Source organism: Coffea arabica, chromosome 4c, assembly GCF_036785885.1.
Source record: "Coffea arabica cultivar ET-39 chromosome 4c, Coffea Arabica ET-39 HiFi, whole genome shotgun sequence".
NCBI classification, from domain to species: Eukaryota; Viridiplantae; Streptophyta; class Magnoliopsida; order Gentianales; family Rubiaceae; genus Coffea; species Coffea arabica.
The window spans coordinates 2039404-2314575 of NC_092316.1; the positions used below are offsets into that span (position 1 = coordinate 2039404).

Sequence of the window (275172 nt, forward strand, 5' to 3'; positions counted from 1 at the left end):
CGGGCCGGGTTTAATAACTATGGTGGGGAGGGGTAAGAAGTTAGGAAAAAAAAAAAAAGGAAAAGAAAAAACTACATTGGGCTGCGGAGCATCGGCCAGAGTGGGTCGTTCAGCGGACATCTGTCTTTCACGATGGTTAGGCCAGGCTGATCAAATCCAGCCCAGATCAGATAAATTTACAGCGCTAAGAGAATCGCATTAATCCATGATCCCGGGGCCTCCATTGAATTGAACTGCGAAATAGTTAAGCCAGCCGGCCCATGGAGGCCAGCGAACCGGAGTACTCCTGCGGCACGAGCACAACCTCTTCCGCCACCGTTCCGGCTTCATATTCCGGCAGTTGAAGCCCATGGCTATCAGGTCTCTCCCCTCATATTTCTTATTCTTATTTTTTTTGGTAGAAAATAATTCCTTCTGATTTTAAGCTAAATCCTTACTTGAGACTGTAGTGGAGTGTAAAAATTGCGCGCAAGATTAAAAGAGATTGAGAAGCTAGAGAGAGTTGCGGAATGCTGAATCCTTCCTTTCAGGAATGATAGAAGTTACGGGTGCAATTTTGATGTTAGATTAAAAAAGCATGAGCCATACTGGTCCTGTTTAGGATTGCTCTTGTTCTGGAACTATTGTTTAGTATAACTCGGCAATGGAATATTTGTTACCTCAGAGATATTGGGCTTACAATTTTGTTTCCTTAGGAAATGCAGTTTATTTTCTAATTAATACACATATATCCCTCTACAACTTAATACACAACTCTCATATAGGAGGATTTTTGTAGATGTAATGATTATTTACAATTCAACTACAGTTCATACCATAGGCTATATATATATATATTTTTTTACCGCATTTGGAAGTTCAAGTTTTTAATGCAGTAAGCATACATGAATGCGAAGAAGACAGTGAAACCAATCAAAACTGCAGCCACTGGTCCCATGAAGTCTGGTTCATATCCGAAATGATCCTGGATATAATCTTTGATTTTTGGTGTAAAGTTCATCCCAGGGACACTAATTGTGTCCTCTACATCACCGTATTGTGATATGATTAGTCCATAGACAGTCCATGCCACCGGGCAAATCCAGTAGTACCATATCCACCACTTTGGAATCCTCTGAAATTTTGAACCCACAAGAAATTAGCAAACAAGAGATTCTGAATGACAACCAAATGCAAAGCAAGTATAAAAGATTGACTTACTGGTTTTGGGATGAAGAATCCAGAGAAAAGATTGAAAAGTGCGTAAAATGCTGCTGCAAAGATTGCTGCAACTTGGTGGTTTGGTGTGATGGCAACAGTCATCATTCCATAGTATGTGAAGTAGCAAAAGGAGAAGAAGTTGACGAAGTAGAACCAGAAAAATTTTGCTGCAGTCCATTCGAAGCCCACCATGGCATACACTATAAGTGTATAATATGATGTTTGAACAAGTATGTACGGTATTTCCGCAAACACCTGTTTTTAAGTTAAACAGTTTCATTAGTCTTGGTGGCAAGAAGTAATATACAGAAAACAGGGCTCTTTTTGTTGTAAACTAGGCGTGGATATTAATTTCGAAATAGGAGTTTTTAGAGCTTAAGAGTTGTGTTTCTTTTCCTGAGCTTAAGAATTAAAGAGAGAGAAATTTGGTAGAAAATTTTGTAAACAGTAGAACTTCCAGAAATTAGAGTTGGTGATTTAATTGTTCTGACTTAAAAGTTGACACAAGCCTCACCTGTGCCATTGCATAAGGCAATGCAGAGTACATCCCTGCAGCTTTTTCCCGGTAAAATACAGTTCTTTCTACGGCAACAATTGGCTGTACTGTTAAACAATTGTTGATCCCAACAAAAAGAACAGCACCGTACATAGCCCCAACGATGGTCATCAGATCACCACTGCTTTCCCTGGTGTATGGAAATAATAAAAAGATGGAATTAGCACATGAAACTTCAGCCCCCGTGTCTGTACTCATTCTAACCTGAAAAAAATAAAAAATAAAAAAAAAAAGCTTTTTGTGAAGTACTAGGGATAAGACCTTTTGGTTCCAACTCTCCAAAAGATTGTCCCGACCATAAGTGCTGCAGCTAAACAGTAGAAGTATCTGACAAGATTATAATCTGGACTCCTCCAATAAGTCATCCATTGCTTCCACAGACAGGATTTGAATTGCCCAAATGTAGATTGAGAATATTGTGTCAGAAAATGAAGGTCTTTTGCTCCCGGAGGATGCATGCTCAACTCTTTCACTAGATCCTTATTTCGTCTGTTGTTCATTTAGAAATATCCTTATCAGACTCAGTTCTGTAGTTTCTACAATCTAAGTTATAAAGTTACCCATTTTACTTACTGGTATAGTGACGATGATTTATACTTTTCAGCAAAATCAATTCCAAGTCTAACTTCAGTTGCAACTGAGCTTACTTCTAGCATCCACGTTGCTGGGTTGTACTTCTCTTTAATTTTTGGGACTCCGGGAATTGCCTGCATTATTTGGAGGACCAGTTATTTTTGTCCTTTCAAGTAGAAGTTCACAAGAAGTTTGAAAATATTAAGTACCTCGAAGTATTCCACGATTTTTTGCGAATGCCGCCCTAGAGGGCCGGCATAAATGACTTGCCCTCCTCTTTTCATCAAAAGAAGCTGTAGCACAAAATAAAGCTATACATTAGCGAGAGAGCAGGATGTTGAATACAGTTCATAAATGAATGAAACATAGTTAAGTCTTATAGAGCCTACCTCGTCAAATGCTTCAAAAATATCAATGCTAGGCTGATGAATTGTGCAAACAACTGTTCTCCCTGTATCCACTGTGTTTCTCACAGTCCTCATAACAATAGCTGCTGCTCTTGCATCAAGGCCTGAAGTTGGTTCATCCATAAATATGATCGAGGGGTTGGCAACTAGTTCAACTGCTATGGTCAATCTCTTTCTCTGCTCTGTTGACAAACCACTTATTCCAGGAAGTCCCACAATAGCATCCTTTAGGTTGTCTAGTTCAACCAGGTCCATCACTTCATTGACAAAAATCTGTAGAAAGTACAATTAAAGCGTAAGATGTTAAGTATATTATCTTCAAGCTTGATTGATAATACTGCTTGATTGATAATACTGCTTCTGACCATCTTTTGCTCCTTGCTGACTTCTTCAGGGAGACGAAGGAAAGCTGAATAAATCAATGATTCACGGACAGTTACTTGAGGTGAGTGGATATCGGTTTGTTCACAGTACCCTGCAACTCTAGCAAACGTTTCTTGTTTCTTTGGGAATCCAGATATTCTTATGTCACCTTCGATGTAACCACCTGTTTTGCGTCCAGCCAGAACATCCATTAGGGTAGTCTTTCCTGCTCCACTGACCCCCATTAATGCAGTTAAGACTCCTGGTCTAAATGCACCAGTTACACTACGAAGTAATTGGAGCTTGTCCTCTGTGATTCCTTGGTCTCTCATTTCCTGTTAAAGTGGAAATAAGTTTGTTGTTGACAAAGTAATTTAGCATGGAAAACTGCTTCAAGTTAAGCCTATTGCATGGTTTTTAAAGAGTTATATAAGGATTTCGATCCTTACAGGAGGCATGTCCACAAAATAATTGACGTTGTCGAATGACATGGCAAGTGGGGTGAATGGAAGAACCATTCCTCTCTTGGGAGCAACACCACTTGCTGCCTCAAGACTTGTATCTTCTTTTCTACTGCTCAAATTTCTACTTGGTTGGGTGTGCACGGGCAGGACAGCCATTTCTCCTGAAAGCGTTACATAAAGGTGTGTATAGTTTTCAATTTTCACATTTACTGGTTATTGACATAACGTTAGGATAGACTGAGCAAACCTTTCTTTGACTTGGTTGTTATCAGTCTTGGTTCTCCCATTGCTTCTCTTTGATCATCCTCCATCTCCCTTGCCTGCTCTTTGGAGATGATAGCTTGTGGTTTTCCAGGAGCTGTTGTTATATACAGGACATAAGATCAATATACCATTGTGACTACATATCCATAGTATATAGTTTGAATTGTGTTAGAATTCTCACGGCTAAGGTACATGAGGGCAAACGTGAAAAGGATGTTGAAAAGAAATATAAAACCCAAGAGAGCTGCTGCACCAATCCAATACCAATTTCTTTCAGGAAAGACGTCAAAGTTCTTTAATACTTCCAGTCCCAATTTTGTTGCATTGTCGGAAGCCTGTAAATAGATAAATATCTTTATTTATCTTGAACATTGGTAAATTACCTGTAACATTTAATCTGTAGTATGATCCATTCAACTGTGTGTGTGTATGTTTTTTTTTTGGCTACCTGCCTTCATCAAATATTGAAACTAAAGTAAGAGTAATAGTTTGAGCAGGCATACCCATTTGTTCATCCACCTTGGAGCAAACATCTCATTTACAGTCATGGCATTGAAACTGTACGTTAGAGGTGAAATCCAGTATCCCCACCCCCACCAATCTGGAATTTTATCTGTCAGAAAGCAAACAATTATATAAACAATAAATTTGTGTTATAATGAAGTTTAATTGATAGACAATAACATGTATCATATCTTATAACATGATTTTTGTACTTAGGAATACTTGTGCAGTTGCTTCTTGTGGCAATGCTGATGCAACTGTGGATGTATCAACTTTTAGCATCTTCTTTGAAAGGAATATGAAGTTCATATGATCATTTCTACAACTACATAGAGTAGTAAAATGAAGTACATGTGTTAGCCTCATTACTATTTAGTCTTCATAACTTGTTCAGAGATGCTTGATGTTCTTAAGCTATAATCTTTTGCCATTTCATTTTTCCTCTTATGTTTATTGATTCTATGCTTATTTTGTCAGGCATCCTTTTATACTAACCTTTAGGAAGAATGAAACCACCCAAGAGAAAAACAAGGAGAAGAGCTAGAGTTCCTCCAGTGTTTGCAATTATCATTGTTCTGCAGGCTGCTGCAATTAGCCGAAATAACCCAGCAGCCATCTGCTGAGTCAGAAATATTAATAGTAGCTGTTTGAAGAACCTGGAAATGGAAGGAAGCACCAAACAGTTAAGTTTATTGCACGTGCTTAGGTGAGAAACCCACATGCTTTTGATTGATAAGCCTTCTGCATAGAAATTGCATAATTTACCTGCTAGCTTCAGGGGCAAATCCAATAGTGTAGTATGTAACAACCATCCACACAATAGACTCAAACACAGATATCGGTATCCTTAGCAGGAATGTGGGCAGTGTAAAAGCCCAAGGTGGGTGAAAGAGAAGATCTCTTTGCTTGTAAAACACAGGAAGTCTTTGTATGGTAAGTGAGAGATCAGAAAAACCATTGAACATGTTGATGATCAAGCCAAACAACAATGCACCAACATAATGTGCCCCGTCATCTTCGTTTCTGGTGTGCATTTTAGTCCTTAAAAACACTGTTGATGCAATAAGTGCTACAATTATGATTTGGACGGTCTTGAAAATGTAGACAAAAGAGTTTCTCTTAATTAGCAGCCACTCCTTGTCAAAATTTGCTTTCAGAAGCTCTCTCATTGGGACTGAGTACTTTTTGAACACAAGAGCTGCTCTGTGACTCCGTGCCTTGTCATAAGGGACTGAGAGCTCATTCTCTAACCGCAGACCCACATGGAAACGTTTGAACATTTTTGCAAATTCAGCGACTGATATGTATCTATATGGCTTGTTTCGGTCAGCCCAGTACTGCTCCTGGTCCTTTTTTGATGTAACCTTTTATCAACAAGGCAAAAGATTAAGATTAAGTCTGACCTGGTTTTGTGTAATGTTGCTAAATTTTGCTTGTTTGTTGACTGATTTTCATTATCTAAGAGTGCATTTGATAAAACTGAAACCTGAAAACTAAAATATGAAATCTGAAGTCTAAATCGATTAAGCTACTTACTTGCTAAGTACCAAGGGTGTGTTTTATGAAACTGAAGTCTAAAAACTGAAATCTGTAAGTTTGAATCTATTAAGTTACTGAATTGAAGTACTAAATTTGATACATTTGAGTGTATATAGCATTAAGTGATAAGTGAACAATAATTGTTATCGATGGCATCATTTGTAATTACCTCTTGCAGGAAATCAGCAGTTCCTTTTCTCTCTGGACATCTGAACCCGCAGCTCTCGAAGAATTCTAGGACATGCACTCTTGGACCCTGATATACAATTTGGCCTTCTGACAAGAGAATGATATCATCAAATAGGTCATAAGTCTCTGGAGCAGGTTGTAGGAGGGACATTAGAACGGTAGCCTCCGTCAAGTGGACAATCTGTTGTAAGCACTTCACAATTTGAAAGGTTGTGGAGCTGTCTAGACCTGTTGATATCTCATCCATAAACAGTGTCTTGGTTGGCCCGACGATCATCTCTCCTGATTAAGGAAGGGAAGAACAGAGAACAGTTAAGACACTATTTTTACAGCTGAGGGAAATGTCAATAACCTTCTAATGAAGCCAGTTATCGTAGCTGCAACGTTCGAAGAATGAAAAAGGAAGATTAACGAGGCTTTCTAGCACTGCACCACATCTGTTATGGTCAAATAGAAATTGATATTACTCATTAGTTTAACCTTGCATTCACGAGGAACTATTTTCCAAAATGTCTTCATCCTTTTTCTGCAAAATTGGCAGGTGGCCACGCCTTTGGGGGCCTGTGATAATCCCCTTGGAAGTCATGGACGCTTCCATGCTTCCTTTTGTTCCTGAGTCCATGCCCTTTAAGTTTAAACCACTTGGACAAAATTCATATTTTCTGCCATTTTTATCCAGCTCTATGTATTGATTCTCGTCACTTGCTCGCATATGATAAAGCCAAGCCAAAAATATATTGATTCATTTGGTTCTTTCTTCAGTTTTGCCTTGTATTTTCGGTTTCTTAATCCAACTGACAGACCTAACGGCTGGCTTGACTCTTGGGATTATAAAAAACAATCTAGTGAAGGACGCAAGCAGTTAAGCTCAAGTCATTTTTTAAGATTCATGGGGTACTTTACTCACTTGCATGCCTGCCTATTGTGGTCGGTTAGAATGCTCTTGTAGTAGGTTGGATTAAACATTTACTTTATTTTCCTTCAGGGTTTTTCCTTCCCCCCCCCCCCCCCCCCCCCCCCCTCTTCTTTTAATTCCCTGCTTAAAGTGGGGAGACCTGATGGTTGCTTTGGTAAATCATGCTATTAAAGAGGTTAGGAAGGAATGCCTATTTTCGCTATCTTCTGGATATGACGTGATAACAAGTATTTCAAGTACGGCCAGTCGGTCGTCCCCCATGTGACCATTGGATTTGTTAGTTCAACTTTTGCATTTGATCGACTTGTTCATTTTGCCAACTCGGAACCCAAAAGAAGAGACACTGCTGTCAATCCTTAGACATTGGATGAAGGCGTTGGATGACTTGCTATTTTGTTGCGCTTTCACCAATATTACTCAACGCTGAGAAAAACCTACACCATTTTACCTCAGAAAAAAAAAAGGAGGATTAACCTGTTGTGACACGCTTCTTTTGGCCTCCTGAGATTCCTCGCAGCATTTCATCCCCAACAATGGTATCTCTGCAAACGTCGAGTCCCAATATCTGCATTTTCAAAATTTGCAAGCACAACATATTAACTAATTTGCCAATTCAATATGATGCAAATGGAACTCCTTTACTCGCTTGGCGTTCTAATGGAACTCTTTCTTTAGGTTGCTTAACTATCTTTGTTCTATTGAATCAGATAAAAGTTGTCGACTGGTATGTGTTTTTTTGTTTAACGAGATCAGGATCTCTCCAGACCAAAAGCAACCAATTGGATGGGATGAGTGGGGTAGGTAGGCAGAGATACTTGACCCAGAGTAGGAAGTTGCAGAAAGTGGAAAGAGGGACGTGAGAAGCTCAGGGCGTGTTTGGTTTGGTGGTGACTTGGTCATGAGCCACCTACTCAGTGAAGAAAGTCAACATAATCGCTGTGGTGCCGGCTCACCAGTCGCACCTTGGTTTTTGTGACTTCTTTCGGGGAATGAATAACTAAAAGTAGTTCAGTGTTCTTTATTAGGAAACCTTACAGTTGGAATTGAAGTATTTGTAGTTTGATCATCATCATACCCTGAGAGTGTAGTCGGTAATGAGACTGCTTTCAACACCTTCCATTGCTGTTGCCTAAATACATTTACACACACACAAAAAAAAAAAAAAAAAAATTAATATGCGGTTTTGTTGTGTTGTTGAAACATTTCATAATTTGAAGTGTTAGGCTTCACCTTCATAAAAAGATCAACTTCAGCCTCAGGAAAAATTCCAGCATCCCTTTCCCTCCTTGCAAGCTCCGTCAAAAGTTCTAGAGGATTGATGCATTTATGGTCAAGAACAGGTCCAAATATATTGGCTAAATTTTACCGCTAGAACGTAACGAAGTGCAAATAATTCTTAGTACCATAACGCGAGCCGACCCCTTGGCATCTTGCAGAGAAGTCTAGTGTTTCTTTAACTGTCATTTCTCCGACATGAACGTCGGTTTGGCTAATGTATGCCGACGTCTTTTGTGGCACGAATTCATTTAGCCCGTGCCCGTTGTAAGAAATACCTCCTTTGACCTGTTCCACAGTATATGATTTCGTTTATTTGTGTTATTTTAGGAACATGATCAATTTGTTACTAACTTGCAGTTTTGACTACCTTCAAGCTAGGGTCTAGTTTTCCAGCCAGCGCCAATAAGAGGGTTGTTTTTCCAGAAGATGGAGGTCCTAACAGAAGAGTCATCCTGTGAGAAAGAGGAAGGCAATTAATGACAATGATTAGCAGAGTGTTTTTTTTTTTTGGTCAAATCACAATTTTTGCCCTCTTAAGCTAATTGGAATATTTGGTGGTGGAAAAAACAGCTGTGGATGTTTGTTCACGCGTAGTGCTTGAGCATGCATGATAAAACAATTGCAAATTTAAGTCACCTAACCCGAGTCACTCATAATGTTGCATTAAAAAAGGGTGGTCATTTTTTTGGTCTTTCAATATTAAACTTGTAATAAAAAGTATATGTTAAACTCGACCAATCGATTTACCTTGATGGTTTTATGATACCAGAAGCTTCTTTGAGTATGGTAATTTTTGCTCTTTCAGCCAATCGGATGCCGAGACAGCTCAATGACGATTCAGCAACGTTCCTTATGGCATTTGGCAGCGTAGGAAGCGCTCTATCCCCGATATAGCACTCGGCTTCCATGGTTAAATGTTCGAACCTAACCTCCACCGTTGGAAGAGAAATCCCCACTCTGCATATACATATATATTTACACGAAAATAAGATTAGAGCATTCAATTAGTAATACTTCATAAAATATTACAAGACTGTTAATGAATTATTGGCGTTGATCATCATAATTAATTCATAATTGCACTGTTTCTTTTCCGTATTGGTGTTGATCATCATATCGGTGACCTACTTAATGGTTGACTATACGGTTGGTTTGGCTCACTAGCTAGTATAACCTATAATTAGGAGTCAGTAAATCATCGACATAAGTTAATGTCCAGGAAGAATAAATTATACTATATAGGACTAGCGTGTAATTACTTAGCTCTTCAGCATTTATTCTTTTGGTTGTTTACTTGTTCTTAGTGTAAGAAAATACTAATGACATATTAGTACAATAGAAAGTTGTTTGCTGTAAGCATCAAACTGCAGTTGAACAAGAGATGGCCAAATACACGGAGTGGAACCAACTGCTGCTTTTCTACTCGATGATCTTCAGGAGTTGCTATTAATTTGACGTTGGAACATGTTCATCAAGACAAACAATTTACCTAATCTGCAAGTTTGTCTTTTTATTTTTATCAAATTAAAGTGACTAGACAGTAGAGACGACAAGAGCAACTATTGCAACTTGATAAACCTTGTGTCAAACAGGCTAATTAACTAACTTCATTTTTTTCATTCCTTCAAACCAAAAAAAAAAAACTATTTTGTTAAGAAAACTCCCAATGCGCTAATCAAATACTATGTGAAAAGCAAAATCAAGGTAAATGTTTTTGGTGGCTAGCAAATGATGAAGGAAAAATAAAAAAATTTCGCGTAAGAAAGATTAGGTGCAAGAATGTTTAACCGGCAATTTAAAATCTACAAACTTCTTACTTTGGACACTTGCGAAGTAAGTTTTGACTAGCTAGAAGAACAGAAGAAATTACTATCGTTTCTTGCGAGTGCAAAAGTCAGTAGATGGATAAAGGTTCACATTTTCATTTGTCATGCGTTCACGTATACTCTTGTGACAATTAAAAGGTAAAAAAAAAAAAAAAAAAGGTGAGGAACTAGAACAACTTACTTATCAATTCTGTTTCTAAGCTTTTTCAAGAACTTCTCATTATCTTCCTCTGCAACCTTAAAGAGCCTGTCGATGAATTCTTGACGTTCATCCAGGCCAAGCTTTCGGACATCAACTTCTTTGTGCACTATTTTGTTGCCGTGACTATCATTTTCAATAAAAGATTTGATGACAGTCTTCCTCAGTCGATCATATGTGGGTAGCTTTTCTAGAGCAGCCCATCTGAGGGCTTCCTCATCGTCCTCAGCTCGGCCACTTTTCTGGCTTCCAAAAACATCCTCCACGCCCCAACCTCTCCTGCTCGGCGCCCCAGTTAAGCTCCTGTTTCGGCTTGCATTGCGGCTTGCCTGCCTTATTACGGCCGCAGCAGCTCGCGATTTCTCTATCTCCATTTTCCCCCTCTTTATGGATTTATAAAACTAGTTAGATGAGAAATTTGGAAAACAAAAATGATTAAACTCTGGCAATGGAGGCTGAACTAGTATGGATTCTTTTGAAATGTATCCCAACAGGGCAGAGGAAATGGTTGGTGGAGGGTTGAAGTTGTCTAAGCGTACAAATAGAGGTCAAGTTTAAGCTGATACTCGATCACCAACCAGTTCTTGAAAAATGTCACTCTCTTTTCTCTTGGTGAAGAGAAGCTAGTGGAGGTTGTCCAAAGAACTGGTTTGGTCTGAGTTCATTTGTGGAGAGAGTTTATGGCTATTTATACAACAATAAGGTGGGGCATTGAAGAGTGGAAATTTCATGCATTGGATTAAAATGATGTATTAAATTTATGTGTGATTTTTCCAGAGGGCCATCCAATTAGATCAATACCGATAGCACAGTACTGATAAACTTGTGTGTGCTTAGTAAAGGAACAAAATTGACTTCAGAGATGATCAGCCGAACCCACTCGAGCTTCATGACGTGGACTTTTTGGGGTTGTTGAGCCAAGAGATTAACGTATTTAAATTCAAGGATGCTGGTAAAAAAAAGGGAGAATTGTAATTTTGGTCCCCAATCTATAGTGTATGCACGGAATTATCCCCAATCTATTTCGAAAATCAATTTTGGTCCCCAATCAATTTTGCACTAAAGTGGACAATTAATGGAATCTTTTCAATTTCAATCGGAACTAAGTCATGTGAGATCACGTGCCGGCACCTAAAATCCTTTTTCAATTTTTTAATTTCTAAAACACATTTTTTCTAGTGGCTTGGCTTTTTGCATGGACACTCCTGTCCCTTTAACTAGATCAATCTCTTCCTTGCCAATTCTTTTCCAATCAAAACTCTGAATTAGAGATCTCAAGGCAAACCCACCACCCACTGTGCTAGGCCAGAACCAGGGCAAGATCTCCTTCCCATCCCAAATGGAATCAGCTTTGATGGCTGAACCTGCAAGTCTTCGAATCTCTCTGGCTTGAAGCTTGTTGGATCATCCCAAACATTTGGGTCCCTGTGAATTACCCATGCATTAACTAGCAAAATTGTGCCTCGCGATATATTGTATTCCCCAATTTTATAGTCATTGGACGACTCATGTGGCACTAGCATTGGTGCTGCTGGGTACAACCGAAGTGTTTCTGAAATAATGTTATGAAGATAAAGAAAGATTGGATAGATCATGTTCGTCGACCAATCGATCAGTCCCTACTTGAGCATCCAATTCAGCTCGAGCTTTCTCTAGCACCTCGGGATGGTTGAGCAAAAAAGACAAGACCCATTCTATAGTTACCGATGAAGTGTCTGTTCCAGCCGTAAGCATAACCTACCAATAATATACTAGTGGTTCAATTGAATGCTCATTCCAATTCAATGGTGAAGAATGGCTAATAGGGAAAGAATATACTTTCCAATATAATCCTTTTGATTTCCAGTTACTATCATCCGCTCTTCTCTCTCGGCTGCTTGCTTGCTTACTTATGAAGTAGTACTGCTGCTCTTGTTGTTTGTACAGGAGAGTTGAACTGGGTTCGTCTCTGGCGTTGATTGTAGATTATCTCCATTACTAATGGAGGTAAGAGCGACACTTGGACTTGGAGGCGAAGCTGAGCTTCTTACTCGTGCTGTGGGTTTTGGGGATTTGAAGACAGCGGCCAACAAGAGGAGTAATTTGGATTGTGAGATTACCCCTTTCATGTCTTTGTTTAATACGACAAAAGGTAAGATAAAACTGAAAATATTAAAAAACGTGTTTTAGAAATTAAAAAATTGAAAAAAAGGTTTTAGGTGCCGGCACGTGATCTCACATGACTTAGTTCCGATTGTAATTAAAGAGATTCTGTCAATTGTCCACTTTAGCGCAAAATTGAATAGATTGGGGATCAAAATTAATTTTTAAAATAGATTGGGGATAATTCCGCGCATACACTATAGATTGGGGATCAAAATTACAATTCTCCCTAAAAAAAAAATTTTGTGCTACAATTCCATTTCGACCCAAATTAACACGCGGGTTGACAGGAGTCTTCGTCCCGTGTTCCTGGAAAATGTCTTGCTTTTATCTAACTACTAGTACTATATTATGGGCGATTGGACATATTCTAATTTATTGCATGCATGTTTGAATGTAAATTATAACTAATTAGACAATGATACTGTAGCTCCAACAAAAAGAAAAAGGTTCTAATCTAATCTAGGCGGGAGAAAGAAATGCTGTAGTCTTGTAATTATGTCATGTTTGAAGAGCACCATTTTTAATTCACAGGTTTCCTTGCAAGTTTTATTTGTAGAGTATTTCATAGTGGGCACGCACTTAATCAATACAATATTTTTCTTAGGGGCCAAAGTAACATATTCCTATGCCTATGGATAGATAAAAAAGTCCAAGAATTATTATTGTTAACTTGCAAGAGTATCAATTAAAGATATCGGCTCGCAATTAATTATTAATGAATGGGATGGGTTCAAATGAACGTGGATAGGTAGCATGACTTTTCTGATTGGATGGTGAAGACGGGTTAACTTTCTTTGATTCACTGCTTGCTCTAGATCCAACTTACTACGCAAACCTTCAAACACAAGAAAGTGTGCATCCAATCAATTATATAGCACCTCGTACGTGCAAAGACATCTGTACAATTTTAGAGAGAAACCAAAAAAAAATCAAAGTATTAAACGCTGAATTAATTTAAAGGTCTAGCTAGTAGTACGTTCTTCCTTTTGTCACGCACAAATATTCTCATGAAGCATCTGTCACGTAAAACTTGGTCTAATGAATGAAGAAGGTTTTGAACGTGGTCAGTTGTTGATGCTGTGATCTTTTTCCACGGCGACTGAATCTCGAGACTTGTTCGCGATGGTGTTTTACTGCTAAGGTTGGTGTCGCAGAAGTAGGAGTGAAAGTTCAAATTGAAGGTTGTTGAGAAGGAAAGTCCAGGTAGTCGGCGGGGGCCGAACTCTATCTCTATGCTACCCTCCCCACAACCTTCCATCCTGTTGGTGGGCAACGTAGCTATATGTATGTTCTTTTCTCATTTGTGCAAATAGCCAACAAAAAAATATTGCCAATGAAACATATATATATATATTTTTTCAATTAATTTCTCCAGAAGAAGAGCACAGCACTACTTATGCGTTCTTTTTGACCGACGATCGTAGCGGCTGGGATCGGTTCCTCCTCCCAAATTAACCAACCAAGGATTTCTTTGGAGCAGTGTAGTTACTTAGGCCCCAGGATTGGTGCCAATAGCCAAAGAATATACTGTAGTACTTATTAACGACTTCTATTCAATGGGTTGGTGCCAACAAAATGTTGGGTTGTTGGGATTCTACTTCGTACGTACTCCCATGATCACAACCTTCTCCTATAATACATATTTTGCCTGTTCATAGCTTAGGCAAAAAAAAAAACAAAATCATTTGGTAAATATGGCATGTAGATCAATTGAATTTGGAAGAACTTTTAATCACCAACAAAAACTTGCGTTACTTGTTTTTTTTATGTCGCAAATTGACTTTTTTGTATTGCATGCTCTGCGGTCATGAAAAAGTTGATGGAAAAAGAAAAAAATTTTTGCTGCACTTTTCTTCTCATTTGGTGTTGTTTTCATGGGGAACCACAGCCAAGTAATTGAAGGGTATCTTCCATTCATGCTTGGTCTTCAGTCACTCACGGAATAAACTTATTACATCTGTAAATTGATGATAGCGTCGTAACAATGGAAACATACAGCAATCCGTTTTTACGCTAATTATCACATGAATGTTAGTATTATTTATGGACAACTAAACAATTCAAGGAAGAAGTTGCTAACAGACCAATAGAGTCGACTGCTTGTACATTATCATATTGACAAAGAGTGCCAAACCTTTGATTTCAATGCCACCACAACCAGAAAACATAATGATCGACTTGGCCCCTTTGTGTCAAACTTTTGCAGAATCATTTCACACACACCACCTATATATGTACCAAGATCGTATCCTGCTGCCTAATTATGTACACTACATGATGTACATACATGAGCGAGAGCAAGCAGGGATTAAAGGATTTTCCGTGTTTAATTCTCTTCCATTGGTTTTACCGGTCCACGGGATATTATTATTCCATGTGGAATCTTGAAATAGTAAAATATAGTAAAAGACAAGGAAAGGATTATACAAAAGCTGGCTGTATACGACCACGCACACAACACAATTACTAGTATATATATCTAAGCATACAGGAGATGCAAATATAGTATTACTGCTTTTAGACCAGTGTTAGGGAAGAATTGAGCAGCTTTCCCTGACAGTGAAAGATGCCTTCTAGTAGGTATACGTAGCATTCGGGGGCAGTGGACATTTATGCCATATGTACGTACTTCAAGATTGCATGGATAATTAACTAACACTACTTGGAAAGAAAGAACCTAATATTAAGTTAGCTAGCCCCTTCTTTCACTACCATCAATAATGCATAGCATGCTGTGGGGTGGCTTCCGTTTCAAACATATATTGTGTCGTAATCTTCTACTTAATTTCTTGAAAGCAAATATTTTTAACATGCAGTACTACTAATGAAGTGTCTAGTACTTATGGTGCTTATCCAATCTCAGTACGTAGTTTAAGTTCAATGCTGTGAAAAACAGTTTAAGATCGATTTCACATTAGGGACACCTGCAGGAACTTGAAGTCGTGTTTGAGTGAGGGTTTAGGCCTAGTAGAATAGAATTTCGTGTCCGTCCTGTTTAGCATTTTGAATTAGGGACTAATAAATTCTCAGCATCTCTTGAGCGTTCCCACAGGAAGCTAGTAGACTTTGATAAGTTTAGCCTGTGCCTGAGTTCATCATAAACAATCAATCAATGGCTTAACTTTGAATTTTAAAGCTTGATCTCGTAATCAAGGACATAATGTATGTCAAGGAGTCGACCCAGCAAAAGCTTTAAAGACTCTTGTAATTTCTCCATTACCAAAGAGATCGATATCCATACAACACTAGTGATTATTGGTCAACTTTTTTCCTTTCGATCTCTGAACATTCTTATTGCGTGTGGAGATCAAGACCATTTCTATGGGGCCTCAATTTTGTGGAATTATTCCTGAAGCTAATTAATTAGCTAGTGTGCCAAAATCGATTGTAATATGTGATCTGCAGTAAAAAAAAAAAAAAAAACATGGTAAACAGTTAACCTAATTATCATGCATGCATGGGCATCTCTACATGCAGAAAAGTAGTGTATTTTGTATTCTTTTAACCTACTAGTACGTACTCTGACCATTGCCGGTGCGTGCATGTTGTTTGCAACATCTTCCAAGCATGAAAAAAACCACAGAACCTATAATTTTTTTTTAAGGGAAAAAAAGAAGAGGGGATACATAGGACCGTGGTTCGATCACCTAATCCATCCATCCCTTTTTAGCCCCGTTACTTTCAGAAATGGAACGACACTTTAACAGTAAATCCCTTTCATAATCATCTGTCTACTAAATGTTGCTGTTTTTGTTGTTCCCGAGTAGGTATGAAATTTGTTCCTTTTTGACGCCCAAGCCACTTTGGTAAACAAGGTCCACGGCCTTTTACCTCCTGGGGTCGTCCTCGTTGAAGTATTGCATAAAGAAGTTAATAGATAGGTCCCATTGGTCTTGTACAAATTTCTGAGGTACGAAAATGGATCAACTAAATCAGCTCTATCTCATGCTTTGATAATTGCGTATGTACGTGAGCATGCACTTTATATTCAAACTCCACTTCTTTCTTTGAATCCTTTACTCCTCCTCCTCCTCCTCCTCCTCCTCCTCCTATAGAAAAGGGTAACTTGGCCCCATGCCAATGAATTCCATTTGGGTATCTCTTTTTTCTATCTTAAACGATAGATGATTGAGGAATGAAATTGAAAATTGTTGCAAAATTAATTTTCTCCAACTAGGTGACCCACCAGTCTAGCTATTGGAATCCCTTGTCATTCCTTTTTTTTTTTGGAACCAATCCTTTGTCATTCTTGAGTCACCATTGCGTATAGTTTTTACAAGTAAATTATGATGTAGCAGTTAAGGCATCAAGGATTAGGATTTGGGCAAGACTCGACAGGCATGTTGCATCTTCTATTTGCCCTCTGTCGCCTTCTTAATTTTCTAAATTCATCATTTATCAATGGAATTTATCCCTCACATTCATCACTTTGATTTTTTCCCCCTCGTTTTAAGGATCGACCATTGATCTTTTTCATTGGATAAAAGAGAATAGCTGCGATTCAATGTAAACAAAATATATAATCCTGCTGGTCCTGAAGTGATTCACAACATATCTCCCATTTACATGTTGGATTAATTTTTTACATGCTGTCAGTGTAGAATTTTTTTTTTTTTTACTCTGATGGATGTGAATTTATGCACATGTACAAACAGTAAATTTTAAATCTGAAATCTAAATTTAGATTAAGTGACGTGCATATGTAAGTAAGTCTGCTAGTATAACAAAATAATAATGTATAAAAAATTAACCCTATACTCTTGCATAAAAAGTTTTACAATATTGATGACGAAAATGATTCAAACCCTGTCACAACTTCAATCAAAACAATATCATTAATCGGGAAAAAGATAGTTTATCATCTACTCTTGATCAGAAAATTTCTTGGCCATGGCTTTATAGATACCTAGAATGATTGGTACTCCGGTCCTCTGCCACGAGGTGAGTCCAAAACATGCAGCCCCACTCGTGGACTCCATCAAGAAGGAAGGGCGTGCTGGTCGCCAAAAAAAAAAAAGGATCAGCACAGAAGGTCAAATTTGTTGGAAATTTTGAAATCGGCTTTCGATATCAGGTTGTTGAGATCTATTGACTTTCTAGCCTCATAATAGGTAAATAAATATATACTACCAGCAAGCAGAAAACAAATTTTTTTTGGCTCCTATGGCTGGTGACCGGACTTTCACCCATCGCACCCAATCTGAATTAGGATGGATCGGTGCTGTTATTTCATTATTGGGGGAGCCGTCAAATGTAAGAGGGTCGCTGTTATTTATTTATGCGTGTAATTTGTCATTAATGGTCCTATGGATCATCAATGAGATTTACATGGTAGTTTCAATTATTTGTGACTAGGTCTCGACTGTCTTGTTCTTTTACTTTTATTGAGAATTAAATTCAACATGATCTAATCGTCTAATGCGATTTGGTATTTGACGAGGTTAAATCAAATGTCGTACACTTATGTATGGTTGTGAATTGAAAAGATAGAGTGGGTGATAACAATTACATTTTAGACTCGATAATTGTCAAACATAATGCTAACTCAAGATGATGTCACACATAATAGTTCAAGATGATGCTTGTTTGTAAATTCTACTGCATGTCCAAAAACTCAGGGGGTGTTTGGTAAGTGGATTTTTTTTGTATTATACGAGAGAGTGGATTTTCAATTAATTATAGTGATGCTTATAATTTAGTTATGGCTGATCGGGATATAAGTTCATCGGTCTCTGGATTTTATGATTAGCCACTTCTTAGTGAGGAATTAATGTTTATATGTCCGTGAATTTACAATTTTAATTTTTAAAAAAAAAAACTAAAAAGGATTAGAAGAAAAAGATGACTGCTAGAAAAACATGTAAGAAAAATGACGAGGAAATGGAACAAAAATGTAAAACTGAAACCTACATTTTAGTTACCAAACACTTTATAGGTTTTAGCAAAACCTCAGTATTATTAACTAGTTAATCATAGTGATACTGATTGTAATTCATGATTTTTTTTTTTATCAAATAACTCCTTAATTCAACTGTAGAGATATTAATTAGACAACAATGAGGTTTTTGATTTGTTTATCAATCCCTCTCCTTTACCTATTCTCCTGGTAAAGATTGGAATCTCCATTAAACCAAAAAAAATATATGTATATATATTACAAAATACATTTTCATCAAAAAAAAATTCATTTATTGAATGTAAAACTGAAAGGGAAACAGGAAAAATCTATTAACCGATGTGGCCGGAAGCCCAAATCCAGTAAGCTGCAAGTCCATAATCTGTCCACCGATGCGGCCCTTAGATGCGTGGACTTGGGAGAAAGAGAGAAGAGATCGAAGGAAAAAGTCATTCTAATTCTTCTCTTTAGACCGCACCGATCCGCATTCCCGAAGCCCACAAGACATTTCAAGGAGCGCACCCTGCCCCATTCTCCTTTCTTCTTTGGGATCTCCCTGCCTTGAGCCCAATGCACAACGTGCTCTTCTTTTGGGAGGTGGAAGCTTTTATAGAACAGGAAAAAAAACTAACAAGGTACATATTCCAATCAGGGCGTGGGCGTTTCTTTCTAGTATTTTTGTTCTTCTTTGTTTCTTTCCCCGCCCCCCCGCCCTCCCCTCTTTTGGCCTTTCACTGAAACCAGTTTCTGCTGAATTTGGGCATCATGTTCTTGAGTGGAGAATAGACCATAGATGCTTTCCTTCGTGTTATTTTTCTGTTTTTTGTTCAGAGTTCACTGTGTTTTGCTTTCTCAAAACTAGTTTTGGTGGATACAAGTATGAGGTTTCTACTACCTCTACTGTAGAGCTTTCAATAGTTGCTCAATGCTAAAAAAAGGATCTTGGCAAATGATTCTCTCTTTTGCCCCTAATTGAGTTTTGTGTTGTTCTTGAACTATTTATGCATCAGCGCTTTCAGCTTTGGCGCTGCGGTAAGAATTATAGATCAAATGACATCCCTAATTAGTTGATTGGCACAACGCGCATTTTGTCTCCCAAACGAAATGCAATGCTGCCGGGGTCCGGTATTTCTAAGCCCAACAGTTGCTTTGAGAAGATATCATGTAAGGGTGAATAAGATCTTACAACCTCTTCACGATTTTGGTGTACAAATCTCCAAATTTAGAAACAACAATTCATAAAAATGGTTTATGTTAGTTGAATCCTTATTACTTGGATCTTTAATTAATGCATGAAATTCTTATCGCATTCTATTCACCTAGAGAACATATTTGCTATCCTATCTATTCTGGAAGTTCAGTGTCTTAATGCAGAAAGCGTACACAAATGCAAACAAAACACAGAAACCGATCAAAACTGCTGCCGCTGGTCCCATGAAGTCTGATTCGTATCCGAAGTGATCCCTGATATAATCTTTGATTTTTGGATCAGGAGACATTCCGGGGACTCTGATTGTATCCTCTACATCACCATATTGTGATAAGATTAGTCCGTAGAGTGTCCATGACACAGGGCAAATCCAGTAGTACCATATCCACCATTTGGGAATTTTCTGTCATTATAAACTAAGAATAAATCCACCATTTGTTGACGAAGCATTTTCGAAAGACAACTATAAGACCTTAGTGAAAATTAACTAGCTTACTGGTCTGGGGATGTAGAATCCAGCGAAGATATTGAAAATTCCGTAGAATGCTGCTGCAATTATTGATGCCACTTGGTGGTTTGGTGAGATGGAAACTGTCATCATTCCGTAATATGTGAAGTAGAGAAAAGAGAAGAAGGTCACAAAGTAGAACTAGGCATGGCCATGGTTCCACTTGGAACCGGGAACCGGACCGGAACCGAACCGTTTGGAACCGGACCAGAACCGGAACCAGAACCGTGGAACCAGAACCGTAGTAGAACCTTGGATAAAGGTTCCGGTTCTGGTTCTCTAAAAAATAGAACCAGAACCAGAACCGCCGGTTCCAGAACCGTTAAAAAATTTAAAAATAATTAATATAAAAAATAATAAAAGTAGAGGCATCATGATGACCAAGGTCATCATGATGCCACCACAATTTTTGCTCTCAATTTTTGCTCTCGGGGGCTCCTCCTGACTTGCACAAAGGTCCTCAGGCTCTCAACGGAAGAAAGAAACAAAGCAAAGGATAGAAAAAAAACAAGAAAGGTGGCTGCCTGCTAAATTTGACAAATTGGGGGTTAGGGTGAATTACAAGTTTACAACGTTACAATTCAACGTTGTAATTTTGTCCAAATTTTCAATACAACTTTACAAATTTGGAACGTTACAATACAACGTTCCAAATTTTTAATTTCATTTTGTCCTATAAATAAGACTTGAAATTTTATTTTCTACTACACCAAAATCAATCTTCTCTCTTCCATCTCTAAACTACTCTCAATTTCTTCATCTATTATCTATTTATTATTTCGTACTTTGTAGAATAATAATAAAATTAAAATATGATATTTATTTTGTATTTATTTTTTTACATTTTATTTAAAATTTTAAATATATTGTTATATTCGTATTAAAATTGGTAAGGATAAGAAATTAAATAAAATTGTATATAACCATACGGAACCGGAACCGGAACCAGAACCAGAACCAGAACCATAAGGAATCGAAATCAGAACTATGCGGTTCTGGTTCTACCTTTTTGAAGAACCAGAACCGCCGGTTCTGGAACCAGAACCAGAACCATCTTATATGGTGCGGTTCTGGTTCTACCTCTTTGAAGAACCAGAACCGGCGGTTCTGGAACCAGAACCGTTGGTTCTGGAACCGTGGCCATGCCTAAGTAGAACCAGAAAAATTTTGCTGCTGTCCATTCGAAGCCCACCATGGCATACACTATAAGTGAATAGTAGGAAGTTTGCAAAAATATGTATGGTATCTCTGCAATAACCTGTTTCAAATGAAAAAACTGTTCAGTAAATTGACAAGTTTTGTATAACAAGGTAGAGAGGACTGTATATTCTGTGAACTAGACTGATTTTTGTGGCAGAGCTTAATAAGCTTCATAACATTCTCTTCTTCAACTTGAGCATTAAACAAGTTGAAAGTAGCGTACACTTGGCTCAATAGTATAGGTAATGTAACTTGTTGGATAGAAGTTTGAAATGAAATGAGCCTCACTTGTGCCATGGCATATGGTATGGCTGAGTACATCCCAGCAGCTCTTTCCCGATAAACAACAGTTCTTTCGATGGCAACAACTGGTTGCACAGTCGAACAATTATTGATCCCAATAAAAAGTACAGCAATGAACATTGCCCCAATGATGGTCAGAAGATCAGCATTGCTCTCCCTGGTGTATGCAAAACATAAAGAGAAGGATTTAGTGCATAATTCTTTATCCTTAATTCTAATTATAGCTTGACTGCAAAAATTGGCTTTCCATTACTCCTTAGAAATAGACCTTTTACTTCCAACTCTCCAAAAAATTGTTCCAAGAATGAGTGCAGCAGCTAAACTGAAGACGATTCTGACAAGGTTATAATCGGGACTTCTCCAGTAAGTTATCTGTTGCTTCCACAGGCAGGATTTGAATTGACTCCACGTGGATTGACAATATTGTGTAGGGAAATAGAGGTCATTTGCACCTTGAGGTGGTACGCTCAACTCTTTCACTAGAGCCTTATTTTGTCTGTTTATAGTTATAACTTGTTAGGTGCTGTCCCGTAATTTCCAATCCTAATTCAGAATGGAATTTTTGTCCAGTTTACTTACGCATACAATACTGAGGATTTGTATATCTCAGCAAAATCAATTCCATGCCTAACTTCGGTGGCAACTGAGCTAACATTTAGCATCCATGTTGCTGGATTGTACTTCTCTGTAATCTTTTGCACTCCAGGAATTGCCTGCAGTGGTTGGATTAGTCTTTGTTTTTGTAATTCTGTAAACTCTTAATAAGAAAAGGTTTAGGAACATCAAGTACCTCAAAGTATTCTATCATTTTCTGGGAATGCCGTCCTATTGGTCCTGCATAAATCACTTCGCCTCCTCTTTTCATCAAAAGTAGCTATTGAATTAATTAGAATAAGAGACGTGAGAGAGACAGAAAGAGCAGGGAGCAGCAACATCATTTAAAGGAGGTATAAACATAAACTGGAGAAGGGGAAAACTTAGTCCTGGAGACACAATCTACCTCATCAAAAGCTTCAAAAATGTCTATGCTAGGCTGATGAATTGTGCATACAACTGTTCTCCCCGTGTCGACTGTATTTCTCACTGTCCTCATAACAATGGCTGCTGCTCTTGCATCAAGGCCAGAAGTGGGTTCATCCATAAATATGATGGAGGGATTGGCAACAAGCTCAACTGCTATAGTCAGTCTCTTTCTCTGCTCTGTAGACAAACCACTAACTCCTGGAAGCCCCACAATGGCATCTTTTAGGTTCTCTAGTTCAACCAGGCCCATCACTTCATCCACAAAAATCTGGGAAAAGCATAAAGCACACAGATGTTAAGTAAATATTTCTAAAGCTACATTTGTGTAATTTCACTTATATTGATTGATAGCACTGCCTCTGACCATCTTTTCCTCCTTGCTGACTTCTCGGGGGAGCCGAAGGAAAGCCGAAAAAATCAGAGATTCACGGACAGTTAATTGAGGTGAGTGGATATCAGTTTGTTCACAGTAACCTGAAACTCTAGCAAATGTTTCTTGTATCTTTGGGAATCCGGATATTCTTATGTCGCCTTCGATGTAACCACCTGTTTTCCGTCCAGCTAAAACATCCATCAGGGTAGTCTTTCCTGCTCCGCTGACTCCCATTAGTGCAGTTAAAACACATGGCCGAAATACGCCAGTTACGCTACTAAGTAATTGGAGCTTCTCCTCTGTGACTCCTTGTTCTCTCATTTCCTGTTAAAGTGGAACAAGTTTGACGTTAACAAAGAGATTCAAAGCACTCGTTTCCAGTTAAGCGTACAAACTGCTGTGTTAAGTTGCATAGATTGGGTTTTAAAACTTACACGGGGCATGTCCACGAAATAATTCACGCTGTCAAAGGTCATGGTGAGTGGGGTGAATGGCAGAACCATTCCTCTCTTAGGAGCAAAACCACTTGTAGCCTCAAGACGTGTATCTTCCTTTCTACTGATTAAAGTGCTAGTGGAGTGCGTGCTCACTGGCTGGATTGCTATTTCTCCTAAAAGAATTGTACGCTGTATATAAGCATGGTGTTCCTTTCCATGTTTACTGTAATTTTTTTGTAATGAGCAGATAAGAATTGAGCTTGTGAGTAAACCTTTCTTTGACTTGTTCACTTTAAGTCTTGTTTCTTCCTTCAGATCTTCTTGATTATCTTCCATCTCCCTTGCCTGCTCTTTGGAAATTATAGCTTCCGGCTTTCCAAGAGCTATTGTGTTGAATAGACAACAAAAATCAAATTGCCACAGTGAAAGCAGATCCTAATTAAACTGAAAAGAGTTTGTTAGAATACTCACGGTTAAGGTACGTGAGGGCAAATGTGTAAAGGATGTTCAAAAGTACTATAAAGCCCAGTAGGGCTGCTGTACCAATCCAATACCAAGATCTTTGGGCGGAGACACCGAAGTTCTTCAGTATTTCCACTCCTAAACTTGTTTGATTATCAGAAGCCTGTAAGGAGATAAGCATAACCTGTTATGTCAATTATTTGTTTTGTTTTTCTGTGTGTAGTATGTTTTGTTTCAAAAGTGTGTTTTTTCTGTTGCTGGACCTTGCCTGGGATGAGAACTTAAAACTAGGGAGGATGATATTAGCAGGCATACCAATTTGTTCATCCACCTTGGAGCAAACATTTCATTGACGGTGATGGCATTGAAACCATACGTTAGAGGTGAAACCCAGTATCCCCAACCCCACCAATCAGGAATTTTATCTGTCACAAAGCAACACACACATGAAGTTTGATACATTTTGTGAACAATGTTACAGGATAACTAATATTGCTAGTCACTGTAGCTGTATCATGTATGTTTCATTGCATTATATATTCACTGTGCTGCAGAAAATGCATTTGCTGTAAGTAGGGATATATCACCCTTTAAATCCAATTTTATGTGAAAATTGGAAGTTTAATAGTTCATTTCTAAATTATTCTCACTATGTTGAAAGAAGCTAAAATCTAAAAGTACATGGGACACATGTAAATACTCTTTTAGTAATGCAAATTTTTTTTTATCTTTTAGTCTTTTCTTACTGTGTTCAAGGTGCACACCATCCTAAAGATGCATACTTTTGATATTCATGATTGTATTATTGCCCATTTTTAGGTTATCTACTAACCTTTAGGAAGAACAAAACCACTCAAGAGAGTGACAAAGAGAAGAGCTAGACTTCCTCCAGTATTTGCAATTGTCATTGTTCTACAGATTGCCGCAATAAACCTAAATAATCCGGCTGCCATCTGCTGGATCAGAAATACTAGCAATAGTTGCTTGAAGAACCTAGAAATGGAGAGGTACGATAGAAGGTAAATTTGGAGTATCAACTTTTTTTTTTTGGATTATAAACCTTCTACCCTGGATTCACTCTTTAAGAGTTTAAAGTTTACCTGCTGGCTTCAGGGGCTAATCCAGCGACGTTGTACGTTACAACCGTCCACACAAGAGACTCTAACGAGGATATTGGTAATGCCAGCAGGAAAGATGGTAAGGTAAAGGCCCACGGCGGATGGAAAAGAAGATCCCTTTGCTTGTAAAAGACCGGAAGTCGCTTCATGGTAAGTGCAAGTTCAGCAATACCATTAAACATATTGGCAACCAAGCTAAACCCCAATACTCCAACGTAAACTGCGCCATCGGCTTCATTTCTGGTGTGCATTTTAGTCCTTAGGAACACCGTTGATGCGATGAGTGATACAATGGTGTGTTGGAAAGTCTTGAAAATGTATAAAAAAGAGTTTCTCTTGATTAGCATCCACTCCTTGTCAAAATTTGCTTTTAGAAGCTCTTTTTTAGAGACCGAGTACTTTTTGAACACTAGAGCTGCTTTGTGACTCCGTGCCTTGTCGTAAGGGACTGAGAGCTCGTTCTCTAGAAGCTGACCAACATGGAGACGTTTGAACATATTTGCAAATTCGGCAACAGATATATATCTATATGGCTTGCTTCGGTCTGCCCAGTACTGCTCCTGGTCTTTTCTTGACGTAACCTTTTAGCAGCAAGGTGAAAGATTAACATCATGTTTGAGATGATAATTATGTGCCGTGCTATTACAAATCTAACTTGATTGTCGACTGAATTTTAATATTTAAGCGAACTATGGCTATCATATATTGAAGGCTGGACGTGTAATTACCTCCTGCAGGAAATCAGCAGTTCCCTTTCTCTCTGGACACCTGAAACCACAGCTCTCAAAGAATTCAAGAACGTGCACTCTTGGACCCTGATATACAATTTTGCCTTCTGACAAAAGGATGATATCATCAAAGAGGTCATAAGTCTCGGGAGCAGGCTGCAGGAGGGACATTAGCACGGTAGCCTCTGTCGAGTGCACAATCTGTTGCACGCACTTGACTATTTGAAATGTTGTAGAGCTGTCAAGGCCTGTTGATATTTCATCCATAAACAGTGTCTTGGTTGGTCCAACAATCATTTCTCCTGTTTTACATAAGATCATGTCTTAAGGCCATTTCTATAGCTTAGGAAAATCTTAATAAGTAGCTCCTAAGTTCTAATCATGCCAGTTCCCGAAACCAGAAACGTCGAAACTAACACAAAGAGAAATGATGCTGTTTACTGCTTAGTATTATGTCAAGTCATTAAACAAACGAGAAATCTGTGCGAGTGCCGTTCATTATTTTGCCTTTACAACGTCCAAAAAACCATTTTCAAATCTTACGAATGATTTTTTTTTCTCCTTAGTTCCAGGTATCAGAGAAACTTCCCTTCTTGCAAGAAAAAACCTAGGTTCCTATAATGACATTAACCATGTATTAATTTTTTTTTTTTACCCTCACAAGAGCATGGACACTAGGTCTCAGATATTGAAGGAGTTATAGTTGCTTGTGTTTTTTTTTTTTTTTTTTGTTGGATATGCACAAGTTAGCATATACGTTTCACTATCTTTTTGCTGATGTACGTATGGCTAGTCTGTCATGCATGCATCCACAGAATATGAGAATTTAGGGTTAAAATTTGGTAGTTTGATATAGTACATACATTGTCTAATTTAGAACCAAGGGGAGACATAGGATAAGCCTTGGAGCACTTGTTGCTTTTAGTACTAGCTATAACCTTTTTCTTTTATTCTAAACCCATTTTTGTTTAAATATTAGGACAAAAAGAATACACAATTTAATTAGGATAAGGGAATAACCTGTTGTGACTCGCTTTTTTTGACCCCCGGAGATCCCTCGCTGCATTTCATCCCCAATAATAGTATCCCGGCAAATGTCTAGTCCCAATATCTGCAAATGGAATTTCGCCAGAAAAATTAACCAAAAAATGTTAAATTCAGCGCAATTGCCACTTCTCATCAAAATGTTGTTTACTTGGGGAGTGTCATAATGATTCCTGACTAGGATTTTTGAGATATTCTACTCATTCTTTTTATTGCTTATTAATCTCGAAATTTGTTGACATCACTTGCAGTGTTCTAATGTTCGTTGGATTGAAGTGATCGCAGGTGGTCAATTCATACTCTGAGAGTGTAGTCGGTAATGAGACTGCTTTCGGCACCTTCCACAGCTGTTGCCTAAATATGTATATGAAAAAGGACAAGTCAAATAGTATCATGACAGGCGCTGATCGAGTTGATATGAAACAACACTGAGTGGCATCAAATTGGACGCTACACAAAAATCTACCTTCAAGAAAAGATCAACTTCAGCCTCAGGGCGAATGCCAGCGTCCCTTTCCCTCCTTTCAAGCTCAGTCAAAAGTTCTATCCATATTCGTATATTATTATCAAACTTGTACAAGGGAATAATGGTGGGAGTTCAATATCTACAAGAATGAACAAATGACAATTGATTTTAGTACCGTATCGGGATCCAACCCCTTGGCATCTTGCAGAGAAGTCGAGTGTTTCTTTCACTGTCATTTCTGCAATGTGGACATCATTTTGGCTAATGTATGCCGCTGTCTTTTGCGGCACAAATTCTTTCAGGTCATGGCCGTTGTAAGATATGTATCCTTTCACCTGTTCCAGGTTCGATCACATGTATGATTTTTTCTGTTTCTGTCTGTGAAGGCGATCCGCTTGTGTGATTAATAATGATTGAAATCATCCTTACCTTCAAACGAGGGTCTAATCTTCCTGCTAGAGCCAATAAGAGCGTTGTTTTCCCAGAAGATGGTGGTCCTAATAGAAGGGTCATCCTGTTATGCAGGTAATTCATGACAATCATAATTAGCAACATTGCATTAGTCAAGAAACGAATGTGTTTCTCTCTTTTTTTTTTCAATTTTCTTTTCTTTATTGGGCATGGATGTTTTCTTTGCATAACCTTTTCCCCCACCTCTTTGCATAACTTCTTACACCTTTTAGAATATTGCAAGCTTTTAGAGCATAGATCAGGCATACTTATGTAATCGGATCCAAGTAAGAATTCGTTAATATACCTAAATCATATCTAACATATCCTCTCGTATAAATACGCACTAACAATTATTATTCTATCTTATATTTCTACACCTTCCTTATCCAAAATATCAACATCAGAATATTGGAGCCTGTGTAATTTTTTTTTTGTTTTGAGTGAAGTATAGGAAAAAAATAAAAAAGATATTGACCTTTGTGCATAGTTGGGCATGGCAACAAAACACGGATAAAAAATATTTGTAGTACAGCGTAAGGTTTTATATCAGCACATATTTGTAAGTATTTGGCAAGAAATTTGACCAATAGACTTGCCTGGAAGGTTTTATAATGCCGGAGACGTCTTTTAGTATATTGATTTTGGCTCTCTCGGCCAGTCGGAAGCCAAGACAACTGAAAGCCGACTCCGCAATATTTCTGGCGACATTTGGCAACGTAGGAAGAGCTCTGTCCCCGACGTAACATTCGGCTCCAACGGTTAACTGGTCGAACCTAACTTCCACCGTGGGAAGAATAATCCCAACTCTGCATTAATATGAGAAAATCATCAATCCATCAATCTAATCTAGTGCTAATCGCCTGAAATCTACGTTTATGCGCGGAAAAACTAATGTTGAAACCCGAAAGAACACTACACTGGAGTCGGTAGTCCTGAATATTAATTTTAGATTATATGTCAACTAAATTTTATACTTTTTCTGTGTTCGTACCTTTGGAGGATGTGGCAGTGAATTAGTAGTTAAAAAGATATATTTTACGTGCAATAGAAGGGTAATATTTCTCATTGCAAACTGTACATAGTGAATAGAGTGCTAAAAAATATTAAAACACAAAACAAACAAATAAATAAGTAAACTATTTGAAGCTGAGGTTGATTTTGAGATCAACCGATGGGTTTTTTTTTTCGAAACAATATGTGATTTTATAGATATTTAAACCCTTTACAGTTTCAAGTAAAAAGTTGAAAGAACTTTACAACCAGTGCATACTAGCACCGAGGAATCCAAAATTCCCCATCTTGAATAATATCTAACGCATAAGCGCTAATCCTGTTACTAATATCGTTAAGATCCCTGTTAACTAAACAAAAGAACACATGCGAAACAAAGACGGTAGACTATGTATGTCCTCAACCGATGGGTTCATTGATAAAGAATACACATTTGTACCCTTGTGGAAGAAAAACATTTTTTTTTTTTTTTGGAATGACAAGCGATTCTTCATTTATTTATTCTTTTGCCGATCATCACTAATTGGCTTTTGGTCGTTTCTCCCTTTTTTTCAATCGTTTTGTTACTCTGGCAAGTGTTTGAAATTTGGGACCTGCAAGGGAAATTTGACATATGCTTTTAAGGGGTTCAAATTCTCTTTGCGGATGATATAGAGGATCGTTATCAATTTTACTTCTCAAAAAAAAAATTTTTTGAAGAGAAATGGAGCGGAACACTGAAGAATACTTTATACTCATTCTAATATACGCAAGCTATAGAAGGAGGGGTACTAATCTTAATTGAGCATGCAACTGCCTACACTCTATATTCGATTGCGAGCTCTTTTCTTCTCTGTTTTGTTTACTTCAATGATCTCGTTAATGTTTTCTTAGTGAAATTAAACTGGAAATTAGGTGCACTGTTTTCTGTGAAATGATAAGAAAAGTAAGTGAATCTTCGTAAATTCAAAACTAATTAAACAAATCAATGAGTAAACCTTGAACTTCGTAATTCTTCCCACTTTTGTCATGCAACTTACTTTGTTGAGTCAAAGGCTAAAAGAACGAAGAGTTCGAAGTTAAGAGAGAGATAACTTCTACAGTGAAAAGCAAGGGGCGGCCACACGATATAAAAACAAGGATAGTCAACAAAACTTAAAAAATTAAATAATGACAGTAATAATAATCTTATCTTACCGTATAATGCTTGAGGTTGTGTTACTATTTTTGTCATCTTTTGAATCACTATTTTTACCCTTATAATTTTATGAAAATTACAATTGTAGGTAACTAACAAGCAACCACATATGTGTCCTTTTAATTGCATAAAATTCTCTAACAATTTGATTTTCTAAGTGTAAAACCAAATTTTATGTAAATAATGTTTATGAATGAATATGATTTTTATCATGCGTTAATCTTATTTGCACCGTCAGTGTATATACTATCAATCTATCATGATTGAATGTATTTTAAATTCAAATTAAAATTAGTTGCCATAATATTAATACATACATACACATAAAGTGTATAAAGATTAATTCTTTTATTATTTACATACACATAGAATATGAACTTATATACACTAGTCCTGATGATGATGATCATAATAATAATAATAATAATAATAATAATAATAATACAACTTACCTGTCGAGCCGGTTTCTGAGCTTTTCCAAGAACTTGCCATTATCTTCCTCAGCAACTTTAAAGAGCCTGTCAATGAATTCTTGGCGTTGATTGGTGTCAAGCTTTCGGACATCAACTTCTTGGAGCACTGACTTCTTGCCCAGCTCGTCGTCATTCTCATTTTCGATGAAAGATTTCAAAACAGTCGTCCGCAGTCGATTATAAGTTGGTAACTTTTCTAAAGCAGCCCATTTTAGGGATTCCTCATCCTCCAAAGCATTACTACTGGTACGCATCCTGGCGCTTCCAAAAACATCCTCCGCCACGTTCCAACCTCGCCTGCTGCTCATTCTTCTTTTGCTGCTCCTGTTTACGCTTGCATTGCGACTCAGTCCCCTTCTTAATTCTCCCGCCGCACCTCGATCTTTCTCCTCCTCCATTTTCCTCCTTCCTGACTGATCAAACAACGATTAATGACGCTGAATTCTCCTCTCCGTTTCTTGAAATATTAATGGAGGGTTCAATTTATTTCTGGAGCCTATAAGCCAAGGAAATTAAGCCAAGGAGAGATTGTGGTCATATATAAGCCAAGGAAATGGGACAGCAATGGATGGAAATGGCATCCTTCTAGAAGATTATGAAGTTTAGCATGAAGCATACATACGATACAGTGTAATTTTCATCGTTGGCATTTTCTGAGGAATACATATTAGGTCTTAAATTCTACAGTCCTAGGAGATTCTTCCAAAAAGAAGTAGACAAGTGGTGGTCTAAGTGAAGGACAATAAGTCGGCACCTTTAAAACCGGCTATCAATGAATTGCTGTAAAAATGCTGGATAAACGAAGTCCAACTAAACGTTTGTTCGGGAGAAGGAAGTATCATCTGCTGTGGGGATCGAGAATATCAAATTTACTAAAAAGTAAAAATTCATTAGTGACTCTTCAATTAGGGGAAGATTATGCATAGCTTGCAGAACATACCACATCATACCTCTAGCATTTGGACTCCCCATTGTAATTGTTTAGAAGTCGGTGTTCTTAATCAACTCTCATTAATGTTTTTAGGTACTCGGCCAGTTGGCCTAGGCATTGCAGGCAACAGGATGAGTATTTGCGCCAACTAGCTTAGCCATAGGTTTTCCAATTGGATATACTGATAAAAAAAAAAGGGGGGGGGGGGGGGGGGGGGGAAATGAGGTTACAAAGATTTCACTCAAAAAATCTAAATTGTGCCCGTCCAATTATACGTGACATAATACATATAGTTGCATAAATTAGTAGTATAAGGTTTTTCTAGTTTGCTATAGATTTTGTCGACTATGAAAGATAATTATGAAGCAAAATTAAAATCAGTTCAAATTAGTTTGGGAACATTATAGATTTTTACTTTTTCAGCTATTAAAAAATTTAATATATAAAGATAAAAGAAAACAAGAACACAAAAAAAAAATATTATCCAAAATGGGATTAGAAAATCATAGGAGATTTGAACAGGTCCTACAACATGTCTTGCATATATACTTTTTCTTACAACGGAAAATGTTGTCTGATACTATTAATTTCAGATGTAACTAAAAGATGCCTCTCGTTCCCTGCTTTCCTTTGATTACTTGTTCATCAGATTGTTTGTCATTACTATTTTGATAAGTTGGCTGAAGGTTTCAACCAAGGTCGTCTTGTCACTTTTGTTTATCTACATCCTCATGTTCTTTTCCTAAGTAACCTCTTGTACTTGCGAGAAAACTATATGCATGTAAATTACTGTAGTTAGGAAGGGAAATGATCCTAGGGATGATGGGTAGACAATGGTGACCATTTCAACAGAAATCATTTGAAACTCAAGCCACGCCTCATTCTTCTTAATTTATTCCCTTGTCTATAGTGTTCGTGTAGCACTATGAATAGTAATACAAGACATTACGCGTAAATTCGTGTTTTAGCGAGTTATATAGACAGCCAATGCGGCAAACTATACATGCTTTCTGAAATTTTTATATCAGGCAACAGCCACTACCCTTCTGTCTCATAGCTACAAAAACAAATGATATGAATCAGCAATTTTAAGAATTTTCTGGAAACTCAGATGAAGATTCAGTTGGTGGAAGAAACTGGAAGGCTCGTGATTGTAAATTTTTGTAAATTTGTAACAGCAAAAGTAAAGAGTACATGTCAAAGCGAAGAAAACCAAGTGATTATTTGTGCTAGTCTTTGATTCTTGGATCAAAGGGAATCCCGTCGACTTTAGCTTTCACCCCGACATCGTCAATCACCGTAGTGTGATGCGATTAGTCGAGATATAGACAATCCATGCCACTTGACGAATCCAGAAGGTACCATATATATATATATCGACCTTGCGAATCCTCTAAACTTATTAACATCAAGGAATCAAAATATATTTGACCTGAGTGAAAACTTTCTGATTTTGTGATGGAGAACCCTGAGAAAAGATTGAAAGGTGAATTAAAAGTTGCTACAAACACTGCTGTGCTGGCCTTCTTGTAGGGTACAAATACAATGGCAACTGTCGTCATTCCAGAGCATACATACAAGGTTCCATGCATATAAGGGCTCATTTTGATGTTGACCTTCACGGAATATCTTAATTATTGTGCTATCGTAATTTGATCCCTCTACAATTACATCTAGGTCCTGACTCTGCCACTGCTCATTAGAGCTATTCATTATATATATGTTCTCATTGCATAAGTCAGGTTTTAGAGTTGCAATTTATGCTATCTTCTTGTTGTGATGAAATGTTGATTAAAAACTTGGTGACATTTTCCATGTATCCACTCTTCCTCTCCATTCAAAAGATGTTCTATGTAGCATGTACTTGACTGTGTGTGTGAATTGGTCATCTGACAGTCTTTAAGTTTTGTATTTTCCAACATCTCCTCCAAAGAAGCTGGTAAATATTAGTACAAAAGTTCAGCCGTGTATTTGTCATGTTGTGTTACTAAAACAAGAAGCCTCGGAACATTTGTCTTCATGATTGAGATCTATTCTACATTTTTTTCATTTCATGGTGCGCAATTCTTTACTCGGTAGAGTCATAAATTTTACCCTACTCTATTATCAGCCAAAAAAAAGTCTGATTTGTACATTTTGTCTTCTTTTTCACTAGTTTCTGGGGTCGGGTAATTTGTGACTAATTCACTGTCCGGTATTCTACAATGCTTTAAGAAATATGCTATTGCCATTGGGGAATTACATTTTGAGCGGGTGAGGTCCAGTTTTGGTTGGATGCCAATGTCTATACCATACGTTGAACAAGAGAAAGATAGCGAAATTGACCCGTCTCTCTCGCTAATAGGTGTGCTTACCACAGGCTAAGCCTGCTAGTCTATACTATACGTTTTACAAAAGTAGATGGTAAAATTGAGCAATCTCGCTAATGCTGTGCCTAGCACAGGCTAGTCTATACCATACGTTGAACAAGTGACGATAGTGAAATTGACCCGTCTCTCTCGCTAATGGTGTGTTTTATTCCTTGGTGATCAAACTGTTGTACTTCCTAATTTGTAATACTTGCATTATATTTAGGCAGTAGATTACAATAGCATATTTATTATATATATATATATATATATATATATTTTATACTATATAAGAATGAGTTGTTATTAAAGGAGTGCCTAAATCTAAATCCAATGGGAACTTAGAAAGAGTTGTGGTTATATTATATATATATATATATATATATATATATATATATGTAAATATTATATACACCGAAAGTGTATACACTATCACCGTTTGATTCATAACATGTGTGTAAAAGATGAATTTTAAATTTAAATTTTATATAGTTGTCATTTATTCAATACTGCTAACAGTGTATACAGTGTAAGAAAGATTAATCCTATATATATTAGATTAGATGGATAGATGATTTACCCTTAACACATTAATTTTCGGTCTAAGAACAGAAGAGGTGGGGTCAAACGCAATAAAGGATAAGAATGAATGGCGCTTTAACCCCAGTAAAACTTTGGAAAAGAAAAACTAAGAGAGTCCTAGAGAGAAGTCCAAGCGGATGCTGAAACAAGGCCCAATCAACAAAGCTCCAATAGCCCAACTAAGATAGGCCTTAATGAGGTTTTGTGGACTTGCAACTTTGATTTAAACCAAGCGAGGCAGTAGTGTTTCTTTGGACAGAGAATTTGAAACTAGCAAAAACAGGAAACATGACATGTTTTTCGCAACAGATCTTCTGTCCCACATCCTGTGCCATTCTCTGTCCCACTTTTTATTATATTACTATTTCTCATTCATAAACATCATGTTTTAATTCTTTTTTGCTTCCTTAAGATCCAATAACTATTAATTCAGTAAAAAATAAATATAACAGCTTCAAAAAAGTAATATATAATAGAAAATTAAAAAATACAGCAGAAAATTCATAAAAAATCTCATTTTTATGCATTTTGATTTTTTGAGTATGTTAAATTTTGTGTATTACTCAATAATAGTTATTGGATCTTAAGGAAGCAAAAAAAGAATTAAAACATGATGTTTATGAATGAGAAATAGCAATATAATAAAAAGTGGGACAGAGAGTGGCACAGGATGTGGGACAGAAGATCCGTTGCGCATATTTTTTTCTAAATGAAAAAGGGCAAAATTTAAATAGAAATGGAGTCTGCAGTGTCTAGATGGTGTGCAAAAATAACAAGACCATGACAAGAATAACATCAGCCCAGATTACAAAAATTCATCCAATTAATTCAAATTTGTGCATCAAAGAGAGAGACCACAAACTCTGGATAACTGTTCATCTTCAACAACAATTTAAACCTTAAAGCGATTATAGAATGAGAGTTTGAGCAAGGTGGCCTAGACACCATCATCCACACACACAAGTGAAGAAAGGGGGGTATACTATATAATCCTGTTCATGGGATTTGATTAGAGCAAAATCATAAGGTTACCTGCTTGAGAAAATGATGTGCACAAGCACAACAGAGAATTATCAAGGAGCCTGTAATCAACATACCCACCACCATATCCCCATCTCATGCGAAGCTGGCCAGCAAGCAAGCATCAAATGATAGTATTGGCAAATTTCATAATTATTATGAAGGTTGAGTAAAAAAGGGAGCAAGATCTGTAAAGCAAAGGCCATGCCATACATCATGAAAAAAGCAAACAAAAGAAAAAGTGAAAAAAACATACTGATTCTTCCCCCATGCACCTGACCCTCCAAACATTCCCATCATTGCTGCTTCCTCTGCTTTCTTTTCTTTTGCTTTTACTACCAGCAAAAGTCAGTCTAAGAATGACTTGAGCACCCTAGTGTACCCACGGGAGGAATAAGGCCAGAGAGCCAAACTAACAGAAGAAAAAGTAATGAAGAAGGCTCTAATGAGTACACCGGAATCACTGCCGGACAATACCATTATTGATTTCCGTGCACCGCCACCTTCTCCAGTTGCCTCTGGCCGGCGATCTTCCTTCAACAATGAAGATGCTTTGTCTGAATTCTTGGAAAATTCCCTCAAAGTTCCTGACCTCGTTCTTCCTGATCGCGTTTTTCCTCAACAGAAATCCGTTCAAAACCCGCCAAAGCTTGATTTTCGGTCTTTAAACTCCACTGAAAATGATTCGGTCACCAAGTTTGTCGATTCTGTTGCTCGAATTGGATGTTTTGAGGTTGTCAACCATGGAGTTCCTGAGGGGCTGATCAAATCTGTTTTGGCTGCTGGGGCTGGAATTTTCGGGATATCACAAGAGAAAAGGAAGTTGGTGACGAGATCGCTGGAGAAGCCATATGGGTTCGAAGAGTTTCATGGGGAAGAGGAGAAAGCTGTTACTGAAGAATTTGTTTGGTCACAAGATGAAAGCTTGAAGATGGATATGGAGGGAATCTGGCCAGCTGGATATTCAAATTTCAGGTAAATTTTGCTGTAAATTATTACTGACAGATATTGCAACAGTTTCTTATTGCATGAAGTTAGTGATCATGCAATTTTATCACGGAAAATGCTGATCAAACGTGATTTAAACTAACAGTGAAAGGATGCAAAAGCTTGCGTTAGCCATTGAGAACGTGGCCGTCACAGCTTTGGAATTTCTGGAGCAGAACACATCAACTATAACCAGGGAAAATGTAAAACAGGATCCAGAATTTGGTCCAATCTGTTACCTCCACAAGCATAATGGCCACATTATAAATGGAGATCAGTCTGTGAATTCAGTACTGAGATATGATGTTATCAGGATGCTGGTTAGAGGATCTGAATTCCCTCATGCAATATGTTTGCACATTTGCGATGGAGCTGAAGAATTCCACGTCTATTCCAAGAAAGGTTGGGCCTCTTTTTGCCCAGATCAGGGTACCATAATAATCACCACCGGAGATCAATTACAGGTAATCAACCCCCCCCCCCCAACCCCCTCTCTTTTCTTCTCCAATATTGATTGGAAATGCCGATTGGTTCAAGTCTCAAAATCACTAAAGCTTCATTCACCTGCTAATTTTGTTCCCATAGACCATAGTGACTAGCTCTTTGTAATTACGCCTGGTAACATTTCCAAGAGGATTCTATAATTAGCTCTCTCCTTTCACCGATTCTTTTCATACCTATCGTGGCCTGCTCTTCTTCAGTATGGATCACGGGGATAAATTATGCCCTTGATAGTTTAATGAAACATTTAAAAGGAGTAAAATATATATTTCTTTGGCAACCCTTTCTTTCTCTCTCTCAGGCAAGCGGCAAGGGACCATACAAGCATGTCATGGGAAGGCCAATATTCAGAGGTGCTGATCAAGAACGCATGTCCATGGTCTTTCCGTATCCTTCAGTCATCCTCAAATGTGATAAACATCACAAGGAACAAAAAATTTCAATTTGTTGGCAATTTATAGCTACTCTTATACTGACACTTTTCTTTCATTTTGCTGTCCGCCTTCAAAGCCATGCAAGGAAATAGTAACTTATCAGCAATGTATATTCATAAGCTTCTAATTTGCTAATTCCATGCCTTTTTTTTTTTTTGTCACCCAAACAGTGCATTTCAAAACATTCTTTTGAACTACTATTAAGCTAGTAGTTCTCTTGTCAAGGGAAAGCTAAGTTGAGAAGAACCTAAATATTCTTGTAAACTACTATTGAGTTAGTTCTCCTGTCTGGGGGAAGCTAAAGCGATATCAACTTTAACTACGAACGAGAAGAATCTAACTATGGACATCTCTCTAATTTACAATTTGCCGGTCTGATTGCTCTCTATGTCAACGAGATTGATTGTCGATTGGGCGTGCCAAAACAATCCCAACATTCTCAAACACCCACCCAAAAGGAAAATATATTTCCCAATGATAAGAAAAATATTGAGCGTGAAAAATCATCACACAAGTCTCGATTAATTTGACGTCCCAATATTTAGAAGCATAAGTACTCACACCACAGTCTCAATATTAAAAACAAACAACTGCTACTACTGCTGCAATCAATTTAGTGCGCATTGCCCAATCGAATACTGAGCAGAGGAGGCTCTGGACCACGTGTTTTACTTGTCCAAGAAATTGCAACGTTTTGGTAAAAAGTTCAAATACTAATATTTAGGGCGACTTTATCAGCGGAGTTGGGAATGAGATGGCAAATTGATCGTTTTTCTTTTTTTCTTTCAAAAAGCAACCAGGACTTCAAGTGTTTGTTGGATTCTTTCGTTGGACTATAAATCTTGCAGTTTTGAGCATAAAGCTTTTCTTCGCCATTTGATTATACGGATGCCATTGCCATCGCTTGGGCGTGCGGAATGGTCGCTTGCTAGAGCACTACTGCGTTCAACATTTAGAAAAGTTTTATTAATAATATGTCAAACGGAATCTAAGAAAAATATATTTGAAATAAGAGAAAAAAGAAATTAGGAGGGGACATGGGGGTTCTAATTCTTCATGCTCTACAAGGGTGTCAACGGATCGGGTTCGAGTTGGAATTGAAAATTTTTGGACCCGAATCCGTTTTTGTGTAGTTGATCCGGACCCAATCCGTATACTAGACAAGTCTTGATCTTAGAGTTCCGGCACTGAGTCCAATGGGTCCGAATCGGAAAGGACCAAATTTAAATATTTCAAAATTAAATCTAAAACCAATCACAAATTCAATTTTCAAACTTAAACAAATCAAATTACATAGCTAAATCACAAATAATTCATAATAATCAATCCAAAACTAACCACAAATCAATCTATAAAATTGTTACTAAATTGTTAATTTGGTAAAAGAATGTATTTAAAAATATTTATATTTTCTAATTATTTATATTGTTCGGATCCGAATCGAATACGGATCGAAATCCTATATTCTATATCCGGCCTGCTTTTTTGTTAGAGTAACGGGTTCGAATCCGGATTTAGGTATCGGAGTTAATATTCAACCCAAACTCGAAAAAATTTATCAGTCGAATCCGGATCCAAATCTAATCTGTTGACATCCCTATCTAGTTCCGAGTAGAAGGCCAAATTGTTTTGGTTTTGCCAAAATCAACACAAATTTGCATGGTATGGTAGGAATGACCACTCCTCCCCAACCCCTCGCTGCCCACTAATTCCCACACCCCGCCCCACTCCCTCTGTGGGTGTCTTCTTGGGTTTAATAGAAATTTATCATATAATTTTATTATAGTCAAATTTTAGCAAATAATCAAATACTAAAATATCAACATATCACCAAGTTATTATCCATTATAATTTCATGATTGAAATTCATAAAAATAATCAAATGAAAGTTATTTGAATACAATGCAAGATGATGGAACAAATACAACTAAAGTAGTCAAGTTTTCACTTTTAACACAAATACAATCACCAAGTCATTATTATTTTTTTAGGAAAAAAATATTATTATGTTAATTGTAATTAGGAATTTAGTATAAATGTATTAGAATATTTTGTATTAATTTCTATGAGTAGACATATATAATTATTAGTGTAATTGATAATATCAATTATATTACATATACTAATATATTTTATATAATATATATAACTAATTATATTATTTTATAAGTTTATAACTAATTAAATTAAATATTATACATATATTTATATACACAAATATATATAATTATACACACATACACGTATATATATTAATTATTTTTAACAAGTGACGGGGCGGGAGATATGGCGGAAGTATACTCACTTGTCTCCGGCCCCGTTTCTACCACGCAGGGTGGAAGCCTTTACTCGTGGAGTCTATTTGCTACATTTACAAAACTCTGGCAGCTACTTTGACAGTTTTACTACGAGTTAAAGGGGATTTGGGGCAGGGACGGTCATCATTATGGTTAAGGATCAAGATTTGCCCTCAAAATTTTGTGTGATTGAAATTACACCATGTAACTCGATTTTCGTGCCAAGTGTGGGGCTCACCACTATCTGTTGTGAAAATACATCTTGTAAAAAAAAAGTTACACGATGTACAAAGAAAGTTACGCGCAGTTGATAATAACCAAAATTACCCGGGACGGGGTGCAACCGTCCGTGCCCCGAGTCCAAGGGGAATTTGGGGCAAGGACGGTCATCAGTATGACCGTCCCTGCACGGTTAAGGGTCAAGATTTGCCCTCAAAATTTTGTGCGATTGAGATTACACCATGTAACTCGATTTCCGTGTCAAGTGTGAGACTCACCACTATCTGTTGTGAAAATATATCTTGTAAAAAAAAAGTTACACAATGTACAAAAAAAATTACGCGCAGATGATAATAACCAAAATTGCCCGGGAAGCAATCGTCCGTGCCCCGAGTCCAGTTAAGGGATCCGAACAAAAATACTCCAATAAATCATTAGTACCTTTCGGTCCTTTCCCTTCGACTCTCCGATTAACGCCGTTTTACTTTGCCTAAAAAAAAATTTTTTTTTTTGGGGGGCAAATTTCATAGCCCGTTTTCAGAGAGAAGTTGGTCTGAGTTCATGGACGACAGGCTTAATTCAGTAGAAATGGAAAATGCGTTTGACCCCGAGTTCACACTAGCTGAGGTAATGAGAAGTTCCAAACACACTCTTTCTTTCAATTATTCCGACGTTTGTAATCCTTAATCCAACGTTTTGTATTCCTTAATCCATCCTAGTGTTGTCGTGGGTAAAGGGTCTCCTTTATTTCATGATATTTTATCGCTCTATGCACCTGCTCTATGCTTTCCTACCTGCATTGTGTACTACTAGCAGCTTAAAATTAGTGGTTCTTGAATGCTTTAGGCTCTTAATTAGGATGGTATGATTCTTATGCTGCTGCTAATCTCCGCTAGTTGAGCTTTTTAATGGAGCACTGTATTAATATTAGAGGCTTGAGCATTAATTCTGCTGTGTTTGTGCACTTCTCCTCATGTTGAAATACTTATGATCTTTTGGTTGAATTAGTCTTAGTATTTTAGAATAAGACTTCAGGAGAGAAGAAACTTTAGTAGCCTAAAGCAAAATAAGATGCTGTAATGACACGAGATGATAAATGCTGATTAGGGTTTTTTAGTTGGTAATAAAGAGAGTCAAATAAGGTCATGTAGCTCATTTAAGGGGATATTTTGCTCTTTTCATGATCTTATTGTGCACATTAGTGAGGCAGTTAAAACTAAGGGTCAAACAGTTGATCTTTTTTCCAATTATCAATCAAGTTGTCTGAGAAGAGAGTAGTTCAGAATAGTTTTAAAATGTTTCCCAGTTTTTCTTTTGTGATTAGAGAGAAAATTAAATGGCATAGATAATGTTTTTTTTTTTCACTTCATTTATTAGATTGTGGAAATGGAAAACTTGTACAAGGAAATGGGAGGGAAATCCCTTAACCAACAGTTCTATCAGGAACTCGCTACCAAGTTCAGGTATGTTGTTGGGATGCTGAATACATAAACAGATTATTTTGGTGGTTCTGTAATACGAAATTGATGTGTCTCTAGCTAGGGAGTTAATAAAAATTTTTGTTCCCTACAGCACCTCAGTTCATCGATGTGGCAAATCTTCAATAGGATGCGAACAGGTGCTTCTTTATACGTGTCAAAGATTTCTTATTTTTGGTTATATTTGTCCTTATCAAAACTTTGCAAGCTCTAGGATTACTTATGATGTTGCAGGTGCAAAGCTGGTTTGGTGATCTAGAGAAAGAATTGGAAGCTAAAGTTTCTTCCTTTCGCCGGAAAGTTGAGAAATCTGTTGGTCCTACCAAGTTAGCAATGAATAAAAGTGAAGTTCAAAAACCTTCATTTGTTAAGAGTGAAGAAATTGATGCTTCCATGCCTGCAGAAGTCCCAAACTTTGCGGATGAAAATTCTCAAAAGCCCAAAGGTTGTTAGTTGTATCACATGATTGTGATGGCAACTGTAACATCTGGTTTTTGTCAATAGATGCTTTGTATTGTTCAGTTGTGCTTTGCACATCATATATGCTTATATGGTGATAATAATGTGCACACTGGTATAAGATGAACAGATTGGTTGCATTTGTTTGATTAGGGCAATTGCTGATTCTTGTAAGCATGCTGATGTCCATCTCATATGGCAGGTGTTAGTGTTGCAGAGCTTTCAGAGTTGGTTTTTGAGGCTAGATCCTCAAAGGATCTTGCTTGGTGAGCCTTCCTTATGCCCCTACATTACCTCTGTATGTACATATGTATGTTTTAGAGGTTTGCTTTGTTGGCTACGGAAATTAGTTTGCAAGTGGCCTATTATGTTTCTTTTTTTGTACTTTTCCATGATATGTACTTGATAAGTACTTGAGTAGGTGAGGAAACATGCAGCTGAAATAGAAGCAACCAAGTTAAAAGTTCACTTGTCTTGAATATCTTCCAGTTTTTCCTATTTCTTGACCAGATTTACATTGATAAGGACAAAAATTCAACCACAAAATTTTAAGGCAAGGTTCAAATAAAGAACATGGGGTGCCTTATTCAGTCATCTAGCATTTTTGACTACTCAAAAATTCCTGAAATTTTAGGGCCACATGCATTTAAAATCTCTCATGGACCTGCTGTTGCTTTCTTGATCTCTTTCAAAATGCAATCTCAAGTGATTCAGTCACTATAAGCAACTAGCTAAACGTTTGATGTCTGAAGTTATTCTGTCTCTATTGTAGGTTTAATTACCATATCTCTAGTTTTTTTCTGAGCCTAAAAAAAAATGTAAAGTCGTATAAATATGAAATGAACTTAGTGCATGCTTCTTTGTCCGGCTCTGCAGGTATGATGTTGCTTCTTTCCTCAATTACAGAGTTACAAGTACAGGAGAGCTCGTGAGTTTTTTTTTTTTTTTTTTTTTTTTAAATGTTGAACTTGTACCTTATCCAAAATAAAGTGGCTTGGCTTGCTGACAGTTATATTTAAATGTGTTGCTCGTTGAATAAAGGGGTTGCAACTTGGTGCTAATAGACATGGCTAATAAAACTCAAGTCAAATGAGTGCAGAACTAATCAGTGAGCAAGATTTTGGTGTCTAGAGCGGTATCCTTTTAGACCAACCCCTAGGGTTACTATTTATATGTTGTCTCTTCATGCTTTCTGGCTTGATAAATTTATAATAATCAAGCCTCTCTTGTTGCCCACTGCCTACTGAATAACCAATTCTCTGGGGCCAAATTGTACTTCATGGCTTTGCAACTCATGCCTGTAAATGCCAATGGTCAACTTTTGGCTGCAAACACCTGGGCATGTATGATGAAGTGTAGCCTTAGGAAGACTAGGTCGATCCAGGTTGTGGAGCATAATTTTGCTTTCTATGTCTGTTAGACGTTGACGGAACTCTTTAATTGTTTCATCCTTGTAATATCATCAACTAGAAAAAGTACAGGGGTTTGGGAGTTAGTTTACCTGTAGATTCTGCAGAATTGAGGAAAACCATGGTAGAAAATCCCAGAAATAGAGATAAATGGCATCTTGTGATTCTATCCAATACATTGGAAGGAGTTAATTGCTAATCCTTTGATTTTACTTATCATAATGTGATGCATGGAAACTGAGATACTATCTTTTGGAGTTTGATAAAGCTTAGTTCTGGCACGGTTGTATCTTGTATAAAATCATTAGCATGAGGACACAGGGCATGATTATCTATTCTCAAAAATCACCTTCTTCCATAGGCTGTTCAATTGGAGTTGACATAACATCCGAGGGCAAGTTTTGAGCTGAACAAATTTCGTTACCAAGCTCACTTTGATTTGAGTACTGCTGCAATGTACTATTCTTCTTTCTTGGCAGGAAGTCCGTGTACGATATGTCGGTTATGATAAGGACCAAGATGAGTGGTTGAATGTGAAACGATCTGTACGTGAACGTTCTATTCCTTTAGAGCCTTCAGAATGTGACAGAGTGAAGGTTGGGGATCTGGTCTTGTGCTTCAGGGTACGCTTTTATTTTCCCCTTTTGGTCAAAAATCTATTGTAAAGATCTTCGTTTGTGCTGCAATATGACTGTATTCTTGGATTTAGAAAGGCGGTGCCAATTAAATCCTTTCCTCAACATTCTAAGTCAATTATTTAAAATTTTGTTTTATGATAGAAACTCCTCCTTACTCTATTGTATGTAGTGTACAAAAAGTGACGGCTCACCCTGATGGGTAATAGAGAGATACAAGGTTGAAGCCACCATTTTCTTACTCTATTTCATTTTTTTTTTCTTCCCTTATACCAGGAAAATGAAGATGATGCTGTATATTGTGATGCACGAGTAGTGGATATCCAAAGAATAGCTCATGATAGTGATTGCTGCTGTTGCATATTTCTCGTTCGTTATGACCAAGATTTTTTTGAGGTAAGCCTTGGGGAGATGTGAAACATATGCCCACTCTCGTCTCATCTTTCTCATTTCAATGGGGTAAAACACATGTTGACTTGTAATTTTGTTTCATTCCCAGGACCAAGTTCAGCTAAAGAAATTGTGTTGCAGGCCAGCAACATAACATAATGGATCAAGTAGCCTGAATTATCTCTTCAACGCCATCTACTTTGTCCTGAAGAAATTTTAGCAAATGCAGTTTATGGTGGGTATTAGAATTAGATGGTAGACAATTGCTCTGCAAATGGAGATGATTGTCTTAAACTGGTGGCGCTCTGAAACAGCCCAAGCTTTGTGCCATAGTTGGGATTTCAGGATATTAACCTGTAGATGTGGTGCTGAAGTGATTGTATATCTGCTTATCTCGAAATTCTTCTGAGCTTAAGTGGGCTTAATTTCGTGCAAGAAACAGAATGCACATTGATCATTTGACCAAATATAAATCCTCTGCAGCTGCAGCTTTTGAAATGGAATATTCATCTCAAACTATGAGACGAACGTATCAATCAGAATCGTATGTCAATGTATTAGTGATGATATTAGAGTCAGAATTTGAAAAAGTAACAATGGTTAAAAAGCATTAAGAAACAAAGGAAGATGTGCCAAGAAAGCCTTTGAAGCACCACCTTGAACCAAATCTCCGTTGATGTACAATGACCAACATTAACATCATCCATGATCAGGAAACGAACCTAGCTCGATAAGTATCGCACCGATACATTTCGTGATGTTTAACAAACTAAACAACTTCTAACATTTTTTTTTAATTTTGAAAGGGTACAACATGTGCCAGTGAAGAAGTCAATGGAGACAACTTTCTGTCTTCAACGCGGGACTCTGATTTTGTTCATTCTACAAATACAAACTGAACTCATCATCTTCGATTCTGTTAAAAATCACTAGACCATCACTCGGATCTGCCAAAGATTGTCCAAAGTCCGATAATATGAGCTTCGTTAGATTCATCGGACATGACCCAAGGAACAAGTGAAAAAGGTCAATCGGGCACGCAGCCCAGTGCTGGAAAAAAAAAAGCGCAGAAAAAAGAATGCATCGTTACAGAACGCCCACCGTGGGGCTCGAACCCACGACCACAAGGTTAAGAGCCTTGCGCTCTACCAACTGAGCTAGACGGGCATCTGCTTAGGGCAGTCTGTCTTTTGCTTTATCTTAACTTCTTTCACTTATAAGATGTATAACCCACGAAAGACAGCAAAAGAAAACAAACTTTTGACGCAAAAACAGCAAAGTCTTGCGAAACTAAACACCTTCTTCAAAACCTCCATTCAAAATAAAAAAATATATATATATATATATATATGTATATAAGAGTCAACACCTTTTTTTATGTCAATGATAAAATTAGTTTAAAAAAAAACCCTATTAGACTTGATTTTATTGGCTTGAGGGAAATTATAACAAAAAGTAGTGTAAAAAGTTTTGTGGAAAATAATTCTTGAATTTTTTGAAAATATTTCTTTGATATATTTCTGACTGCATGACACAAAAAAGTGTTACAGTATTGTATTGTTTACAAAAAAATGCAATTCAAATGGCCACTAAACGTTTTCTTAACAAAAGCATTACTAATTGAATATCCAATAATGATTGTCATAAGTCTTAAACATGACTTGACTTAGATGTATAATCCATGAAAGAACGAGACAAGTTAAAAGGTCAAAGCTCCATAATCCCCCATTGTTTTTATGCACGAAAGGCAAACCGTGGCCAAAATTAGGCTGATAAACTCTTTAAAAATATCCAAATCAGAGTAAAAAGCCGAAGCCGTTACAAATAAAATTTTGGACGTTTATTTAATTCTTGTCCTAATCAAGCATTCACCGTGCTTGATGAGCATCACATCGACGGTCCAGATTCAAAGTTCGACAAGTAAATCCTATACACCCGTCACCACTCGGAACTCTGCAGTCTGCACCACCCGGCTTTAGGAGTTCCCGAACACGAGTCCTCCTTCGTAATTTCACTCAGCCCCCTCTCCAGCCTTTCACATTTTCCTCGCTAGACTTCCCAAAATATCCACTCCCATCTCCGCCGTCCATTCAGCTCCACCAACGGCCACCAATCACTCCCCCTTTCGATATTCTTGCACTAAGATGTACGAGTAGCCGAGCTCTATGTATCAAATATCTCCTTTCAGCTCTCTCTCTGTAAAGATCCCTAATTTTTGTAGAAAACCCTAATTTTCTGCACAGTTAGCCTGAATCAGCTAAGCTTTTATTGATATATTTGCCGATCATCATCTCTTGAATTAATATTTAAGAATTCTTTCCACATTTGTATCTTCTTCTTCATCAGTCGTCAACATTTTGAGCCCTCATTTCTCATCGCCTTCGATACTAGTATTTTTTTGCCGTATATTTTTGTCAAGTTGATTTTTTTGAGAAAAAGTGTTGCTGGAGAAGACGATTTAGCCGGTAAGGGGAGTGAGCGGTCGGGAGGAAGGAGAAAAAGAAAAGTATTTGAGTGTGGGAGAGGAGTTAAAGTGAGAACTAGTGAGGGTTTTATCGGAGCATTTAGGGTTTTTAGGAATGAAAATTGAAGAATGAACCATGCCGGTACTGCGTAGCGGAGTGCGCAGAGGCCGGAGAAGGAAGCAGCAAGAGCAGGAGGCGGAGGAGGAGGAGGGGCAGCGGGCTCAGCAGCAGCAGCAGCAACAGGTGAATAATCAGGTTGAGGACGAGGGGATTGCAACAAGAACAAGGGGAAGGAGAGCGGCTGCAGCAGCAGCGGAAGCAGCGGCGGCGGCTGCTGTGGCGGTTGATGAGAATCTAGCGGCGGCTGCGGCACCAGCAGCTGAAGTGAGGGGGGTTGAGGAGGAAGCTGTTCCGGGTGAAGGGAGGGAAGAGGGCGGTGATAAAGCCAATATGGATGATTATAACAGTGGTGGTAAAAGCAATGACAAAGGCCATGCGGCTGACGATGAAGGAACTTTGGCGCCCCTTCCTGAAAGGGTGAGAGTTATTCTTTTCGTTTTTATTTTCTCACTTTTTGCTGCATATTGTATGGGTCTTTGCTGCAAGCATGTAAATGTTTGGTGAAAAGATTTGGATTGAGGGTGTGTGTGGTATGTAATGAAAATTTTGGGGCATTTTCTTCCCTTTTGTGGGTTGATTGGCTGATTTTTTGGATTGATGAAGTCTTGCCTGAGGAAGGTCGAATCTTGAAAGTATTTTAAGCAAATATACGTGTTTTTTTAAGATAGACATTTGTAATCTTGTAGAAAGTGGTGTTGAGGCTATGTGTTGGTGTTCCACTTCGGGTGTTCTGTTTACGGAGTCTTGAAGGTCTTAACTTGCTTGTTTGATGCTAGAGTTTGCACCCTTGCGACTTCTGAAAGATTTACATTTCTGGGACCACACATGTATTAGCTTTAAGTACAATGTGATTTCTGTGCTATTTAGTCAATTTTTATAATTTCATGGCTGAAAGGAATAAATTTGCTTATTTTATGTGTTCCTGGGTAGTTACAAACCTTTATTTGAAGTTTTTGTAGTAGAAGCTACATTCCATCAGATAGTTGTTAGTGTTGTTTGAGGATTTTGCTCTAGTATCTGCTGCATTTTCCTTTTTTGTCTGCCGTTTGAATAAACTTAAAGACTATTGTCTAGTTTTGTCGCATTAGTTCGTGCCTGCATTAATTTTTTTGCTCAGAAATATTAATTGTTAGATCTGTGTCGTTTTCTTGTGATTCTAGTTTGGAACTTGTTCTTTTCATTTTCTTGTTATTCAAGTTATATTCCATCAGAGAGAGAGAGAGGTGTAGCTGTATTTGAGCATTCATTTTTGCATGTTGAAAATAAGATCTTGAGTGCTGTTGATTGCTATTTTTAATTTTACTTTTATTACAAATGGATTTAGATCTGCTTTGTACGTAGATGATTATACTTGTGTTTATGCATGTAGCTGTGCCAAAGTTTATTGGTCTTCATACATGCCCTTATGACCTCCTCAGTTGAGCACATGCGCATGCCTTTCTCTCTCTTTAGATTCAACTCCTGGATACTGAGTTGACTGGTTGCATCTCTACACTATTGCTGTCATCTCCTATTATGATTCTTTTAAGGAAATATGGTTTTACCGACATTAATCCCAGGGTTCCATTGTTGGGCAGGACTTAACAACTTATTATGGTCCTATGCTATGAGGCATTTGTCGTGGTAGAAGAGTTCCTTTTCTTCCCTTGTTTACCCGCGTATAGAAGTATAAAGCTGTTTACAGTCTGACACTTGGAAGTTTTTTAATGAGTTTTGCTTGTATGGCCTATGTTTTCTGCTGGCTTGCTGGCATATTGCTGTTTTTTCTTTTCAACTTGACCATTTTTGCCAATAGAGATTACTGGGAAAAGAATGTTTGAGCCAAAGATGGTTGGCATTCTAGGGGAAAAAATAGGTGGGTAGTATCCTAGTTCTAGAATTAAGGTTAATTTGCAGGCTAAGTGAATTGGCTTGATTTCTTTTGTAATTTTCTTTTTCTTTAGTTTCTGCAGTCAGAAGAATGTATTACTGAAACTGACGTGTCCTGATTACTTTGTTACAGGTTCAGGTTGGTGGTTCACCTATGTATAGAATAGAAAGAAAGCTTGGGAAAGGAGGTTTTGGCCAAGTATATGTTGGTCGCCGTGTTTCTGGTGGTATTGCTAATGATAGACCTGGCTCTGGAGCCACAGAAGTATGTGTTGTGCTTGTAATCTCCTGTTGTTGATTTTTTGTTTTATTACTAAAAAAAGCATTTACAATAATGCATCACATGTTTCAGGTTGCCTTAAAATTTGAGCATAGGAATAGTAAAGGATGTAACTACGGCCCACCATATGAATGGCAAGTTTACAAGTAAGTTTATTTCTGCAGAATCCACTCTATAGAAGAAATTCTATCTGAGTGAGGCTGACATTGTTTCGATATTTGCATAGCACTCTTGGTGGCAGTCATGGTGTTCCTCGGGTGCACTACAAAGGCCGACAAGGTGACTACTATGTCATGGTATGTGATAATTAGTGCTTCTTCATTCTTTTTCACCTTTTAGTTGTGTCTACGGTTCAACCTTATGTTTCTTCAGCCCTCTTGGTTGTGAGGTAGACCATATGAATGGGGTTGTCATTTCTGCAGGTTATGGATATGCTTGGACCAAGCTTGTGGGATGTCTGGAATAACAAATCTCATTCGTAAGGGGAATACTTGAGAATCTGGATTTTGTTTATAATCTAACTGTTGCAACTTCAAACCTTTTGTTGGATTGTTAAACATCTAATTCTTATGTTAAATTCAGGATGTCTACTGAAATGGTTGCCTGCATTGCAATTGAAGCAATATCTATACTGGAGAAGATGCATTCTAGAGGGTAAGTTTCTTCTTATTTTCTCTTTTGTTACATATTTTGGTTATGCTTCTCTTGTTTGTTCGTGCTCCTTAACTTTTGTTTTCCTTTCTGTCTTAGGCTTAAACTTGGCATCCTGCGCTTTACTTGTTTACATGTAGACCCCAAATCCTTGATTTTTTTGAATAAAAACTGCAATCCTTGATATGCAAAATCTGTGCATTTAAATAGTATTATTCTGGTTTTTGAAATATACAGTGTTTTAGATGTAGGTTTTGAAGCAACCCTTAGAGGCCGAGAAGCAGATTATTAAGGGTGCATTTTTTGATGTATTTATGCATTAACTTTTGATTTTTTTAACAGGTATGTCCATGGGGATGTAAAACCTGAAAACTTTTTGCTCGGTCCACCAGGGACTCCGGATGAGAAAAAACTCTTTTTAGTTGATCTTGGATTAGGTATCTTACTGGGTAACTGAATCTCAAGTTTTTGCTTTTACTCTGCAATGCTTTTAATTACAATCACTTGTGTTTTTCTGGGGATATCAGCTACTAAGTGGCGAGATAGTACAACTGGTCTGCACGTGGAATATGATCAAAGACCAGATGTTTTCAGGTACTCATCAAATTATCTTAAATTGGTTAAGGTGTTAATCACATTTTCTCATCATAGGATGTATGTATCTCTGGACCTGTGGCCTCACATTATCCTTGGTCCTTGGCTGATTTATTTGGTCTTTCAGGGGAACAGTTCGTTACGCCAGCGCCCATGCTCATTTGGGCAGAACTGGTAGCAGGAGAGATGATTTAGAATCGCTTGCTTACACTCTCATCTTTCTGCTTCGAGGACGTCTGCCTTGGCAGGGATATCAGGTTAGTCTTTGAAGAATGGCACATCTATAATCTTATACTGGTTCTCATGTTACAGTTGGTTTGGTGTTATCTTTGAAATTTCCTTCAATAACCTTGTATGTTGAAATTTAGGGCGAGAACAAAGGGTTCCTTGTTTGCAAGAAGAAGATGTCAACATCTGCAGATGCTTTATGTTGCTTCTGTCCACAACCTTTTAAGTTGTTTGTGGAGTATGTTGTGAACTTGAAATTTGATGAGGAACCTAATTATGCAAAATGCGTCTCCCTCTTTGATGGAATAGTCGGACCAAATCCAGATATTAGGCCAATTAACACAGAGGGTGCTCAGAAGGTGCTTATAACACATAATTTCCATAGAAAAGAATTTCTCAGATGTTATGCAGGAAAATGCCTGATTTTGGGTGTTGTATATGAAAGCTTATCTATCAGGTTGGTCACAAGCGAGGCCGGTTGACTTTTGAAGATGAGGAAGATGAACAACCAAAGAAGAAGGTGCGCATGGGTATGCCTGCTACTCAGTGGATTAGTGTTTACAATGCTCGTCGTCCTATGAAACAAAGGTATGGTGTCTATATTAGGCTCGAAAAGATGGAAAATGCACATGCCACTGTTTTCTTTCTTTGCTTCTTCCTTTGTACACCTTCTCGATTTAGAGATGTATTAGCATGTTGATAGAATGGTATTTGTGCTGAAGGTATCACTATAATGTTGCTGATGCAAGACTTTCTCAGCACATCGAGAAAGGAAATGAAGATGGTCTGTTTATCAGTAGTGTGGCATCTTGTCAAAATCTCTGGGCACTAATCATGGATGCGGGCACTGGCTTCACTGCACAAGTTTATCAACTTTCACCCCACTTTCTTCACAAGGTCTGTGGTCTATTTAACTCTTTCATACACTCGGGCACGTAGAATGCATGCAATGTTGTGAATGTTTGAAATCAAGAGACTTCCCTATAATTCATTGATTGAAGTATGTTGCTTAAATTTGTTCTTTTTGGCATTCTAAAGGAATGGATCATGGAGCAATGGGAAAAGAATTATTACATCAGTGCTGTGGCAGGAGCTACTAATGGGAGTTCATTGGTAGTAATGTCGAAGGGTAAGCCGATGATAATTTGTTTAGTTCTGCCTGATTTTTTCTATGCCTTTTCTTCTGACCTTATTTGGTCAATTCAATACAGGCACTCAGTATTTGCAGCAATCCTACAAAGTCAGCGAGTCTTTTCCATTCAAGTGGATAAACAAGAAGTGGAGGGAAGGATTCTATGTTACCTCCATGGCCACTGCTGGAAGCAGATGGGGAGTCATTATGTCTCGTGGTGCAGGATTTTCAGATCAGGTTTCATGTTATTGTGTATACTGTCAGTTGTGCAATGTGTTAATAAAAGCTTTATGTTGGACTAAATTGTTTTTCAAATTTAGGTCGTGGAATTGGATTTTCTTTATCCAAGTGAAGGTGTGCATCGGCGGTGGGATTCTGGATATCGTATTACTGCAACTGCAGCAACTTGGGACCAGGTTGCTTTTGTTCTTAGTGTGCCAAGGAGGAGACCAACAGATGAAACACAAGAGACACTTCGAACATCTGCCTTTCCTAGCGTACATGTCAAGGTAGTTTACACTTTACACTTTAGCCCCGCAGAATCAATATTGAATGTGAAATTTTGGCTCTGTTACATACTGTTATGGATTTCACTGCAGGAGAAGTGGGCAAAGAATCTCTATATTGCTTCTGTGTGCTATGGTCGTACAGTTTCATAGATCTGCCAATCAGACGTGCTATTCCTGGAAAGATCAGCTCCGCATTTTGATATAATTGTGCAATTGTGTGCCCTGGATATATGAAGAGGAATCTAGGACACAGAATTTTTGGTGGGCGCAAGCTTCTAGTTGTAGTTTTAAGATGGAAGGCAGTCATAGGCTCATCTGTTGTATGTCGTATGATGTGTCTTTGATGTCCCTTGTCTTGCAAATCCTTGGACGATGATAGGCATCATCACTTGTTACGTGAAATTTGTACAGTGTTTGGACAATAATTTCTTGTAATGGCTATGCTGCCATCTGTTAAATATCCTGCTTCTTGCATTCTCTGGAGTAGAATGGGTAATTTACTTGGATTAATCATCATGCCTCTTGGTCTTATTGACCGATTCTTGACTTGTAATTATTTGGTTAAAATTTGTCCTTGTCTAGAGGTTACAAGAGTTTCCCAGAAATAAGACAGAATACTAGGAGATGCTTATATACCAATGCGTACTGGAAAGGACAGATTTCCAATAGTCACGATTGAATAAAAGTCAATAGAGCTAAAGCATAGAAAAGTCGCTGTTCATCGAAGGTGACGTTCAAAGTTTGTGATTTTAACTGTTTTTTCGGCAGTTCGAATTTGGGAAGAAAAACCATTGGTCCTTGGTTTAGTGGCCACCAGCCTCGGATGTTGATCGGAGTTAGAATCTTGATAACATCATTTTCGTCAAAGAACAATAGCAGCAATAGGAAGTTCCTTCCTGATCGTTGGTCAGAGTTCAAACTTTGATAACATCGTCATTTTCTCTCAAAGAGCAGTACCAGCAATTAGGGCTGCAAACGAATCGAGCGGCTCGAGTCAAACTCGAACTCGAAGTCGAGCTTAGAATATTAAACTCGCGAGTTTGAGTATATATATATATATATTTTTATTTTTATTTTATAATAAAATTACGTATATTATATATATATTTTTTATTTTTTTATTTTCATAGTAAAATTATGTATATATCCTTAATATTTTATTATTTATTAAGAAAAAAATATTATTTTATTTATTTTTTAAAAAATAAAATAATTATTTTTTATTTTTTTCAAGCTCGAGCTCGAGTTTGATAAAATTTAATTGAGACTCGGCTCGATTAGCTCAAAATTCGACTTGACTCGACTCGTTTGTAGCCCTACCAACAATAAGAGGTAGGCACACCTTAGGAACGGTGGGAGGAAGGGTTTCCCCCACTTCTTACCATTCTCTGTTCCAAGGCCTCTCATTGTAGTAGAATAAGAGATTTCAAAAAAAGAGGTAGGCATGTAATAGGAACAGCGGGAGGAAGGGTTTCACCACCCCCCCCCCCCCAAATCACCATTCTCTTTCCCAAGACCTCTTATTGTAATAGAATAAGATTTCAAAAAAAAAAAAGGAAGAAAATATCTACTAGAGCTAATGCGTAGGAATAGACGTTCTTTTTAAAAAGATAACAGGGGCAAAGTTTGCGATTTCGCTATTGAGATTTGGGAATGGATTTTTTTTTTTTTTTTTTTTTTTGTGGGGATGGGGGGACTTAGCAAACCAAAACAATTTTAAGCATTCTGAGCTAGCTGTTGTGCTTTCACCTGAGAGTAAGTAGTAATTGTAACAAATCTGTCGGGTCACTTGAAATTTCATCTTCCCTAAAGAGAGAATCATCTTTTTTTAAAAAAAAATTTTGGGCAGATTCAAGTAAAATAGGCCTTACAAGGAGGGACGAGAAAAATGAAAGGATTTGAGAGTCAATCAATAATGCCCAATGTCCAACCAGCTGAAAACGAATTTTAGCGTGTTGTACATACAATATTCTGGACAATTCTATGGACAAGGCAGGAGTAGACATTGGAAACTCAGTTAGAATAACGCTTGGTGATTTGGGTAAGGCCTACTTACTATAATTTTCTAAGGCCTTGATACCAAATGGGAGTAAGAAATTCTTGCTCATCCATTAAATTGGGCCAACGGGGATCCTGCCTGCGTTAAATGAACTGGGAGGAAAGCGAAGAGCAAAATCTTCCGAATGAATCAGCCTACTCCCAGGCCCAAAGAAAAAAACAAAAATTCTTCTGGTATGTCTTCAGCAAACTTCTACAAATTCATCGGGTTGACAATTGTTTACAGACTTCTATAGCCTGCCACAAAGGTTTGAGGGGGTGGTTCGCTAGCCCACCAGCATACTGGGCTGTTGTATTTTGTAACTAATTGTAGCCATCTTGTTTGATAAAACGTTGAACATATATTTTGTTACATTGGAACAAAAGCTTTCCAATCAAGAGCGTTATAAGTTGAGTTCTGTGCAGTTCAAATGGATTTGTGTATTCTCACAATTTTCTATATAAATTTGCATAATTTGAGTGTAAATTTAAATTTGCTAACTCATAGAATTAAATTAGCGATTGTACCAAAACTATGTAAGTTTACACCAAATGGACTAAGAATCACATAAATCGATTTAAATTGTATATAACTCAACTTCTGAGACCCCTAATTCAAGAATTAAGGGCCCTGATTTGCAACAAAAAAGTATATCAAGTTTCTATTGTCTCCACAACTAGTTGTAGCAAGAAGCAAGCTCTTAATTAGGGCTTGACTACTTACTTAGTCGTGATACTTGAAGATGCTGAACTTTTCTTCTAGAGTTCCTACTTATACTTGACGGCACGGCGCCACTTAACTTAACTGGGATCAAAACCACCACACCAGTGCTCCAAAGATGTTGATGTAACATATATGTAATGCCTCAATTAAACACAAACGTTGGATATCATGGAACTCTCAACCCCACAAATCACAAAAGAAAGGAAAGTTACTTTAAGCTACATATGGATCAGGCTCTTCAGTCTTCTAAGCTTTGCCATTTGCCGCAACGAGGTTATTAGATTTAAGCAGCGGGGCATAGCTCTTCTACACCGTATGGATGTCATTGGAGGCAATGTCATACATCAACTTTGATAAAAGTAGAGAAAAGAGAGACCAAAACTCCGGAAAACTATTATTTTACGCCAAAGGCTGTATCCGTTCCCATTTTCTTCATCAATAACTAACAAATTTAAAGAGAGGATCCCAGATGCGACTTTGTGCGATCCCTATCTACCTCAACATTGATAAGAAGGGGTCATATAACTCGATTTGAATCTACTAAAGCAACGTTAACAAAGGGCCTTTGCTTTATGTTGTTATCAAAGTTTGAGTTAAATATGTTAAACAACTGCATATCATGATTAGTGGCAGATGTTTTCTAGATAATCAAAGTTCTTCTACATGGCATATAAAATGTTAAAGCACTCAAATTAAGAGAAAATAAAACGAAACGAAACAAAACAACATACTACGATAATCCGTTTCCCATTTGTTAAGTCTGATATCATTGATCTTGTCCTTGAAATTTCTCCCTACCTCACATAAACAAAACAAAAAAAACAAAAAACTGCGATATAATGGTCTTAATGGTATAAAGATGAAGAGGAGCAAGTTTTTGTTCAATCACAGAAACCGCTCTAAAACTAATACACATATCAATAAAGTTGTTGGGCTAATGAATTGGTCACTCATGCCCAAGTCTTTTTTTTTTTTTTTTTTTCTTTCTTTCTAGTCTCATATTCACCATGAAAAATGTTATACTAATAGAAAAGCAAAACATAGAGCAGTCGTGCAAATAATATAATGGTATTGGTTTTGCTTCCATGCAGACAGGAGCCAAGTGGCATGATCTACAGATTCACTCGCGCGTGATGACATGACACCATCGACAGCGAGTGAACAGGGCTCTTCCCGAAGATTCAAAAGCTCACAGGATCTCTGGGACTCAGCTCCGGGGAGCCAGTCCCCAATCAGTCGTCCTGAGCATGAACTTTGCAGTCACCACCCCAAAGAAAGGGGGGAGGGCCGGGAGGGGGTTGAAAGAGAGAGAGAGAAATAATCTGATTTGTGAATTCCGGGACTTCAATAATTGAGCACTTCTCAGCCTCCACCAAGAAGTCTTTTTCAGAGGGTCGTCCTTAATTAGGTTATTCAGGAAAAAAGCACCCACTACCTAAAACAAAACTTGCACTTGTTCATTACGCTTTTCTTGATAAATTTGTTGGCCATTTTGTGGACACCTGTATTTACTTGCAGATACATTACACATCCGTAAACATCATTACACGTATAAACATTACCCATCATGTTTATATATGGTGTTTCATGCCATGTAATGAGCATCCTAAACATTACCCATCAGTTCTAACGGGACGCTGCTGTCTGTGTTTTTGACCTGTTCTCTCCCATATTAATCCAATTTCCGTGTTAAATGGTCAAAACGACATGAACAGGGCCGAATGATTTTCTGATGATGCACAGTTCCATGGGAGAATGTTGATTTAGAAGGTTACAGTATATTATAGTAGGATGGTAGTTAAATGTTTATATTAGTTTCCATAATTCTCGCAACCTATTGCAATGGTTAGCCCACAAAATCAAGTTACCTAAATTCATGCAAGCAAAGTTGTTCAAGTCATTGATGCAAATCAAATGTGTGGATGTCGATGACTACTCAACTATGCAGGCTCAGGGCACATACATACATTCCATGGCTTGCTTGAAACTTGAAAGTGAAAGGCTACTTTAATTTTTTATGGGCCACTTTAATTAGCTTCGGTAAAGCTTGGCATGAAAGAAATGAAGCTTTTTGAAAAGCTTCCTCTTTTTTTTTTTTTTCATGCTAACTGCCCCACCTTTTTCAGCAGCCTTCCAAAGCCAATGGTTTTAGCCTTAGAATAGTGGATATGCAATAATGCAGGAATAAGTGAGTCTTAGGCATGACATTAAACATCATGTGATTCAAATTGATCTTTAGAGACCGTCGCTGCCTATAACCTTCGCATCCCTAATTCAGTAAAATTCTTAATTGAGAGTAATTTTAATGTAGACCTCGTGTAGCCATAAGGCTCATGAACAAATTTTTTGTTCACCGCTCGAGCTTGAGATTATGGCGATAACAAGAATCCTTAACCTTGAAGCGCTCTTTTTTCCTTATTTTCTCAAAATTTTCCCGACATCGGTTTGTTTGGATAGGAGTTTATTTGGATGATTTATTTGAGATAATTACTGTAGAACTTTTTGTGATGTGACGTATGTAAGATAAAAAAGCACATTTTTTTTTTAAATCATCTCAATCCAAACAACAAGTTTGTTTAAGTCTTGCTGCATATATAATACTGTGCGAGACTCTGAGATATAGCTAAAGTATATAATAAATAAGCATGAATCTTCTATCACTGCAGTCGGCAAAATAAGCACTAGCTACAACATATCGCCTTCATCTTTAGAATGAAGTATTGAAATCTCCAGAACTTGATGAAGAAAATATTCACTTATTTTCAGTTAATTGTTTTCTATTTGTTCTTTCTGGTGGGGCAAAATATTAAATCTTTTATTCATCAAAGCTTTTGAATTTGTACAGTTTGAGACAACTTTAAATTACGTACTCGGCAAGAGTTTACATTCACTCAAATTAAAAAGCTGAACGAAAAGGCCTCTCTGTGGGTTAACTGCACAACTTTTACCAATCTGGATTTTGCATGCGCGCGCCTATCTATTACTATACTTGTATAAATTATCTACAACTCGTTTATAGGGCAGATCGAGATTTAAATTATGTTATGTTAACAGCTGTGAAATAGAAGATGATCCTCGGAGACCGGTTCGATGATGTCGTTGATCGATCAGCTAGCTGGAAAATTCATCAAGTTTCAATAATTAGTGACCGGAATGTCAAAGTTCAGTACTGAGATTAAGTACTTGAAAATGACTTCAAATTATTGAATTTCGCCCAAAATCACGTACCTATGGGACCAATTTTTGTTTTTATCAGCAAGTCGATGATACAGGATACAATAATCTTTTCTTCAAGATTGATGGTGATGTATCCTTTTTTGATGTTTTTTGTGCAGCTTACCATGTGCTTTCTACTAGCTTCGTTGATCGCTCGCTCTGGCTAAGTCAAGAAAAAGTGACTAGGGCTCAATAATTAAAACAGTATGAAAATAGCATCTCCTACAGTCCAATGTGCAAAACCAAATCCAAAAGAAAAAGGAAATAATTTAAAGATAGAAAGGCAGATATGTTTATTAGCCTGAGCATATATATACCAGGGCTAATTTGTTTAGGCAAGGCAGCATGTTTAATTTTCTTAAACATTTTATGAGCCTCATTTTGTGGCCTTTACTCGTTGCCATCAGAACGACAACAAGAAGCATCGATTTATCACAATTTATTTTTGGGATAATTTCACAAATCTCCCCTGAGGTTTCTCACAATTACAAAGAGCTCCTCTCAGGTTTTAAAAGTTACATAAATCTGGCCTACTTTTACTGTTCAGTAACAATGTAGATTCAAGAACTTGGATTTTCTTTCAAAAATCCTAAATTGTCCTTTTGTTACAAAACTAAGAAAGAAAAATATAGTATACTCAATCATTTTCTTCCACACTTTGCATAAATCCAAACATAAGTTCTAAAATCAAGTAACTATTCAAAAGATCCCAAATTGAATACACAGTATCAATATTTGCTACAATAAAAAAAAAAAACCACACACACACACACACACACACACACACACACACACACAAAATCACATTGACAACCAATTTTATACCCCCAAATTAAATATCAATACTCAAATATAAGCTAATTTGATCTAGAACTATCATTACAACTCTTCTATGGCTTGACAAATATTAATATCTTAAAAGTGGAGAATAAATTCTACCTCCACAATAAAATCATAAGAAAAAATTTCTAATCTAATGAAAGAAAGCATTATGTAATTATTGACATTTTATAAAAGTTTTTCTTGACAACAAACAAAATATAACAAATTTCACATATTTAATTTTTTTTCTATTTCAATCATCAATTTCATTATTTATTTCTCTATCACTGCGAGTCTCTTCATTTCCTTCTAATTTGACACACAATCTGCTGTCTTTGTAGATTTTATAATTTCAATTTGCTAATATTCACAAGGAGATAAGTGTAATTTCTTAAACCTAAGGGAACCCGAGTGAAATTATCAAAAATCTCAAGGGAGGTTTCTAGAATTATCCCTTTATTTTTTGGCTAAGACAATAATTAAGGAGCCATCGCCAAGAGGTTTCACATCCAAATGTACTGTCCAAGAATGCAAAAGTCGAGTTCAGAAGGTGACAAGTGTTTTCCATTTTCTCGTTTTCCGATCATTTTCAAAATTTAACCTACCATATCACCAAAACTTTTGGCTTTTCCTTCGTCTCATTCAAGAAGAAACGATTTTGATGCATGAGAAAAGTAAAACCCTTCGAATTTACAAATCCGGCTCCGAAAAGTGCTAGTAGAATTTGCCTGCAAGAAATCTCAATTCATCTCTCTGTCAAGATTCTCCTCCCGGACCTCAATTATTTCTTCTTTCTGCTTAATATTTTCACCCAAGCAATATGTTATGTGTCCCAAAAATCTACAACTAATATGGCCCAGAAAGAAAGAAAAAAAAAGATTGACAGAAAGGCGTCATATCTTCAGTGTTAAGCTGTATTTAGCATAAACAATCAGCAGCTTTTTAATTTTATCTGGGTATCCTTGTCCGTTTCTTTAGCTAGCAAGATCTTGAAAATTCTGTAGTAGTTAAGAAAAGTTTGCTCGAAATAATCCATTTTCACAGAGTGTTTGGAAATCTTTAGAAAATCAAAACATTCAAATTTCCGGATCCGTAATCTCTGTATCTTCGTAGTAATTATTCCGAGCAAACTGTAAAGCTGAGGGACGGTGCCAGACAGCATAAAACAAAAGATTCTTAGTCCCCACATCTGTGTAATACTTATAAAAGTCTTGGGCCACTCAATAAATTTTCTCAGCGCATGGTTTGGTTTGACAGGGTGGTCAAGTGTAAAGAGAAGGTTCAATACTAGAAACTCATGAAATCGGCAACAAGCCGCAAGGCTGCTGATATTTTTGTGTATGTAAACATTCCAAAATATTTTACATTCACTAGTCTGAAGATGATCTGAGTTGCTAATTTGGTATTTTCTGATATATACACGATCTAATAAACTTTCGAGTAATTAAAGAAAGCATCAATACATCCTTTATAAATGTAGAGACAGAAAAGACAGAGAGAGTGGTCCATTGGATTTGAGTTTAAAGAAGTAATTATAACCAACGAAACATCTGCGGGCATGTCAAATGGCAGCTAACTACAAAAGGGATGTAGACGTCATCTAATCAGCAAATTTTTTTGGTTGCTTAGAAGACTCATTTCATTGCTTAGTTAGTTAAAGATTACCTCAATAGTTATTAAGTGTCTCGAGGTATCATGTAGTCAGTATGTGATATCGTCCCAAATTCAGGTGATTCCTTTTCCCGTGAGGTATTACTAGGTTTGTGCACTTTATGCCCGTAAGTACTCTTAATTAAACAAGCTCGATCAAGTAAAGTTGTTGCTAATTATAATTTATAAACCCAAGTGCAACAATATATTTTTTCCATAGTTCGAATGTGCCACCCCAAGGAGGCTTCCTAGTCGACTTCCAAACCTTAAAAGAAGAGAAGTTGCTTTGTTAAGCAATATACCATACTCCCCGGACCCCAAAAAAAGAAGCCACAGCTTACTTAGCACTCAGGCCACAACAGACATTCTCTGGAAAGTAGTGTGGACCTCAAGACACCGACAAAGTGGAACCTCATTAGTCCATCTTTCTGAATGAGTCCTCTGATTTATTTTGTTATAGAGCAAATGGTAAATCAATTTAATTTGAAAAATTCAGTGGAGACGAATTAAGGGGAAGATTGATAATAAGCTCTGGAAAAAAAGGAGGGGAGGGGGGGGGGGAGGAAGAAAAAAGTCTCATCCTGCTTATTCCTTAAGATGAATGTCTGATCAATTAACATATAACATCTAAACTCTATAACTGAAGATTTAAAATTACAAACTGAAAATCTGATTGAATATTCTGTTTTTGACATATAACCTCCATGCAACACTTTGGAGCAACAACTACACATGATCTACATTGAAATGTCAAGTGTTTTATTTTCTTTTATTACGGAAATTTCCTGAGTGCATGGAGACACTTTTCTAAATATTTGCATCAAGTTTGCACACCCCAGAAACTCTCAAAAGTCTCAATCTTCAGTTCTTCACAAGCTTTTCCCTCTTGAAGGCACCACCACAAGCACCAAAATCAGCTCATGCGCCCTTTAATTCTTCTTATTAACTCTTTGGCCCATACAAGTATACAACACGTACACGACCATACCACAATGCATGGAGTACAGAATTGAATCCAACCCACAAGACTTTTTCATTACCAGTTTCTTCATCAACAAGGTCCCAAAGCAGCCATTGCATTTTGCCTCCTCTGATCTTTGTAAAACCTGGATATGAACTCCTCTGCAGCTTCATCCACATGGCTATCTTCATCCACATCCCTTAGAGGAAACGGCGAGTCGGTTATCCTCAGCTGCCTAACCATAGGGCTCTTTCCAAACCCTGGCAAAGCCGGCGAGGCCGTTTCGCTATGCAGCATCTCTAAGGCCCTCATGACAGCATGCACGGCTGCGTCCGAGTCCTCCGCCGCGGGCGCTTGAGTGCAGGTGAAGAGGTTGGAGTGGTGGTTGCTTTTGCGCTTGCTTAGGTGGAATGGGAGGTGGAAGCTAGGGTAAGCTGGGCTGTTGCTACAGCTGAACTCATAGTATTCGCCAGAGGGAGCGGGGAAGGAGAGGTGTTTGTCGTGGGAGCGGCGGTGATGGGCGGGGAAAGCAGCGAAGGATGATGCCCAAGTATGGCTGTGGTGGAACATAAGTTTTTGTATAGCCTTACCGGCTATCTTGCCCCGTTTCATCATCATGTTGAGATCAGTCATTAGTTTTCCCTTGGATATCCCTTTTCTCAACATGAAATATACCACCCGTACCATGTGCCAAAACTTTTTGGCTATCACTGGCAAATTTTGCTCCATTGTTCTATTATATTGATTTTGGGAGTTGATCAGGTTAGATTTTTTGAAGATAGCTGTTTTCGAGAGAGGAAGAGAGAATTTGTATGAGAGAGTTTTGGAGAGGAGGGTAGGAAGAATTAGAAATGTGTTTTAATCTGACAAGAGGGCAAGGAATGGGAGGTGGTATATAAAGGGCTGAATGGCGAAGGGGGACCCATATGAAGTTGTACTTTAACGTTAACCTAAAGTGACCAGTTAGTGCACGGAAATTTCAGCTTATTGTAATTGTGGTCGTGTGTGTGTGTTTTCTTGCATATGTGGGATACTTAATTTGCGCGATTATTGATACTTGTAACTTTTGGTAGAGTTAATCAAGGGTTAGACTTCAATTAGTATCACATTTGGTTGATAAGATTATTCGAAGTTTCTTCTGGTCGTAGAACTCTGGCCATATCAAACAAGCTCAATCAGAAATGGCCAGCAAATTAACATGAAAAACATCTCATTGTTAATTGTACATCAATCATTTATTAGTGATATACTTAACATTCATAAGAATTTAGGTTATGATAATTGGCGATATATAGAACTACTTCCTGCTTATCAATAATTGTAAGTAATTAACGAGTATTCAAATGGGGCCAAACTTTTTGATGGCCATAGAGATATTTGTCATTTGAAAATGACCTCACAAACGAGAGCAACAAGTGTCACCCCAGCTATAGTTTTCATGAAAATTACTAATCCTCACATATGTCCGTTGATTAGCCTTGATCACAAATTAAATGAGCACGCACCTAGACATGAAAATCATATGTCTTTTTTTAATGGTCAGGAACATATAGAGGAGGCATCACAAGCTTGAACCCGGTTTTGGGAGAAAAATGGTATTGAAACTTATAATTAAGCCAAATCAAATGTCGGGGTAACTATAGTATACACTGTTCCTGATTTGATGTATGGATTTTAACACCAAATATATGGCGTCCAAGTGTTAGACAGACAAACTAAAAGCAGTCCAATGTTTAATTTCTCCTTGACAAGAGGATATTTTCCCTTAACTTTATCACACCTGTCCTTTGAAAAAATTTAGAAAAAAAAAATGAAATTACGGTTGCAAGAAATGATTACTATGCATCGGCAGAGAGAAGTTAACTTTAGCCACTGGAAAAGTTTGCTTAGCAGGGAAGGTTTCCCCCCAGCCACGTGCCGCGTTGTGTTCAATGTGGGGAATGGGGGAAAGAAAATAATGATACCCAAATCAACGAAACGAAAACTTCCATCCCATAACCAAACAAGGAAACCATTCCAATCTAAACTTGGCGGCCTGTGCGCACTTTTAAATCTGGAAAGCCAAACGTGCATAATTTGGTTGGTCACCTTCGATATCATTATTCATATCTTCATATACATATTTTTTTTTTAAAAAAAAATCCCATTAATTATCTGCATGGATATTGCTGGACCAGAAATAAAATCTCAACTGTTATACAGCCTCAAAACAAAAAAAAAAGTTGCGAATATCAGATTTTTTTTTTCCTTTTCTTGTATCATTATTATTTGTTTTTTCATCATCGTGAACATCCTACTCTCATTTGTCCTTTGTCTTCTTCTTATAGAGCTCGAGGCACGAGCAACCAGAGAATAAGTCAAACCAACGCCAGTTCCAGGACCAGACGGTCGGTACGACTTCTTTGCCTTAGCCCTTAAGGGAAATTTTGATGCTATTTCTTGTAACACATACGAGTATTAGTAGTATTACGGACGATGGGAAATGTGGGTAAATTACTCTGATCTCCCATGTACTTTCATGCATGGACATTCCCTCCGGTTGAATTAATACAATAACGTCCATATATATTTTCCTTCTCTTCAAGCTGCTTGTGCTTCAAACATGTAAGATTCATCTAACGTAACGTAATGGTGACACAAATATTAACAAAGCTTTCAAATTAACTGCGGGGGTGATCTCTTGTATTTATATCATGATGACAAACTTCACAAAATGAAGAGCAGATGGTGCTGTAACTTCATTCCACCACCTTCGACCACAGTGGAGGATTCAAGAAAATGTTAGTGCAGGTGTTTTCCAGCAAGTTCATGCATACGAATTCAGAGACGAACATGTGTATATACACTGAACCCGCGCCTGCATGTATGCGCACGCATCAACAATACGTCCATGCACTTTGCACGAATGATTACTACTACTAGCTAAGCTAGTAGATAGAGTAAGATTTTTAGCTTTATTTCTTAAAACCGCAAAATGAGCCTTGACAATGCTTTGCACTAAAGCTATGACTTTTACCTATGAATCCATCCCCGGTTTCGTCCATTCAACAGGCGCAGCTGTTGACAACTAGTAAGTAATAAGACAATGGGGAAAAAAAAAGCCTGTCAAACTTGAGCGCTCTATTGCTCTATGCATGGATTGGTCATCAAACTCAAAGTGTGCGACCTAGTCCCTTTTGCAGTTTGCATTACCAAAAAATGATTATTCTTTCTCTTGCTTTTGTGCTCTTTTTGAAGCTCGCAAGCCCTTGCTAACTTTCGAAATTCACCGAACTTTGTTGCTCTTTTGGCCATATTGGTTGACGACCTAAAAAGATATGAAAACTACATGGTTTTGCTTTAGCTCTGCCTTTTGCTTTGAGTGGTCGAATTTGGACAACAAAGAGAATGATAAATATGATCAATTGTTTCCCACTGCAATTTCCACGTTCTTCACTTCTTTGCTACTATTACGAAATCACCGCCTTGGTCATGAACCACTACTCTTTGAGTAACCTGGTCCCAAGATTATTATTATTATTTTTTTATGTCTCTCTCTTTCTTTTCTCAAGCAAAAACTAAATATTTCCAGGTATTACATAACGTTAATGTATTACATGTACCCTTTCACCAAAATTGTGCCGGGATTAAGTGTTCCCCGGCCACCCCTCCAATTCCTGTTTTTGGCCGGAGACATGCGATTTTCTTCCGCTGTACTTCATGGTGTACATGGTCCCTCCAATTCTATTAATATTGTACTATTAATTTATGTTGAAGCAAACGTTCTTCCAATTAAACTGGACTTCAATAGATTTTTCATGAGTCATACATCACTGCTTGTATAGCTGTACTCCTGTACTTCTGTCCCTTTGCAAGCTTAGAGGGTTATAGTGCCGTTTTGGCTTTGGCTTTGTCTTCCTTTTCAAGTATTCTACTATTTTGTCACCAAAAGGCCTTCAAACACGGAGTCTGAGAAATGTGAAATTTGAAAGATAGTCAGAGCAGCTTTACCTCTACCTAATCAAGTCTTAGGAGTGGCTACAATCTTAGATTAAGGGACACAAGATAGATTTTATTATGCGTTCCGTGCTTTTGAAAGCACCCAATTATAACCCGTACAGATTATGGTGTACCTATATAATGAGTAGTTAATTTTGGGGGTTTAGCATCTCAGATTTCATGTAATAAATAATTTTTGGTAGAGATGTGAAATTGTCTAGCATAATTTTTTCTTTGGTTAATTAGGGGCGAAGATGCAATCACTTAATATATATATATATATATATATTTATTTATTTATTTATTTATTTACATTTTTTTTCTGCCATTGCACTACGATGAATCAAAAATCATTTTTGTGACCCACATTAGTTGAGACATGAAATGTGAAGGCCCAAATTTGATTTTCTATAGACCATTCACTCAAATTTTTAGTTGAATTCTTTTCAAAAAGACAAAATAATTGGTTGAATATTTCATTCGATGGGTCAGCACGGGGATATAAATATTCGAGACATACGTGTGTTTTGATAGAATATTATTGGAATAATTTTTTTTTGAAAATAATACTATAACATTTTTATGACATAATATATGTGAAATAAAAAATAATTTAAAAATGTGTTTAGATCTCAATCAAAAATTTTTTGGCAAATGATATACAATCCAAACAAATCTAGACAGATGAATACCAAAAAATTACATGACAGGTAAGTTACTTTTCCACTTTATGCGGGTCTATTTGGATTGCTATTTTTTAAAATTTTTATAAAAATGTGTACTCTAGTAGCAGTTTAATGTATATGACGTAAAAAAGTGATAGAAAGATTTTTTAAAAAAAAATGACAATCCAAACAACGCAAATTCAAGGACTCCACAAGGTTGATATCAGATGGGATCCTCTGTCCAATATTTTGTGTCCACTTTTCTGTCCAATGTAAAATCACGTAGTTCCACTTATTATATCTGTTGATGTGGCACATAAAAAAGAAAGGCTGTTTGGCTGCCTTATGCTTCTTCTTCTTTCTTTTTTTTTTTGGATTTCCTTTGTTAACATAACTTTGTTACAATTCCTAAAACCCTACTACTACTGTTACAATTTCCAAAACCGGTTGCCACCGTTTTCTACTTAGAAGACGAAGGAAGTTCTTCAACAAAACAATTTTTTTTCTTTTTGGTGTAAGTGAAAGCAAACAATTTTGGGAACCTCTATCCAATAAGGCAACCAAACAACCTTTTTTTTTTTATGTGCTGCATCAGCAGATATAATAAATGAAATTACATTGTTTTACAATGGACGAAAAAGTGAACACAAAATATTGGACAGAGGATTCGGTCTGGTTGATATCATTGTCGGCTTTCTCTTATTTCTGGCGCGTCAAGCTTTTTATGCAAACGATTCCCATCGAAGAGAGAGGAAAGAACTTGTCTCGCGTCGGACTCGGACAAAAGAAAATGAAAAGTTAAGAATTGTTGAAAGTAGGGTAGCCGGTATCTGTGACGAACATTGATCCGATAATATCTTGGGCTGTAATCTAACTTCTAAGATGAATTGGGCTATCACATAATGGCCACTGGTCCATAAGGTGTAACTTTTACAGTTGTTACCTGTTAATCGACTTGACAAGTCCAGCTTAATTTATTTTGCCCTTTTGGCTAATATTTGCCAAGGAAGATGAAGGGAAACTAAAAAGCTTGTAAAATTTGTTCCGCAACTTCTTTTATACCTTTCTGTTTTCCTATTCTGGGTTTAATTTCATAAATATCAAAAGTGCTTTAACTTCTTTTTAGCCATCAGTTTCGGTAATACTTCTCATCTCCTAATTAAGACCATTCCATGAAGTAATATTATACTACATGCTTTGAAACCGTACAACATTTTGTTTTGATAACAGGCTCGCTCCTGAAACATTTTGTTAAAAGAATTCATAATCTATGCCAATGAGAGAGGATCTTTAAGAAATGACCTGCAGATTGCTGATTCATTTTGGTTTTTGCGTAGAACAAAATACGCAACGTGCTGATGTCGAGAGAAAACCTGCTCCATTCATTCTCAAGAAGGGGAGATACTTTGAGTTCTTGTAGACCGTCTGATTGTCAGTCACGCGAGAATTGGTCATGCAAAGCTGTACTATCAACTCAACTCAAAAAGTAAGTAGGAGCATCGTCCAATTTTGCATGCATGAAATGAAAGGCTACTCTCATACCCAATTTGACAAAAAGCATTCATGTAGTATAATTAAAGCAACAATTTCTCCTTTCATCTGGAGCAAATTAATATGTGATCTACGAAGCATGTAGTCATCTTCAATACAGTTACGTTACATTACATCGACCACCACCAAAGGTTGGGTTGGGGGTTCATAGATTTTGGTTCTCGTGAACAGTGGTTTTATTCCGATGGAGTAAATTGATTTCGATCACAGCCCGGCCCCTTCTCTGAAAAAAGCGTGCTTTCGCTTATATGGTTAAACTTGGCCGACATGTGAACTCGCGCAACTTGTAGCAATTTATGGACAACGTTAGCCCTCTTAAAAAATATTCGTGAAAGGAACTTCGGAGCAGTTACAAGTTAATTATTACTATTAGGAGACACAAAAAAGAAAAATAAACCCTAAATTTAGGAGCCGAAATGTTAAGCTCCATAACATGCTGGTATATTGGAAACCTTAATTAGGGGATTATATTATTATGTGCATTAGCATTAAGTATTTGTCTCAATCGTTTCAGCAACTAATTATTAATTCCGACGACGGAGCCTTGATTAAGAGAAGCAATTAAACAAATTAATTACTAATAACATCTTAAATAAATACCTCGTGATACAAAAGAGACGCTAGCTTTTCCTGTTGAGTGGCTTCAGTCCCCTCGTGAAAAATCCAGTGCTTTGATGTTTGATGAGCACCAATCACATTTAGATTCGAAAGTGGCATCTAAGTTTCTATGGTCCACAGATTCTACTTTTTGGCTGCCAAGAGGGAGAGAACAACAATTAATGTCTATATATACCCGATGCATTAGGCTTAAATTTCTTCCAACAGTACTGGATGATCACAGAGCATCCTCAACAAGGAGGTTCTTATATAGCTTCCCATCAAGTCAAAATATTTCACCAATAACAGTACTACGTACTTTCATCAAGAAGTCTTGAGTAGTCAGCTCAACTTTGCTGCACAAACAATTTGACAATTGAGACCCCCTCCACCACAATCAACGTACTATATCACCCATATGGCACCCCATGGAGAGGCAATAGTAAGCTCCTACGCCCCAGCCAATAACTTCAACAAACCCCGGAGGCTGTCAAACGATAACCTTAAGAGGACAACATCTGATATCTCTTTTGAGCTGAGTAAAGAGCCAGTAGACGTAAATCTACAGGCAATATGCGAGGTTGAAGATGCAAAGTGCGAGTGCTGTGGCATGACCGAAGAGTACACGCTCGAGTACATCAACGAAGTTCGCGACAAGTTTTGTGGGAAGTGGATTTGCGGGTTGTGTACCGAAGCAGTCAAGGAAGAAATGGAGAAGAACGGAGGGAATAGAGAAGCAGCATTGGAGGCTCACATGAATGCATGTTTTAGGTTCAACAAGTTTGGTAGGGCCTATCCAGTTCTTTCCCAAGCTCGGGCCATGAGAGAGATGTTCAAGAAGAGCGTCAGTTTGGATGGAAGAGGATTTAGAGCGAATAAAAGTGTCCAAAAGAAAGGTCAAATTGCTCGGAGCTCGAGCTGCATTCCTGCCATAACCAGGGAGATCAATGACTTTAAACTAGGGAATTAACTCTATGTATATGTACTATTTGGATCGATCTTTAATACTGTTTTTTTTTTTTTTTTTCTTAAACAGTTTTTGGTTGATCCGATGCTTTCTGTTAACTGTTTTTTCTGTAGGGATTTTTTTCCCCTTCGGTTTGTCAACGAAGTTATATTGCGCCACTAGGGTATTCTCCTGCTCTTCCCCTTCCGGTGTATGTGAGCATCCAAATACTGTAGTTTTTTTTAATATCCAAATAATGTAATTCAAAAGTAAATATACTCTGGATTATCCAGAGTGTTCTAGATTTTAAGAAATATTCATTTCCTATTTAATTTCTTTTCTGTTTGATATTCATTTGGTGGTGGTGGTGGTGTGGAGAGTCGTACCGCCAATGCTACTACAATCTCGTGGCGCAATTTTGGGAAATTTACAACCACAAACCACGGTTTCTTACCAAAGTCACAATTCCAGGATTAGATTTGGCAAAAAAAGTCACCAAAAGAGTGAATAAATAAAAGAGTTCATCGTTTCACCTAAAAAAAACGACTGAAAATTATGACATTCATCAGTGAAAGACAGAAATATGAGAATTCTTAAAATTAACGAAATAAATCAGTGTCGTCTTTTAGTTTTTTTTTTCATTTAAACCATATTATCATTTAATATAAAATTTTCTTAATTAAAAATAGAAATTTCTTATCGTGTGAGTGGCTACAGTTGTCGTAAAATAAATTATTTTTCTTACTTGGTTCCACCACCAACACGATACTTGGGCCTCACAGGAGTCCTTGAGTACCCATTATATTGAAGTCCAGGAGGCCCTGGAAACTGAAAAATGACATAGATTGCAAAGAGCACCAAACTAACATGAGGCTGAGGCCCGGAAAGTTTCTATGTGGCAGTATTCCAGGCACAGACATCAGCAATGGCCACCGCCTCAATGATTTTAGTTTGATTTTTTCTTAGTGCTCAAAGTCATGTTGAATTTTGAATTGATCGTCATTTAAACAAGTTTGATACACCCAAAAAACAAAAAAAGCCTGAACAAGTTTTATTGATTGACTTTTTTTTTTTTGCCAACTGATTTATTTATCATTCTAGCCGTAATTGCTTCACGTATGGACCCCACACAACAGGCCTTCTTTCATGCACAGGCTTCATCATTGGGCCTACCTAGAACCCACCTTATGAGCCTCGATTCCGTAACTGGCCACGTAAATAATTTTCCGTGATTGAAGAATTGCCATTCGAGTTTTGATGGAAAGAAGTGGTTAGAAATGGTAATGATCGCGTTGTTTCATGCCAAAAAATTAGGATTCAGGTTTCCATAAAGATGACGCAAGTTTTGATAATATAAAATTGATATCGAAAGATCGTGGGTTTTCATTCTGAACTTAAGGTCCATAGGACATCCTCCTGTCACCAATTGGTTGAATGGATGTTTCTCGTGGATCCACTTTAGATTGCCTTTGGGCCAGTGTGTTCGGTGAGCCTCTGTGCGTTGTTCATTGTTTGTGTGTGTGTGTGTCTTATTTCGTTTCGGAAAAAAAAAAGATAATATAAAATTGATTTACGAACCCTAACGATTTGAGGCGAGACAGATAGAGAGAGATCATGGGCCGCGGAGGAAGCGGGGGAACGAGGTCTGCCGGAAGGTCTTGTGGATCACTTGGGATCCTCGGTGACATGTTTTCTATGCCAATCCAATGCCACCAATAGTGTGTGCACCAAGTGTCATGTTATTATTTACACTTGTGTTAAACCAAATCAAATTGAATTATTAGAAAATTAAAGTGTAAATAATAACATGACACTTGGCGCAATACTATTGATGGTATTGGGTTGGCATATAAAACATGTCACCGAGGATCCCAAATGCTTACGGAGGTGGCTATAATTCGTATGGTGCGTTATTCCGTACTGTAATTCCATTTTTTGTCTCCATGCGGCCCTTTATTTTTTTAGACTATTGATGGATATGTTGTAAAGAATTTTCATTTGATTGTTTTGTAGTGCGAAAATATCTGGTCACCCGGTGCCTCGGAATGCGATAAATATAGGGAAGTGCTTGATGGCTGTCTTATGGCAGAAAGGCGTAAGTTGCCATTTATCGTACTCGTTCGACTTTCAACTTGTAGTCTTTTGAAATATGAAATAGCTGCAAATTTGTGAATTTTTTTGTACACTCGCTCTCCCCCTTATTGGTCAGACGTCTATGTATAGCTGTTAATTTGTTCCTGATTTTGTCTTATCCTTTGCATTCATTCATATATACTAGTGTTTGCTACTTGGTAGGAAGGATTAATCAATCATGGCTACATTTACCTGATGTATTATAGCTTGGTCTATTCAAGTGATACGCTGAACTATCACATTGGAGCTCTGCTCTTTTAGGACATATTATTATTATTTGGAATCCTAGATATTTAAAAGTACTTAGAGATTTGTATTAGTGCCATCAGCATGCATTGTCCATGCAGTAAAATATTTTCCTTGTTAAATTCGTAGGTCTAAGCCCCCTCTCTCTGACCTTCCTTTGGTTTTGGAAATTAATTGAATCATCCTTGTTAATGCTCTTTCCTGGACTATGGTGATTTTCTTGAGTGTAACCTGCGGCCAAGATATTGCAAATTGCAAATAACAAAGGATCAAATTGAAAAGGCAAATGAATTAATTGACTTAAAATTGTGAGATCAACCTTTTCAATATGTTGAAATAAGCAATTTATGCGCAAATGGTACAAAGTAAACTGGAAAGACAAATGAAATTGACCTTGAATTTTTTTAATTTTTTTTTTGTTTTCGAATGAGAGATTTAACACATTATATTAATGAAGGTAAATGCTTGAATTTGTTCTCGTATATGTAGTGTACATAATAAGCGTGTCCTTTGCTTTCTTATGTGTGTCTCTTGGTATGATTGATTCTGTTTGTTTGAGCCTAGGAGGCACTGTTTGTTTTTCTCTGTTTGTTGTTTTTCCCCTATGTTTTAGGTGATAAGCGACATTGAAGCCTCATCAATTTCATCACTGTTTCGTATATTATTTTGGAATTCCTTGGTCTGGAGACTAGATTGTCCCTGAAAATTTACCAGCAGAGTACATGCCAGTTGCCTGCAATATACAAGTATCTCAATTGAACCTTTTTCTTTGAGAATGAGTGACGACAACTTGTAGTTTCTGTGGCTACATTATTGTAATTTTGTTAGCGGTCCGGCAGACGCACTGTTTTGGTTCTCTATTTCTTGTCATTCTTGTGCAAGTTTTAGATGTAACTGGTGTCTAGTGCATAAAGTTAGAGGTGGCAATTTGTCCCAAGTCCCAATGGGTTACCCATGCCCATGGGGACTTTGGGCGGGATGGGTATTAGATTTTGATATTGGGTTTAAAATGGGACAAATCCCAATTGTACCCATTAATTGATGGGAATACTTGGGAAATACTTGGGTGCCCATTGGGTTCAAATAACAATGGCTCTGTTTGGTTTAGCTATTTTTGGGAGGTATTTTTTAAATATTTTATTATAGCAGTGTATATGAAAAATTTTTACTATAAAATTTTTTTGAAATATTTGATATACTAATATGGATGAGATATTTTTTGAGTTATTGTATATTACTGTAACATTGTATTTGAAAAACTTATTTTTTGAAAAAATAGCCAATCCAAACGGAGTCTTAGATTCAAAAATTATCTTTAACAATTTTTATAGTCATACTAGAGAATATAATCTAGTAGTTTTCCTAGTCATTATCCACAAGAATTTTCAACATTTCAGTCAATTTAGACCTGTCATCTTTGGACAATGATGAGAATAAATATTCAACACCTTAAGTACCTTGGTCATCTTGATATATGTTGGAATATGATTGTATATCTATTTTTTCCTTTATTTGTTAATCTAATTTTTGATGGGAATCCTGAGTATAAAGCACTTGCATGTTTATTTAATAAAACTAAAAAAAATTTAATAAATCAAAAATATTAAAATTATATAAAAAATAAAAATGAATTAAAGGGAAAAAAATATGTAGAAAATAGATTTGGGTATTGGGCGGGATCAATCTAAACCCATCCCAAAGTGATCCCGCCCAAGTTAGTCTCAAAACACATATGGGTAAGGTTGGGCCCAAACTCATATGACTCGGTTCCATCATAAACCCAAGCAAATCCCCCCCATCCCGCCCATTTTGCCACCTCTACATAAAGTTGACTTTTCTGGGTGCGATGTTTTTCGTAAACATATTTTTAGATTATATTTTTTATTTTATATATATTAAATTGTTATATGATATTTTTTTATAAAAATTTCAAAAAATAACGGCCCGTGTCTTGCAACTACTTAAATAATACGTTGTCTTCCTTACCTGGAGTATGATGGTAAGATCAAGGGATAATTTTAGAAACCTCCCCTGAGGTTTCTAACAATATCACTAGCCTCCTTTGAAGTTTGCAAAATTACATAAATCTCCCTTGAGATTAAGATTTTGATAACAAATTAGTCCAATTAGAAAAAATAACATTCAAAAAAATAATTTATGAAGAGGGATGAAACTTTTATTCCATAAATGCTCCTCATGCATGTATATAAGTTGCATTAGTAAAAAATATATATATGTTAAAAGTAATTAATACACATATTTTACCACTCAAAAAATTCACATTTATTAAATTAGATAATATAAATAAGTAATAAAACTACACTAATGATCACAAGATTCAACAAAATGGACTAGTCATCTTTTTTAACATGATATTTGGTATGATTCTTGTGATTTTGAATAATTTTTTTCAAAAAATTTTACCTTTCTTTTGTCTCATTCCTTTATTAGGTATGTTATTTTGTAAATACAAGTCATCATTCATTATTAAAAAAAAATTTAACAGTTATTTTCTCCATGCATCACTTTCAGCTTCTCTCTTCAGTCACTGCCATGACAGCAGGGGATTGGAGACAAGCATGGGAGCTTTTAATTTTAAATTCTGACTACTAGGCAAAGTGTCAACGTTTTATAGCAGTCGCCACTTAAATATATTATCTAAGTTGTCTATAATTTGGTAGAGTTGCCTAGGTGCAAGGAGAATTTTTTTAATATAAAATTTCGCCTAAAAAAAATGACTGAAAATTATGACATTCATTAGTGAAAGACAGAAATATGAGAATTCTTAAAATTAACGAAATAAATCAGTGTCATCTTTTAGTTTTTTTTTTTTCATTTAAACCATATTATCATTTAATATAAAATTTTCTTAATTAAAAATAGAAATTTCTTATCGTGTAAAATAAATTATTTTTCTTACTTGGTTCCACCTCAACAAGATACTTGGGCCTCACAGGAGTCCGCGAGTACCCATTATATCGAAATCCAGGAGGCCCTAGAAATTTAAAGATGACGTAGATTGCAAATCGCCACTAAACTAACATGAAGGTGAGGCCCGGACAGTTTCTATGTGGCAGTATTTCAGGCATAGACATCAGCAATGGCCACCGCCTCAATGATTTTAGTGGCCTAGATGAACCTAATCAAGCAACTTAAACTTAGTTTGATTTTTTCTTAGAGCTCAAAATCATGTTGAATTTTGAATTGATCGTCATTTAAACTGTTTTATTGAGACGCCAAAAAAAAAAAAAAATGTCTGAACAAGTTTTATTGATCGTCATTCTTTTTGACCAACTGATTTATTTAAACACTAGCCGTAATTACTTCACGTGCGGACCCTAACAAAATCACAGACAATAGGCCTTCGAGTATGCCGTGTACATAATCATGCCCTCTGCTTTCTTGTGTGTGTCTCTTGGTATGATTGATTCTGTTTGATCCTAGGTGGCACTCTTTGTGTTTCTCTGCTATGATTTGACTATTTCTTGTTTTTCCATCTATTTTAGGTGATGATAAGTGACACTGAAGCATGGTTAATTTCATCAGTCATAGCACCCAGTCAGAAAAATGGGGAAAAGAAACTATTTGAATGGATTGTAGATTCAACTGAGAAAGTAATCAATAAAATTAGTGATGCGAATACAAAAAGAGAAATACAAAATTAGCCCTAACAAAAGAACAAAGATGACCTGAAAATACTGGAGAATGTTCTTAGCATTTCCTCTGCTTTTTGCTCCAAGAATCTATTTCCCTTTAAGCCTAAAATGTTAATCGAATAGTAGAGTATGTTAGGAAAATGATCAGATGAGAAAGCGAGAGAGAGAGAATTTGTGATCCGAAATCTATTTCTGATTTCTCAATTCTCTTCGCAGCAGCAAAATCACAAAATTATAGATCACAAGACTGTGTGGAAAAATCATTCTTAATGCACAAAAGCTATGCTGAGTTTTTGACACCTTGCTGTGTAAAATGATAAAATGTTCTTGTTATAAGTTCTGGAAATAAGTATTAAATATTTCCAGCAACCAGTACCAACATATTTACAGTCAAATACTTCAAAAATGGAAATCTTGTTCTTTTATAAAGTTCCTCATTTTATTGACGCCTCACTCGATCAATGTTTTTGAGATACTTATACAAATTATTAGCTCAAAAGTTATAGTAGTGACTCTTATAGATAGATTTAGTATACTCTAAAGTATTCACAAAGATAAAGGAAAATGTCCTACATATTTTCGAATATATTATTCTTTCAACTCAATTGAAATCAAGAGTTTGTCAATGCATGGACAAACGTACATTTGTGTAAATTACTTTTCTATTTGGGGGGGAGGGGGGGGGGGAAGACATGCATAATAAACTCCATGCACTCTTTTTACCCAACATTGAGTATGTGCAATGTTCCAAATATCTATTCATGAACAAAATACAATATACAACCTACTTTAATTTCTATAGAGATCCATCAACTAGTTGTAATACACCGAAAGCATAGTCATTACCTTCCTCACCTCCTATCTGCAACATTCAAAAAGTCTATTATTGAACGAGGTAACTGATTTTTTATGGCTTTTTCTTCCTGGCTGATGCTCCACTATTGTGTCGGATTAATCATTTATGGCTTTTTTTTTAATTTTTGAAGTGAGAGAATTTAGTTAATTACTTAATTTACGGTTAGATCGTCCATCAAGTGCACGACCTTACAAATCGAACTGCCGTCACTGAGCAGTAGATTCTGATTGTATGCAGCCTATCTATTGATTCGACAGTAAGGCCCCAAATAGGTCTCTGCCAATTTTGATGCTCTTTATAGTCCCACTGTAAAATTAGATTTTTCCCCTCTTTCAATGATTTTTCTTCTCTCATAATCAGATGTAATGTAATATGCTTCGGAAAAAAAAAACTGGTCTGGAAGTTGCAATTTCACAAAGTAGTTCTGAGCTATGGTCGTTGTGCAGTTCTGGTTGAGTATGTTGATTAATGTCTAAAGCTTTGTTCTGGTTTTAGCTTACTGAACTCATCTGATGCATGAAACCAATGATGGTTCAGAATCATGTAGTATTACATATTTATCTAATAGGTTTAAGATGAACACATAAATTTTGATGGATTAGTATACTTTTAGAGATTATTCCTACTTTTCCACTTTGAATATGTGAATAATAGATTTCAGGGTCGTATTATTCTTTAGAAGCTATGAGCAAATTTTCTCAAAATATCTTGGATTGGATATGAAATTAGATCTACTGAGGTCAGTGAGAAAAATAGTATTATATACCTTTTCTGACTTGTGAAATCTTTGTGCTGTGTCCTTGTTCTGGTCAAAGGTTTCAAGTGCTGGCACACTGAAGCTATGTCTACTACTGATGGTGAGAGTAATCCAAGTCGCAATGAGCTGAAACAAGAAGGATCATCTGGAACTCTTCCTCCTAGTCCTACTACACAAAGCTGCGAAGAATCTGGTTTTGCCAAGAAAAGAGGAGAGTACAAGAAGAGGTCCAAAGCTTGGGATCATTTTCATGTAAAGCATGTGAATGGAGTTCGTCATGCAATTTGCAAGTACTGTGACAAGGACATAGTTGCGGATCCCAAAAGTGGTACGACTCCCCTTAATACTCATGTAGCTAAATGTCCTCTAAATTTTAAAAGTAAGCACACTGGCCAGGCTACTTTGTGTTTAGGTGAAACTGAAACCTCAGCGGGAGAGGTTAAAGGGGCACTCATAAGTTGGATATTTGATGCGGAAGCCATTAGAAAAAGCTTAACTTATATGATAATTGTTGATGAGTTACCATTTAAACATGTAGAGGGTAGAGGCTTTCAATATATGATGCGGACTGCTTGTCCATCATTTAGAATTCCTTCGAGATGGACTATTTCTAGAGATTGCTATCAGCTGTATTTAGATGAAAAAACTAAGTTGAAACAACTCTTGAAGAATAACAGTGGCAGAATTTGTCTAACCACAAATTCTTGGACATCCATTCAAAGGATAAACTATATGTGCCTCACTGCCCATTTCATAGATAATGATTGGAAACTGAACAAAAAGATCCTAAATTTCTGTCCTATTGCTAGTCACAAAGGAACTGAAGTTGGTAAGGCCATAGAAAAGTGTCTACTAGAATGGGGAGTTGATGATATCCTAACTGTCACAGTTGACAATGCAAGTTCCAATGATGTAGCTGTCCAGTATTTACGAGAAAAGCTTCAAAATTGGGGAAAAGCTGTGTTAGGGGGGAAATGGACTCATGTGAGGTGTGTAGCTCACATAGTGAATCTAATTGTTAATGATGGCATCAAAAAACTTGAGGATTCAGTTGATTGTATCAGGGCAGCAGTTAGATATGTTAGACAGTCACCTTCTAGATTGAAAAAATTCAAGGAGTGTGTTGAAATTGAAAAAATTGAATGCAAAAGATTGCTCTGTTTAGATGTATCTACTAGGTGGAATTCTACATATCTAATGCTAGACACAGCTCAAAGGTTTGAGCGAGCTTTTGAGAGGTTTGAGGAGCAGGATTCTTATATGCTTCAAGAGTTAGAAAATCTGCCAACAAAATCTGATTGGACAAAAGCTAGATTCTTGGTAATTTTTTTGGAAAACTTTTATCAGCTAACTGTGAAGGTTTCTGGTTCCAAATATGTGACTTCAAATAATTTTTTCACTGATATTAGTCACATTCATGGCATTTTAATTGAAATGACAGCAAGTGATAATGATGAATTGAGTTCAATGGCAAGATCAATGAAGGAGAAATATGATAAGTATTTGGGAAAAATTGAAAAGATGAATATGTTGATTTTTATTTCCTCCATTCTTGATCCTCGAACTAAACTTGAATACCTTGAATTTGTGGTTTGTCAAATGTATGGTGAGTCCGATGGTACAACAATAGCTGGCCTTGCAAAAGATGCAATGTTTGAGCTGTTTAATGAATACAAGATGCTCAACACACCTGCCTCTCATGCTTCTTCACTTTCAAGTGATTCTCCAACAAGTAAAATTACATTTCATGGACATGGGGATGCCTCTAAAATAATCACTGATAGGTACAAGTTGGAGTTTAAGAAGAGAAAAATGGAACTTGAGGGTAGGGATGCAAAATCTGAATTAGAGAAGTATTTGAATGAGGATTGTGAGGAAGATGATGAGAGATTTGATATCTTGTTATGGTGGAAGGCCAATAGCCTTAGATTCCCAATCCTTTCCAAAGTTGCTCGTGATGTGTTAGCAGTCCCAATTTCTACCGTGGCCTCCGAATCTGCTTTTAGTACCGGAGGTCGTGTTCTTGATACATTTAGGAGTTCTTTGACTCCTAGAATTGTGCAAGGTTTAATATGTGCTCAAGATTGGCTTCGGTCATCCAAGACAGAATTAAATGTAGAAGAAAATCTGGAAGAGCTTGAAGCCTTCGAATCTGGTAAGCTATCAAAATTTTTATTGCAGAATTTGAAGTATTTCTTTCTTTCTAATAATTGCCTTTATGATACTTCATGAATTTTATTTGTTCTTGCAGAGTTGCTGAAGACCGGAGCTGAACCAACTATAATTGACATTTGAGAGGTCACTCTTGTTGCAAGTTGCAGTTTCAACGTAATTGGCTTTATGTATTGCAACTCTTCTTGTGGCTTTCTGGATTCTGGATTGTGGATTGCAGTTTCTGGATTATTGACCTTTGTGGCTTTGTGGCTTTCTAGATTGTGGAATGTGGATTGTGATTTTTGGACAAGTTAATTTAGACTTTTATTTTTGTTTCATTATGATTTCTGGATTGATTTATGATTGTGGATCAGTGGAATTTCTGATTTGTAGCACCAGGGCAACTGGGCAACAGTGTAATTTCTGATTTGTGATTTGTGATTTCTGGATTTGTTTGTCATTTGTGATTTGTTTGTGGATCAGTGTAATTTGTTTATGATTTCTGGATTTTAATGATCAATGTGAATTGTGTATTGTTTCGATTTCGAATTTCTGGAGTGATTTGTGATCAGTTACATTCGAACAATTTGTAAGTTGTGGCTCAGTTCAATAGCATTGCTATTTGCTGATGAAAAATGGGCCGAAGAAGCAGTTTTCACTAATTCGGTAATTCGGTAAATTTTTTGTTTATCGAATTGAATTCGGGTTGAATTCGAATTCGGTAGTCTCTAATTCGAATGCGAATTAGGTCGAATATTTCTAGAATCATTTACCGAAAATTATCGATTTCAACCTATCGAATTATCGAATTCGAATTCGCTGCTCACCCCTAGTAGGGCCTTTCCTTATTTCAGTTTCTAGCTTGATTCTAGCCAACAAGCCAACTGATTTACTTATCACTCTAGCCGTAATTACTTCACGTATGGACCCCACACAACAGGCCTTCTTTCATGCACAGGCTTCATCATTGGGCCTACCTAGAACCCACCTTATGGGCCTCGATTCCGTAACTGGCCACGTAAATAATTTTCCGTGATTGAAGAATTGCCATTCGAGTTTTGATGGAAAGAAGTGGTTAGAAATGGTAATGATCGCGTTGTTTCATGCCAAAAAATTAGGATTCAGGTTTCCATAAAGATGACGCAAGTCGATAATATAAAATTGATTTACGAACCCTAACGATTTGAGGCGAGACAGATAGAGAGAGATCATGGGCCGCGGAGGAAGCGGGGGAACGAGGTCTGCCGGAAGGTCTTATGGAGGTGGCTATAATTCGTATGGTGCGTTATTCCGTACTGTAATTCCAGCTTTTGTTTCCATGCGGCCCTTTATTTTTTTTAAATCTAAAAATCCAATTCGATCTCTGTTTCAGAAGGGGCTGCCGGAGGTTCAAGGTTGCGTAAGCGTTCTTCAGCTTCATCAGTCTTCACAGCACCATTCGATGAGCAGTATTGGAAAGAAGTGAAGTGGATGTATAATTTGACCGACGAGTCGAGGTGCAGATTGGGCTTAGAGCTTCTGGATACGGTAGGTATATTAGGATGCCCATTGTCACCAATTCATCGTCATAGGAGGATATTTTGCACCAGTATATTGTGGTTTTATTTTTCTCTTTTAGCTTGTTCGTTTTTGACACAAGTGTCCGAGCTTGAGCTTAGCTGACATACTGATTCAATTGCATCCAACTGAAGCTTAAGCTATGCTAATCATCAGACTTTCGATCTATGGCAATAAGAATTTTCGTTTGATTCTTTTTTAGTGCGAAGAAAATAGAGGACCTGGTGCCCCCGAATGTGAAAAATACCGGCAAGTGCTTGCGGACTGTTGTAGCGGTCGAAGGGGTAAGTTGCCCATTTAATACATGGGTTAATTCTTCATGGAGTGTTTCCGTGCTGCCCATTTAGTTTGTTGCTTTTTCTTTCAAAATCCAATTGTTCTTTGTTTTAGCTGGGGCCCCTAGATGTCCCAAAGCTTCATCAACCGACAGAGCACTGGGGGATGATAAGACGTGGATGTATAAGTTGAGCGATGGGAGTAGATGCAGATGGGGCTTAGAGCTTCTGAATATGGTAGGTGTATTACCATGTGACTGTCGCCAGTTCATCATCAGAGAATATTCGAACCAGTGAATTCTGTTTCTTCGCTTTGAGTGTTGGATACTCTAGTATAAGATACAGATATCAGATTTAAGTATTTTTTTTTATTTTAATGAAATTAAAATGAAAAGATAATGGGCTTCCAATTCAAGCTTGAGCTTTGTGATATGGATTGCATTAGACCAAACTCAGACCTCAAACCTTAGCTAGGTTTTCTATAAAAGCCCATTTTTTTAGACTATTGATGGATATGTTGTAAAGAATTTTCATTTGATTGTTTTGTAGTGCGAAAATATCAGGTCACCTGGTGCCTCAGAATGCGATAAATATAGGGAAGTGCTTGATGGCTGTCTTATGGCAGAAAGGCGTAAGTTGCCATTTATCGTACTCGTTCGACTTTCAACTTGTAGTCTTTTGAAATATGAAATAGCTGCAAATTTGTGAATTTTTTTGTACTTCGATGGAAAGTAAATCATCTGGCACTTGCTCACTCCCTCTCCCTCTTATTGGTCAGACGTCTATTTATAGCTGTTAATTTGTTCCTGATTTTGTCTTATCCTTTGCATTCATTCATATATAGTGTTTGCTACTTGGTAGGATTAATCAATCATGGCTACATTTACCTGATGTATTATAGCTTGGTCTATTCAAGTGATACGCTTAACTATCACATTGGAGCTCTGCTCTTTTAGGACATATTATTTGGAATCCTAGATATTTAAAGTACTTAGATTTGTATTAGTGCCATCAGCATTGTCCATGCAGTAAAATATTTTCCTTGTTAAATTCGTAGGTCTAAGCCCCCTCTCTCTGACCTTCCTTTGGTTTTCAAATTAATTGAATCATCCTTGTTAATGCTCTTTCCTGGACTATGGTGATTTTCTTGAGTGTAACCTGCGGCCAAGATATTGCAAATTGCAAATAACAAAGGATCAAATTGAAAAGGCAAATGAATTAATTGACTTAAAATTGTGAGATCAACCTTTTATGTTGAAATAATCAATTTATGCGCAAATGGTACAAAGTAAACTGGAAAGACAAATGAAATTGACCTTGAATTTTTTAATTTTTTTGTTTTCAAATGAGAGATTTAACACATTATATTAATGAAGGTAAATGCTTGAATTTATTCTCGTATATGTAGTGTACGTAAGCATGTCCTTTGCTCTCTTATGTGTGTCTCTTGGTATGATTGATTCTGTTTGATCCTAGGAGGCACTTTTTGTGTTTCTCTGCTATGCTTTGACTGTTTGTTGTTTTTCCCTATATTTTAGGTGATAAGCGACATTGAAGCCTCATCAATTTCATCACTGTTTCGTATATTATTTTGGAATTCCTTGGTCTGGAGACTAGATTGTCCTTGAAAATTTACCTGCAGAGTACATGCCACAGTTGCGTGCAATATAAAAGTATCTCAATTGAACCTTTTTCTTTGAGAATGAGTGACAACTTGTAGTTTCTGTGGCTACATTATTGTAATTTTGTTAGTGGTCCGGCAGACACACTGTTTTGGTTCTCTATTTCTTGTCAGTCTTCTGCAAGTTTTAGATGTAACTGGTGTCTAGTGCATAAAGTTGACTTTCCTGGGTTCTAGGACCGGGTACATTTGTACTAACCGATTGGTAACCTGAAATAGTGTTTAGTCTGATGATAGTTATCAGTCACTTAAAAGAAGCATATTTAGAACTATGGTATGGTAACTTATGTACTCTCAATAGTGATCTACTTGATTGACAAATGATCTTTTTTGTGCCTTTCTTTAAAGAGGAGTTTCCATTTTGTTGATTTTTGTTGCTTTATGTTTGCAAAATGTGTTTCTGAGTACCATCTCCAATCTCCTTATGGTAGACATAATTGTAGGCTAAACCCCTAGATCCTTTTCATTACTGAACCTTGTTATAAGTTAACATAGCTATGATGTTGGGCTTTTCTAGCTGAATTTGGAAGATTTAAACTAAAAGGTCTGGTACTTTGACAAGCAATTGTTGCTTTGACAGCTAAGCAAAGATGTTAATTAACTAAACTAATTTTAGAATCTAGCCTGTCCTTGTAATGGTATTGATAGGTACAATGTTGAGTTCTATTTACCAAGAATAGAGATGCAGCTAGCTTTTATATAGAGATTAATTTTTAAAGTCTCCACAGATTATACAAATGTACTACGAACCTTCTGTTATTTTAATCATTTTAGTTAATAAAGCCCAATATCGCTACTTGTAGCTTAGGGACCCTGCTTCTGACCTGAGAACATTAAAACTCAAGATCTTTCAATTGCTATGACAAAGCTTGTTGACAGGGAAAAGGTGTAGATAACTTGCCGTGGTTATGGTGTTGGAATCAAGCTATAAAAGAAATCATTAAAATGCACAGCTATATAGCTCTAACCCCATTCTTAATTTCGAGAATGAGAAATTATCTGCTCCATGATGGCACCTGCTTTTGTCCTAGTACAAAACAGATAAGGTATACTAGTGAGGTTAGAGAATGGAATGTCTGCAAATGAGATCTATAGACAAAACACCCTTGTGAAGGAAAAGATGTGATCTATATTCAAAAAATGGTGGGCTTTGAACTGTAGAATCCTATAGAAATGCTGATTATATGATATTCTCGAGAATGAAGCGAAATCTTGACGAGATATTTAGTTTACTAGACGACAAGGAATTCCAAGTTCATTCTCTGCAGAGATCATAATTTACTGAACGGTAGCACATTCAAAGCTTTAATTATTTAGAATTGCTTCCACCCTGGAATTGAAAAATAATCCAATCTTTTGTACTTCGGAATAGCATGCAACTTGGTACATTGACGGTATTTTTCCCCATCTTGTCGTTTTGCTTATTTGAGCACTCCTTTGATAAGTAGTAATTGATCTTTTAGGACTCTCTCATGATAGATGCTGCATGAGCAGATATAAAATAATTGTCCAAGTTGAGATGGTAGATGAACGCTTGCAGATTGAATACATATCTGCAGAAAAGAAAAAGTTAAATTGTCTTGTCATCTTGATCAATCTCAATCGTACTAGCCTTTTGGCACTAAATTACTTATTCATCATAAACAACTTATCGCAAAAGACTTGGGCTGCGTTTGGATTGAGTGTTTTTGCACCTGTTTTTGAAAAACTGTTTTTCACATTCCAAATGCTACAGTAATGTGTATTTCAAAAATAACTTCAAAAACACCCATATCCAAACAATATATCAAAAACAACTCCAAATATATTTCAATTATGTATATTTAATTTGTATATTTTAATAAGTATATTTCAATTTATATATTTTAACTATGTATTTTAATATGTATATTTCAATTATATTTTAATATGTATATTTCAATTATGTATATTATATATATATTATATTAATATAAATATATTTATTTCAATTATGTATAATATTATATATATTATACATTTCTAATATTATATATTTATACATACATATTATAAATATTTTATTTTATTTATAATATATTTATATATATTTATAATATATTTACATAAATATTATATGTTATATAAATTATATATAATATAATGTATAATATATTATACATTTATACATAATATATAAATATTTATGTTTATTTATAATATACATTTATATTATGTATAATATATAATATAATACATTTATACATTTATATTAATATACATAATATTAATTTTACATTTATACATAATATTAATACATGTATACATTTATATGAATTATATTAATACATTTCTACATAATATTAATATATATTTATAATATATTAATTTATACATTTATAATATTCATTTATAATTTATAAATTTATAATAATATACACTTATAATTTATAATATATTTATAATATTCATTTATACATTTATAATAATATACAGTTATACATTTATAAATATATTTATATTATGTATTATATATAATATAATACATTTATATATTTTTATATGAATATATAAATATATTTATTTATAAATATCTATAAATGTATTATAAATGCATAAATGCATATTTATATAAAAATATAAAAATATAATTTATAATTTATACATTTATATAATATTCATTTATAATTTATTCATTTATAATAATATACATCTATACATTTGTAAATATAAATGATTATAAATGCATAAATGTATATTTATATAAAAATATAAAAATTATAATATTCTAAAAATACTCAAAAATATGTTTCCAAAATACCTCTAAAAATAATCCAAAAAAATCTACAGTAAAACTTTTTCATATAGTTTTTGAAAAACAACCCCAAAAACAACTAATCCAAACGGACTTGTTTTTCAGATTCAAAATGCTACAGTGGTGTTTTTGAAAAACAAACCCAAAAACAGCTAATCCAAACGGAGCCTTGGTTTTATCATTTTCTTTCGGTTTTTTGTACTCTATTTTGTTGCATGGGAAAAACGAGTAATGACAAGGGTAGAGGTGTCAAAATGGGTGACTTAGGCGGGTTTGGGTTGGGTAAAATGGGTAATGGGTATAAGTGAGTCAACTCATTTATATCCATTTAATTAGATGGGTATAAATGAGTAAGTCAAAAAATGAATTGGGTAACCCAATTACCCATTTATAACCCATTTATTTTAACTTTTTGTAAACTCATTTAAATTCATTTTTACAAACTAAGTTATCAATTTATACCATTCTTTGTACCCATCATTAGTTTTAAATATTTACTTATAATGTTCAATAAACTTAATTACCAATTTTTTTCAATTATACTCTATGTCACAAAATTACCTATTATTTAATAATTGAATAATAAGAATATAAAAATTTGAACTAAGTACTATAAAAATTAATATAAAAACTTAATCCAAAAATTTTGAATCCCTAACATTTTTTTTCATATATAAATTTAAAATTTCATTTTAGAAAGATAAGAAAATAGGCTAAAATTTATCATAAATTAGTAATGTTGAAAAATGAGCAAGTTAACAAACTAAGAGAAAATAAAATAATAAGATAAAACCAACAAATAATAATAATAATAATGAAACAAAAGTAGTTAACATCATGATAAAATGAAAATTTTGAAAAAAAAAATGGGTGGGAGAAAAAAAGAGACTTGGGGGGAAGAGAATTTTAAATGGGTTAATTGGGTTTGATGGGTTAAATGGGTATTATTGGGTAACTCATTTATACCCATATATAAAAATTTAAGATACCTATATCCATCTATTCATGGACGGGTATGAGTAAATTTAATTAAGTGGGTTGATTTGTCACCTCTAGACAAGGGGAATCTCTGAGTAATGAATGAAGCAGTAGAGCAGCCTTCTTTTAAACTGATTTTATAGACTATAGACCAGACCATAAACGGATACTTTAGGAGTAACTCTTGGTAAACCGTCTAGTGTCTGAGAGAGAGTCTGCTTTTAAGAAAGTGTTTGCCTGATGTTCCCTTGAACTTTCATAGGGTCTGCAGAAGTTCATATTGTGATGCTGACTGTTTCTCGCTCTCCCCTTCTTCAAAATTATTGATTTACATACTTTGATTTTGTTTGAGTCAGCTACATGCTTAATGACCAATAAGCAATGCTTTTGTCTTTGACGCATCCGTCCTCCTTTGAGACCGAAAATAAATTGTTTATACTCATATTGTATCTATAGGCGGCAAATCAACCCATTTAACTAAATTTATCCATACCCGTCAATGAATAGATGGGTATGGATATTTTAAATTTTTGTAGATTAAATGGGTATTATTGAGTAACCCATCAAACTCAATTAACCCATTTAGAATTCTCTTCCTCCAAGTCTCTTCTCTTTCTCCACTCATTTTTTTTTTCAAATTTTTCATTTTGTCATGATGTTAACTACTTTTGTTTCATTATTATTATTATTTGTTGATTTTATTTTATTATTTTAATTTTTTTTTAGTTTGTTAACTTGATCATTTTTTAGCATTACCAATTTATGATAACTTTTATAGTACTTAGTTCAAATTTTTTTATTCTTATTATTCAATTATTAAATAATATGTAATTTTGCGACATAGAGTATAAATGAAAAAAAATTGGTAATTAGGCTTATTGAACATTATAAGTAAATATTTAAAATTAATAATGGGTACAAAGAGAGGTATAAATTGATAATTTAGTTTGCAAAAAAAAAAATTAAATGAGTTTACAAAAAATTAAAAAAAATGAATTATAAATGGGTAATTGGGTTATCCAATTCATTTTTTAACTTATCCATTTATACCCATTTAATTAAATGGATATAAATGGGTTGGCTCATTTATATCCATTATCTATTTTAGCCAACCTAAACCCGTCCAAGTCATCAATTTTGACACCTCTAGTAGTATCACATGCCATTAGTCTAAACCATGGTGTTGGTGGTCACCTGTAATTTTTACAGTTATTTGCTTGGTGACCGTACTGGGGGTACTTTTGTGTGCATTACTTTAATCATAGTTGAAGAGACACAATCTGTGAAGAATTATTAGTATCGCCATGTTGTTGCAAACTCTTGTTACTCCATGGCTAAAGTATACACGTCCTTACAGTGATATTGAGGAAAAGCTGCATGTTTTGTTATTCTCTTTTTCTCAAGTGTATTTCTCTCTATTGAGTGACGAAAAGCTGCTTGTGTGATTCTTCCGTAGTATAATTAAGCCTCGATGTATTATTCTTTCGTAGGATAAGAGTAGTGTAACAATACAGTAAAAAGGAGATGCGTAAATCCTTTTGTGGATATTATGTAGTGATATGTACCATACGCGGGCGCTGGGTGGATGTTGTTTTTCCTACCATGTGGACTGGCTGTGAGACTTGAGAATTTTCAAGTGTAACTCTTCCGCAGCATTATCTTTATAAAGTCTTTAAATAGTATTTGACATTGTGTACACATGATTTACTTAAAATCAGTAGTTATAAGGGTAACAAAATGTGAATTACCGAGAAGCACAATGATTGCAAACAAACTAAGCTTTTAATTGGTAATCTACTATAGAAGTCCGCCAATTTTTCTCTACATCTTCTGTAAAAATGTTCCATCAGTTACTCACCAACCACACCTATTGAATTTCATAAACAATATGTTGCTTGCAAGTCTACGGTTGCAAACTCAGCAACTTTCACACCTCGACGTCCATCTAAATATTCCAAAAGAAGCCTACACATCCAACTTCATGAAATTAGCTAACAAAATTAATCTCTCCAAATATGAGCAAATACAGGCTCCACTTGGCCGTGAATTTTTTAGGTGTTTGTTTAAAATTTTACTGTGGTTTACTGTAGAAGTTTTTAAAAAAAAAAAAATTTGAAGTGTGTTTTTTTTTTAAATATTTTTGAAGTGTGTTTTTTTTTTATATTTTGAAGTGTATAGTTTAAAATTTTTGAAAAGCTTTTTGAGATTATTGTAATTAAAGTTTTTAAAAAACTTGTAGCAAACAAACTTGGTAAAAAACTTTACTTGTGAGCAAGAAACTTGGCAAACTTGGCCACAAATTGAGAAACTTACCTTTACAATTAACCAAATATTACACCTTTTGACAATCGACTACCTTTTGCTCGTGAGCACAGCTTCCCTTTTTGGAGAAAAAATGGAAGTTGTTATCTATTACAAGCTGAATAATTAGCAAGATTATCCATTTCAGCAAAAATTTATGCTCAATTAAATATTTTCAATTCTATTGCTCAACGTCAAATTAAAGAAGACAAACATCAGGAATTCTTATATTGATGTCCTTTTGCTCATGTCTTTACATAAATCTTGCTTGTCCTTTTTCTTTTGCTAGAGTATGGTTCTTTCGTTAAATTTTTGTTGATTTTGTTCCAAGGGGATTGGCTTGAGTTATCATATGTCCTGAAAGTTAATTTGATTTGGTTGGATTGAAAATAATTTAAAAAAAAAATGGAACTACCATGCTATTGCACTTGTGGACCTTACTACTATTATTGTGCTTAGATTATGTACAATATGAGTCTCTAATGCTTAATCTCAATTAACGTTTTGTTATTTAATTAATCTCAGTTAGTTTTTTTGGATGTTCTTCCCTCTATTTTTTTAGTCTGTAAGATTTTATGTTTATTGTCTGTGATGCTAAGAGTTGTTGGTACAAAAATTAAATGGCATATATTGTGTTAAGAGGATTCTGAGTGTGAGATAATGGCTTGTTTATTTTATCATAGACAAGAAAGCATATACAATTCTCCAATCCTTATCATTTTGAGTCCTATATCTCTTACTATTCTGCAGCCATTCCTATATTTTACAATTATATCGATTTCTAGCCCGACATATTTTAGTGTTGTTCATAAATTCCTATTGAATTTGTTCATGAGCAACACATTTTTGGTGTCCATAAAAAATTAAGTCAGCATTATACGGTGATATATTATTTTCAAACTAATGACATTGTCATTGCTACCCAATTAGTCAGCAAAACAAAAAATGACCCTCTGTCATTTAGAAACTAGGTTGAAACTGTGGCTTCTCTTCATTGCTTAATAAAATTACAAAAAATAATCGCAAAGAGTTTGGTGCACCTCTATGTAAATTTTTATATTTAATATCCCAATTTGAATAATTAGACATTTCTGGGCAAGTTTGAAAATTACACCGTGCATCGTGCAATATTCTCCTCCTAGTATATATATAAAGGGCTAGAGGTATCTTGGTTGTACAAGGCATGGTCTCGACCCACTAGAAGTTTAGTTAAACACATAGCAACAACTATTTTTGATAAATACAGGAGAAAAATTGAGTATCAAAATAACTAGATTTGCCATGAAGAGAAATTTTGTTCGATGAAGTCAGCCCCTTATTTATCATGATTTGAACAAAGATTTTTAAACCAACATTATATGTACATAATGATACCCAAAAAGAAGGAAAGATAGCAAGTATATTGCATTGCCAATTTAATAGCATCATAGATTTAATTGTGACTAAACCAAAAGCAGTCATAATACTTTTAATAATCAGAAAAAAGTTTATAAAGTCTCTAAGATTTGTCACAATTTTCAACATTAATAAAACATACAAATTTACTCATTTTTCTACCTTTTTTAGAGAAAAAACAAGTTATTAATCCATCCATTTAAATCATTTTTAACAGCATCACAAACAAGTGAGATTATCTATGAAATAGCTTGAGAATACAAATAGCAATTTTAGATAAAAATATGAATTGCCATGTTTACAGATGTACATATACAAATTCGAAACCAACCATTTGTTTGATAAAAAAATTGTCTTTTTAATCAAGATTGAATTTTTTAACAATATTTTGTCAAGTCACACACTAGGCTAAAAGTCTCAATTCCAACTTCCATCACTAATTGCAATCATTTAGCAATCACAATCAATTCAGCTACTTAAATCAACAAAAGTTTATCAACTCCTCTAGCCAAATAGTCATGATATGTCCAATTTCACACCTAACTTATATTATCATTAAGGACAATGAAAAAGGATAAAAGTATAAAGCCATAGAACCAACTTAAGTAAATGATTTTGAAATCTAATTTTACACCCCTTTTATTCTCAAACTATCATTTGCTAAAATTAAAAAGCATAAAAATATACCACCTATCATGGATACAAGCTAATAATCCAAAATGAAGAGTTATTGTTGGAAGGATTAGACAAAATATTATCTTCCCTCTAAGACAAAAACATTATTTTTCCTCCAACAAGAGCATCAAACATTCACTCGAATGATTACAGAAAATCAAAAAAGCATACTTCAAGGAGAATGAAGTAGGTAGCAAAAAGGAAAAAAAATTAGAAATAGCTAAAAATAATGAAAAGGTGAGAAAATAAATATTGGGAGATGAATAAGACTAAAAAATGACCAGGAGAGTGATAAGGAAGTATCGAGAAAGGAATAATTATGGAGCATGATTATGGTCGAATGTAGTTAGTAGAGTTACTCTGGCCTGAAATAGCCAGATTAGTTTAAAATAAAAATTGTTTGCACTCTAAAAATTGAGAGAAAAAACCTCAATAACAGAACGCTACGTAATAAGTAAGAATATAGTTTTAATACAAAAACAATATGTAACTTCCCAACAATAATAAAGCAGAAAATCTCGCATCAAATAGCTAACATAAAGGAAAAAAATTTCTAAACATTAAAAATGAACTATATATCAAAATTGCAAACTACATAGATTTGCATTTAGTTTCAAGACAAACCTCACAAAAGAATAACCAACTTGCTAGGGCAAAACAAACAAATGCTTAATATATAGGATGCAAATCATGTATAAAATCAAGCAAAGGCTGTAACCTATCAATGTCTACTATCTTGCAAAATCAGTAAAAACACAATCTTGAGTGATTAGCAAAAATTGACAATGCTGAGAAATGAAGGGAAAATGGGGAAAAAATGGGAAAAAAGAAAAAGAAAGACAAACAGAGGAGGAAGCTGCGAAGAAAGGAATAAGCAAATAGATTTCTGATCATGAGGCAAAAATGGAAAAAAATGTTAAATGGTAGCAAATGATCATGAATTACAATTACTGGACTAAACAATAAAGGAAGTATCAAATCCATCCTTGACCTCCTGCAACAAAATCATTCATTTAGTTAATTATGAAAAAAATGCATCAACTAATCTCGCAGAAAAAAGAATGTAGAGTAAACACCAGGATAAAAGCAAAAAAAAAAAAAGCAAAAAAAAAGCAAAAAAAAAAATTAAAGGAATATAGGGTGAAAATTTAATGTGGAAGAAGCAGTGTAGATAGGGTGAAAATGGGGAAAAAATGGGAAAAAAGAAAAAGAAAGACAAACAGAGGAGGAAGCTGCGAAGAAAGGAATAAGCAAATAGATTTCTGATCATGAGGCAAAAATGGAAAAAAATGTTAAATGGTAGCAAATGATCATGAATTACAATTACTGGACTAAACAATAAAGGAAGTATCAAATCCATCCTTGACCTCCTGCAACAAAATCATTCATTTAGTTAATTATGAAAAAAATGCATCAACTAATCTCGCAGAAAAAAGAATGTAGAGTAAACACCAGGATAAAAGCAAAAAAAAAAAAGCAAAAAAAAAGCAAAAAAAAAAATTAAAGGAATATAGGGTGAAAATTTAATGTGGAAGAAGCAGTGTAGATAAGGATTCATGTGACTGTTTTTGGCTAGAAAAGAAAGAGGAAATGAGGGGAAAAAAGAAAGCCAAAAGAAAAAGAAAAAATTGAAGACAGCTTCCTCAAACAATTAATAAGCCACGTGTCAAAGTAGATGGGGGTAACTTGACAACCATTAGAACTACTACAATATTCTCACTTCTTTCTTATATAACAAGTAGACTAGAGGCACTTGAGTTGTGCAAAGCACAACTTGGACCCCTTAGAAATTTAGTTGAACACGTAACATTAAATTATTTCGGCACATGATGAATGAATAGAAATATAGTGTGACGACCCCACCTCCCCCTAAGGCGTACCAAAGGGTTCGGCGGACCGCCTGCCCAGCTCTCGCCAGGACTCACTCACTATCTCTATCGAATAATGTACACACAACCATGAACCATAAATAACAATCCCAATTCAAGCTTATAATTTACATTGATAGAAATCGAGGTACAAAGTCTCAATATACTCAAACTGGTTCAAGGCGTATACAATCCAAATACAAAACATTCTATTCGAGGAATAGCACGAGTACAAGTCAAAAATCAAACAACTAGTCTATGCTAGACTTTACATATCTCGCACCTCGCTCGTACCCCTGAAAGGAAAACAAATGGAGTGGAATGAGCTAAAAGCCCAGTGAGGTTCCAAATAGCAAATTGACCATTATTTATAAGTACGAGTTTTCGTTATAGCCAAGTAACGAGCATAAAGTGTTCATGAAGTGTTCATAAATGTGAACAGTAACACGTCAAGTAGCAATCTTAAAATGAGCGAGTGTAAAAGTTTTTCAAAAGAAACAATAATCCAACAAACAATAAGTATTCCAAAGCATAAGGATACTGATGGCTCTCAGGAGCCAAATTCCCCTCTGCATTACCAGAAGCTTGATCACGTAGTAGTTGACACTCCGTCAACTTTCAAGTAAGTAACCAATCCAGTAGAACACCACTTAAACGACTCTCCGTCCACCGTTCAACCCCCAGCTGGGCCCAAAATCCTCAAGAACATGGGTGGTAATACTCGAGTATACCGATTAGTCGAGGAGATATCACTCCACTCGACAATACAAGAGACCCAGGGTTCGTTACCCAATCGACCAAGCCCTTGCCGGCTCGACTAGAGTAACTCGCCACAGGGTTTCTGGAATTCCAGGAAGTGCGCGCATCATAATCAAGTATATCAAGTCAATTGCAACAATAAACAAGTATATCACGTAAGGGCAAGTGCGATAAAGTACACTCTTGCCATTACAATTCACGTATATAACATGTAATCAGATTGGTCACGTATCAAGTTCAAGTATCAAGTTCAATTTGGTATTTGAAAGCACTCACCAAAAGATATAGTGCCTTTACTGGTCACTTTCAGGTTATACTCCGGGTTCGGAGTCCAAATCTGCGATAAAACTCAGTTTGAGAACTTTGAAACATGACTAAGATTCGAAACTTAGACGTTTCGTTCAATAAAATCAAGAAATTGAAATTCACTCGGATGGTAGTCGTGAAACACTTGCTCGCTTTTTAAATGGTAAAACTTTGTAACATTTATACTTGAAATTGTCTTGCAAGTTGAAGTACAAGGAAAACATACTTCGAGCAATCATTATTTCATTTCTCAAGGGTACAAGTTCGGCCAAGTCCTTACTTATATACCTCGAAACAAGAAGACTCAAGTACCCTAGATGGTTCAAGTACTATTCATATCAATTCGACCCAAGTCGCAAGTGTATTTATATAGTCCTCGAGCGTAAATTCGGGCAGCATGCCCTTTGTGTTTACCTAATTTTCCAGCCTTTTAGGCTTCATTGTTTTTCTCAAACACAACCCAACATTACATATCTCAACAATTCAAGCCAAAAGCCGTTCCATAGGCTCACAATATCATAAAAACAAGATTCACAACAATTACAAGTGCAGAAATTTAACTTAGTACAAGACAGATTTGACGTACAATTGCGGAAATAACATATCCGAGGCTACGCTTATTGGATTGAGGCATAACCTATGCCGTTTCGAAGCTAAGACACAGGGCTACAATATTCATGAGGTCACTTAGTCCAGTTTCTAATGTAACTTGGTCAAATTCTCGGATTACTAAACCAAAAACCAAATCGTCGGCTGTTTAAACGCAGAACACTGTAATGGACAAAACTCAGTGTACACAAGTCCGAATCAGGTGTTCTTAGAGGCATTTTAAAGCTACTTCAGAGCACTACAACTTTCATGTTTTGGTCCAGAGCTAAATCAGAATGGACCCTGGTCAAAAATCGTGATAAACTGGACTCAACTGAAGAAACGGACTACTGGGAAATTCTTAAAGCAGTAGGGGTATTTTGGACTTTTCACGTTCTGCGTTGCTCCGATTGAGCTGAAATTTTGTAGGCACCTATAAAACACCATTCTCTACAACTTTCCTTCTTTGACCAAAGGCCAATTCGGCCTCTAACATACAGATACAATTTCGGACAGAATGCTTGGGAAATTTTCCAGAAATCTGGAATTTTTAGCTCTAAGTGTAGTTTCCTCAAATTTCTGGTTCCAATCACCACTAAACAACCTTATATAACTTTAATTGCAACATTCATGCATCATACATCAACTTGAGCAGAAAATCAGGAACCCTAGTTCATCAAATAAATTGGGGAAAACTACTAAAACATGCTAATCATCCATAATCTCACCCTAAAATCAAGTTGCCCATCTTAATTTAACCAAATTAAAAGCAAAACTTGGAGAGATAATCTCTCTTACCTTGAGTAGAGGTCACTAAGAGTAGTCCAAGCTTCCTTCCTTCAAAAACTTACCACAAATCAACACTTAGTCACTCAAGAACAAGTTTAATCGGTTTACTTTGTTTATTTTCTCACTAAGTTGTTGGATTTGAAGATGAAATGGAAGGTTTGCTCTCTTATTTTTCCTCTCTCTCACTCACGGTTCTTCAGCAGCAAAATGAAGAGCAATGAAGCTAAGTGTTGGTCTTATAAGAAGTAAGAAGGTTAGAGTTAATTATGACCACAAATTTCTACTAACACTTGGACTAATCTTGTCCACTAATTTTTCTCTTTCTTCCCCTTGCTTCTTAGCCACAAATTTCGGTCCTTCTTAGCTGAATATAAGAAGATATTTTGGCTTAAATATCAATGAGCTTGTGGTGCAAGAAAGTGGTAGTCCAATGGTGCGTTCAAACGGTAGTGCGCGGGACCCGCCGGTTCGCGCCGTTTTCTTAAAAACTCACGTACTAGGTTTTTTTCTTTCCATTCACTAACCTTGTCTCATGGCTACTACTCACATATTATTTCTCACTTAAAAGTCACTTTTAATCATCAAATTGATCCTTGGCTAGTACCGAAAATTCATCCGGCGGAAAAATCGAAAAACCCTAATTTTGCTCAAATCTTGAAACCGAAGTGTAAAACCCTATTTCCAGGTTCATCTGCACTTATTGTTGAACGATTGGGTAGTAGGGCCTTAATAAATAATAATTTTCAAATAAAAGGAAATTTTTAAGAAAACGTGAGGAATTTTCCAATTCCAATGATTAAATTTAGGGTTTCAATCAAAATGTGAGAGATTTAGGAGAACCGGTTAGTCACAAGTAAACTAGGGTTTTTGATTAAAACATTAGGGTTTCTAGTCTTTTAAAACAAAATAAGGTTTTAAATCAAACCCAAAGAAATACACTTTAATATTTTCTTCACAAACAACCTCCTAATATTCGGGATGTTACAATCTCCCCTCCTTAAAAGAATTTCGCCCTCGAAATTCCAACGGGCACTAAGAGTCCTTTAAAGTCAGTCAGGTACTAGAAATCACTCCAATCCCTTATATATGACCTTATCATTTAGTAAAAAAAAGCTAAGAGATAACCAAATAGAACATGCAAAAAGGGCTCAATTCGCATAACTAGCCCTAAGTTGAAAGAAAAGTCTCAGATATTTGAAAAATTTAAAACATGGCTTAGCCTCAAGTCGAAAATTTTTACCCCTGCCGGGTGCTTGGAAACACAACAGGCAAAGCCACACAAATACGAATAAGTTCAAAAGCAAGGTCAAAGCAGGGTTCAAACATATAAGTTCAAAAATAGATTCAATTATTTCAAGTTCAAGAAGCACGGGTACAAATAAGAACTCACTCGACTAGCCTATACCCAGCAATTCACATTCTCAAACAGTCGCCGAATTCAAATCCACATATAGGTCATATTACTCATGTGTAAAAATCAAATCAGGTCTATTACATGTACGTAAGAGCACACTCGCCAAAACAAGTTCAAGTCCTAAATGAGCTCATTTTAGTCTGTCTCAGACAGTTCAAGTATTGCAAACCCCTTTGATCAGTCCAATAACAAGGTTACATGTTAGAATCATCCACGCTTTAACCTTTCCATCAAAACTCACCTCAAGTGCAATCAAGATACAGACCCTTATTCTAACGCACTTTACTATATGATACCCAAGTACAAGAATCCACAATAAGACAATTCACAACTCGAGCCGGCCGGTCCCAAGAGCAAACCATCCATATTAGAGATTCCCACCTGGCATAACTAACTAAGGTCTCCAACAATAGACAATCGTTCCACACTTAACAAGTCAATTCCAACAGTCCGAGAACCTTCTCCCGGCACGAGCTCAAAAGGAGCTCTGATACCATCTGTGACGACCCCACCTCCCCCTAAGGCGTACCAAAGGGTTCGGCGGACCGCCTGCCCAGCTCTCGCCAGGACTCACTCACTATCTCTATCGAATAATGTACACACAACCATGAACCATAAATAACAATCCCAATTCAAGCTTATAATTTACATTGATAGAAATCGAGGTACAAAGTCTCAATATACTCAAACTGGTTCAAGGCGTATACAATCCAAATACAAAACATTCTATTCGAGGAATAGCACGAGTACAAGTCAAAAATCAAACAACTAGTCTATGCTAGACTTTACATATCTCGCACCTCGCTCGTACCCCTGAAAGGAAAACAAATGGAGTGGAATGAGCTAAAAGCCCAGTGAGGTTCCAAATAGCAAATTGACCATTATTTATAAGTACGAGTTTTCGTTATAGCCAAGTAACGAGCATAAAGTGTTCATGAAGTGTTCATAAATGTGAACAGTAACACGTCAAGTAGCAATCTTAAAATGAGCGAGTGTAAAAGTTTTTCAAAAGAAACAATAATCCAACAAACAATAAGTATTCCAAAGCATAAGGATACTGATGGCTCTCAGGAGCCAAATTCTCCTCTGCATTACCAGAAGCTTGATCACGTAGTAGTTGACACTCCGTCAACTTTCAAGTAAGTAACCAATCCAGTAGAACACCACTTAAACGACTCTCCGTCCACCGTTCAACCCCCAGCTGGGCCCAAAATCCTCAAGAACATGGGTGGTAATACTCGAGTATACCGATTAGTCGAGGAGATATCACTCCACTCGACAATACAAGAGACCCAGGGTTCGTTACCCAATCGACCAAGCCCTTGCCGGCTCGACTAGAGTAACTCGCCACAGGGTTTCTGGAATTCCAGGAAGTGCGCGCATCATAATCAAGTATATCAAGTCAATTGCAACAATAAACAAGTATATCACGTAAGGGCAAGTGCGATAAAGTACACTCTTGCCATTACAATTCACGTATATAACATGTAATCAGATTGGTCACGTATCAAGTTCAAGTATCAAGTTCAATTTGGTATTTGAAAGCACTCACCAAAAGATATAGTGCCTTTACTGGTCACTTTCAGGTTATACTCCGGGTTCGGAGTCCAAATCTGCGATAAAACTCAGTTTGAGAACTTTGAAACATGACTAAGATTCGAAACTTAGACGTTTCGTTCAATAAAATCAAGAAATTGAAATTCACTCGGATGGTAGTCGTGAAACACTTGCTCGCTTTTTAAATGGTAAAACTTTGTAACATTTATACTTGAAATTGTCTTGCAAGTTGAAGTACAAGGAAAACATACTTCGAGCAATCATTATTTCATTTCTCAAGGGTACAAGTTCGGCCAAGTCCTTACTTATATACCTCGAAACAAGAAGACTCAAGTACCCTAGATGGTTCAAGTACTATTCATATCAATTCGACCCAAGTCGCAAGTGTATTTATATAGTCCTCGAGCGTAAATTCGGGCAGCATGCCCTTTGTGTTTACCTAATTTTCCAGCCTTTTAGGCTTCATTGTTTTTCTCAAACACAACCCAACATTACATATCTCAACAATTCAAGCCAAAAGCCGTTCCATAGGCTCACAATATCATAAAAACAAGATTCACAACAATTACAAGTGCAGAAATTTAACTTAGTACAAGACAGATTTGACGTACAATTGCGGAAATAACATATCCGAGGCTACGCTTATTGGATTGAGGCATAACCTATGCCGTTTCGAAGCTAAGACACAGGGCTACAATATTCATGAGGTCACTTAGTCCAGTTTCTAATGTAACTTGGTCAAATTCTCGGATTACTAAACCAAAAACCAAATCGTCGGCTGTTTAAACGCAGAACACTGTAATGGACAAAACTCAGTGTACACAAGTCCGAATCAGGTGTTCTTAGAGGCATTTTAAAGCTACTTCAGAGCACTACAACTTTCATGTTTTGGTCCAGAGCTAAATCAGAATGGACCCTGGTCAAAAATCGTGATAAACTGGACTCAACTGAAGAAACGGACTACTGGGAAATTCTTAAAGCAGTAGGGGTATTTTGGACTTTTCACGTTCTGCGTTGCTCCGATTGAGCTGAAATTTTGTAGGCACCTATAAAACACCATTCTCTACAACTTTCCTTCTTTGACCAAAGGCCAATTCGGCCTCTAACATACAGATACAATTTCGGACAGAATGCTTGGGAAATTTTCCAGAAATCTGGAATTTTTAGCTCTAAGTGTAGTTTCCTCAAATTTCTGGTTCCAATCACCACTAAACAACCTTATATAACTTTAATTGCAACATTCATGCATCATACATCAACTTGAGCAGAAAATCAGGAACCCTAGTTCATCAAATAAATTGGGGAAAACTACTAAAACATGCTAATCATCCATAATCTCACCCTAAAATCAAGTTGCCCATCTTAATTTAACCAAATTAAAAGCAAAACTTGGAGAGATAATCTCTCTTACCTTGAGTAGAGGTCACTAAGAGTAGTCCAAGCTTCCTTCCTTCAAAAACTTACCACAAATCAACACTTAGTCACTCAAGAACAAGTTTAATCGGTTTACTTTGTTTATTTTCTCACTAAGTTGTTGGATTTGAAGATGAAATGGAAGGTTTGCTCTCTTGTTTTTCCTCTCTCTCACTCACGGTTCTTCAGCAGCAAAATGAAGAGGAATGAAGCTAAGTGTTGGTCTTATAAGAAGTAAGAAGGTTAGAGTTAATTATGACCACAAATTTCTACTAACACTTGGACTAATCTTGTCCACTAATTTTTCTCTTTCTTCCCCTTGCTTCTTAGCCACAAATTTCGGTCCTTCTTAGCTGAATATAAGAAGATATTTTGGCTTAAATATCAATGAGCTTGTGGTGCAAGAAAGTGGTAGTCCAATGGTGCGTTCAAACGGTAGTGCGCGGGACCCGCCGGTTCGCGCCGTTTTCTTAAAAACTCACGTACTAGGTTTTTTTCTTTCCATTCACTAACCTTGTCTCATGGCTACTACTCACATATTATTTCTCACTTAAAAGTCACTTTTAATCATCAAATTGATCCTTGGCTAGTACCGAAAATTCATCCGGCGGAAAAATCGAAAAACTCTAATTTTGCTCAAATCTTGAAACCGAAGTGTAAAACCCTATTTCCAGGTTCATCTGCACTTATTGTTGAACGATTGGGTAGTAGGGCCTTAATAAATAATAATTTTCAAATAAAAGGAAATTTTTAAGAAAACGTGAGGAATTTTCCAATTCCAATGATTAAATTTAGGGTTTCAATCAAAATGTGAGAGATTTAGGAGAACCGGTTAGTCACAAGTAAACTAGGGTTTTTGATTAAAACATTAGGGTTTCTAGTCTTTTAAAACAAAATAAGGTTTTAAATCAAACCCAAAGAAATACACTTTAATATTTTCTTCACAAACAACCTCCTAATATTCGGGATGTTACATATAGGAGAAAAATTAAGCATCAAAACAATTAATATCGACAAATGTTATTTGAACTCTTATTTTTGTTAATCACACTTCCATTATTATTTTTATAATATATTCTTATTTATTGTAGGAATACAATTAATAAAATATGGAGTATAAATAAAATTTTCCTCAAAATTTATTGTGAAGAGAAATTTCATCTATGAAGTCAACCCCCCTATTTATTGTGATTTTAATAAAGATGTTTGAACCATTATTATGCTGATACCCAAAAAGGAGAGAGAATTAATACATTATAAGTGTATTGCTGTATTGACAGAGCATAGTTTTTAACAAATTTCTAACAAATTTTTGTTAAGTTATACTCTAGGCTGAAAGCTTTAATTGTGACTCTTACCACCAACTATAATCCTTGTATGCCAACCCAATTGATACTACAACACTTGAGTAATTAAAAAACAAACAAAAATTAACATTAGTTTAAATATATACATAATTTTATTGGATCCTTCAATTAAATTGAAAAGACCATAAAGTAATTGCAAAAAATGAGAGGGGAAGAAAGAAACAGAGAAAATAGAGGTAGAAGAATGCTTATTTAGATTTATCTTGATGGAACCATCACATGATATATTTTTTCTCCTAAAAAATACACAAAATTGTAACCAAAAAACAAAGAAAAGGGAAAAAAATGTGAAGTAAGAAATCAAACCCTGGGAGAAGAAAAGAAAATAATGAATTTTAGTTTTATTTTTCATAGAAGATGATCAATGGTATAAAATGAATTCTAAGATCTTTTTACATATTTTTATATTTTACCATTTATCCATGAAGAAATACCAATTAACAACATCATCTTATAAATTTAACAAACAAATGCCAGTTGGTTATAGCATTATGATCGAAGAATAGATCAAACATGAAAGATAAGAGATGAAGAAAAAAGGAAGAAAAGAAAAAGTAAAATGGGATCAAAAAATAATAAACACATTTCTTTTCTAAGTAGCTAATCATCTCAACGACAAAAAAAAGAACATGGCAACAACCTTGTTATATTAGTTTTAAAAAATAAAAAATAAAAAAGGTGAGAGATCACAGCAGTTGTCGCAAAGAAGAAGAAGAAGAGATGGAATTGACTTTATGAAGGAGAAAAAACATTTTTAATTCTTTGACTCAATTGAATCAAAGGAGGGAAGGAAAAATTTAGCTAAAATGACCAATATTCCACTTGTAAAAAATATATATAATACATGTGTCAAAAAGATGGGCTCCTACAGTAATTTAGCCTTTTTCTTATATACAATGTAGATATAAAAAAAGAGCATTGAATTAGATGCCGTCTATGTTTTTAAATTAGGATCGGACCGGCTGGTTGAACCAGGAATGGGCCAAATGTCCAGTCCGAATTATTCTAAAAAATTGGATAAGTAAAAGCTTGATCAAACTCGATCAAAAATCGGGTTTGACCGGAAAAACTGGTTCAGTCAAAGCTTTTTTTAAAAAAAGGTCAAACATTTTCGATATTATGTTTTTGAACCCTAAATTGTTAAAAATTATTAATATAATTCAAATATTTCATACTTTATAAATGTTGTCCTAAAATTTGATGTTATTTTTCCAATCAAATCCATAATTTTAATTCTAAACTTGTTAATGTTCAGTAAATAATATAAATTGCTACTTGATCGTTCTAATTTCTTTGCGTTTTCTCGTTAAATATATTTGAAACATCAAATATATTTGAATATATATTTATTAATGTTAACATGCTCGTAGGTATTTTACATAAAATATATTAATTTTTAAATAATTTTATTTATGACGTCATCCGATTCAACCCCGATCGAATATATTGACCCTGACTCCTGATTTCAACCAAGTCGATACCTGGTCCGAGTATGAAAATATAGGGTGTAGTCACTATTTAGATTTTATCATCGCAATCACTAAATTATACCTTTACCGTTTAATTACATGTTGCTCGTATTGTCAACAAATATAAGCATAGTTAATTTTCATCCATAACCACTTACAAATACTATAACCACCAAGTTAATTAAAATTCTAGTAAAAAACCTTTTAAAAGATCAAAGTTTTTTTTTGTTTATGAAAATTTAATATTAAGTTCTTTCATATCAAAAGTGATTATTTCTAAATTGCAAACATTCGTGTGTGCGCCCCCATATCACTAGTTAACGTTTACGATTCATGTGTGGTTTTTTATCATAGACGAAACGGAAACCTTGTTTAAAAAACTAAAAACAGAAGTTTTTTTTTTGTGCTTTTACTTGGACTAGGAGGAGAACACCGCGCGATGCGCGGTGTAATTTTCAAGGTTGCCCAGCAATGCCCAATGATTCAAATTCAAATACTATTAAGTATAAAAAGTTACAAAAAGATATACCAAAAACTTTGTCATTCTATTTTTGTAGTTTTATTAAGTAATGAATATGAATAATCTGTTAAGGAAATGCAAGACAATACAATGAGTAGACTACTAAGATCATTAGGATGCTCCTTACTTTTGCATAGAATGAAAATAGAAATAAAAAAAGACACATGTAATGGTGGAGAAGGGGAAAAAATATAGCTTGAAGAAATACACAAAGCGAGTTGTTAGTTCCTAAAAAAGGCATTTAATAGATATAAATTTGTTTTTTGTTGATAAAAACCACAAATCAAGTTGTCAATTCCTAGAAAAGGATGTTTAACAGCAATAAGTTCTTTTACAATATATTCAAACGAATAATAAAATGTATATACATGCAGTATAAAGAGAATCTACTTAGTGAGACTAAACCTATACCGGTGCCAATTGAACAAATTGACAAAGAAAAGAAAAAAGTATTTCTAATTGGCCACAAGCAAAATGATTCTAGAGTTTCAATGACTAATAGCATCAGAGAGCTCCAGTTTCATTCAGATTCTCCTTTCGTTCCCGTAAAAGGCCGAAAGCAAACACCTATCCAGCAGTGAACGATGGGTTTAGAAAAACTCTCTATAGTCGAAACTTCAAGTTAAAAGCTACAGACAAGAAGCAATGTCATAAACCAGATTACCAAACATGTGAACAAAAAAATCCTAAAGAAAATATCATGGGAATTTGAATTTCTATGGAACACTTAATTCTGATCAGAAACATCAAATTTTGGGAAAAAAAAACAAAGCAATTTATACCAACCTATAATAATAGTGTGAAAGTCAAAATAAGCAAATAAATAAGTAAAAGCACAAGACAGTACCTCAGGAGAAACCAAAAGTAATGAGATCTGACAAAATTTCTTGATGATATTAATGCAAATAACCCATGAGCATCTTCACACTTCAAGTGCACGAGAGGTAATTTAATGTTTCTAAAGAAAAGAAAAGAAATATCTCAAGAACCGAAAAAGCAACAAAGACAATCTTAACCAAAGGCAGCAAGAATAATTAAACCCAGCAGGATAATGCATCATAGTGGAACAGTTCAATCAAATAAAACTTGGATCTTCAGACATATTCAAAGTGTAATACATTTGAAATTTTTCTACCTAAAGCAATAGTAGAAATCCAATTTTACTTTCAAGCTCTTACCATCTATAATGAGTCTATCAAAATCCAATTTTTCAATCATTCTAATAACAAATTCTACAATCATAAATGCAACTCACACAAAAATTTTTAAAAAAAAAAATCGCCTAGGACTATGTAATTTTATTATTTCTTCTTTTTTTTTTTTGCTTCAGAATCAATAATAGAAAGTCAGAAATAAAAAAAAGGCAAACAAGAAAGAAACTCAGAAAACTGCTCAAGTTACAAAGAAAAAGTAACAGAAAAAACTTACAGCATTGAATCAAACCAAAGATGTGTTCTTTCCCTTCATCTGCTTCACCTCATTTTCATTTCAAAAATTCAGATAAAAATGTATTTTGAACTAAAATAAAACCTTACAAAAACTGCTTAAATTAAAATAAAAAAGAAACTTATAGACCTGATTAGGCTGAAGATCCATATTTTTCTCTTCTTCTGCTTATGCTTCTTCTCATCTTCTCCTTCTAATCAGGGGAAAAATTAAACAAAAAAAATACTTACAGAACCAGCCTAAATTTCACAAAAAAAAGTGAAAACAAAAGCATACATGTTCTGATGAAAATCCATTTTTCCTCTTCCTGCTTCTTTTCATGGCTTCTTTTTTTTTTTTTGTCCCATTTCTCCTGTTGTTTAAAATGGGAACCTGAACATAATCAAAGCAAGGCCATTAGAAATTTGTTGCAATTGTGAGAAGCTAATACAAAGAAAAATCAAAGATTCCTTAATCATGCCTTCAAACCAAATTGTTCCATTTTCACCAAAATTATGCACGAATCTAGTTTCTTGTTTTCATGAAGCTCTATTTGTACTCTCAAAAGATTCCATTTAACCATTTAATGGTGAGATGAGGAATAAATCCCGTAAAGTAAATTTCACAAATTTAAATATGTAAACAAATCGTTATAATTTACAAAATAAGCAATCTTGGCAATGGTGATTCGATGCACACCACAAATGTCCACTACCTAAGGCATGACAATGTGTTGTCAGACGTATCCATATGCTATCTTACCCAAACAATATAGACAGTCTAAATGAGCAAGAAATATAGAGTAAACCTCTTGAATGCTCTTGGATGGCAATAATTCTTAAAAGTTTTCTTACAATAACAGCATAATGGTCAACAACAAATTCAGTAAGTATTAAGTTTCACGTAGTCGTATACCTCCCCTAATGCTTAAAAGTAAGAATTAACCACCATTTTTTCTTTCTTCCCTCTCTTGACAAAAATTTGAGCAGAAAACCATTGAGCAAATCAATACAGATATGAAGAGTAAAGCCTACAAAAAATTGCCCACTTAAACATTTTTTTCCTCAGTAAAATTTGAATAATTCTTCACGTTTCTTGCTCTAATAAAAGATAATTAAATAAAATAAGAGACCTAAAAAAACCTTCTGTAGCAAACAAAGTAGTATTTATGATTCCAATACAATGAATTAATGGTATGCAAATAGTGAAGGACTGAAAGGCTGAAATTAAGAATAAACCAACTAATAATGACCATGCTCAACACAAAAGCAAGATAAAAAAAAAGTAAGAAAGGACTGCATTTTTAACTTACAAAGTTTGTTATTCCATGAACTGGTTTCAGAGTGACTGCATCTTCAATCATTTGCACCTTTAACATTAACAAAGTAAATTAATAACATAAAAGAATAAAAAAATTAATAACATAACCGAAAGTAAAATAAAAAGAAGATGCCTGTAGAAAATAGGATCTAAATGCAAAGTAATCCTAACATCTTTTTGTTATTTTAGCTGCAAAAAATTCTCTTTACCTTTTCAAGGAATATAAAGAATCTGGAAAGACCAATATATTACCACACCAAACTTTTAATTGTCATAAACATTGAAATCATTTTCACGAAAGGTAAAGTCTAAATAAGCAAAAAACATGTAGTAAACCACTTAAATGGCAGTAAATGGTAAGAAATTTCACTGCAATAACAGGCTAATACTCAATCTGCCATATTTACTCTATATTCACTTTATATTCTCAAAATGTTATCCCCATGAACTCAAACCAATAATCTAGGAACAAAATAAACAAAAATTTAACCAAAAAATGGTATTCTTGTAAAACTAAAATAAAAGGCACTCGTGTAAAAGAAGAAGGGCAGGCAAAATGCATGCATATACAAATATATAGGGAACATGTACTTAAAACGACTATCTTAACTAATGGCTCCTTGATCAGTTTCAATGCTTTTATCAGCAACTAAGAAAACGCAATGTTTGTTGAAAAAAAAACTAAGAAAACACAAAAGTATTTTTTTTCTTTTGTGTTAAAGAATCCATATATACTCTTCGGAAAATTAGAACCAAAACTTCACAAGGGCAAAAAAATAAGAAGAATAGTTTTCTCAAAAATAAAGACAAAAAAATAACTAAAGTTGTTAACAGTCATTGACATGAAATTTGATCTCTGCAAATGGAGACTTTGGGTTGGTTACCATATGGATAGTCTTTTGTGAGTCAATAATTGAACGTACTCCTGCACATAACAAACCCAAAAAAAAAAAAAGCCATCAGATGAGCTGTGAAAACTCCATTTTCCAGAGTTTCAGGACAACCTATTCCTTCAGTTTCTCTACCAAGTAATTTTTCCATCTATAATAAATATCATACAAGTTTGTATAACGGGCTCTAGAGACCCAAAAGAAAGAAACAAGTAACATAGAAACTACTTAAAAAAGAGTACAAATGTTAAAAAAGAAAAAATAAAATAGAGAAAACCTGAGATGAAGAAGGACGAAACCGAAGGAAGCAAAATTGCCCGCAATGTTTCTCAGTGATGATCTTCTCTTGGCTACATTTGTCTTGTGAGAAAGCATGGATAAAGAAATAAGGAACAATATAGGCAAAATTTAGATATTAACCAGGTGAAAATTTTTGGGGAATAAAACCAATAAATATAGAAAGGAAATAAAGATTAAGAGGCAACAACGAACCAGATAGTTTGGAGATAGATTCTCCAAATTTCCTTGCTTCCGGAGCTAAAGAGGATCAAGCAGAGAGAGAAGATCTGGAGCAACCTTATTATCCTACAAAGAAAAAAAAAACCACAACAAGCCACAATATTAGACAACTAAACCGGAGAACAAAAAGGAAATAAGGCTAGAGAAGTTTAGGCAGGGGAGGAAAGAACAAACCCTTTAAGCAATGAGAATAATCTTCTTGGAGTATTTATATGAAAAACCGTAGGCAAGACACATTGCAAAAGATTTTCCATATTTGAAACTGCAATACCACAATAAATATAAAGTTAGACAAGAAAACCCTCAAAAAAAATCTTTTAAAGATTACCGTATAACCACACCAAGCAATAAACAACCTGAAGAAACCAACTACGTGTAGTTCTCTTTGTGAACTCCTCTATTTCTTTACCAGTAATAATGCACACAAAAGAAACCACAGAAACCAAAAAAGAAAATAATCACCAAATGATACCTAATAGTCATAAAATTTTAAAAATGAAAAAGAAAAATTCACAGCCAAGAAATATCTACAAAATAATAGGAAGCTAACCTTAAAAGTCACTCGATTACCATGCAAATGCTTAATTTCTTTTCGTTTCCCCTCCAGAATGATTTGACGTAATTTTTTTTGAGTTGATCTTGGCAGTCAAAGTGAAAGCATTGGGAGAGAATTAATTGCAAAAGGAAAAATTAGGGAAAGCAGAATCCACCAATAATATTTATTGACGAAGAAGAACTTACAAGAGAATCTAGCAGATCTGGAAACTACCCGGAAAAGATTGCGAAAATAAGAAGTGGGTGTTAATTTGTAATTGATCGGTTCCGGAGAGAGGGATGGAAGATCACACAATAAAGTACAAAAAAAAAAGGATAAAATTGAGGAAACTTATTCACTCAGTATAACTATTTGTCAAAAGACGAGAGAAGAAAAGGCGGGAATAGATTGATTGCAGTGATTACCTTGAGCGCCGTAAATTGAAGTGGTCATGATCCCATCAGAAAAGCATTCAGAAGACACACACACATGGAGAGGCAAAGAAATGGACCGGTATTTGGAAACAAATTTAATCAAAACACCTCGGACAACAACAAGAATTCCACCTTTTCTATCGAAAGCACGCGACTCCCACGTGACTGACGACCACCCTCCGGCCAATAAAACCCAGCCACGTCAGCACAAAACTATCGCACTTAACAATCCCATTCGCTCTTTTACTATATAGGTAGAAAAGTTGGTGTGCTGATGTGCCACCCAATTCAGATGGACCGAGCCCAACATTTACCTGCCTGAACTTCAGAAGTAAAGCAACCCCTATAGTAAGTATTGGGCCTGTAAACCAACTCACACGTACGAAACAACATTACGTTGCACTGCGCACCAAATATCTATTTTGTCTCTATTTCTAAAAATGCTAGAGCAATGATAAATTATGTTCTTAGGGACATGAGGGTATGTCTTAATTTAGAAATGGTAGTGGCAGTAATGAGTTGCATAGGCAAGAATTAGTAAGTAATAAATTTTGAAATGAGTTAGAGTTGTTGAACTTTGTTTGTTTTAGTGAGTATGATACGTACAAAAAATCAAAGATTAAAACCTTATTTTTTTTATCTTGTTCTTTGAAGAAGAATATTTTAGGATATTTGTGAAAAATTATAAGTTATTAGGTCTATATTGTTACATAAACCTTAAAAGTAAGGGACGTTAGTATTATTTTTGAAACTCGAGAGGAGATCTCTGTAATTGGTGGAAACCTCAAGGGAGGTTTCTGAAATTATCCCTATTTTGTTTTAGGTTCAACTGGTCTAAGATTTGTGCTTATTGTGTTTAAATTTAATTGTTTAGTCTTTATCCTCTTCACATTTTCGAAAATACTTTGGATGGTAACTTTTCAAGAGTTTTTAGGAAAAAAATTACTGTAACATTTTTTTGAAGTGTGATTTATGTAAACTAAAAAAATAATTATGTAAAAAAAATGTTTACAAAAAATGTAAATTTTTTTTTTGCCAAGAAACGGCAGTTCAATCGAGGCCAAATAACAAGAAGGGTTGAATCTAAGAAGGCAAAAAAAAAAAGAGTTGAATTTCTTTGGCCCTCGCCTACTTCCCAAAAAAATTTTGGAAGACCTTTAGCAAAGATTCTCAACGAAGACTGTTCAAGAATGATGAAAGATGAATATTGTTTTTTTTTCTTGAGTAGTATGCTATGATTTTGAAAGGGGAAAAAAATGTTGATGGTAAAAACTAGATGTTGTCAATGTGGAGTTGTCAAGGAAGGTTAAAAAGAGAACTTCGAACCTCTAACTTTGGTGACTTCTCGCCATCCCAAGTCCTAGGTAATGGAAGGTTTTCTTAAAAAAATATTATATTTCTTGTTGGTTTGAGAACCTCTACCGTTACTAGCGGTAAAAATGCAAATTTTCTTTGGGATAATATCAGAAACCTCCCCTGAGGTTTCTTGAAATGTCACTAAGCTCCCCCTACATTTTGAAAATCTCTTTTACCACCCTTTGAATTGACATTTTCTTAACAATGTTAGCCCCTCTAAGCAAAAGTAACAATAGAATATGCATTTTGGAGAGGGGAGGGTATTTTATATCTATTTATACCCTTAGTTTGACTGAATCCTGTGACATAAAAAAGTTGCAGTAGGTGAAAAATGTGAATTGGAGATAATTTTTCTGGCATGAGCATTGTTGCATGACCGTTGGACATTCAATGGCTACTTTGAGTGCTTCAGCGGTATTAAAAGGTGAGGGAACCGCATGAAATAGCTGCAAAACTTAAAGAGGTAATTGGGCAAAGAAATGGCTAGTTCATCCTTTGAAGGGCAGTCATACAAATCACCTTCATCATTAAGCATGAAGAACTGATATTATAAATGCAACCGCAAGGCTATATTACGAATCTCAGATAGTGAAAGAAATCCGGATAAGCTATATTTTAGTTGTTCAAAGTGCAACTACTTCCAGTGGCATGAAGAAATGAAGATGAAGAGTTGCAAAGCCAAAGAAATGAAGGTGAAGAAGTGCAGCGTACAAGAAATGAAGCTGATTCTGCAGTGCTTCCATCAAGGAAAGCAAATCAAGAATGTAACTTTGTGCCTCAACAAAATGCATGCATCACCTTTTTGTTCATCATCAATCTTGTACTCTTAGCAATTTATCTTTTCATTCAAATCGTTAAAGCAATCACACTTTCTTGTTCCAGTAATAGTAGATGTGTTCCAAGCTGTTTGGAGCCTTACTGGTCATACATGAAAGAACCAGAAGGCATGTGTAAGTTGGACATGATGTTAAGCTATGTGAAAAAGAGTTGAAGCTGTATTTTACTTCATACGTATGTCCCCCAAATTTGTTGCATTAATATTATACCAAAAGTCATACTTGACAAAAAATGCATTAAGCACACAGGTGAAGTTCCTTAAGTACAACAATACTTTACTGCTAAGTTCATTGGAAAACAACAGTTCATATTCCATATATAATCCTAAGGAATCCGAGTCATAGAGTTAAAAAAAAGCATAGCATGACATCTTTGAAGTTAGCAATTCCATACATAAAAGGTAATAAGTCATATGTTCCAAGATCTGTAGATAGCAGCAGAGCATACTTGGCAAGAGTAAATTGCAATTCCCTAGCAAGTATCAAAATATATGTCTTTTAGTCGTTCACTGGGACTGGGAATGCAATTAAGCACTTGGCATATGTTACATATACAACTAATCAAAAGTATGTAGCAATCAACAAGAATCTCAGAAAACATCATCTAAAAACATCATTCTAGATGATGAGGATTGCTACATATACAACTGTACCAGATCAGTCTCTCAAAGCAAAACTCATAATACTAGTACTAATTAGAACCACATACTGATGTTGCTATTGTCAATGTGAGATCCCGTAGTTGCAGAAGTGGATATTGCAGTTGCAGAAGTGGATATTGAAGATGCAGTGACTGTTGGAAATCTTGCAGATGGAGTGACTGCTGGAGTTTGATGTGGACCAACAGCAATGGAAGGTCTGGCTCTCTTATTGTTGTTAGCAACAATAGTTCCAACCCTTGCATTTGGCCCTCCTCTCTGAAGCCATGCAACAAATTCTATTAAACTAATGGCCTTGACAGTTAGAATAGTTAGCAATAGGTGATGAAACTAATTTCTGATTAACTATACCTTTCTGGTATTAGTACTAGTGCAGGTAGAATGATTAAGTTGAACATTAACTCCAGCAGTTTGATTTTGAGTGCTTCCATTACTACCTTGACTTGATACAATGACTGGGACATTTCCTTGTGTATGTTCCTGACAAATCATGACCAAAAGCTAAGCTCATTTGCAGGGAATTAATACACATAAAGATACTGTAATTTAGCATTGCTACAATTATCCATAGAACAAATCCTGCTAATCCAGTATTGGCAATGCTTCTTTCTGATCTTCGTCTTCGACTTGCTATTTGATTTGTAGAAGCACTGCTACCTCTTTTTTTTTTTATCAACAAGAGTTCCTTGACAAGTTCTCCTATTATGTCAAAATGCACCACACTTAGAACACTTGAAACTGATTGATCTCTTCTGTTGTGATGCAGGAGCTTCTTCACCAGGTGCTCTTTTTCTATTTCTTCTTGGTCTGCTAGCTCTTCTTCTAAGTGGTGGTGGCAAAACTACTGCTGGTGTCACATCTTTCATATGAGGCCACCTATTCATATGTGAAATTGGGTTGATCATGAATGCATATGTTTTCAAATATTGATCATTAGAAAAGGCTGCATCACAATAGCTTTCCAGTTTCTCCCTTCTATAAATAGCTCCTAGTGCAGCATGCTTGTAAGGAATACCAGCCAACTGGAAAGCCCTGTATTCACATGTCTTCTCAGTCAATTTTACTATATAGGATTTATTGACATCTGCTACTTCAAATGTGTTCTCACTTGCCATTGTCAGTGAACACCTTCTTGATTCAGCTACAATATCCTTCAACTTACCAATAACATGTAGAGTAACACTAGATGTCCATGTGCAGCCTTCTTGATACCTCTTATGTAGTTTCTTCATGAATTTTTGCCTCAGTCCATCAGCCAGAGCAAGTATATTCTTTTCTCTTAGTTTTCCAACCCATACATTAAAAGATTCTGTAAAATTATTGGTGATATGATTACACTTAATTTCAATAGAGAATGCATGCCTTGCCCAATTACACTTAGGAATGTTTGCTAAGTATTTTCAAGCATCTATGTTAATATTCTTTATTCTTTTCATAGTTTCATTGTGTCCTATCAGATCATAGCTTTTAGTTGCTTGCCAAAAAAATCTCCTTAGAAGCAATTCTGAAAATTTTATTTTGAAGTTGCAGTAGATGTGTCAACAACAATATCGTGCAGCAGTTTCAGGCACTTGTTCCTCATAAGTAAGGTTGAGTCCCTATACAAAAGTTTTAGAAACAAATTCCTTCAAATACTTGATTTAGCCACTATAACAACAATGGAAGAAATCTGAAACATGAAACATACAACCAGGTAACATACCTTCTGTCTATCACTCATGAAGGTGAGTGGAATATTGGTTGAAAATGGTTCAAAGAATTCTTGAAAATAGTAAAAAAATCAACTCTAAGCTTCCTTATTTTCATACTCTACAACAGCAAAAGCTAATGAAAACAAACTGTTATTTCCATCAAGAGCAACAACAGTCAACAGAATGCCCCCAAATGCACCTTTCAAATGGCAGCCATCTAAGCCAATAAATGGCCTGCAACTTGCCAGGAAATCATTTCTTTGTGTCTTGAAAGATATGAACAATCTCAGAAATTTAATCTATAAGAAGGTTTGGCCTATCATAGTGAATTTTCATGATGCTTCCTAGGTTATGCATCCTCAAAAGTTCAGCTTATTTTGGTAACTTTTCATAGGCCCCACTGTGTGATCTTTCTATCTGTTCCAAAACTTTCTTTTTTGCTCTGTAAATTTGCATTCTACTTGGCAAGACTCCATGCTTCTGCATTTCAGTCTTTACTGCCTTGCTTGTCATCTCTGGGTGATCTCTCGTAATAGAAATTAACTTCTTTGCAATCCAATCTGATGTTGCTTCTGAATTTTTCCTATTCATGACACACGTATGCTCAGGTGTATTTGTCTTAACCATAAATGTTGTTGTATCAGCAACTAGGGATGCATAAATCCTCCAATTACAACCCTCAGCACCATACTTGGTAGTGCACCTGCTCTTTTCATTTTTTAATCTCACCAAACGAAAATCCTTTATGAATAGCATAGTCCTTCAACACTGCTTTAAATGCATCCACATTGGTAAATAGCATTCCTTTCTCAAATTCAATATCCTCTCCTGGATTGTAAGTCCACATTTTTTACTGCATGATTGCTCTCATAGGATCTGATTCTTGGTCAGATTCTGAATCAGGCACAACTTGTGCATCCTCAATCTTCTCATAATCAGACAAGTCATTCTCCTCCTTCTCACTGGAAGAAATTAAGGCTCTATCTTCAGCTATGACATCTTCCAAGTCACTATCTATGTCATTCTTCCAAGAGTCATCAGAACTAGAAGCATAACTCTCATCGTCATCCTCACTGTCAACTATAGGAATAAGAGCTTTTTTCGATTCCTATGTCTTTCTACCATATTCTCCTATGTAGTAGGAATAATATCCAAGTGCAGTAAGTACAAGTTTATAACAAGATCTTTTTCATGAACTTTGAACATATCAAGGACTGATTTGTTACTACTGATGTCCATAAAGCCTGTTGTCTTAGGAATCGTACATTTCATATGCACAAGCATGTTCAAATGTTGAGGCAAATAATTCATTGCCTTATCAGTAACATCACCGAGAAGGTCAATATATTGGTAGTTTTTGGATCGACATTAGGAATTCTGACAGTGTTTCCCATGTAATGGACTATAATATCATGTGCAATAATTTTTTCCATCCTACATATCAGTGTGTTCACAAGAAAAGTTTCAATCAGTTGCTATAAGGATCACATATTCTCACAAGTGATATAGTATAACACATGCATGCTTATTCAAAGTCAAACTCAGGTTGCAAAACAGAACCTTCATAGCAGCTTTCATGAACATTCAACTACACCAGCTTTTCATTTCTATTATCACTTTTGTCTACAAACCAACTGTATACACTACACTTAGAGCTTGTCATATGTATTGCAGCTTTAAGCTACAAAGTTAAGCTGTTATTATGTATTACAATTTAAAAAAACTCAATAGTCATCAATTTTTTTGAATCCATAAAATAAAGGTCAAGCATAGTTCATCAAATCAGGCATTCTTTACAGCATCCAACATCAACAATACTTAATATAAGAATCACATACAAAGGCTCTGGTTGGATCTTAAACTCGGTCATCAAGTCCAATAAAACACAAAAATACAAGGAAAACATAAATATTATAGGCAAATCATGAAGAACAGTTCATGACACCTACATTTTCTCCTGTTACATGTTGATCATATCAACTAGCAATGGAAGATTTTTACCGGTTGTGCAGCTTAGTTTTGGCAAAATCACTTTCACTCCAACCTAGTGCATGCAATTCATTGAAGTGCCATATTTCTCCTCTTCTACAATATCCAGAGAGAGATTTCTAGAATAATAGCTTCAACTCGTTCTCCAAGCTACAAGTAACAATCACAGTTATAAGTAGTATTTAATTCCTCTTCAGTTCTCGGGTATTTAGACGTCTTATCAGAACAAAATGGCGCCATGCAATATGTACGGAACTCAGCATCTAGGTGGCAATTGTTTTCCAGACTTTATACAGTTGCATGCTTGTTTTTTTTGTCATTTTTTTCCTTTTATCAGCTGAATAAGGTAACAACCGAGCAAAGGGTATTATTAGCAGTTGATGAATTTTCATAGTGACTTCTGACCCCATTATCACTTGAGGGGTGGTAAGAAAGATTTTCAAAATGTGGGAGGAGCTTAGTGATATTTCAAGAAACATCAGGGGAGGTTTCTGATAAACTTTGGGTAAAAAGTCCCAGTGGCCCTCAAACTATTAGCCGGATGAACTTTTGGTCCTCAAACAATTAAAAATAAATTTTTGGCTCTCGATCTATCCAAAATACAAAATGTTAAATCTTCTGTCAAAATCAGCAGTTAATACTGACGAAATCTACGACCATGTGAAACGCACACCGAAATACGAAGGGCATTTTTGTTCACAATGAATTGTGTTCCACTCAGTAAAATGGAGCGAAAAATAATTTTGACCAAACGGTTTACTTTCACCAGTATCTCTCCCTCTATCTGCCATTATCGGCTACTACTGCAACTTCCCGACTACTAGCACCGTGGAAATGATGAATGTAAAAATGGCTGCATTGAGAGTGAAGCCAAACAAAGCCCACATGCAAGAAGCACTGCAGAGCATAGCCACCAATCCAAAGCCTTAAAGAGGTGGTGGGTCTCTCTCGATGACGGTAGTCAAAAGCACAAAGGCAGCCACCAACACAAACCCCAAGTTCCATATCAAATCAAGAATCACGAAGGGCCTTGAGAATGGACTTTCTTGGCCTACTAGGAGTGATGGGCCATGGCCACGGTCATCCTCATGCTCCTCCCTCTCCTCATCATCATCATCGTAATCATTGAAGAAAATCCTGTGGTGGTTCAAGGTGGCGGAGGTCAGTCTGGAGAATGTGGTGGCTAGATTGGTGGGGGCCCTTGTGTTATTGTTGGAGCTGCTGCTGTGGCCATTTTGAAGAAGAAGCAAGCCTTGCTGTTGGTTCTCCAGGTCCATTTATAGGGATGATAAAATTCCGGTGGCTGCAATCTACTCTTTTGCCCAATGAGAGAGAGCTAGTGCGGTCGATGGCGGTAGTGAGTTTTGTTTTGTTTTGAGAGATACGGTTATCCGTTCACCAGTATCCGTTCAGAAGCCCAGGTATCCGTTCACCAGCTGCACATCTCCTCGTCAATCCACTACCAAAATCTGCAGCCACTATCCGTGCACACCGCAAATCTCTGCCCAGGATTTCTTGACGTCTACGAAGTTATGACCCTCGACATTTTCTCACACCTATACAATAGGAAAGACGGATTGCTGGTTTCTCGCATGCTTCCAGTTCAGCAACTTCTTTGGCTGCAATGGAGTTTTTCTTTGTTCAAGTTCGGGAAAGAGTCCCATTTTATTGAGTGAAACACAGCTCATTGTGAATAAAAATGCCCTTCGTATTTCAGCGTGCATCTCACGTGATCGTAGATTCCTTCGGTATTAACTGCTGATTTTGACAGAAAGTCTAATATTTCATACTTTGGATAGATCGGAGGCCAAAAGTTTTCTTTTAATTGTTTGGGAGTCAAAAGTTCATTTGATTAATAATTTGAGGGTCACTGGGACTTTTTTGCCCATAAACTTTTGCCATTAAACTTTTAGCTAAGAGTTGGTGAATTTTTGTACACGTAGACGTAGGTGTATTTAAAAATCGTGTAGTTTTCCACCAAAGCCACGTGCACGCCAGCTCAGAGGTTACTTACGTTAGCACAAGCGCGTAAGCTCTTTGTACTTGCTACTTAAAACCGGACTTCTGAGTTCTGACGGCAACTAATGTTAGATTTTCCTGTACACGGGAGTCAAAAGATAGGATGGTCTTCCGTCTAAAACTGCATCGCCTTCTTCTATCTCCTTCCAGTTATCCAATCTCACTCGCCTTCCACCCAGCACCTCTTTGTCAGCTTGGTTAAGAGCGAAACCGATTGCTCAAAAAAGAAAGAAAAAGGCCAAACACTCCCTTATGGATTCTGGATTTTTTTATTCGGATACGTTGAGTCCAGGGTTTGTAGGCTTGGACTTGTCCATGGAGAAACCGATATCCACCGCGTCGATTGCAGATCCGGATAGGTTGAATCTATGGTTTGGGACATGGATTTGTCCCTTCCATTGGCTAATTGGTTTGTTTGTTAATCATGACATGGATTGCAGATCCGAATATGTTCAATCTATGGATTGCAGGCCTGGATTTCTATGAGGTTAGGCTGGTTATTTGTTAATTATGATACAAAAACTGCTTAGCAAAATGTTTAGTCGGTGTTTACTGCATAGCTCGTAGTTCCCATGGATGTCACGTCAGATCTGGTATATCTTGTCACGTTTTTGGAAGAAATTTTGCTTATATAGCAAGAATTTATCACGATGATGTAGTTTTTGTTGATAATCATATGACCTTTTGATCTGGGTTTTTATCTTACTCCCCTCAGCCAGTGCAAAATCATTTTTGGTCGAAAGCAATGTTTGGAGAATATAATGCGAGTTTTTTTTCTACATGTTGACGGGAAAAAATTGTCTTCCAAAAACTTCTTTCACCTGGTTTGGATCTACTTTAATTACGTAAAAAAAAATACGTACTCTTTATAATTTTGGTTTCGTTTTTTTATTTTTTTGGTGTAATGGAGGCCAACAGGCCATTTACAAAGTGATTAAACGTGGGGATGCAACTCCCCGTATATCATCATTTAAACGCTTCTTACCAACATCAGGTGGCCTATCCAGTACTGTTAGTCCGAGTTCCTGTTGGTGGTTTTTTTTTTTTTGAGGTCTTTGTAATTAATTGGAATGAAATTCGGGAGGGCTATTGTGGGCTGTGAACTAGACAGACCATGGATCTGATGTATGATTAAACGGATTAAAGTGATGATGCCTTCCTCGTAACTTGTGAGAGTTACCATTGCAATGGGCCTGTAGTTATGGGCCTAGTATTTTTCCTTTTTGGGAAGAAGGTTATGTGGTAAATTTTGCCTCTTGAATCAGAATTTATATATTAGTGTTAAATTTTGCCTCTAGGATTAGGATTTATATTTCATTTTGCTTCGGCATTCCCTAATAGTTTTTCTCAAGGAAAAAAAAAGTTTTCTTTTCTTTACTGAAAAAAAAAAAAACAAATGTTTTGATACATGTTCACCGAAGAAATTCCCAAAGTTATATTTCTACCGGTTTTGGGTCGTTGACATGATAAAGTGGACTGGGCAGGTTGGTTTTAGCGAGTTGCAATTTCCCTGGGTTGCTTACCTCAGATCACCTGAAATTAACCCTAACATGACTGGATATAAATTGCTCAAACCATCTCAAACGTAAACCCTATCTTCTCTCTGGGTGGCGAAGGTATCCTTCATCTCCTCAGATTTCATTTCTCTGCTAATTTATTATTCTCTCTCTTTTTTTTCCCTTATTCAGATATTGTGATGATACATGTGTATGTGTACTTCAGAGAACGAGGAGAAGGAAAATGCAGTAAAGCTCTGGTGGCCATCAGCTGATTTGCTTGGTACTGCATTCTTCGAAACCAGTCAGTTACAGGAATTTTGCTTTGCATCTGCGCTTTATTTTCTCTGTTTACTCTGGGCTTCCCATGCTAGATTCTATATCTTTTTGGATCATTCTCTACTGGAAATTGGCCCAGTTGGAGGGCTGAAAAATGAAAATTGCATGTCTTAAGCTTCAAGTGGGAAGAGTAAGTAGACAAGAGATTGTGATTTAGATACTTAAGCTGCTGAACTGCTGAAATTACTGAATAAGTTTTAAGTTACTAAGTCTTAAATCTGGAAAATGGGGGTTGGTGAATAGAACAGAAAATTTCCTTCCCTTTCCTCGGTGGGGAAACAAGTAATGTCAGCTGGTTAATGAGGGATTAATTTGTGAATTTTGGGATGGACCACATTACATGGAAGGAGGCAGCAATGGTTGAGTATGATCCAGCGTGCTTGTTATGGCATTGTTGCCGATCAAGTTCTTTGTTTTTTTATTGTTGATATGTCACGTGGTAGAAACGACTCAAAATTTAGCAGGGAGTGGGATTTATGGTGTGATTAATGTTGCTTCATATCTGCCATTCTCGTATATCTTAGCTGTGATCTTACAGTGTGTGAGAATGATGCATAAAACGTCTCTGTGCTTTGTTTCAACTTTGGCTGTTGCTACTGTTATTGCTAGTTTATAATTCTTTGGGGTTTCTGCAGTGATTCTTCATGCAGATCTCTTGAGTATTGATTGTGGGGTTTGGAATAATTTTATGATTTCATTTTTTTGGTTCGCTGTGGAATATGCCGTCAACATTGTGCTTGATTTGTTTATGCTTTTAGTTTAGTTCAGTGAATCTTTAGCCGTTGTTTGAAGTTTTCTGGTTGCATGAATATGTTGTTGACTATAATCATGTAGCTTTCAAATATTGTTGATCATATTCAGTTTCGTTTTGCTTTCTTTGCTATTTCTATAGAAAACCAGATTCCATGTGATGATTTTGCTACCTTTGTATCTATAGTTTGGACTTTTGGTTTGTGATTTATGTTCATATGTTCTTTTTTGTGGTATATATCATTGAACTTCATGGGGATATGGTGAATGCCAATAATTTGTTAGATTTCTTTACCTAAACAAATGAATGCAAACTTGTAGTGTGCAAGTATGACTGATTTAATATGTGCAATTAAATTTGAATCTTTACTTTTGCTTTGCTGTGTAGTTCAAATTAAAGCTGTAATATGTATGTCATGCCTCATTGAAATTCAGATGGTTGCCATTGTTCAAGGTTTTTATTGAATGTTCCCTGTTGCTTTTGCTGCAGCTCTTTTGTGGCTGGACCGATTTTCTGTTGAAACCACCTGCTCGTCTTCAGCAAACATTTGGTACGTAAATTTTCTAGGACCTCAGCAATTATGCAGACCTGAATTTTGAGCATGTGCGCTTCTCCAGTTCTGTTTGTACCAAGCTTCTCATGACTCTTTAAGAGCTCGTCTAGCCTTGCGAATTTAATGTATTCCTGATAGTAATTCACAAAGACAATTGCAGTAATACTTAACCAGTTTAGTGCTGCTTAGAACCATCCCACGTCCAAACCTAAAAGAAATTTACAATTTTACAATTTTCAACACTACTTATGTATCTCAAACTACACAATCCATCACAGGGTGATTTGAAAAGCCATTTTTGGATTTTCTATATTGAATATAAATTGAATCTTCAAGTCTTTTTGACGCTTAGTGAACCGAATATTTTACTGGTGCTAATAAGCTTGTTTATGCACGATTTATGGATTTCTTGCTCCTTTTAGCAACCTTGAAAGTTGAAATTGTCTGTTCTTTGATTCTATTTATGGATGTTAGCCTGCTATTTCTTCTTTTATCCTGGATTTGGTTGTAATGAGCTTAGGTTAATTTTCATTTATTTCCTTCCCTTTTGCTTTTGGTGCTTGACGAATGATTGTACTTCTTTGTGCCTTACGTTTGGCCTGTGGAGTGAAGTGTTGATGTGCTGTGCTGTTGATTATTAGTGAATCAAACAATTTGCTGGTGCAAATAAGCTTGGTTATGTGTGATTTTTGGATTTCCTGTTATTTTAGTGTCTTTGGAAATTGCCCATTGTGCATCAATCAATGTGGCAATTCCTCGTGCATAATTAAGGGAGCGCTTGAAAGCCATTCCTTGATTCTATTATTGGACATTGACCTGCCATTTCTTCTTTTATCCCTTGATGTGGTTGTTTAGTTTAGGTTAATATAATTTATTTCCATCCTTTTTGGTCTTGATACTTGAAGAATGATTTGTCTTCTTTCCTGTGTTAGGCTTGGAGTGAAGTTGCTCTAGATGTTTTTAATCAGTCTTGCCTTTTGGTATCTCTTGGCTTTTGCCTTTTGGTGTGCATATATGTATTTATATGCTTTCAAAAGAACGTGGATTGCCTTTTGCAGTATGAATACATGGGATTCGGTTATAACTGCAGAATTTATGTGAATTTGTTACTTTGCTTTATTATTGTTATTTTATTTATGGGTCCAATTCTTCTTCGAACTCCTCCGCCTTTCTGGGAAATGCCACGTGCTCCTTTGCCTAAGGCCACTGATGTGGTTGGTCTGCTTACAAAAATGAAGCTAGAGATTGTGCAATCGGGAAAGATACCTAAGAATCAGGCATTGCTAGTGTATAACCGTAATTTGAAGACTGAAGAAGAGGCCAGAAAAGAGGATGATGCTAATTTGAAGTTGCTCTAGATGTTTTTAATCAGTCTTGCCTTTTGGTATCTCTTGGCTTTCGCCTTTTGCCTTTTGGTGTGCATATATGTATTTATATGCTTTCAAAAGAACTTGCATATATGTATTTTGCCATTTGCAGTATGAATACATGGGATTCGGTTATAACTGCAGAATTTATGTGAATTTGTTACTTTGCTTTATTATTGTTATTTTATTTATGGGTCCAATTCTTCTTCGAACTCCTCCGCCTTTCTAGGAAATGCCACGTGTTCCTTTGCCTAAGGCCACTGACGTGGTTGGTCTGCTTACAAAAATGAAGCTAGAGATTGTGCAATCGGGAAAGATACCTAAGAATCAGGCATTGCTAGTGTATAACCGTAATTTGAAGACTGAAGAAGAGGCCAGAAAAGAGGATGATGCTAATTTGAAGGATGCTGAAGCTGCCAAATTTGCCGAGGACCCAGTGGAGGAGTTCAAAGCTGCAGCTCGACGGGAAATTAAAAGGGACAAAATGCTTAAACTTTTGGTAGCGGTTGGAATCTTGGAGTCGACCTCAAGTGCTGTTGCTGGGGTTCGGGTAGCTATTCAAAAAGGGCCTGTGGAAGGTCCAGTTGAATTGACCAACAAACTTCTTGGATATTCGAAACGGAATAGGTCATTGGAGCAAAGGAAAAGGGTCAAGCAGATTGTAGCAGTCAGGGAGTACCTCCAGGAACTTGTTAAGAACCAAGCTGCTAAGAAGAGTGGTGGTCCACATGTTGTTCGGGCCAGGGGCGGCGAATAAAGTGAACAGAATGAGAATGAGAGAGAAAAAGAAAAAGGGAGTGGGAATGAGAGAGAGTGAGAGTGAGAATGGTGGTAGCACTAGTGGGAATGGGACCTGGAATGATAGTTTGTTTGGCTCGGATCTCTGGTAAAGGAAAGAGGAACGAGGATGCATCTTTAATATTTCAGATTGTGTTATTTTTGTTAAAGTTCCCTAAAACCTGGCAAGTACTTTAATTCCCCTACGTTGAAATTTCTGTGTTAGCATGCGACTGGCTTGTTCGGACAGCTCATGGTATCCAACTCGTTAATGTCTCTCTATACCCTGCAGTTTGCGTTACTGAAGTTAATATATTTTTATTCACCTCGTTACAAGTCTTAAGTTCATTTTTGTAGTACTTGTTGGTATTTGTCTTTGCCTTTTCGGACAGCTTATGGGTTCCAATCTGTTATAGCATGGAATCTAAACAGACAATTCGAGCATCCATCACATCTGTTGGTTGGACCGGCTGCCTTGTATTGCTACCAGGAAATATTTGGGCTGTGGCCCTAGAAGCTGATTCTTTTATGACTACACTAGCCATTACTGCTTGTAAAAAAGAATGAACTTTCAGCTATGGTGCTCATTAATTAACATTCTCTGATTTCGGGGAACAAGGAAGCGCTGTAAAAAGATCAGCACTATTATCTTGTGAGTTGCAAACCATGCCAAGATTTTGCAGTGTTTCTCTGCGGATTAGAATCAATGTTGAAAATTATTTGACCGTTTAAACTCTTGCAGCGAAATAAGTGTGGTCCATTTGTCGCGGCTAATTACTCAGAATATTGTCAAAAAAAAAAAAAGAAAAATCGGACATCTATGATTTATGACTCTGACAATGGTGTGGTCTTGAACTATTGCTGCCCAAAAGTCAATTTTTTTTTTCTAAAAAAAGCACTGACAGCCTGGAAGCAGTTGCAAAAAGTCAAAAGAAAAAGGCTGGTCTAGTTACACAAGTCGATGAAAAAAAAAATATGAAGCAAAAAACTCAGGTAGCAGTGAAGAGAAGATGGAACTCAGATAGAACTAGAAGATAGCAATGAAGGGGTACTAGAAGATGGAACTCAGATAGCAGTGAAGAGAATGGAAGCAGGGACAATTACCATCAAGGCTTTGAAGGAATTCCAGGCAGAAATGAAGTTCTCTCCAAGGTCCGGCATCGTCATCTGGTTTCCCTTCTCGGTTACTCTATGGAAGGAAATGAGAGGCTACTTGTTTATGAATATACTAGGTGGTAACACCGCGCTGTGCGCGGTGGTATACATGCCCAATTAACGTTTAGCTAGTAATAGTGGCGAGAATGAATCCTTAGAGCGTAAAAGGTTGAGTTTCAAACACCTGGAAAATGATTTAAGAATCCCTGGTAACACACCATATCTAACTGTCTGACTGCTTTTGAGAAGCAGTATGATCACAGCTAAACATTCAAGAAGACCAGAGGGATGCAAGGTGTCCAATTGGTTATGCAAACACTTAGAGCAGCATTCACCTTGCATATGCAACATCTTTTTATCAAATTGTACCAGAAAGCAGAATGCATGCATTAGACCTTCCAAATAACATTTTATACAGCCTGCGATCCTTACTGCAGCTTCCCAAAGAGCTTTGATATTAGAAAATAAGCCATTAGCATATCAAAGCCCTTAAATGTTATGATCCAAACAAATTCAGATATTAATTATAAAAAAGATTATTAGATGCCTCTCCTCTTATTACATGGACGAAATGGAAGATCAGAAATCAGAAGGCTGGCAGATTCCCATTGCGGAATTGCAAGATTTCCCATGAAACTTCTTACAGAAACTTTTCTTACAAAAAAAAAAAAAGCGAAAACAAAAATTTGAAGGCTAAAGTAAAATTGGAAAAAGACTGAAAAATAAATTTAAAAAAATCGCACAACCTGGAAAGTTTATTCTTTTTCTCCTTCTCGTGGACTTTCAATCCATTGTCCTCAATCTATGAGAAGCAAAATGTGATTGTGAGTAACTGCAAATTCAAGACAATAAAGAAAGAAACAAAAACTAAACAAAAAAACATTAAAGTGCCTTCTTTGTTTTCTTCTTTTTGTTGATTAAAAAAGAAGAAAGAAAACATGTAGATGAATGATAGATCCGGTCTAAGGGGAATACCAACCATTTGATATGCCTGGTCTGCTAATTTTGCTTACAAGAACCTTTTTCTCATCTTCAGGAAAAAGTCAACTTTGCAACTTAAAGAACTCCAAACTTAAAGACTAAAAAAGCTTCCTGATGCATGAGAGACAACAGATTCAGTCTCACATCTGGGACACATAACATAATTTGAATGAACAACCACTGACAGCATAAGTTACTTCTTAAAGTTGATTAACTTACTGAATGACTTCAAATTTTGCTATTAGTTATGGGAAGATGAGTGCTAGTATATTTTCTAATGTCTCATTATACACAAAGTGAAGGAGAACGAACAAGAAATTTTAGGAAGTCCAAACGTATTTCCATCATCACAAATACAATAAGCAACGAAAAACTATATCAGAATCAAGCATGAACATTTGGAGATGAGTACAGATCATAACTACATCTGCCTTTTGCCAAAAAAGAAGTCAGTTGAAGGATAGAAGATATCGCACCACATTGTCCCCAGCTGGCATATCTCGGCATAATGAAGCAACTATATCGGCATAATCATTAATATCTAGCCTCATCAACTTCACTGCATTCATAAGATAAGGTCTTACTTTAGTTGAGCAGTTCTTAAATACTTTCTCTCCTAACCAAGAGGAAACGGGTGAAGTAATCTGAGGCAAACAATAAAGGTAACTGAGTAATAATAAAACAAGAACAAGAATAAATGAAACAGAGATCTATATAAGGAAGGGTACCTGGTTTTCCTTTTTCACACTAGCTAGAAGCGGCTTTAAAAGACCCAATGGGATGTCATCACTCTCATCTAAAAGCCAAGTCATAATATCTTCCATGTATGAGAATACAGCTTCTGGGTGGTTGAACCTTGTATTAGACATTCAAACACAGAACAACAATCAGTGCATGACAATTGAATGTGTTGACTTGCATGAGACAGGTGCAAGATTAGCAAATGAATACCTCTAATTTGTTTAATTTGGTATACTTTCTAAATTACTCCGTTAGGCAAGTTGCATTGCATACCATGAGTTGATCACTCGACAACGAATAATAAAGGTTTGCCATGAGTCCAGCAAAATTTTCAATTTCATTGCTGCTAAATGAGGAGTTCACCAAGTTGAAAGCAGATCATATTTGCAGGAAAGAAGGTTGAACATAATGGGAATGCTATTACAAGTTCGAATTCAAGATAACCTTAATTGTTAGTATTAGAGTTAATTTAAAGAAGCTAACAAATATCAATTACTACAAAATCCAAAGAGAAAAGGCAGTTAATCAAAATGTCTTGACAATAAAAATACATATTAAAAATTAGCTGTAACATCTTAGGCTTACTTAATGGTACTTAGAAGGATTTCAAAGATTTTAGTGACCAACGAGTCGCAGCCTATGTCCAGCAAGATGATGCAGCATTTGACCTTCACAACGATTTCAAGAATGTGCAAAGCTTTAGCATAACAGCGACAAGAGAAAAGCGACAACTTCTCGAATGCAGCTAAAGTCAACCGAAAAATATCCTGTACAGCATGCAAATGAAAAGGCTGAGAACTGGCTAATTAAAGAAAATTCCAGAAGTACTAAAAGCATATTAAAGAAAATAATAGAAGACAAATGCTTAAATCCAAACAACACTTCTGCCTCACAGAAAGAGAAAATTCCACCATTCATTTCACAAGCACAAAATGAGATTTATCATTAATTTTTTGAAGTCCCATGAAATTATCATCAAAAGTCAAGCCCCTCTAGGCTGTAAACAATTCCAGTCAACAACTTATATATTGGAAGGTTTACAAATTGAGAGACTTATGACGGACAAAAAATCTCACTTCTAGTTTTTAAAAAGGGATTAAAGATTAAAAAAAATAAAGCAAGATCTGCCCCAGTGGAATGAATCACTGATTATTTGCAAGCATCAAATGCAAAGCATTATTTATTGTCTTCATTCAAATGAATTCATTGAAATTAACAGATATGAAACTTGGCAAACTAAAATCGAACACCCAAGTATTAGCAAATACATGAATGTCAATGGTTTTAATAATCAGTGCACAAGTTGAGACTTGAAAATTTAGAAGAAGTAGAGTCCTATTTCGTATCACTTAGAACATATTTAACATAATACCAAAAGCATATAATTAAATACAAATTCCTGATAATACATAGTTGCAGTGGACAAACAAAACACATACATATTGCAAAAGGCCCACAATTTCTTGATAACTATTAAAGAACAAAGAGTATGACAGAAAGTACCTTAACTAACTGTCAAATGTTAGATACCAAATCATAATGTTCGTCAGCTCAGTATAGAGAACCTGACAATACATATTGAATTAGGTAAATTGGAAAAAAGAGATTAAGAAAAGGTAAAATCATCTATTGAATATATGTGATAAATGAGGTGGAAAGAAAAGCCATCTTAAAAGGTAATAATACATATTAGTGTATAACACACATATTTTGTTATAGCTATGTCCCCTTAAGTTGAATCACAATATCATTACTTGTACAACCTGTAGGAAATTACGTATCACCTTAATGGTCTCCAAAACTTTTGAGAACTCCAACTTATCTTCATTCTTCACTGAGGTCAGGCACAAGACTGATGTAGTTTTCTTATGAACAATCTGCGAGAGAGTGTCAATTACATCAGTCCTGGCTACAATAAAAGCGTCCAAAAAGGCTCCACAAACACGGAAACTTACCGCTCCCAATCGCGATTTTCCCTTCACAATACAATAGGGAATTTCCATCTTCCTGCACAAAGCAGGAAGCCAAACAACCAACTCGATTGGGTCCACATCGTGAGCAATAACAACCAATTGTGCCTTGTTCTGCAGAAAATAATTTCTATGAGCCACAGCTTGTACTACCAAGAGTGAGACACTACAGAAAACCAACAGAATTGTAAGAGCCCGGTGCAACCCAATGAGTACAAACAAATTCACAATGATGCACAAAGATATATCAAATTTAAGCACAATAAAGAAAACTTAATTAAAGAGAAAAGATAAGAAATGCAAACCAAATATCAAACCAATAGCCTCTTCAATTGATGGCGATGCTAACCAAGATGTACAAGTGAAGGCTCACTCCTTCCTCACCCCAAATACTCTTTGGTTGAACCAAGGAGTTTTACAACTATTCTAGTTAACCCTCAACAACCTACACTTGAAAGATCACTCACCCAATTAAGAACTATTTTATACAAATGAGACAACCTTCACCAAGGTTTTACCACTCCAAGTGATTGGTTCACCTTCACCAAGGCTTTACTACTCCAAGAGAGTAACCTTCACTTGAGCAACCTCACAACCCAACTTCCCCAACCCCTTATACAACCAACAAAGAATCTTTCTACTCAAAAATCTCACTTGTAAGCTTGTATTTTGTGTTGGCAAAAGTCTCTAGTCTTCTTGTGCTTTGGGGTTTTTATAGAAGGTGAGAAATGGCTCCAAAAGACTCTCCAACGGTCAAATATTAATTGCTGTCAAAACTAGCCGTTGGCCTGTCGGACGTCCGACAGGTGCCTGTCAGACGTCCGAACCACCTGTCGGACGTCCGAACCCTGCGTCCGAACGTAGGCAGAGAGTCATCAAATCTTTGCGAAATTTCTCGGACGTCCGATGCGATCGATGTGCGTCCTAGGCGTGCGTCCGATCCTTCCGGACGTCCGATGCTTCCTCACGAGCGTCCGACAGAGTTTCCTTCTTGATGTTCTTCATCCTTTCGGACGTCCGATAGTTTCCTTTTGGCCGTCCGACATGAGTGACCTGATTTTGCTTCTTCATTTGGTTGGTTTTCTTTCCTTGACACCATTGAACCTGATTCTAACAAATTTCTCACATAAAAACATTAGACCAAATCTACATTTTGGTTTGTTAATCATCAAAACCAAGGATTGATCGACCAAGGTCAACAAGAATATAGAAGAAAAGTACGATAAAGACCTGCTGAACAAGGCACGTCACATGCTGTAAACTGTATTTGACAACGATTGGCTTCTTAGCATCAGAAGCTTTCCCTTCAGCCTCAGCTTGAGCTCTCTTGAGAAGACGCTCTTTTTTTGGCTGCCTTGTCCTCAGGCCTGTACTTGAGAAGCATCTTGAACAGATTTGTTGCTGCATATCAATGGGAGCATCAGAAAATACATACATTGGCAAGAGAAAAAATGAAGCAGCGAAATGGCAACCCTGAAAGGAAACAGGATATCTCCTTGACTGGTATTATTAAGATAGGGACAAATTTAGAGACTCCCTTGAATCTACCACAGCAAATTATTAGCTTTAACCAATTTCATGACAACAGATAGAGCGACACATTACGACTCAGTTTCTAGTCATCCAAGAGATTATAGGGGAAGACAATGTACAGTTACCATGTACAAATATTATGATCCGAGCAACCTCAATTTCTTTCTATTTACCACATTTGGCATATCCAGTTGGCTAAGAACCATAAAAGAATGATTTTTAAATTTACGTAAAGATTTCATTTCCTATTCAGTTACAGCAACACCGTTTGCCCTGCTCAACCATGGGATCCTATTCTACGCAATCATCAGAGAGAAAGGGGGGGAATAAGAATGAGTAAGCATTTGAAGTATGATTACAAGTGCAATAGGTGATCAATATGCGAGAAAGCACAGATTTATGTCAAGAAAATAACTGGATTTTTCTTTACAGCAGTCAAATACCAGACCAGGGTTGTCAAGATGGTGCAATCAAGGTGAAGAACTCAGAGTCCCGATAAAAATCATCGTATAACATTAAGAAAAAAGGGAAACATCATAATAAATAAAAAGCGAGTGAGCGAGAGGCGACCAAGATTTTTGTCGAGTCTTGGAGAACTGGTTGAGCGCCGGAGGGACCTTCAAGCATTGCCTGAGGATCCTCTTCTTCCTCTGGATCCGGACATTGAGAGGCCATTTGACGAACCTGGTGAGATCCTTCTTCGGTGGGAGGGCTCCTCGAATTACGAGCTGCTTCGGACGCTTCTCGAACAGAGGATTGGCCACCTTCTCGGTTTTCCTCCTCGCCACTGCAGCTGGAGCCCTCGCACCTCTCTTTGGAGCCTTCAAAACAGAAAAAATCATCCATCAATGACAACACAAAGAACTCAAAATGTCAGAGATATGTCAATTTTTTCAAAACCAAACGAAAGATTGGAAATTAGAATGCAGCATCTGCATATATGTGTATCAGTAACAATCATCATCGAGAAGACAGAAATAACTTGGTGGTGAAGAGCCGCCTTACCATTTCGTTGCCTGAGGGGTTTGGAGAAACGATGGCGCGACGTCAAGAACCCTAGGGCTTAGTTTAGGAGTTTAGGTCTTGTTAGAATAGAATTAGAATTAGACGTTATCAGTTAGTCAGTTAGAAGGAAAAACAGAGAAACAATGAAAGAGGAAAAATGAAAACAAGTTGGACGAACACTCTCCAACCAAGATGTGAGACAAAGGAATCGTCTGCATTTTTCTGTTTTGGTCCCGTGGGTAAAGGAAGAAAGAAGAAAGGAAAAAAAAAGAAATGAAAAGGTAGGCTTTCAAAGAAGAAAAAAATGGAGAAGTGGAGGTGGTTGATGTAGCCAGAAGGAAGATGGAGCCGGCAGAGACGAGCTGGCTCAGTGAGCAGAGAGGCACCTGACGGGGCCAACCTAACGGATGCAGGCAAACAGGACCAATGAAAGACGGGTCTCACAAGGTGGAAAACGTGTAAGGGCATAAAATGAACAGCAAGGTGAGGGTGAAAATGCGGAGGAAGCACAACAGCAGAGGGGAGGGTGAAATTGAGGGTAAAACTTGGACTGCAAAGACGAGTGCACAAGGAGGAAAAGCTTGGAGTTGGTGGAGTTGGTACAGAGGAGACTGACGAAGTGGCAGAGAGGTGACCGACGACCTCAGCCAGCCTCCCACTGAGCAGAAAGAAAGAAAAGAAGAAAACAGTGCGGGGGAAAAAATAAAGAACGCATCCGCTCCACGCCAGCATCAAACAAATGAATCCCCAGCCGCCACGCGGAGGACGACCACGTCCGACGTGGATCCCGTGGCTCCGCCCTTAGTCTATATGGTTAATGAATCAAGGGGCTCTAAGTAGACATCTCTTTCGGTGGAAGAACCTGAACCTAGAACCTTTATCATGGACAAGAAGGTTATCTATTACTTTAGACGTTGCAAGAGGTGTGGAATATCTACATAGTTTGGCTCACAGAAGCTTGGCTAATTGCTTAGAATATATGTAAAAAAAAAAACATCGCACAAATGTATTTCTGACACATACCATTTCTCATTCTATACCTGTCGTGCTGACTGGGCACGACCGCAGAACGAATTGTCAGAAACTCTGCAAAAATGTCAGTGGATCAGCGGCCTATAATTTTTTTTTAATTAGCCTGTCCCCAGCGGGGCTAATTGGGCACGGCTGGGGACAAGCGGCAAAAAAAAAAAAGGACCAGCAAATGGGATGTATTTGGGAACATGAATTTTGTAGCAAAAGTGAAACGAAAGGCCATACAAATTCACTGCACTAGCTGCCCTCTTTCTTTCTTTCACTCTTTTCTTTGCTCTTTATTTCTTGGAAGAGATATCTAAACGATTTTATTGCACTAATCCTAATCAAAGATTTTGGTTTTATAACTTAATGATTTTGCTGTGGAGTCTAATAACATTTAAGTTAGGAAGATCAAAATTTCAAAGTGGAAATGGAAGATTATTATGGCTCTGCTTGGATTAGCTATTTTTAGGGTTGTTTTTCAAAAACAACACTGTAGCATTTCGTTTTTCAAATACAAGTCCGTTTAAATTAGTTATTTTTGGAATTATTTTTCAAAAACTATATTCCAAACTTCTACTATAGATGTTTTATGGATTATTTTTTGATGTATTTTTAAAACATATTTTCGAGTATTTTTATAATTTATAATTTTTATATTTTTATAACAATATACATTTATACATTTATAATATATTTATAAATATTTATAAATATTTATAAATATTTATAAATAAATTTATTTATATAAAAATATATAAATGTGTTATATTATATATAATACATAATATAAATATATTTATAAATGTATAAACAGGGTGCAAACGAATCGAGTTGCTTGCGAGCAGTTCGGTCAACGCTCGACTCGAGCTCAGTCAATATCGAGTTCGAGCCAGCTTGTTTATAATACGAGTCGAGTTCGAGCCTCGCGAGCTCGCGAGCCGTGTAAAATTACATAAATACCCCTACTTATTTAACTAATTACTAAACTAGAAACTAGATACAATTTCTCAAAGGACTAAGGACCAAGACAGCGGACACCCCTAACACAAACACGCCTCTTTCTTCTTCCCACTCGGCTGTTCCGCTGTCGGCAACTCGGCATTCCTCTTTCCCCAAATCAAAAGCAAACCCTAGCCGCCGCTACCACTGTTTTCACCACTCACCAGTTGGCCACTTCTGCCACCACCACTGCCGTCCTTCAATTGAAGAGCCCTTTCTCTCCGAGTCCCAGTTTGTTGGCCAACGTTAGACTCAGCTACGGTAGACATTTCATCAGCTCCATTGGTGGAGGGCCTCGCGAACAGGTAATCCATCACTCTTATTCCCTTATTCTCTGTTTTTGTTGCTGTATAATGATGCTTGGTGGTAGAATAAGTGATTGTTTCCTGTCATTAAAGCCAGATCGACTTCTTCACCTCGTTCCTGTTGTAGAATGTATAGATGTAAAATTATTACTATTAATTTCCTCTTTCCTGTTAATGGCGACGGAGCTGGAGCTCTCGTTAGACTTAGATCGCCTCTTCCTTCCCATTTCCGTCCCCAATTTCAATCAATTAGCCGAAAAAAAAAATTTGTCTCTTCTCAGGTATTCGGTGAATTAAGATTGTACTGATATTGATTGGAAGTTGGAACAAGCGTTTTTGTCTATGTATTTTTTTCTCCTTATTTTCTTTTTTTTTTTTTTTAGTTTGGATTTAGGACGGTTTTTGAAGATTGGTAAGAACGTTGGGTTTCTTTTTTTAACTTCTTACATACATTTTCATGGAATATACCTTCTGTTTGATTGAAATAATTTTGGTTTGTAGTTTTTGATTGTTCACTTTTTATTTTCTCATTCTGGGGTAATTTTTAGCTTGTCCTGTTAGAAAATGCAAGCTGGATTGCGTTTAGAAATTATGTGCTTAGTGAACTTAATCAATGTTAAAGTATAAATGGCCTTTTCGGCTGCTGGTGATAGGAGAAAGTATAAATGTTAAAGATATGACAGATTTGTGCACTAAGAGTAAATGGAATGACTTTGATGATATTTAGTCAAGGGTAAGAGTAAATATGCAAAACTCAACTAAGAAGGTAATTAAACATAATCTTTGATATGATTTTTTTTATTTTACATAATCTTGGCTTATGTTACGATTGGATTTGCGTTGCACTACATTTAATATTCCAAACCTGGGAAAACAGGAGTTTATAGACATTAGGAAAAGAGTTTACTAGCTGCAATTTGGGTTTTTTTGCTGTTTATGTTTTAGGCTCAGTTTTGTATGTTTCAGGATGTTCCTTTTGCTTAGAAGTTGTTTCATACTTTCTCAACAGAGTTAATCGTGTGGAGCACTTTGTATGCTTCAGGATGTTCCTTTTTCTTTCATTTCTGTTATATTTCTGTTACTAGATGGGCTGTTATTGAAAAAAAAATTGATCTCATTTATTGGACAATGAAAAACTTGTTTGTTGTTACTTTTAATTCATGTTTGGAATTGTTATATTCAAGTTTGCAAGGCATTGAATAGGTTAAAACGTGCTATTGGAGTCGGGTTAAATAAAGCTGGTTATGTTTAGTGATAGAAATTTTTGAGCTGAATTCGAGCCATTTCGAGCTCTTGTCGAGCCTTATCGAGTCGAACTCGAGCCAGTTTCTTACTTAGTCGAGTCGAGCTCGAGCTCAATTTTCTCGAGCTCGAGTTCGAACTCGAATATACAGTAGTCGAGTCTGGCTCGATAAGTTCAATGTTTGACTCGGTTCGGCTCGTTTGCACCCCTATGTATAAATTATAAATGAATATTATATAAATGTATAAATTATAATTTATAGTTTATAATTTTTATGTTTTTATACATTTATGCATTTATAATAAATTTATAAATAAATATATTTATAAATTTATAAATGTATAAATGTATATTATTATAAATGTGTATAAATTATAAATGAATATTATATAAATGTATAAATTATAGATTATAAATTTTATATTTTTATATTTATATACATTTATGCATTTATAATACATTTATAAATATTTATAAATAAATATATTTATTTATAATACATATAAATATATATATATATAATAAATATATTATATATGATACATAATATAAATATATTTATAAATGTATAAATGTGTATAAATTATAAATGAATATTATATAAATGTATAAATTAATAAATTATAAATATATGTTAATATTATGTATAAATGTATTAATATATTAAATATAAATGTATTAATATTATATATAAATGTATAATTAATATTATGTATATTAATATAAATGTATAAATATATTATAAATGTATTATATTATATATAATACATAATATAAAAGTATATTATAAATATACATAAATATATATATTATGTATAAATGTACATTTATATAAATGTATAATATATATAATATATATTATGTATATATCAAATATATATAATATATAATATTTTTATACATGTATAATTACATATTATTATATATCATTTATATAATTTATAATATATAATATTTATATAAATATATAAAAATATATTTTATCCAATATATATTTATTTATAAAATAAAATATTTATAATATGTATAAATAAATATATTTAAATTAATATTATATATATATATATATATCCTATACATAATTGAAATATAAAAATTGAAATAAACATATTAAATATTTATTTGGAGTTGTTTTTGATATATTGTTTGGATATGGTGTTTTTGGAGTTGTTTTTGAAATACACATTTATTGTAGCATTTGGAATGTGAAAAACAGTTTTTCAAAAACAGTCCCAAAAACAAGCTATCCAAATAGACCCTATATTTTTCAAACTGCAAATTAGTATAATTCTATGTACAATGAAAATTCAATGCTTGCTCAAATTTGTTGACGAACAACATGTGTAAGCTAATATATGAATATTTATATGTAAATTAAATGCAGTTTATATGCGACAAAATTCATGAATAAGAATCCATATATGTAAAATTAATATACATTTTTAAAATTTTTGCTAGTAATTAGATACATTTGTGACTAACTGGTATTCAAAGCTAAATTTTAATCACTGAAATGTATGTAAATGTATAAGGAATCACACAAAAACGCAGGATGACAATTCTTAATCAAGGAATCCCATTCCATTTAGAGTTTCAGATAGCTAACAGAATTTAGGGATTAGACAATGATGAGGAAAAAAGGAAAAAAAGCAGCCAACGAACATGAAACCTTGGCAAAAGCAGAAACCATGTCTGGTACCAAGCATTTTCACAAGTTAAGAACAGAAGACTGATTATACAACAAAAAACAAAGCCAACGAAAGTTAAACTAAACCACCTATGCACCAATCCCTTCAGTTTCTTCTCCACTACTTCCTTCAGACTCTTCTTCCCTGCCGAGGATTTGAGCGGAACCTTTTTTAAGTTTTAATATCAAAGCCTCGATAATTTGCAGCTCGGAATCCATATCAAAGTCAGCTATGTTTGAATCCACCTCATATCCGCCGAACAGATTCTTTACGAGAGCCTTTCCTTCGTCGGTTTCAAGTTTGATTCCAGCTAATAACCCACCGTATTCTAAAATTGACAATAAAAACAGTAAATCAGAAAACTTTTTTGTCCTGGTTTCATCTGGGTCTTCGAACAAGTCTTTGAAAGAGTACGGAATGTGCTCGGCCAGATGTAGTTTTTGAAACGTGGATGGATGAACCACGATTTTCACGGAACCAGGCTCAGTCCTCCTATTTGGGAGGACTTTAGTCTCCATTTGAATGAGACACTTCGCCACCAAAGATCTGCCCAGTTCTTCAAGTGTGACAGATTTTTTCAGAAGCTTCGTGTACCAGGCCGCTAATCCAAGAATTCGGGCTCTCATGGTGTGATTATAAAGATTTTAGGCTGTAAGCAGGAACTAATTGACAGGTTAGTGTATTGCGTTGCCACTTATTGATCGAGCTATACAGTAACGAAAAACATCAATGTACTAGTTTGATCTTAGTCTGTATGAGAATGCTAGGTACTCAGTGTGAATTACTGCTTAAGGCTGACAACACGCAGGACATCGAAATTAGTTCCACCGACTTACTAAAGTTGATAAAGTAGTCAAAGCAAAGGCAGAAAATGCGACCTACTAAAGTTGATGAAGTAGTCAAAGCAAAGGCAGAAAATGCAAGAAGAAAATCCTGTAATTCCATCCAATTTCCAAAAATCATACTCAATAAATTTAGATAACTAGTTCATGCTTTAAAATGAGATTTAGAAATGTTATGAGCCCAAAAAAAGCAACAATAAGTAACATTACCATACATGTCAAACAGACATTAATAAGTAACTCACAATTCAGTTCAAAACCATGCTACTGCACTTTAAAAATAAAATAAGATATTGGTGTATCCTTTCATCCAAGAAGGTATAAAAAAGAAAATTTCTACAAGACATGACGACAGCTCCGTCATAGTATTTCCCGGACCTCCTTTAAATCTAATTGGTATCCTAATCATCTAACTGAAAATTTCAACTACGAACGAGTATATTATGCAAGAAAAGTAAGGGGAAAAAGGGTATCCAGTACGCTTTCCTAAGATATCATCTAATAATCTCTTCAACTATGATTAGTAATTAGCCTAATCAAATTTGTGATTTTTGGTCAAGTCAATCTGCCCAACAAGTGGTAAGGAACAACAAACCGAACCAAAAAACTTTTTCCAATTCCCTTGAACCATCAGTGACTTAGATTGATAGATTTTCTAGATTTCTAGACACTAGACATTATACTCAAACTCAAGTTGATAGAACGCTCAAGCATAGAAAGTAGAAACCAATCAGGAAAACAACGAAAAAAAAATAAAAACAAGGCTATTCAAATCGATTATCGAAAAGACTAGTAGGTAAAATTTGCGTTTCAGACCGGCAAACCTAGAGAGACGAAGAGTGAAGACTTAGACACCAAGATCTCTGCTGAAACGCCTCCACTCGAGTCCAGTTGTCTCCCGGACTTCGCGATGGCACAATTCCACCGCTGCCGTCTCGAATAACACCCTCTGAGCAACTCAGACTGAGCTTGCTAGAAGGCCGGTTACGGGTGATTTGTTTCGGGCCGAACGTAAATCCTGAGCATTGATCAAGGCCCATTACGTGTAATTTATCTGGGCCCAAAAAGATATTTAATAGTTCTCACCCAACCAAAAATAAATGTACATTTCCAAACAAAAACTAAAATTTTCCCGTGCCTTAGCAGAGTCTCTTTTCTCATTTATTGTGAATTTATATAAATATGAATAATTTAAATAAGAAAATTAATAACAATCCTACATATTCATTCATATTAACTTTAAAAAATTAATGTATTCTAAATGTTCAATTATTTATTAATTTTTAAAAATTTGTTTGCACACTTTCACTATAATATAATAGTATATATCAAACAATGTATCACATATCAAAAATTTGATAGACATTCATTTTTTATAAATATTCTTTTAGATAATTTAAATTTTTAAGATGACCATAAATCTAGAACTATATATTCACATTTAATTAATAACGGAGAAATAAGGGAAAAGAATAATAAAATTTGAAATTTTTCAGTTCAAAATCATAAGAATCACAGCAAACATTAAATTAAAAGAGATGATTAGTCTATTTTACTGAATTTTATAATCATTAGTATAGTTTTATTACTTATTTGTATTGTCTAATTTATTAAATGTGAACTTTTTAGGTGGTTAAATGTGTTTATTAACTATTCCTAAGTCTTAATTGTTTTTATTCTTTTACTAATACGACTTATATACATGCATTAAAGGGTATTTATGGAATAAAAGTTTTATCTCTTTTTTTAAAATACTTTTTAAAAGGTACTTTTTTCATTTTAGCATTTTAAAGGATGCTAGATTTTTTCATGCTTGGTATTCTAAATTCTCTTACCGTCACTCCTACATGGCGTGACAGCCAGAAAGATTTTTTTTTTTTTAAATTCTGAATTCTCTGGCCATTGCTCCTATATGGCGCAAGGCCAGAAAGCTTTAAAAAAAAAAAAAAATTGCCCATCGTGCGTCACGATGGGCATATATTGATACCAAGCAGCCAAGCCACCATATTTGACCGATTTTTTTGTCATCTAATAATATTCTGATCAATTGGCCCTGCGGCTTATAAAGTCCGTCCTCTTTTCTGCTAAATTTCTTACATACAGTTGTGTTTCTGGTTATCAGAAGTAAACCTGGTCTTAGTGCAGGAAAGATTCATACTAATGTTAAGCAATTTGTAGTTATTGGCACTAGATTGACTTTTTTTGCACATTATCTAACAATTTATCACCTTTAATTTTGCTCACTTAACCTCCTATAGGACAAAATTACCCTTCTATTATTTTGATTATTCATTTATCTTTTTTCCTCTCTTTTATTTCTTTTTCTCTTTCTTCTTTCTTCTCTCTTTCATCCTTCCTAGTAGAAAACTCCATCTCAACGAAAATTTTTATCTTGAATTTATAATTGCATTTTTTGGTGAAAGTTTAAAAGGCATCAAAACTAATTTTTATTTTTTGTATGATGCCACATGTCACAAATTTCAATTGATGATTATTAATCAGGTCACAATTTCATCTTATGATATTTTCTTGAGAATAAAATGAGAAACTAAAAAGAAAAGAGGAAAAACCAAAATTGAAAGAATTTGAAAAAAAATTGTATTTTAGGAAAGTGGTTTGAATATTTTGTAATCATTTAAGGAGAAAATAGATCTCTGCAATTTCTTTTTTTAAATTTCAATCATTAAGATGAAGATTTTTTGTGAGAAAGTGAAAGAATTAAAAAAAGAAAAAAGAGGCAAAGAAAATAAAGGAGCACAAAAGGGGAAAGGAAAAAAAATAAAAGAGAAAAATAAGAGTTTAGAATAGTAGAGGGATAATTTTGTTCAATAGGGGATAAAGTGAGACAAAAAAATGGTTAGGAGGTAAAGTGAGAAATAAGGTATACTTTAGGGGGATTAATTGTGATTAATCCAAATTTAAATTAAAAAAAAAATATTTATAAATATCAAAATTTTGATATGAAATACATTGTTTGATATATACTATCATATTATAGTGAAAGTATGCGAATTTTTTTTTTAAAATTAATAAATAATTGAATATTTAGAATACATTAAATTTTAAAATTAATATGAATGAATATATAGGATTGTTGTTATTTTTTATATTTAAATTATTTATATTTATATAAATTTATAATAAATGAGAAAATAGACTATGTTAAGGCACAAACCAAATTTTAGTTTTTATTTTGAAAAGTACATTTCTTTTTGGTTCAGCTCGAGAAGTATTAAATGGTAGTATCTTTTTGGCGCTTAAATATATTACAGGTAATGGGCCTTGGTCAATGCTAAGGCTCTAAGTTGGGCCCAAAACAAATCACCTGTAACGGGCCTTTTAGCAAGCTCAGAGTGCATTATATTAGACGGCAGCGGCAGAATTGTGCCATCGCGAAGTCGGGGACAACTTGACACGAGTGGAGGCATTTCAGCAGAGATCTTGGCGTGTAACTTCTTCCCTCTTCGTCTCTTTAGTTTTGCCAGTCTGAAACCCACATATTACCTATTAGTGTTTTCGATAATCGATTTGAATAGCTTTTTTTTTTTTGGTTGTTTTCCTGATTGGTTTCTGTGCTTGAGGGTTCTATCAACTTGAGTTTGAGTGTAATGTCTAGTGTCTAGAAATTTAGAAAATCTATCAATCTAAGTCACTGATGGTTCAAGGGAATTGGGAAAAAGGTACAAACTAGAAAAACCTTTATTTTTGGTTCGGTTTGTTGTTCCTTACCACTTGTTGAGCAGATTGACTTGGCCAAAAGTCACAAATTTGGTTAGGCTAATTACTGATCATCGATGAAAAGATTATTGGATGATATCTTAGAAAAGCGTACTTGATATCCTTTTTCCTCTTACTTTTCTTGTTTGATATGCTTGTAGTTGTAATTTTCAGTTAGATGATTAGAATACCAATTTGATTTAAAGGAGGTCTGGGAAATTCTAAGATGGCACTGTCATGTCTTGTAGAAATTTTTTTTTTCAAACCTTCTTGGATGAAAGGGTACACCAATATCTTATCTTATTTTTAAAGTGCATTAGCATGGTTTTGAACTGAATTGTGAGTTACTTATTGATGTCTGTTTGACATGTATGGTAATGTTACTTATTGTTGCATTTTGGGCTCATGACATTTCTGAATCTCATATTAAAGCACGAACTAGTTATCCAAATTTATGGAGTAGGGTTTTTGAAAATTGGATGGAATTACAGGATTTTCTTCTTGCATTTTCTGCCTTTGCTTTTACTACTACATCAACTTTAGTAGTTCTGTGGAACTAATTTCGATGTCCCGCGTGTTGTCAGCCTTGAGCAGTAATTCCCACCGAGTACCTAGCATTCTCATACAGACTAAGATCAAGCTAGTACATTGATGTTTTTCATTACTGTATAGCTTGATCAATGAGTGGCAACGCAATAAACTCTAACCTGTCAATTAGTTCCTGCTTATAAATTCCGTCCTATTTTCTGCTAAATTTCTTACATACAGTTGTGTTTCTGGTTATCAGAAGTAAACCTGCTCTCAGTGCTGAAGATTCATACTAATGTTAAGCAATTTGTAGTTATTGGCAGTAGATTGACTTTTGTTGCACATTATCTGACAATTTATCATCGTTTCCATCCTGTATATTGGAAACCATCATTCATTCATTCATTTGAAAATTTCTTCATCCTGCAATAGAGCAATAAGTTTGAAAATTTTTTCCTTTACCTGAATTCAATTTTCCATTTTATGTTGTCCATGTTTTATCTTTTTTGTGGGTAACAGAGTGAGTTGGAGCACATGGCAACAATTTAACTCTTTCTTTTTTCGTGAATACTGCCTCCGAAGCCTATGATACCTGATTTACTGGTCATTTTATGTTTATGAAGATTAGTCGTATTTATGCAACATAAAGAATGCCTGATGAAATGAAAATCTCTTAGCCAAGTTCATGCTGCTGTTAGCTTGGCCGAAGTGCGTAAACTTCTACATTTGGTAGAGCCCTGAAACTTCTTCTTAAACATAATTTTGCTCAAACAGGCTGTCAAAGGTGCTGAGAGCTAGCAAATTGGAGGGGTGAAGGCTGTCTCATTTTCATTTAACTTGGTTAACAAGATGCCAGGACAAAAGATTGAGACTGGTCACCAGGATACAGTGCATGATGTGGCAATGGACTACTATGGCAAGCGTCTTGCAACGGCTTCTTCAGATAACACCATTAAGATAATTGGTGTTAGTAACTCAAACTCGCAGCCTCTTGCAACTTTAAGCGGTCACCAAGGACCAGTATGGCAAGTAGCATGGGCACACCCCAAGTTTGGGTCCCTTGTTGCGTCATGCTCCTATGATGGAAAAGTCATAATATGGAGGGAAGGGAATCAGAATGAGTGGAGCCAGGCCCATCTTTTCGGTGACCATAAAGCTTCTGTGAATTCTATTGCATGGGCTCCTCATGAGCTGGGCCTTTGTTTGGCATGTGGATCCTCAGATGGGAACATATCAATTTTCACTGCGAGGTCTGATGGCAGTTGGGATACATCCCAGATTGACCAGGCTCACCCGGTTGGCGTTACCTCTGTCTCGTGGGCACCATCAACAGGTCCCGGTGCTCTTGTAGGTTCTGGTGTGCTCGATCCTGTTCAGAAGCTTGCCTCTGGAGGATGTGATAATGCGGTGAAAGTGTGGAAGCTTTATAACGGAATCTGGAAGATGGACTGCTTCCCAGCTCTTCAAATGCATACTGATTGGGTAAGAGATGTTGCATGGGCACCCAATTTGGGACTCCCAAAGTCAACAATTGCTAGTGCTTCTCAAGATGGAAGAGTTATCATATGGACAGTGATGAAGGAGGGTGATCAATGGGAGGGTAAAGTTTTGAAGGATTTCAAGACCCCTGTTTGGAGAGTCTCATGGTCACTGACAGGAAACATACTTGCCGTGGCAGATGGCAGTAACAACGTGACATTGTGGAAGGAAGAAGTGGATGGAGAGTGGCAGCAGGTGACAACAGTTTGACTTTTGAATTTACCCAGACTTCTTCTCAGGCAGTATCTCTTGTAATTTCACATATATGGTTCTAATGTGCTTGGACTCCACGTAGTCTTTGACTTGTTATGGACCAGATCATGATGACGAGCCTTTGAGCTGAATACTAACTAGATAAGACTCTTTCTGCTTCTACCCTTGCGCACCGAATAGTTTGCCGTCTCAATTTCTGGCCATTGTCATAAGTTTTGCCTGCGGAGAACAGCTTCATTGATTCCTGTCTCCCATCAACCACTGCGTGTGTGGAAAAAAAAAACACATTTCCTGCTAGTCTGGGCATTGATATGGTTTTGGTGCTGCTTAGCGCTTTTCACGGGAGAATTATTGAGACGACAGGGAGGATAAAAGTAAAAGTTGCATTATGGGACGCTCTATTCCAACTCATGGGCCTTCTCATCGGGCCCGTTACGCAATCCTATGATTTGTTTTTTAGGCAGCCCAATAAACAATTTGAGGAAGGTAAGTTGGGCCACTTGTAGGTGTTCCTCCTAAACTTCTTGCATGCATATCAACGGTAAGCCTGGAATTAAAGGGAGTAATGATTGAGAAAATGAATGTGGCCACATGCTGCGGGCAAGAGGCACGTGCAGTGTGTGCCTTTCACGTGACGATCCTACACGTGCAGCCACGTTGGTTGCGGACATGTATGCACGCATACTGTTGGCACACGTGTGGGGCAGCATCAAAGAGAAGACGGTGAGGCAAATGACCTATGGCAAGAGCTCGGAACGGGCTTCCAATCCCGCTTCCGGCTATGACTATGAGCTACTTACTTAATTTATCCGCCCGCCCGCCCGTGAATGTAATAATAATAACGTACTTAGGCTGTAGCAACTAACAGCTTGAATTTTGACCACGGCTTGGTAGTTGGTCCGTGGCCGGCCAATCTGACTTGGAACTCAAACCTAATAAACTGGCAAGAGGTGTGGTATCTTAGCAGCACATAATACTCTATAAGATAACTAATTCTGTATGCGTATTTTTGCATATAAAGTCCGCCTCACACTCACAGTCACATGATGGCTGACAGTATCCCCTCACCTTCGTCACGTGCTAAGTCGGACCCCATTTGAAAGCCATACATATAGTTACGTACAACTACAAAAAGTAAATGCTGACTACTAATTTAGGAGTATTCATTCATTCTTAAATTCAACCCAGAATAATGAAAGATAAATATAGGGACTACTATTGTAAACATCTCAGCACGAACACAGCTCAGCATAGTACGTACAATCAATCAATCAATCAATGTAACCCAGATTAGTTGGCGCAAAAACCAGCCAATTAGAAAGGCAAAATGTTAGATTGAAGATTTATTCCGTATCAAAAAAGGCTCTATATATGTATAATGTATATATATCCAAGGGATGGTGGGATCAAAGATGTTGCTAAAGACGATACAACGGTAGATTTTCTGTAACTTAATCTAAGTTAATCTAGAGGGAAGGAGTAAGAAGTTGAACCCTTAACCTCCAGCATCATCAAAGAGGGTGATGACCACTGGACCAAATGGTCAGTGACTTTATTTGTTTAACCTCGATGATAAGATTTAATATTAGAGGATAAAAAAAAAAAAGAAAAGGCTAGCGTGTTATGATTGGTGAGAATTGACAAATTTTTAACTTTATCCAATCCATTTCTCAACAGCGATTGGCATGGGGATTTGTACAGGTGACTCGGGCTAGAAGTTAATGTCGAGGTTAAAGGAAGCAAGTGGGTGAATTGAATGCCTTCGTCTCAAGCTACAAACTAAAGAGCGCGTGAAATTTCCTAAAAATGAAAAAAAAAAATTACCAGCAATAATGTTATGTAATGAAGGAAAGCTTTTTCTGTTAGTACTTTAATTCACATACACATATGGGTAATTTAATTCACACCTGGAGCTGATGCGTAGCATCGTTTGGTTTGAGGTGAGCTGTAAGCATCGTGCGGTAACGTGGGTTAAGGAATATAATAACGTGTATGGTTTTTTTTTTTTTTTTTTTTTGGGAAGCAATAATAACATGTGTTTTAGAGGGTAGAAAGTACTATTAGTAATAAATATGTGGGGCAATAAATTATGAGAAACAAAAATCAGAGGCAGGAAACACAAAGCGAAAAATATTTATTGAAATTATAAAAAAAAAGAAGAGGGAAGAGCGCAGGTCCCGAGAGAAAAATAATGAGAGAGAGAGGAAGCAGGGGAGAATCCGGCTGTAGACTTGGACAGTAATGGAACGGAAGAGTCACGGCGACAAAACCTGCTAGATCGATTCTTAAGGGAAAAGGGGTTGAATAATTTTCAATTACTACCCTTTACTAGTAGACTAGTATTTCATCAATTGATCTTATCTCTCTAATATTTCAGCCCCTGTCCTTCAGCCCTCCCCTTCTTTCATTAATCAATTCCTACTAGCTCACTTCTACGCCCAATTAAAGATTCCACAGCTTGCGGTTTAATTATTCACGTTGCACATGGCGATGATGATATCACTTGCGTGAATTTCTTCCCACTCCTTTTGTACCATCTGGAAACTTTAGAATTAAAATAATTTTAGATATTTTCAATTTATTTACACACCCCAAATAGAAAAAGGAGAAACTAAAAAAAAAAATAATTTGTTTTTTTTAAAAAAAAAAGAGAGAAAAGAATCAACTTATGTACACACCCCAAAAGAAAAGGGCAAAAAAAAAAGAGAAATTTTTCATTTTTAACTTATAATCCCAACTGACCTCGTCTTTCTATATATAATGCACGGGCAATGGATTTGGTGTTAAAAAATGTCATTATTTTCATTTTACGCTCGCACAATCGAAGAATAATACACAATCATCTTATATTCCATACTCTCATATATTATTTAACTGCTATTACTTTACTTATCGACCACTGCATAACTGTTACTACCATACTTATCCACTGTTATTATGTTTATCTCATATCTTCCACGTGCCAACTTCAATAATGAAAAAAATTAGGAAATCCCACTACTCTGCAATTAATTTTTTTTAAAATTGCAATTGATCCGTTTTTCTATATTTTTTGTTATTATTTATTTTTTTCTAAAATATGCACCCACTAATTCATAATATTAACTAAGGTACTACTGTCAATTTGTGGACGGGCTGTGACTGTGAGAGAATTTCAGTATAGGAATACAAAAACAAGAAATTCACGGTGTACACACGCTGCCAATACTTCATAATGGAGTCTGTGAAGGTTCCCGGGCGGCCTTGATGAGCGTGAACTGTGAAACATTTTTCCTTTTTGGGGCCAGCATTCTCATATTTTCATCTTTCAGAAAAAAAATTCTCATTTTTTCATAAATCATTTCTTTTCACTAATATAAGAGACAAAAAATTCAAGAAAACCAAAAAGGAAAACACTTAAAAAAGAAACGAGTAGGAGAAAAAGAAAAGGGGTAATAGGATGCTTAAAAGGTAAATAAAGAAAAAGAAAGGAACGTAACACCATAAAGGGAAAGAGGAATACGACTTTACAGTGCCAGTAGTTGCAAGTTTGGGAACAACTGATTTCTACAAAATAATTTATTCGACAGCGGGTAAAGATGCTGCTGTTTCCAGTTCAAATAAGTGATAAAATAAATAAAAATCAATACAATATTTTCAGTTGCTATTTTGTTTGTTTACATTTCTACCCCTGATTTCACTCGTCAAAACCCCCCCTCACTTTCAGTCCTCTCTCCGCCTTGTCCTCTTCAAAGTTCAAACTCCACTCCACCCTTTTCGTCCCTCTATTCTCTCCAAATTTGACACCCAAATATCTTAAAAGGGCAAAAAAAAAGGGACCCAAACCGAAAACGTTACTTGGCTAAAATCCCCATACACAAAATGGAAGCTTCATCGGAATTCTTTGTCGGCGGATATTTTAGCCATGCCGGAGATAACGAATTCGGCCATAAATCGATGGAGAATCAAAACATCACTACTGGTAACTCCAACAATTTTACGGTGGACGACCTTTTGGATTTTCCCAAGGAAGATGAGGTAATGACCGACGCTTTTTTTGACAGCATTACCGGAAATTCTGGCGAGTCTTCTTCTCTTACTGTGGTCGACAGCTGTAACTCGTCTGTCTCGGGTGGCGACCGGCAATTTAACGGCAATATTAGCTGCCGCAGCTTCACTGATACACAATTCTCCGGCAGTGAACTCTGCGTTCCGGTAAAAACCAACATTTCCTTATAATTCCCTGTCTTAAAACAATTTCCGTAGAATTAAATTACATGTTTAATTCATCAGAAGAGGAAAAGTTTTATATTCGCTGGAAATACTAGGAATAATTTACAATGATGGAAAATTTACAGCCGTGACCGTGCAAGAACCCTTAGCAACTTTTGCAGAATTATCTGTTTCCAATTTGGTTGTACAATTAATGCTCATCTTTAGTTTTTTGTTGTTTTGGCTCTTCACCAATTTTTGTAAGTTTCGGTTTTAGGCAAGTTAATAACGGGAGATTTTTTTTTTATTAAAAAAACAGAAAAAACAATTGATACAATCTTAGCAACAGTAGCAAGTGTTTGCACTCTAAGCTTATAACATTTGTACCAGCTGACCAGTACTGTCTACTAAGTATTTTACGCATGTTTATTAAAAAAAATAAAAAAAGAAGTATTTTACGCATGAGATAAATTAGGAAATAGTGGACTCATGATTTTGGAAATTAATTGGTTTTATTTTTGTCATGAACAGTATGACGACCTGGCTGAGCTTGAATGGCTCTCGAATTTTGTGGAGGAGTCGTTCTCGAGCGATGACCTTCATAACCTTCACCTCATTTCCCCTACCACAAATTTTAAAGCTCCCTCCGCCTCTTCCGCAGCAACGGCTAACGCCACCACCGACACCTCCTCTTCCGCCGCTACCATTTCTACTAATAACGACAACAGCAATTCATCATCTCCAGTATTCCCCTCCGACGTCTCCTTTCCCGGAAAAGCCCGCAGCAAACGCTCCCGTGCCGCCCCATGCAACTGGGCCTCCCGCCTCCTCCTCCTTGCCTCCCCTGCTACGTCGTCATCCGAACCCACGAACGACGTGAACACTCCTAACCCAATGAGCGTTACCATAAAAGCTCCCAAACAGGCGCCGTCAAGGAAAAGAGAAACAACCGAAACTCCCGGTCGGCAATGCCTTCATTGCGGGTCGGAAAAGACGCCTCAGTGGAGGACGGGACCCATGGGGCCCAAGACTCTGTGTAATGCGTGCGGTGTCCGGTACAAGTCGGGTCGATTGGTGCCCGAGTACCGGCCCGCTGCGAGTCCGACATTTGTGTCCGCGAAGCATTCGAATTCGCACCGGAAAGTGCTGGAACTCCGGCGGCAAAAGGAGCTGCAGAGACAGCAGCAGCAACAGTTGCTCAGTCAAGCCTCAATTTTTGGCGTATCCAACGGCGGAGATGAATACTTGATCCGCCATCATCATCATCATCCTCATCAGCAAAATGTGGGTCCCGATCATAGGCTCATGATCTAGCGATCGCTGGTGTACTGAAAATTACGGTGTGCCAGCAGAAATTTTCAAGTTTATTGCTGGAAAGTAGTAGTGGTAGTAGTAGCACCATTTAGATTTGAATTTGACTGAGGAAAAGGCAGCAAAACAAAACTAGTCATAATAGAGCCGAACAAAAAAAAAAATGTCAGCTTCCAGCCAATTAGAAGGACAAAGGGAAGGAGAAAATGGCGAATTAATTGTAGACTTGTGTAATTTCCTGCTAATTTTGGGTTTTAATTCATTTGATTTTTTTTTACTAAATTAGTGTATTTTTTAATAATACTGCTTTTCTAGATTTTAGCTGAGGTTTAAGAAAATTAGGAAGAATTTGATCATAATTTGGTTGTTGACAAAGTAAAGATGGATCATGAAATATCTGCTGGAAAGAAGGTGGCACGCAATCATACAGCTGGGTGAGACACTTTTATCAAGGCCATGGGCCACGCTAACAACGGGAAGAGTCTGGTTCAGATTTCTTAAAAGCTTCGGCATTTGCACATGGCGGGCTCCTTTGGGGCTCAACTACCCTATGAATTCTAAAGTTACGGAGGCTTTATCGTGGAGTACTGAAGAAAAGCCATTAATAAAGGGTTCCAAGTGTATGTTTAGCACTTATTAGTGTTGCTTTTTATTAGTAGTATTTAAAAAAGTGAAATGCCCAAGTCCAACGACTAATTAATCATCTCGCTTCCGCTTTCGAACGCTGTCCAGAAAAGTAAAAAGTAATTAAAAAAAAGGGCGAAAGCTTGAAGTCAAAGATTAATTGGAAAACTCTTCTCTCTTACCCAACAAAAAACGAAGCAAAAGTAAACGCCGGTATGGATTTCAGTGGAAAATTGACCTATTTCAGACGTGAGGATTTGCAAGAGGGAAGAAGTTTAAGAACATCGTGCAGTGTACGAAGTAAGCTGCATGGGAGTGCGGTTCGAATCAATGTGGGAAAAGACCGAGAAGCTGCAAGAACCCAGAATACATTTTCCATATGATTATTTACTGTAGGCCATTAAAAGGACAAAAAAAAATCGTGAACGCCAAGGTGTTATAGTTGAAGGGGAAAAAAAATTAATCAAAGAGGGTACTGTGACATTGGGGGCCGATCCTAGACATTTTCCCTGCCAAGGGGTCCCACTACAATATCCAAGTCAATATGTAAATGCAAATCTTTATTTTATGAGACTATGCCATTAGTATGGCTAGAATTAGGGCTGCAAACGAGCCGAGTCGAGTCGAGCTTTGAGCTAATCGAGCCGAGTCTTGGCTAAATTTTATCAAGCTCGAGCTCGACGAGCTGGCAATTTTCGAGCTCGAGCTCGAGCTCGAAAAAAATAAAAAAAAATTATTTTATTTTTAAAAAAAATAAATAAAATAATATTTTTTTCTGAATAAATAATAAAATATTAAGGATATATCCGTAATTTCACTATGAAAATAAAAAAATATATATATATATAATATACGTAATTTTATTATTAAATAAAAATAAAAATAATATATATATATATATATATACTCAAGCTCGCGAGCCGGCTCGCGAGCTAACGAGCTTAATATTCTGAGCTCGAGTTTGACTCGAGCTGGCTCGAGCTCGACTCGAGCTCGATTAATATCGAGCTCGACTCGAGCTTGACTCGAGCCGCTCGGCTCGATTCGTTTGCAGCCCTAACTAGAATGTCGCATTGATCACAAGCAACGTGGTAGTACTACTTCATGATAACCAAAGAAAAGTATGGTCCCCCTTGAACGTTGTTCTACTAAATATTGAAACTATAAGTTGCCATTCTTTGTTTAGCAAATGGAATATGTTAGGCTTTAGCCTCAGTTCCGGTTATTCCTTAGTTAATTAGATGAACCTTTTCAGTCTTTGTGGATAGCTAGGAGGCGGTTACATCTTAGTTCATGAAAATGAAATGCTAAAAAATAAAAAGTGATCTTGTGCATGGCCAATCTATGCTAGGATAGAAGGTTCCGTCAGATTAATTTTATATTTCAATTCAAGTCCCTTTTTTTTTCTTGTTTAAAAAAAGGAAAATATGAGGAGAAATGACGAGAAGATATTAGAACATCACTTTAGAAAAGATGATAAAGGCAAAGGGTTCATATTGGCCATGGTACTAGAAAATGGGATCCTAAAATCAATGTTTTGAAATCGGACCAACCCGATCGATTCGACCGGTGAAACCGCGAACCGACCAGCCATGTCTCCGGTTCAGTTCAATTAAAAAATCCAATAATTAATTGAATCGGTCAAGAATCGATTGAACAGATAAAAAATCGAAAGGTTCAATTGGGTCAAACCATGAATCGAAAGATTTTTCGATTCACTCTCCGGTCCGGGTTTTAAAGCACTGCCTAAAATGCCATCTTATATCTCTGCAAAGTGTAAGGGCATTTATATTATAAATCTTGTTAGAACTGCTCGTGGTTTATCAGAAGTTTGTGATTTGGTCTTTCAAGCAGGAAATCAAGGAAAACCATTCTTAATTGTTGGTACAAAAAATAAAGGGAAAATCGTCCAAAACGTCCCTCACATTTTGTAAAATGACTTTTTTCGTCCCTCACTTTTAAAAGTGTAATTTTATGTCCTTTACATATTCACATCGGTCAAATTTAGTCCCTAACTAGATTTCCGATCATTTTTTTGCCGGAATCCATCACGTGCAAGGCACGTGATCATTTTTTAAAGGTAAATTTGTCAAATTATATTTTACATAATCTAATCTATAGTCCTCCACATTTTATAAAACAAATTTTTTCGTTCCTCACATTTCATAAAATGATTTTTTCATCCCTCACATTACACAAAATGAATTTCTCCATCCCTCACATTTAAAAAAATGAATATTTCCATCCCTTACTAATTATGCGTGTAAGGGAAACCTTAAAAAAAAATATGTGTGTGAATACATTTTTATTTAAACACATATATATGTCTATTTGATTTTGCTTAATAATACGAATAGCATAAATATATGTATGTGTCTATTTGATTTCACTTAACAATATGAATACCATATATTATACGTGATCATTTGATTTTATCTGGTATTAGCTAGTAAAAAATCCTGCATTCATTGTCAAGTTGGCCAATAAAGCTATTTTCGGTCAAAATACAATAAGAATATGCAAATTAAGGTTCTATTGGTAAATATTAGTCATAATCATACAAAAAGAGAAGATAGCCCACAAGTTGGGCCCAATTACATACATGTGTTTATGCTATTATTATTAAGCAAAATCAAATAGACATATACATGTGTTTAAAAAAAATGTATTCACACACATAATTAGTGAGAAATGAAAAATTCATTTTTTGAAATGTAAGGGATGAAAAAAATTATTTTATAAAATGTGAGGGACGAAAAAATTTATTTTATAAAATGTGAAGGACTATAGATCAAATTATGTAAAATATAATTTGACAAATTCACCCTTAAAAAATGATCACGTGCCTTGCACATGATGGATTCCGGCCAAAAAATGATCGGAAACCTAGTTAGGGACTAAATTTGACCGATGTGAATATGTAAGGGACATAAAATTACACTTTTAAAAGTGAGGGACGAAAAAAGTTATTTTATAAAATGTGAGGGACGTTTTGGACGATTTTCCCAAAAATAAAGCAGCCGATAGAATTTTTACCAAAGAGGTTTAATTTTTTTTTTCCCAAGCCAAGATAGCGTTTAATAGGTGAATTATAATAAGATTAACCCGATACTTATCTGTAGATACGTGTAAACATATTTGTACGCACGCAAACACATACTTATTGATTATTGCTACTTACACACTTCATGTATACTTTATTTATGTTTTTACTTGTATATGCGTGTGCACTTATATTTATATATCTATTCTATTTACCTATACAGTTATATTTCTACAGTTTTCTGCTTGGTTATTGTATTACTGATCCTGTATTTATGGTTATTGGGTGTATTTTCACTTACCAATATATCCATTTTCATATGCTTTTTTTTTCAACGGCAAACGGGAAGAAATGCCATCCCTGTTACTGTTATTATATATATATATTAATAATGGAAGAGGAAAAGAGGGAGCGTTTTTGGATTATGAAATTATGAGAAGTGGAGAGATGTTATAGTCGTAGCACGCAAACAACTTCGTCTGATTTTCGTCTCGTCTCATTAGCTTTAGAAGTTAGGGTAAAGAGTAAAAAAAGCGAGTAGAAAACAGAAGCAGCAGGCCGACACCGCCTCTTTAGAACTTAGGCAAGCAATAAATTGGAGCGGCCTACCCATCTATCATGGCATATACTATAATGCACGCAAGCTACTTGTTCTGATGAGGAAACAATCAGAATACATGACACATGCTAGTACTTGAAAGTACAATGTATGTACATATTGAAAGGTCACAAAAGTTTCACTTGCCCGGGACCATGCATCATGCATGGAGAGATCGTATCGTATGTACTTATTGTATATCAACTCAAATTTCCATGATTTGTGTTGTGGGTTCAATTTTGATGAGTGAAAATGATTTTTTTGGGGGGGGGGGGGGGGCGGGTCGTACAGGTAATATAGAGACGGACGTGCATGTGGGAGATAAGAAGCAGCACATGCAGTGAGTGACGGGCACGACTGTTTTGTGCAGGCTGTTCTGGATAATATATCCAAAGTGTGTGTCTTAGCAATGGCTCTGTGTCCATGTCTTGGGATCTTTCCATGTTATTTGATGACCGGACGCCTTTGTTCTTGTCTCCAGTCTTTACCCTTCACATTCCACTCTACCATTTTCCCTCCCCACCACCCAAAAAAAAAAAAAAAAACCATTGCTTCACTGACAACGACTCTGATTACTGAAAGGAATGTCAGGATAAGATAAGTCGGCCGTGAAGTATAAGCCATATATGCTGATTACTGAACCACATAACATTCGGCACAGCTAGCAAAAAACAAGGCGGAGGAGTTGAGCTGAACATGGTGCCGGCCGGCCGGCCAACTAGACTAGAGGTGAGTCTAGAATAGATGGGCGAATGGCCCCATCCCTCGGATCGACCATCGGTCCGTGGGGTTGCAGCCTGCCATGCTTCAGCCAAAAGGGAACACAAAGTATTTGTATTTATTGTAGCGAAATAACCAGAAGGAGAAACTTCATATGAATGAATGCGCAATTTGAAGAACACCATGTATAGAATGGATATGAAGAATGATAAATATATATACTTCCATAGGTATATCAAATGAGAAAGACAGTCTCAAACAATAAGTGTACTCTTGTAACCGAAGAGATATCCATGTTACCATCAGCTGACTGGAAAAATTAGCAGAGAGGGAGAGATAAAGTATGAAATATGCACGTAGTACTTGGCCTCTGACCGCAGGACAATGGTAATTATTTCCTTAAAAAAAAAAAAGAGAAATCAACTTGTTAGCTGGACACGTCCCTAGATCCACTACAATAGTTCAGCAATTAATACGGACCATTCTACAATTTGTCGAAGCATTTTGCTGCATGTTATTTCCAGAAGCAATCAAATGAGGATGGTAATTATGCGCGCTTTTAAAAGTCGTTCATTTTGCATAACGTGCCGGCACGAGCTTTCACTCTTTTACGTTCTACTACTATTACTTAATGATGATCTCAAAGAAAGCGTTGATCTCAAAAGAGTTATTGGGAGCTTAATCGCTTAATAATTAAGGGAAAACATTAAAAGTCTCTGTAATGAAACATCAACTCATGGTGTATGCTCCTGGTGCCATATTTTGGTTACAACTCACAAGTTACAAGAAAGGTTGCTTATGAACTTTGAAATCGACACTACAAGATATATTCTGAAACCACCACCCCCCCCCCCTTCCAAAAAAAAAAAAACTACATGCTATATCAGTTTGTCCAAAGGCTCAACTTCCTTTCTGTGTGGACTAGTTAATGAATTAAATACATAGCTCTATGCTCGGTCAAAATGAATAGGATGAATTGGGCTGTTAGCCAATTAGTTTTTTTTTTTTTCACTTGGGGCTATCTCAACTTTTCGGCCAGACTAATCCCCTAAAACTATATAAACCCTTGCTCCAAGAATATACAGTAAGGCAGCACATGGAAGTCGATCGCGAGATCTATTAGTAACTAAAACTATGAAACCAGTCGGATTACCCGCGGATGGCCTGTTAGCCAATTAGTTGGATGGATACTTGATTTATAGTTTACTAATTTTGGAGTTCAATTAAACTCGCTATTGATAAAATATTATGAGAAAAAAAGAGAAAGAAAAACTTAATTGTAGGTTCACTTATTTCATTGGATTGATAGTACATATTTTAACTACTTGCAATTTACATTGTTTAAGCTTTCAATAAAATTAAAAGGAGAAAAGGTATAGTAATTAGTAATTCCAGTTACTTACTGTAGAAGGCAGATCAAATTTTTGCAGTGATTCTTTAGTCCTTCAGCACTTCGCACCAAGAAAAAGATAGCACGATATTTGATCAATTCTCATCTCAAATTCCTAACTAACCAATTGATTGCACGAAGCGTTGACCTCGTGAATTTATGTGCATGCTCAGATTCAAGATAGCCAGTCCATCGTTAACCAGGGAGGGAACGTTGTCAGGCCCTAATCACGGGTTGCAAGTGCTAAGAAGCTCAACTTTGCTTCTCCACCTCAATTTTCGGAACCCAGAGTCCACTAGATTCCGTGATTCCAACTAAGAAGCCGAACGATGTCATCATCATGGGCTACATCTATATAAATATGCATGAATGGGGCAAATGTATTGAGAACTTGCACTGGGCTACGACCCAAACCATTTGCAACAACTTTTCTGAGTCTGCTGGTGTCTCATCAATGGCGAACTTCTGTTGTTCTATTGAATTGGAGCCCAGAACCCTGAGACAGGGGCAAATCGACCAAGCTAGGGTCAAGTCTCTTTCTCATGGTGTTTTTCCTCCATCCTTTTTTTTTTAAAAAAAATGGAAGTCTAATTACAAGCTTAGCTTCTTTCATTTTTCTTGTAACAACAAGTGGATTACCCAAAATCTTGCCATTTATTAAGAATGATAAATAAATAACTACTATCTTCGTTCATTTGGTTGAGATTGTCGGATCGATTTTCTTTTGGATGACTAAAGCATGGCACGAAAGACACTTCTTACATATGTTGTTTTAAATGTTTTGAGTGCAGGAAGTTGCTGTCGATATAATGCAGAAGAAGGAACAAAATGAAGCATCTAGCATTTTGGTCGAGGTAGGGTTGTGCTGCCTACTGATGAACCGCGTCATCATGAAACTAGAAAAACATCCATTTTGCACCAAAGTTACTATCAAGTTTCTTTTTTCGGATTGATTTTCAATTTTAGAAAGATGGATGATACGAAATATGTGTGGTAAATTTTCAGGGACTGAAACCAGTTGCTTCAATAAAGGAAATGGTAATGGCTGTGCAGGAAATAGACATGCTACACGAAGAGGATGAGGCTAAGGACAAGATCATCAATAGCATAACTGAGACATGCTGCCAATGTTCAAGCATTTCTACCACGATTGATTCTCCAAATCAGTCTCTGCTTAAGGAGCCTGTTTCCGCTCCCTTCTAATTAAATATTAAATAGCACCTTTATTCAACTTTAAGAAAGGCAATCGTGATTGTTCTTGTTCAATCTTGGAAAGTGCTCGTATTATTTTTTTTCTTTGGAAAATTGTATGTATTTTCAATAATGACGTTCGAACTTTGCTAGAAAGAAAATCAATATGGTCCGGTGGGTTGGAACTTGGAACTTGGAACGCGCCCATTCACAAAAACTGAAGTACTAGTGTTACCTGAAAAGAAGATATCGAGCTATAATTGGTAGTTGCCAATAATATTCAATATTAGTCCGAAGCAACTTTACAAATGTATGCGTCCGTGCAGGAAACATCAAACAAGAGCAACAGAGTTCTGATTTTGGACAAAGTTAATCTCCACAAAATAATCCCACCAAGCAAAAAGAGATTAGTGGAACAATAATGGATGACATACACTAGGGTTGCTGCCAAACAAAAGGCATCAAGACTTGGCAACAATTTTTATTTTAATTTATTCTTCGGGTCACTAATTCAATAGTAGAGTACTCGACTTTTAAGTGCAGCTAGTATCTTTTACACATTTAGATGAAACCAAGGATTCAACTATATACCATCGGTAAAGTATGGAAGACCACGACTGATTCTAAAAGGGAATGAATGGAAAAAACAGTATGCCGAATTGAGGAAGAATTTTGAGAATATTTCATTTTTATTGGATCAATAAAAAAGAAACCTAGTTCGAATGCTTGGAATGGAAGAAAATAAAGTTGGATTGAATGAATAAATGAATAGGGTCTCGCGGTTTCAATTATTTATAGGAAAAGATAAATGATCAACTTTGGAGGTTCGATTTTTTGTTGTAGTAAGAAAAAAGGCTTTTGGGAGGGGAAGCGGACGGGGTGGGGTGGAGAAGAAATCAAAGTCAATTGATTTGTTTGAGGATAAAATGCAAATGTATTGCCTCATGCGGGACAGAATTTCATCATTAACAACACATAAGCAGCCAACGTTAGTTTGTGGGATTGAATTTTTTTACTTACTAATAGTAATACATTTTGTACATGGTTGCAATTAGGGAAAAGAGTTCCAATGGCCCTCCAACTCTTTCACAGATAAAATTTTAGCCTTCCAATAATTAACAATAAAGGTTTGGCTCTCGATATAATAAAATAACATATTGGTGACCCTTCTGTCAAATCCAGCAGTTAAAATTAACAGAAAGTATCATCTCGTGAGATGCGTGACCAAATATCAAGGGTATTATACTCTCTGAATGGTTTACCAGGCACCTCCATCCCACCTACCCCTCCACCACCCCACCACCTGTGTCACCGCCACTGCTGCCGTTGCTCTTGCTTCAACAATGGGACTAATCCAGCAGCAAACACTCTCCTGTGGTTCTCAGAACATAGGAGGAGGCCGAATATCGTAACAAGTGCATTCTTCTTGCCACGATCTGTCCCATTCCTGAGAAGCTCCACTAGAGAAGGAATTGCATCTGGAATCTCCCCAATTAGTTGCCGGTATTCTTCAACTAAAGCAAGGTAAAATAATGCACCAACTGCATGCTGTCGAGCTTCCACTTTCAGTCCGCACTTCAAAACATCAAGTATCAAAATCAAACCTCCATTCTCAACAATTATTTTCCTGCTTTTGGAATACTTTGAAAGATTTAACAGAGATGCCAAGGCATTCTCTTTGCAGCGATGGATCGCATGAAAATAGAAGATTCAACAGAGACGGGATTGCACCAATTTCAACCAAACAAGACCGATTAAAAATGCTTGTTTTGGTGAGCAAACGAATCTCATAAGCAGCTCAGTTCTGCTCTTGATTATTGCAACCCCCAAGCTTGCCAACGAGAAAATTAGCGAGTAATCGCACGGCCTACTCAGAAACTTTGCTACCTGCGATAACTGCCTTTGTAACATCATGGCTACGCCCAACTGAATCAGCAAAGTGGATGCCTTTTTCTAAGCAAAATCCCTTGATATCTGCTTCAGAGCTGAATTGGGCACAAAACCTGTGCAGAGAAACCTCTAGCCTATCTTGGGACAGGTGCAGTTTCCAACTCTGAACCATCCTGAACTTGTTCCTGTCGCATGAAATAATGCTTTCCGTCAATTTTAACTGTTGGATTTGACAGAAAGGCCACGAATATGCTATTTTATTAGATCAAGGGCTAAACTTTTATTGTTAATTATTGAAGGGCTAAAACTTTACGTGAGAAAGAGTTGGAAGGCGTCGAACTCTTTTCCCTTGCAATTATGTACGAAAGGCTATAACAGTCATTTCATTCCAAACTTCGAAATTGAAAATTCTCGAGGTCTCGTTTCTTAGCGTTGAGCGGACGCCTTTTACCCGTTTGAATCTGCTGATGAAAACTGGACGAGTGTAGGGTTTCATCCCCCTGCTTTACTCGCTGCTGGGGTAACTCAAAGTCCCGGTATTAATCTCCTAATCAAAGGCCCCAAGCAATATTCCACCACTTCACTGCCTCATTAAAGGTAATCCAACTATTTTTTTTTTATCTCTTTTCGCTGATCTTTCGGCTGGAATTTCCTGTAATTGATTCAACCTCCAGCTGATTTGAGTTGCTTTCCCCTTAGTTTAATGGTTTTTTCCCACATAATTTGGAGCTTATGCATTTTTACCCCGAATTGAAAACTGATTATAATAGCTGCTCAATAGAGGTTAATTTCTCTTGATTACAAAATTGGCGTATGAATTCGAATTTATGCCAGTGGTTTACAAATCCGTTTAAATAAAAGTGAGCGATTAAAATAATTGAAATTGAGCTAGTGTTTTTTTTTTGTTGTAGAAGGTGTAAAATAGAAATGAGCACAACAATACAGAGAACTCCCAAATCCGGGAGGCAGTCTTTATTCTTCCATGATTTAGCTACACCGGTTTCATCTAGAAAATCTGGCGGAAAATTTGCAACCCCGGGTCAGGCAGCCGCTGTATCGGCCCTATGGCGTGAGAATTTTGCCAACTCTGATCTTCCGCCTCCACCAATGTTCACTCTTGAAGACCGGTCGGATTTATCTCCAGAATCTGGAATTCCTGACTATCCAGTTTCTCCTGGGGTCGGGTCAGATCCAAGAACGCCACTGAGTAGTTTTGGCAGGGAGTTTTCAACTCCTAAGAGCAAGTCTGGACCCAGCACTTCTTATGCTACGACCATGGGAAAGCAGCAGCAGCAGAGTCAGCAAACCCCAGTGGCAAGTTTGAGTTGGTGGTCGCCTTCGAAGAGTGGTGGTAGTACTGAGCAGGAGGATAAGGGAAAAGGCTCGCCTGTTGAAGGTGTAGTTCAGCCTGGTGCATTAATTACCCTCCCACCCCCTAGGGAGGTTGCTAGACCGGAGATGAAGAAGAATTCAGTTCCCATAGGTAGCCTGGACGAGGAGGAGTGGGTGACTGTCTATGGGTATTGCTTCGTTTCTCATGTCTCTTAAATTTCCGAACTATTGTTGAACTTATATTTGGATTAGTTTTGCTAAGACTGAATCAGTTGATGGAAAAAAGCAACAGCCTAGGAACATAGCTTTCTACATACTGAAGAGTGTTGACATCTTCTGGAGTGTTACATTTTATTACCGATCTATACTGTGGTAGTCAGTATATTTAAAATACAGAGGTAGGTTTTCAGAGGATCATAGTCTCTTTGGAGTCTGTATGTCCTTGGCAGCTCCTGCCAATAAACCTCCTGAAGGAAAAAGCTAAAAAAATGTTTACATCTAGTTTTGTCAAAATTGGGTGAAATGGCTTGATCAATTCAGTTATGTGTGTGGCATCAACATTTTCAATTCTAGATGAAAATCTATTTGGGAAGTAGACTTGGTTAATGGATCTAGGGTAAACTTTCATAAGCAAAGTTGTCTGATGGGGACTATATGATATCAGTCATGTTGCGCTGTTGGGTAATCTGCTTCTGGTACTTTTCTTTGTCATCGTTTATCACTTTTTCTTAATTAGACATTTCATCATATAGAGATAATATGTTATTTTGGCCACATATTTAAATGTTATTGATCCCTAATGTATCTTATCAACCATTTGATTTTACAGATTTTCTCCAATAGACACCAATTTGGTGTTGCGGGAATTCGAAAAGTGCGGGGTGATTCTGAAACATGTCCCAGGACCAAGAGATGCTAATTGGATGCACATTCTCTATCAGGTAGCTGAATATTACGATAAGGTTAACAATCAAGGGCTCCTTGGTTTTGTATTAAAATGGTCTAGTTCTTTTAGTGTTGATGGCTTCATGTTGCACTAGGATATGGAGTGGAAGTTCTTGTTTTTTCATTTTGACGCATTAAATTCTTTCCCCTTGGCAACAAAAAATGGTGGTCAGAGCAAGTACTTGTTTAACAGAGAAGACGTTGGAATTCTGAATGTGTCCGTGGCGTTACTTTACAAGAATGCCTTAACAAGTTCTTTTTTCATTTTTACTTCAGGGGAGAAAACAGTTTTTTTTTTTCCCCTTTTATCGTCTGCTTTCTTTATGGGCTTTTGATACTGCAATTGTCCTTAGAGAAAGCATGAAATATATCTTTCCATTGACAGAAGTGTTAGAACTGGATTGTCTGTTCATCTAGGAACACCAGGATACTTTTGCAGCTTGCTTCCAAGATTTATGTTGATTTCTCACTTGTGTTGATTTCTGTTGCAATTCACTGTCTTGTTAGATAGCTATTTTCCTGTATCTTTTGTTAAATGATTTTGGAAGGAATGGCTGGACATAGACCTGCATTTTGTTCACCTTCACTAGTGACTGCTTTGTGCCAAGTCCTCCTTGTGATGATTGACCCTGTAGTTTTAATCTTACTTTGTTCTCTGATATTTGGAAAAGTAAAAGCAGCTGGTTTCACTTCTTTATTGCTACACACAAATAATTTAGACTTTTGTCATGTAGTCCACAGAATAGTTGCAGCAGATCCTTGAGCTGAAGCTTTCAAGAATTAGTTCAATATCTATACTTTTGGCAAATACATTAATCTACCTTGCTTTGTAATTCTAACATAACGTCACTGCCTTGCGGTGCAGAATCGCGCTGATGCTCTAAAAGCCCTCAGCAAAAATGGGATGCAAATAAATGGAGTTCTCATCATTGGGGTGAAACCTGTGGATCCAATGCAACGCCAGGCTCTGAATGAAAGGATCAACAATCTAGGATTCATGACTTTACCTCCTGCACCGTCTAATCGAATCTCAGAGTCAAATTTATCTAGAGCTTCCCCTTATCCATACTATCTTCAGAATGGAAGTGCCAGCAAACAAGCAGGCGGGACTGTTGCCGCTCCTTCCAAATCCTTGGTGTCTAAAGTTGTGGACTTGATGTTTGGTGTCTAATTCAATTGTATGTCTCTGTAGTCAATTGCAATTTTCGACATTCCCTCTCCCAGCACTGCATGCGGCTGTCTCAATCACTTCCCATATGGTTGAGTTTAAACGTTTTTTTTTTCTGAGTTTTACTTTATATTGAGTAGCAGTAATTTGGGCTGGTTTGGGAGAAACATTTGTTTTCTTGTTATTGTCGGTGCAAAAGTTGTAGCAGAATACAATATATTATACATGGTTCCGAAAAGATCATTCATCAGCATATAAGAATGCTGGAATGCTTCTGTGGCGCCTAGCGTTATTCAAACTGGACCGAGATGTGATTTTACTAGTTTGTTTATTATTAGGAGGGAAAAAAAAAAGGAACCCACGTAAGATATTCCGACTTCTGAGCTATACTTTAGTGAAGAAATGTTAATGATCTCTCAGATGGATCATAGATTAGGCTGTCAAAAGTCAGTCTTCGTTTATTTCAAGAGCATGGATTTGAACTGCAGAATCCGCTGAATCAGTCAGAACATGCCTTGAGCCATTATAATTACATGCCAATGCAGGAAGAATAGAAAGCTCTAGTACTTGGTCAGCCAGACGACATCAAGAACCGTTGAAATGGCAAGGAATAAAGAACTCAGGAATGCAAAGGCTATTGATGCTGCAACACGGTCGCAGAAAGCATGCAAGGGTTTGCAGAAATTTGGAAGAGCTGAATGTCGGATCCCCGTCCGATTCAGATTGGTTACTCCCGATGCAGCTGATCCAGCACTCAGCATTGCAAATGCAAAGACCTGCAAGTACAAGATTAAGGCTAGGTAGAAGTTTAGTACAAGATCAGCAAGCCACAAAAAGACAAAGTGATGATCTAGGAACTAATTCCTGCTTATCATGCATCTCTTTTGCCTTAATTTCAAACTTTTCAGAGCATATTCGATGTAAACTATGTTCCACTGTCCGTGTTACTATGTTCATGCACATTTACTATGTTCCACTGTCCGTGTTAGAAACTACGTTTACAGGGATAGAAAACAATATTGTCAAGCAAGCATTTGAACCCCAAAGATGAAAAAAAAAATGCAAAGTGAAAAGTCGCACCCTGACATTGTACATCAAGGGGGCTGCTCATCAATAATTGACCAGAGTAAATGACCAACAAACACCAGGAAGATTCTAAAGCCAAGAAAACTGTTCCAACATCAGTGATAAGTTATTAATGGCAAACAAAAAGTTTAGAGGTTGAAGTAAAATATTCTTTCAGAATTCTGTTTGCAACTCCCAAATAGCATTTGTAAAAGAATCGCCTGATTGCGGAAGTTTAGTGTTATAAAAAGTTTGAGTTTCAGAACACCTAGGAAAGCAGGACAAATAGCTTGGGTAGCTTGCCCAAATTTGTATCTAAATGTACGGAGCACTAACGATTTTCCGTCCACTCCTCAGTAAACCAAAAAGATTAGTTCAGTGGTATTTAAGAGTATGAAATGATCACTTGATTTCCCAAATTTATTCTCAGTATTCTCTTTTTACTTCTTTAGGATTCATTTCTAGGATCGATCCTAGAAATGATCACTTGATTGATGTGACAATAAACCACTTTTGACTTTTGAGCTGCGATGCACAAACTGTGGGCTTGGCAAGGAAAGGCAACCCATTAGAAGCGTAGCAGTTAGAAGGAGTATCATATTATCTTCTTCAAAGTCTGATTGGTCAAGTCATCAAAAAAGAACTTAGCCACAAGATTTTAACAGAATAATGATGAAGAAAGGAGGATAGGAATTGAGTTAAACCAGACTTGACCAAAGAAATAAAACACTTAGATCGTAATTTTCCAACTGGTACACCCTCAATTACCTGATCCCCAGCGAAAATAAGCCAAGCATGATTTCGAGAAGGAATGGCTGGCGATTTTCGTAGAGATCTTGATCCACTAATAAGCAGTTGAAGCAAGGAATGAACTGCAACAGCTGCCGAAACTCCAACCAGGTACCTGATCTCCATCCATTCCCGTTACTCAACCAGTTTATGATTCATGGAGCATTTCAAGACTTTTAATCACGATTAAATGACACAATACAAACGTATCAACTTCATGCAGGCTTTTCAGGCAATAAGAACACATTAATTAGAACAAAACATACATTTTTGAATTTCAAATGTCAGGTTCAAGGCAATTACTTCGCCACTCACTGCCGACGCCTTCCTTTTATTTTTGAATTTTAAAGATCTTTGCTCGTGGACACAAGGAAAGGAAAACAAGCCAAAGTGACTGATTAAAACTCTCAAGCAGGTAAATCGCATTAAAATACTAATGATAATACAGAAGACGAGGAAAAACGATACGTAGAGACTAATTGAAAATAAAAAAATATACACGCAGACATAGCTTACTTATAAATCCAGAAATAAGGCAACACATGAGGACGATTTTGGACGCTCATGTCCAGAAAACTATCACGGGAGCTTGTTTCCGTAAATAATAGTAGTGCTATGTGTAAATGTCCTTGAACTTAGGAAAGCGACTTAGGAAAGCGACCGTTTCAAGAATTTGTCTCCACTCACCACAAGTACATAACTATTCAAACTCAGGTGGCTTCCGAAGAAGTAGCTGCAATTTCATGATCTTCAGCATTTGTACAATTCAAACTTAGATAGACAGCCTCACAATTTTACTGAATTTCAATCCTAGTGGACTGAAGAATCAAATTAGTTGAACAAAATTTTGAGTAACAATTGGTTAGATGATCATGCATGCACATTATAAGAACAGAAAATTTCCTTGAAAAGTTAACATGACAAGATCCCACTATCTTGCCCGTGAAAAAAGGATTTCTTAAAAAAATTTGAAAATGCAAGATCACGAAATGTAAGACCAGCGGACTAGATTCTTGAACCCAAAAGGGAAAAGGATATAAATCACACTGTAGTAGTGAAAGAAAGCAGATTTCAGGGCAGAAAGGGTAGCTTACTCGAAAGAGTCAGAGAAGGACCAGTTGGAGCGGACAGGGACGTTAAAACCATAAAGGGAGAGGGTGGAAGCTTGTTTAGCAGTGGCCATCAGTGACAGTGCCGTGACTGAAGTTAAAAGGCACGCCAGGCGTAAAACCACGTGGGCGATGTCCATTTTGCCATGAACGCTCCGGCTGGGCCTCGGGGCTACCAATGGGCCGCTCATTGTCCCCATCTCTGCTGCTACTTTCATCTCCGGCAGCTGAATGTTCACCGCCTCCCCTGCGTTCTTAGCTCCGTTCATCGTTGTTCTTGTAATTTTTTTCTCTTTCTTGGGTTTTCTTGGTTGTATCACCACAGGTGAAAAGAGGGTTGGAGAAGGAAAGTAGTTCTAACTTCTAAGGAGTGTGAAGGGGCTTTAGAAATGAAGGAAAGCGGGTAAGTGGTGGGGTCTGGGGGGCACTTGGGAGGTGTACGAAATGATACACGTGTCTTAAGGAGGTGTCGGTCAATGGAGTCAAAATCCACTGCAGAGAGTGCCCGTGACTCCTGATTCAACGGCATACTGGACTAGAGTAGACTGTAGAGAAGTAATAGGGGATTAAGGGCTTAATATTTAATACCCCCGAAAACAAATTAAACGGAAAAAGTAGTTGAGTAATTGCTGTTTAAACCTAACATTCATGTCATGATGGATGCGTTTCTTTTAATTTTTAAATCATACAATTCAATTAGCAGTGCTAATTATTCCTTTTCTGCTTTAGCCGACAAGTAGAAAGAAATGAGAAGAAAAACCATTGGGAGTGTTTGGATACACACATTATTCCAAATAATATTTCGCTTGCATCATAAACACATTTCCCAATCCACCTTTTTATATTCCCAATCAACTTTTTATCTCATATACATCACATCACAAAAAGTGCTACAGTAATTATTCCAAATAATATTTGCCGGAAATTTGCAAATACAGCTTTGTCGCATATGGCATGTGGAGCGGGACTTGGCTGATCTCCATTGAATTTTCTTTCTATTTTTTTGTAGTGCACACTTCAATATACGGTACGTGTCCTCATTTTATTAATAATGATTAGGGTTATTTAAATTTAAAATGATTATATCCCTTTATAACAAATAAAAACACATATCATAAATCCCCTGTTGTGCATTGTAAAAAAAAGAAAGAGAATCCATTAAAAAAGAGTACAATTGTACCCAGGGATGCAAATGAATTGCAAGTATGCTCGGTTAGAGTTAAAGTGCATGTTGATTGACCTCGAACCAAGACTGAGCAGCTCTAATACCCTATTAGGAGGCAAGCTTAACTGAATTTTAAACACATACACATGTATATAATTCGAGTTCAAGTATTTTAATTCCAGTCAGAGTTCAAACAGTATATATATTCGAACTCAACTCAACTCAATTATACCCCGTAGAACTTGTACATAATAAACCTACCCAATTATAGAGGGTAAATGTAAACTATGAAATCTAAAGTTGCAAGCACATCAATTTTAGGTATTTTGATATTATACTCGTAATTAAAACTTTAACAAGTTAAATTGAATCGAATACTTGATATTCATATTCTATTCGTAAATTGTACAAATAAAATTTGAGTTTGATCGAGTACTAGGTGAGCTATAAATGTTGATAGAATTCGATTCATTAATTTGTATAGATATTTGAGTTCAAATTCGAGCACAGCTTGTTAAATTAAACGAGCTGAGTCCAACATTGAGTTCAATCTTGAATTTGATTTTGAAAATTATTTAATTATGGTTTTTAAAAATCATACATGATTTAGAATAATTTTAATTCTATTTCTTTGTTTTAGAAAATAAATAATATTAATTTGAAGTAAAATTATTTTTGAGAATAATAGTTTTAAAAGTTCTACTGACCTTGAATTGCCTGCCTAGTGGTATAAAGCAAATATTGTGATCTTGGACCCTTGCCAGCTTCTGGCAGCTCTTTGGGCCTCTCCGGGTAGAATGAGTTACTCACTGGAAGCTAAAACAGAAGAATTCATCTAACCTATGTCAGAGTACTATCTTGTATTCTCTTCACCCAAGGCCCGCATCAGGGAGTCCAGGCCACCGAATGGCCCGGCTCAAACTTAGAGCTGGTATATGCGAATGTAAGGGAAAAAAGGCAAAATTTCTTGCTATCTTTATCAGAATCTAATTGAACAATTGAACGAGAAGCGGCGAATGTTTCAATTCCAAGTCAGACTTTGCCCGTGTAAACTGAAGTAACGAGCTGCAGTTGAGACCATTTTTGTATTTCATCAGCTTTATGGATTGCTACAATTTTGATGGCGGATCTTTCAGCTGGACCACTACTCCATAATCCGAACAATGTAACTCTCTTTGCCTTTTTCCCCTTTTTTTCTCCATTGTTACTATAAAAAATTTTAGCAATGGTCTGTACTTGCACTTTTTCTTCTCCTTCTTCATTTTCGCCATCTTTATCTTTTTCACAATATAAAACACCAGTCCGCTCAAAGCACCATAAATTGATCCCAAGTGTGGTAATTTCATGCCACAAGGCTAAAAACCCCAAAGCCGATGAAGAAGTAGAATCAGAATCAGAGTCTGAGTCGGAATCAAGGTTTAGGAAATCCCATTTATTATTGCTCAAACTTGCAGTAACTTCTACTGTAATTTCAGCTGCACTTCCCCAACCCTCATTAGCTGCTAAAGTATCTGCAAAGAAGCGTGCTGGGAAAAAATCTGAGGCTTTAAGTCCTCAAGAACTGAAAAAATGGTCACAAGGGCTTCCTGCGGTGACCCAGAGGTTGCCCTATTCAGAGATTATTGATTTGAGAAGAGGTGATAAACTTAAGCATATTATTAAACCCCCTAATGTTGGGTTTAAGGAACGACCTGAGGTGGTTTTGGCTGTTTTGGAGGATAATAAGGTTGTTAGGATAGTCTTGCCTTCTGTTGATGGTGACCCGAAATTTTGGGCAGAGTGGGATGAGTTGAAACTTGATACTGTTTGTATGAATGCTTTTACTCCCCCTTTGAGAAAGCCTGATATCCCTTCGCCTTATTTGGGACTTTTGGGGAAGATTCCATCGTGGATGTTTTCATTGGTGAAGGTGAAGCCACAGTCAAAGAAGGCATTGGAGTTGAAGAGGATGAGGGAGGAGATGAAGAAGAGGCAGAATGAGGAGTTGGCAAAGATGAGAAAAGAGAGGGAGATGATTGAGAAAGCGGCTAGGATGGAGAAGAAAATGGAAGAGAGGAGGAAGAGGAAGGAGATGAAGAGAATTAAGTTCCAGGAATCATTGCTACAAGCACAGAGGAGTGCTCAAGATAGGTCGAGGTTTTGGGACAATTTAGCTAGTGATCCTAATGTTGTCAATTTTCTTGGCTTGTTCTTTTTCTTCATATTTTACGTTACTGTTGTTCTTAGTTTTAGAAGGGGGCAGAAAGATTATGAAGATAGGCTGAAGATAGAGAAAGCAGAGGCCGAAGAGAAGAAGAAGATGAGGGAGCTAGAGAGGGAAATGGAGGGCAGGGAGGTTGAGGATGATGAAGAGGCAGGCGGGAAAGGAGAGGAAAACCCATACATGAAGATGGCAATGCAATTCATGAAATCTGGTGCTCGCGTACGGAGAGCCAAAAGTAAGAGACTCCTGCAATACTTGGAGAGAGGCGTGGATGTGAAGTTCTCAGATGTTGCAGGGCTTGGAAAAATCAGAGAAGAGCTTGAGGAGGTTGTCAAATTTTTTACCCATGGGGAAATGTATCGCAGAAGAGGAGTTAGAATACCTGGTTAGTTTTTAGCATGCCTTTTCTTTTCTAATGTTTCTATTTACTTTGTCTTGAACAAAACTACTTTTTTTTTTGTTTCATTAAAAAGCATCAAAACCGGTACTGTTTGCTGTTTATCTATTCTGAGATCTCCTACTTAGAAGTTTTGATCTTTTGTTCCATGAATTTTCTCTGGCTATTTCAGTTGTCGTGTAAGGACAAGATTATCAATTATTTCTTACTAATGACGAACCTCTGTGTTGGGGCCAAGGTGTTGTGACTTTCAAGCAATGTGCTGGAATATCAAATTATACCTTTCTTAGAGTGTTTTCGATATTGCTAAGGGGGTCTGGGAATCATTTTAGGCTGACACAAACTCGCTTAAAATATCTTTTTCTCCTTCATACGCTTTATGTGCTGACACGTAGGTCATTTCCGCCGCTGCAGAGTCTTTTTTTTTTCTTTATTCTTTGTTCTTTGTTCTTTCTTTGCATCAATATGTGCAGCAAAAGTTTTTTGTTTTTGTCCTCTCTCACAAGTATGGTTATATGTTTCTAACTGTAGTTCTTACTCACTCACCTATAATGGCTAACTATGCCTTTTTACAGTTGAATGATATTACAATTTTCTTTGTCTGATTTATCATATGGTTCGCCTTTACTTCAACTTTAAGCACTGTGTATGCTTGTGATGTGTGAACTTGTTTTCTTTACATGTGACCACAATCTTAGGCAATTACTTAGACTGTTGGTTGGCTATAATAAAGATTTCATTGTACACGGCAAGATCACATCTTAACTCCCGCTCTGTCATGATTCAACATGATGGGTGTAGGTTATTCTTTTGGCATAGTACTCTGATAATGTTCACTGGGCTTTCTGTCTTAAAATGCTTCCAGGGGGCATACTTCTTTGTGGTCCACCTGGGGTCGGGAAAACTTTATTAGCAAAAGCTGTGGCTGGCGAGGCAGGTGTAAACTTCTTTTCTATATCTGCTTCTCAGTTTGTAGAAATTTATGTTGGTGTTGGTGCTTCCCGTGTTCGAGCACTCTACCAAGAAGCAAGGGAGAATGTAAGCTATAATTCAGTGTGTTTTCATTACCCACACAAACTTTTCATGTTTTTTCCTTGGAGCTATGTGCCATAGTGCATTTTGGTTGTAGTCATATTTACAATCTGATCTATTGCGTTAACTTTGCCTTCGTTGTCTTTTTCTTTTCCTTCTTCTGCTGTCTGTTTTACAATAAAAGCAAGGGTTATTGTTGTTTTCCACAGCTGTTGTTCTTAAAAATGTGCTTCCTCTAATTAAATTCTGCTTGCATGTGAATCCCCTCATAATCATTACTAACAACCATTAAATAAAGCGGAAGTTTATCAGTTTATTCTACCTGAGAACATACAATTTGTTTGCATAGGCTCCATCTGTTGTCTTCATTGATGAGCTGGATGCTGTGGGGAGGGAGCGTGGTTTGATTAAGGGTTCTGGTGGACAAGAACGTGATGCTACTTTGAATCAGGTTTCTTTAACATACTGCACTTGTATTCTATTTCACATATTGGTATATCTCTCCATTTTGAAATGCTATGGTATTGTTATATTTCAGCTTCTTGTCTGTCTAGATGGATTTGAAGGTAAAGGTGAAGTGATCACTATTGCTTCCACAAATAGACCAGATATCTTGGATCCAGCACTTGTAAGACCTGGACGATTTGATCGGAAAATATATATCCCTAAGCCTGGATTGATAGGTCGGATTGAAATTCTGCAGGTGTGATTCATCCCTGTTATAATTTAGATTTGTAATTCCAAACTGTAATTCAGAATGTGAAATTTATTTTTCTGTAATGTCTTGAAATGGACTAAATATGAGTAATATTCTTTCTTGTATCTGTTGTCTTAGGTCCATGCTCGTAAGAAGCCTATGGCTCCAGACGTTGACTACATGGCTGTTGCAAGTATGACTGATGGCATGGTTGGTGCAGAGCTAGCCAACATTATTGAGGTTGCTGCTATCAATATGATGCGTGATGGAAGAACTGAGGTATTATATTGCCCACAAAAGCAAAGTAGCTTGACAATCTTGTACCTGTCTTCATAAAATACTTTCCATGTCATGTCCTTGATTTTTCCACTAATTCTTTTAATCTTTTTTTTTTGTGGGGGGGGGGGGGGTGGTGTGGAAGCAAAATCTTTTCATGGATGCTTCTGGTTTAGAAAGAGCCTTCACTTTCATGAATCAGTTGATTGTGTCTAGTGGATACCCCTAAGATCTCTGCATTTCTGCAGATAACAACTGATGATTTGTTGCAAGCTGCACAAATGGAAGAAAGAGGTATGCTAGATAGAAAAGAGAGGAGCCCTGAGATGTGGAAGCAAGTTGCTATTAATGAAGCAGCAATGGCTGTAGTAGCAGTGAACTTCCCTGACCTCAAGAATATTGAATTTGTATGATCTCTACCTCATAGTATAGAATGATGAACTTGCGATTACCTGTTTTGCTAGTTGTACAACTGAGTCCTTTGTTCCCTACTTTGGTGATAATTCATGGATAATGAAACTTGTAACGAGTTTCTTATTTTCTATATCAAACTTATGCTTTTAGGTTGATTGTTTAACACAGTTGACAATCTTATTCTATTACTCATGATAATGAAGCATATTAATACCAAGATACTTGCACGAAAAATATGACAGTTGATATTGACTACTTTTAGTGTTTCTTTTATTGATTAGTTATTTAGGACTTTGTTGGCTGCTGAAATGTGAAAATCTGCTTGTAACACCTATCAGTCTTGCCTTGTGATGCCAAGAAACTGTCTCACATTGTTTTGGTTAGACTTTTCGTTTATAACAATAAGCACTGTTCCAATTTCTGTGCATATTGGACATCTAAAACATCTACTAATAATAGTGGGAATGTTTATCCTGTTTCATTTAACTTGACAGATTTATTGGCAAAGAAAGCCTGTAGAATTCAACTTTTAGCTATGCAGGTTCTTAGTGGCACCTAATCTCTTTCAAAACAGACTAATATGACAGAATTGCAAGCCGTAATTGTTTATATATGTGTTCTGTGTGAAGTTTTTCATTCCAACTTTCATTTTGAAATTTTATTGAAGCTGAATTGCTATTTCTTTAATTGATGTACTGGGAATGCAGTTCTGTATGGTCAGTTTTTGCAGTCATTGGATGTGGTTAAGAAGTTATGTGCTGGTCCCAAAGTATTTTATTACCTACTGGTTTAATCATTGTTGATACTACTTCCGTTTCCTTTCTGCAGACATATCCCTTGAAATCAACATGCTGATGATAATATTTGTTTGATTTACGACATTCCTCTTGTTTGCATTTGATATAGTTGAAAATTTTTCTTTTGCATTTGATTGCTGATTATTTTCCTACTTGGACTTATTGCAAATGGTTGTTCATTTGCTTTTCATTTTCATCATTTAATGAGTTGGGAATTGATTTGCAAATTTATTATTGTTTTGTGCAGGTAACCATTGCTCCAAGAGCTGGAAGGGAACTAGGTTATGTTCGGTTCAAGATGGATCATGTTAAATTTAAGGAAGGAATGCTAAGGTATGACTGCTTTTACCATCAGTGGAGCTTCCTGCATAAAAAATCTGTGAATAAAAAAATTGCAACATCAGTTTTAATTATTGGAGAGTTATTCATATCTGTGAGTATTATAGCAAACTTCCAAAGATTGACTAAGTAGTGCTGATGCTTCCTACTGTTTACATCTTAAAACCGGATATTGGCCCTCACAGAAATATAGGCACAGAAATTGTGGTAATTTCTTTGACTTCTCAATAATTATACATGATTGTTCATTTAACTCTTCATGTCTGAATTTCTTGCAGCCGCCAATCTCTCTTAGATCATATCACTGTTCAACTAGCACCACGTGCAGCTGATGAGTTGTGGTATGGAGAGGGCCAGGTAAAAGAACTTTAGATCGTACTTTCCTAAGGAACAGACATTCAATTATTGGCATTAACGGTATCAGTTTTAAGTCTCAGATCAAATTAGTTGGGTGAACTTTGAATGCCTTGGTGATGCCTTTATGTGTTACTGCCTGTTGTAAGACCTTTCATTGTAAGGACTCCTTTAGAATTCATATTCTCATGAAGGACTTTAATCGTTGGCTGCAGAAGCAAACATGCAGAGACTTTCCTGAGTATTTATCATGATTCCTATAAGCATTTAGAAACTCAAACTGCATTCTGATTATTGGCTAGAACTTTAATAATTAAAACTTGTACTGGCCTTACTGAACTTGATAACTTATGTGGCCTTGGGATATTGCTAGAGCGATCAGCTGAGAAGCAACAGCCAAATGAATGTAACTTTACTCAAAAATCGAATTTCTCTCGTAATATCCTACTATGCATCTTCCATCAATGCTTTCCCTATAATGCACATTTGCTTTATTGCATGAACGCAGATTTGTATATTGATCTGAGGGAAGATTTTTGCTATTAATTCATTTGCAACTAAAATGCACGTGCTCCTACTAACGAATCCCATCATTATGGATCTGATTTTGGTGCTTTTGGCTTATAGAGTGGGTCAAATAATGTTTTGTGGGACTTGGTGGTGCTCACAACATCTTATTTAACTGGCTTTCAGAGGAGAAAATGATAGCCATTTATGGCTCTTAGTTTAAACTAACAATCCCAATTACAGTGAATTAAAAATTCTTGCATTTGTGTTTTAACTGTATTTTTAGTAACTTGCTACTTCTGTGCGATAAAATTCCAGTTGAGCACGATATGGGCGGAAACTGCAGACAATGCTAGGTCAGCTGCGCGAACACTTGTTATTGGTGGTCTCTCGGAGAAACATTATGGTCTGAATGACTTCTGGGTTGCTGATCGTTTGAATGTAAAGCCTCACTCTGCCATCCTCATTGATCTTTTTTATTTTTTATTTTATTTTTTCAGGGGGACTTGCTGAAGCTTCCATCTCTTTTGTTGATTTCAATTTTTCGCTTTAACTTGAGAATTGCCTTTTTGCGGTTTTCAATTTTTCCCTTTAGATTGTCAATTTTCTCAGTCACTAAAAAGAGAGGAATCATCTTGTGGTTAGAATTACGCATATGACTAGTTCATGCCTTTGCAGTTTAAAGCTTTAATTGACTTTTGAGTTATATGTGAGATTACTGAAAATGCAGAAATTGCACACTGCCTTCTTATTACCCTTTTTTTCGTTTTTTCCTCTTGGGGGCTACTTTCTCTAGCATAAATATGCTCGTCAAGCTGCTGACATGGACAACGTAAATCTCTTTTTTCAGGACATTGATTTAGAGGCTCTGGGGATTGTAAATATGTGCTATGAACGTGCTAAAGAGGTGGCTGTACATGATGAGATGAAATATTTTATCAGAAGCAAAAGGGAAAATGATATTTACTGAATGTTTGTACTTGTAATATTTCACGCAGATCCTCCAGCGCAACAAAAACCTCATGGATGTGGTGGTTGATTCTCTTGTTGAGAAGAAAAGCCTGACCAAGCAAGAATTCTTTGACTTAGTTGAATCACACGGGTTTCTCCAACAAATGCCCCCAAGCATAATAGATATCAGGTCCACCAAACGTTCAGAGTTTCAAGACCTGATAACTGACCAGCAAGAAGCATCTCTTAGAAGTTCTTGATCATAGTTTTTTGAGAGGATCTATAAGGTTCTTACACGTTTTCAGCATCTCTATCTATTCTCCCAAACTAGTATAATTGGTTTGAGATTTTGAGCATTCCTCTCTTTTGCTGTCCTCTTTTTTATCTATCCTAACGGTAATTCGTTTTTTTTTTCCTTTCAGAATCAGAAGAGCAGACACAGTGTATAAGCAGTTGCCTGCTGAGCTTTCAGACGAACTATGCAAATTATAGATGAATGAACCAGACGATTGCAGCATCCAGGCTGGGGCATGGTGATGGTCTCTCCGTGTATCCCTGTAAAATGTTGGACGCTGAGGACATGCTATATCAGCCTGCAGCTGGGCTGGCTAACTAATTGTTCTGAGTTCCCAGAATTTTGAAAGAGAGAGCCCAGGAGGGATGAACGAAGAGGCCCTTCTTTATATGTTGTCGATTATTAGCTCGTAGGTGTGCCCCCAAATGAATGCCGGGGTTTGGTAATTCGTTCGGAAATTTTGTTACTGCGAAGAGGGTGGCGGAGAGTTCACTATATGCTGTTATGATTTTTGGATTAAGTTCCGTAAGTGGTACTATAAGTTGAGCATTAGTCTCCATGGATAATTTTACATCAAGATCTTTTGAAGTGACTATATATATATATATATGTAAAGTCGAGTTGGATTTCGATTTCTGCGTTTTTCTTGCACTTGGGCAATGTCACCTCTCCCTCGTATGACCTAGCTTGAACTGGGGCCAATGTCTCCTTTGTTTCGGTTTAACCATCATTTTCCTTATTCTCATACTATAGTTTTTGTACTTTTATCAATGAATAAGATACTTCTTAGTAAAGTTACCCATATAATAGGATCCAAAATCTGTTGTGTTTGCTTTTATTCACTGAGACTAATTTTTTTTTTTGTTTTTTCCCGTGAGCAAGTTTTGAAAATTTAAGAGGAAAACATGTGTATATTACTGATGATCAAGTGAAAAAGACAACAGACAACTACCTCTAATTACCCCCACGACCTCCTCCACTCCTGGATTTTACGTCTTGCTTGAGTAGTTGAAGCGCCAAACACAGCAACTCCCTCCACGTTCACCTTGTAACTACTGTACCACTACTTTCAATTCCGCCCTTTTGCTCTTCAAAAACTGCAACTTTATATATCAGGGAACACCACCCCCATCTGCCTACCTACAACTTCTTGAAGCTTTTCATATTTCCTCTCGAGAAGAACCTTCGTTTTCAGTAACAACAGCATTAACAAGTAGTACTGCTAAAAAAAAACATCAAAATGGCACCTCGTTCAGTTCTCTGCTGTGTTTGTGCATTAGTCATTCCAGTGATATTCTTCAGTGCTACTCCTACCATGGTCGTGGCTGCCGAGGAATTCAAAGTGGGTGATGCTTTAGGCTGGCGACAGCCCACATTGAACGAAACTGATATGTATAATCTATGGGCCTCCAGAAGGAGATTCCACGTTGGAGATTCTCTTCGTGAGTTTTCGTACTCATTTCTCTCCTAAACTAGCTTTATGTTGCATGATTTTAAAACCACAGCATGACACAAGGCTAATGCAAAGTTTTTTTTTTTTGTTGGGTTTTGTTGAGGGAGTAACTTGCATTCTTATGTTTCTGCGGTGGCAATCTTGAACCGTACTCAGTGATGAAGTTTTTTCCTTTCTAATTACAAGAACTTGAGTAGAAAGAAAAGGGCAGAAGAAGTCAGAAGTTGGAAGTGCATAACATAAGGATTTAGCACTCATTCATTACAAGACAAAAAAAAAAAAAAAAAAGATCTCTTAAATCAAGGGGTTATAATATTCAATCTTGTATGCTTGAAATGGTAACGTAGTAGTTGTTGATGTGGACAAGGTTGTGTTTTATACCAGGTTTCGAGTATACGAATGATTCGGTGGTGGTGGTGGATAAATGGGGATTCTATCACTGCAACACAAGCAGCCCAATCACCGCCTACACTGACGGGAACAATACCTTGGTTACTCTGGATCAACCAGGCCCTATGTACTTCATCAGCGGAGATCACCATCACTGTAAAGAAGGCCAGCGGCTGCTGATCGACGTCTTTCCCCTGCACCCCAGATCACATTCTCCTCCAGCCATTGCCCGTCCACCTCAGTCATTTCCTGGAATCTCTCCAGCCCCATCTCCACTTTCGAATTCAGGACCAACAATTTCATCAGCTGATGGGGTGGTTTCGATATCGGTGGTCTCAGTACTGGTTGCTTTTGTCGCGACGGTACTGATGGCTTGAGTTATAGTCATAGTGGCAACTCAATACATCTATTCATCTATGTTTGTTAGGGAGACTCATTATTACATATTATTATTTGTATTTGAATTTTCTAGTACGATGCAACTTTCTCGTTGATTTAATTTCTGCAGTCAAATATTTCAGTATTATTCTAACTCTTTGGTCTGCATTTTGTTTTTGTAATCTTTGAACTTTGCATGAGGAAAGTATAAGATTAATTGGCGCTTCAAAATTTATCCCTCATTTAAAGTTGGAGGAAACAAGCCCTTGGCATCTTTCTGGAAAAGAAAAAGGAAGAAGAGAAGACTAATGACAGACTTCTCCATGCATTATCTAAAGGAAAGTAGTTCTGTTTTTGCGACTAGATACGCTGATTTCTTGATTCCTCTTGGACATTTTAGAAAACAAGCTGGAGTATTGATTTAAGTCGTATCAAAGATAGATAGTAGTGTTTATCTTTTTACGTTGAGGATTGAGAGTTGAGACAGCCTAAAAGCATAGGAGGTAAACGAACATTTCAATTGGCAGGGTTTGACTTGAGTTGGCTAAGCAAAGGATGAAAAGGGCCCCAACAGTAAAATGTAAACAATTGCCCTTGTCAAAAGGATGCATTTTTGCCCCTTTTTTAAGAATATTCTGAGTAGAGCAGGTGCAAACTTGGCAATAGGTGTCACGACCTTTGATTTGACTTTTTTTTTCCGACACAGGGTATCCGGGTTCGGATAAGTCGGACCCGATTAATCTCCCTCTTGAATCACGTTAACCTTGGAATTTGAACCTGATGGAAATGGACAACGTATCCTGAAGGGTTACCGTGGCCAATCGAGCTAATCAGGTGGGGGCAAGAGATCAAAGTATGAAACAAAGATTGCTAAATACTATTATTGGTATAACAAAGTCAAACATTCGTGTACGTTCTTGTACCGCTAAAAACAGAAAGTTTGTCAGTTTTGGCCCTCCTTTTTTTTTTTTTTGGGTTCCTTCTCCGGCATAAAGCTTTAGCCTGCCCCAATTCTCACTTTCTCAGTGGTTTGCCGTCTCAGATACTCCGGAAAGCAGTAGAGTGGTATCTCCAGCGCACGACAGAGCAAGAAAGAAGTCTTCTTCTTTTTTTTTTTGCTCGTTTGCAGGATGGTCAAAAAGCCCGTTAAATACTTTGTGGTAAACAATTTGTTATGTCATTCCTACTAGTGGTGAGACTTAGAATTTACTTGTCGCTGGCAACGAGTATATATGAGATGAGATTGCTGTCTAAAACTAAAATTTAATCAGAGTCTTGTGCGAAACTTCAGGTGGACGCCTTCACGGACAAGGCATTCAAGGGGAATCCGGCGGGGGTGTGTTGGTTGGAGGAGGACAATAGAGATAAGGAATGGCTGCAAGCTGTTGCTGGGGAGCTGAATATGTCAACCACAGCTTTTCTCACTCCGATTGACGGCACCGACGAGTTACAATCAGCATCTCCCAGGTTTGGAATTCGATGGTTCACTCCAGTAGCTGAGGTCTGTCCCGCCTGCGCTGCACCAACCACATTTTTCTTCTTCTTTCTTTTCTTTTTTGGGATAATTTCAGAAACCTACCCTAAAATTTCTGACAATTTTACTGAGCTCCCCTAAAATTTAAAACATTATATATACCTCCCTTATCATTTATAATGACAATACTATCATTAAATATTTTAATAAAATTTCATTGTTTGGTATGCTTATAGTTAGAATGACTTTAAAATTATTTTTTCATTATTTTTTACTTCTTATTCCTTTTCATTTTAATTTTTTGCTAATAAAATTGTAAAATTACCATCATTATCTCTAGTTTCTAACTTTCTATTATAATCAAATATCGAATTAATGATTTTTTTTAATAAGTAACTTTATATATAATTTGATGTTTTTTGCTAATTTTTGTTTTCTATTTTTTGGTATTAAAATTAACAATAAATAAAAAAAAATTATCCAAAATCACTACTAAATTATGATAATCTCACTATTCAAAAAAATTATAAATTTTGAATCAATTATTTCAACATCTTATAAATCTAAATCCATAATAAATTATCGTCAAAAGTATCCTATCATAGTGATAAAATTATTATTATAGTTGTTTATCAAATAATACGTATGAACATGAAAAATTTATGCATTTTCTTTATAATTACATTAGATAATCTTATAATTCTATAGGAAAGTAAATTAAAACTTATTACACAAGGACATTTTTGGATATTCATTTAAAAATTTGATCAAGTCAATATTATTTTAAGATTTTGTTACTAAAAATATCAAATTAAGGGAGGTATATGTAATTTTTTAAATCTCATGAGAGTTCAGTGAAATTGTCAAAAACATCATGAGCGGTTTCTGAAATTATCCTTTTTTTTTTCAAAGCTAAATTTGTGAAATGCGCTGGCTTGCGTTGGATATTTAATTGATAAATATGCTTAATTTGGACTTCTCTTTTGAATTTTGGCATCTATAGTTATTTTCCCTCCCTCCTTTTTTGCCACAATTAGTTTGGGTTTAGGTATGCAGTCAAAATTATACACCGCTAAGAAACTTCATCGTGTAATAAAGTTGATTATTTTTCTTCACCTTTTGCCCGACTTCAGAAGTTTATGATGATGAAGCTCTGTGCCTGAGATTCCACTTGTGGTACTAATTTCTATTCCAGCAGAATCTTGATTGTTGGATAATACAGTAAAACGTTCAACTCCATCTTTTGAATAACTAAATGTATCTTTGGTACGCATATAATGGCCATTGTTGATCAATAGACACTGATGCTTTTATGATTTCGGTCATTTTTTGTGGCCTTTTTATATAGCTATGTATCAGTAAGTGTCAGATGTTTGAACGATGAATTCACTCTTCGATATGACTTCTGCTTGCAGGTGCAACTCTGCGGACATGCAACTTTAGCAGCCTCACAGACTCTATTTACATATGGTCTAGTGAATTCTCTTAGAATCGAGTTCCTGACTCTGTCAGGGATTTTAACAGCCAGGCGAATCTCAAAATCCAGGGCCTCGGAATCTATTGAGCTTCAAAATGGAGATAATGCTCAAGAGGACTACTTTATTGAATTAGATTTCCCAGTCGTCCCGGTTACTGGATTTAATTCTGCAGACATATCGGAGATCTCTAAAAGCTTAAATGGTGCTTCCGTGGTTGAGATCCTAAAGACTACCGCTGCAGAAGACCTTGTAGTCAGTTTCTTTGCCATTTGAATTATTAAAAGAATTGTTCTATGTCAAGTAAAAAGACGAATTATAAGTTTGCAAATTAACCAACCACTAATACTTGTTTAATAGTATATGCTTGAGGAGTTCATCCCAGGTGACATCACTAATCGTACTTTTGATAGGTTGTGCTCCCATCAGAAAAAGCAGTTGCAGAATTGGAACCGCAGTTTGATGAGGTAAAAAGATGTCCAGGTGGAGGGATAATTGTCACTGGGCCTGCATCGCCTGAAACTGGATTTGACTTCTATAGTCGCTTCTTCTGCCCAAAGTTTGGGGTTAATGAGGTGATCCTCTTTATTCTTCTAGATAATCTTGGCTCTGATATATCACCAGGAGGTGCTCCATTTGTTGCATGACTTTGCTTTGCAAATATCAGGATCCCGTCTGTGGCAGTGCACATTGTGCCTTAGCGCCCTACTGGAGCAAGAAGCTTGGCAAATGTGATTTTCTTGCTTATCAGGTGCTGTTTGACTCTCGCTCTCGCCTCTCTTGGGCACGACGGCGTGCACAAATTTAAAGACAAATTACAAACAAACCAAACTGCATCTTTGCATTTGTGCCTCAAAAGGCTGAGGAAATAATTTGGCAAAGCATACGAGAGCAAGAGATTGATTAATGAATATGATGATCCCAGCGTTCTTCTCTTGATGCAGGCATCTTCTAGGAGTGGTGTGATTAACCTCCATTTGGACGAGAAGAATCAAAGAGTACTTCTACGGGGAAAAGCAGTTGTCGTGGCAGAGGGCTCTATCTTGGTCTAGAACCATTCTACTCGAGATGCTCATCTGTTCCTCAAAAACTGGTGTGTAGACCGAGGCTGAGATTATAAAAACCTGCCGAAACTGGACCAACTGCTAATGCAATTTATAGTTGTATCCCATGTACTTGTGAGGTTCCCTGTGTTTCACGGATCATATGTTGTCGCAACTGAGATTGCGAACCGAGCGGATCATCGCAGGGCTACTGACTTGTGCCATCATATAGGGTAGAAGCTTTTGTAGTATCAAATGGGGCAGATCTAAAGATTCCACTCTGGCCATGTTTAGTCAGTACTGTAGACGATGTCAAAAGGATGGATATCTTTTGGGCAAAGTCGCAATATGGCGAGAGGAGAAGAAGATAGTAATTAGTGTCATATGACAATGAGAGTATTTTGGATTTTTCTTTAAAATATGTGATTTGAAAGTTTATGCACTTCCATTTTTGTGAGGAAAAAAAAAAATAAATGAACGGAATAATCGATAGTACTATTATGAAACTCCATAAACTTTTTTGAGTGTAAGGCCTTGGTTTAAGCCTTGTACGATGAACGCATTTTTCTTGCCAATTTTGGTAACATCAAAACAAACCAGGGACAAAAAAAGGGTATCAATCGGATTATCAAATGTCTAGAACATTCAGCTTGTTCATAAAAATTCCATCGACATAAAACATCAAAGATGGAATGAAAAATCTAAATCCGGGGCAAAAAGCCTTCTGCTTAATTGTTGTTTAATGTGATACCCTGAAGTGGAGTATGGATTTGTGTTTTGGGCTGATTTAAGTCACAAGTAGTGCAGTGCAACTAGTAGAGTTTACTTCTAAGCTGGTTAGGTATTGAAGATACCTTGAAAAAAAAAAAGACAATAATTTGCAATTTCCAAATGGTAAAAATTCTAGAAAGTTCTAAACCACCGGAGCTCCCAAAGCATCTAGCCAGTAGCCCCGTCCTTACCTTCTTCCTCCTAAACACTACTAAAACCCTAACACGCCCTCCGCCCCACCAGAAAACCCCTTTTTCTCATCTTCTCCTACTACCTCCTTCCCTCAGCCAACTCCACTTACTTATATTCTCTCGGTAATCTTTTATTTCTACATTCTGCAATTTGTATTGTGTTCTCAACTCTCCTCATTGCTTCTTTCACAGTATAGTATCGTTTATATGTCTGTTTATAATTTATTGATGTATCTCCATTAGTACTATTTTGGGATTCATTTTGGTTTTTAAGTGTTTTTTTTTACCTTCTTATTACGTGCTTTTAAGGTAAAAGTTAAAATCTTTTTCTGTTTATTTCGCCAGATTATTCCAAATACTGCCCATTGTGGGGATATCTGGATATTATTATTGTCATCCTTAAAATCTGTTTTCTTTTTCTTCCCTTGAATACAAAATCTGTTTTCTTTTTCTTCCCTTGAATATAAGAAAAAAAATTTCATTCTTGTGCAGTAAAAATGGGTGGTTGGTTGGTCTGTTCCAGTGTTTTTTTTTTTTTTTTTGCGTCTGTTCCAATATCTATCTTGTAACAAAAATATAGTGCATCCAGCTTTTTTTCTCCCTGGAACCCAAAAAAAAAAAGGAGCTTTGTGAGTTGTTGCTGAAGGATGTGGGAAAGTTTGTATTTACTTATTACAATGACGTTGAGCTACACAACTGCTCCTGTCTAATTTTTGCTGAAGTTCCAGTTCCAGATGCTACATCTTCACAAGTTTGGTCATTTCTCTAATAAGAATTAATCACGAGTTGAAATTTCATGCTGTAAACATCCAATTCTACTTCCTTATTCTTGCTTGAGATCATTACTCACTTTAAATTTCTTTTGGTGCTCGGGAAAGAGACTACAAGCATAAGATTTGCAAAGGAATTGCCAATTTCTATGCTTGATGATTAATTCTTGTTAGGTTGTTCTTTTTGCAACACATGTTTCCTGCAATTCATTTTCTCTGACTTCGCGTCATAATTATGAAATGCGAGTGACCTTTTACCTGAAAGTTTTGACATTGCTGTTGTTTTCACTGTTGCAGATCTTAGTATTACAACATGGCTTCTACTTTCACTGCTATGTCTTGTGTCGGTTCTCTCATTTCGCCTAGCACTTCTACAGCAGATAAGAAATTTGTTAGTTCATCCGAGGCTCTGTCCTCATTGACATCTATATCTGCCAATAAATTGGGAGGCAGGAGACAGAATGTTATTCTTCGCAAAAGACTTAGCTGCAAGGTTCAGGCTATGGCCAAGGACTTGCATTTCAACAAGGATGGGTCCGCTATTAAGAAGCTGCAGGTGACTTCCATTTTTGGATGTCATCACTATTGTTCTATGTCTCAATTGGTATATTTGTTTCTTTTATCTCATCTCTCTTGTACCTAATAGGCTAATACTTACATTTCTCTATTTCAGGCCGGTGTTAACAAGCTTGCTGATCTAGTAGGTGTTACACTGGGACCTAAAGGAAGAAACGTAGTACTTGAAAGCAAGTATGGGTCTCCCAAAATTGTCAATGACGGTGTGACAGTAGCTAAAGAGGTAGGGCTTCCATGAATTAGTCCCCTGACATCTTCAAATGATATATTTCAAAATATCCGCTTTTATTATCTTCACTTGTATATTTCCTTTGACAACATTGTATATGGCCTACAAGTTTTATATAATATGTCATGACAATCATAATAGGTCGAATTGGAGGATCCTGTTGAGAATATTGGTGCTAAGTTAGTAAGACAAGCTGCGTCAAAGACAAATGACTTGGCTGGGGATGGGACAACAACATCTGTAGTGCTTGCACAAGGTCTAATAACTGAAGGTGTTAAGGTTTGTTTACTTGTGTGTAGCTTTAGTAGAGTTTTTAATGGCTATTCTGCTATTTTAGGTATTTGAGTCTTTGAACATGATTCCTGCAGGTGGTTGCTGCTGGTGCAAACCCTATTCAAATTACAAGGGGTATTGAGCGAACAGCCAAAGCTTTGGTGGCTGAACTCAAATTAATGTCGAAAGAGGTAATGTGGAAGCTTTTAAATTTTCCATATTTAACACACTTTCTATAAATTAATATCTGTGCAGGATGCCTGATATGAGTGCATCTTCAGGGGAAGCATTGCAAGTTCGTTTGTCTCACTAACAGGGTCAATTTTGGGCTGTCATCTGCTGAGTTTCAGATATCAAAAGTTCTCACTCTCCTTTGAATTTTAATTTCAAATGTTCTCTTATGTGGATTTGCAGGTAGAAGATAGTGAATTAGCAGATGTCGCTGCAGTTAGTGCAGGAAACAACTATGAAGTGGGTAATATGATAGCAGAAGCAATGAGCAAAGTGGGTAGGAAAGGCGTTGTGACACTTGAGGAGGGTAAAGGTTCTGATAATAATCTCTACGTCGTGGAAGGCATGCAATTTGACCGTGGATACATTTCCCCTTATTTTGTGACTGATAGTGAGAAGATGGCTGTTGAATATGAAAACTGCAAGGCAAGCAGCTATCACTTGAATTTTTCCACTTAGGTTGTTTAAGGGGAGTTTCTTATCTTGATTTTGTTAAATGGTTGAGCACAATATGTGCAGCTTCTTCTGGTCGACAAAAAGATTACAAATGCGAGGGATTTAATCAGCATTTTGGAAGATGGCATCAGGGGAGGATATCCAATACTAATAATTGCTGAAGACATTGAGCAGGAAGCTCTTGCCACTCTGGTTGTGAACAAGCTTAGAGGAGCTTTGAAGATTGCTGCACTCAAAGCTCCTGGTTTTGGGGATCGCAAGAGCCAATACCTTGATGATATTGCTATCCTGACTGGAGGTGGTATTTCATATTGTGATACATTCCTTAAAATGCATCATGTTCTTCTCTAGATGAAGCACATACTTAATCTCACCTGTATTCCATCAGGTACTGTGATTAGAGAGGAGGTAGGATTGTCCGTAGACAAGGTTGGGAGTGAGGTTTTAGGTCATGCAGCAAAGGTGGTGCTGACAAAGGAAACGACGACAATTGTTGGTGATGGTAGCACTCAGGATGCTGTAAATAAACGAGTTGCACAGATAAAAAACCTTGTTGAGGTTGGGACAATGATTATTCTATCTCCTGTCATAGTTCTGATTAGGTGGATTTTTCTGGTCCCCACAGTCTCACATTTGGGTGGTCATACAGGCAGCTGAGCAGGACTATGAAAAGGAAAAGCTTAATGAAAGAATTGCCAAGCTTTCAGGCGGTGTTGCTGTCATACAGGTCGGTCTTTTTGCCAATGCCTTGCTTATTTATTTCCTTTAATAACACTTCCTTTGTTTTGATTTTGGTTGCTTGTGTCCAGGTTGGGGCACAAACTGAAACAGAACTTAAGGAGAAGAAGTTGAGAGTCGAGGATGCACTTAATGCGACGAAGGTTTCTTTTAACAACGTGCTTCTAAATTTATACACAACAACTCTGGTACACAGGGTTTCCTGTACGACAATTCATCATTGGAATCATTTGTCTTACAACAGGCTGCTGTTGAGGAAGGCATTGTCGTTGGAGGTGGATGCACCTTATTGCGGCTTGCTGCTAAAGTTGATGCCATCAAGGACTCCCTTGACAATGATGAGCAGAAGGTGATATGTCTGTGTGATTTTCCAACGTGCCATCTTTGGGGTTCCTGCATAACGTTGAACTCATATGTTGAATGGTTGCAGGTCGGAGCAGACATTGTTAAGAGGGCATTGAGTTACCCAATGAAGTTAATTGCCAAGAATGCAGGGGTCAATGGAAGTGTTGTAATTGAAAAGGTGTGGCTTGATGTAACTTGCTCCATTTTACGTGCCCCTTTTTATTATAACAAATTTTTTTTTTTTTTTTGAAAGATGTTCATTTGTTTACTTGGTAAGTTGAGTTTTAAACTCCCTCCCTCTACAGGTGCTGTCTAGTGAGAATGTTAAGTTTGGTTATAATGCTGCAACTGGAAACTATGAGGATCTGATGGCTGCTGGTATCATTGATCCCACAAAGGCAAGTGTTTTGTCTCTAGGCATACAGAAATACTTGGTTTGGCTCAAATCTGTAATGTGTTGATTGTGATAAGATGATTAGTCAAGCCAGGTGTTGCTTTATAATATGGTTCAGGGAACTTCACCTTAAATGGGTTATACCCCCTTCGATTGGCTTTGTAATTAGTAGAGAGAAAAGCCTGGCTCGCCCTACATCTGGCACCTCGTGCCAATAACAATTCCACTTTCATATGTCAATTGTTCCTCAAAGTGCATAAACCTATTCTCTGATCAATTTGTACTTCTTAGATGTATGTCCATCTGAACATTCTCTCGTAAGCTTGTAACTAGGTAAATGTACTTGTTGTTCAGGTGGTAAGATGCTGCCTGGAGCATGCAGCATCGGTTGCCAGGACTTTCCTCACCTCGGATGCAGTGGTTGTGGACATTAAGGTGCCAGAACCTGTGGCTGCTGGAAATCCCATGGATAATTCAGGTATATTATTAGTATCTTCCATAATTCACTCAATGCACTTTGAAGTATCTATCCAGTGGTAATTCCTGATCTATTTAGGAAGCTGCAACTATACGTCACCTTCATTGTTTGTGTGATCAGGTTATGGTTACTAATTGCTGCGGCACATAGTTGATTGCCCGAACCATGAGGACTCGATTCTAGGTGGGTTACAGCTCTAAACGTGGTTGATGCAGCTCTTTTACCCTTGAAGAGAGCACGAGAAACTCGTATGGACTTGTATTTGCAGGCATTTTCACCTGCCTGATTTCTTGCATTCGTTCTGAAATTTTGTCATCGCTAATCGGTAACAGCTATTAGTCAAATAGCCGATATTTATGGCACAAATTGTACTCATCAGCCATCCATGAACCCGCAAGTTGTGCGTGCAAGTAAATCATAGTCCGAAACGTTGAATAAATCATCGTTTTCTGCAACTTCTAGTTCTCGTGCTTATTGACACACATTTAGGAGCGCGGCGGCGCTCCTCGTTCATTCGCATTTGTATCATTCCAGGAATCTGTGTATTCATTCGCATGAAATCAACTAATAAACTAACTTCGTGGGGAATCGTTCTTTTTTTTTTTTTTTTTTGTTAAGTTTTTTCATATGCTGGTTAAGATACCCACCCAGATCCAACGAATCCTTAGCCAACGGCGAGCTTATTAAAGTTAGAAGATCAAAATCAAGAAACAGCAAAAGACCAAAACGAAGGAAAAGCGGAAGGTAGACGATCATATTCAAATATTAACTAAATCAAATGGCGGTGAAGTTGTAAGAAAGGTATCCATCCGCTAATTCGAGACGGATCCCAGCCCCATTCTGCGGGCCATTATTAGAGGATCCGGCTCGGCTCATTATTATCATTATTATATATAATATAATAAGGTTGTCTGCGTTGCCGTCTCATTTTGTTCGTGCGACGGTAAAATCAGTTTTCATCTTTCTTCACGTTTGCGAGGATCTGCTGGGGCTAATCTTTTCCCTCCACCGTTCGATTAGTACCAATCTTCCATGTATATTATAATCCATTTGTCATAGGGAGGGAGGGCGTGCTCATCACTAAATTGTTTGGATATGTTTGGCTTCGGACAGCCTAATTGGCGTCTAATCACAAAATCGTGTGCATTGTACATCAGTCATAACTTATCTTCTTATGCATGCAGTTGGAGCCAACTTAAAAAAGGAAGGCACTCTACAACAAAAGCATAATCATAGTGCTTTAAGACTATATCATCTAATGTGACTTGCAGCAGCCCAAAGAGAGAAGAGAGGAGAGGAGAGGAGAGGAGGGGGTCACTTTCCAGACAAAAATAAAAATAAAAGCCATTTTCTCGTTTCATTTTATGATTTATCCCCTTTGTTTAGGGAAGAATCAGTCACTTTCCAATCAACCATTATTATACTGTCTCTTCACTAAAATAACGTTCATATAATTGGAAGAGGCCGGGGGGTGGGTTATATAAAGTCGCATGCCAAATCCGACAAGAAAACTCCTGTGTGTATCCTAAGAAACCCCTTTGTGGTTTCCGCAGGCCACGTAAGTGGCATCTCAAGGCAAACCAAAGGAGAAGAAAGAGGCCATGACTATTACAGCTTACCAATTTGCTGTGGCGGTGCATTATCAAATTTTGGTTTTGTTGTTTCTCTCTTCTTCTCTATTATCGTTCGTGTACCATATGATGCGCAGAAGAGCCAAAAAAATTACCAAATTTTGTCATTCCTTTAGATGCATGTACGTGGCTAATTTTAGTCGAACCCTTATCATTACTCTTTGACACTGATAATATATATCATCCGTGCCTCGAATCGCATCGTTGGAATTTGAACAATCACGAGTGTTTAATACAAAATGTTGCAATTTTGGATTGTTTATTTATTTATTACTTTTTGGAATAGTCTGGAACTACATACTAATAATAGATTGACATGCTAAAGTTAAAATTTAAATTAGGAATAACTGACATGGTATTCATACCCGTTAGTTAGTAAGCAAGCCACGTATATATACGAGTTCAGCCTCTTTTTTTTTTTTAGTACATCATGTAAAATTTCAAGGAGAAGAGTAACGGAACGTTGCAACCACTGAGCTTAGCTCAGTAAGGGACTTAAGTCCCTCCTAAACCCTCACCTACAGTAAAAAAAATTTAAGGGTAGTGCCATATCACTTTTTTGATTTAATTGGATCTGTATACTCACTAGCCCCTAACATAAGCCTTCTTAGACTCCTCCTCCCCTTAGATTAGGATAGAGTAGGTTATACAATATATCGTTGTTGGCCAAAAAAAAAAAAAAGAGTAACGGAACGTTGCACATTATTAACAGTAAATGTCCAATTGTGACATGTCAGCTGTCGTCCTTCCGTTTGCTTGACTTGCATACATACAGCAAGGGAAGTCTAAAATGAAAGGAATTTTCACGAAAGTTGTTGTTTATATCTTTTAGCAATGATTACGGACGTGGAATGAGAAATTTGTTTATGAAAAGTGCAAGCTGGTGGCTGGATTAGGAATGTAACATGAAAGGGAAAGAAAGACGGAAGGCCAAGAAATCCAATTCAGTTTAATTCCTCCAACTTTGGTAGTGCCAGCCAGCAATCAAGATGAATAGTTCCATGCGATTCCTTCTCCGGGGCAATGAAGAGCCAGTTGAATTCATTTTGGGTTTGTTATTGTCTAGTGATGATTGACTTTGTTAAAGATGTACGTACTAGTAGTATCTTTAAACATCTGGTGACACGTATTGGGAAAGAGAAGGTTTCCGTTTTGCGGAGACAGTACTGTGCTTTTAAGATTGTGAATGAATGATTTCCGTCGTCCCTACCAATCCCATAAAATCAAGAGACAAAATACGAACATCGATGAAGATGATAAGAACTTTTGAGTTGGAGAAGTACGCGATCTTCTGCTATAAAATTGCAGCATTCGTTCCCTCGTTCATTTCCAGGAACAATAATACCACTAGCTACAATGTACTAACTAGTAAAAGATAGTGCTAAACGCTCGCAACATCACGAGACTCAGCTCAAAACTTGATCTCTTAACATTGTTGTCAGCACAAAACTTGAGTGTTGTCTATTAACATTGTTTTCTTGGCTTCTTCCATCACGAGACTCAGCTCTGTCTGCCTGTGTCTCTAGACACAAACGACAACTAGGAGCAATGGAATGAATTCTATAATTGTTTTTTTTCCCCAGTCATTCTTTAAACAAAAAAAAAAAGAATCAAACAGTTGAAGTTTAATTTTCTGTCTGCTGAGCTCAATGAACATGCCAGAAAAAGAAAAGAAGAGAACGCATATACTGAAACGAACATCCTGGCCAAATGTCATGATGCGACAATTGGGGCGGCGGTTAAATTTTTCCAACGACCAAATCATGGAGAGTATTATAAGATTTGCCTTTTTAATTAGTTTTAGAGACAATGAGAGCGGCCGAATTAACGGAATATTGCGGGCGTTCGCAGACGTGAGCTGGGCAAAACCATTTGACTCGTTCATATTTATAGCATCAGACCGTACGAGTAGTTCCGTTATTCTTCTGCGCAGCAAAATGCGGTACCTACATCTAAATGGAATCGTGACTCAAAACCTGAGTCAGAAAATGATGATGATCACCGTGCTTTACTTTTGATGTGTCGCAAAAGCACGCATCAATTATGCGATGCGAAGGTAGAAGGGTTATTTATTTTTAATTCCACGCTAGCTCTAAGTAGGACACGGGGTTCAATTGGGCGGTGAGAGTGATTTTTGGACTTAGTTGCTGAAAAGGAAAACGTGCAATTTTCGCATTCACATGTTTTGACTTTCTTCCTTCATTCTTTTTCTCTTCATCTACCTTATATGGTAAAAGCACGGTTGATATGCAAGCACAATTTCTTTTCCTTTCTGTCGATTTCTTGAAGTTAAAAGCTAATGAAGCCATTTTGGCTATTGTACTACAATTGTACTACAAAGTAACGGGTCTTTCTCTGCTGTCTTTGGGTTAATTTGATGCAGTTACGAAAATAGTGGATTGGCTGTATCAGAGTATAAAAATAAGGCCAAGCCTTATTGCAGTACTACACTGCTCTTTTTTTTTGAGTTAGAAAGTCACAGATTTTGGTGTACATAAAAAATATAAGGCAGCATTACACAGTGATATATTATTATTTTCAAACCAATAACATTGCCATTGTTGTCCAATTAGTCAGCATAACAAAAATGACTATCATTTAGCAACCAGACTGAAATTGTGGCTCTCTTCATTGCTTAATAAAATTACAAAAAAAATAATCACAAAGATTTGGGTGCACCTTCATGTAACTCTTTATATTGAATATCCCAATTTGAATAATCAAAGAACATTTCTAGGCAAACTTGAAAATTACACCGCGCCCTAGTTGAAGAAAACGAGCAGTGAACAACGAACAGGCACCAACCATAATCCAATTATATTGATCCATTTAAATTCATCCCATTAACTTTGGATGTGGCTATATGCTATTCAATTAAATCCGTTTAATTAGTAAGTAGTGGGTTGATTCGACTCACCAATTTATATCCATTTATTTAAATGAGTATAAATAAATGGGTTGGGCAGATAAATTCGAATTTGTTACAAATTTAATAACAAAAAAAAAAAAAAATGGGTTCAGCGTCCAGTCATGAAACCCTTGAAACACGACACGTCCGAATCACCCAATTTAACATCGACCTCCGTCATCTATCGATCGTGTTATGCCATGGTACAACAAAGTGAATGACCGACCATTCTTAGAAAGTAGTAGTAAGCAGTACTTGTATGGTGGTACGACAGAACTAATGAAACCATTCCATCTATTTTTGGGTTGGCTGGTATATGCTTCTGTTCATCCAGTCTGTCACCACCAACCTCCCGAAATTGTAAACCTGCAGCCTACAGCACGTGAGCTGAAACTAAAGTTTAGCAGTGCTAGAAAATGTGTTGCATAATGCATATCATCATATATCATATATACATTCCATTCCATTCACGGTGACCCAATTCTTCAATCAATCCTAGGATATATATATATGATGCTGCTTTTAGTTTAATTTTCTACTGCAATCCTCTCTACTCTCTACGTGAGAATTGCCTCTTCTCCGGTTCATTTCACTGCAAATGTGCTCAAGTTGTGGCAGACGGCAAACCACGTGACACGTTTTACACTGCGTCTTTCTTTCGAAGTTTGTTAATAATGCTTTGATTATGGGAATTTGATTGTCTTGTATCGTTACCTAACTTAACGTGCAGGGGTGAAGAAATGCATAATTGGTCAAGCTACAACATACATCTCTGCAACTAGCTAGCTACCATGACGGCTAATTCTTTCTTTCTTTTTTTTTTTTTAGTGTTGACCAATCTGGCTACCTACCAATCCGCAAAGTGTTAGAATGAAGAAGCATCATTCTAGCTACCATTCGTAATACGTACAAACATGTTATTAATTAATTATGATCGATGCTACTCTACTAATTACTAGTAGTTGTCTGTGTCTATCTCTTGGTGATTATGTGGTCAATGCACATAAAAAAAAAAAAGATAGCCGGAGAATTAATTTCTTGTGGTCTCATATTTGTACGTACAACTTGTCCAGCAATTAGTAATACGGACCGTTTCTTTTCTGAAAAGAAATTGAGCTGTAACGATCATGCCCAACTAACCGCGCCAATTAATTAGTAGTGTCTCTTTGGTGAGGTAAAACAGGAATACTAGTGTATAATACGCGCGCAGGAGCTCCGTGAAGCTTCTCGTTTCGTTCTGAAATACTACTAATCGCTTAGAATTGAAATACTACATCAATTTTAATGTAAGCTCCACCGGTTTATTCCCTCCATTAAACCCATTTGAAGATTTCAAGCTCAGGATCTTATGCATGGTCTTCTTGCCTACTAAGAGTTGAATTTCCCGTCAAAATTCTGAACTTGAAAGCGAAAAAAGCGTGTCGTCGTAATTTAAACAATTGATGTCGTTATAAAAAGGATTTGTCGAACAAGTGCGATTAGGGTTGCTGGTTAAGTGGGGGCTGATGATCAAATGTTAATGTTGTTGAAATATAGGTTAATGAAATTAAAAAAAAAAAGGAAAAGCTTTCAAAATGTGGATGCGTTCGCTGTAGATAAAGTTGTGCGTATTAAACCATGTGCGATTAGGGTTTTGATTAGAAAAATCCTCATTGGTGGGAAAAAAAAAAGAAAAGAAAGAAAGGGATCTTCGTAGCCGTACGGTTCGTAACAAGATTAGGGTGAGAGCCGAAAACTGATCGAAAGGGAACATCATCCTCTAAGCTGGCGATCGAAGGAAAAGGCTCCATTATTAGCTTGATTATATAAGTGGTCCACGAAGCCTGGGAAATAAGCTTCCGAAAATTCCCAGAAAGAAAGAGAGAAAAAAGTCATTTTCGGGAACCTCACATAGTCCTTGATTGTCCCTCCAAAGCTGATGCATCTTTTAGTAATGCCAGCGCCTTGGAGGGTGACTGGTGATAGAAACTCGGAGAGTGACTGGTGATAGAACCTTCCTTGTTATAACGTAAACAAGCCTCTGCTCGCTCCGCCTTCTTCTTTGGGTTTGATATCCTGAAACGGGGAGTCATTAATTAATGGCATCTCGTGTAGTAGTATTACATTTTCACTAGAAGAAAATGAAACATGATAATTTAGACAGGGCAAAGTCAACTTTTGTTTGTATTACACTCTTGTTACGTTACGTTATGTTATGTGCTCGTACTCGATTGAAATTTGTCCCATACAACAATGGATAAGAATCTAAATCATAAAACATCTCTTTTGATCAATTTGTCTCAACCATTCAAGAATTAGCGGCCGGGTCGTGCCATTGTTGGCATTGAGATTTTGTATGCTGTGCAAAAGATACTCACAAAACTTGGATTATAAACAGTTTTATATACTTATGGACTTTTGACGTTTCGAGAATTCTCGTGATATCCATAAAGTCTAAAGGCTTCAACATGTGATGGAACCGCGCACTCATCTAATCTAACTAATCAAACATGTGAATCTGCATTAATTTACGTTGATGATGCTGGGAAAACCTCTGCAGCCTACAATACTAATATTAATATTAATGCTGAGTGAGTGAAAACCTCTGCAGCCCCCTGTGCTATTTCCCAAAAGCCAGGTCTGTTTCATCTTCACGTGCAACAAGTTTCAAATACTTGCCGAATATGGTAGACTCTCCATGAAAATTAGTACTCCCTCCGTCCCACTCTGGCCTTCCGTCCTGTCCCAAATTATAGTTCATTTTTTAATTGGAAAATGTAGTTATCTTTTAATTTTTTTTAAAAAAATATTCTTATTTAATGTAAGTTGTTATTACTATAAACTACCTTATTTAATATAGTAGATTATTAGTATTGAATATAACCTAACTCATTTAATACATTTAGATTTTTCAAAACATATTATTGATATGTGAATAAAAAGTAGCACAGAATGTGAGACAGAGAATCCCGTCGCGGGTGTAAGGAGAACCAACGCAACGACGCAGTCAAAGCAAACTAATTAAGCTGAGAAGATAAGGTACGTGGTGGCTAGACTCTGGAGATGCAAGTCATTATGCCCACACAGACTGCAATATATCTGTTCTGCACAAATGACTTGCTTTTCGGGGCACCATCTCTTCAAATCATTTGAAAGTTAACAAACAAACAAACAAACAAGATGCAATAGTTGAATATTATAACCTCTATGGTTAAAAAATGGATTAAATTTATCCTAATCATTACTTACTATACACTGCTGATAAAAAAAAAATATATCTGCCAATGACTTAGAGGGACAAGATGGTAATGGCCTATGACTTTTGACTGGGACATCTGTTTGCTTGTAGACAAACTACAAAACTGGAACGCCCATGTTGTCTTTAAGATAATGGGCATTGACGCTACGTACGACAATCACCACACTTTTTATAAGTAGAAGAAGAAGATAGACAGAAGACCCCTCTCAAGTCCCCATGAGGTGTTTTGTTCGTGTTGTCCAATTGAACATTCCACTTTTCTTTTTCATTTTTTGTCAAGAAATGGGAGGAGATTCTGATTTGCTTCTCAAAACTTTTCAGGCCCAGCCAAGTAAAGCTCTTTTGTTGGCCACGAAGTAGTTATCAGCTTTTCTGGTGAAAATTACAGCACGAAGTAAAGCCATGGCCGCCACGTTAGGCGATCGTCTTCTGTCTTTCACCCGTAAGAATTACTACAAGTCTTAAGGACATTTTCTGAATTAATTCACAGCTTCCAGTTCATTTGAAAATGAAATAGCATCATCCCATCTTACAGGCCCTCTTCACAATCCTCGGCCTTCTATGCGAAAATGAAGCATCTCATATATACATATACCACAAAGCAAAGAACAAAATACCCAATTACAAAAAGGAGATATGAGGGTAAGATCACTTTTGTTTTGGTAGAAGTTACTTGCAATCTGAACTATGTAGAGTGGAAGAAACGACAGAAATGGCAAAAACATGTCTGTGTGTATAATTATTAAACAGCAAAAGCACGTATATATATATATATTACATGATCATCGTCCGGGAACATTAGCAAGAACCAAAATATTATAGACATGGGTATATATTTTATATTGTGGCCCTAGTGGAACAAAAATGTAAACCATAAGCCAAACAGCTTCTAGACATTTTCTCTTTATAATAAATAAAAAAAAAAAAAGAGGAAAAAAAAAATGCTAGACGTTTTAGGTGTACCACGTGGAGCTAACCCATTTCAATGTCCCCAAAGCTGGTGGGTTTCAGCAACTCGCAATCACCAACCGCAGCTTGACCCAGCAAATAGCCGTAGAACTCAGCGTCAGGCACCCACCACGGCGGGAACAGCCACCCGTCGACCACCGAGTCAGACAGTGTCAACTCGGACGAGTCAAAACTCTCCTCCAGACTCGGCAACTCGATAATCTCATCCAACTCCTCCGACGAAGCCGTCATTGTAGTTGTTGATGGTGATGATATTGAGTCGCTCACTGATGACGATAGCGACGACGAGGAGGAGGAGCATAAAGAGCTGAGCTCCGCCATTGCGGCCGCCTTAGCTGCAGCCGCTTGAACGTCCCGGGGAGCGAGCGAGACTGGGCGGGGCAACGACTCAACGAGTTGAGGAAAATTTAAAATGGCCGAGTTGCCTTTAATACTCAGGGCAGCCACGTCATGGGCTCTAGCAGCCATTTCAGCGGTGGAATAGGTTCCGAGCCATATGCGCGATTTTTTACGTGGCTCGCGAATTTCAGACACCCATTTTCCCCAGCTCCGCATCCGCACTCCTCTATAAACTGGATGCTTGTTGCCGCTGTTGTCGCGTTGTCTCTTGAGCGGCGGCCTGTCTTCTTCTTCTTCTTCCTTGGAAACTTTTACGAGCTCGGCGGACGGGTTAGACTGAGTTGACCCGGAGGACGATGATGACGACGACGAAGAACTTAAAGATGAAGAACACGAACTCGGTGGCTCAGACATTATTATTATGATCAGGAAAAGAAAAACCGCATGCAGGGGTGTTGGTACACTGGAAAGAAAGAATGGTTAAAGATAAATATAGGGGACAAATGTCAATATACCCGTTGGGGAATGGGGGGGTGGAGAGAGAGAGTGGGGGGCTTTATAGAGAGGAGGGGGTTGTGGGGGTGGCCTGAGTACGAAATTAAAGAGTTAAAAAGTTAATACGCTCTCTTTCAATTTCTGGAACAGTGACAATTAACCTACCGGCTACCAATTACAGCGCTTACTTACGGACTAATAATGAGCTCATTCATACTACTCTTGCCTAAGTGGCTAAGTACTACTAACTACTACTACTAAGTACTCCCTCGCTCACTCACTTGAGGATTGAAAATGAGAGACCCACCCCCAGCCCGAGAGAGAGAGAGAAGCTGAAAAGTACAAACAACGAGGCCGAGGAGGGAAGAAGAAGAAGAAGACGACGACGGGGTTTGGAGGGTGGGACCTACGCAAGCAATGGGTCATGACGTTGAACAGTAATATATGTGGGCTCCATAATGGTTGGTACCCAATGCCTTAAAAATAAATTTTGAAAATGTCTGCCCATCTCGAATCTCTTTGTTTTTCTTTTTATACTGCGCTCTTTTTTTTTTTGGTTTCAACTGGTGGCATCGGCAGCACAAATTTGAGGAATTTTTTGTCGCTGGAAACCAAAGGGTTCAATTGACGACGAAGTGTAAAAAGTGATTCACATGAAGACGACGTCTGAATGAAAAAGTATGATCCGATTAAAAGGACAAGAAACTACTAACTGTGTCAAAAATCAACATGTTGTTGTCTCGAGTCTTGACAAGTTAAATACTACTAGTAAATACCACCACTGGTACTATAAAATCACTGCTTATTATAATACTAAGATATAAAAGTTGGTTTTTTTTTGGGTGAGGTGAAGTCCTTCTATTATATTATTTGAATTTATAATGGGGAACAAAAGAATTACCGGTACCAGATAAAGGCCGTCCGTCACCAAAAGGAAGAGGCCCGCCGTTGTTGGACTTGGAGCAGGTCTCGTAGAATGGTGGTATCTTTCAAATCCCATTCATGTTTGTATCCGTTGGAGGGATCCTGCTCCTACGTCGTAATCCTGCCACTTAGCACTTTGTCCCGTTGTTCGTTATGGATTGGTGGTAGAGTAAATACTCGTACTTAGCAGTAGTCGCAAGTAATTGGCCGCTGGGTGTGAACGTGATTCTCATTTGTCTTCCAACTCTTCTTGAATTCATTCATTATTGATGATTAGGAAATTGTAGCCGGAGAGCTCCGCTCAGTCCTCTCCTCCTTGCCTTGGGTGCTAGGGTCGTCTGCTCCAAATCCCAAGAGCTGAAAGACGGACCCGACCGCCCTTGTGAGCAACTGACGACACGAATGACCGAAAAAAGCAACGAGATGACGCGAAAGCGCATCTATCCAATATATATAAAAAAAAAAAAAAACATGTTAATAGCTCCATATCAATTATTTTGTTATATTTTGAAATTTTTATTTTTTTTCGTACTACTTTTTTGAACTTTATTCTCACAAATTCAAAATTTAAATTTGAATGATAATATATATATATATTTATGATTAAAAAAATTAAAAAAAGTGATTTAACTTTCTCAACATAACAAACATATTAACACGTCCGAAAATGAAAAGTACAATAATGCTTTCAACCAATGAGACAGAAGGATTACTATTTTTGTACATCTTCCTTTGAATGTAATTCATGACAACCCTTTTGTCCTTTTCTTTTTTTACATACTAGCAATAATTGACCTTATCTCGTTCTCAATCCATATAGCAAGCCACGCCATCTAGTTGTATAAATTAGCCGACTGTGAATAATTACTCTTCTGTGATGTATTTAGCCGACTGTGAAAAGAAAAGATAATTAAAAATACATTTCCGGTCTATCTACCGCTTCGGTAATTTGGTGGGATGAAATGGAGAAACAGGTGCGAAGAAGTTTCTTTGACACAAGGCCTCCGACTCCGAGAGAGGTTTTGTGGCTCACGGCATTTAATTGTCTGAAATTTCCAACCAAGTTGTGAGTGAGTATAGCAGAGGCCAATTTTCGGTGCAAAAGCGGGGTGTCAGTAGCGTCCGCCTGCAGGCCAGGCCTCCTCAAATTTGCCAGAAAAAGAAGACGGACGACCTCTCCTTCTTGTTTATGTCTTGGCACGTACTACAATGTTGTACATCAGGCCCCTTCTGCTGCTCCGCTTAAAAATCCCCTACTATTAGACCTACTGCACACATCCTCCTGAAGCTCTGGAAAACTACACAACTTATTTCCCTGTAAGGATGCTGTTGTGTCAATACTCCGATTTATTACCGACCGATGGCAACGTACCAATCCCAATCAAACAATAAGGCCCCCCAGACCCAGTTGGAGTTATGAACTGTGACACGACATTGGGATCTTAAATTTTGTTTGACAATTAATTCGTGAAAAGTTCTCGTACAAGCAGCATAATAATCTTTTTTTTTTTTTTTTTGCATTGCTAGTAATTTTGAAGCTTTTATTAAAAAATATATATATATATATATATATATATATATATATATATATATATATATATATATTAGCAATTTAATGTATGGAAAATGAATGAAAACGTGATTGATATAGGCGTTTATAAAAAAAACGTAAAATATTAACAATACTTTGGCTTAGACAATGGGAAGTAACAAGTACACTGCTGCTAAACAGCACTCAATTTGTTTTTCAAAATTCAGAACTAATTCAGCAATTCTTATACCACAATAAATAGTTATCCAAAAACAAAATATCCTTTGGGCTGATGGTCACCATCAATGCATTAAAACTTGTTGGGGTGGGAGACAAGGTCATCAATTTGCCACACTATAGCGGCTCTGTTTAAAAAATTCAAGCGGGTGCATTGAGCACTCATCTGATCCGGTAGGTGGTTTAATCCCCTTCGAGTTACCTTTAAACTTCTTCAGATCCTCCCCTCCCTCCTTAGTATAGGATAATCTTCCTCCTTTAAATTTTACTCCTTGAGTTTTTGGCCCAAGGCATACTCCCGAGAATCGATTGCCCATGAATTTGTAACACACATCAAGCTTCCTAGACCCTTAGAAAACTAATTATGCCGTGTCTCATTTGCTTGAGAGAATGCCATAATCTGTTTTAAGATATACTCATATATGCATAATATAATTGTTGAAAGTCATTTTTATTGGGGATACATGCATTGCAGTATAAGGCTCATAAATCAATTCGCAATCTTGTGCCACCTACTTGCCATCCATCTTACGATAAATGATCTTACCAGCCCACAACATATTGTTTCGTGCCATTTACACAAATATAAACTTCTAAATGACATTAGTATTATTGTACAATTGTTTTGCTCTTTCAGATGGGCTTTGGAAGTGGTCCAATATCTCCCAAGAATTTGTTTGCGTGTCAACAAAATCACAATCTGGATTCTGGAGGGTGTTTACTCAGCCCACATATACGCACTTGGCCCGCATGAATTCTGGCGGCATATTTTGCAGCTCTCTAGAAGCGTTGGTACTTGCTGCTACTAGTGCTCTCTATCAGGTGTCAGATTAATGTTAATCGGATTGATCAACCAAACACCCTCTCCCGTTTGTTCCCTTTTGGAGGATTTTTCTCTAGTCATTAGTCAAGAATTCTGTTCTAAACATGTTTGACTGATCACTGCAATAAAGAGCAAGTTCATTTTCCTAAGATTGCTGATTTCAAAGAGGTTTTTTTTTTTAAAAAAAAAAAAAAATTTATTCAATCAGCTGCTAGAAGAAGGCTCGACACCATGAGAAAATATAAAACCACCAGAGTACCTGAAGAGAAGGGGGAAAGAAAAATATTTAACCCCAGCCACCAACTGCAGCATAAAGAATTTAATTTATGATGAAATGAAACTATGCTCTCTAATGGAGTGGGATTCAAGAAAGCAGTAGTTTGCAAGTGTGTTTGTTCACCTAATGTGATATAGTAACTAGAAGGAATTATATATAATAGTATAAATGAAGCCAGGCCTAAATGGAGCTACGGAAATTTTGATTAAGGTCAACGCCAGTTGCTCAGGACTGGCAAGTTGTTGGTCAGATTGTAATCAACCCGTGCGTGCTGATCTGTTTCGATTTTTTGCATTTTTTTCTTTAAAAAGATGCAGAATTTGAAGAATGGTTTCGTTGCATGTTTTTTTTTTTCAACAACTGCACATCTCTGCTAAATGACCCGCAACAATATTGGGTTATTTCCCCAAATATATTTGCTTACATTACCATTACAATTTTCAATACACCTTTTTATTTTTTCAATTATCTTTTTATCTCACATACATCACATCACAAAAAATACTACAGTAAAAATATCTCAAATAATTTACATTCCAAACAAACTATAATTTGAACTTCACATCTTTAATAAAGAAAATAAAGAAAGGAGAACTTAAATATTAGTATCTTATGTAATTAAACGACCCGTGGTTCCATAATTCTTGCATAAGCAATAACACGTTACCTCCAGAAAAGAAAACGAGTTTAAGTTCATCTCACTTGAAAATTTTTTTGTAAAGAAAATTTTGAGATTTAACTTATCCAACCCTCGACGATTAAAGGGATAAGTAATTACAATTTCAGTATGTAATAGATTAAACCATTAATCCAACAAAAAAGAAATGTATCTAACCTCTCCTACAGATATACCAGGAAAGTAAACTGGGTTTGCGACATTAGCGCGATAGTACAAAACAGTGTAGTAATTAGTAGCAGATAACGAGGACAAAGGAGTCATTTCGAATCCACAATTCTTGGTTAGCATATAAGCTAATTAAGTGGAGAAAAATTTTATTAAAAAAATTTAAAAGGAAAGGAAAGGAAAGAAAAAGAAAAGAAATTCAAAGCTACACTATTGACAGTAGTTTTCCCCGCGTTATAAGCAGAAACTGACGAGAACGGAAACTCCATGGTTGCTTTTTTCTCCCTTAGAATTTGAGAATTCCCCGAAGGATGGAGGCGTCTAAGAGTAGTTACGATGGCATCAACGAAGCTTATCGCCCAATCCCTTCTCTTAACTTGGCTTTTATGTTGGTTTGGCTCCTCTCTGCAGCTTGTTGGACCGTCAACACTTACAAAAACCGCCATTTTCAGGTCTCTCGTCACTACTCAAATCTTGGCATCCCACCTCAATCTCGGCCTCACTGCTTCTTTGATTTTGAAATGTCAATATATATTCATGAGCCCAATTTCCAAATGGGTTCTTTTATTTGATCCCTGTAATTTAACGATTAACCTCAGTATCTTATTTTCACATTTTCTTCCTGTTTTGCCTGCAAGTGTGGTTTCAAGAATAGACCTTTTCTCTTTTTTTTTTTAGCAGAAAATTTTGTTCTAAATGTATTTTAAGTTTGAAGGACTAATTTGTGAATTTTGCGGTGATTGTTGCTGTCACTAGAACAGACGAATAAATTGCAATGGACACTGACCGCTGTTCCATTAATTAAAGCTTTGCAGCTGACCTTATCTTTTCTCTTCTGGTAAGTCTTTCTTTGTTGGAAGTATCATGAATTATTAGTCGCGGTGCCTAGTTGTTGATTGTTTTCATCACTAATTTCTGAAATTTGTGCAAGTTTAGCAACTAGTTAATGTGAAGGGCAGGCCCATATTTTTCTCCAGTGCCTGTTATGATTTAGGTCTCTTTTGTACTCCCAGACTCGTATTAGTATGTTTGGTTTAATGGTTAGAAGATATACTAAGAGCTCATGTTCCCATTAAAGAAAAAAAGAAGTTTGGGTAAACACATATGAGCAGAAATTTGGAACTGAAATCTGGACTTGATGCTAAAAGGGGACAACTTATGTTGCTTCTATATATTGATTACTTTCCTTGCAGAGGTGCGTTCTTTGATCTTGTGTTTTTCCTGCAGGTATTCGTGCTTTTATCTTCAAGTATGCTCTTTATGGATGTCTTTTGGTGTCTTTGTAACTGGAGTGCTCTTTCAGACTGTAACTTTTGTGTTGTTCCTCCTGATTTCTCATGGATATTGCATCACATATGAGCGTCTTTCCATTATCGAGCGGAGAACAACAGCTGCTCTTGGGTGTGTCTTTTACTTGACTCTTGTTGGTTATCGAGCATCCGTACCTTACTTCTCAGTGAGTGTTCCTTTACAAATTTTTGGCCAAAATGCAGCTGAACTAGTGTCGTGGAGCCTTTTCTTTACAGATTAATTTCTCTAATCTATAGAATTAAGAAACTGATTCAGCTTAGTTTCCGTGAAACAGGCTCTTATGCTGCTAAACTATTTCGTGTCCTTCTATATGATATTCCGCCACATATCCCAGAACTTGTTGTTACTACGGGAACAGTTGACAATCATTGAAGATGAGGAAGTTCATGCAATGCATGACGCAATCTGTACAAAATACATCATGTTCAAGTATGCATTACTTTATGTAGTACATTGTGCTTTTCTGCATAAATCTCATATCCCATTTGTCCCTGGGCAAAAGTTTAGAACTAAAGTAGTTGATAAAGTCTCGTGTGTTTGAACTGTCCAGGAAATTTCAAGGTGCAATGCACATTGTGGCAATGGCAGAATTGGCAGTAAGTATATTCTGCTTCTACCTTAGTTCTGCAGTAGTCAGAATGTAAAATGCAGATCTCTGTACTAAGCAAGCATTTTTCTTGTCAGATATTTTTTAACATAAACGATTCATTGGACAACTATTGGCTCCGGTTGGTGGTTAGAGAATGGGCACAGTTCTGCATTATCCTTTACATCGGGTTTGTAAGATAATGTGTTGATTATTTAGGTGGAATGCATTAAGTTTTCAACCCTACCACTTTGATTAATTATACTCAATTTTTGTTGCAGATGGACTTTTAGGTCAAAAGACTTGGCACCACGTTTCTCAGTTATGCCTACTTTAAAGAGCACAGGGATGAAAATGGTGCCTCCGATATACAGCATTGTAAGTTTTATGCAGAAGTCTAAGCATTCTGTGAAATCACCCACCCAGATGCATGCAAGATATGTATCTCGCCATCTAGTGAGTGGTAAATATGGAAGAAAAACAGAAAGGAAGAGATAAACTGGTTACATTGGACCAACAGAGAGATAAACGGTAAAATTCCAAAATAATGACGTCAAAATAGTGAGATAAAAATGGTGAAATTTCCAATTCTGCATCTGTTTTAGCATGACATGGCAGTTTAGTTGCATACCTTGGGAACATTTCAGTTATGTTTATCTCGTTAAGTTTTGCTTGATCTATGGAGTAAGCTAGTAACTATATGTCCTTCCAGAATTTGGTAGAACATGGTTTTCAAAAATTCTTTTTGTATTTTGATGCAGGAAATGGATGCAACAACCTTCAAAGAGTTTAAGAGTCATGAGTGGCATATTGGTGTGGTAAGTTAGGGTTGTTGAAGCTGAAAGCTCCAAGTTACTTTGAAATGCACTTTCTTGTGAACTTCAACCTTGACCTTCATTCTTTTAAGTACAAGTGGAATGTTTCCCTACTCTCCAATAGGTTAGTCTCAGAATATGTCAATCCGTTTTTAAATTTTAAAATCTTAGTTTAGACTATTAGCCAATGCACTCGTGGATTCTTGAAAAACTAGAATGAGGGAAAGGAAGGAAGATATAGTAATTGTTGTCTCACTTTGTTAGCCTGACTTTAGTAATAATTCTACAACCAATTAACTCATCTTCTTCTTAAACATGTAGTCTCATCATCAAGGTAAGAACTGGTTGGAATGAGGGTTATTTTTCTTTTTCTTTTCCACACTAAAAAACCTTGAATTGCTTCCTTATCACTGCCTACCATTTAGTAGTTTGCTCTCGGGGTGCATTTCTTGATCTCATGATTTCATTGCTATGGTATTGAACGCTATGGTTTGTACTTGCAGCCCACTTCTCTGCAGAAAGGACGCTTAGAGGGTTCAGTCTTAGTTGTGATTCAGCATCCCCGTGCAGATACAATGACCTCAATCAGCCCTGCCTCGCTCTGCACCACTCAAGTTCATGCCTCTAACCTGCCTGTAAACCAAAGAAACTTCAACAATCAACTTGTATAGCTGTAGGTATTCACAAATATTATTATTTTCATGATAACACATTTTCTGAAAGAAAGGTTCCCGTATGTCATACCAGTTCGTCTATTGTTATATGGACTTGAAACTAGAGCATCTCTGATGCAAACAGATTCGTCATTTTGTAACATGTTGGGCAGAAATGTGCAGCCTAATCAATATGTAAATGGAACATGTTAGGTATTTTCTTATGTGGTATCTCCCTCCCAGGTTACAAGAAGTAGTGTCACATAAATCAATTAATCTATTCTAGCCAAACAAAAAAAAGTGATTGAATGTAAGTCAGACTGTTTGTTGCATTCAATTTTTTCGTGAGAGTGGTCCAATACAAAACCGACCCAAATAGTAGCAGTGACTTTGCCATGGCGCAAGCCGATAATTGGACCTTCGAACCATCTTTCGTCGAAGACTTGCTCCTGTAAACTTTACAAAACCGAGTAAAGCTCCAAATGGTGGTGATATTTGGAAAGAGCTATTAAACAACGAAATTTTTGGGAATATATATATATATATACTAGGGGGAAGTACCCGCACATCATGCGGGTGTTTGATGCCTGTAACTAAAGAGAATTTTTTAGTAGTTGAAATGAATATTATTTCCATATTGACCAAGTTATTTTTTATCAAGAACCTATCGGTACATATCATCAATATTTTTGCCAGGTGAGCAAGTGATTGAAAATAAGAGTAAAATAATAATGCATATTAAGTAATATTAACAAAATTGTTGTAGATAATAATACATATTAGCCGAATCCTACTTAATATAATGCATGGATAATGGAGTAGTTTAGAGGGCATTAGCCTAATCCTGAAAGCCGAAAAGGGGAAAACGGAAGAATGTGAAAGAGGAGGCATCGGAACAACCATAACCGATATTTAGACATTAAATCATCAACATACCTATGTTTTTTGCTGTTTTAATTGAGATGTAAATAGTGATATATTGCTAGTGTGGAAGCTATTTCAAAGTTATGGGATTCAAACATGAGAACTCATGCATTGGTATTATTATGAGTTGTTTGAATGAATAGCTGCAGCATCTCTTTATTTTAATTGCACTATGACACCATTTCAATAATTACACCAACACATATGCTCATATAAGTTGTACCCAATGCACTAACGATTGCAAAATAATCCCTCATTCCAAAAATACCTAGATGTCCTTATATTATATAAGAATGAGTTTTGGTCAATTTTGTCAAATGCTACTATATGATAACATCCAACAATCATTTCATTTGGTGCAATAGCTAATAAATTAAGTAGGCAAAGATTTTACAAATTCTTAGAAATTGAAGTTATTAACTTGTATAAATTAAGATCCTTTTTAAACTACTTTGGGAGTTTTGTTTTTGTTAAAATTGTAATAAAGTATTTACAAGGATCTTCAAATGATAAGAATATGTTTGTCCATATAATTTTTTGGTAGTACTAAATTTGCTATAGTTTCAGTCAATTGGTGATAAAACAACTCCAACTTCAATCGAATTTTGGAACTATTTATGTGGCATAATTTGTGGTGCAATACTGATAAAGTATGTATCTAAATTTAGGTTGAATTCTAATGTTTTGTTAAGGAAGTTAGGAATGAAAGCTTTAACGAATTCTATTCAACCACTATAGACTACTCGATTACTATAAGTTTAGCAGAATATAAGAGAAAATAAACATATTATCAAACATAAGATTAAGACAAGCTATAAGTTTTATAGCAGCAGATCAAACTACCAAAATCAATTATCACATGATCGTATAAATGAATCAACTTTATCACCATAGCAAATCAGCAGTACAAAGGTCAAACTACCACCAAATGGATCAAATATTCCTAGAAATCGGACAATCATATATATAACAAAATACATAAATGAACGAACTTTATCACCAAACCAAATCAGTATCACTAAATACGCACTAACACCAAAATCAATTCCAGAACTAACGACATGTGTATCAAAAGAATTTAAAAGATTCAGCAGAAAGGATAAACTTTTGGTTATCTTATGCCAAATGTTCCCTGCAAAACTTTTCCTCACACACATGAGGCTGACATTGTTAATGCATTAGTATTACCTGATTAAATATATTAACATGTGCACAAAAAGCAGTTATATATGTATCATAGGTTATTTGCAAATTATGACAAATTTCAATGTAAAAAATACAGTTTCAACATACCTTGGCTTGGAGATTCTGATTAGGAGATGTAACACACTTCCAATGAATCGTGTTCCTACCACAAATACAAGTAAAGCAAAAAAAAATTTCAAAAAGCTAAGTCAATTGATTGTTATGATTTGTCTTCAAATGGATGAAAGATGGTTCCAGACAACAATACCTTTATTGAGCAAACCTAAAAACTAAGAAAAGGGGATGAACTGATGGCCAACACTTGATGCTATAAGTTTTTTAATAATTAGCATTAATTTTGTCTTAATCATCCTGGTTCTAGAATGGTTGGGAGTGGTAAAGATAGCTAAAAAGACAATCTTTTAACTTAGACCTTAAACCAAAATACATGAAATTGAAGCAGCAGAATTTGAATAGTAACACCTATCTAGCCAACTTCGTGCCATTATGTGAGGACTTGCAAATTCTTTGTATTTTTCCTCAAAAATACCCTTTTATTTGAAAATTAGTATTTACCAAAGGCCACTACCCAAATATTTCACATTAAGTGTAGATAAACCTAGAAAATAGGGTTTTACGCTTCGGTTTCAAGTTTGGAGCAAAATTAGGGTTTTCGCGATTTTTCGCCGGATGAATTTTCGGTACAGAGTAAGGATTAAATTTGAGAATTAAAAGTGACTTTTAAGTGAGAAATAATATGTGATTGGTAGCAATGATATAAGGTTAGTGAATGGGAAGTAAAAACCCTAGTACGTGAGTTTTTAAGAAAAACGGCGCGAACCGACGGGTCCCGCGCACTACCGTTTGAACGCACCACTTGACCACCATTTTTGCTTACCAAACAAATTTATTGAACTTGAGCAAAATATCTTCTCTCTTGGCAGCAAGCTTGACCGAAATTTGTGGCTCATAAGCAAGGGAAAGAAAGAGAAAAATTAGTGGCCAAGATTAGGCCAAGTGTTGGGCAATTTGTGGACACCATTAGTTCTAATCCTTTTGGCTTTAATATAAGACAACTTAGCTTCATACCTCTTCATATTTCTGCCAAGGGAGCTGAGAGAGAGAGAGGAGAAGAACAAGAGTGAACTTTCTTCATTTCTTCTTGATTCAAGCTACAAAGTGAGAAATCAAAAGAACTAAACCGATTAAACTTCTCCTTGAGTGATTAGCTAGTGTTTGGTGGTGAAATTTTGGAAAGAGAAGGCTTGGGCTACACTTGGAGAACTCATATTAAGGTAAGGAAGATGATATCTCTCTAAATTTTTCTTTCAATCTTGGTTAAATTAAGTCTAGTAACTTGAGTAGTAGTGGAATCATGGATGCTAGCATGTTTGGAAGTTTTTCCCCTCTTTATATGATGAACTAGGGTTTGGGAAATTCTGCCCAACTTGTTGTATGATGCTTGTATGTTACAATTAATGTTGTATAAGATGTTTTGGTAGTGTGAGAAGTGAGAAATTGGGGAAAGTTGCACTAGAAACTACAAATTTCAGATTTCTGGAAATTCTAGCTTCCATTCTGTCTGGTTTGGTAACTGCATGTTAGAGGCCGAATTGGCCTTGGGTCAAAGAAGGAAAGTTGTAGAGAATGGTATTTTGTAGGTCTCTGTAAAATTTCAGCTCAATCGGAGCAACGTAGGTCATGGAAAGTCCGAAATACCCTTACTATTTTAAGTATTTCCCAAGCAGTCCGTGTGATCAGTTAAGTCCAGTTTATCACGTTTTTCGACTAGGATCCATTCTGATTTAGCTTTTTGCCAAAACATGAAAGTTGTAGTATTCTGAATTAGCTTTCAAATGCCTCTAAGAACACCTGATTCGGACTTGTGTACTCTGAGTTATGTCCATTACAGTGTTCTGCATTTAAACAGCCGACGAATTGGTTTTTGGTTTAGTAATTCGAGAATTTGACCAAGTTACATTAGAAACTGGACTAAGTGACCTTCATGAACATTGTAACCCTGAGTCTTAGCTTCGAAACGGCATAGGTTACGTCTTAATCTGATAAGCGTAGCCTCGGATACGTTATTTCCGCTTTCATACGTCAAATCTGTCTTTTGCTAAATTGAATTTCTGCACTTATTATTACTGTATTTGTTATTCTTATGATATTGTCAGCCTATGGAATGGCTCTTGACTTGAATTGCTTATGTGTGATGTTGGGTTGTGGTTGAGGAAAAATAATGAAGCCAAAATGGCTGGAAAATTAGGTAAACACAAAGGGCGTGCTGCCCAAATTTTCGCTCGAGGTCTAGGTTTCTATTTGAACTTGTATACTTTTGTTAGGCCAATACCATGACCGGTTTTCCATTTTAAAACATGATTTTTCATCCTTGGGTTCAAACAACCCTCTTCTTACTTGAAAGTCATCTTTACACGTTTTACTCTTAATTAGTCGGGTATCTTCGTTTCCCTTAAATGTTTTGCTCGATAAACTGTAATATGTTCTCTTGTTCAACCTTAGGTTTCATTGGTGACTAAGGGTAATATCCTGAAGGATTTTGCATGTTATTTTGCATATCTAGGTGAGTGTTCCTTATTTGACTTTATGGCTTGTTGTTATCATTTGCTAATGTGTTAATTGCTTTTAATGATTTCCAAAATTAGCTTTCTAGGCGAGTGTGTACTTTATCGTACTCGACCTAAATAACTGTGCAATTTTCAAGGATTTAATGATTGAAATGTTACTTGCGCATGAATGTAAGCCTTTTGGGCTGAACTGGCCATTGCCCCTTGTTACCGGTCGTCTCGAGCCAGAAACGGACTCGGTCGGGCGATTAGGGACTTGGGTGAACGTTTGGTATACTCGAGTATTACCGTGTAGGTTGGTGGAGACTGGCCAACGGCCAGGACGGGGGTGAATGAATGAATGAACGAACGAACGAACGAGGGTTTATTGATAAACGAAAAATACATTTTCTAATGATTGGAGGAATAAGGGGAAATGTCAGGAGAACGAATGAATGAAATAACGAATTGCTCCTTGTGAGCCGTATCCTTTTAATGAATGTGTTACTATCGCTTTCCATTGTAAATGTTTCTTGAATTATTGATACTCCATGTTTAATGTATTGGATTGATTATCTGATTATGTGTTCGGAACCTCACTGGGCTTTTAGTTCATTCCTTTAGTTTTGTTTTCCTTACAGGGGAAGGCGAGCGAGGACGTGAGCTTGAGATAGACTAGCCAATCTAGTTTTGTTTCTTTTGTTTCTTTTGTAGCGGTTCTCGCCTAGTGCTTGGCACGGGCTGGACGTATGAAGGATTGAGAACCCTTGTATATTTGATGTTTATATTCTCTTTTGGGTTGGCAATGTATATAAGTTCCGCTTTAAGTTTGGATCAATGCCCTATTTATTCTAGTGATTTATTTCAATTTTTAATTGAGAACTGTAGCGAACGACTGAGTCCCGGCGAGAGCTGGGCAGGCGGCCCGCCGAACCCTCTGGTATGCCTTAGGGGGAGGTGGGGTCGTTACACATTATCCCTAATAATTGTGTCTAATAAATCATTTGTAGTAAACCTTTACAGTGAATGGAATTTAGCCAATCGAGAAGTCTAGAAGTTTAATCAGTTACATCAAATCAATGTTCTCCAACCTTTAATTTGCAACTCACCAAAAAGACCAGTACAACAAACTCACATTCCTAAAATACCCCTCTCTCATTAAGTTCTTTCACTAATTACCTACTAAACCACATTCTCCCTAATTTAATTAGAAACTAAGGACGCTTAAATAATTACAACCACACAAAAGCTATTATCACTTATACCCGCAACTAAAAAGACAACCAAAATAATCATACATTTCCAAAATACCCATAAAAAGACACAACCCCATTTCTGGAAATGTATGACAAAAGAATTCACCATAAGTTGTATTTTGTGTTGTACCTACCATATAAACTTTAAATGTACAAATATGAGGATATCTCTGTAAACATACCCAAAGACATGCTGCTATGAGTTGTACCAAAAACTTTAAAAAAGCTACATATTATTTCATATTTCCAAAATGCCCCTACCCATACGGTTGAAATTCAAAACCCTCTTTGACTAAAACTCATTCTTATATAGTATAAGGAATTGGTAGCTAAGAAATATTCCGGTAATTATACCAGCACACAAGCATACATGGATTGTACAAAATGCAAAAACGGTTGCACACTCATAACACATTCCATCAATACCTAAGTGGCTCATCAATGACAACTTTAAATGTATTAAAATGATAAATTATTAGTAGTTAAGGGATATTCCAGTAATTACACCAACGCACAAGCATATGTAGGTTGTACAACATGTAAAAACGGTTGCACACTCATAACACATTCCATCAATACCCAAATGGATCATCAATGAGAACTTTAAATGTATTAAAATAGGGTCATTTCAGTAAACATATCCAAATACAAGCTTCGTTAAGTTGTACATAAAGCTTTTAAGCTAATGCATAATATTAAGGATTCCCAAAATAACCCCACCCTTACGGTTGAAATCTTTGCCCTAAACTCATTCTTATATAGTATAAGGATATTGATACAAATATTGAGGCAAATAATAAGAGAAGCAATGACAAAATGTTTCTTTCTTTGTAAAACTCACACAACTTATAACATGAAATTACTCTATTTATAGAGTTTAAACCAACTCCACTAACTATTCCACTAACTGCACTCACTCCACTAGCAACTCCACTAACTCCACTAAGTACTCCACTAATCTCACTAGTTATTTCACTAACTCTACTAATTAGGTAGCATAAACAAATATGATTAATTAACAACGGTAAATATTTCTAACATATATATCCAGTAAATGCAAGTTTTAAAAAAATGTATTCAGTGAAACATAATTTTTAGACAATAAACGTCTACAAAAAAAATAATAAAAAATGCATTCTGCGAATACAACTTTTTCAATAAACATTGCATTTAAAGAAAATTTCTTTGGGAAGACCTTTGAGAATTTGTTTTAAAAACTCGCGCTCTTTGAGAATCTATTGTTCCAAACCTCATAATAGACAGATCAGCCTATTTAAATCTCACAAAAACGAAGTCGTGATGAAATGAAGCAGGCCAATTACTTTTCCCAGACATTTGGACCTTTACATTGGTGGGTTGGGCCACGAACCCGTAGAGATAAATACAGTACAGCTAACCATTCGGCCCATGTTAAGAGAATGCGAAGGCGTTCATCCTCACTCCTCAGTTGTAAAACCGGCGGCAACGGAGTGTCGTTTTCGTTTGTAGCTGGAATAACATTCCCAAGAACTTTAATCCCCATGAGTGCTGGTAAGCTCTCTCTCTCTATGCTTTTCCATCATAGTATTTGCCATTTTCATTGGAGATGACGGTGTCGACTATGTGGCCAATTGGGATCACCTAGATTGTACCAATTATTATGAATATTTGGCTTTGACTATGATGAAGCAGTACCTGAATATTTGCGCCACATAAATTTGTTTTATTAGCTGTTCTACGTATTTGAAGCTTGAAATACAGCATTTTTGTTTACGTGTTACACTTGAATTTTATTTGCTTATATGCTGTATTGAGCTACTTTGATTAAATTCTGACTTCGTCTTTTTCTTTTTGTTTGAAGTTGATCTTATTCTTAGTTGGGTTCGAGATAAAGTTTTGTTTTGAAGCAACCCCTGTCGAAAATTTTGCTATTTAGCTGCTTTTTTCCATGAAGATTGGTCTGGAGGGTGAAAAAGATTAGTTTTTTTTTTAATCAGAACTTTCGCTTTTGTGATTGCTCTCTTGAAAGAAATTTGAATTTGGAACAGATGTGGTCATAGTGGAAGAGTCGGTTAATATTTCAGGACACTCTATTTTGTCTTCTTGATTGACATTAGTTACTCCCATAAAGGGGTAGATGCTGGATTTCTTTACATGGTGTAGAAATATTCCCGTCTCATACCATATCAATCTCCAGGTTAAGGCTTAAACGTGCAACTTACAGCTTAAATGTGCCTTTCTTTGCATTTTGCTTTGCAGGTGGTGCATTTGGTGGAAATAGAGGAGTAAGGCCTGTACCACCTGAAAAAGGAGTTTTCCCTTTAGACCACATGCATTTATGTGATCAGGTATGGCCATTTAACTATGTCTTTTGGTTATCATTTGTGTATTTCAGGTTGCTAATCGTTTAAATATTGTAAAAGTTAGTTATGTAAATCCTTAGCCCTCTGAATTGTTTCAGGAGAAGAAAGAATATATCAGTTGCCTTAAATCTTCTGGGCATAAATCTGAAAAATGCCGTCACCTCTCAAAGATGTATTTGCAATGTCGTATGGAAAAGTAAGTAATCTGCTTCTTTGACAATATGGACCTCTTAATCTGTTTCTAAATTCCCGTATGAGGTATTTGATTTTTTTTTTTTTTTTTTTGGGTTTGAAATTTTTTTTTTTTTGGGTTTGAAAAAATCATTCAGCAATCTGTTTTAGTTTTTGGGCTCAATGTTGCACTATCTGCTACAGTTAACTTCATTAGTCCCATGTTGACATAGATATTTCTGCCCAAACCTTTGGACTGACTGGAGTCACTCTGAAAGAAAGTTTTTTGCCTTTTTTTTTTGTAAATAGTTTTTTTTTTGGCCATTATTACTACACCTGAACTACTAATTTTCTTTAGTCAATTGAACCTACGAGGCTTTCTCAGCTTCTTGTGTTCTGCAGACCATTTCTACCTTCAACACTAGCCATTTCAATTGCGAATATCCGTTTGTGATGGCTGATTCATAATGTGAAAGTCTGAACACTTTCCTGGATATAATTTGCCTCTCTATCCATTTGAATGACAATACACACTCAAACCAGTAGTGAAGATCGCTTGTTATGCGTTTCATTGTTTAGAAGTACCTATTTCATGATTTTTGTACCATTCAACCCTAATTTTTTCCTCCTAATTCAACAGACAAGAAGCTAATCTTGTGTAGTCATCCAGGGAATCATTCAAATCAAATCCTGTGCATTTCAAGAAGTGTATCAATTTCTTATGCATCAAATACACAGTGATACTGTTCCTGGATAATTTCCTGTCAAAGAAGATCACTTTTTTATAGATAGAAATGATTCCAGCTCAGCTGCCCTTGTGCTTCCCACAGCTACTCTTGAGTTTGTCTGGGTTGTTTTGAATCTTTATTGGACCTCTGCTCAAAAGATTATCCCCTCCTGTCTCTAGTTCCAAGTTTTCATTGTCAATCTAGAAGCAGAAAAAGACTAGATATGAGCCAATAAACTCTTGCCCATGTTTGGAAGAATTTATTGTACTGCCCTGTCAATTAGTGCATCATTTTCGTTTAATGACTATTATCTCAGGTAGACATATGACTCCTGCCCTCCATTTGCATTGCTATTGCTAGATGTTGTGATCTTGGAGAAAAGGCATAAAACTACTTTATTTTCCTATTCCTGCAGCCTGGCTCGGGACTTGAGTCATTGATACTGCTATGAAATTGGTCTTTGAGGGAACTGGATGGCTTGAGGTATTTCATATAGCCAACCGTATCAATGTGAAAATCTTGAAACAGATTAAAAAGAATTACGACCAACACCAGCTTATTCAATTTGTAAGCCTAGTTAAAGAGATGTCGTAAGACAACTAAATCTGGAGGATACAATAGCTTAATGTCCCTGCTACATGCCAATCAAGAGGACAAGCAAAGTAGAAGAGAGGAAAGAAATGGAAATTTTTTGTGTTGCACGCTTCCTTTCTACATGATTTGTTTTTCTGAATAAATTCAGCTCTATATGAACCCAGGGAACTGTTGGCTTTACAAGTAATTCTTGTGTGGGATATGGCATGCAGGAACTTGATGGCGAAGCAAGACATGTCAGAACTTGGATTCAGAAAGGAGAGCGATGTGGAAGCCTTACGAGATGGAAGTAGAAATGGTAGCTTAGATGACTGAGGAACTTCATTGCTGGGCTCTAACGGGACAATTGCTCACCGAAGATAGAATTTCCTGACTTTTTTGTATCATTACAGCACTGCTTTGCTGTATTATTACAGTACTGCTTTGCTGTAAAATTGTGCATATCGTGCCCATAAGGTTTCTGGTCCTTTGACATGTTAGTAATTTGTTGGAAGATTTAAGGTGAAACTGTTGAGTTTTTTAATCTTTTCATGTTTTGTTGCATTTACTATTTCGTTTTGCTCACCTTTTAAGTAATGCTAGAGATACAAGAAGTTGATCAGTTGATGATAGGTGCATCTATGCCATATATCTATCATTTTCTGATGTGGAAACCATGATGCTACAGCTTTACAAAACTATAAAATACCCGAGAAACCCGAACTCTCCTACCGCCTCCCTCCCCCAACCACCCCCCGCCCTCTCTTCTCGGCTTCCCGAAACACATATAAGCAGGATAAAAACTCACGTATTGCACAACTTCTTTTGGCCATTCTAGAGTAGTCGCTAACCAGAAAAGACGGGGTTGAAGGAGAAAAGGAGGTGGGGAAGATACAATGATGAGATAAGAATTCAAGATTAGCCTAACAGCCATCAGGGACCAGAATAAGAAGTAAGCTACGAGGCTTTTTATAATGATGGAATCAGCCCCAAATGTTTGGCGTACAATAATTAATAATAGCAGTGATGTGTGATTCTGAAGGATCCGCACAAATCAACTTGGTGCAACTCAATTTAAGGACCTTATTGGATAAATCTTGGCGCTTGATTGCAGCAGCTCACTAAAACGCAAATATCGTCGAACAAGAAATCGACCGTATTGGATAAATCTCGTCGCTTGACAGCAACAGCTCACTAGAAGGCAAATGTCGTAGAACAAGAAATCGATCAGACATTGTTTGGGTGCTGGTGGGGGAGTTAAATTCAAGAACTTCTACATACTTGTTCAGAGAAGTAGATAGTAATATTTTTGTTTAAATTCAAGAACTTCCACATGCTTCCACAGAAAAAATACAAAGTATTGTTATTGTTTAGTTAAATTCACTCATATTCTCTCTCTCTGTACCTCGATGGCTTCGCTTGAGCATAGTTGTTTATATACCAATCTTGGGTTGGTTCCATTTTCTTCGTTTTTTCGTCTCCAGCTCCATGGCTTCCCCTCTACCCCTGCGACCTGCCCTATTTCACAAGGACCACAGCCTGTAAGCTCTCTTTTTAAACTACATTCTAATCAGCGAGTTTACTTCGTCATTTCACTGTTAAAAACAACATAATAAGAACTTTTTGGCATCTAAAAGGTGAAATGTTCTGCTTATTCCTACTTTAGTCAGCTGGAGTTCTTGCAGTCAATGTGCTCGCTTTAGCTTAGTTCAGATGATTTCTGATCATCAGCTCATGCCAAAAGACAACGTTTCCATGATGCAGTCAAAGTTATTTCTATTTGTTGAAAGGATCTGATAGAGCATTCTAATTCCATGGCGATGTATTGTTCGCCATTTAAGTTTGGATCTGAACCTAATTGACAATTGTTCATAGAAAAATCATGAGCTTTCATAGCATGGTGAGCACTCGTAGTTTTGTAGATAACTGAAAGTTGAGATAAGGAGCAGTTTTAATATGCTATTTAGGATGCCATTAAGCTGGTATCCAATTGCTGTTAAGGATTTAATTAGAGTCACCAGATTGAGAGACAAGGCACAGGACTAATCCATAAATTTAAGTTGTCTCCATCTCAAACTCCAGGATACTTCACTCTGATTCTTATTTTTGTATTGCAGAATATCTGCAATACCTAAGTCCAGAGCACCATGTCAATCAAAGGTAGTTAACACGAAAGACCAAGAGAATCATGGTCCAGCAAGAACTTCCATTTCTCATGGGTTCCAGTTTCCATGTTGTAGATCAACAATCCAAACAGCTTCACAAAAACTGATACCTCCAGGAGTTTTATCATCCATGGGATCAGCCCCTGAATCTGATCACCTGATCACAGACGATGAACCTTTTGTAGATAGGGCTAATAATCATGAAATGGAATTCACTCGGGTGAATTGTCTTGTATGGGTATTGCATGAATCTGCCAGAGGTTTTTCGCTTGCTATACAGGCGCTTGAGTTGGCAAGGACTGGGCCAGAGCTTGCAATGGCATGGAGAGGAGTTGATGTGCATGCCTGGCATAAAAACATGGCATATCAGGTATGTCAAAATGGAACAGGAATATGCCCAAATAGAGAAAGGGTAATAAATATTTCGGAAGAAAGAAAATATTTGAAACATTAGAGTTGGGTGATACATATAAGATCTAGCGATCTACTTTGTTTAAATTACCATTTGACTAATAATCATAATCGCCTCCATTTACTGTGTTGGAGATGTACCAGAATCATTGATATTTGGAAGTCAAATATCATCTGATGAGGACTCGAAAAACAACTACTTCGTTAATATGGTTGTACAGGTAGCAGTGTTTGCTTTGTTGAAAGCAGCAATTGAAGTAGACTTATTTCTTTGTCACAAATGCAGCAACAACCTGTCTCCTGTCCATGAAATGTAAGTTGCAGAGACTAAGTTGAAATAACATGTTTAATGTGGTTGAATTTGAATGTTTAAATCATGAAATTCAATGTTTCTTCATAAAACCTTGCAAGCTTCCAATTAAACATGATGAGAAATGATTTCTAGTGTAAAGACGACACTATCAAGCTGCTGATTATTACCTTGACTCTTTTGATGATTGGGATCTCAAACTTACGTGTCTGGCATGAGGTTTGCCATTATGATCCCTAAATCTGATTAAATGTTTAGTAATTGACAAAAGAGGTTTACATTTAGATGTTAGTATAATTTTGCTTTTGGCTCAGCTTGTCCGTGAAGGCAAACTTACTTGGTGAGCACATAGAAAGAGAATTGAACACGAGGAATCCAAGATTACTGCACTGGTTTAGAACAGTGGAGCTGCCACGCATAGCTGGGCTGTTCATTCCGTTATTTCAGAAGTGGTCTATGGAATATGCTGGAAGGTTTGTAACTTTATCCTCTTAGCTTCAGAATTTTATGCCTTTGTACTGAAACTCCAACCATCAGTTCCTCCCAAGTCAGTTTCCTGCATACATGCAAACACCTTGTACTTGACAGTCTGTGAAAATCTAAATCATATAGTTGGCACTTGGCACAGTGGTGTTGCAGGAATCATTCTCGCTATAAGTTGTTGTGCTGCAATAAGGAAACTGGATCCTGGACGAATTTGCCGTCCTTTATTTTGTATTTCAATTGAAGATGCATTAGTGAAACTCATGAACCTGTCACACAGTCTCGTTTCATTAGATAAATTGCATCATTTGGCAAGTGAAGCCGGATTTGAAGAGGATTTCCTCTTGCACTTTGGTAGAAAGGTTTTGCCTTGTAAGAACACAGAAGATATAGAGTTCTGGATTGGATTGGTACAGAAGAAACTCTCTGCAGCATTCTACAGAGAAAGTGTATCTACGCACAGGCATATGTTCCACAACAAGGTTAGCCTCTATTTTGTATTGATTTCTCTTTTAACCTGGAGGTATAAATGCTTGAACAATCCTATGTTATCCTAAGAATCCATTTGGATGGCTCGTGGAGCTTGCTTTGGGTTCTTATGCAATGTATTAAATCATGTTCTCCACATGTTCTGCTTATGGTTATGCTTACCTATGGCTTTTCAACACTCACATACTCTAATGAACCTCATTGTTAAATGGATCTCTCATTTTTCCTTGGGATTGTAGTTTCTCACTCAATAGATTCCATGTTTTTTCTGCAGATGAAAAAATTCCATTTCCTATTTCCCCCTGATCAATAGTATAGTTCTCAATTTTAGATCTTATCAGGTTCAAGAGAGCAGTTTGGCTACTTTTGGCCTTTTTGCTTATCTAGGAAGAGAGACAAGACTATATCTTTCGGGAATGGGAATTAAGGATCTTGACAAGCAAACTAAAGATTTCTTGAGGTTGATTCCTATACATTTGGGTTAACCTAAATCTCACAATTTTGACCCCTTCGTACATTGTTTAAGTAATGAAGCTTCTATACACTTCCATGCAGTTATTTAGAGTGTGGTAGCCTTGTTATATATCCTGAACTTTCAACCTTATCAGAGTATCAGCTCTTCATGGAGGTGAGTTATCTTTATATTGAAACAGTGGAAACATATTGTATACAGTTTGGGGTGGCATAAAAGTTTCCAGTGCTGCTGCATTTGTGGCTATAGGTAGTAACTGATGAAATTGGATGGCTGCATTTTTATCCTGCGGTTGGCTTTGAATGGTGTCAAGATAGGAGGAGGTCCAGACAGCGCATGATACAAGCAGAGAAAGAGATTGTTCTCTACAAGGTTCTTACTGCATGCTATGATGTTATCTCAGAGTTTGCTCATTACAGCCACTCAAGAAAGCAGCCAATGGACTCAAATTTGTTAGAATTCTTACTTCATTGGTAATAAACTTTTACTGCCATTGCTTATTTGCATTCTGCCTTCTGCCTTACTGGGTTTGCTTGAATTTTGAGTTAGTTTTTGGTCATATTGTTTAGTCAGAGCCTGCTAGCGACTTGTATGGAGGATTACTGGGCTGCTTATGATGAGATAGGGTATGAAGCTTTGCTGAGCGGCCTATACATTTTGATTATTTATCTTCACCATTAACACTGATTTTTAGAGAAACCATATAATCTGTTAATTGTCTGGAGCAGTGAACCACAACATCTTGTGGAAAGAAGTGTATCAGAGCCAAAATATCTTATGGCAGAGCACTCGTCAAAGGATTGGATAAAAAGAGGAAAGGATCAATACGGACCTACCGTAAATAATGTAAAGTACCTTGGTACTCATTTAGATTTTATCCAATTTCACTTGTTCCAGATGGATAACAACAGAGACTTTAATACCAACTTTCACACATCTATTTTTATTCGCAACTACCATGAATGTTGGTTTGTGAATATCAGGAGGCTATTGGCTCAGCTGTGGAGAATGAGATAACCGTAGGGAAGTCGGGCTCTGCTTCTCCAATAAAGCCTTCAGATGAGAACTTTCTGCAAAAATCCTCCAGGAAAGTGATATCTGCAAGTGCTGTAAGTATAGTAATCTTGTGATATTGTGTCATTGATTGGGTAGAAACCTAGAATATGTTACTTCTGGATAGCTAATTTCGCAAATAATACCATTCAGAATGTGTGGATGGGTACTCAGTTACTCTTTATAGATATAATTGATGTTGTGGGGCTTCTGAAGAAGCAACTTCGTGGCTGCAAAATGACGGAAAGGGAGAAGAAGAAAATAAAGAAAACACTGGTCGACTTTGCTACACTGGTTCCAGTAATAATATTAATGCTGCTCCCTGTAAGTCTCGACACACCGAAATTTTATACTCAAATTCACCTATTCATTTCTTCAGAGTTTTCAATTATTTCCTTGTACGATTTCTCTGTTGTTTGATAGTCACGCCCTGCTAGCATCACTCTCATTCGTGTACTAATGAATCTAATGAAAGTCAAGATGATATAAAACAAGCCAAAGTCAGGAAGCTGAAAATTAGGATGACACTGTTCTGCATAGAAACATGATAATCAATCAAACTTTCAAGAAACACCTGCTTAACATGTCGTTTGTACTTGAATTGTGGTTGTGCCCCATGAAATCATTTCTTGACAGAGGACCCCCAAAAGATTTTCAACAAAAAATAGAGCGCTGTGCTGCCATCATTGGCAAACACTGGCCCAACTAGAGCTAGTCCATTGAGTCTACTGGTTTGGCTGCTCAGAGGCTGGTAAATTAACCAATATTTAAAAAAAAAAAAAAAAATCAGATGTGCAACATCCAAATGGCAAGCTTAATTATTCTTAAAAGAAGGAGCCAGCAAGTCCGGATCATGTTGTAATCCTGCGGTTGAAGTGAGAGCTTAAGAAACCTTTTCTTCTTCCACTAACAGGTTTCAGCTGTCGGGCATGCAGCAATGTTGGCAGCAATCAAAAAGTATATGCCATGTTTGGTATGTCATCTAATCCGTTCGATAATAGAACCGTACTCTATGGGTGTATATGTTTATCAGCCAGCGCATGCATTTGTTCGTTTTCATCATCGTACTTACTGTAGATTGTCGCTATCATTTGTCAGATTCCTTCGCCTTATACTTCTGAACGTCTTGGTTTGGTGAAACAAATAAAGAGAATAAAGAAGATGGAATTGCAACGAAGGAGCAGCATCCAAGATGCTTCCACTAGACTGGTTGTTTGACTAATGTTCTCATGAGATGAGACCTGGCTTTTCAATTTGCTCTGGAAGAAAAGTGCAGTGCAGTGCGGTTTTCCGGTCGGTAAATCAGTTTTATTGCGGCTGCAAATATGGTGGTGGACAAGCAGTGTAACCCGCATCACCGAACAGACTGCAGTTTGCTCGCTTAGTCTTTTTATTCTCGGCTTCTGTGTTTGCGCTTTTAAAAGAAAATACTCCATTGAGAATCCACTAACAGTGATTTGCCTAATTGTACTCGTCGAATTCCAACTTTTCTACTTTCTAGGTTTCATGTAAATAAGCTATTTCATCGCATTTCAGCATGTAGCTTCCTTCTACACATCCCAAGTACTAAGAGGGAATATATGCAACTTTCAAATATTTTTTCTTTGCATTGTGAAATAGGGTTAAAAAAACTTGGAGGTCACTAATTTGTGTGGACTGTGGACTAATGGACATTCCCTCCGTTTTAAGAGTTTTTATGGTTCCTTTGAGAGGGTCTCCGTATCTTACTTTCCCGTTGGACCATTTACTTTTAGAGTGGTTATGGGTTTCTTTCCTGTTCATATATCAAATAGGGACTCACTTGAAAAAATTTGTTAACCTCCTAGGCACCTTACAGTAAATTTTCTGAACATATTTAGTGTTTTTTGGTAATCATTGGACTTCAAGTAAAACCACGGAATCCCTAATTGATTGGCAGACGGTGGTTAGACTAAAATAACTTTCATTTGACAGGAGACTGTAAGAACCTAATTCTCTTCCCACCAACTTCCACCTGCTGATGTCTAATTTCCCTCTATGTAACTTCCCTTTAAGTGTCCACTCGTGGAAAAGGAAAACCACCCACCCATGCAGCATTCAAAAGGCTTTATGTTATCTTGCTTGAACTATATAAATACCAACTGTATGAAATGTAACCATCCTTGTACTACTATTATGGTTATGGCCCAAAAAAATATGGTGTGTCAAAGAATAAACATATACATATGAAAGGCAGAAAGAATATCTTTATGCAACAGCGGCTATATCATTCATGTCGTCAGATTCATCTACAGCCATCTCATCTCTAAACAGGAGTTTAATGTAGGGAAGAATTCTTGGAAGTAAAGGTAAATCAGCCAAGTTGACACTCATCATGTCGAAAGCAATGCAGGTATTATGGAGGTGACTTTCATCAAAAACTGGAATCTTAGGGTATCTTTGGCTAAAGTGTGTAAGGATAACACGATATGCTCCTGCAGAAGCCCCAACTTCAACAGCTTCTTTTGTTGTGCTGTGATTTCTTGCTATAGCCTCCTCGATCAGTCCATCTTCAAATGTAGCCTACAATTATGAACAAGAAACTGTTAACATCTGTTCAAGTCCCTCCCTCAAGGCATAAGATAGTTGCTTGGAGAGAATAAGTTAGGGTAACAAAGCATCTATGAAATGCCTATACATACCTCATGTACAAGAATAGTTGCACTCTTCGAAGCTTTCACCAGTTCTGGACAAGGTCTAGTGTCACCAGAATACACGATCTTCCAGCCTGGTATTGTTTTTCCAGCACCATTGGTTCTATCTGCAGCCTTCAGCATAACACCGTATGCCTGTGGACAGTGGATTACAGGAAAACTTATTAATGCCTGTAATCCCCCTTCCCTGAGCACCTTCATTAATTTCTTTAAAAGTGGATAGACCATAGCATTTTCGGCTGGACTGCCAGGCCTCTTAAAATAACTCTGCATACGGCTTCCTTTTGCAAATAGTGTGGAGTCAATTTTTTGATCCTGTGACCTGATTCTATCAGCATCTTTTATGTCCTCACAATTTATTGCAGCTTTTGGAGCTAGATCAACTTCATTTGAATCAAGAGCTGCTAACGAAGATTCTGAGGTATGCTTACAGTCGAGGAATTGCATATCTAGATCCTCGAGTCTCTGGTAAGCATCTAGAAATCTCTTCAGCCGCCAAGGACCAACAACCATCAAAGGCTCATGAGGTACTCCCTTTAACAAGTCCCGTCTAAGAGCAAGTATTCTTGCAAGTCCTGTATGGTGATCTCCATGAATATGAGAAATCCAGATACACCTTAAATCTCTTATGATCTCATCCGCTCTGTCAACACCAAACCTGTTTTGCAAACAGCATACTAAAGTATTACCTCCCAGATGTCAAGAAGGCAGAAATCGAAAGGCAAAACTCAGAATGAAAACTAATAAGAGTAGTTTACCTTCTTTTTAGTTGGCCAAGGGTTCCTTCACCACAGTCAAAAAGTATACTTCCTTTAGAGAAAAGATTAAGAAGAATAGAACTGACATTCCTATACTTTGAAGGCTGAGAAGAACCAGTCCCAAGGAGAACAATTTCTAAATCTTCCCTTGTTACGCCTTCCAAGCAAGCTGGAAGTTCGTTATTGTGCAACCATGGCTCTTCAGTAGGAAGTTCCTTAGCTTGCTCAGACATCCTCTCATTTTTCCCATTCTGAAGCCAAAGCTGGCTAACTTGTTTTGATGCCTCTGTAATTTCAGGAATCCTTGATACCAGCTCATCAACAATTTCTGATTGTGATGCTGAATCAGGAATCCCAGATCTGTCCAAGCCAAGCTGAGTGATTGGACGCAAATGGAACTGTTCCAAAATTAACACAGTCACCTCCTGCCAAACTTATGGAAACAAATACAAACTACTTAAAAAAAAAAATTTGTTTTGCCGGTACACGATGATGTGTCTATAGATGGAACATGCAATGCATCAATATAAATAAAAAATTTAATGCAACACCTGTTTCCATTTTGCAATAGTTGGAGATGCCATTAACAAACAATCGCTTAATATAGGCACCATAAATTATACTATTTCTTCTTATCAGAACCCAAAGAAGAGAGTCAATTAAACTTCACAAGACGTGTACAACCATAAACTAGTACTCCTTTAAAGGACAGTGAAAGGGATGAGCATGAAATATATGCAAAACGAATTTCTGGGTTCATTTTAATCTGGAGAAGCAAATGTATTACATTCAATAAAATAGGACTGATAGAATGCATCCTATAAGTTGTTACTTATCAGAACCCATGTTTTAGCATTCTCTTCCCTTTTTCTTCCTAGAGCTAATGAGAAAGATTATTTAACACACCAGACACAGATGGCAGGAGCTTTCCAAAGAGATAGCTTAGTAGCCACATTATTAGCACCTTGGAAGAACTATAAATAAAGGAGCAGGTTTCCTAATGAAATAGAGACCAGTCATATGTAGCATAGTCCCGGGATAGCCACTTGATATCTACAAACATACACACACAATGTATGTAGCATGTCTTGGTTTTAACATCATAATTCAATAACTAAAAGAAGCAAAGGAGGAAATGTCAATATTCATTCTTGCAGACCATACCTTGAGGAGATTCTGTGCTGGTATGCTTTCACAAAGATCTGAGAAAGGACCCTGTCAGCAAGGAAAAAAAAATTGGCTTAATTACCCATAAATCTTACCAAATTTGATATCCTTATCAATCTCTGCAATACGTAATGCTGCAACCAACCTCACTTGAAGCCCTCAAGTCTGATGCTATATGTTTCAAGTGCTGGAGAGACCAGATGCCAGGAGCAGGAAAGAACTGAGGGCAAAGGTAGTTAAGCTGTGCTGCAATTCTTGCGCTTGATTTTATAATTGGAACCTCAATATTCCTCCTGTGACCAAAAGGTAACGCACCAACTCTCCAATTATCAGTGTAAAAATATGCTGGGCATGTATGTGCGTATTGCATGCACAGACAGATAGATTGGCACTTGGCAGACTTGTAAAAACAACAACCAGAACTCACATTTCATGTCCTGCCATGATATGCTGGGCTTCAGGAAATCTTGACATCCACTTCTGATACTCGATTGTGTTTGTGACATAAGAAGGACTAAGGTGAATGACGCAATTTACTGTTCTGGAACTAGAGTTACCAGATATTCCAGCATAATAGGATGAAAGAGATTGTACAGATGACACGTCTTTAAAATGAGACAAAGTTGGGCAGTCCACGAGGAGTACAATTGGACCAGGAATAGAAGGACCCAGGACGTCACTAGGGTGAACCTGAATTGTGCATATTAAATTGCTTATAAATATGACAGTCAGGAAGCAAACCAAATGCTTATATAAAGTGTACTATTAAAGTTACCATAATATCTTGACGATCTGACTTCACTGAGTTACCAAGCTGAAGTTCACGATACTTTGGACCAGGTCTCAATCCGAGAGCAGCAGCTTTCTTAGGGTCAAATTTCCCCTTAATTTCAGGCAATTCACAGATATAAATCACTGAAAGATCACCAGGCTTCGTGGATGGCTCAGCTCTGGGCTTTGAAATTGAAGATGATAATTGTTCCACTAAATGTTCATCTGCCTCCTGTGATCCAGGCTTTTTTGTGGAGGAACCTTCTGCTGCCTGACTTGGTCTCAAGATGATAGCTGATAGTTTCACAACTTCATCGTCTATAAGAACTACAGGATCACTGAACACATCCTTTGCAGGAGTCACAAGAGCACTGGTATCAGATGCGGGCCCAAAGCTACGTGTATGAACCATTGCAGCATTTGGAATGAAGGCTCTCATTGCATCTACTAATAATTTGAGATCCGAGGGGCCCCACACATTAACCTGAAAACAGAAAAGTGTCATTGTCATCAAAATTCCTATTTCCTAGAAAGCAACAGATGGCTATTATAGAAAATCTGACACTTACAGACATTCCTTCCTCACTTATGCCTGCCAAAGTCAACAAAAGCCCTGCAATGAAAAATAAAACTTAACACTTATAGCCATTATTCTGGTTAGGCCTTTCTGCACAAACAAAATAAGAATAAATCCATATACCAACTTGTCAGCAACAAACCTGGAAGGCCACCAGCAGTTTCTGAGCATACGCGTGAGAGAAAAATGTGATCAATCTACAAGGATTACAAACCATTAATAACATTGCAAACTAAAAAAGAAAGAAAGTCTCAATCATTTTAAAATCCAAATATAATCACACACCTTTGACAACTTGATTTTATGTTCTGTACAAAAGCGTTGCAATCCCTGGAACAAAATTCCCATAATAAGGCTTTGAAAGTCCTCATAGACATTGAATTAACCAGGTAACATGTAATATTTTGCTTTTCTGTGTGTGTAAAGAAGAATTCCTTATGACCGTGTAAAGAAGAACTCCCAGTCGTGAATAACTCCTCCATTTTACACTTACATGCCAAACATGAGCATGTAAAATAAGGCCAAAGGCCGTTGACCATTACCAGAACCAAATAAATAGGCCTAAGGAGAATAAATCCATCACCAGTAAATCAATCTCTTCTATTCAGAGGAGATATCTTCCTTTTCATTTTCTCCCGTCTAGAACAAGCACCTATTCTTTAGCTCATAAGACAAAATAGAACAACTTTGTTAACCCACTCATACATCTAATTGGCTATTTTCTTATTTGTTTCCCTTTCTCTCTTTAAGTCTCATCCAGATATAGAAAACAATGAGAAGAAAAAACCAAATAAGCATCTCTATGACAATCTAGCAAATAAAAATGTGCAATTTTAGATATCTTACAAAAAACTGCATCAGAAACGTACCAATCATATGTAGGATTAGCAGCAGCAGCAGCATGAGTAATTGCAGTTACACCTTAAAATCAATATCAAATGGCCTAATGTTCACAAACTACTCCACTGAACAGTTTAGAGATATAAGAAAAGCTAACTCAGCATATGAGATCAACTCAACCCATAAGCATTTCTTTTACCACATAACCACCAGAAGAGTATCTTGAGTTACAAGAAAAGCAAGAAATGAGTGAAGCTCACCACCAGATGCATTAACATGAGTACATAATATGCAGAGAAAAAATTATTCTCCACTTCATAAAGCTGCTGTAACTCTCAGCACCCATAAAAAGATAGAGCTTCTCCAAACTTCAAAACATGCAATTTGCTATGTTCAATGGAGACCACAGTCCATCATTACGAAGTTAAAGAGAATAGTAGGAGTATCTTAAAGAGATGCTTACTTCTCCAGCATTAAAAATAAATCTCTGCTTGTCAAAAAATAGCAGGACAGATGGTGATGTATCATGCGTATCCATTCCAGTACCAAGAATCTGCAAAATGAATAAGATCAACATCTCACTCCACTTATGGTGCATAATATTTCCAACTCAAGAATTCACATCCCACAGAATAATTTCCCTCAGAAAGCTACTGCATTCATGCAAACTTTTAAAAAAAAAATTTAAGATATAACTAATCCAAAATGCGAAACCCAAAACCCACGAGAAGTTTTGCTTCCTTCTTTTCCGCATGTATACAGCCTCGTAATTATATACCAGTCATATCAGAGAAACAATTGTCGCATTTCCTATTGAAATAAGCTGCAAACACTTCGCCCGCCCAAGTCAAAGAACCATAATGGAGGAGGCAAACAAGAAAATTTAGGTTACCTTCAAATTAAGCTAATGGTTCAAGCTCGAACAGAATTTGACTAATGGAGGAGCTACAAAATTCCCAAGTCAAATTACCAAAAATTAAAACGAAAAAGGAAAAAGAAATGACCTGAACATAACAAATAGTATTAATAGGATTGAGTTTTCGGACTTTAAGCTCAAGGGCCTTCCTGGGCAAATCTTTCTTCTCCGAACCATCAGCCCTTTTCTTATTATACACAAAAGTTGACTCAAGGGCATTGTCAGCAGAACCAGCCTCCTTTTCCAATTCCATCGACAACCCACCTTTCTGCTTATTAAAATTATTATCCCTCCCTCTCGTATTAGAAGTGCTGCTGTTTCTATGCTGCTTAGTGCTGGAAAAGGGAGAACTTGAACTATTCCTATTGCTACTCCGGCGGGGTTTTCTGGAATAAGAAGAAAAAGTAGTGAAGAAACGTAGAGTGTTGGGAAAAATACGGCGCGGCAGCTGCAAAGATTGGATTTTGGGTTGGGAAAAAAGAGGAAAGGAGGAAGAAAGGAGGTTTGAAGAGGCGGGAAGGGTGGTGATATGGTGATTGGCGGAGGAGAATAGGAGACGAAGGTTCGTTAAGTGGGGAGGCATGCCTTTCTTGTTGCTTGTATTTGTAGCCTTTTAATTCCCAGTTTCCCACTGCCATTCCCCAAAGGGTTTAAGGCTACTTCAGTCTCGTTTCACTTTCAGCAAAAATCCATAACCCATAACCACTTTCGTCATCCCCGTTTAGGCCACCAAAGAGCCTGTGATGGCGCCCGGGTCGGATATGGAATTTTATGCCACTTGAACTCCAAAAAAAAAAAAAAAGAATAATAAATAATAAAGTAAAAGAATTTTAATGGAATTTTATGTTGATTTTTCTTTCCAAACAATTGAATATAGGTACATAATTGATAAGTTATAAGTAGCTTTTTTTCTCTTTTTGTTAAATAAAAAACTAAACAACAATAATAATAGGATATAAGTTCAACGTTGCATTTGCCAAAACAAATTTTTTGGTAATTTAATACCTTCTCAACGAAAATGAATGGGATAATAAGCACTAATTTACTATATATGAACTTTAGCATTTGCATTCTAGAGTCAAAGAATATGTTTGACCTTAGCTTCAAACTAGTTACTATTTGTATGTTTTTAAAATTTTTTTATATGAAGGAAACGAATTTCTAAATTATGTTTTATTTTAGCACACCAGATACACAGGAAGCTGGAGTAGCTCAGTCGGTTAGAGCGTGTGGCTGTTAACCACAAGGTCGAAGGTTCAACCCCTTCCTCTAGCGCATTTCGCTTTTTTCCTACCCCCAACAGTACAGTGTCACGATCAAACGCCTGCAAAATCAGATAAGAGGAATAAGGGCCACAAGCAAATTCCAAATGGAGCATCCTAACTATCCAATCCACTATATCCATCTCAATAGAATATTATCCCTTTTCTTTTTTTGAAAAAAAAAAAAGCTTCCCCTAAACGAAAGATGGGAATTCTGGGACTGAATTCAGGTGCCCGCTTAGCAGCTTCTTTCTCAGTGTCGTCTCACAGCTTGAAGAGCAGTAACTTTTTTCCAGCTCCTACCATGGCCAGAACTTGTGCAAGGTTCCAAGGGGCGGATAAGCAGCACCTCAACTTGAACTTGTCCAAAGGCAAAATCAGAGCTGTTGGGTCTTCTGCTCCAGATAGCCAATCAGCCGAGACCAGCACAACTTCACAAGAGCCTCCTGCAGCAGTCAACTTTGCATTCGTTAGCGTGAGTCACTTCCCATGCGGGACTTCACAGTTCATAATGCCCCTTCTTCTTTTTTAATCGATCATTTCTAATTAGTGGCAGTATACTATATTGTGATTTTGTGGTTAGTCAGTTTTGCTTCCTGATGGAACACCTGACGTGCATTTTCGCAAAGCTTGCGGGGGCCAGAAACTCAGAGACATAATGCTTGATTCTAATGTTGAGTTGTACGGACCATATGCAAGTCCCTTTCACTCTCCCTTTCTTTTTCTTTTTTTTAAAAAACTTTTAATAGTAGAAGAGTAAAATTGAGAAAGACAAAACTAGATTACAATTATTTTTCTTGCTTAATGTTTCTCATGATGGTTAGCCATATTAGTTATTTATTTGTTGTTTTGGTTCTTTTTTGACGACATATATAGGCAAGACCTTTGCTAAATTGTGGTGGAGGAGGAACCTGTGGGACGTGCATTGTGGAGGTGAAGATGATCAATACATAATTTCACCACTTTTTAGTTTTTCTTACGACTAGAATTTAGTTAGTAATTTGTGATGTCATTAAGCATGGAGCGAAGAAGACTATTTAGCTTGTTAACCTGTGGTCCTCTATCAAAAGAAGATCTGCAAGCTATACCCATGAAACCAATCAGCTTTCTTTTTTATTTCCCCCCTTTTGTTCATGAGGATTTTTTTTTTTTAATGTGTATTTTGCTCAGGTTGTTGAAGGGAGAGAGCTATTAAGCCCTCGCACGGAGAAAGAGAAAGAAAAGCTCAAACGGGTTTGTGCATGAACATAAATAATAATATGTTGTTACAATCAAATTCAAATGCATTCTCTTTCCTTAACAATCATTACAAGTCCAAGAAGAGGATCTTTTCTTCTCTTTTTTTTTTCAAACGGAAGAAGAGTAGGATTTTTTTATAAAAAAAAAAGTTTACAAAGAAGGAATCGGGATTATTAGAAATAGAGGAATCGACAAGATTGCCCTCCTAATGTTAACTCCACTTAGCACTGATGTGATGCTGCAAATTGCAGAATCCAAGAAATTGGAGACTTGCTTGTCAAACCACCGTTGGCAAACCAGATTCGACGGGGCTGGTTCGTAATCTCTCCCTCTCGGCTACTGTATTAGACTTTTATATGTATATGTATATGTGTGTGTGCATATATTATAGTGCATTGCATCCGCTTCAATGGCACCTCCACCCACCTGGAAGCTAGGCGGTAGCTACCACGGTAGGAGTATTTGTGTTTTCTTTCTCACGTAAAATAAGCATATCAATGCTTATTTTAAGTCAAAGTACGTTGCAAAACTGCAATTTCTAAAAACATCCCCCAATATTAAGCTAAGAATTGATATGCTTAACACGAACCTCGATGCTTTTAGTTAAAAATCATGCCATGCCGAATCGCTTCCCTCGCCTCTTTCCCTGTCGGAGGGGAGTCCATCTTATGTTTTCTTTGATCAGTTCTCTTTTGTTGATTTCTCTGGGTGAATGCCCAACTCTTATGTCAGGTAAATGGGTCCTTCTACATCATAATGGCACAATTCAGATACACGGAAGCCCCAGATGAAATTAGTTCAATAGGCTCAGTAACCAAACTAAAAAGAACAAAAAGGAAAACAAATCAACTTATAATCTTCAAAGTCGTGGCTCGTCATCACAAATATTTCCATTTTCTGAATGATTTAAATGGAAGTCAGACATCCAGTTTCTTGGTCGTCCCGTGAGAATTAAAAACTTTTCATTTTGCTCGTACACTTGCTCTGCAGGTTGTGATTCAACAACTACCTGAATGGAAAATGCACGAATGGAATTATGGGAAGCAGCCACCCCCAGAAGATGCATCTTGTTACTTCTTATAATTTTGCAAATTATAATTGGTGTTTGTTAAAAATTTCCCTTGGATGATCAGTAACACTACATGTGCTCTGGGTTGCAAAATCTCCGACTTTACACTCTACAAAAAGGTGGCCCAAGCAGATACGCAGAAGAACAGGCAAAATAATAATCTCTATATAGGGAGCTTTGATCCAATTTCTTTTTACCCTTGTGTTTTTTTTTTCTCCTTTTCCTTGTATTGTGTTTCTTCCTAGCCTAGCAGGCTTCTGCTTCGTCAAAGCCAATTGTGCCGCCTTAGCATTGCTCAATGCAGCCTGGCAGACTAATTCTGTCAATACATTGGCTCTCCCTGCCCTTTTTTGTGTTTTTTTGGCTTTCCACGCTTGTGTAGCATGTCAAGACTTGCATAAAAGATTATAATACTTTAATCTGTGGGTGATGCATATTAATAATTTTATCTTGATTTTGGAAACACCACTTAGACAGATAAAATTCGGCTTAAGGATTTGTAGCCAGAGGGCAAATAGAAGGAATTTGGCTTTAAGGATTGGTAGCCAAAGGGCAAATAGAAGGGTTTTTACTGTGTGCTGAATTGTACTTTTCACCAAAGGCAAAAATGTTTTAAAACATGATACGCAAAATATGTAGTACTGTAGTAATTCTTAACGTACATAGTAGTGCGAGTCCATTTAGAAAAAATGTGGAAATTTTTTCCAACGAGAAAGGATGGCCGGATGAGATTGGTTCCTTTTCTTGCTTCTTTTTCTGTATATAGCAGCTAAAGGTAACAATTCGTGTTTAACGAAGCATTGAAGGGTGAAGGATCATGTCTAAACTGGACCTTATTCATAATCACTAATTGGGAGGAAACGCTCTATTCGATAGAAAAAGATTATGAAACTGGTTGCGAAAGCAAAAATATTATTGACTTTCATAATCACACTACTGTAAAAAATGCGTAACAAATCTTCTATCGCGCTTTCTTTTTGTCACTTTTTGTTCTATTTTTTTACTATTTTTTCTTTGTAAACATCATATTTTAGTTCATTCTTGTCTTCCTAAGATCCAATAACTATTCCCTGATTTAATAACGTAATACAACAATACGTTCATACTTAATTCCTGCTACTCAATCCCAATTGCAATGGATTTATTCAATCCAAGTTTTTGTTCATTTGTAGATAAAATATTGTAAATGTTACAGTAGCATAGCATTTATATATAAATACGTGTGAATAAGCATTAAAAGTTTCAAATTCCTTACAGCAGGAGGAAATTTGATCATCAAGGCTGCTAGCTAGTGACAGTAGCGTAAGAATGCAGTACACTTATTCTCTTCAATGTTTCTCTCTTTGATTTTCTTCTGATCGATACATTTTTGTGCTTTGCTTTCTGAGTCTTAAGAACAGCAAACCTAATTTGATAGCCTAATACAATAGGACGTTATATTTAATTTCTGCTGCTCAATTCCAATTTCAATAGATCTATTTAATCTGTGTTTTTCGCTGTTTGTTGATAAAATATTACAGTAATTATGTTAGACATGCATACTTTTTGATAGATCCCATCTTCTTCTTCTTCTTCTTTTTTTTTTTTTTTTTTTTTTGTAGTTGAACGTGGATCTTTTGATGAACTTCTAGTCTATTGTATTGCTTTTTATTGAACGAGACATACCCATCTGCGGAATTAGGCGTGTAGGTGCTACATAATTGATATTCACCGACTTTATCTGCAGGCTTAGCTTCAAAGGTTGAAACATCATCCTTTCGTTTCAAAAGATAAGAAGACAACTCTTGGCAGAAATGGATTCATAGCTACACACCAAGAATGAAAAGCAAAGAATAGCACAAATTTGGCCATACTTTTTTTTTTTTTTTTTTGTAATGGTTTTTTGTTGGGGAGAGAAAACCAACGGAATAATGACAAATTGTCATAATTTAAACAACGCTAACAAGAGGAGCATGGTCATGCTGCATGAACACATAGCCATAGATGACACCGGCCAAGCCACCACCAATGAGGGGTCCAACCCAGTAAATCCAGTTGCCGCTGAAGTTACCGCTCGCCACGGCCGGTCCAAAGGAGCGAGCTGGGTTCATTGATCCACCGGAGAATGGTCCGGCGGCCAAGATGTTGGCACCGACAATGAAACCGATGGCAATTGGGGCAATGACACCCAGTGAACCCCTCTTTGGATCAGCTGCCGTAGCATAGACTGTGTAAACCAAAGCAAAGGTGGTGATGATTTCCATCACAACTGCTTGAACTGCTCCTACCCCGGCGGCAACACTGTGGATTGGAATAGCCTGACAAAATTCACCACAAAATTACATTAGAAAAGGCATCTATAATTTCGAAACACACTAATTACGGACGTTAGAAATGGAACTTACCAAGCCTCCAGTGACAACTTTGAGAAGGTAGGAAGCCACAATTGCGCCCAAAAGTTGAGCAATCCAGTATAGGAGACCGGTGAGGATGGTGATTTGACCCCCCAGAGCCAAACCGAAAGTAACGGCGGGGTTGACGTGGCCGCCGGAGATGTTGGCTGCAACGGCGACTGCAACAAAGAGAGCAAAACCATGGCAAACTGCGACTGCCACAAGCCCAGAAGGATCAAGAGCCGCATCTGATGTCAGTTTGCCTGCCACAAATCACAATTTATGTAAACAAGCTAGTCAAGAGATTATAAGCAAGCCCCATAAATGGCCTTAGTGACCAACTCAAATCTGCATGGGCATGCATGGGATGAGGAGTCCATACTGGGTTTTTTGGGTCATTGAGATGCATTGAATGATTGTAGGGAACAATAATAACACTATCAGGTGTGTGCTATTATCGCTGCTAAAGATCAATGTTATCTGTTAAAAATGCATTTCTCTTTTTCATCTTTTTCTTGAACGTTAAAATTGACTAGGCTTGTGTGATAATCTAGAAACTAGAAAAGAAATTGTAGTAAAGGTACATAAGGAAGCTTATTTACTGTAGGCCATGGCTGAACCAACTCCGGCGAAGACGAAAATCAATGTGGAGATGAATTCAGCAAGATATGCCTTGAGAGACCCTACACTAAATGAATCATCAAACCGTCCGAAAGCAATTCCAGCCATTCCTTCCTTTTTTTTTTCCTTTTGCTTTTGGGGGTTGGTTGGGGAAGAAGGGGGAGGAAGAGGAAGATAAGCCTGAGAGTTGAGAGCGGCGGAAGGCTGGAGCTAGATGTAGGAAATGGATAGAAAGCTTTCAGATGACAAAGCTACCTTTTCTTTCTCACGTATATATACTAAACACGTACAAATAAAATAAAGGTATTTGGATAGCAAATTATACGTGAGTTTTGTTCCTGTAGCACATGCCATTTGCCAAATTCTAAACCCAACCAATAACCATTTATGTAGTAAAGAAAAGATTAAGTAGTACTAGTTGGATTATGTACTTGATAATGTGCCTGCTGGGTCATCGATATTGGATTGGGATCCCGAGCTCCGGATGACTATTTTCCTCGTTAGAAGATGAGAGGAATATGCTGTGTACAATTAATCCATGCATTTGCGAACAAGGGTTGTGTACATTTCTCGCAATCCTCCTAGCTGTCCTTGACTAACAAGCCTTGGATGCAATTGTCAGGAATGATGCATCCATGTGAACCGACCAATAGGAGAGGAGGCTAATGGTGAATGTCCCTTTTGGGCCCCCTCCCCTTTCCCTCCCTTTGTGATAAAAGGAACTAATAAGGTCAAATAATGACACAGAGAGAAGGAAAGGAAGAAAGAAAGAAAGTGGTTTCCGGCATGAGTTAACTTTGCGCCAAAAAGTGGACCGACCATTACTTTTTTAAGAGGCAGGGATGATTGAGGAGGACCGAGTTGCTCCAAAATGTGTGGATAAGAATGGAGTAGGATTACTAATTACTATTTGCTAGCATCTAATTTTTGTTGCTTAATTATTGCAATGCACGTACTGTCAAGGGGTTTGATCAATGTAATTGATCAATTCTAAGATGGGATTGGGAGGAATCTTGTGAGTAGTTGTTGGCATATTTGGAGGTTTTGGCTCCATCGTGGAAGATATTAATTGTACTAAAAATGTGCTTAATCATTTACGTATGTTGATGCATGGTCCAATTGAAGAATTAAAGCATCCTGTTTTCGTTAGTGGAGGAGGGTTCTTTTTTTTTTTTTTTTATCAATTGTCAACCCTACTCCTACTCTTACTCTAACTAGGGAGAGGCTCAACTGAATCTATGGGGACCGGTGGGGACAGAACCATCACGGAACCAGACGGGTGCACTACGCATCCATCTGGATTTGAAGCAGAGCCACAAGAGTGGCATTTTAGTGGGAGGCAAGGTTTCAGCATTTTGGTGGGAGGTAAGGTTTGAACCTTCCCACCCCACCAAAGCATTAAAGGGCTTGGTGGTGGCCACCAGCCCAAGAGTCGGTGGTTGTCAATGGAGGAGGGTTCACATGATTCCTTTTGTCCTCTGGGACTGCATCAGGATGTTGTTAGTGACGTGTTGACAACTCCAATTCATCAAATACTACTATTCCACGTACGTTTATTCACTTGATCACTACTATTCCATGTACGCGAGTAGCTCGGTTAATGGCTCGGCTTGAACTTGATTTGACCGAGTTCGAGCTGAGTCTCGAGCTACTCGATTGTTATTCGAGTCAAGTTTCGAGCTAATATTTTGAAACTTGTGGCTTGTCGAGTTACTCGTCGAGTTGGGGTGTATTTAAATAATATATATTATAATTATAAAATGACCGTTATGGATATAATTTATATTGAATTTACAATATACTCTTCTTTATAATAAAATTCCATAAGGGCAGAAGTGTACATTTTTCGAGTCGAGTCAAGAAGCTTGATTAGACTCAAATTGATAAGGCTTGTCTAAAGATCGAGTTTTATCGAGTTGAGTTTCGAGTTTAAAGAGAGTTTCTCGAGTCAAACCTTGAGTATCGATTTTTTGGATTCGATCGAGTCGAGTTCGAACCTAAGTACATATGAATCGAGTCGAGCTCGATACTTCCCTACTGTGGCCTTATTCCAAATTTGGCAGTATCAAATTGGAAAGTCTCTTGTCCTCATATGATATGAGATGGTGGTTGTCTCGAAAGGGCTGGTAAAATGAATTAGCACTAAACTTCCAACCTAGAATGTGCACTTAACAGGTATACCATACAAAATCTCTACAACTTGTATCCAATCGCGCTATCATTCATCTGCGCACTCGCAAAAGGGAATTGTTGACTTTTGCTTTTACACTTTCTTGCGGTAATTCCCCCCCCCCCCCCCCCCCCCCTCTTTTCTCTATTTTCAATTTGTTTGTTAGCCAAGATTTTTCGCCTTCTGGTTAACGCATGAATTGCCATCGCCACAAGCTTTGTGAGTTAGTTCAACGGGACCACTCAATGGCCGTGCTCTTGTCATCTCAGAAGGGCACCAATACCACCTTTAAGCCTGAATAAGGGCGTTTACGTAAAAGAACCTTAGACTTTCACAGTCTTGGGCCTAGTGACTGCTAAGGCAATAAATATGTAATGGACAAAGAGTAATCATTAGTGTCCGTCCACATTCTTTGAAAATTGACAAACCCATTTAAAATGCCGGTCATTTTCACAACTGACAAGATAAAACCCATTGATAAAGCGTCTCCTTGAAAACAAACTGAAATCCCGTTTCTTTGATACAATCGGGCCAAGATCCATATCGAGTGATATTTCTCAACAGAAATCAAGTACTTGCAAAAAAATGATCTAGATTCTTTTGGTTTCATTAAAGAATTTTCCAGTAACCAATGGATGTTGGTGCAAGTAGAAGATAGGAAGAGGCTTGCATTTCCTAACCATGAGGTTTCGAATTCAAAACTCCTGAGAATAGAAAAAACAACGTTGAAAGAGCTTCTCTTGCAAGGGACCGATCCTGCTTGAATAGAATTAATCGCAGATCGTAAAACGGATGCGAATACCTGTGGGTTATACCTGAAAAAAAAAAAAAAGAATTTTCCAATAGGGTCTAATTTGATATACACACATTACAATTACATTTATTTTTTAAATTATAGAATATAGAGTGCATTTTTTTTTTTTCAAATTTAAGTTCACTTTTCCAGGATGTTAGTACTTGCTCGTGACCTATCTTTGCCCGTTACGCAATCCCGTGACACTAATCAGGTAGACCATGCCAGCGTTCGTCTGCTTCTTATGCTGCAATTAGAACGGGACATTGGCATGTACCAACTCTATTTCATATTTATGGTCGGAGCTTGATTAGATTCTCAAGTTCTTAACCTATCTGTTGAGTATTTTTTGAACCTAGTTCCAATATATATAAACAGAAATAGTGAATAGTGATGGACTGATGGGATGGAACCTTGTACTTGGCGATCACGACCAAAACTCCAACCTATCAACCCTACAGCGTAGAAAGCTTCTGGTTCTGGAGGGAGGCGTGGTGCAGCGGCTGATACGTTAAAATGATAGATAGGCAGCATTAAAAGGGGTTGTTGGCTATACCGCAACGTCGCAATTAAGAGCTTAATAGAGAGAGAGAGCCAGCAGAAATTTTGGCATTATCCGACCACCATCAAGTCCTAATTGGACGTTCTTTTCTTTTATTCTTTCCTTTTGGATCAGAAAAGTTCTTTTCTATGTCAGGCGAGAACGGAAAACACAAAACTCTCAAGAAAGGAATTTTTTGTCCAATGATCTTAAACAGGGGCAGAGCCAGATAAGAAAATCGAGGTTAATGAATCCCAAGTTTTTTCTACTTTCAGTTTTTGCAGCTAGATTTTGAAGAAATTTGTCTTTTAGGATATATATCAGAGGCAACTGCGATTAGAATTTATTAGAGATCAAGAGACGACAGAATTTCCATATTCAGGTGCTTTGGGTCAATGAGGCCTTAGTTTGGTTACGCAACAGAAAGTGATTATCTGATATCCAGACTCGGGATAAAAATCCCAATTGGCAAAAATCTTAATTTTAGTTCTTACTGGTGTATGAGTTCTTGTTCATATGTAAGTTTACTGGCCGGAACTGAGACTTTTCAGCAATGCCAATATGCTGATTTCATCACTGTTGAAATGAACCTGGAAACTGGAAATATGACTCTAAATTGAGGAATGAAACAAATTGCATTTACATTTGCATGCATGTAGTAATTGCCAGCACCGAACTTCTGTCAAATTCGGCAAGTGGATAAAATAAACCGCTGTTCATGGGGGTGGGGTAACAGTTTTTTAAACCGAGAAGATAGCAATGCCAGTAGTTATTTATGGACCAGCTACTTAATTTACTGGAACATGGCTCTTGCCTCTTGGCTTGGGTAGAAATAGACACTGTGCCCATTGCCTTGCTGAGAATGTATTGATGTTATGTGCGCCCACGTATTCAACAACTGTTCTCCCTCATCGTTTCACGAATTGATTCATGACGCGAGAGCTTTGTCAATTTAATTTTAGAGTTTAGTCATTCACCAACGGGTATTTACTATCACTATTGTGTTCGTTGAAACTTGAAAACAAACAGTACAACACCAGTGCCAACTTAATCAAGTAGAAATTATAGCAAGAGGTCCAACAAAAACGGGGACTCCTACCACACAGGATCCTCAGTACTATTTTTTCTGTGACAATTCAGTGTGATTTCTATATTTATGTCAAATGTCCTGTTCATTTAATTTATCAAGTGTTGTTTATTTAAATTTCTTCTACCATCACGTGATAAGTGGAATTGGCATTGGATTTGACACCGAATAGTGACACAGAGAGGATCCCAACTGATCTCCTACCCGCCCTTGTGCATTATGATAAGCAGTAAGCTACTCCAATCCAATACCTTACCTGGCAGTTCTATAGTATTAACTATTAACGCCACCTGGTCCAGAGTTCAAAGTGTTTCACTTGAGCGATCAATATAGCAAATTCATGCGTTCAAGTTGATTACCTCACTGAATCAGATTATTCCTTCTACTCTTAACCAGTGCCACTTTGAGCCCCAACTCATCTGCATGCTATGGAATTCAGTGGGGAAAGAACTCTTTGGAGTTTTGTGGATGAGGAGAAAAAGAACATAAACTTGCCAAGGAGACTTTCATTTGGAAACCAGGAGCTTGATTCTCATTTGGCTTCCGCAAGAACATCTTGTGCTTCTGCCGCATCTTTCCCACTCTGGCCGATGAGCCCTGAGACCCCGTGGACCAGATCTCCGTTGCATGCATCCGCATCCCCAAACTCATCTCTTCTCTACCATTGTATAGCCTCTCTCCATCGCAGTGAAGGTAAAATCTTCTCCATAGCCGCATCAAAAGACTTTGTCTTCACTGCGTCAGACAGCAGAAGGATCCATGCATGGAAACTTCCAGATTGCACGGAGATGGGATACATCAAGGCTAAAGCTGGGGGAATTCGAACCATCTTGGCTCATGGGAAGCTGCTCTTCACTGCGCACGGGGACCACAAAATCCGGGTTTGGGACATGCCACCAACAGAAAACTTTCAACACAAGAAAATCACCACCTTGCCAAGAAGATCTTTCCTGGTGTATGCTAAAATGAATATCCATAAAGACTCTATATCATGTATGGCTTACAACCACATGGAAAACCTTCTGTACACAGGTTCCTGGGACAAGACAGTTAAGGTGTGGAAAATCAGAGAAAAGCAATGCCTCGATTCGTTCGCGGCTCACGAAGGTAATGTGACTGCAATTGTGATAAACCAAGAAGACGGCTGTGTTTTCACGGGTTCTTCAGATGGAACGGTGAAAATATGGCGAAGGGTTTACCGTGAAAGCTCCCACATTCTCACAATGACCCTAAAGTTTCAACCATCACCGATAAATGCCTTGGCTTTGAGCTCGTCACCTGGCGGTTGCTTCCTCTATTCTGGCTCGTCGGATGGGCTCATAAACTATTGGCAGAAGGAGAGAATGTCCGGGAGGTTCAATCACAAAGGATTTTTACAGGGTCACCATTTTGCAGTTCTTTGTTTAGTGTCGATTGGGGGCTTGATCTTGAGCGGTTCTGAGGATGCCACCATAAGGATATGGAGAAGAGAGGACGGAGATTCCTTCCATTCATGTCTTGCGGTCATTGATGGCCACCATGGGCCAGTGAAATGCTTAGCGGCTTCACTAGAAACCGCTGATGCATTGATTCGACTGTTAGTTTACAGTGCTAGCTTGGACCAAACTTTTAAGGTATGGCGAGTTAAAGTATATCCAGCTGAGAATGTGAACTTGGAAAAGTCAGAAGCAAAGCATAGCCAAGTAGAAATGGAGTGTCAAATGAGTCCAGTACTATCTCCTTCATGGGTGGAGAGGAAAATGCAGGGAAGCCACTTTGAATAGGATAATGATAAAATACATGAACTTTACATGCATGTTTATCTGATAATCCTGTTAAGAATTTAGGTTATTGTAGATGACGGCAATGTACGTAGTGTCCGATAAGATCTAGTTTCAAGTAGAAATAGAACTGCAAAATACTGATCAGTTTATACTTGATTCTTTTCATATCTTTTCTTTGTTCTGTGTGAGAATCTAGCTCTATTTATGGAGGCAGATTATGGTGCCATTTCGGTTAACCAAATACTGAGTATTTCTTTCTGCCTAGTGCCTGCCCTGATTTTAAGAATTTAAGGTTGTGAGCGCGAGTTGAGCGTTCTCTGACATCTTTTACATCTGTTTGTAGCTTTCTATTTGGACAAGCTCAACAGTACGGAATTCGTGAGGATGAAGCCTCTACATCTTATAACTGTTCGAAGATGTACTTTGCCTGTGCTAACCTGTCAAATTGCATAAAAATCGAACCCCTTGCTGACCTTTCAAATTGTGATTTGCAATCTAAATAGAGAGGTAGGAATCGAACCCGACCACTACAGACCTCAAATCGCTCGGCCCACCATCCTTCCTTGGGTGAATCCTCCGCCAAGGGGCCATACCAACTTGTACGGCATGCATAAAAATTCATAACTCAGGGCAATCACACCACCATCTAAGTCACCCCATTTTGCAACCCAATTTGTCCAAGCACATCAATTAATGGTTCCCATCAACCCAGTCTACCAAATAGTACTAATTTTTCAATCAAATTTACGAGATGTTGGGTTTTCCTCATTCAATTAACGACAGCTAGCTAACAACCTCATTTTACTGATGGGAAGTGAAGGGTCCTCTAGAACGGCAATCTAGTTGCAGAACCTAACAAAATTTAAGCTAACAAAATGATAGATCGAATCACCAACAGGACAATAACTGCCCGATGATCTGCTCCTGAATCCTGCATTAGAAACTTGGACGAAGCAAATTCTTCCAAACAGGAAAGTGTTACCCAATCCCCTATAAAAAAAAAAGAACACACTAAAGAGCTCAAGGGGATGATGGAAGACATTGTGGATAAACTAATAGTCGATTACAAAACACGCGACTATTAGATTTGGCATACTAGAATAGTCAATTACAAGACGTGTGATTATTTGATTTGTTGTGTATGTGATGTTAAAGAGAAAAGAACCTCAGTAGTCATACAAGTTCCAGCAAAAAATTTAACCGCATAAAATTTCTTTCCTACACGTCTTGGGTAAAGGAGTATGAAGACAAAACCAGGTGAAGAGAAAATACTAAGAAAACACTTAAACAGCTAAAGAGGGCACAATGTTTCTTTAGATGCAGGCGAGCAATCTAATCTAATTGCGTATCTTCGGGAAAGGGAATAGAAGTGCAGCAATGGTAATAACCATTTTCATCAAACCGAAACCTTTCAGAAAGATGGGCTTCACGGATGACATACACTCCCCAATCCTCAGATCCGTATTGATCAGCAATACTTCGTGCATCAAAGAAATCAAACTTTCTTGTTCTCATTTTTCTGCAATTTATCATAACGAAAGTAACCTTTAAAAAAGGCAAAATCATCAGGCTGTAGAAATGATCAAATACTCAACCATAAATAAGTTACACTGATTAATTAAAAGCTTAGAAAGTAAAGCACCTTTTTCTGTGTCGGACATTCATCACAGTGGCATGCAACTGCATTTTAACGGGAACAGGTCATTGCTGCAACATTCTAAATGAAACATTTGTGGGGTGGTGGTTGTTATTTTTTGGAGGGGAGGGGGGGTGGGTTGGTGCTAGTGTTGAATGCACCAAGTACCGAGGAACTGAATGTTGGAAGATAAAGACGAAGAAGCAAATACATACTACTATTAACAATTTAGTAAGGAAATATACCAAGCAGCACCTGGATAGAATGAAAGGTTTTCCGAGGGGGGGGAAAAGAGATAAGAAACTCGAGTGCTATACCTTTAGCTTGTGTGTCGCATCTCTCTCAAGAACAAGACCAGCTTCAACAAATGCATCAATGATAACCTCTAACTTTGTTCAAGGAAAACACAATAAAAAAAAAGAGCACTCGGTATAATGTTAAAAAATAATGATATGGCAAGCCAACTATAATACTTCATGTACAATGAGGAACAAAAAGTTAAATTGGACGACCAGAATATTTGGATACGACAAGCGCGTAATAGTCGTTCCTCGCCACCAATTTCTTCAACAGGAGCATAGAGAACACGAGCTTTAGCAAAAGAACCCTTCATGCATTCCTACAAGAACATACACAAGAAACCTTATGCAGTTGTGAAGAACTAAACATATGATGAGCTAAAAAAAAAAGGAAAAAAAATTATAACCGTCATCCTTTACTTTTTTTTTTTTGGGCTGCAGGGTGGTATCTTCGGTATGAATCTCAATCTGGTACTCTCTTTAGTATAAGAAGGATTGGGATGTAAAGTAAAGTCTATAATAACAATCATTCAAGTAACCCAGCAGTGTGAAATGTAATTGGGAATTGCATACGTTTTTTCTAATTTGCCTCAAGGATTTTTTTGCTTTCTTTCTGTTATGAAAAACTTCAAGAAGTTATGGTTTCTTAACAAAAAATGTGTTTTAAACTCGTAAAATAATGATGCTCTGCAACTAACTTTCCAAGATTAAAAAATAAAAATGATACCAGGCCTTTAAGTTGAATAGAAACAGGCCGGCTGTCCAAGGCTTGGATTACTTCTGACGAAATGCTCTGCACGGCAGGATGTCTGTCATGGTCCACCACCAATGTAACTATCCAAACTCAAGATTATGAAGACAACCTTACCTGCAATACCTCGGCTGCAGCTCTAAGTAGGTCCTTGTTCCATAATTTCAGCATCAGTACAGTTAAGTGAAAAGTTTTTGGCCTAATAAATATGGATCTCTCAATGCCTGACTCTGCCATGTGAACACTACTTCAAATACTACTCAAAGATGAGAAGAAATGATATATGAAGATATATTAAGGCAAGAGAACTATTTGACCAAACACTGTCAAGCAAGAAAATAGTCTCAGACAAATAATGATGAATGAACATATAATCTGCAGAAACTTACAGGTAGACGCCAAGAACACCAAAGAAACATGATGACAAAATTTATTAATTCCATATGCCATAAAGACAGACGCTTGCATACCAGATACTTTTGAAGTCTTCTCCAGAGCAGAGGCCTTCGACATTTTAGGTGGGTAACTTGCAAGTGGTATGCTGGTGACACTCCTTCTAACATGTTCATTACCATCTCTGGCTTTAATTTCAATTGCATGTTTTGTCGCTTTATCTGCGTGCTGTACATCAGGTTCCTCATCTGATGTACTTGCATCTGAATCCACGGTTAGTACATCGCCTTGATCTGTGTCATGGATTCCTAGGATTGAATTCTGAAATTGGACCAGCTTATCTACCAGTTGAGGATGTATAGCCAATGGAAGTGAGACAAAGTGAGAGTAGTCAAGACTTGGGCTTTGAACTGCCTGTAGAGATCAGAGGCATACAAAAGCAATACGCATTACAAACTTAAGAAAAATAGAAGACTCCACTGCCTAGTTTGAATATTCTAGAGCCCAAAACAGATTCAAGAGAAGAGAAAGACAACACATACAAATGAGGTGTGATGATCAGATGTAATAAAGAACCAACAGCAGGAAATCTACAGACTTATTTGAAGACTGACAGAAATGACAAAAGGATGTCTTTGCAGGATAAAATCATCACGTGGTTGCAGGTAAATAGGTAAACCAATTCATGTAAGATAATTTTGCAAGAAAACAAAAAGAAACTCTCAGCAGTTTCCTTCAGTTTAGCTTTCTAAATCTTGCATTCAGTGTATATATGATAAACCAATTAAGGATGATGGAGGTTTGGGAGAAAAAAGCTGTGCACTAAGATGCCAACCAGATGCAGTAAAATGATAATAATTACTATAACAACTTAAGGAATATGTTCTAGCTGGTACTGACCTCATCAATAATGTCCTGTACTCTCTTGTGTGCTCTATCTACACTTTCAGCAGAATCACCTTCAATGACTGCAACATATGACTGTCAAAGTAAAAACTATGATACCCTTGTGAATTTCAGCGGTGCATCAGACATTCCCAAACAAGAGAGTCCAATCCTTATAATGGAGGGGAAAAAAAAAACAAGAGGAAAATGCTTAAAACAGGAATTAAGACTCTGAGAGCCTGATGGTTGAGAAAAAGATTGCTGTACAACATGGGTGAGACTCTATTTTATCAGCTACCAAGGACAATTTTCTGATTCAGTTATCCAACTTCAGCAAATATAAAAGGATTACTAGTGCATTATATGCCATCAGAGGCCAAGATTGTTGACCCTAAATCACAGAGCAAGATGTTCATCATATACGTTCATAACAGAAAAAGACTGAACTAAGTTGGTCAGATATAAGAAACCTACTTATAGATTCCTCCTTTTTGGAAGAAGGAAAGATAATTTGAACTCCCATCTCTTCCTCAATTTTTCGTTGTGTGGCTCCCCTGTAGGAGAAAATTTTTAGGAACACATAGAATGATAATAATCTCAAAAGAAATGGACATATGCTTTCATACCCTTTTCCTTTGATAAAACGGATCAGAGAAGACCCCACCTACAGATTGTCAAATAAAATTAGACACAAGAAAGACGAGAAAACAAAACTAGTAAATATTATGTTGAAGACAAATTGATACTTGCCATCGTATAGTAGCAACTTAGTCATATGCTAGGAAAAGGATAAGAAGCATGTAAATAATTACACAATGCATATAGCTCAATGTACCAATCAACCTTAATAAAACCTGTGATAAAATTTTGCTTGACACACGTACATTAATGGTTAAAAACTCAGAACCCGTTATATTCAGAGGCATGCAGGAACCGACATGAATTTACAAATCCATAATGAAAGTTTGTTACTGCAAGCAACTTCCTACTGCTAAAACATATGCTCCCTAGGAAGATAAAGCAAGACCAGTTATGTCGGCAGTAGATATATCAGAAGCATACCTCTAGTGAAATCGAATGCTTTGCAGTTGAAGATATTGGCTCTATTGAAGCTGCATCCTTCTCAGATGAATTTATGGGTTCTCCTTGTAATCCTTTAACTTCATCACCAGATTTCACTGACCGAAGATTAATCTCTTGATCATCCCCAACTCTGACTTCATTTTCACATTCAATTGTTGAAAGATGTGAAGAAATGCCATCCTGCACTTCTTTCACTTGACTCTCTATTTCATTCTTCTCACTACCAGCAACAACTGCAGAGTTCTCAGAATCAATCTTTACGCTGTTGCCTTCAAAATCTGTGCATTCACATCTAAAACCAGTCAATTGCCAGACGTAATTCCATTCTGGAGTGCATGTGTACCAATATCAGCAGTTCTAAGATTCAGAGACAGATCAAGATCGGTAATTTCAACAAGTTTTTAGTAAAGCATCTGCAGCATAAAATAGATATTGTAAGAGCAAGGCAGGTACTTCTTCGGAACTTGGAAAACAGCAGTTCATCTGATCAGAACACCAACACCACTTGGTCTCACACTTTCAACAAGTCACAAGTTTAGTCTTTTCACATGATCTTCAGCACAAATTTACCCTGCTACCTGCTCTTCGCTTTCTCCCAAAGAAATTGAACAGCGAATAAATTCTTCATTTTTGTCACTTGTTAATTAGATTTTTTAACCCATCCGCGTTTCTAAAATGACAGAAATAAATTTTCCATAAGTGATCATCTGTTGGTCTTCCTAAGACAGCACCAAGCACCGTGAAGTGAACATATGAACAATTCCCAGGAGTTGATGGGTACAACATGAAGCAAAGTTGTAGTGTGACTAAAATCGACGTGGGAGGTAGATATACAAATATGCAATGAAAAGTGAACTTCAGATTCAGCTGAGAAACCTCACCTCGGCTGCTACTTGATTGCGTAGCCACTTGTCTCCACACACGGGAAACCTTATCTCGTCTTGTCCGGTCCATATCTGAATGTAGAAGTTCCCCAATATCAACGCTCCGCAACTTATGATGAAAAGAGCATCTCTGCCACACGAATTACCAGAGTCGGTTAATTCAGAAATTCGTACCACGAAAATTCATAATTTCAAAATTTTCTCTCCTCATTCCTCAAAATGAAACATAATAGTACTCATAACTTCACTATTCAGACCGTGTGAAAAAAAGTGCAATTCTAGCCATACGATTTAGATAATACATTAAATGAGAAAAAGACATGTATCTCCATTAAAGAACATCTTCAGCAATTTGTGAGAGGAATTCCAACCAGTAAGTGTCGTACGGAGTTAGACTTTGCAGAGAGTTTAGTGACTGTTCGAGCAAGGTCGGCTCTGCAGGGACAGTGAATTAGACATGTAATTAGAACCAATAATTCTGAATAATTGATGAATTGCAAGAGCTGTTAATATGTGCAGTTCAAAGGCGAAAGAGGTTGTCTTTCTGAATTTTAGTGGCGGAGTGAAGTTACGATTTTGCGAGTTTACCTAATGAGGGACCAGCAACTGCAAGCTAGCATTCGCGAACGTCGTCGTCGCTGGCGGCGGAAGCAGCTGAGATGAGTGGGAAATTGGCACTAGGACTGATCTCTTGGTAATTTTATTTTTAATTTTCCTTTTGCTGTTTCCAAACACGTGTGAAGGGAGAAAATAGAAAATTATTTTTTTATTATTTCAGTTGATCGCAAGTTGTTACGGAAAAAGTTAGAACACTCTGTGTACGTGTGTGTATATATAGATAATACGAGATTAAGGATACATGAATCATATTAAACATTCATTCACGAATTTAATACTTCGAGTACATGAATTGAATAGTTTCATTAATGAACTAACGAATAACGAAAGGATTCACCTAATACGCCAATGAATCTTGTCGAGGATTCATGAATGAATTTTTTCTCGAAAATACAAATGAACATTGTAAAAGTTAATTAATGCTCCCACTTAACATTTAAGTAGACAAAAATTAAAGCTTGAATAACTTTTATGTAAAATTTTATCTTTTTTTTCGACTGAACAGAAAGAAGGCAGGAAACAAAAGAAAGATTTTTGTATCAAGTACGTAATAACAAAAGAGGTTGGTTTTATTTATAAGCATTTGAAATTTGTAGATCTATCTAAAGCAAGTTGTGAGAATGTTTTGATCAAAAGCAGACTCAATTATAGCACATTCGCCCGTCCTCAGTGTTCCACTTGGTCACAAAAGCAGAGAAAGACCGTTTCTTAAATTCTCAAAAGCATACCTTAGATTGTGCGCAGAGTTGATGTAATGATTATACAAATCAATCAAATCCATGCTTCGACTTTATTAAAAGATTTTGCGCACTGAAAAAAAGTGTGCCGGTATACCAAGCCCTTTTCACGATCAAATCAAACAAATACCAGACTCGGGATATTAGGCCGCCAAATACCATCCATCAGCTAAAGGCAGGGATACCGTGAGAACCCATTCTTTAGTTTTTGCAAGGAACCTCAAATTCCAGCTTATCCTCTACCTCTATTTTACAGTTCCAGAGAGCCATAACGGGCCTCTGTCAAACTGATGGTTTGCTTAGGAATTACATTCAGGTGCAAGCACACTTCTGGAATATCTTATCTCCTCTCCGCGTTGGTGATCGTAGCCATTCTTGTGGGGTTAAGAATACTTTGTTACGGCGTATATCGGCTTTCACATCGACGGGAGCCCAGCAATTATGGTTCTGATGCTGGGGTGGAGATGCAGCAGCCGAGCAGCGGTCCATGGCAGCCTCCCATGAGTTATATGAGCAGGACAAGTTTGCCGGAGAGTAAGCTTGTGATCTTAGCTGCTGGAGATGACCAAGTTTCATCCGTGGCTCAACCCGTAACCTTTCTTCGCCCCAGATGATTGATTGGCTTGTGTGTGATTCAAGAATCAAGCCTGCCACCATTACTGGATGTTCCTTTCATGCTGATGGCGGCAATGAAGTGTACATTTTTCAACCTCAAACTCAATCAAGTACCCAAGTACGTATACACCAGAAATTGATTTGTATAACCACATCGCCACCATTAATAATGCTAAATAGTTGATAAATTCACCGTTCGATTGTTTGAAGGCCTCATTCCTGAGTTATAGACTTGTTCCTTGTGGGATCCAATATACTGAACAAGCGGGGTTTCGAATCATAATTGATTGGGAAATTAAAGGTGGTAGAATTCAATACACTTTGCTTTCTGTTGCGTCTTAAATCTTAAGGGAGGGCCTTAATCCACGATTCCTCCATCTTAAATATACACCTAATTAATACTACAACTTTTTTTACTAGTGTCATGAAGCAGCAGGAGCGTGAATTTACTAGTGTCATTTTCCATTTCATGCAAGCTCAAAGTACTCGCAGTTGTTCTGTAGGGTACCTCGTCCGGTGCTACTTGCACACTTGACCCGCCAAACTTTAAGGACTCCATCCAAACTTCCAGTGCAGATGGTACAACCATCATCAACCTCCTCATTGCCAGTCCCACCAGCGGCAACAAATGCTGCAACGCACCTGATCGGTCCTCTATGACCCGAAAGGACTGCCAAGCATTTATGCTGACCCTCTGGATCCCTAACCCACACCCGGCAGCTGGAGTCAGCCGACCCGCTAACCACATAACTGGCCGCGGTGGCCAAGCACAGTACCGCGTGAGTATGGCCTTGGAGGGCGCCCCCATACTGCAACTGCCCCGAAAACCAACCTTTTAGCCAATAGTGTACGTAGCCATCGGTGCACCCGCCGTAGAGGAACCCTCCATCCGCCGTCAAGGTCAGGGTTTTTACCGGGGAATACTTTGCGGGCAGGGTGACTGTCAGGGAATGTGGGCGGTCCCCGCTGCAAAAGTTGCGCCTCCACACCCTGACCGTGGCATCGTCGGATGCGGTGTAGAGGACTCCGTCGTCAGCTACAACTATGGCATTGATGGGCTCTCGATGGGCTTGAATTGTCTCGATGCATTTTAGATCAGATATTCTCCATACTTTTACTGTTCTATCAAGAGAAGCTGAGTAGAGGATGTCATCTGATACGTTAATTGCTAGTGATGTTATTGGTGCCGCATGTTTCATCTGTACGTTGCATGTATTGATCAATCATTAGGGGCCAAAAAAGAGGGAAAAGAAAACTCAAGGGTTATGCATGTATAGGTTCAATTGTGAGCGATGTTACCGGTCCATCATGTTGCCTGCGTTGGTACATCTCTAAAAGAAACAAAAAAAAAAAAAACAAAAAAACAAACTGCCTCCAAAAATAGCATGCAGGATTCTCTAATGAGATCAAAAACAGAGTTGAGGGGTTGACACCTTAAAAAAAAAATGCAGTTAAATAGAAAAAAAAAATTTATAAATATAAAGTAGGATAATGATTACAAATATATGCACATACATGATAAGTTAGATGTGATTTTAGATAACTTAAGTGGTATATATTGAACATTCTTTTTAAAACAAAACCCTGTATATGCACAAGTTGGATGGATACTCAGCAGCACAAGTATTTAAGATGGAGGGATGGCATAAATGTTTGTAGAAAGGGCCATAGTTGCATGGTAGATGAAAATTGTCCGCCATATTAGGGAGCTCGCTCTCGACTTAGTTGTTCGTGCATTTAATTGCATCACTTTTAATTTGCTGTCCAAACCCAGAAAATTGCACAATAAATGGGAACGGATGAATCTATTGAATATGTGTATAAAAGCTTTGTTATGATTTCAACAAACAACTGCTATCTTGCTGATATATTCAGAAATATTTATGATAGTTATTTATGATAGTTAAGCTGATAGTAGTATTTGGAGGGTTAGGCTCTTAGTTAAAATTTAAAAAAAAAAAAAAAAAAAAAAAAAAAATTCTTGGCATTATTGCACTTGAAGACACATATTGGGCCAATGTCTACATAATTTGCTTTTATGAACAAAAGAGGCCAATTCATGGCATTGAAGGTTTATACTACTTGTACAGTATCATTTTGTGGCTTTCCGGCTACCGGAAGACCCAAATTCCCATATTGTTTGTGAAAGATAGGGAAGACGGCGGAGACGGGCGGGCATACGGGATAGGTAGGCAGAAGATCGATCTCGGGAGATATAAGGAATTAACCAGTATTTATTGCCCCCTGTCATACTTGATTCAGTTTTTTTTTGGAAATCCTTATTAGTAAATCATACAACGTAAGAAAAGTAAACATTCAGTTCTCTAAAATCTTGTCATATATAACAAAATTACTGCACCAAACCAGCTCGGTTCTTTAAAATAATAGAGTTGTTTTCAGAAACTATGCTACTTAGTTATAATGGAGTTAACCTACAGTAGTTTAGCTGCCCCCAAAAAAAAATATGTTAAAGTGGACTGCGCAAGTGTTAAAAAAAAGTGTAATGAGAGTCGAATATTAAGGATGGGTTCAGTTTTATTCTTATATATCCAGGTTTAGTAATTCATAATAGGAAAAGGTAGGCTTGGAATTCATGTCCGGAGCAGTAATGGAACCTATGCTGTTTTCTGCATTGCTATTTGGAGGTCGGTCTATTTAGAAGTTTTAAAGCAACTGTTGCTATGAATCTTATAAAGAGTCGACTGAAGCGCGCGATCTTTGAAGCAACCACATAGAAGTTTTTTTTTTTTTTTTTTTTGGTTGAAAACAGAAAAAATTAGTAGCAATAAAATGGTTGTGATCCTAATTAATTAAGGACCGGTGTCCATGCAGAGCACAGAGTGATATTTAGCACTCACACATGGCCGACCTGTAATCTACTCTCTTTAGATTAATTATTGTGATATACAGTTGTATGCCAACTACAACAATAAAAGAAATTAAGCTTGAGTAGTTATGAAGAAGAAAGATTACCATCTTATCTTTGCCGGTGATGTAGCTGCGGACATAGCCTCCGGGCTTAGGAATAGTTGCTACTCGTACATGTTTTACAGCTCCTTCCCAGGTTCGGTGCCAGACCCGGATTTTACAATCGGCATACGCAGCATAAACCTTATCATTCGATACTTGCAAGGAAACAACCATGTTGGCCTTGGACTTGAGCTGGCCGCATTCGGCGAAGTCGGGCAGCCTCCATATTCGAATGATACTACCCTGGGAACCGGTATACACCAGACCATTGGACGCTGCTGCGATGGACAAAATCTGGCCGTCCTTTTTCAGCACCGAAGAAATGCATCTGTAGATGGTGTGGAGATCATGGTCCTGCTTGAAGGAGAGGCGAGGAGAGGAAGGTTGAGAGAGATAAAGGCGGGGAGAGAGGGAAGTTGAACTTAAACGAGGTGGGGTTTCAGCGAAGGAGGCTTCTTTATGGGAAATACTCCTGGAGAATTTGTTGGTGGCGGCTTGAGTTCTTATGGCTAGAGATGGAATATTATCGGGACGGGGAGAGTCTAGTGATGCCATCTCTTTGGTGCATCTCTCTTACTCTTTCTCTACTATTTCCTTTCTCGATCTCGATCTCGATCTTGAATGGATGGACGGAGAGATGGTACGTTCGGGAATTATGGAGCTTTACTGGTAGTAGAACATTTAATTTATGTGCCATGTACAAATTAAATTAATGCTTCTACCAAGATCAGGCAAAGTCAGCATGTCAGCAGCGTAATAATTCTTATTTCTTACTGTAATTCTCTGGAGGATGTGGTGGTCTGTGTGAATGGTAAAATCACGTGAAGTCGTGTGTCAATCTTTCGTGATCTCAGGCCGGCTTTTGTCTATTTATTTATTTATGCCCAGGATCAGAAAGCGCAATTGCTACGCACCGTGCCATTGGCATTCAAAGGTTTAAAACAAAAATGGCGCGATCATAGAAAAAGAAGAAAGAACTTCCAATCGTAACAAACGCACGATGAAAAATCCATCATGTTATTACCAACTTCAGAGGCACCATAAGTTAAACTTAGAAGATTTCACCACTAGCCCTGCTTACAAGAATTTAAAGATTTGACTCCGCCTCACATCAACCACAAACATTGGCCTGCATTTTTAATAATACGTCTCGAAAGTTGACCGCGATGCACGACTGCTTTCTTCGCCTTTTGCATTTTTGCCCGTCTACACTCCGCCATTACCTGCTAGCACTGTTTCTGGTGCGCTGATAACTAAGAAATCAAGACGAGGCATCCAAGGTCTATCAGGAAATGCGCAAGGAAGTCAACTTGTCACGTCAACTAGAATCTAGGCTCTATTCTGAAAAAAGGGCAAAAAAAAAAAAAAAAAATACAACAAGTGGCCCAAACTAGCCCTAAGAGTCCTGTTCAGAAATCTGGAGGTATACCATCTGAGTATATCCATTAAATACAGATGCTTCTAGTCGACCTAATCCAAGCCTCCGGAATAAGCCGTATTTCCCATCCTCAACAATAGGACTGGGAACCCGAGCTGGATCATATCTTGTTTGATGGGTAAGTGAAGGACCAGCAACAGGGGGCAGCTCCCAATAAATATCCAGCACCGACTCTACAAACCTGCTGTTCTGAAAATGTTGCGAGTATGTTATTGCCTTGTTACTGTGATTAAAATCATCGCGCATCTGCCCTCTTACACCCCACCATGCCTCACCTGGCCCACATAGTTCATCTATATCCACAGCCTTTTCCCAGAATTTCTTCCTTCTAAACCTTATCCTAGCTTCGTCACCATCTCTAAAGCAGCTATGGCCACCACCTGGAAGAAAAGCACAACTATGTCCACTGATTAAGAAAAAAATACCTACTTACCAATGCAACGTCAATATTCTAAACATCCCCAGTTCGAACTGCTTACATTAAAAAAAAAATCTAATGTACAATACAGGCAAATCAATACTTAACACACGTGCATGTATGAGGATGATTCACAAGACCCGAACAAGATATAACTTAATAGGTCAGAAGATCGAGGCCATGAAGGGGCAAACATGTAGAGCTAGATTTGGGCAGAAAAGATTACAAAATGGGACAGCAATGATTGCCACATATCCTTGAGGAAGAGTACTCAATTAGGCTCTATATTTTGTTAACTGACAACACTGCAGAAAAGATAAATCCTACAAAACAAAACAAAAAAAGAAGAAGAAGAAGAAGAAGAAGCTTTCCATATTGCGTAGCCTTTCATGTGTATGTTTTTATTAGTTACAGGATAACCCTTTTTATTCTTCATAAGATGCTAGGAAATGAAATCAATCTCAAATGCGACATGGCCAGTAAGAATCTTCTGCTTGCTTAATAGATCAATAAAGCACAGCCAAAATTACGTAGTTAAGCATTAAATAAAGTTATTTAACAAAATTGATTTTACATTTGAGTTGGCGAAATTTCATCTTAAGAACGAAGTTCTATAACATGTGTCCCATAACAATTCATCTGTCCAAGACAAGAAGACTAGGTGAGAACAATTCATCTCATAACAATTCATATGTACCACAACAATTCATCTGTCCAAGACAAAGAAGACTAGGTGAGAACCAACCTCTAATATAACTTTGATCACATATCTGTCTGAAGGAATAATGATCCCCTGTTCCAGTGTCATAGTTATCCTCAAAAACCAGATGCCTGAAGCCAGCTTTGAGTGCTTGCTTTAACCTACAAGTCATATGAAAAAGTAAACAGAAAAATAAAGATCAGGGCTTTGATAAACTCGGCCTGCAGGATATAACTGGATAGTGGATTGCTGATCGTAAATAATCCAAGTTCTAACTAGAAAGTGCAATCCGAAATTGCAGAAACCATGATCACCTTTTCAGTTCATTCTGATGGTCATCAAAGAACACAAGAACCCGTGTGAGATCTTTTATTTTGTGTTTCTTCATCACTCGGCCCCAATCAACACTGCCAAAATCCACAAAGTCTTTTCCAGCAAAGTACGTGCAATTCCCATCAACATAAGCAGGCCCTTTTTTCAGGTACTTCTCAGGATGGCGAGGGGAAAGCGATACAATTGGTGTATCAGGCATTGCTTGCCGTAAAACCCATGTTGAATGTCCCTTGAAGGCACCACTCTCAATCATCAATTCTGGTTTCAGCCACTGGGCAATGAACCAAAGCCCAAAACTGTGGTCAAAGCCCATGCCATACATGTTGTTCTTTATTGGTCGAGTTTCATAGATAGGCACAAACTCCTCCAAACCTTTGAGTAAATCCTTCATTGTCCATTCAACAGTTTTTCCTTGTTTCGATCTGCCTTTTGCCAAGGATAGCAATTAAACGGATGAAAACTATATAAACATTTCTTTCTGTTCTCAACTTAATCCTCAAAGTGATAAAAACGACGAGTTTAATCTCAATTGTGCTAATTGGTTACTGATTTGATTCGCAACACATTTAGGAACAAAGCCCCTGAAGGAGAAGAACGGTGAGAAAAAAAAAAAAAAGTAAAAAGGCCAACATAAAAGGTCCGGATAATAGTAGTTGAGCGGCTTTAGTACACCTAAGGCAGCAATTAACAAGTCGTGTCAACTATTGCTTGTAGGATCAAGTAATGGTTGCCGCACACAGGTAAAGGAACAGTAACAAAGTACTAAGTTAGACACTGAATTATTCTTCTACTTAATCCTTTTGGACAATGACCAAGCATTTTATCTTCAAACCCCATATTCCCAAGCAAGAAGAATGATATAACTCAGGCACAGCTCGATTTTTCTTCTGTATAAGCCTGATTAACCCCTCTTCCCCCCCCCCCCCGGCGGGACCCCTGCCCCTTCCAAAAAAATACCGAAACCGCAGCTCCAAAGGTTCCCGCACAATTGATTGGCAAATTAATAACTCACCTTTAGTCAGGCAAATCCTAATAAAAAACCCTCCAGAGAGATGAAATTTTTCTTAAAATACAAATCCACATATATCACAAACGATTAACAAAAAAACTAATCAAGTCAGATCTGTATTAACAAAACTTCCTTAAAACCATAAAAAAAATCCCTGAAAAGAGAGGGAGAAAAAGAACTTACACCAGGGAACACCAAGGGACCCGAAATCCGACTCAAGGTCATCGAAGCCGAAGAAGCGTAACCGAGATATATGATCGGACGAAGCGGCCTTGAGGCAGACCAAATCACGGGTGTGGACGAAGATGGAACAAATCACAACAAGACCTAGAATGAGAATGGGCCATAAATGTCCAGTCCGGGTCAAGTAATTGGTAAGCCGCATTGCAGCAGTGGAAGCGTGCTTCCGGGTCTTGGATTCATCGGCGCCGGATTCTTCGTCGCCTTCCACTTCATCATTCACTTGCGCCGCCCTTCGTGTCGATACCGAGAGTGCCCTCTCCAGCATCTTGTGTGGCGTACTCGTCATTTTCGTTCCCCCGCTCTCTTTATTAGTGAAGTGTTGAGGAGAGCAGACTAATTAATCACTTTAGTCATTGTTGGAACCTTAGTTTAATAAGATTAATTAATCACAGACTTATATCCTATGTCGTGGTAGTACTAATTGGAAGCGGAGCTCCCTTCTACCGCTTATTTGTTAAGTGCGTATTACCATGCGATTTTAAGACTTTTCCCTCTTCTTCTTTTTATTACTGCCTGATCAAGCTATGCTTAAATTCCATCCCACCGCTGTTTCGTGTATATGCAAAAATATATATAATAATAATAAAAGTGAGAAATTTTTTGAAATGAATTGTTGCAACTCGTTCAGAAAATTTTTGAACCAAAACCAATTCATAGTACACAACCTAATACACTCCGTTTGGAATAGTTGTGTTTTGAAATATTTTATTGTAACAATTTATATTTAAAACTTTTCCTATAAATATTTTTTGTAATGTTTTTAAGACATATTTTGGAATGTTCTTAAAACTTAAAAATTTTTAGGATACTTTTTAAAAATTAGCACTACTACCTACCCACTGCCACCACCCTCGCCTCCCTCCTCCTCTCTCCTTCCCCTCCCTCTTCCTCCTCCTATATCTTCTCATCCCTCTCTCACCTCCTCCCCTTCCAAATCACAGCCTTTGGTTGCAACCACAGATTGAGGCTAGATCCGAGACGGGGGGCCTTAAGAGGAGGGTTGTGACGGGAACGAGAAGGGAGAAGGAACGAGAGGAAGAAAGAAGAGGGAGTAAGAGGGAGAAGAAAGAGGAGGAAGGAAGAGATGGTGGTGATGGATAGAAGAAAAAGATTGTGTAGATATAATATATATATATAGTTGTTTTTTATATAAAGTATGAATGTGATGTTTTTGAATTTATTTTTGTTTATGTATTACTGTAACAATTGTATATAAAAAAACTTATTTTTCAAAAAACGGAGAATCCAAACAGAGCATTTGTCTCGAGCTGGCCGCGCAACAAGAATAAATAGTCTCCAACAAGTGAATAAACATCATCATGCGACAAAGGGAGGAAGGTAACAGTAACACTGATTTGCGGTTAGCAAGCACTTCATTTACATTCTGATTTCTGTTCAAGAAGTTAAATAAAAGGAGGAAACAAGATATCTGGGCTTTCTCCAGTTGTGCTGCTGTTCGTTACAATATATTTGCATCTAAAAAAACCTAACACTTTAATCCAGCCAAAATATCAAGAAAGCTTCAGCAAAATCCCCCATTTCTGGAACTTTTTGCAACTTTTTAACTTTGGTTCTTGAACTTCTGCATAGCCCTTGGAGCTGCACGAAACACAGAATAGATGTAAGCCGCTTGTCGGTCAACATATTTCAGAGCTAGCTATTCAACCTATTGTAATAGATCGCCAAGTTGAGCAAAGCTCATCATTACTAATGGCCTTTAGAAGAAGTAGAGTCTCATATGAAACCATTGTTGCCTTAGAATTCTAGCGCAAATGAGAAACTAAGACAAAAATGGAATATATCAATCAAATGGAAGCCTTCATGAGTTGGACGTACCCAGCCCAATTGCCTCTGACCCTCTCATGATCCTTAATCTCTTGCATGAACATATGAACATCCTACAGAAACCAACAATAAGGAAATAAACTGTCAATTTTCTTCAGAAGTAGCAAGTTCATGAAAAAACTTATAATATTCATATCAATGATATGACTCCCAATCCTCCTAACTTAATCACCAGAGAAGGCTTAAAGAAAAACCAAGAACTCACATGAGGCTAAAGAGTGGGAAAAGAAGAGGATGAGAAGGAAATTCAGACAATATTTCATTATCCATCACAACTCCTCCCATGATGGCTAAGGCACTATTCTTCAACTAAAACCATATTTAACAAGTTACATATACTAATTTCTACAGACTTATCAAGCTAATTTAATTGAGAATGAGACTTACTCCCATGGAACATCACCAACTAGCATCCAATCACCATCCTTGTCTTCATAGGTTAGCACATGTTCAGAGTCATGGAGGAGATCCTTTAAGCCCCTCTCATTGAGCCCCTCTTGCTCTGAAAGTCCATTAGAAATGCACTGTCCTGAATTACAGCGAGGAAAACAAGTCAATCATCACTGTCGTACATGATTTTAGAACATGGCTAATAACATTTTAACTACAAATTAACCACACACAACGGGAAGATGATGTTCTGGCACCAACACATGAAATAACTAGGCAGGCAGATTGCTATGAAAAAATTCTCAAACTAAATCTAGCTTACTTGATGTCCAGTTTTATACTAAGAATCTCAAAGAAAGAAAAAGAAAAAGGGTGGCAAATAGCATCCCTAATCTGAGAAAAATGTAAATTTTAGGTGCTAATTATTAGACTAGAACTATTGCTGCTCAAATTTTCAATCCTTCATGGGCAATCAAAATGTCGATCTTTCAGAAATGATAAATTGTGCAGATGAATATGTTTCCGCGTCTGTGTAACTGTTCATCCGTGTGATTGTGTATCCGACAGAGTTAGAGACTGACCAATTGTAAAGCAGCTGAACATCTTCTCAAGAGCAGATGAGAGTTCTGCATAGTTGCAGTATGTTTTGAGATCAACTTTCCTAAGGTATGGAGCACCATCCATGCTGACCTTAACATAAAGGCAGCTTGGTCCTGATTTTGCTTCAGCATCACTATTTTTTGATAAGTTTGTAGCAAGAGTGTTCTTTCGGAAAGATCGAATTGGTGGCCATCCTACCACTTGTGCCCTATCAGAAGATCATATGTGCTGAGTGACTTAAAAGCGTTGCAATATATCACATGTGACAATAACTCAAAGGACAGGAGCACATAAATAAGATGCATTAAGAGCTCCCAAAGGATTCTGAACATGAAACAGGGAAAAGGGCAATCACAGGCGCAAGTAAAATGTATCCATTATGACACACGCTGCCTTCTTTTTTTAGTAGAACCAAGTAAAGGTAATACTAAAGCTGCAATCAAACAAACTAGAAGACTCACTGATTATTACTGGAGTACTTCAATTTTTAGGGTATCCCTGAAGAAGGGCAGAGTTCACCTCTGATTTGCCAAGATTGGCGATCTTCAAAAGGATATGAATTGAGAGCTTCACCTTTTTGATGTTTTCTGACTAATCCATCGGAAAACTGAAGTTCAACAAAGCTAGATAATAGCCTACTTGCAAATCGGCTTGAGTCGTGCAAAGACTATTATTAATTCTTATTTAGCCCAAGAAACTCGACAAACGAAACTATGCATAAACCAACAAAATGCATTCGTAAGCCCACATGTAAGTTACAGCATACAAAATCCCTCTAATCAGCACTTTTTTGAGCAGGAAAAGAAAATTGAAAAAGAAAAGAAACAGCTGGACACACGGACATAAGTAGGCGGTAAACGTTAGAAAGGGGTAACAACAAAGAAGGAAAAGGGGAGGACAGGGAAACTTACTTTGAAGCAGGAGAGCTGCCATGGTCTTTGGCAGAAGAGGTATTCTTCTCCTCAACAGGCTTAGCAGCAGGGGGAGCACCTACCTCTTTCCCAGGGAGCCCAGGCAAACATGATTGCAGAGTATTAATGTTCTTAGAAGCACCATCCTTCCCTCCCCCAGGAGAGAACAAAACCTCAGTCTTTCCAAAAGACACATCAGAACTAACCTTCATCCTCAAATCCCATTTTCCAGATCCATCAATGGCATCAGAAAAACCCCTCTTAGCCCCTGAGACACAGCTCTTAAACCCACTAGTTTTTTCCTCTAAATCCTTTCCAAATAGGGAGACCCCATGTCCAACTTTCCTTTCAGGAGACTGTGAACCAGGCAAGCCAAGTCTCAGCTCAGTCTCCTTCAGATTCAAGGCATTATTTCCTTCATCCTCCGGGCAAATATTAGAGGAAGAAGATGACGAAGACGAGATCTTGTCAGAGTTTCTTTCAACTGAAGAAGCCTCTGATAAGCCTATGTAATATTGCTCCTGTGGTGGAGACATTAAAATCTTGAGCAAAAAATGAAGGTTGAAGAGGAATGGAATGAAGCAAGGAGAAATGAAATGGAGAGAAAGAAGGCAGCTTGAATGCCTGAAGCAAAAATATGCTACAAAGTAAGGGAGTGGTTGCTCTTGGTTCTTCACTTCAGCAGCAAAAAGAGATGGTTCTTTTGATGGCAGAAAAGAAAAGAAGCCTCTTTGGCCTTTCTGTAGCCTTTTCCACTTGTCTAATTTCAATTTTATACCTCCCACTGTCCCCCAGTAATAGATTTAGCCAAAAATCAAACAGTCCTAACATAGGAAAAATTATTCATGTTACTATTATACTCCCTCCCAGAAAGGTTAACATAAAATTAACCAAGTCCCCTTGATAATTTGCAGGATATACTTAGTGGAAAGAGTGCTATTTTGTGGATAACTAGAAAGATATATCATTTTTATTATGTAATATTTTAAAATTTTTGAAAAGTTGAAATACAATTCAAGAAGTAATTTGTTGTGCAAGATGGATTTATGTTCGTGCAAAGTATAGAAATGATATTTTGTAAACATAGGATGTGTTTGGATAATTATTATTTGTACAAAATTTATTTTTTTCATCACAAATAAAATTTTCAACTCATCTTTTTATCTTTCTATTAATTTTTTATCTCACGTACAACACATTATATAAAATATTAAAATAATTATTTTAAATAATATTTCAAATAAACTCGTAATTGGCACGGGCTACGCTAAAAGTTCATGTTCAGATTCAATTTATCTCCTTCTCGTTACAAAATAAACATAGGTGAAAAGAGCGCTGTGAGGGGTAACAAACTTGAAATTGCCCTTTCAAGTTTAGTTTGTTTATTTATTGAAACAAACCTAAACAATGTCCGAGTAATTTGAAATGTGTATATGTATATTTCCAATGTGAGTGACGCTCGTCGAGTCGAGTTTGAAATTTTATCAATTATGAAAAGAAATTTCACATTCGATATCAATAATATTGAGTGTGTTTGGATTGTAAGTTATTTGAAATATTTTTACTGTAGCACTTTTTGTGATGTGATGTATGTGAGATAAAAAGGTAATTGGGAAGATAAAAAGGTGTATTGGAAATTGTAATGGTGATGTCAGCAAATATATTTGGCCAAATAATTGGCTGTCCAAACACACTAATGTATGGTTGATGTTGTAACTTTTATCGTCAATACACATTTTAATGAAACTATGATATTTTATTAAAAAATTAACAACGTCAACAAAGTCTAGTAATGTCGAGCTCAAATCAAGTATTGAGTTGCTTTATTTGTCTTTCAACCCAAGCTACAATTGAGGTAAAGGCAACATTTATAGAAATGTTAATAATCTTAGGAGTTCGCTGACGTGGTCTAGTCTTCTAGATATGTTATTAGCGTCAATTATTAATTTTACTAGTAAAATGCTGATAAATACGGCTAAGTACGTATCTTTTGAGACAAAGCCACCAAATTTCGTGACCGCGAATGGCCAGGGACACGAGGACCCCATCCGGCAAACCCACCGACAGGAGACAGCCTTTAGCCAGAAAAATAAAATAAAATAAAATAATCAAATCGAATACTAATAATTTATCTTATCTCCCTAATCTACTTTAATCAACAGCAGCTAACGTGCACCGTCCACCAGGCGGCGCAGGTTAAAAGGAGGGATCAGTTGCACGGAATAGGAGATGGAGAAATAAGATGGGAAAAGCCCGAGGTAAACCCGTAACGTATTTATCAGCGAATTAATAGTAAAACAATAAGCGATTTTACTGAAGGCGACAGGGTGAAAACGTGCGAAATCCTAGAAAATTTTACAGTCACTGGGAACACGTCTGACACAAAAGAAAGATCAATTGTAGAACAACCAGAGCAGACCAAACTTGAAAGATGCCTCAGAAGCAACCCTAAAATAGAGTTAAAAAACCAATTGTCAGCTCTGCTTTTTCTTTTTTCCTTTTTTTCCACTCCTTTTTTGTTTTTATCTTTTGTGTACAAAATCTGTTTGTCTTTTTACTCAATTTTGGCTCTACTTTTTTTTTTTTTTTTTTTTTTAGCCACGCCCATATCTAACAGTAATTATTGTGTAAATCCAAAAAGTAAACAAGCGTGCGGATTTGATCAGACGGTGTAGAGTGAATGGGAGGAATGGAAGGCTAAGATCCATGCACTTCCCATCATATTCGGTGGTTAGGGGACATAACAGCGTCTGGTTGTTGAGTTGAGTTGACTGTAGACTGTAGTAAGCAGATATGATGGAATCGTTGACCCTACGGCGCACGCCTCCCTCCTTTAACGTTTTCCGGGCCGTTGGTCACTAGCTTTGTTAAATTGCTAATTAGACCTTCACATTTCTAAAAATTCTCAATCGAATCTGTTTATTGGCCAAGGAAGGAAGCAAGCAAGCACCAAACAAATACAGGTCATACACGGAGAGGAGGACCAAATATGAGCTAGATTCTAAAATGTTTTTCTATACTGAAATTTTTAGCATTATTGGGACCATAGCGACCGAGTTGCCGTCACCGTTAACTGCTTACTCTGCCAAGTCTTCAAACATTTTTATTTTGCAGCTTGCTGGGAAACACCATCATGTGCATAGAGTTGTATCAGTCTCCCATTCCCTTTTTCTCTCTGCAATCATTTCTTTGATGAAATAGTAGAAACACAGCCGGATGCGGTGAAGAAGCAATTCAATGAAAAGAGTAAAACGGAAATGGGGCAGGAACGATTGTCAGAAACAATTATTTCTGGAGGTTCACGGTCACGATATGACCTCAAAAATTTATGCGGCTCAGATTATAGCATGTAATTCGATTTTCACGCCATATGTGGAATTCATAAAAAATTATTCTAAAGTTATTTCATGTGTAAAGAAAATTACGCGATGTGTAAAAGATGTTACGCAATGTTAAAAAATGCACAAATCGGCACAAACGGTGCATGTCCGAGTGAAACAAAGGGGCTACACTTTTCTTGTCTTTCCTAACAATTGAACAAACTCAAACTAACAAGACACTGTATTGAATTGAAGAACTCAAATCACACAATGCGGGCGAGTCAAAAACACTTAATGCTTAGCTAATCAATAACCTTGTATTGTTTAGACATCTTAATTGAAATTAACCACACCCTAAAGATTACATCATGCTTGCTTCAAAAATCAAAATGGGTCCTGTTTAGCTCAAATTCCACTACGCAAATGCTCAGGATTCGGTCAATTGACCCATCTGATTTCGGCTTTGACTAGCATTCCAGGATTCGTTGTATTTGGATGCCAGCTTGACCCGGCGTTGAATCAACCGGTGGCCGGTGGTTGGCCCTGCCAGGAGTCAATACTTGACTGGTTGGGTTTACCACTTTACTGGCTTTTACTTGCTCGCCTTTTTGTTGTCTATGGCGGCGTTTGCAAGACATGAGGAGAGAAAATGCTTACCAGTTACCAGTACTACTAGAACGGTTATATTCCATCAGAAGAGGCTGCTGTAACGATAAGGGAAACTTTGCAAAATTGAGTAATAGCCGAAACATTTGACGATGATCTTGAATCGTGATGCCTGAAACGAAAAAGAAGAAGCAGATGTTAAGTTTCAGAGGCCCGCTTTAAAAAAATAAAACATGGGTTTCGGGTCGAAATGTGCGGGTAGCTGCTGGATCTGGATTGGCGATTGATTCAGGATTGGTGGGTCCCTCGAAATGTGCCTGGCACAAGGTAGTGGGCCCGCCCAAAAGTGCCGGAAAAAGGAAATCAAAGCGACTTATCCATGTAGGGTCACGGGTGAGGAAATCCGGGCCCGGTGTCGACGGTTTAAAAAGCAAAAACGAGAGAGACGGGAGAAGAGTTGGTATCAAAATAGTAGTAGTGGAATCAGCAATCAGCCCAACCAATCTGTATGCACCATGTATGTATGTATTGTTGATCAAACACTTTTTTAATCAATCAATAATGTGGCCGTGGCACCGAAGGATGAGCGCACTTTCTTCCTGCCCGCCATTACTACAGTGCATACAAAGTTGCCAATAAGCTAGACTTGGTCGTCCTCTTGGGGAAAAAAGAAAAGGTGAGTACCATCGACATTCTTCATCTCAAGATTCTCTATTCCATAATTCTATTTGTCAACGAATTTCATAACATCTTTTCACTTTATCGTTTAGGCAGTGATTGTTCCATCAAATTGATGCACCATTGTTGCTGATTCATAGCTTCCCGACTTGAGGTGATAACTGATTTGAGTTGAGTTCGCACCAGATTTCAATATTGAAGATTATGGGGTCAGTTAGGGTTGCTGTCGAGTCTACTCGAGCTCGACTCGAGGCAAAATAACTAAACTCGAGTTCGAACTCGACATCAATTTATGGAACTCAAGTTCGAATTTAATTAAATGCAATTAATTTAAATCAAGTTCAATCGAACTTATTCGAACTCAATCAAACCTAATCAAGCTCAAGTAATAAAAATTAATATTTTATATATAATTTTAAATAAAGAAGATTATTAACATTTCACAATAATAAAAATTAAAATATATATTATAAAAAACTTGATAGAGTTCGTCGAACTCTCGAGTATCATATTTTCAAAATCGAGTTCGACTCGATAGTTCTAACGAGCAGCTCGAACTCAAGATCGAGCTTGATCAACCGAGCTCAAGCTCGAGCTGCTGTTCAGCTCCAGCCCTAGGGCCAGTATCATCAGGGGACAGGACACTCGTGAAATTACCATAAGATGGAGGAGGTGGCTATCATAGATTAGAAGAAAAACTTCTGCCAAAGCTGTATTTGTCCATTTTGAAGTTCATACACCACATTACAATTTACAAATTACAACAGCAGCATGAGATCTCCATCAAGACGAATGCTTACTACTTCAGAGTGGAATGCCATGATGAGGCTTCTATATACTTTTCTCGATGCTCTTTGGCCCTTTTTTTTTTTTTTGTTCTTTTTCCCCTAGGAAAAGAGAAATCAACGTCCATTTGTAATGATGAAAATCCGAAATTAGTGCAACATTTTGGGAAAGTAATTTCGTATTCGATCATTTTATTTGGGCTGTACAGAAGTTTGTTGATGGTCAATGACATTCTTCGCATTCTAAAAAGAGTTAAATGACATAAACACTCACTCCATAGATTTTTCTAATTTTTTAAATGCCAAAATACGCTCAAGGTATAATTGAACGATAACTTTGTGTTAGTTTTGTAGAAACCTTTTTTAAATTTAAAAAAAAAAACTCTAACATTGTTTAATAAATCCTAAAGTAATACACAATTTCAAAATAATAATAATAATAAAAGTTTAGTTCTTTACTGAAGAACTACCAAACAATTGATCATGGTTGTTAAGATCCTCTTCTATCACTAGTTGTATTATAATCCAAGACTAATTTAAGAGTAGGAAAAATTAAGTGATAAAATAAAGAAATTTACTACCATTAAATACATAGGTGGGCACTCTTTTGTCTCCAAAAATATTTTGCAGCTTTTTTGTTGTCATTTTATTAAGAACAAAAAAAGAAAGAAAGAAAGAAAGGAAGGATGAAGTGTCTGGAGCATTTTTCGAAATGCTTAAATCATTTGCATTGATATTGATCGCAGTTTCGTAGCATTGTCATTTAGCAGTAGCAGGAAGGACAAACCTACTTACTTTTATTTGCTCCCAAACTGTTCTACTGGCAGACGTCTCATCTGTTGGGCGCCCATATCACACTACTTCGCCGGTGCTGGAAGAAATCAAAAGAAGGTGGCTTCTTCTTTTTTTTTTCAGATCATCCTGATCATAAGTAACTTCTCGGACTGGGATTTGAAAGTTCAATGAACGATATCAATGTTGGGCTTTGATGTGTCATCATCAGGAACTTGATCTATATCCGGAAGGAAATTACGTATTCGAGCATAATGCACGAGTTACACCAATCATTCGTTGGTGGAGTAATGCTACGCATAGCAGCCTCGTCAACTTATTTTGTAATTGCAAAATGTTGAAATTTCGTGGAAAATTTACTTCAAAGGCATTATTTGACAATTCAATTCAACACTTAAATTCAACGAATTCAAATTTTAATAGATTCTGATGACTTTGATAACAAAAAAAATAAAACATATGAATCAATTAATTAAACAATATCGAATTTCCTAGATAAAACTTGCTCTAAAAAAATAAATGATAAGCTATTCACTCGTCAACTTAATATGATATACACTACTTAACAATTCATTAAATAATAAAATATACATTCAGATATATCAGATTATATATTTAACAACTTATTAACTTAATCAATTCAAGTTTCAAATTTCAAATTTTAAATTTTAATTTTATCAAACGCTTTATTATTACCAGTGGGGTGTGTCTGAGATCTCCCTGCCGGTCTGTCTGTCTGTCTGGGCCACTGCCATGGGTCTCAAGGCATGTTGGTTGGATTGCACTACTCGTGACAGGTCCAACAAGTGATTCAGTGCGTCTTTCATCGTTGGTTGATCATTGATAAGTCGCTGACTAATTCAGTCTATAGGAACAATTGGGCTGCGGCCTCCTTCTAGACCCATACGAAGGACCCTCGAGAGACATGTTGCTGCCTCTTGCACTTTCAAATCAAAATTTTTTTTTTTTGGTTCTAACTTTTATTAGAATTTATTGATCACGTTAAGCTAGTTGTAACAAATAAAATGCATGAAGGTATTAAAGTAAAATACCGGAGTGGATTTGTTGAGCCAACAGTTCAATCCCGAAGGAATTGAGAAATCATGTGTTAAGATCCTCATTGAATCTTGCTAGTATCACTGTTCATATCTTTGGAATGAATTTCATGATAAGAAAAATTGAGTCAGAAATCCACAAACTTATTAGTATAATAAAAAATATAAATCTTATATATACTGATAGTATATACACTATCACCGTTGAATTCATGACGCATATATAAAAATTAAATTTTAAATTCAAATTTTATATAATTATCATTCATCTAACGCTAGCTAACAGTGTATACACGGTCAGTGTTAAAAATATTAATCCTAATAAAAAACACATAGTCACTATTTATGGTCCCTCAAGTCTGCAATCATGGAATATTTATTTATTTATTATTATTACTATTATTTTTTGAACGGAGGAATAAATCAACTAATCAAGCAGTGGATATCCCCGTTCCTCTTATCATTTTTATTCCCTTTTTTTTTTTCCCACGGGCAGCCCCTTTTCCTACAAGGACATAATCGTCACTTGATAATTTCGCTCGCGTGTCTGACTGAAAATGACCCATTATCTATTCATCTCGAATTCTTCAGTTAGCAGTTAGCACCCATTGCTGAGTGCTGATCTTCCTTCACCCGTTCAGTCATGGCGGCCTCTCTTCGCTCAAACGTCAACTTCGTCGCCGCCCCCCATTCTTCAATCATCCGACCAAATAGCAGTCGGAGTCACACATCCATACGCTGCGGACCACGGGACAATCGTGGTCCGATAACCAGAGGCCGCGTATTAAGCACAGAAGCAATCCAAGCCGTTCAAGCCCTCAAACGAGCCCACAGAGCTAACCCCACAAATCTCAACGACAGCACCCATCTCTCCCAAACCCTCTCTCGCCTGATTAAAGCCGACCTCATTGCAGCCTTCAAAGAGCTCCTCCGCCAGGACCACAGCGAAATTGCCCTCAAAGTCTTCTCAGCCGTCCGATCGGAATACAATCTGGAATTGGGTCTCTACGCTGAGTTGGTCACGGCTTTGGGCAAGAAAGGTTTGACGGAGGAAATCGAGGGAGTGGTCTGGGAATTGGAAAGACGGGGTAGAATCCAGTGTGATGATAAGGGGCTGGTGAGGTTGGTTAGAGCGTTGATAGCCGCTGATTGTGGGGGATCAACGGCCAGGATATATGGGTTGATGAAGAGGAGTGGATGGGGGTCCAGTTTTGAGGTGGATGAGTATTTGGCGAAGGTGTTGAGCAAAGGATTGAGGAGATTTGGAGAGGAGGGCTTGGCTAACGAGGTTGATGCGGAATTGAGGAGGTCTCATGAAGGTGTTTTGGAGAAAGCAAGAAGTTAACCCAACCTCTTTTAGTGTACTGATTCCGTAATTTAGCAATACTTGATTTATAATGGAATCATGATTTTGTTTTCTGCTTTTATTGCCCTTTAGATATGTATGAAGCAGCCTCAGATTCTACCTTTTTCTATTTAAAATACTTTTTAGCACATTTGTTAATTATTAACCTCACTAATATAAATAAATTATATATCTATATATGTGTGTGTATTTATGTATATGTATACACACACGAGCATGCATAAATTCAAAGCAAAAAAAAAAAAACTCTAATCCAATTGAGCTTTTACCTAGGGTGAGTGTAGATCGGGTATTCGTCCCATCCATTATAATTTGGCTGACTCAACTCGCATCTTGTAGGTAAGTTATTTTTTGATCATTGCCCGCCCCGCATATTAACGGGTACTAGGGATGGCAACGGGGCGGGGTTGGGGCGGGGGACCCCTCCCTCGTCCCCCGCCTCGTTGCCTATTAGTTCCCCCCGTCCCCCGCCTCCCGCTCCCCCCGCCCCGCCCCGCCCCCGCCCCGCTCCTCCCGGGGGCACCTGCGGGATTAATAAAATTTTATTATATAATTTTATTATAATTAAATTTTAATAAATAATCAAGTACTAAAATATCAACACATCACCAAATTATTATTCATTGTAATTTTACAATTGAAACTCATAAAAACAATCAAACAGAAGTTATTTGAATACAATCCAATATGATGAAATAAATATAACTAAAATAGTCAAATTTTCACTTTTAGTACAAATGCAATCACTAATTCATCATTGTGTTTGTGCTTTTTTTTTTTTAGAAAAAAGTGTTATTCTATTAAGTGTAATTAGAAATTTAGTATAAATGTATTAGTAAATTTAGTATAACTAATTAATAAATTCTATTAGTAGACATGTATAATTATTCATATAATTGATAATATCAATTATATTACATAAACTAATATACATTATATAATACATCTAACTAATAATATCATTATCATAAGTTTATAACTAATTAACTTACATATAATATATAGTCATTTATATTTATATATATATATATATAGTTTTTTTTTTTGCGGGTGGCGGGCGGGGGATGGGGCGGGGGAGTATACCCCCGCCCCGTTTCTAAGCGGGGGGAAAAAATTCTCCCCCGCCCCCGCCCCGTGAGCCCCCCGCGGGGCGGGCACCCGCGGGTACCCGCCCCCATTACCATCCCTAACGGGTACCTAATTAAAAGGTATTCGTTGAGATAGGGTCGGATCAACGGGTATCTGCTTCACCCTACTTATTATTTAATTTAAAAAAAATAATTTATATTAATTTAATTTTATATTTTACACATTCATCTAAAATTTAATAAAGATTTTTTTCTCAAAAAAAAGTCTTCCACTAAGAAATAAACATGTGAAGAGAATACAAGAAAAGGAAAAAAAGTTTAAAAGAATTCAAAATCAATAAAAATTTGAAATAAGTAGTATATTTTTTTAAATATATGTTCCATATTAATTAAACTCTTTTCCAATAACACATAAGATTATGACTTCTACAAATGAGTCTTGTAAATAAATTATAGTCTCTTATATTTGTAATGTAATTTGTTCAATGAAATTGTTTATTTAGCTCTAAAAATATTATTTTATAGTATATGTATAAAAATAAAAAATATATATGCGGGGCAGGTCGGGTATCCGTGAATTTTTAATTTGTGACTCTAACCCGTCATACATTTTAGTGGATATCCGATCCTCTTTTGACCTGATCAAATATTATAAATTGGATATCCTAATTTTCGGATCGAATCGGACCGGATACATCGAGTTTTTGAGTTTGCTCATAATTTTGCCCACCCCTACTCTTACCTTTTTTTTGGTTAAAAAATGGAAGTAGGCTATTTTACCTCAAGAAAAATACAAGAAAACAAAAGGAAAAAAAAGGGCCATAAATTAGCTGCCATTTCTCCTTATGTTTAAGTGCTAAGCTAGCCCTCACTCCTCCAAAACAAGCTAGTAGTAGTACTACAATTTACCCTCGGCTGCAGCAGTCAGTGTACAGCTAGATTGTCCAGCCGCGGGCCTGGTGAAGGAGAAAATAGAACGAAAGCGCGAAATATTCTTGGTTAATTATCATTCATCTTGAAAGTCTACAGCTTAAAAATTAGGCAAGGAGAACGGACCCGAACTTGATCATCGTCTTCCTCTAATAACACTAAAAATCCTCCACCGCCAGCGGGCGCTCCTGTTGATTTCTCCCTCCTATTCTATTATCCCAACATTTTCTGTCTAATAACTATCCGTATTTTGCTCGAATTTAGTTTTTTTTTAAATAAAAATAAAAGAAAAACATTATGCCATTGTAAACCTCATTTTGGTTTCCATCAGTTACTGGGAGATAATGTAAAACGCTAAGAATGTGTTTGGATTGCATTTTCCGTCATTTTTCATGAAAAAATTACTGTAGCAATTTGATATATGTGAGGGAAAAAAGTGATAGGGAAATGTGATTACGAAAAACGACAATATTTTTCGACAGAAACATGCAATCCAAACAAGGCCAAATTTCGTCTCACGTTGTGAAAATAGAGACCCTGAAAATGACTCTCTATTTCTTCTGAAATTATTAGTTTATGCTATTAAACTATTAAGAGAGTAGTCCTATGTAATTCCTCAAGGTGTTGAAGTACTATGCATTGTACAAAATGTGCTAACAATCAAATAGAGCCTATTTGAACTTGAATATTTATCTTCTTTTCTTTTTTCTTTTTCTTTAAAATCCTTCTCCATGAGTGTGGAAATCGATTTCTCTGAAATGGACTCTCTAAAATCGATTTTAAAGAATCTACTGCGGCTTGCTGGTTCTCATAGACTGCACGTCTCAATTCTTCGTTTCCGAATTTCTCGCCTTGCAGTTGCAGCTTGAGTTTAATTATTATTCCTGCACTTCGCTGCTGACATGATCGAAATTTTCTCTTGGAGAGGCTAAACTAATAAGAAGCTACAAGAAGCACTAGATTTTCTATTGACCATTGAAGAGAAGATCATTACTCTGAATTTATGAAGAGCTTCTTTTCGATGCAAGTGCAAATGTTGGTTGGGACCGTGTTGGGCCTTTATGACTAGTTGGATGAGATACTGTTGTATTGATCTTCTGTAGAAAAAGTTTAGATCTTGAAGTGCCATCCAAATTGCATATCATAGAATCCCGATCCCCAACTTGTCTTGTACCATTATGTTTGATCTTGCTGTTCTAGCGCGTTGTTTGTTAACTGACATCATATAGTTTCCGCCGTTGTTTTCTGATTTAGGCTACTTTGAAAGGGATATCTGGGCTCCAATGGTCAATCAAAAAATTGTTCTGTTGCCACTCATTCCAGTCAATGTCTCGGGGCTTGGCTGATGTTGTTATCGTTCGAGTCAATGTCTCTGGGCTCGGGCTTGCTGTTGTTGTATCGTTCGGCTCGAAACAGGCTATATATATATATATTGCCTCTGTCTCTCTCTCAAGACTTACAAACACATGCACACACGCGCGCGCACACTCACGCACACCTTTGTGTCATTTCCTACCATCCACACAGCTGCTGTAGTATTTGCCTTGACAAGGAATGACAAACCTTAAAAGTTTACTTAACTCCTCTCTATTTTTGTGTTTCTCACAGATCACTGGAATGTCCAATGTCAAGCATGAAGTCTCATACAATGTACAGAAACTTGCAGAGCGTCATCCTTAAGCAGTCTCCTTGTATATCTTCCCCATGGAAGATGTGTCTTTGAGAAGTAGATGTCCTTTACATTTATTCTGAGCGCACACATCTTTTACTATCAAAATAGCTGCCAAATGACTGCTGCCGTGGACTGAGTCCTGACCAATGTGTAAGCAATTGAATTCTATGCCCTGGCAGGTCTGTTTGGAGTGCTTTGGTGCTTTAGATGCTCTGAACCGCTTGTTATACAACTGCAATGCTACATAGCAATCTTGTGTGTTAACCTTGGTGCTTTAGGTGTTTTCCATCAGCAATTTTTGGAATGACAAAGAATGATGTCTAGAAAAAGCATTGCTATTTCAATTCTTTAGGAAAAGTATCCACGCCACTTTAAGGAGTGCATCCAATCCTTTGAAACGTTACATGTGAATTGTGATGTCCAAAAACCCATGTTGCTGTTTATTTTTGAGCTGTCCCTGATCCATTTGTTCTTCTTTCTTTCTTTTTAATGATTCTATTGTTACACTTTTCTTCGTTTTCTAAAGTCAATCAGAACTTCATATGATTGTGGTTTGACTTCAGAAATCTCTCCTTTTCTGCCTTGCTGGATTCCTGGATTGCCATAGCCCAATTAGAATAGGGATATTCATATATTTAGAGCTCGTGGGTGCATTACCGCTCGGATGTCTCCGATGAACAAGCAAAGCTCTGCTTAGGTTAGGTTTCCATAACCACGTTGAGTGTGCAATCTCGACCCCCCGGAAATCCAGACTTGATGTCTTCTTGAACTCCGACATAAATTTAACCTATATCTTGGTCATTTACGTAACCCAACTAAGCTATAAATCGTAATTTCTTTTTTTTTTTTGGGTTGGCGTTGAGAATTTGATGTAAAACCCGTTATCAAGCCTTTATTAACTGGATTCGAAGCTTTACGTGTCAGGCATTATTCGACTCGATCCCTAGATACAATTCGATGGCCGCGCACGCTCCCAAAGGATATTGCTGGATCCCGCTCCTCTTTCAAATTGCTGAGTTCGTTACCAAAAAACCAAGAAATTGCTACCACTATGGAGGGGGAAAAAAAAAGAAGAAGAAGAAGAAGAAGAGGAAGAGGAAGTTGCTAAAGCGTGCTTTGAAAACTTGATTCACAATTTCACACATTGCAATTACCATGGGAAAGTATGACTTTAGCATTTTAAACATTAAAGTAGATTGTGGTAATTAATAACTGAAATGACAATACCATGGGAGTCGCAGGTTCACCATGGCAGGAAAAGGGTTCTATCGGCACTTCATAAAGTTTCCCTTGATGTGAAGAGGCTAATATCACTTTTCACTCTCCTAAGTATTGCTTCTTTGGTAGTTTATATCTTAAACTTTTACCTGTGACATTTCTTACCTACAACACTTCTCTTGCCACTTTGACGCAACTGAAACGTAGATGCTAATTTGTGAATATGTCGATCGAGCACTTAAGTAGCATTTTCGTTTATGAATAAAAATATATAGATGACAATCGTACGTGCTCTATAAAATAGTCTGGTTAATGTTCAAGAAATTATGTATAACTATGCAAATTGTTATTTACATTTTCAAGGACTATTGTTATATGTTCAAGAAATTATGTATAAAGACAATACGCTCCCATTTTTGTTATTTATATTTTTACTGTCATTTTAATTTTAATTTATTAGATTATATGATAAAATAAATGATAAAAGCGCAGATAACATTTTCTGATCTTGAAATGGATGATCTTTCATCCAAAGAATTTATTCTTTCCACAAAGAAACCACATTTTCTATTTTCCTATGTATATATGATATTATCAATCATTGTCCTTTAGCCTAATAGCCATATCGTACGTTAGATCGAGGATTCAAATTGCACCTAATACATTACAAAGAAGCATTGTGCTTCTTTTATTTAAAAAAAAAAAAAGAATTTAGAAAATGCAGTAGTACACTTGTCACCCTCCATCCTAAAACAAGCTCCCAGTTAGACTCTTTCTCTCCATAGAATAGGAATAGTATAAATTGTAGCTGTTAGACGTATATGTGTATGTGTGTTTATATATATATATATATATATATATCCTTTTATCATTGTTGTCCATTTATTTTTGGGCACATTCGGCTTTAAGCTACTAAAAATGTGAGACATTAGCTATATCTAATCATGGCTTGGGAAAAGAGCATGCTATCCCAATTAACACATAATTATATCTGGACCTAACCCTAACCCTAACCCCCACCCAACTGTATTACAATCCCCAGTTACCACCCCAAATCAAGGAAATAAGCTCCACAAATGTTTGTTTTTTGGCCTGAAAACACTCCTCACCAGCTTTTTTTCTGCCCCCACTTTGTAATAAAGTTAAAGTAAGAATAAAAAGAGCAATAGATGCATGATATATGGAGAGAGAAAGGAAGCACACACAGACACACACAAAAAACACAAAGCTTCTCAACCCCACAAGTATGAAACACTACTACTTTGTTGACAAAGACATTGGGTTTCCTGAGCCTCTTCTGAGAAAGCAAACACAACCCTGAAAGCTTCAACAAAGGCTCATTTTGGTGTTCAAACAAGGAAAGATGACAAAGTGAAGAGTAAAAGCTAAAAAAGGGAGCAAAAGGAATTGTTACAGCTTGTTCTATATATATATTTTGCACGAATGATTCGAATAAGCAGCTAAATCACTAGTACTACTGTTACCAATGATGGCAGGAAACCCTAACTGGTGGAGCATGAATAGCATGCATCCACAGTCTCATCAGCACCAGCAGTTTCCTTCCACCACTACTTTTCATTCACCTGCTCCTCCTCCTCCTCCTCCTCCTCCTCTTCCTCCACAGTATAATTTGTATGGCGGATCTTCTTCACCTCTTTCTGCCAACTCTTTGTCTGATCATCATCCCAACCCAGACTTCCCACGCTCATGGAGACAACTGCTCTTGTAAATCTCTCCTTCTCTTTTTAATTATTTGATGTCTGCTAATTCACGCATTTTCTTTAAAGAGGTTCTACTTGAATTTAAGTTCTCAAAGATGAACACTAGTCCTTTGCTAGCTGTACTTGTTCTTCCAGCATGTTAACTTTTCTAGCTTGTGTGTTTGTGTTCTTTCTTTATCTATTGATTTTAAATAGTAATCCTCAGTAGCTTTTGCATATCTAACCAGCAGGTAGATTAAACAAACTTTTGCCACTCAACTTTTAATCTTTTTTTTTTAATTTTTTGATTCTAGTGTCTGATAAGATAAAGTATTTTTTAGCTCAAAGTATTTGCCGTGATTTGAAGAAACATAGAACATGGATGATCAAATTTAATGATGATTACTTTGCAGGGGTGGGTTAGCTAATGAACAAGAAAGGTTTGTTGGCAGTCCTTTTCAAAACAAGAAGTTGGAGAACTGGGAAGGCCAGACTTTGAACCCATCTTTAAGAGTTCCTGTTTCTGATGTGAAACAAGAGGTTGCTCTAAGTACCAGCGTACTTTTTGGAGCTGCTGCAGATGAGGAATTTCAAGCTTCTACTAGGCCTTCTTGGTCACAAGTCGTGCAAGCATCTTCTCCGACCTCTTGTGTTACAAGTTTAAGCAGTAACCTATTGAACTTCTCTAGTAGCAAAACCGAAGGAAGGAACCAAAATCCAGAAAATTCATCTGAGGTAAGCCATCAATTCAGTGGTGAAGGGTAGATTTCTCTTTTTCCAGCTCTTTCTTTTCTGTTTTTCCTTTTTTGGGTTTTGCTAGTGGCCAAGGTTCCATTAGTACATGTCGAAGCTCTTAATTTTTTTCTATTTAGTAATGTCCAAAAATTAATCAACTTTAAGATTTATTTGGTCTGCCGCCAGTTGAACCACATTTATGCAGAAGGAGAGAACATTATCTTTGCACCATAGCACAAGAAAGGGGTGCTAGCTGATTTTGTACATTAATTAGTCGTTGAACCAAACAGTATTTCTTCATATTTAAATTATTCCATTACTTCCTGCTTATCGTTGTCTTTGTTTTGTTGTAAAAGTGCAACAGCTCGATAGCCGGTGGTGTATCTAAGAAGCCTAGGATTCAACACTCCACAGCCCAACCAGCTCTTAAGGTAGTCATTTTATGCCTCAACTTGTACAATCTTGCATTTCTCAAGACTTCATAGTCAGCAACCATGTCTCATTCTTCAATGGAAAAAAAAAAGAGAAAAAACTGGATCAAATTTTTGAAATGCATGCTGGAAATAGAACTTCCTAATTATTTTATCCACATACTTAAATTTTACCATATATATATGTATATATATTCATTCTCAACAGGTAAGAAAGGAGAAGCTAGGGGATAGAATAACAGCCCTTCACCAACTTGTTTCCCCATTTGGAAAGGTACATATATCCAATATTAATTAAACATCTCCATCTCGACCGTCTCCATTATTTACTTGTTATATCTCAAAGCCGACTGTGATCACTGAAACAAAGAAATTAATTAAGATAAACGAAAGAAGAAACTTGTTTAGTTTATGATAAAGGCCATCATGAAAGTTTTACTTAATACAAATACACAATGATATGATGCTTAACCTTTTTTTCTTTTGAGAGGAGGAATGAGTTAGCTAGCTAATATTCCTCAACTTTATCTTCCCTTCCCATCTGGTTTGTCTTTTGAGATTGAGAAGACCCGGTAAGAAATGACTATGTGGGTGTTGTGGCATGTTTCTCTTTTGCAGACTGACACTGCTTCTGTCTTATCAGAAGCTATTGGGTATATCAGATTCCTTCAGGCCCAAATTGAGGTGAGGTGATGTACAGTAGGATAATTCTTTCTAATCTTGCATCAGATTTTTACCCTAGACACTTCAGTCTGCAACGACCTAAAAAAAAAAAAAACAGTTAGCTAGTGAAAGCGTGCAGTTCAAAAAGTTCCCATCTGCTCGTGCTTTCCAGACATCCATGCATGAGCTAATTTTTGCAGTTGTAAGAGATGAACAGAAAAGAAGAAAAATATTCTTGTACAATCAATTTTCTTTTTCTTTTTGGGTAGGTGCAATCAATTTTCTTTTAGGAGCTGCTTTAGTTTAATTTGCACCTGAAAATTTGATTGCAGGCACTTTCCTCTCCGTACTTGGGTAATGCATCAGGAGTATCAGGGAGCATGGGTCAGGGTCACCAACAACAATCTGTAAGATAGATAGCTATTCAATCCTTACAACATGCGCATCTTCACATTTCCCCAAGCAAAGGGGAAGATCCTCTTTCTTTCTCTCTCTCTCTCTCTTTCATACACGTGTGTTTTACTGATTAATGCTGGCATTCGATTCTAGTTCCAGCCACCTAACTGGCTATCAAGATGGAATTGTTTAAGATTCTGCCTACAGAAAATGGAATTGTTTAAGATTGAAGAATAAATTCTGCCTACAGAAAAAGGAATTGTTTATTTCTTGTTCGTCTAAGAGCTTAGCAGGCATGCTGTATTGGATCCATTGCTAGCCTTAAAGCAACTCATTCTGGAAGTCAAAGAAAGCCTTTTCCGTTCATTATTGTCGTTGTTCTTTGCTGAAAATTATAGCAAGTTGATATGTGGTTGAGGGTCTAACCAAAATTTGGACACCCTCACCTACGCACAAAGTTTGTGAATAGTAAATTAACGTGCTTATCCTATGAGCTGTGCAAAAACAGTAAAAACAATAATAATTTTCTTCTTGTTACACTTATTTAGGATTCATGTCTTCGTGTAATCCTAGGTTGTCCAAGATCGGCCTAAGGACTTAAAGAGTAGAGGGTTATGCCTGGTTCCCATATCTTGTACTCAGCACGTCGGAAGTGATAACGGAGCAGATTACTGGGCTCCAGCTCTTGGCGGAGGATTCTAGTCGTGGATATTTGTGGCAGCAGTCTGCTCTCGCTTTATCAATGGAACCCCCTTATGGAATGATATAACATCACCAGCAGTCATTCTTCAAACTAGGACTGACTGCTCTTGATGCTACTATGCATTCCAAGAGAGGAAGAAAATTAAAAAGATCATATGACTCTCAGTGTTAATGTGATTCTTTTTAATTATTACCTGTACGTGCTTCATAAGGGGGCCAAAAAAAAAAAAAAACAATTAGCTAGCTCTAGGTAGCTAGCTTTGTGTGTAATGTATATGCTCTTCAATCTCAAGTTCATTTTAATTCAAATCCTACGACTGTTCATGTCAATGGTACAAGTCACAAATCCTAGCTAGTATAATAGTTTTATGCTTTAAACATATTTTAGAACGCGCGGAAGCACGTGGATTTAACTCCTCCCAATGAGTTGCCTTCTCAGTTCTTAAAGCTCCAATATTCTGCTGCAAAATATCACTGACATAAAGCAGATAGATAGATATTCGTTAATTTGACAAAGAGAGAGTGGTTACCATTTTCTTTTCTCGCTACATGAAACTCCAGACTTTCTACTCTTTGAAGAAAGAAAAACTATGGGGAGAAGTTGGTGTGCTACCTTTGAGTCAATTTTTTTTTTTTTTAAGTAAAATTACCTGAGCCATTAATTAATCAATTTAGATGGAAGTAATGGCTTAGATAATGCAATCTCTGGATATAGGGATAATGCAATCTCCGGGGGAGGGTTGGGTCGGGTGGTATGGGATGGAGGGAGTGTAAGTGAGAGGTCTCGGATTAAAGTCCTCTTGCTTACACTAAAAAAAAAAAAAAAAAAGCTTGATGTTAAATCATATTCGGCTAATTTAGCACTTCTTCATCTAATTCACCAAACGCAAAAGCAACCCTTGTAATTTTGTGTTTAAATGAGCACAATTAACTAAACAAGTAAAATGCTCTCCTTGCTGGGTTCTCTGTGTGTCAAATTTAACCGAATAAAAATCGTTTATATTAATCCACCCACAAATCTATTTCTCCTTCTTCCTCTATCCCTTAGTGTCTTATGATATTTCGTTTTTCATTGGCTTGTGAAACACTTTTTAGTCATTATATGTCCCAATGATTTTTTTTATTATAGCGAAGTTGTTGGACAGTGATTTTCTTCTGATTGTTAGGAATTGCTACATGTGATAAAAAAAAAAAAAAGAAGAATTTCCTGACCTATCATGACTAATGTGCTTTATGAATAGCAGCTAATACAAAACTATAGGGAGAGTTGAGACAATTTTATTTCCTAATCTATTATAAAAATAGATTAATTAATTTTTAACGAGTTTAAATGCACGACCCTTATAAAGAAGCACTTCACTTCTGACATTAAATGCTCTTAACAAAAATATTTTTTAACTTATCAAAAATTGGACTATTTAAATTACGAAATTAGTTATCAAGCACTATAAAAATGTTTCTAGTGTTTAAAAGCTTTTTTTTTTTTTTATAAATACACCTTAATTCCAAACAGACAGGGCCTTAATCATATAAGAATTTTGTGAGCCAAAAGATCTTGGCATGCACCGACCAAACGAAGGTC

At 36.9% G+C, this 275172-nt stretch overlaps 35 protein-coding genes, 5 long non-coding RNA genes and 2 other non-coding genes across 94 annotated transcripts; 25 read left to right on the forward strand and 17 right to left on the reverse strand.

Annotated features, from left to right (window-relative positions):
* The first annotated feature begins 220 nt into the window (after nt 1-220).
* LOC140005104 (uncharacterized) lies at nt 221-6804 on the forward strand. The gene is made up of 5 exons (XR_011812884.1): nt 221-360; nt 3131-3181; nt 3551-3743; nt 4809-5037; nt 6049-6804. It is a non-coding gene; the product is annotated as an uncharacterized lncRNA (long non-coding RNA).
* On the reverse strand, nt 670-10935 carry LOC140004538 (ABC transporter G family member 29-like). The gene is made up of 22 exons (XM_072045328.1): nt 10261-10935; nt 9001-9210; nt 8621-8705; nt 8379-8538; nt 8206-8282; nt 8051-8104; nt 7450-7540; nt 6040-6341; nt 5097-5695; nt 4827-4987; nt 4331-4440; nt 4009-4162; nt 3811-3921; nt 3549-3724; nt 3102-3434; nt 2719-3009; nt 2539-2622; nt 2330-2463; nt 2018-2245; nt 1715-1886; nt 1201-1455; nt 670-1114 (listed from the first exon to the last, which is right to left on the reverse strand). The coding sequence occupies exons 1-22, from the start codon at nt 10650-10652 to the stop codon at nt 842-844; spliced, it is 4452 nt and encodes a 1483-aa protein (XP_071901429.1). The 5' UTR covers nt 10653-10935; the 3' UTR covers nt 670-841.
* An 8605-nt stretch (nt 10936-19540) lies between these two features.
* LOC140005105 (ABC transporter G family member 35-like) lies at nt 19541-30725 on the reverse strand. The gene is made up of 22 exons (XM_072045329.1): nt 30285-30725; nt 28241-28450; nt 27621-27705; nt 27367-27526; nt 27192-27268; nt 27026-27079; nt 26702-26792; nt 25682-25983; nt 24936-25534; nt 24668-24828; nt 24151-24260; nt 23845-23998; nt 23371-23756; nt 22928-23260; nt 22541-22831; nt 22331-22414; nt 22120-22253; nt 21809-22036; nt 21526-21697; nt 21173-21295; nt 20026-20178; nt 19541-19932 (listed from the first exon to the last, which is right to left on the reverse strand). Exons 1-22 carry the CDS (start codon nt 30701-30703, stop codon nt 19660-19662), a joined length of 4599 nt encoding a protein of 1532 aa, XP_071901430.1. The 5' UTR covers nt 30704-30725; the 3' UTR covers nt 19541-19659.
* Nucleotides 30726-35521: 4796 nt separating this feature from the next.
* Nucleotides 35522-37269, forward strand: LOC113741597 (protein DMR6-LIKE OXYGENASE 2). The gene is made up of 3 exons (XM_027269159.2): nt 35522-36161; nt 36280-36637; nt 36976-37269. The coding sequence occupies exons 1-3, from the start codon at nt 35617-35619 to the stop codon at nt 37198-37200; spliced, it is 1128 nt and encodes a 375-aa protein (XP_027124960.1). The 5' UTR covers nt 35522-35616; the 3' UTR covers nt 37201-37269.
* A 2766-nt stretch (nt 37270-40035) lies between these two features.
* Nucleotides 40036-44493, forward strand: LOC113741399 (protein SAWADEE HOMEODOMAIN HOMOLOG 1-like). Of its 2 annotated transcripts, none has more exons than XM_072045330.1 (9): nt 40036-40251; nt 41002-41087; nt 41197-41242; nt 41337-41547; nt 41764-41827; nt 42438-42489; nt 43450-43593; nt 43882-44001; nt 44137-44493. In XM_072045330.1, exons 1-9 carry the CDS (start codon nt 40186-40188, stop codon nt 44152-44154), a joined length of 807 nt encoding a protein of 268 aa, XP_071901431.1. In that variant the 5' UTR covers nt 40036-40185; the 3' UTR covers nt 44155-44493. The 2 variants fall into 2 exon arrangements, with proteins under 2 accessions (XP_071901431.1, XP_027124724.2); XM_027268923.2 differs by having other exon boundaries at nt 40039-40251; nt 44105-44493.
* Nucleotides 44494-45089: 596 nt separating this feature from the next.
* TRNAK-CUU (transfer RNA lysine (anticodon CUU)) lies at nt 45090-45162 on the reverse strand. Its single transcript has one exon. It is a non-coding gene; the product is annotated as a tRNA-Lys (tRNA).
* A 998-nt stretch (nt 45163-46160) lies between these two features.
* LOC113741398 (casein kinase 1-like protein HD16) lies at nt 46161-52353 on the forward strand. 2 transcript variants are annotated; one of them, XM_027268921.2, is made up of 16 exons: nt 46161-46997; nt 48583-48714; nt 48802-48875; nt 48956-49025; nt 49152-49207; nt 49312-49383; nt 49723-49817; nt 49908-49974; nt 50102-50231; nt 50343-50561; nt 50660-50790; nt 50925-51099; nt 51241-51331; nt 51414-51571; nt 51655-51843; nt 51934-52353. In XM_027268921.2, the coding sequence occupies exons 1-16, from the start codon at nt 46596-46598 to the stop codon at nt 51991-51993; spliced, it is 2121 nt and encodes a 706-aa protein (XP_027124722.1). In that variant the 5' UTR covers nt 46161-46595; the 3' UTR covers nt 51994-52353. The 2 variants fall into 2 exon arrangements, with proteins under 2 accessions (XP_027124722.1, XP_027124721.1); XM_027268920.2 differs by having other exon boundaries at nt 46172-46997; nt 50648-50790.
* Nucleotides 52354-61343: 8990 nt separating this feature from the next.
* LOC113742424 (uncharacterized) lies at nt 61344-61982 on the reverse strand. The gene has a single exon (XM_027270260.1). The coding sequence runs from the start codon at nt 61980-61982 to the stop codon at nt 61344-61346; it is 639 nt and encodes a 212-aa protein (XP_027126061.1).
* Nucleotides 61983-68462: 6480 nt separating this feature from the next.
* On the forward strand, nt 68463-69014 carry LOC113741412 (uncharacterized). The gene has a single exon (XM_027268935.2). It carries the CDS (start codon nt 68463-68465, stop codon nt 69012-69014), a length of 552 nt encoding a protein of 183 aa, XP_027124736.1.
* Nucleotides 69015-76722: 7708 nt separating this feature from the next.
* LOC140005023 (zinc finger BED domain-containing protein RICESLEEPER 2-like) lies at nt 76723-78933 on the forward strand. Its single transcript, XM_072045092.1, has 2 exons — nt 76723-78793; nt 78890-78933. The coding sequence occupies exons 1-2, from the start codon at nt 76723-76725 to the stop codon at nt 78931-78933; spliced, it is 2115 nt and encodes a 704-aa protein (XP_071901193.1).
* Nucleotides 78934-79805: 872 nt separating this feature from the next.
* On the forward strand, nt 79806-82673 carry LOC113741555 (uncharacterized). The gene is made up of 6 exons (XM_027269089.2): nt 79806-80072; nt 80165-80319; nt 80552-80633; nt 80740-80861; nt 81174-81255; nt 82163-82673. Exons 1-6 carry the CDS (start codon nt 80003-80005, stop codon nt 82177-82179), a joined length of 528 nt encoding a protein of 175 aa, XP_027124890.1. The 5' UTR covers nt 79806-80002; the 3' UTR covers nt 82180-82673.
* Nucleotides 82674-96770: 14097 nt separating this feature from the next.
* Nucleotides 96771-99299, reverse strand: LOC140004875 (uncharacterized). Its single transcript, XR_011812700.1, has 3 exons — nt 99120-99299; nt 97704-97764; nt 96771-96964 (listed from the first exon to the last, which is right to left on the reverse strand). It is a non-coding gene; the product is annotated as an uncharacterized lncRNA (long non-coding RNA).
* A 3489-nt stretch (nt 99300-102788) lies between these two features.
* On the reverse strand, nt 102789-107827 carry LOC113742281 (uncharacterized). 14 transcript variants are annotated; one of them, XM_072045342.1, is made up of 14 exons: nt 107592-107827; nt 107373-107396; nt 107182-107269; nt 106988-107034; nt 106806-106893; nt 106605-106697; nt 106390-106462; nt 106107-106147; nt 105215-105271; nt 104200-104295; nt 104053-104116; nt 103906-103944; nt 103325-103435; nt 102789-103044 (listed from the first exon to the last, which is right to left on the reverse strand). In XM_072045342.1, exons 5-9 carry the CDS (start codon nt 106883-106885, stop codon nt 105262-105264), a joined length of 297 nt encoding a protein of 98 aa, XP_071901443.1. In that variant the 5' UTR covers nt 106886-106893; nt 106988-107034; nt 107182-107269; nt 107373-107396; nt 107592-107827; the 3' UTR covers nt 102789-103044; nt 103325-103435; nt 103906-103944; nt 104053-104116; nt 104200-104295; nt 105215-105261. The 14 variants fall into 14 exon arrangements, 13 of the variants coding, with proteins under 13 accessions (XP_071901443.1, XP_071901444.1, XP_071901442.1 ...); XM_072045343.1 differs by lacking the exon at nt 107373-107396; XM_072045341.1 differs by lacking the exon at nt 106988-107034 and having other exon boundaries at nt 107373-107389; nt 107592-107821.
* Nucleotides 107828-116192: 8365 nt separating this feature from the next.
* On the forward strand, nt 116193-121762 carry LOC113741312 (uncharacterized). 10 transcript variants are annotated; one of them, XM_072045349.1, is made up of 5 exons: nt 116193-116637; nt 117635-117766; nt 117873-117950; nt 119226-119286; nt 120886-121762. In XM_072045349.1, the coding sequence occupies exon 5, from the start codon at nt 120889-120891 to the stop codon at nt 121411-121413; it is 525 nt and encodes a 174-aa protein (XP_071901450.1). In that variant the 5' UTR covers nt 116193-116637; nt 117635-117766; nt 117873-117950; nt 119226-119286; nt 120886-120888; the 3' UTR covers nt 121414-121762. The 10 variants fall into 10 exon arrangements, with proteins under 10 accessions (XP_071901450.1, XP_071901451.1, XP_071901447.1 ...); XM_072045350.1 differs by having other exon boundaries at nt 117873-117929; XM_072045346.1 differs by having other exon boundaries at nt 119226-121762.
* Nucleotides 121763-126137: 4375 nt separating this feature from the next.
* LOC140004876 (uncharacterized) lies at nt 126138-126392 on the reverse strand. Its single transcript, XR_011812702.1, has 2 exons — nt 126266-126392; nt 126138-126187 (listed from the first exon to the last, which is right to left on the reverse strand). It is a non-coding gene; the product is annotated as an uncharacterized lncRNA (long non-coding RNA).
* A 1187-nt stretch (nt 126393-127579) lies between these two features.
* LOC113742426 (uncharacterized) lies at nt 127580-129137 on the reverse strand. Its single transcript, XR_011812701.1, has 3 exons — nt 128819-129137; nt 128384-128634; nt 127580-127681 (listed from the first exon to the last, which is right to left on the reverse strand). It is a non-coding gene; the product is annotated as an uncharacterized lncRNA (long non-coding RNA).
* Nucleotides 129138-130818: 1681 nt separating this feature from the next.
* Nucleotides 130819-141069, forward strand: LOC113742586 (protein transport protein SEC13 homolog B). Of its 4 annotated transcripts, none has more exons than XM_027270453.2 (3): nt 130869-131139; nt 138185-138360; nt 139932-141069. In XM_027270453.2, exon 3 carries the CDS (start codon nt 140007-140009, stop codon nt 140904-140906), a length of 900 nt encoding a protein of 299 aa, XP_027126254.1. In that variant the 5' UTR covers nt 130869-131139; nt 138185-138360; nt 139932-140006; the 3' UTR covers nt 140907-141069. The 4 variants fall into 4 exon arrangements, with proteins under 4 accessions (XP_027126255.1, XP_027126254.1, XP_027126256.1 ...); XM_027270455.2 differs by having other exon boundaries at nt 130883-131139; nt 138185-138356; XM_027270454.2 differs by lacking the exon at nt 138185-138360 and having other exon boundaries at nt 130819-131139.
* Nucleotides 141070-144641: 3572 nt separating this feature from the next.
* LOC113743051 (GATA transcription factor 12) lies at nt 144642-146693 on the forward strand. Its single transcript, XM_027271117.2, has 2 exons — nt 144642-145103; nt 145632-146693. The coding sequence occupies exons 1-2, from the start codon at nt 144771-144773 to the stop codon at nt 146412-146414; spliced, it is 1116 nt and encodes a 371-aa protein (XP_027126918.1). The 5' UTR covers nt 144642-144770; the 3' UTR covers nt 146415-146693.
* Nucleotides 146694-153188: 6495 nt separating this feature from the next.
* Nucleotides 153189-154052, forward strand: LOC113741238 (uncharacterized). Its single transcript, XM_027268732.2, has 3 exons — nt 153189-153312; nt 153578-153640; nt 153792-154052. Exons 1-3 carry the CDS (start codon nt 153241-153243, stop codon nt 153987-153989), a joined length of 333 nt encoding a protein of 110 aa, XP_027124533.2. The 5' UTR covers nt 153189-153240; the 3' UTR covers nt 153990-154052.
* A 2203-nt stretch (nt 154053-156255) lies between these two features.
* LOC113742939 (nuclear pore complex protein NUP35) lies at nt 156256-160252 on the forward strand. Of its 3 annotated transcripts, XM_072045356.1 has the most exons (5): nt 156257-156464; nt 156779-157387; nt 158029-158140; nt 159010-159322; nt 159858-160252. In XM_072045356.1, the coding sequence occupies exons 2-4, from the start codon at nt 156795-156797 to the stop codon at nt 159313-159315; spliced, it is 1011 nt and encodes a 336-aa protein (XP_071901457.1). In that variant the 5' UTR covers nt 156257-156464; nt 156779-156794; the 3' UTR covers nt 159316-159322; nt 159858-160252. The 3 variants fall into 3 exon arrangements, with proteins under 3 accessions (XP_027126771.1, XP_071901457.1, XP_027126770.1); XM_027270970.2 differs by lacking the exon at nt 159858-160252 and having other exon boundaries at nt 156256-156464; nt 156782-157387; nt 159010-159610; XM_027270969.2 differs by lacking the exon at nt 159858-160252 and having other exon boundaries at nt 156258-156464; nt 159010-159610.
* LOC113742940 (CASP-like protein 3A1) lies at nt 159703-162642 on the reverse strand. Its single transcript, XM_027270971.2, has 3 exons — nt 162261-162642; nt 161146-161281; nt 159703-160088 (listed from the first exon to the last, which is right to left on the reverse strand). The coding sequence occupies exons 1-3, from the start codon at nt 162542-162544 to the stop codon at nt 159873-159875; spliced, it is 636 nt and encodes a 211-aa protein (XP_027126772.1). The 5' UTR covers nt 162545-162642; the 3' UTR covers nt 159703-159872.
* A 1748-nt stretch (nt 162643-164390) lies between these two features.
* On the forward strand, nt 164391-172338 carry LOC113742349 (probable inactive ATP-dependent zinc metalloprotease FTSHI 2, chloroplastic). The gene is made up of 12 exons (XM_027270179.2): nt 164391-166028; nt 166906-167078; nt 167422-167523; nt 167611-167775; nt 167908-168048; nt 168294-168452; nt 169504-169589; nt 169874-169952; nt 170775-170897; nt 171307-171363; nt 171455-171694; nt 171830-172338. Exons 1-11 carry the CDS (start codon nt 164666-164668, stop codon nt 171665-171667), a joined length of 2661 nt encoding a protein of 886 aa, XP_027125980.1. The 5' UTR covers nt 164391-164665; the 3' UTR covers nt 171668-171694; nt 171830-172338.
* A 486-nt stretch (nt 172339-172824) lies between these two features.
* LOC113742428 (early nodulin-like protein 7) lies at nt 172825-174045 on the forward strand. Its single transcript, XM_027270262.2, has 2 exons — nt 172825-173144; nt 173540-174045. Exons 1-2 carry the CDS (start codon nt 172943-172945, stop codon nt 173920-173922), a joined length of 585 nt encoding a protein of 194 aa, XP_027126063.1. The 5' UTR covers nt 172825-172942; the 3' UTR covers nt 173923-174045.
* Nucleotides 174046-174670: 625 nt separating this feature from the next.
* On the forward strand, nt 174671-178357 carry LOC113741669 (uncharacterized). Of its 4 annotated transcripts, none has more exons than XM_027269257.2 (7): nt 174671-174757; nt 174966-175083; nt 175215-175424; nt 176813-177127; nt 177286-177447; nt 177540-177623; nt 177817-178357. In XM_027269257.2, exons 2-7 carry the CDS (start codon nt 175054-175056, stop codon nt 177922-177924), a joined length of 909 nt encoding a protein of 302 aa, XP_027125058.2. In that variant the 5' UTR covers nt 174671-174757; nt 174966-175053; the 3' UTR covers nt 177925-178357. The 4 variants fall into 4 exon arrangements, with proteins under 4 accessions (XP_027125058.2, XP_027125056.2, XP_071901458.1 ...); XM_027269255.2 differs by having other exon boundaries at nt 174722-174832; XM_072045357.1 differs by lacking the exon at nt 174671-174757 and adding an exon at nt 174837-174861.
* Nucleotides 178358-178440: 83 nt separating this feature from the next.
* Nucleotides 178441-183822, forward strand: LOC113741668 (ruBisCO large subunit-binding protein subunit beta, chloroplastic-like). The gene is made up of 15 exons (XM_027269254.2): nt 178441-179000; nt 179945-180203; nt 180321-180446; nt 180594-180731; nt 180821-180916; nt 181140-181382; nt 181476-181710; nt 181801-181970; nt 182062-182139; nt 182222-182293; nt 182395-182499; nt 182581-182673; nt 182801-182893; nt 183244-183367; nt 183488-183822. Exons 2-15 carry the CDS (start codon nt 179961-179963, stop codon nt 183499-183501), a joined length of 1830 nt encoding a protein of 609 aa, XP_027125055.1. The 5' UTR covers nt 178441-179000; nt 179945-179960; the 3' UTR covers nt 183502-183822.
* Nucleotides 183823-191366: 7544 nt separating this feature from the next.
* On the forward strand, nt 191367-191714 carry LOC140005107 (uncharacterized). The gene is made up of 2 exons (XR_011812886.1): nt 191367-191586; nt 191680-191714. It is a non-coding gene; the product is annotated as an uncharacterized lncRNA (long non-coding RNA).
* A 169-nt stretch (nt 191715-191883) lies between these two features.
* Nucleotides 191884-194274, reverse strand: LOC113741765 (ethylene-responsive transcription factor TINY). The gene has a single exon (XM_027269386.2). The coding sequence runs from the start codon at nt 192864-192866 to the stop codon at nt 192117-192119; it is 750 nt and encodes a 249-aa protein (XP_027125187.1). The 5' UTR covers nt 192867-194274; the 3' UTR covers nt 191884-192116.
* Nucleotides 194275-197791: 3517 nt separating this feature from the next.
* LOC113741821 (uncharacterized) lies at nt 197792-201111 on the forward strand. Of its 2 annotated transcripts, none has more exons than XR_003460731.2 (9): nt 197792-198035; nt 198345-198421; nt 198811-199039; nt 199169-199323; nt 199445-199490; nt 199579-199670; nt 199762-199858; nt 200242-200419; nt 200799-200934. XR_003460731.2 is itself a non-coding variant. In XM_027269464.2 (9 exons), the coding sequence occupies exons 1-9, from the start codon at nt 197895-197897 to the stop codon at nt 200964-200966; spliced, it is 1062 nt and encodes a 353-aa protein (XP_027125265.1). In that variant the 5' UTR covers nt 197795-197894; the 3' UTR covers nt 200967-201111. The 2 variants fall into 2 exon arrangements, 1 of the variants encoding a protein (XP_027125265.1); XM_027269464.2 differs by having other exon boundaries at nt 197795-198035; nt 200242-200298; nt 200799-201111.
* A 7166-nt stretch (nt 201112-208277) lies between these two features.
* LOC140004557 (uncharacterized) lies at nt 208278-211238 on the forward strand. Its single transcript, XM_072045370.1, has 4 exons — nt 208278-208410; nt 209119-209207; nt 209321-209418; nt 210928-211238. The coding sequence occupies exons 1-4, from the start codon at nt 208299-208301 to the stop codon at nt 211028-211030; spliced, it is 402 nt and encodes a 133-aa protein (XP_071901471.1). The 5' UTR covers nt 208278-208298; the 3' UTR covers nt 211031-211238.
* Nucleotides 211239-211429: 191 nt separating this feature from the next.
* LOC140003744 (uncharacterized) lies at nt 211430-217680 on the forward strand. 6 transcript variants are annotated; one of them, XM_072045362.1, is made up of 15 exons: nt 211431-212235; nt 212812-212854; nt 212935-213229; nt 213492-213583; nt 213895-214053; nt 214209-214545; nt 214894-215012; nt 215108-215180; nt 215274-215497; nt 215594-215650; nt 215753-215870; nt 216008-216133; nt 216231-216401; nt 216991-217050; nt 217176-217680. In XM_072045362.1, exons 3-15 carry the CDS (start codon nt 212990-212992, stop codon nt 217293-217295), a joined length of 1896 nt encoding a protein of 631 aa, XP_071901463.1. In that variant the 5' UTR covers nt 211431-212235; nt 212812-212854; nt 212935-212989; the 3' UTR covers nt 217296-217680. The 6 variants fall into 6 exon arrangements, with proteins under 6 accessions (XP_071901461.1, XP_071901462.1, XP_071901463.1 ...); XM_072045360.1 differs by having other exon boundaries at nt 211430-212235; nt 212812-213229; XM_072045361.1 differs by having other exon boundaries at nt 211430-212235; nt 212812-213229; nt 214422-214545.
* Nucleotides 217681-218202: 522 nt separating this feature from the next.
* LOC140003746 (tRNAse Z TRZ4, mitochondrial-like) lies at nt 218203-224523 on the reverse strand. 2 transcript variants are annotated; one of them, XM_072045358.1, is made up of 12 exons: nt 223867-224523; nt 223326-223415; nt 222308-222352; nt 222165-222219; nt 222015-222058; nt 221450-221929; nt 221102-221364; nt 220820-220967; nt 220672-220722; nt 219508-219905; nt 218738-219407; nt 218203-218618 (listed from the first exon to the last, which is right to left on the reverse strand). In XM_072045358.1, exons 1-12 carry the CDS (start codon nt 224359-224361, stop codon nt 218304-218306), a joined length of 3054 nt encoding a protein of 1017 aa, XP_071901459.1. In that variant the 5' UTR covers nt 224362-224523; the 3' UTR covers nt 218203-218303. The 2 variants fall into 2 exon arrangements, with proteins under 2 accessions (XP_071901459.1, XP_071901460.1); XM_072045359.1 differs by lacking the exon at nt 223867-224523 and adding an exon at nt 223755-223790.
* Nucleotides 224524-224979: 456 nt separating this feature from the next.
* TRNAN-GUU (transfer RNA asparagine (anticodon GUU)) lies at nt 224980-225053 on the forward strand. The gene has a single exon. It is a non-coding gene; the product is annotated as a tRNA-Asn (tRNA).
* Nucleotides 225054-225099: 46 nt separating this feature from the next.
* On the forward strand, nt 225100-227705 carry LOC140003748 (photosynthetic NDH subunit of subcomplex B 3, chloroplastic-like). Of its 4 annotated transcripts, XM_072045366.1 has the most exons (6): nt 225110-225515; nt 225624-225734; nt 225917-225973; nt 226211-226273; nt 226531-226593; nt 227270-227705. In XM_072045366.1, exons 1-6 carry the CDS (start codon nt 225246-225248, stop codon nt 227360-227362), a joined length of 657 nt encoding a protein of 218 aa, XP_071901467.1. In that variant the 5' UTR covers nt 225110-225245; the 3' UTR covers nt 227363-227705. The 4 variants fall into 4 exon arrangements, with proteins under 4 accessions (XP_071901469.1, XP_071901470.1, XP_071901468.1 ...); XM_072045368.1 differs by lacking the exon at nt 226211-226273 and having other exon boundaries at nt 225100-225515; XM_072045369.1 differs by lacking the exon at nt 225624-225734 and having other exon boundaries at nt 225101-225515.
* Nucleotides 227706-229167: 1462 nt separating this feature from the next.
* LOC113742753 (aquaporin TIP2-1) lies at nt 229168-230590 on the reverse strand. The gene is made up of 3 exons (XM_027270693.2): nt 230323-230590; nt 229733-229983; nt 229168-229645 (listed from the first exon to the last, which is right to left on the reverse strand). The coding sequence occupies exons 1-3, from the start codon at nt 230447-230449 to the stop codon at nt 229277-229279; spliced, it is 747 nt and encodes a 248-aa protein (XP_027126494.2). The 5' UTR covers nt 230450-230590; the 3' UTR covers nt 229168-229276.
* A 4641-nt stretch (nt 230591-235231) lies between these two features.
* LOC140004877 (protein JINGUBANG-like) lies at nt 235232-236762 on the forward strand. Its single transcript, XM_072045028.1, has one exon. The coding sequence runs from the start codon at nt 235361-235363 to the stop codon at nt 236693-236695; it is 1335 nt and encodes a 444-aa protein (XP_071901129.1). The 5' UTR covers nt 235232-235360; the 3' UTR covers nt 236696-236762.
* Nucleotides 236763-237796: 1034 nt separating this feature from the next.
* LOC140005108 (uncharacterized) lies at nt 237797-243353 on the reverse strand. Of its 8 annotated transcripts, none has more exons than XM_072045372.1 (14): nt 243215-243350; nt 243013-243061; nt 242624-242756; nt 241722-242020; nt 241286-241323; nt 241134-241213; nt 240675-240742; nt 239852-240188; nt 239499-239611; nt 239358-239423; nt 238860-238950; nt 238649-238716; nt 238338-238375; nt 237797-238214 (listed from the first exon to the last, which is right to left on the reverse strand). In XM_072045372.1, the coding sequence occupies exons 1-14, from the start codon at nt 243244-243246 to the stop codon at nt 238028-238030; spliced, it is 1599 nt and encodes a 532-aa protein (XP_071901473.1). In that variant the 5' UTR covers nt 243247-243350; the 3' UTR covers nt 237797-238027. The 8 variants fall into 8 exon arrangements, 7 of the variants coding, with proteins under 7 accessions (XP_071901473.1, XP_071901472.1, XP_071901475.1 ...); XM_072045371.1 differs by having other exon boundaries at nt 242998-243061; XM_072045376.1 differs by having other exon boundaries at nt 238086-238240; nt 242998-243061; nt 243215-243352.
* Nucleotides 243354-243794: 441 nt separating this feature from the next.
* Nucleotides 243795-245913, reverse strand: LOC140005110 (protein JINGUBANG-like). The gene has a single exon (XM_072045379.1). The coding sequence runs from the start codon at nt 245793-245795 to the stop codon at nt 245064-245066; it is 732 nt and encodes a 243-aa protein (XP_071901480.1). The 5' UTR covers nt 245796-245913; the 3' UTR covers nt 243795-245063.
* LOC140005024 (uncharacterized) lies at nt 245892-248121 on the reverse strand. Its single transcript, XM_072045093.1, has 2 exons — nt 247570-248121; nt 245892-245927 (listed from the first exon to the last, which is right to left on the reverse strand). The coding sequence occupies exons 1-2, from the start codon at nt 248119-248121 to the stop codon at nt 245892-245894; spliced, it is 588 nt and encodes a 195-aa protein (XP_071901194.1).
* A 432-nt stretch (nt 248122-248553) lies between these two features.
* LOC113742102 (uncharacterized) lies at nt 248554-252309 on the reverse strand. Its single transcript, XM_027269808.2, has 4 exons — nt 251648-252309; nt 250437-250881; nt 250168-250283; nt 248554-249384 (listed from the first exon to the last, which is right to left on the reverse strand). Exons 1-4 carry the CDS (start codon nt 251991-251993, stop codon nt 248963-248965), a joined length of 1329 nt encoding a protein of 442 aa, XP_027125609.2. The 5' UTR covers nt 251994-252309; the 3' UTR covers nt 248554-248962.
* Nucleotides 252310-253041: 732 nt separating this feature from the next.
* On the reverse strand, nt 253042-256204 carry LOC113742004 (auxin-responsive protein IAA27). Its single transcript, XM_027269682.2, has 5 exons — nt 255454-256204; nt 254524-254750; nt 253940-254081; nt 253544-253605; nt 253042-253306 (listed from the first exon to the last, which is right to left on the reverse strand). Exons 1-5 carry the CDS (start codon nt 255987-255989, stop codon nt 253269-253271), a joined length of 1005 nt encoding a protein of 334 aa, XP_027125483.2. The 5' UTR covers nt 255990-256204; the 3' UTR covers nt 253042-253268.
* A 6933-nt stretch (nt 256205-263137) lies between these two features.
* On the forward strand, nt 263138-264108 carry LOC140005111 (protein THYLAKOID ASSEMBLY 8, chloroplastic-like). The gene has a single exon (XM_072045380.1). The coding sequence runs from the start codon at nt 263333-263335 to the stop codon at nt 264032-264034; it is 702 nt and encodes a 233-aa protein (XP_071901481.1). The 5' UTR covers nt 263138-263332; the 3' UTR covers nt 264035-264108.
* A 5983-nt stretch (nt 264109-270091) lies between these two features.
* Nucleotides 270092-273920, forward strand: LOC140003753 (transcription factor bHLH68-like). Of its 4 annotated transcripts, none has more exons than XM_072045384.1 (7): nt 270093-270688; nt 271077-271398; nt 271755-271829; nt 272038-272103; nt 272473-272513; nt 272825-272899; nt 273462-273920. In XM_072045384.1, exons 1-7 carry the CDS (start codon nt 270450-270452, stop codon nt 273487-273489), a joined length of 846 nt encoding a protein of 281 aa, XP_071901485.1. In that variant the 5' UTR covers nt 270093-270449; the 3' UTR covers nt 273490-273920. The 4 variants fall into 4 exon arrangements, with proteins under 4 accessions (XP_071901484.1, XP_071901485.1, XP_071901483.1 ...); XM_072045381.1 differs by having other exon boundaries at nt 270108-270688; nt 272448-272513; XM_072045383.1 differs by lacking the exon at nt 272038-272103 and having other exon boundaries at nt 270092-270688; nt 272448-272513.
* Nucleotides 273921-275172: the final 1252 nt, after the last annotated feature.

What these genes read in the sequence shown, in the direction of transcription:
- LOC113741412 (XM_027268935.2), top strand. Translation starts at nt 68,463, where the DNA reads ATGGCACCCCATGGAGAGGCAATAGTAAGCTCCTACGCCCCAGCCAAT.
- LOC140005024 (XM_072045093.1), bottom strand. Translation starts at nt 248,121, where the DNA reads ATGGCATCACTAGACTCTCCCCGTCCCGATAATATTCCATCTCTAGCC. An exon ending in TCACCGGCAAAGATAAGATG is followed by an intron (nt 245,928 to 247,569) that starts GTAATCTTTCTT and finishes TGTTTCTTTTAG; the next exon opens with AGATGTACCAACGCAGGCAA.
- LOC140004557 (XM_072045370.1), top strand. Translation starts at nt 208,299, where the DNA reads ATGCGAAGGCGTTCATCCTCACTCCTCAGTTGTAAAACCGGCGGCAAC. An exon ending in TTTAATCCCCATGAGTGCTG is followed by an intron (nt 208,411 to 209,118) that starts GTAAGCTCTCTC and finishes TTTGCTTTGCAG; the next exon opens with GTGGTGCATTTGGTGGAAAT. An exon ending in TTGCAATGTCGTATGGAAAA is followed by an intron (nt 209,419 to 210,927) that starts GTAAGTAATCTG and finishes TATGGCATGCAG; the next exon opens with GAACTTGATGGCGAAGCAAG.
- LOC113741765 (XM_027269386.2), bottom strand. Translation starts at nt 192,866, where the DNA reads ATGTCTGAGCCACCGAGTTCGTGTTCTTCATCTTTAAGTTCTTCGTCG.
- LOC113743051 (XM_027271117.2), top strand. Translation starts at nt 144,771, where the DNA reads ATGGAAGCTTCATCGGAATTCTTTGTCGGCGGATATTTTAGCCATGCC. An exon ending in GCAGTGAACTCTGCGTTCCG is followed by an intron (nt 145,104 to 145,631) that starts GTAAAAACCAAC and finishes TGTCATGAACAG; the next exon opens with TATGACGACCTGGCTGAGCT.
- LOC140005110 (XM_072045379.1), bottom strand. Translation starts at nt 245,795, where the DNA reads ATGAAACATGCGGCACCAATAACATCACTAGCAATTAACGTATCAGAT.
- LOC113742586 (XM_027270454.2), top strand. Translation starts at nt 140,007, where the DNA reads ATGCCAGGACAAAAGATTGAGACTGGTCACCAGGATACAGTGCATGAT.
- LOC113741398 (XM_027268920.2), top strand. Translation starts at nt 46,596, where the DNA reads ATGCCGGTACTGCGTAGCGGAGTGCGCAGAGGCCGGAGAAGGAAGCAG. An exon ending in ACACAGAGGGTGCTCAGAAG is followed by an intron (nt 50,562 to 50,647) that starts GTGCTTATAACA and finishes TGTATATGAAAG; the next exon opens with CTTATCTATCAGGTTGGTCA. An exon ending in ATTGGTAGTAATGTCGAAGG is followed by an intron (nt 51,332 to 51,413) that starts GTAAGCCGATGA and finishes AATTCAATACAG; the next exon opens with GCACTCAGTATTTGCAGCAA.
- LOC140003753 (XM_072045381.1), top strand. Translation starts at nt 270,450, where the DNA reads ATGATGGCAGGAAACCCTAACTGGTGGAGCATGAATAGCATGCATCCA. An exon ending in TCATGGAGACAACTGCTCTT is followed by an intron (nt 270,689 to 271,076) that starts GTAAATCTCTCC and finishes ATTACTTTGCAG; the next exon opens with GGGTGGGTTAGCTAATGAAC. An exon ending in ATCCAGAAAATTCATCTGAG is followed by an intron (nt 271,399 to 271,754) that starts GTAAGCCATCAA and finishes TTGTTGTAAAAG; the next exon opens with TGCAACAGCTCGATAGCCGG.
- LOC113742349 (XM_027270179.2), top strand. Translation starts at nt 164,666, where the DNA reads ATGGTCTGTACTTGCACTTTTTCTTCTCCTTCTTCATTTTCGCCATCT. An exon ending in ACCTCAAGAATATTGAATTT is followed by an intron (nt 168,453 to 169,503) that starts GTATGATCTCTA and finishes TGTTTTGTGCAG; the next exon opens with GTAACCATTGCTCCAAGAGC. An exon ending in GGGTTGCTGATCGTTTGAAT is followed by an intron (nt 170,898 to 171,306) that starts GTAAAGCCTCAC and finishes CTCTTTTTTCAG; the next exon opens with GACATTGATTTAGAGGCTCT.
- LOC113742939 (XM_027270970.2), top strand. Translation starts at nt 156,795, where the DNA reads ATGAGCACAACAATACAGAGAACTCCCAAATCCGGGAGGCAGTCTTTA. An exon ending in GAGTGGGTGACTGTCTATGG is followed by an intron (nt 157,388 to 158,028) that starts GTATTGCTTCGT and finishes TTGATTTTACAG; the next exon opens with ATTTTCTCCAATAGACACCA. An exon ending in GGATGCACATTCTCTATCAG is followed by an intron (nt 158,141 to 159,009) that starts GTAGCTGAATAT and finishes CTTGCGGTGCAG; the next exon opens with AATCGCGCTGATGCTCTAAA.
- LOC113742940 (XM_027270971.2), bottom strand. Translation starts at nt 162,544, where the DNA reads ATGAACGGAGCTAAGAACGCAGGGGAGGCGGTGAACATTCAGCTGCCG. An exon ending in TCCTTCTCTGACTCTTTCGA is followed by an intron (nt 161,282 to 162,260) that starts GTAAGCTACCCT and finishes GATGGAGATCAG; the next exon opens with GTACCTGGTTGGAGTTTCGG. An exon ending in TTATTTTCGCTGGGGATCAG is followed by an intron (nt 160,089 to 161,145) that starts GTAATTGAGGGT and finishes TTGTACTTGCAG; the next exon opens with GTCTTTGCATTTGCAATGCT.
- LOC113742102 (XM_027269808.2), bottom strand. Translation starts at nt 251,993, where the DNA reads ATGACGAGTACGCCACACAAGATGCTGGAGAGGGCACTCTCGGTATCG. An exon ending in GTCCCTTGGTGTTCCCTGGT is followed by an intron (nt 250,882 to 251,647) that starts GTAAGTTCTTTT and finishes CCTTGGCAAAAG; the next exon opens with GCAGATCGAAACAAGGAAAA. An exon ending in CATCAGAATGAACTGAAAAG is followed by an intron (nt 250,284 to 250,436) that starts GTGATCATGGTT and finishes TATGACTTGTAG; the next exon opens with GTTAAAGCAAGCACTCAAAG.
- LOC140003746 (XM_072045358.1), bottom strand. Translation starts at nt 224,361, where the DNA reads ATGCCTCCCCACTTAACGAACCTTCGTCTCCTATTCTCCTCCGCCAAT. An exon ending in CAGCACAGAATCTCCTCAAG is followed by an intron (nt 219,906 to 220,671) that starts GTATGGTCTGCA and finishes ATTTTGGAACAG; the next exon opens with TTCCATTTGCGTCCAATCAC. An exon ending in CAACTATTCTTGTACATGAG is followed by an intron (nt 218,619 to 218,737) that starts GTATGTATAGGC and finishes TCATAATTGTAG; the next exon opens with GCTACATTTGAAGATGGACT.
- LOC113741399 (XM_027268923.2), top strand. Translation starts at nt 40,186, where the DNA reads ATGGACGACAGGCTTAATTCAGTAGAAATGGAAAATGCGTTTGACCCC. An exon ending in TCCTCAAAGGATCTTGCTTG is followed by an intron (nt 41,828 to 42,437) that starts GTGAGCCTTCCT and finishes CCGGCTCTGCAG; the next exon opens with GTATGATGTTGCTTCTTTCC. An exon ending in TTACAAGTACAGGAGAGCTC is followed by an intron (nt 42,490 to 43,449) that starts GTGAGTTTTTTT and finishes CTTTCTTGGCAG; the next exon opens with GAAGTCCGTGTACGATATGT.
- LOC140004538 (XM_072045328.1), bottom strand. Translation starts at nt 10,652, where the DNA reads ATGGAGATAGAGAAATCGCGAGCTGCTGCGGCCGTAATAAGGCAGGCA. An exon ending in TGGTTTCATTCTTCCTAAAG is followed by an intron (nt 4,441 to 4,826) that starts GTTAGTATAAAA and finishes GCTTTCTGACAG; the next exon opens with ATAAAATTCCAGATTGGTGG. An exon ending in AACAACCAAGTCAAAGAAAG is followed by an intron (nt 3,725 to 3,810) that starts GTTTGCTCAGTC and finishes TAACGCTTTCAG; the next exon opens with GAGAAATGGCTGTCCTGCCC.
- LOC113741669 (XM_027269257.2), top strand. Translation starts at nt 175,054, where the DNA reads ATGGTCAAAAAGCCCGTTAAATACTTTGTG. An exon ending in GGTTCACTCCAGTAGCTGAG is followed by an intron (nt 175,425 to 176,812) that starts GTCTGTCCCGCC and finishes TTCTGCTTGCAG; the next exon opens with GTGCAACTCTGCGGACATGC. An exon ending in CCGCTGCAGAAGACCTTGTA is followed by an intron (nt 177,128 to 177,285) that starts GTCAGTTTCTTT and finishes TACTTTTGATAG; the next exon opens with GTTGTGCTCCCATCAGAAAA.
- LOC113741597 (XM_027269159.2), top strand. Translation starts at nt 35,617, where the DNA reads ATGAAGAAGGCTCTAATGAGTACACCGGAATCACTGCCGGACAATACC. An exon ending in GCTGGATATTCAAATTTCAG is followed by an intron (nt 36,162 to 36,279) that starts GTAAATTTTGCT and finishes TTAAACTAACAG; the next exon opens with TGAAAGGATGCAAAAGCTTG. An exon ending in CCACCGGAGATCAATTACAG is followed by an intron (nt 36,638 to 36,975) that starts GTAATCAACCCC and finishes TCTCTCTCTCAG; the next exon opens with GCAAGCGGCAAGGGACCATA.
- LOC113741312 (XM_072045345.1), top strand. Translation starts at nt 120,889, where the DNA reads ATGCCACGTGTTCCTTTGCCTAAGGCCACTGACGTGGTTGGTCTGCTT.
- LOC113741555 (XM_027269089.2), top strand. Translation starts at nt 80,003, where the DNA reads ATGGGCCGCGGAGGAAGCGGGGGAACGAGGTCTGCCGGAAGGTCTTAT. An exon ending in GCTTAGAGCTTCTGGATACG is followed by an intron (nt 80,320 to 80,551) that starts GTAGGTATATTA and finishes ATTCTTTTTTAG; the next exon opens with TGCGAAGAAAATAGAGGACC. An exon ending in GCTTAGAGCTTCTGAATATG is followed by an intron (nt 80,862 to 81,173) that starts GTAGGTGTATTA and finishes ATTGTTTTGTAG; the next exon opens with TGCGAAAATATCAGGTCACC.
- LOC140005111 (XM_072045380.1), top strand. Translation starts at nt 263,333, where the DNA reads ATGGCGGCCTCTCTTCGCTCAAACGTCAACTTCGTCGCCGCCCCCCAT.
- LOC113742281 (XM_072045334.1), bottom strand. Translation starts at nt 107,619, where the DNA reads ATGACCACTTCAATTTACGGCGCTCAAG. An exon ending in TTCAATTTACGGCGCTCAAG is followed by an intron (nt 106,894 to 107,591) that starts GTAATCACTGCA and finishes GTGGTATTGCAG; the next exon opens with TTTCAAATATGGAAAATCTT. An exon ending in TTATTCTCATTGCTTAAAGG is followed by an intron (nt 106,698 to 106,805) that starts GTTTGTTCTTTC and finishes TTTTCTTTGTAG; the next exon opens with GATAATAAGGTTGCTCCAGA.
- LOC140003748 (XM_072045366.1), top strand. Translation starts at nt 225,246, where the DNA reads ATGGGAATTCTGGGACTGAATTCAGGTGCCCGCTTAGCAGCTTCTTTC. An exon ending in GTGGGACGTGCATTGTGGAG is followed by an intron (nt 225,974 to 226,210) that starts GTGAAGATGATC and finishes TATTTTGCTCAG; the next exon opens with GTTGTTGAAGGGAGAGAGCT. An exon ending in AACCAGATTCGACGGGGCTG is followed by an intron (nt 226,594 to 227,269) that starts GTTCGTAATCTC and finishes CTTGCTCTGCAG; the next exon opens with GTTGTGATTCAACAACTACC.
- LOC140005023 (XM_072045092.1), top strand. Translation starts at nt 76,723, where the DNA reads ATGTCTACTACTGATGGTGAGAGTAATCCAAGTCGCAATGAGCTGAAA. An exon ending in GCTTGAAGCCTTCGAATCTG is followed by an intron (nt 78,794 to 78,889) that starts GTAAGCTATCAA and finishes TTGTTCTTGCAG; the next exon opens with AGTTGCTGAAGACCGGAGCT.
- LOC113742424 (XM_027270260.1), bottom strand. Translation starts at nt 61,982, where the DNA reads ATGGAGCAAAATTTGCCAGTGATAGCCAAAAAGTTTTGGCACATGGTA.
- LOC140004877 (XM_072045028.1), top strand. Translation starts at nt 235,361, where the DNA reads ATGGAATTCAGTGGGGAAAGAACTCTTTGGAGTTTTGTGGATGAGGAG.
- LOC113741821 (XM_027269464.2), top strand. Translation starts at nt 197,895, where the DNA reads ATGGAGGCGTCTAAGAGTAGTTACGATGGCATCAACGAAGCTTATCGC. An exon ending in ACAAAATACATCATGTTCAA is followed by an intron (nt 199,324 to 199,444) that starts GTATGCATTACT and finishes TGAACTGTCCAG; the next exon opens with GAAATTTCAAGGTGCAATGC. An exon ending in ATGAGTGGCATATTGGTGTG is followed by an intron (nt 200,299 to 200,798) that starts GTAAGTTAGGGT and finishes TTGTACTTGCAG; the next exon opens with CCCACTTCTCTGCAGAAAGG.
- LOC140005108 (XM_072045371.1), bottom strand. Translation starts at nt 243,246, where the DNA reads ATGCTAGCTTGCAGTTGCTGGTCCCTCATTAG. An exon ending in AGTTGCTGGTCCCTCATTAG is followed by an intron (nt 243,062 to 243,214) that starts GTAAACTCGCAA and finishes CTGTCCCTGCAG; the next exon opens with AGCCGACCTTGCTCGAACAG. An exon ending in ACTCCGTACGACACTTACTG is followed by an intron (nt 242,757 to 242,997) that starts GTTGGAATTCCT and finishes TTCGTGTGGCAG; the next exon opens with AGATGCTCTTTTCATCATAA.
- LOC113742004 (XM_027269682.2), bottom strand. Translation starts at nt 255,989, where the DNA reads ATGTCTCCACCACAGGAGCAATATTACATAGGCTTATCAGAGGCTTCT. An exon ending in GGCAGCTCTCCTGCTTCAAA is followed by an intron (nt 254,751 to 255,453) that starts GTAAGTTTCCCT and finishes ATCTTCTGATAG; the next exon opens with GGCACAAGTGGTAGGATGGC. An exon ending in GTTGGTGATGTTCCATGGGA is followed by an intron (nt 253,606 to 253,939) that starts GTAAGTCTCATT and finishes TGGTTTCTGTAG; the next exon opens with GATGTTCATATGTTCATGCA.
- LOC140005105 (XM_072045329.1), bottom strand. Translation starts at nt 30,703, where the DNA reads ATGGAGGAGGAGAAAGATCGAGGTGCGGCGGGAGAATTAAGAAGGGGA. An exon ending in TTACCGACTACACTCTCAGA is followed by an intron (nt 26,793 to 27,025) that starts GTATGAATTGAC and finishes TTCCATTTGCAG; the next exon opens with ATATTGGGACTAGACATTTG. An exon ending in TGGAGAGTTGGAAGTAAAAG is followed by an intron (nt 21,698 to 21,808) that starts GTCTATTTCTAA and finishes TGCATACACCAG; the next exon opens with GGAGAGCAATGCTGATCTTC.
- LOC140003744 (XM_072045360.1), top strand. Translation starts at nt 212,183, where the DNA reads ATGGCTTCCCCTCTACCCCTGCGACCTGCCCTATTTCACAAGGACCAC. An exon ending in ACGGACCTACCGTAAATAAT is followed by an intron (nt 215,871 to 216,007) that starts GTAAAGTACCTT and finishes TGTGAATATCAG; the next exon opens with GAGGCTATTGGCTCAGCTGT. An exon ending in AAAAGTATATGCCATGTTTG is followed by an intron (nt 217,051 to 217,175) that starts GTATGTCATCTA and finishes ATCATTTGTCAG; the next exon opens with ATTCCTTCGCCTTATACTTC.
- LOC113742753 (XM_027270693.2), bottom strand. Translation starts at nt 230,449, where the DNA reads ATGGCTGGAATTGCTTTCGGACGGTTTGATGATTCATTTAGTGTAGGG. An exon ending in TGGTTCAGCCATGGCCTACA is followed by an intron (nt 229,984 to 230,322) that starts GTAAATAAGCTT and finishes GATTTGTGGCAG; the next exon opens with GCAAACTGACATCAGATGCG. An exon ending in AAGTTGTCACTGGAGGCTTG is followed by an intron (nt 229,646 to 229,732) that starts GTAAGTTCCATT and finishes GAATTTTGTCAG; the next exon opens with GCTATTCCAATCCACAGTGT.
- LOC113741668 (XM_027269254.2), top strand. Translation starts at nt 179,961, where the DNA reads ATGGCTTCTACTTTCACTGCTATGTCTTGTGTCGGTTCTCTCATTTCG. An exon ending in CCGCTATTAAGAAGCTGCAG is followed by an intron (nt 180,204 to 180,320) that starts GTGACTTCCATT and finishes TCTCTATTTCAG; the next exon opens with GCCGGTGTTAACAAGCTTGC. An exon ending in AGATAAAAAACCTTGTTGAG is followed by an intron (nt 181,971 to 182,061) that starts GTTGGGACAATG and finishes GTGGTCATACAG; the next exon opens with GCAGCTGAGCAGGACTATGA.
- LOC113742428 (XM_027270262.2), top strand. Translation starts at nt 172,943, where the DNA reads ATGGCACCTCGTTCAGTTCTCTGCTGTGTTTGTGCATTAGTCATTCCA. An exon ending in CCACGTTGGAGATTCTCTTC is followed by an intron (nt 173,145 to 173,539) that starts GTGAGTTTTCGT and finishes GTTTTATACCAG; the next exon opens with GTTTCGAGTATACGAATGAT.
- LOC113741238 (XM_027268732.2), top strand. Translation starts at nt 153,241, where the DNA reads ATGGCGAACTTCTGTTGTTCTATTGAATTGGAGCCCAGAACCCTGAGA. An exon ending in GGCAAATCGACCAAGCTAGG is followed by an intron (nt 153,313 to 153,577) that starts GTCAAGTCTCTT and finishes TTTTGAGTGCAG; the next exon opens with GAAGTTGCTGTCGATATAAT. An exon ending in CATCTAGCATTTTGGTCGAG is followed by an intron (nt 153,641 to 153,791) that starts GTAGGGTTGTGC and finishes GTAAATTTTCAG; the next exon opens with GGACTGAAACCAGTTGCTTC.